The sequence below is a fragment of the Labeo rohita genome, chromosome 9 (genome assembly GCF_022985175.1).
Source record: "Labeo rohita strain BAU-BD-2019 chromosome 9, IGBB_LRoh.1.0, whole genome shotgun sequence".
In the NCBI taxonomy this organism is placed as follows: domain Eukaryota; kingdom Metazoa; phylum Chordata; class Actinopteri; order Cypriniformes; family Cyprinidae; genus Labeo; species Labeo rohita.
Window position 1 is genome coordinate 20,947,435 of NC_066877.1, and position 288,358 is coordinate 21,235,792.

General features: G+C 37.2%; 5 protein-coding genes across 8 annotated transcripts in view; 2 read left to right on the forward strand and 3 right to left on the reverse strand.

Annotated features, from left to right (window-relative positions):
• The first annotated feature begins 13,153 nt into the window (after positions 1 to 13,153).
• On the forward strand, positions 13,154 to 140,217 carry dachd (dachshund d). Of its 3 annotated transcripts, none has more exons than XM_051118813.1 (11): positions 13,154 to 13,896; positions 74,098 to 74,213; positions 84,287 to 84,448; positions 101,863 to 102,035; positions 102,341 to 102,476; positions 104,378 to 104,512; positions 125,704 to 125,849; positions 129,825 to 129,972; positions 131,807 to 131,950; positions 134,652 to 134,720; positions 138,262 to 140,217. In XM_051118813.1, the coding sequence occupies exons 1-11, from the start codon at positions 13,331 to 13,333 to the stop codon at positions 138,297 to 138,299; spliced, it is 1,833 nt and encodes a 610-aa protein (XP_050974770.1). In that variant the 5' UTR covers positions 13,154 to 13,330; the 3' UTR covers positions 138,300 to 140,217. The 3 variants fall into 3 exon arrangements, with proteins under 3 accessions (XP_050974770.1, XP_050974771.1, XP_050974769.1); XM_051118814.1 differs by having other exon boundaries at positions 125,707 to 125,849; positions 138,259 to 140,217; XM_051118812.1 differs by having other exon boundaries at positions 13,155 to 13,896; positions 138,259 to 140,217.
• An 18,082-nt stretch (positions 140,218 to 158,299) lies between these two features.
• gpr18 (G protein-coupled receptor 18) lies at positions 158,300 to 164,306 on the reverse strand. Its single transcript, XM_051119905.1, has 2 exons — positions 163,989 to 164,306; positions 158,300 to 161,698 (listed from the first exon to the last, which is right to left on the reverse strand). Exon 2 carries the CDS (start codon positions 161,686 to 161,688, stop codon positions 160,699 to 160,701), a length of 990 nt encoding a protein of 329 aa, XP_050975862.1. The 5' UTR covers positions 161,689 to 161,698; positions 163,989 to 164,306; the 3' UTR covers positions 158,300 to 160,698.
• Positions 164,307 to 170,543: 6,237 nt separating this feature from the next.
• gpr183a (G protein-coupled receptor 183a) lies at positions 170,544 to 173,726 on the reverse strand. The gene is made up of 2 exons (XM_051120147.1): positions 173,433 to 173,726; positions 170,544 to 172,383 (listed from the first exon to the last, which is right to left on the reverse strand). Exon 2 carries the CDS (start codon positions 172,364 to 172,366, stop codon positions 171,254 to 171,256), a length of 1,113 nt encoding a protein of 370 aa, XP_050976104.1. The 5' UTR covers positions 172,367 to 172,383; positions 173,433 to 173,726; the 3' UTR covers positions 170,544 to 171,253.
• Positions 173,727 to 191,655: 17,929 nt separating this feature from the next.
• si:ch211-184m13.4 (uncharacterized protein LOC798560 homolog) lies at positions 191,656 to 194,044 on the reverse strand. The gene is made up of 2 exons (XM_051119327.1): positions 194,016 to 194,044; positions 191,656 to 193,584 (listed from the first exon to the last, which is right to left on the reverse strand). The coding sequence occupies exon 2, from the start codon at positions 193,551 to 193,553 to the stop codon at positions 192,555 to 192,557; it is 999 nt and encodes a 332-aa protein (XP_050975284.1). The 5' UTR covers positions 193,554 to 193,584; positions 194,016 to 194,044; the 3' UTR covers positions 191,656 to 192,554.
• Positions 194,045 to 218,734: 24,690 nt separating this feature from the next.
• clybl (citrate lyase beta like) overlaps positions 218,735 to 288,358 on the forward strand; it is a 71,066-nt gene continuing 1,442 nt past the window's right edge. Inside the window, exons 1-7 of one of the 2 annotated variants that reach the window (XM_051119325.1) lie at positions 218,735 to 218,845; positions 256,916 to 257,126; positions 273,973 to 274,161; positions 280,883 to 280,984; positions 281,571 to 281,664; positions 282,128 to 282,295; positions 287,672 to 287,796. In XM_051119325.1, coding sequence (XP_050975282.1) covers positions 218,802 to 218,845; positions 256,916 to 257,126; positions 273,973 to 274,161; positions 280,883 to 280,984; positions 281,571 to 281,664; positions 282,128 to 282,295; positions 287,672 to 287,796 — 933 coding nt within the window. In that variant the 5' untranslated portion in view covers positions 218,735 to 218,801. Of the gene's footprint in view, positions 218,846 to 239,548; positions 239,650 to 256,915; positions 257,127 to 273,972; positions 274,162 to 280,882; positions 280,985 to 281,570; positions 281,665 to 282,127; positions 282,296 to 287,671; positions 287,797 to 288,358 lie in introns of those variants that run through there. The other variant, XM_051119324.1, reaches the window with a different exon arrangement.

Genomic DNA, 288,358 nt, shown 5'->3' on the forward strand with positions numbered 1-288,358 from the left:
TACAGGGTTGCACATACGCACATACACCTGAAGATTTGGTTTGGTGCTCACACTGCACATAACTGTAGTACTATTACAACCAGAGCTGGATAGATTACTTACAAATTGTAATCCGTTACTGATTCCAAATTAAATTACAAAAATTGTAGTAACATAATCCATTACATTACACATTTTAGGTAGTATAATCAGACTACTTTTAGATTACTTTTGACCGAACCTATTTATCACATTGATTTAAGAAGGATAATCTTGTACCATAATGATGTAAAAATACAAAGAGTGCTGAAATAAATTCCTTTCATTGTAATTAACAACATGAAGCGCATTAGACATTATATTACATCAAGTTTTCCCAAACCGGTGCTCGTAAAGGAACTGCAGGGGGTTTGTGAGTTTAATAAAAGGCTGACAAGTAATTAAATCATAAAAATGTAAAATGAAAAGAAATATTTTTAAAATAACAACCAAAATAATACACTTACTAAAAATGATTCAATATTTTATGTTTACTTGGAAGCCATATGACCATTTACCAATGTCAGAGAACTGTGAACATGCAAATGTGATACTATTTTAAAATCTCAGGGCTACTTAAAGGGGTCATTAATTATGATTTCCCTGTTTTATCTTTAGTTAGTGTGTAATGTTGCAGTTTGAGCATAAACAACATCTGCAAAGTTACAACGCTCAAAGTTCAATGCAAAGGGAGATACAGTATTGTCTTTTACAGAATTGCTGATTGACCACCCCTTTAAAGTAAATATATTAGTTGAAAGAGGTCGAGATGACAAAAAGTTTGAGAATGTCTGCAAATAGGAAATAATGAGAATTTGCGTATTTTAATGAGTTTGAAAGACAAAAGCCTTTCAGTGGTACATAATAGTACATGGTTAACCTACTGAGTGATAATTCAAATTAAATGTGAATGTGTTCATCAGTAGTTCATGCAATGTTAAAACTTAAAACACTTCTAAAACCTGAAATGATTTTTGTAAATCCATTGTTCAAACGTTGTGTCACCATCTGACTAATGACTAGTCTAAGTGTGAATGTCAACAAAACTGAACTTTCTGAGTGTAAGTGGTAGACTATTTTAAAAAAGGAAAATTTAAAAGCTAAAAAAGAGGAATTATAGAGAATCAATAAATGATGAATAATTTATTGATATTGTGTGAATAATATGTAATCATGTAATCAATTAAAAAATCATTTAAAATTTAAAAATCAATTTAAAAATCATTTAAAAAAAATGAGTATTAAAGGGGTCATTGGATGCCTATTTTCCACAAGTTGATATGATTCTTTAGGGTCTTAATGAAAAGTCTATAATATACGTTGGTAAAACAACACCCTTTTTACCTTGCCAAAATCATCTTGTTCTGGTCAAGGTTGCTTTAAATGTTAATGAGCTCTGCTTGCCCCGCCCCGCTCTTCTCTCTGTGGAGTGATGAGCCTGTTTACATTAGCCGCATTTAGCCGCTAAACTTACTAACTATCACGTTGTTAGGAAAGCTGATCGCAAAGATTCATAAAAAAACCCTTATACTCACTTCTGCTGTAAGTGAAGCTGGATCACGAATGATTTGCGTGAACATAGACCGATATATGTAGATCCGGAGGAACATTCTCTTCACAAACAAATGTAATCTACTGCATCTTCAGTGGCTCAGATGTCGGGAGTAAATGACGACCACTATGTTCATTATTACATCCAGCAGCACACACCTCAATCGCTCATTCAGAGATATTCTTGTCTAACTTACATCCCTGCTTCGGCATAGAAACAATGTGTGCACCCCTAAATTTATATATGTATACATACTGATTTATTTAGAGTACTTTGTAATCAGGAATGTTGTTCAAAGTTCACCTATCATGATAATGCATGTCAGATAATAGGTCATTGTAAATTCATGGTTAGCAGTGTTAATATATTGGGTTCTCCAACTGGGAGAAGCGTTTTTTTTTTTTTTTTTTTATCTAAGAGAGATGTATCATTATGCACTGATAATTCCTCGTAGAAAACGTGGCTGGCAGTGTTTGCTTTGCCTTCGCGAGGGTTTCTGTATGCTACCCCAGTTGATTTCCACATCTAAAAGGACAGGGCATCTCATTTCTTGTCACTGTGTCCCAAATTCCTAAAGGTACAATTAGCATTTTGTCTGACAAAATGTTGAAAGGTTCATAGATTGATATTTGCAAAAATGCAGCAAGATGCTTTTTTCCCCCCGAATGCAAATTTTGACATTTATTAACTTTTATTCCAGATCTGTTTATGGATTGTAAAAAGTGTGCATACATTTAACGAGAATCAAGCGAAATTACAATGTTTACACAGTTGCCGTCCGATGCGCAGAGTGCGTGATTTAACACGGAGGCAATGAAATTTTTACTGTCCTTGATTTATGTCTTCTATGGCATTTCTAATGAGAGGGAGCGGCGTTTCATTGAGGAACAGCGCAGGAAACTACATTTACTGCAGCCCTTTTTTTCTTTTTCTCAGGGGTGCTTTTCCCCTGTGAAATAATGTCAGCACTTTCCCACCTTCAAAGTCCTTTTGTTTTTCTCAATCTATTAACAATTCTAATTGTACAGCACTTGTTAAGTAAGCATGGTAAATAAGGCAGGAAACGCATTATTTCCCTTTAGTGCAGATTAAAGGTAGCACTGCGCTATGTTGAAACACATTAGTGAACACTAAAGACAGCGAGCAGAAACGCACACTTCTGTCTGGCTTAGCAGTGCGGTGAGCTTCCTGACGTTAAAGAGTCGTTTCTGTGAGAAACAACTAGCTCATTCCGTCCACATATCTGTTAATGAACATATCCGTGCTCTGGAATCTTCAAAAGGGATGCAATCACTTTAAATTTGATTAAAGTGATACATATTAGGCGGCCTGTTTTCTTTGGGCCTTTCAGCTAATTGAATAGCTTTGTATGGCATCGACTGCTTTCCTTAGACACAACACCCCAGTTCAACTTTGCTGGTCTGGACGGCCATATCTTAATTGGGGATCATTTTGCAAATGTGGTTCAATTTCCTTTACAAGACAGTTACTGTTAACTGCTATTTTTAAAGCCAATAACAACGTCAAAGCTCGGGATGATTAAAGCAATTAAAGTTTCCCTTTGTTTTCTGAATACAGTGAGATAGGCGCCCGTGTTTGTAGAACATTTATTAAACATTTACTAAATGGAATTGAATCTGTCATCGCAGAAGTTTTTCGGAGACAATTACTTTTTTTGAGTGGCGAGCACGCTTTCGTTCGGGGACTGTTTTGCCGCTTATACCCCTGATTAGCCTTGCGATTTTAATCAAACTTTACCCTTAAATCTACACACAGTGAGAAGAACTCGAGTGTAATTTCAGCACCAGACTTTACCCAATTAGCATACTACATTTTCTCCATTAGATAAACTGCCTTTTGAGATCTGACTGGTTTAATCTGTTTAATGTGCGTGTAAACCATAATCTCTCAATTCTGCAGATTCCCTTAAGGACATTATTCACATACTCTTCGTTTTTGAAATGCATGATCTAGCACCGCTCTTAAAATCAGAATTAAATGCTGATTAGAAGTCGGCTGTTTCACAGAGTTTCTCCTTCCTGGTCAGAGGGAGGGAGCGGAGTCGCGTACGAGTAATCAGCCGCAGACTAGTTTCGCCGCGAGTTTAATGGCGTTTTATGACCAGACGTGTTGCTCGAACCGCACCGCGGTGTCACATACAGATGTTACTAATCAGCGGATGTACAGAAAACAATGAAAAAAGGAAAGTAATTCAGGGAAATGTCAGCCGTAATCATTTTCTCGGACCTCTGTGCCACATGCAGTGAATTCTGGGAAGGCTCGGCGTACTAAAAAATCAAAACAAATGAACGCTGGATCGCACCCGTCAGTATTCGGGCCGTTGTAACGAGCATGAAATGACACAGAGGGTTTTGGATGCACAATATGTTTCTTTTATAGGATGCAAATGTATCGAGTGATGCAACAGACGGACGAGCGCCGGGTTCGATACGTAGCGCGGATTCTGACTAGAATGAGTCTTTGTGCAGGTTCCTTTTGAAGTCACTTCATTGATTACCTCAGCCCTCTAGGAAATGGCTCATGCATCTCATGTACATTATAACAAATGTTCTCTTTGCATTACAATTGAATTGTGATTGTTATGTTCAATCAATGGGAAAGGTCAAAGGATCGCCACTGCCAGCAATTTAATGGAGAAGTCGATGGAGATTCATTTTAATCACTGTGGCTGTTGCCGAACGAGCACAACAGGCCCTGTGAATGGCACGGTAATTACTACTGTTTATACAGGTTTACCTTCCAATTTAGATATCCACAAATCTCTCGCCTGATATAAAAGTCTGTGCGGCTTTTAACGGGGTACGGGGCACCGCAGAGTAATTGTGCAGCTATCAAGCGGCTTCTTTTGAAAAAATGAAATTAGCTCTCTTTTAAAGACTGATATCACCAGAGGGGCAGTATTTTACATACGGTTGGACGTTTTGCCAGCTCAGCTCACAAGACACTCGGCTGGCATCTTTCCAAGTGAATCCTGAGATTTGCAGATGTATTTGCAGACAGGATGCACACAGAGAGGGAGTGAGTTGTAAGGCAGGATGGCATCATCGTAGCAACCGCACAAATGGATCAGAGCATCAGAACAGCTTGACATCTGATAATTATTTCATGGCAGCGTATCTCTATAATGCACATAATGAGCCGCTGCGTTCCAAGTTTATGCTAGGAAGATAAACATTAATGAGAATTTATGTTAGTAATGTACTTTGCTATACATATACCTAAATAAATACACTCACATTTTATAGATTGAGCTTTGATGATATTAAAATATATATATATATATATATATAAATTATATATTATATATTAGTGCTTTATGTAGTGTTTATATATTGTTTATTTATATAGCATACACTGTAAAAAACAATTTGTTGAGTCAACTTAAAATAATTTGTTACCTGGCTGCCTTAAAATTTTAAGTCAACTCAAAAAATGTTTATTCAACTTGAAATGTTAAATTATACTATGTGACAACTTAGATTTTTGAGTTCAAAAATCAACTTAACATTTTAAGGCAGCTGGGTTACTTACCCATATGTTAAGTTTAGCAAACACAAATATCTAAGTTGTTACTTAGTACAACTTAACATTTTAAGTTGAATAAACTTATTTTAGTTGACTGAACTTAACATTTTAAGGCAGCAGTGTAACAAATTATTTTAAGCTGACTCAACAAATTGTGTTTTTTATTTTTTACAGTGTAGTTTATATAGTGTTTTTAATCTATCTATCTATCTATCTATCTATCTATCTATCTATCTATCTATCTATCTATCTATCTATCTATCTATCTGTCTATCTGTCTATGTAAGTATTGTTGCCAACCAATGAAGTTTGCAGATTTTAGACTTAAAGATGATATTTCTTACTTTTTGAGCTTTGAAAATAGTTAAATTCCTCCATACAAAGAATGCAGCTGACTTTTGTTAAATGCCATCTGGGTTCGATTTATAAAGAGCATTTCTGTTAAGAGGGATTTTTATCCATCTTTTACTGATAAATTGGAGTTATTTATAAAGAAATGCATTAACTGTGGTAAAGAACTTTACGACTTTAAACGAATTGAATTAATCACGTGTTACCCAGTCTTTTTTTTTCTGCCAGTATTCATATGGACTCCTTATAGGAACTTGATTGAGATGCAGACTTTTATCATTTCAGATTCCATACGTCCTGTAAACAATAAAATCTGCATTCTGTTATGAGGTTCCTTCACGATTTGTATTGACATGCAACATTCCAATCAGGGACTAAAAATATTTGCTTTAATTATGTCTCTGAAGGTCATACCTGATTTGTGCAGGAACTGCTTTATGGAAATGAGCCGGCTAGAAGATCTGTAGTTTTATTAGAGCACATTTGGTCTCTGTTTACTCTCTGATCTCATCTGTAATGTGAACACAACAAAGAGAGCCGTAGTTTCGCTTTGTGAAACATTCCGACGGCAGTGAACTCAGAAAATTCCAGTCTGGGGAGAAACTCTATTCTCATTAAGCAAAGAAAGTGTGCTATCATTCTCTCAACATCTAATTTAATGACAGTCCCCAACTGCCTGTCATAAAGTTTTCGTTCAGACGTCTACTAAATGAGGGGGCTCTAATTGGAAGTCTCTGTGTATTAACCCTGTCCTTTGTGTACCTGTATGAGAAAAGCCAAAATATGCTTGTCTTCAAAGGAACAAATAGAAAAAAAAAAAACATAGCATTTCTCCCCAGGGCAGTATTTTTTTTTTTTCCTTTTGATAGACCCATCTGTAAAACTCAAGCACCCCTTCATCAACAGCAATTAATGTTTTAAATATATATATATATATATACTATATACACACTGTATATATATTTTTTGTGTTATCCATGTATATATAAAATACACAATAAATATACTATATAACAAAAACATAGTTACAAATATAAAAAGTACAGTGACTACTAAAGTACTGAATTATTACGATTTAAAATAACTATCCCTTTTAATTAATAGATAATTTATTAATATATAATTTATTCCAGTAATGACAAAGTCGAATTTTCAAATTTAGTTTACATTTTTATGTAATAAGTTAAAAAATATTTTTATTTATATTGTAATCTTATTGTGAATGTTGAAAGCATTTATGCAGCTTAATATTTTTGTGGAAACCATAATACAATTTTTTCGTTAAAGAATAGAAAGCAAAAAAAAACAACCTTTATTAGTAACTGATTTTTTTTGTAACAGTATCAATGTCTTTACTGTCACTTTTGGTCACTTCTGGTTAAAATTCATTTTTTTCTTTACATTTTATCCAATATAATTGCATTTATTATTGCATTTTATTTATTTTTTTCTGGTATTGGTTATACTTTTACTTATACTTTAGATTACATGACATAAAAGAAAACTTCTAGAGCGTTTATTAATCTTTGTTAATGTTAATTTCAACATTGTATCTGTTAATATTATTTACTGGATCTTACAGTCAACAGTCATATTTTTATTAACTGGACCTTTACTGTCACTTTTGATCAATTTAAATAGTCCTTGCTGAATAAAATTATTAGTTTTTCCCTAAATAAATAAATAAATCTTTTGAGTGTGAATGCATTATGTATGTATGTATATGTATAAGGATATGTTTTTTTTTCAGTAACACTTCACAATACAAGGTTCTATTTGTTAACATTAGTTAACTACTTTAGTTTACATGAACTAAAAATAAAATAATACTTCTAAAGCATTTTTATTGTTAATTTCAACATTTACTCATACATTATTAATATCAAAAGTTGAATCTATTATTTACTCTATATTATTTACTCTATATTTTTATTAAGTAACAATAAAATACTGTAACAAATATATTGCTCATTTTTAGTTAAACCATTAACTAACATTACCTAATGGGACCTTATTGTAGTTACCATTTTTCCTTTAAAAAAATGAACTGGATGTGAGTAATTGTGCGAGGCATTATTTGTAATTGTTTTAATATTTTGCCTTCACTAGTTTTTTTTATTATACTATTTTAAACTTGTTATTTTACCTGTTTTACAGGTTTGCAGCCCTAAAGTCTTACTGACCTAGGGTGAGCTGAGGGTAAAACAGTCTGTGGTTACTCTGTCATCTGCCCTCTGCCATGGTGCGTGTGTGTGTGTGTGGCGGGGGCGTCTCCGGATGGATGGGGTCAATGGCATGCGACCTTGAGGAGACAAATATTCAAAATCAATAAGTGTTTGTCTCACTCTGCACTCTGTTTGTCTGAGCAGCATTTTAAGCTGCATCCTCCCCCAAAAACGGAACAATGTGAGTAATGAACGTGAGTCAGAAGACAGACATACAACACTTGCAGATGTACCCAAATATTTACTGCATGGAAGTCATGTTTATTCATCAGATGAGACGGTAAGCAGGTTTGCATTTAATGGAATCTGCCAATATGTTGCAGCGCAATGACGGCTGTTTCTATTTGAACCAGGTACGCCCATTTTATGCAATTAAAGTTATTTATCTCCCTTTTCAAAGTTCATCAATTATGTTGAAATACTCTTAATGTCCATAAGGGGGATGATGTATGATTGGTGTAATTATTTCTTATTCACCATGCTTTCTAAAGCATATCAATTTTGTTAATACCATGTAATTAAAACATGTCAGTGCACTACAAGTTGCGAGCTGTATTAATGACTGTGAAAATTATTTTAATTAAATAGCCAATTATAGAAAAATCCTAACCATGAGAATTGACATTTAAATGAATTTAATTTAAATTGCTTTTCAACATTGTTTTATCAAAGCCTTATAGGCTGAATAAATTATTATATCAAACAACATACAGTGCCATTGATCATACGCGAGTCATATCGTACTTCTACTTTTAAACGCTGATCCATTAGTGTTGTGGTGATTCATACAGATGGAGGGAAACTCTGTGCACCCGCTGCCTCTCCATCCGCTAGTCCTCAAACCGGTGCCTTCAGGATTAGGAAAGAAAGTAGCCACATTGTTCTCGGCTTGTTTGATGGTTCATGTATGTCTGATGTTTGCTGTGTGTTCGTCCTGTAACAAATGCCATAAACAAAATGGAACGAGTTAGTCATCAGCGCTGCTGCGCCATCAAACCTTTGTGCGTGTGGTCTTGTCATGGGCCTTTCCTCATTAGCGATGTCATGTCATCCCCCAGCAGTCATCATGGGCCTCTGATATCGTATAAACACATGGAAGAAACACATAAATCTCGTTGACTAACTTCAAGCACTATTTAGAAACCATTTAAATGAGAATAGAAACAAAGAACACCCCTTATGCTCCCTCAGAAGATAATTGAGCATTTTATCCATCGCGATCAAACAGTCAGATTGTTTTCATTTGTGGTAGCATTTATGGTAGCATTTATGTCATCCGTTTGGCTTCCTGATGGATCGGATCCTTTTCAAGCGCTAATAGTGTAAATGCCAATGTTGTGAACACATTGGTATTCAGTAATTACACTTTTTCCTTTAAAGAAGGAACATCTTGACTCAAGTTTGGGCTCTTATCTTTTTTAAATGCGCTAATGTTTTTATTTTATCCACCTTTTTACTGAGTAACCGATGAGTGCCGTCATTATGGATTCCTTTTGGGTGCTCTCGTGTTCCGGTCTCCATGTTAAAATGTGGTAAAAAAGATATCTGAAGTAATTAAACTTATATGCTTAAGGAATAAGCTTAAAGAATTCCTGTAAAGTACTTTTGCGTTCCTGCAAATCTGTCCGTGTTGGGCGCTGTATGCCTTGCGTAAATGATGACAAAAGAAAACGAGCATAGCTTGCAGCGCTTAAGTTAAAATACTGTGTGTGAAATTATAAAATAATGTGTGCTCTTATCATTTTGTGGACAAAATCCTGCGAACTTCACCCCAGACGGGAGCTGTGTGTAAGCTGCAGTATGTGCCCTCATCTGTTTTCAATGCAGCTAACCTTGCGTCACTTTATTTCATTTTCCCACTTAAAGGAGAAGTCCACTTCCAGAACAAAAATGTACAGATAATGTACTCACCCCCTTGTTATCCAGGATGTTCATGTCTTTCTTCAGTCGTAAAAAAATATGTTTTTTGAGGAAAACATTTCAGCATTTTTCTCCATATAATGGACTGATATGGTGCCCCGAGTTTGAACTTCCAAAATGCAGTTTAAATGCAGCTTCAAACAATCCCGAATGTGGTTGTAAGCAACTCCAGCCGAGGAAGAAGGGTCTTATCTAGCGAAACGATCAGTTATTTTCATAAAAATAATACAATTTATATAGTTTTTAATGTCAAATGCTTGTATTGTCTTACTCTGCCTGAACTCTGTTTTTTTCCGGTTCATGACAGTTAGGGTATGTCAAAAAATTCCTGTCTCATGTTCTCCCTCAACTTCAAAATCATTATATATCACTGTTTTACCTTTTTTGTTAAGGGTGTTTGATCTTCTTTGCATGTTCACTTTGCAAAGACTGGGTCGACTTCTGCAGTGATGTAGGATGATTTTGAAATGATTTTTGAAGTTGAGGGAGAAAATATGGTTGGAGTTTTTCAACATACCCTAACTGTTTTGAACCAGAATACACAGAGTTCAGGGAGAGCAAGACAAAATGAGTGTTTGAGATTAAGAAATATTCAAATTGTATTTTTTTTAATGAAAATACCAGATCGTTTCGCTAAATAAGACCCTTCTTCATCGGCTAGGATCATTTATAACCGTTTTTGGGTTCGTTCGAAGCTGCATTTAAACTGCATTTTGGAAGTTCAAACTCGGGGCACCATAGCAGTCCATCTTGAAATGTTTTCCTCAAAAAACATAATTTCTTTACGGCCGAAGAAAGAAAGACATGAAAATCTTGAATGACAAGGGGGTGAGTACATTATCTGTAAATTTTGGTTCTGGAAGTGGACTTCACCTTTAAACTATGACAGGTGAGTTACTGAAAAAAAAAAAAAAGAGCCCCAAGAAGCTGTGGTTTACAGTCAAGTTATAACAGCTAAGGGGCGTTGTTAGGCATGACATGAGGCTTTATAAATTCAATGTAAACCACAGCTTCAAGGGGGTCATTGCTTTTATTTAACGGTTATTCCATATACGTAGTAAAGTTTTACTAAATAAAACAGAGCAAATAAAGTGTAATGATATTAATAAACATTATTCTTCCACCGAACAATGTAGTTCCTCAGAAACAGTTGTGCTTGCCGAGCATCACACAAACATAAACAAAGGTGTATATTTGTAGAGTAATTCACAACAGCCTCAAAAGCAGCTCATCCAATCAGAATCAATGAACGGAACTATCCATTTTCTAAGGACCATTTTATACCGTTTACATAGGTTTATATTATTGGCTCGGGAAAATATGTTAATTTGACTAGAAACACAAGAGACCGGAAATGTAAAGCATCCTTCCAGTCGGGTGAGATTTCCACGTTCGGGAAGAAGGTGGACATAGAGGAAGATAAAGTATGGCTGTCTAATTAAGGTGGACATGTAATTTCTATGCTGTTGACCTTGAAGTGGACTTAATTAAAACAGTTTAACATTCGTTCTCAGCCGTTTTCCATCTGTTCTTTGTTGTATGTAACCTCTTGATTACTGTTGGTTTGAACTTCTTTCAGGTGAACTGTGTTATCATGTTGCATTCCTCTCATCTTGGCTCACTGAATAATGATGCAATGTAGAATGGCTTTTTCTAAAGAGCGAGACTGAGGAGTTCTTTTCTTGCCTTGATGCTTGCATTTACCCAGTACGTAAAGATTGCAGACATTGTTAATTTAACCAATAAAACTAATTGAACATTCAGAGTTAGAATGCAGTGAACAACTGAGAGTTTCTCTGCATTGTGCATCCTGCTGTTTGTCTATTGAAAGACTGTTGTTCTAATGGGAGTTTGATTCATCAGGCCCACCCAGCTTGTTAAAGAGACTCTGAATCGGAGACATCATAGAGGTCCTGTGGCGTTTGTGGATGCCTTTTTGTCTTATCATCATTCTTCTCTAAACGAATGTCTGCTTGCAGTTCTTTGTGTGGAATTTTATGGCCATCATTTGCAGTTAACCCCATGCTAACATGAAAAATTGTTGGCAAACTATCATGACATTCATTGTTTTTAATGAAATCTTAATATGATGCATATTTAAGCAAAGGTTAGCAACATAAAGGGCAACTTTGTCTGGCTATGAATTTTAAGCGGATATTGATTTTTACACTACATGCTACCTCTTTGCCTGAATGACAATTCTGAAATGGCATTCTGCTTATCTTAAAGCAGATCAGATCAGACTCACTTGAACTTATAAGTTTACTTGGATAGGTTCTGAAAGTGGACACTTCCACGTTGTTTTTTCTTCGCTTTAGGAGAGTTCTTTATGTTCAAATTTGGTCTTTGAAGAAATGCAAAATGAGACATGAGATGAAATAATGAAACACTTTGTGGTTCTTCTATTTATATATCAAAAAGAGATGTATTGCAACACTTTTTCTTTCAAAAAACAAAAACTACTCTGTTGTTGCTCTGTATCAAATTTTGAGACACATGGTGTTTCTATAATGCACTGTACATTAACTCTTATAGATTTGAATTTTTATTTCCCTAGATGTTTATGGTTTTAAATTAAAAAAAAAGCTTTAAGAAATGCATTTAAAATTGTAAAACATATTTAAATTAAATTCGTAAAGAAGTATAAAAATGCATAGGATATAACATCTGTGTATGTTTTAGTCACTTTCATAATTGTGGTTATCACTGACCTATTTTATGCATCTTTGTAGGTTGAGTAAAAGTATCTGGAAAGTGTTATGACCCTTTTTGTCAGTTTTTTTTTTTAATTAAAACTTGTGTCGGTGCCATATATCCAGTTAAATAACAGAACAGATACAGATACCTAAAATACCTGAAGCGTTGCTTTACCTACTTTTTTTGTCCTGTAAATCCTCTTATAACTTTTACCGTCACCTCAGGAGGATGGTGCTCATGTCTGAAGTAAGTTCACCCCTGTAGCTCGTTTCTAATTGGTTAAACTGATGGTGTTACAACTCACACTGGTCTCCCCTCCGGTAACTCACCTGAAGTTCTGAATGTGATACTGATTCAATTCACAGTACTTTCTGCATCTATACTTTTGTGAATTGTATCAGTGATAATAACTTTAATTAAAATCAACAACAGATATATTTATAACACATCGTTATAAATTTGTATCTGCATATATTTGCCATAAATAAAATATTAATGAAATTACAAAAAAGTTTTACCTTTTTATTTGCTTATTGTCTCACTCAAAAAAAGTGTGAACTTGAAGTGTACTTTCAAACAATAAACAATAATAGGCGATAGGCGTCCTGGCGCAGAGCTCGTCGTATTAAGATGAGTTTCGGAAAACATTCCTAGGAGAAGCGCAGGTTTCATCCGAGCAAAAAAGGTTGTAAGTAAATGCTGGAAATGTTCCGCACGCTGTTCCACTAGGGTCGCATTAGATTGTGCATGTCTCCGTTTCAAAGGGCTGATAGTGGCTCCTCCCTCTCTGTACCTTGTGACAACAACAACTCATCCACAGAGCAGAGGCACACTTTTCTGCTCATTTTCTTCCTGTCATTCTCTCTCAATCTTTCTCAGAGCCCTAATTTCAGCACGGCACCTCTCCACATCCATTCGCGCGTCGGCGGAGCGCACTCGGGGTGGATTTGTTCTTCTTTGCGCTACTTTTGCATACTGGCTCTCCTTCCCGTCTGAACTTATTTGATAGGTGCAGAACACCATGGCCGTGCCGGCTGCTCTGATTCCCCCATCGTCTCTGGTCCAGCCGTGTCCGATCTCAACTTCTTCGTCAGCATCATCAGCATCATCATCATCATGCTCCGCGACCGCAGCATCATCATCCTCGCCTTCGGCCACTTCTGCGTCTCCTTCTCAGTCAGCGACCCAGAATCTGTTCCGCACGGATCTGATCAGCACCAACACCAGCAGCATCCCACTGGCCGGCAAGCCCGTGTATTCTACCCCGTCCCCTGTTGAAAACACCCCGCAGAATAATGAGTGTCGGATGGTGGAGCTCAGGGGCGCCAAGGTGGCCTCTTTCACGGTGGAAGGACAGGAGCTCATCTGCCTGCCCCAGGCGTTTGACCTGTTTCTCAAACACCTTGTCGGGGGTCTGCACACCGTCTACACCAAACTCAAGCGGCTGGAGATCACGCCGGTGGTGTGTAACGTGGAGCAGGTCCGCATCCTGCGCGGACTGGGGGCCATCCAGCCCGGGGTCAACCGCTGCAAACTCATCTCCAGAAAAGACTTCGAGACCCTCTACAACGACTGCACTAATGCCAGGTTAGAACACTCTTTTAGTTCTCCAAAACAAATAATCAATAGTCAACTTGGATAAGAAGTGAAGTGAACCTTTCGCTAGAAAGCATGGCTAGTAAAACTAACCTAGCTACTTTATGCGTTACGCTAATAATTACATTAATATGTGGAAATAACGTACAGGGTTTTTGCAAGAACGTTCAGATTTGTATTTGCACTTTAAAAAAAAAGGCTCCCAAAGGATTTTACAGTCTGATGTCACACTAGAACCTTTTAAATTCAGCGAAAAAACATTTTTTATTCTATGTTCTTTACTTAAAATGTGACATCAATAAATTTGAGCTCAAGAACTCTATGCAGAGAGAAAAGGGAGGGATCTTTGCTGAAAGTAAGGTGTTGCAAAAAACCACTGAAGAACCACTTCTCATTTTTGTACATAATCAGAATAAGAAATTTAGAAAAATTTGCAACAAATACTAGAATACGATAAAGCGACTAACTCAGCTTTTTCCAGTAGTAGAAAGTTGAATATAATAAATGCAAACATTTTATTGAAGTGTTGTGTTGCATGCAAAATACAGGGTGTTTTTTATTTCAAATATGTATGATAATTAATCATTCATAAATGACAGTTGGCCCTAAATATATTTAGTGAAAATCATTTTCAGATTTATGTATATAACATGAGAGCTTTCTCTTGTCGTTAAATGTTTTTGCTACTAACAAGTTTGATGTTTTAAAGTGTTTTAAACTCACCCTGCATTCGTGCAAGCTGTAGGCAGTAGTGAGCTCACATTATAGACAAAATTTTATTTGAAATGTTTTTTGAGCAGATTTAAAAATAAGCAAGCTTGTCAGAATTATTATAATAGATGTTCTCTCTTATGTATTAGTTGAATTTATAGGCAGACATTTCTTTCTGCTCTTTTCTTCCTCTGGGGAAAAATCAAATCATAGTCAATAAGTGCTTGTATACTTAATGGCAGGAGTGATACAGTGCTTCAAGGTACAAAATCACACAGGAAACAATTACTGCTTGTAACATCGGTGAATAATTCGCCCTGAAACTTTAATGTCACCCTTTAGTGATCAAGTGAATGGGCCCAATAATTACTAGCAAAAAGTAAGCTAATTTAAAAATGTCAAGGTGTTGACAGCTCATCTGAAATGAAAACATAAAACACCTCGCATGCAGCAATTCCAGCCTGAGTGTTGTACAGATATTTTCTTTTTTTAATGAGAATTTTCAATGCTTGAAAAACTGAAAATTAAATCACAAGTAGTTTATGAGAATATTGTGACAAATTGCACATAATACTTATGTAAATCTTTTTAGATCTAAATGTGCAATCTGACACAAACTACACTACGTTATTAATTAGAATAATTATAACATTAAAATATCTATACAAAATAACACTTCCTAATATGATTTTCTGTTTTGGACAATTGCCAGTTTTATTCAGAGTGAGTGCGGAATAAAAACTCTTATTTAAAAAAATCCACATTACGTATTTTTTTGGCACAATGTATATAATTTTAATATGGTTTATTAACTAATTATATTTATTTTTTCTCTTTCTTGTAAAGCACATATGTTGGATTTCTTAATGCAGGTCATAATTACATCTGCAGAATAACACCAGATGCATTGCACACTTTATTTAATCAATGCACTTCTATGTACACTTTATATTTATTGTACATTTTTGTCATTGTAAATATTCCCCTCTAGCTTTATGACAAGTGCGATGCGTGTTTGTCCAGCAGCGGTGCTAATGGAGCGGTCTGTTCTCAGTCTGTCTGTGCCGAGCTCCTTCTGGGCCTGAGCCTGCATTCAGTCCGGCTCCCCTCCTCCTCCTTGTGCGGCCCGTCCCAGGGTCCTGAGGTGATGGAGTGTGTGGTTTGAACTCCAGGGCTGGGAAGGAGAGTGGTCAGTGATGGGGTTAAAGGATAATGCAGTGCTACACATTGCTTTAATGACGCTAAAGTGCTGGCCTATTACTGCTGCATAGAGAGGCCTGTAATTGTCTCTGAAAGCACCTGGTACTGCCGGTGTTATGCTGAAATCAATCACCTCCTCCATGTCTGCTTCCCATTTGGAGGATTACATCATTTGTATGGACAAAGGTATCTGCTCGGATGGAACACAAACACACCGGCTCTTATTTACAGTGTGGATTTAATGTATCTACATCTGTTTTGGCTCTCCGTACGGGGAAGGTCAGCACGCTAAGTCATAACTCTTGCGTGGACGTGACTTGTGATGCCGTGCTCAGATGTTGAGTTTGAAGGATGGATCATTTAGTTCATCTAAAGCAGAGGTTTACATTATCATGCCATGAGAATATCAGAGGTGTGGCGCATTGTGTCGTCCACATGCTTACAGCATAAGTGGTCAGGTTTGAGTCTGCCCTGGGCTGTGTTCAAATCCTATTAGGCACAAACCTAGAGATATTAAAAAAAAAGGTAGAAGCAGTAGTTGTCTTACTTTTCCAGCACGCTGTTCGACTTCCTGAGTACTGAAGAACTGCTAATAATCCTCTTTGCTATGGGATAACAGCGGCCTTACATCTTTGTCTGCTCACGTTAAAAGAATTCCCCGTGAAGCCGAGTCAGACTCGCCCCGTTCTCCCTTCCGCATGAGGACGTGTTCCTCCGGCTCCCCCCCCCCCTCGTTCTCCCGGGGACCCTCGGCCCAGATTAATGCGTACCTTCTGCCGCCGAACAGATACGGGGCTGTAATCTCTCTGCTTTCATAGGAGTTATGAGTCTGCCCTGTGAGAAGCAATACTTCAGCTCCTTGTTTTCCTTTCCATTTTGTCCGTGTGGGACGGTGCGGTTCTCGCCGCCTGGTGACACTTGAACTCTAAGGAAAGGTTATTGAAACACCAGGGCGGCTGGGCTGGAGGTGAGTGCTGAGGCAGCTGTTACGTCGGAGGGATTGTCTTAATTGACAGGTTAAATAGATGCATGTGAATACACTTGCATATTTTAGATTAATTTGTATTTTCTTGTATTTCGTTAATTATGTTTTAAATGTATATTTTACTTTAAGGATTTCTACTTCAGTCACAAGAGCATCACATTTGACAAAATATTTTTGTTTGTGTACAACACAGACTGGCATATTTACAGAGGAGCGTCATTATTTTGTTTAGCACTCAGGGGTGCGTCTTAACACACAGTGGCAGATTTTATCGCTCTTTTTTTCCCCCTCTCTCGCTCTCTTTGCAGTGCTCTTCTGATATATTTGTTTTCGACAAGGCACGGATGTGTTTACAGGTACTCATGGGAAATCTTTGGATCGAATTCAAATCATTCCCAGTCAGAGTGGGTGCTAAGATACCCGTCACCCAGCAACCACATCCAAGAGGGAGCTGAGGCGATAATAACTTCAAAAAACAGAGAGACAGATGCTGATTAGGATGAAAGAGTTGGAGGGGGAGATGTATGGGGGGGCGGGGGGATGCATGTTAAAAGGCTTGTTAAAATCACAGATTCATTGTAGCACTTTCTTACAAATCATATGTAGGATTCCATATTCCTCACTCGCGATCAGTGCTGATAGATCGAAAATGAAGCAGATAAACAATCCGGTTTTTATCTTTTCCGTCGCCGTGAGTCACTGGAGCTCTCCTTGATAGGATTAGCCACGTGTGTTCAAATTAACTGTGCACTTGGCATCCGTCGTCAATGCGAGAGGATGGCAAAAGAGGAGTTTGTTATGAACGTGACACTGATAAAAGCTACTTGATACCTCTGAGGTTCATTTGAAACACTAGTTCCAGGAAAAAATAAACATGTACGTTTCTTGAAACTCTTGTATTTGATGCGTTTCCTCTTTTCATGCTCTTCGCTCTTGAATTTCAATATGCAGACTCATTTGACATTTGTGACCCTGGACCACAAAACACAGGGGGTCAGTTTTTTGAAACTGAGAATTATATATAATCTGAAAGCAGAAAGTTTTGATATATTTACAGTAGGAAATGTACAAAATATCTTAATGGAACATGATAAAAAAAGGTATTTTTGGCTATTTCTACAAATATATCTATGCTACTTAAGACTGGTTTTGTGGTCACATTTGACCCGCATATTTGTAGGGATAGTTCAGCTCAAACTGAAAACGAAAAATAAAAATCATTATTTGCTCACACAGAAGAAGATAAAAGTTAGCTAGGTCCAATGAGGAGACATATCCTCAAAAATCATCTTTCGTGTTCTGCATAAAAAAGTCATACAGGTTTGACTAAATGATGACAGAATTTTCATTTCAGTTTTTTTTTTTGAATGAACTGTCCTTTAAAATCAAAAATATGACTGGGCAAACACGCAACGTTAATTGCGCAAATAGCAGACGTTCGTGATTCTCAGTACAGGTTGTGGTGACCGTGAGTGACGGCGTGAGTCATCAATCAGTCTCGAATCAAACAAGCAAGTGTACGCATGTCGAATCATCCTCAGGTTCTTTTTTTCTGACCAGCAGCTGTATGAAATGAGACAGGACAGTGACACTAGCCTCGGTAGTCGCACCTGAGACAGATTGCGTGTAGAAAAAGCGATGCATTACGAGCTCTCTGACTCGGAGCCCTGGCATGTCTTTAGCCACCATCCCTTCCACATTACAGCATATTTAGGAAGCAGTGCGCAGATCGCTGACGCTCGCGTAGGGACGCTAACCACTACTGACACAAGTTAGAGGGAGCAGATGAGATTTCTTGATTGGAGAGCGATTGCGGGCCTTAGCTCGGCTCTGTCTAATATGGTCACATAAAGAAATTGATTTTCCCCAGAAATTAATTAATTTTTCATATAGCCCAAAGCTGGAGTTTAAAAAGAGAGTGCACTTTCTGGTTTCCTATTTTCCTCCTTTTTTAAAGAATTATTGCCTAATCATATTAATACTTTTGCCCTAAGGATAGAAAGATGATTGTACAAATGCATTCGGAAATATGTATCGCTGAGTATTTATGATTAAATTATGCAAATAACTCGGCTCTCATCCTTTGCGGACCCAGATTGTCTAATTAGGATTGATATGCCGAGTAGATGTTCGGGAATCTGAATACAAGCATGTCCAAAGAGCAGAAAATTGAAAATGACAAGGCCGGAATCCTTAAAAAGTGTTTTTCTTTTTTTTCCCCCCCGTCTAATTCAGCGTAGCCGTATCAGGAGTTAATTTTCCCTGGCTTCATTTTCATGTTGAAGCTGACATGAGAAAAAAAAAAAAAAGACGTGAAGAATACTTCAGGGAAGCAATCTCAAATGGGATTCCAGAAATTTCCTCTTCTTGTTTTTTCCCTCGTCTTCAAGATCCTATCAAATGATGAATCTCTCCCTATATAAACTTTTTCATGTTATCACGGAAATATCTGCGTTGTTTGAACTTAATGGCCTCTTCTTGTCCCACTCTGCTGTGATAAAAGAGAATGATGGGAAATCTACCCTGTGCGAGTGATATTTACTCTGTTATAAAATGGAGGAAAGTCATGATGGATGTTTTACGAGCTCTGCGGTTTTGAAAGAAGACAGCAAAAGCTGGATATTTAGCTTTGAACCGCTGTCATAAACAGCATCGATGAAGAGCTCGGAGATGCCGTCAGCAGGTTTTGGCGGGACTGCAGTGAAGGACAGGTGACCGCTGAGGTCTCGAGGCTGTTTTCATTTAGGTCAGAACAAGCGCCACTTTACAGCGCAATGAGACTCCATTAAAGAAAAACAAAGAGCTCTGGAGTGCTGGAGACTCTTTTCCTAGGACAAAATAAATAGCGTTCTCAATTCAATTCACTTCAAACTCTCCTGCAAAAGCGAATTATATTATTAAAGTACCTTTGATAAAACCGCTTTCAGAATTCTGCCATAAATTATATATCTAGTCATTTATGAATACTCCATGAAATGTGCTTAACAAGGCATGTTAAGAGTTTTCCTTTGCTCCTTGAAAATACGTTTACATTTTTCAGTGCTGCCAAAACAACTGAAGAGTCCTCACTCTGTTTGATATTTCAAAGGAGTGAAAGAAAAGAGGAAATTATAAGCTTTTTTTTTTTTTGTAAAAGCCACATTTCTCTCTTAGCAGTGTGACAAAAGACTTCTAACACCTCTGAAGGTATCTCATAAAGTTCTGATTGTTATCTAATCTTTACCTGGCCCACAGCTAATGACACTTGAGAATAGAATGGAACTCTATCAGAGCTCAAAGCATGATGGGCCTTTGACAAAGCTGAGACACCAGGCCTCTCTTATGAAGCTGGAATCCTCACGGGCTGCACAGAAGCCCATCAAGTCAATTTAACACAATTGAATTATAATAGAAAAGCCAAATTTCGGTGCTCGTTCCCACTGAGGATCCCATATGTTGCCGGTATTGATGCAGTTGTTTGTGTGTTTGTGACTCATTCTCACAGCCTTTAGAGAAAGCATATTTTGCATGTTTTCTATTTGTTTTATTCAATAGCTTTTATTTATTTGGGGCTGGGCGATAAATCGCTAACGATGATTATCTCGCAATATACATTTTTTCGATAAACGATAACAAAAGTTCGATATAATGTTTGTGCGGCAACGGCGAAACAAAAGAACACTATTCAAAGCGCGCCACTCGGACCGTTTATCCGCTCGGATCAAAATTCTCGGTCAGTAAACAGCGCTGTGAGATCCAGTGTGAAGCTCTTGAATTCAGATTGGAACACAAATGACTCGTTTTAAAGCCAGTTGAAACAGCACTGACAAACAGAAGAAACACTGTGCGCAACAATACAGTCAGAACGCTTTTTAATCAACAAATCACCATCATTTACCATAGATTTAATGTAGGAACACTAATTGCACAGTGGTATTGTGTCAAAAATGTGGGTATGTTTTTGTCAAGTTTTTATATTATTAATGTAGACATTTATTAAATGTATTGAAGCAGGAGTAATGGAATATAATTACAGTATTTTTTGTGATATAGCGTTTATGCATTTATACTAAATGTATTTAGACTACTGTTTTTCATACAAATACCTAGGAACCATATTACATTTTTACCATGGTACTGAGGTGCTATATTTGTGGTTTTAACTATTATTATCATGACCTATGGATGATACTATGAAAGAGCAATGGTTAATTTAAAAAAAAAACTCAAACAGTCAGAATAATTCAGTTTCACCATATAAAAATCAGGTTGCTACTACCAAACGTGTAACGCTAAGATTATATTATTATATTATTATTATTTTATATTATTATTAATATTATTAGGCAACACAAACCTGTTTCTTGATTTGAAACAATATTACTCATTAAAACATGCAGAACTAAGAAATTATATTTTTCTATTAATTATTTATTTCTATTTGTTAAGGAAAAATGACAGTGTCAAGAATTGTTCTGACCATAAAGAATAGTTTAAAGCCACAATTAACCATCTGGTTTTTACAACTTTCAGATTGTAGCAAAAATCTGCCTTTAAACTTAAAAGAAATAAAATTGTAACATTTATTGTGATAATTATTGATATCAACTGATGCAGAAAAAAAAATATCGTGATCATTTTTTGGCCATATCGCCCAGCCCTACTTTTAATTCATCTATTGCATTGATGTAAATATTCAAGCATCATGCTTCCTTTTCCATTCAAATATAAGAAAGTTTTTAAATGCTGCTGTAGTCTTTTTATGAAAGCAAAGCAAACAGTTAAGAGACCTTGTTGCTTGATCATAGAATGCCAGATGAAGGCCAACGTGAATGAGTGTCGCATAGCACACAACTTCATGCAATACGGCCTACGAAAAAAAAACAAATCGCAATTCTGCCTTTAATAACTGTAGTACAAAGTATGCATTTCCCAAAACCCTCCGAAACCCTCCACGGGCTTTACTGTATTTCATTATCAACAAACAAAGGTGTTGTTCCTTTGAAAGCAATCCAGAGCTTCTCACGTTGCTGTTTTCTAAGTCCGGTGAGACAGCCATTCTGATAACTCTTTCTATGATGCTCCGCTTGAGTTTCTCTTCCAGACTCAAATGTCAGCTTCTCGCTAAGGTTCCTTTAAAAAAAGAAAGTGTTTTTTCCATAGCAAGTGGCTGTGGTACCCAGCTATTATTACTCTCTTCTTAAAGACTGACAGTTTGCTCCAGAGAGACATGACACCGAACTCGTCTGCTGGAGGCGTACCACTGCATTTCCCGTCTGTCCAATCAGATATTTGTAAACTGACGACACCTGGCAGGAGAAGGTAAATGGTGAGCCCAGAGCTGTAGCAGACACGGATATTGTGTTCAAGCCTTTGTGTGGTGGAACAATTACATATTCAGAAACAAAACACAGTCTTAACTTGTAATAATTCATACAAGGTGGCGAAATCCTATGACACTCTATGACTTGGAATGTGCAAAACTGTAGTACTTTAAATGTAAAATAGGTTTAGCTGGGGTTTAGTTGGGGTTTTTATACAGTGTTTTCCCACAACTCAACAATTTCTTATGATTTCACCTTCTCTAACAAATTATTATTGTTATTATTATTTTTTTATGAGACCTGGGGTGTTTCATGAGACAAGTTTACCAAATAAGCCAGGCTTATTTCAGTTAGTCTGACTTATTTTGAGCCAAATCACTAACTGAAATAAGCCTGGCTTATTTGGTCAGCTTGTTTTATGAAACACCCCCCAGGTTGGAGAAACAGATAATATCAAAAAGAAAAATAATATTTCTCAGAGGTGGCTCAGAAAACTTTCTCTCAACTTTGTGTGAGATATTCTGTCTTAAAAGTAATTCTAAAAATATATTTAATTAATTAAAAAAATTGAGTTTGAAATTTGAAATTTGTCAAGAATCTGATGGGAGCTTATATTGAAATCTTTGACTTTTTAATGCACAGTTTGAAATTGTGTTGACATTTCTTCTAAAACTCAAGAGGTGATACTTCAGAGATTTAATGGGGTCTTTTTGAAGAAAAATGAGAAACTGTTGAGACATTTAAGTGCTCTTTGTGCTTTTTCTTTCCCATGATACCCTTTGTTGTCTTTTGCATTACCGCTATTAATTTTAAGACGTGCTCAAGTCTTTTCCATGCTCTTACTGCACCAGAAAGGATTACGTTCCTAATGATTTTGATTGTGGATTTATTTTAAGACATGACGTCACTAACAGATGATTCAGAGAAAACGATTCCCTTGAAAGTTCTGCTTGTTGTTTTCGTTTCAGCGCCATTGAAGAGAAGGTTCATGGCTGTACATACATTTACATATTTACATTTGTGTGCTCGGGAGAGAATATTCTTCCAAAGTGCCTTAAAGAAGGATAATTTATTCTAGTTGTGGATCCGGTCTCACATTTGAAACTCTGTTGTGAGCTGTGTCTCCATTCAGACAGCTTACGCTGTGCTAATACAACATTCCCAGCATAATGTGTCTGTCCACATCTATTATCCCGCTCTGGAACAGGCAGTGTGATATCCGTAAACTTCACATATGAATAGGCTCAGCTGAAAAGGAGAATGAATTAAGTCAAGCTGACACTGCATGCCAATAAGCTTTGTTTCATTCCCAGTGCAGTATTCATTTGCGGCACAGAAAGATTTATTGCATGATTGACAATTATGAGAGGATGACCTAGTTTTTTGTAATGGAACAAAAATGGTTTTCATGGGACGGCACTGCCTGTCTGTGTATTCTGTGAATGCCAACCAAGTAATAAGTAGGTTTTCTCACCAACAGAAACTGTTTTTTGTCTCTTCTTGGGGGGGTTGAAAGAACAGTGAATCACTTTACTTTTGCTCAGCGTATTTTGTCTAGGATAATTCAGTATTAAGTGTCAGCGGTCCCCGCAGACATCACCTCCCTTTAAGCTAATACATTCAATTTGCTCCTCAAAGTTATTTTCAATGCGATTTGACATGGTTCTCCCTGCAGGCGAGCACTTAAGTAACTTTATACATGGAGGAGGTATGGTATAGCCATTCAATAAGCTACTAAACTGTCTCCTGCACTGCTGAAGCCGCCCAACAACGCTACGGACAGCTACGTCTACTTAACCAGAGCCGTTTTTATTGAGATCTGGCTAATATTTCATGATTCATGCATTTTTGATCTTACCTTTCTATTAACTGTTTTATTCAGCTCAGTAAAGCTCATTACAGCTGTGAGGAGGGCTCTGGCCCCCACGGGACCATTGGTTGAGTGGAACCACAAATGGCACAAGCAGGGTTTAGCCAGAAGTTAATATCCTGCAAAATTGTTTCTGAGTAGCTCGGTAGAATACGGATGATTAAATGACACGAGCAGATCAAAAAAACGTTTTCTCTGACTACAAAGTGTTAAGTGCCGGTGCTTTCAAGCGCTACAGATCTCCCAAGGTTGCCATTAAGTGGAATAGGACTTATTTAATGGGAAAGACTGTCCTGCCGAGGAGGGAGAAGGGAACACGGTGCTGGGAGCACAGCGGAAGGCCGTGTGTGCTGTACAGAGAACAGCAAAGCCTTGACAAAACAACAACAACAGTAACAACAGATAAAGACTGTCAGTTCCTTCGTTGGAAGTTCATATTATTACAACTCTCATCTATCTGTGTCTGTGTTCCCGACAAACTGTCAATCTGTGTATTAGTGATGGGGGTTTTCATACATTTTTGCACATTTCTGCATGCCAGTAGGTGGCAACGAATTGTTGTTTGTTTATGAGCGAGTCATGGAATCATTAAGTCAAACGATTCATTCAAAACACTGATTCATTCAGAAAACAAGTGACAGCAACAAGTCAGAACAGCGATCGCGGAAGAGAAAACACAGGTAGACAGCGCTGGAAGCAGCTAATGCTTATAAGTAAATCAGTGGAAAATTAATAGAAATGATAATTCTGTCTGAGCTATGCTTTTTAAAATGAAAATGCACTAGTGTAACGTATTAAAACTATTTGCACTGATTTTATTGTGTTCCTGTGTCTCACGAGTCTTTGTGTCCGTAAGAACATCACAGGCGAAGTTTTTTGAAGGTCACGTAATCTTGTTAAAATGGATTTTGTTAAATTGGTATTGAAAAAAAAAGTATTGTTTAGGAATCAGTATCAAAGTCAAGGTATCGGTATTGGTATCAAACACCCAGCCCTACTCTTGTGAAAAATAAATATACTAAAATGTATTTAAAATAGAGTATAGTACAGTACAGTATACTTTAGGTGCACTTTAAATATCTTTTAGCATTTAACGACCGATATTATTTAAAGATCATACAATCCTCATCAATAGTGCATTAAAACATATTTTAGGCTTAATATTAAGAAATATGCCTTGTGCAGAAGTAGTACTCCAAATTAAGGTTAATTACATATTTTTTATCAGTCAGTCTTGAGCGGTATGTCAGTAAATATGCTATATAGACTTGAACTATACTTAGTATAAAATAAATGCATTTTAAATCTATTAATTTTTACTAGGGTAGTATTGTGCGACTTGGAGATGTGACGTGTATATATGTGCCGTTATTTTGTAAAAATTATTTTGTAACTGTGTAAATAAGTCAAAGCCACACTACATGTACAGTGTCGACAATGCTCACTTTCCTGTAGCCTAAAAAAGAAAAAGGAAAACACGGTTTGCCTCACTCATTATTTATGGTACAGTAGTTTGGCTCTCTTAGCAAGCATGTATTTCTGTGTAGCGACTTGACCTTTTATCACGGTCAGAGCGTTATCCGATTCTTTCCTCTTTTTGTCTTCATGGCAGCGAATTCCTAAAGCTTCACCTTATGGTGAACAAATGCGAACAGACTTAGTTTCCTAGTCTCTCCAGCCCTCCACCCAAAGATAAAATGCTATGTTACCAATTCCAAGAAGGCAGATTAAGGGTTGTAAAATGGAGTATGAGGATTTTGCAGTTATCAAATGTCCTCTCACTCTTGACCTTTCAAATGTCAGAAAAGGAATGTGAGACAAAAGCAAGCCCACAGATCTGATTACACGGATCAAAAGCGTCTTTACACTCCCATCAGCGACAGAGATGTTTAATTGGAGGATATTGGGGAAGGCAGCTAAAACAATACATCATATTTATGTCTCCTGTGCTGTTTTTATACTTTAAGCATCGTAGTGGAGTGCTGGAAACAGCTCGTAGTTGTTGGGCCATTATGCAATTTTCCCTTGATAAAGGAAGCTCTTCTGCAGCTGTGTCTCTTGCTAGTCTCACCATCACATTCCAAATAGTCTAATATTATTCCAAGAGTCACACAGTTTTGAGTGGGGCCCTCAAATGCGTACTTTAAAAGAATAGCACACATGCTCGCGGATATGATATGTATATTCGTTTTGCCGTGGAAGGAGATTTGAGACAGGATAATTAAAGGTGCGCTTCTCAAAGGGTCAGGGTCAAGCCAATAGGAATGTCAGAGACTTGCGAGGCTATGACAGCTCTTTTCAACAGGCCACGGCGGACTGGTGCAGGCAGAGATAGCGCAGCGCCCCAGAAAGGGCAGCACGCTGACAGCTCTCCAGCCACGCCGTCCCAGCAGGAAGGCATCAGTTTGAGAAACAGATAGCGAGCGAGGCCGTCGGTGGCGCGGACCGAATCGGGACAGATTAGGCGCGGCCTGCGGGTCAGCCCGTTCCCACCGTTTTGCTTCGCGCCCTCCTGGACCCTGGAGTGTTATTAATAAAAGACAAGGCCAAAGTGCTCATTGAAAATTTCAAACTCACCTCTTTCATTAGAGCAGGCGTATGTTGCTAGCACACCAACGCACCATTAGTATGCTAGCTGTGGAAACTAGCTGACATGTAATGTGCCCTACAGTTGTCTTGTTGGTAGTTTCTTTTTTTCTGTTTTTAACCTATGTAACTTAAAGGTGAAACATGCCATTTTTATGTAAAATTTTTATATCCCAGCTTAAAATGCTGAGACAGCTTGGTTGGCCAATATTGAACATTTACACAACAGAGCAACTTTAATTCCAAGTTTCAAAATTTGGTTTGCTGTTTCTAATTATATGCTCTGTCATATTAGGTTCATAATGATGAACATATATAGTTGAGGTCAAAAGTTTACATACACCTTGCAGAATGTTCAAAATGTTAATTATTTTACCAAAATAAGAGGGATCATACAATGTTTTTTTTTTTTTTTTAGTACTGACCTGAATAAGATATTTCTCATAAAAATACGTTTACATAAATTCCAGTTAAGAAAATAATAGTTGAATTTAAAAAAATGACCCTGTTCAAAAGTTTACATACACTTGATTCTTAATATCATATGCATATTATATATGCAACTTTTACAGAAGGTTCAAATGCTCACTGATGCTCCAGAAGGAAAAACGATGCATTAAGAGCCGGGGAGTGAAAACTTTTTGAATTTGAAGGGTAAATTTAACTTATTTTGTCTTCTGGGAAACATGTACGTATCTTCTGTAGCTTCTAAAGGGCAGTGCAAATTGAAAAAAAAAAAAATATTTAGGCAAAATAGGAAAAATGTACATATCTTAATTCTGTTCAAAAGTTTACACCCCTGGCTCTTAATGCATCGTGTTTGCTTCTGAAGCATCAGTGAGTGTTTGAAACTTCTGTAATAGTCGCATATGAGTCCCTCAGTTGTCCTCAGTGTGAGAAGATGGATCTCAAAATCATACAGTCATTGTTGGAAAGGATCCAAATACACAAAAATGCTGAAAAACCAAAGAATTTATGGGACCAGAAGGATTTTTCTGAAGAATAGCAGGCAGTAACTGTTCAGGACAAACAAGGGACTCATGAACAACTATCACTAAACAAACAACAAAAAACAGAGCTGTGGATCATTCAGGTAACAACACAGTATTAAGAATCAAGTGTATGTAAACTTTTGAACAGGGACTTAAATTCAACTATTTCTTTCTTGTAGACTATATGTAAATGTCTTTTATGTGAAATATCTTATTCAGGTCAGTGCTAAATAAAAAATAACATGCGTTTTGTATGATCCCTCTTATTTTGGTAAAATAATTAACATTTTGCAGTTTCTGCAAGGTGTATGTAAACTTTTAGAAAATTAGATAAATATGACATGGCATGTCACATTAATCATTCAGTTCAGTTTTAATAAAACGGAAGCACCTCTAAACATAACCATCAGTGTACAAATGAGATTGAATGAATTCTGCACATTCTACCTAATGCAAATTGCCGTGAGAGTCTATTGAGTACGTCGTTTATAGGTTGACTTCTCCAAAAAGTGTCAACTTTGTGCCTCTGGCACTTCCCAAACTTCACACTGTTTTGAAAATACTGAACAGCCAACATAGCGAGTTTGGGGGTGGAACTACCCATTTTCCAGGCAACGGCAGTGTTTGAGAAACTTGTCTGAAAACAGTCAATATCGTTGCAGTTCTTTTTGGTGATGCTAGTTGCGCAAAAATGACACCCTTCCCTTTAACTGGCTATCTATTAAAGTGGCTGTAAATAATCTGTATTTCAACACGTTAAGTGAGGATATCTGTTCGCACCGAGATAAACCACACTCCCATAACTCTCTTCTTACCTTAAGTGATGACTGGTGTCGTAGCTGTCATGTGTTTAAAAGGAAGCATAACATGATAGAGCAAGATCTCCGATCGAGATGTGCAGGTGTGCGACAGCCATGATTTATATGCCATGCCTCAATAAAAAGGATGTCAACTTCAGGCCTTAATGAAAGCTCTTGAACGTATTGGCGACAGAGAGATATGTTGACAGTAAGCATGCAAATGAGGTTAAATGTGTGCAAACTGAAATGAATCACCTCCTGTCTCTGGCGTTTCTTCGGCAATAAGCTTTTTGGTGGTTACGTAGCGGCTTGTGACACATTCGGTCCTTTGTTTCCAACTGCTAACTGTATTTAATTTCACATCTTATCGGCCTAGGCTTTGTCTGTCTAGCGGCTCCTCCCGAGTCAAAGCGACCCCTTGAGATAAACTCTGTCAGACTCCGGGGTGATTTATTAAATTCTGATTTCTGTGAAGGACTTTAATGGGGGTGGGGGAATACATTGCAGGTGGCTACCAGCTTCAGGCACTGTTTGTTCTCTGATACACCCGCTAAAGGTAGAAGAAAGGGAGAAGTACAAATCTAAGTGGGATTTCCTTCCTTTGTTGTGGCAAGAGGAACCTTCCCCCTTGCCGTCCCCCTTTAATTTCACCATTGCAGCAGTTGTTCTGAATAACTGCTGTTTAGAATAGAGACGGCTTGAGGAACTCGGGGCTATTTATACTATCCTGCGACCCAGAAGAGTAAATTTACATTCATGCAAATCCACTAGCGGACACCTAAAAGTGTCTCTGACCCTCTATCCAAATCTATTAGGGAAATGTACTGACCCAATCTCAGCCCTATTTGATTAAACTAGTTTGCATCTCTTTTTCGGCCCTGTGCTTGTCGGCGACGGCGCATCATGCTAACTATTTAAAGCGGTGTGTGTGTGGAAATTGTGCTAGCCGATGTATTATTAAAGCTAATTTACAACCGAATATGATTAACCACGGCAGGCGTTTCATTTCAAGGTTGTGCTCATATGGCCTCGTCTTTTTCTCTAGCCGTTAATGGCAGGAGAACATGGCCCATAAAAGTGATATGTTACTTATTCTAGTGGTATCTGTGAACAGCGCAGTGATTAGCGCCTGATGTGGTACTTTTCTTCTTAGCTGCTGCTAGCCTTTTGTTTCTGAAGAAGCTATGCTAGAAAAAACTATTTCATGTATATGTGACCCTGGACCACAAAACCAGTCATAAGTAGCACGGTTGCAATAGCCAACAATACATTGTATGGGTCAAAATGATCAATTTTTATTTTATGCCAAAAATCATTAGGATATTAAGTAAAGATCATGTTGAATGAAGATATTTGGTAAATTTCCTACTATAAATATATCAAAACTTAATTTTTGATTAGTGATATGCATTGGTGATTTTCTCAATATTTCGCACCCTCAGATTCCAGATTTTCAAATAGTTGTATCTCGACCAAATATTGTCCTATCATAACAAACCATACATCAATGGAAAGCTTATTTACATATTTTTTGCTACTGTAATCATGTGCAAACTTTCCTTTTCTCTACTTATTTAGAGAAAAAAATATGTGAACAAGAATTCAGATTCCTAAAACATTCTTAAGAACAAAATTCTTCCTAACTGCTGTTTTTCTTCTTATTTTTCGAACTTAAGAATATAGGCCATAGCTTGTATTCCCAAAAACTTTTCTTAATTATGTTTTTTAAGAAAAAACTTAATTCCTGAATTCCTGAAAATAATGTTCTTAGGAATCATTGTAAAAAATCCTCCCAAAGTTAGGATTTTAGGTTATTTAAATTTTTAAATATTATGGCTGCAAAAAATGCATATCATTATTACCAGGGATGTGCATGAGTATTCTGAAGTGATGTAAAAATATTGGGCAATATTACGTTTATTATGTAATCTGCAGACAGCACAAAATAACAGCATTCAGTGTCTTTTTTAAACAAATTTGAAGTTGGTCAACAAGTCTTTAATGCCTTAAATCATCATCAATGCTTATAATTTTCTTCTCATATAAAATAAGATGTTTTTGAAAACATTTGAAAACTTAAGAATTGCACTTCAGAATTGAACATCCTTATGAAATTCTTATGAGCAAGAAATTTCATAAGAAATCATAAGAAATTTCATAAGAAATTTCTTAACTTCTTTCTTAAGATGATATTCATGAATCCAGCTCCAGGGGTGTACGTAATTCAGAATTAAATTAAATTGAATTAAATTAAAAATAACTGTTCAATCCCCAAATATTTCCTTGAATTTGAATTGAGGTAGCAAACAGATTGAAGAATTTCAGTTTGAAAGTAATGAATTAGAATTAAAATGAACTGAAATTCAAAGAAACCTGTGTTTTTTAAATGTTAACAGCATTTTTTTAAATTCATATTTAGTTTTTATATATATATATATATATATATATATATATATATACAAATTTGTAAATAGTTTTTGTCATATTTAATAAATTCATCAGTTCATTTCTTAGAACGCATTACCTAAATTTAATTGAATTGTAGTTATTCCAATTCATAATTCAACTTTCAAATTTGAAATGTTGCCAGTTCAAATTCACACCCATAAATTGAAAGGGAGCCAATTCTTCACTTCTAAAATTTGCACAAGTCTGTTGTGAACCGCAAGACTTTTGCTGGCATACGTGATCATAAGCGCGCAGTTAACTTGTCAAGGATCACCTGCCTAGCCTCACTCCGCTCAAAAAAACGACACGTCTCCTTTGCAGCTGGATCCCTACGGCCGTCTGCTGTGATCCCCACATCTCACATGTTCTATTGTTCTCCGCTCGTCAGCATCTTTTGTCTTTTGCCGCTGATTTGTCTTTTGATCTGCGCAAGTGATTTATCTGCATGGAATCGGTTTTTGCGCAACACTCACCCACCCACCACCACCCCCTTCCCTTCAGCCCCAGGAAATTTGGAATGGGTCTCCAATAACCTTGGCAGAACCAAACAAAGCGATATAGAAGTTAATCTGGGGTGTTTTGATGCCGCCCCCCTCTTTGAAATGAGAAATCAACACACATTTCCAGTCCCCCATACTGTAAATACAACACTTAAATGAAGCTGGTCAGATGTTTTTAACTTCCGTTTCCCTCTCTTTTGAGTTCCTCTTATCGGCCCATTTCAAGCCTGCGAAATCGCGCCAAGATCTGGGAGTTCGGTGGAAGACTCTGATGTCTTGAGACGGCAACAGTTTTTCCTCTGTTTGCTTGGTTAAAAGCATTGTGGGTTGGGGGATTGGAGTTGACAACCCTGAGGGTATTAGAGCTGTTTGCCTTCTCTCTCTCCCGCTTTTTTTTTTCCACTCGTCTGCAGCTGTTTGAGTCTCCTCCCGCCAGCTGTCAGTTAGACTCTCTCCGTAAACACCTCCACACACCACCTGCTTCCCACTGGGGAAATAGGTGTATGGTGGAAAAGTTTGAACAATACGGAAAGGCGGACAGGTGGAGAATCTGTATTCAGGCTGTGAGTCCAGGGTCTGACAAGGCGGTTAAGTGGCGCCTCTGTCCAGGGTTTGTCAGAGTTACAATAATTCTAATTAGCAGGGCCGTGTTTGAGAAAACGCTCTCGCCGTTCGGGTTTTCCGAGTGAAAGCCGCCTTGATGAATTTGAAAGTTATGAAAGAGCTGGATGCATAAATCAAAGACAGGAAACTGTTGAAGCTGCATCCACGTTGCGGAATAAACGCAATTTGCCGTCTGTTAGAACTGTTTGAAAAATGCAGTTTCCTTCTTCTGCAATTACAGCATAAAGCCTCGATTTGACAGATGCGTGGGTGTGCGCTGGTGTTAAGTTACTCTCGGAATGAGCAGTAAACCAGACAGGTATCTTTTCATCTGTCAATATGAGCATTTGTTCTGTCTATTGGAACGGCGCGGCGCCCAAGGAGAACTTTATTTAACTTCCTGTCGTCCTTCCAAGACTAAATTCATCAATCCTGACATTATCTGAACGCAAATTTCAAGCGCTAATTAAAGAAACGGCCTACAGAAATTCTGATAACCTGAATGTTTTTCTGGTTTCTTGGCCAACAGGCTCCTTTCACACAGGAAGTTATGAAAGTATTACACGCAGATCATTTGCACAATGAAATCCCAGGCCTCTCTCTGTGTTTGTGTTTGAATTAGCGTAGCAAGTTGAAAAATGACCACCTCCAGGCTAATTTTCACTGCAGTCTGTCAGCTGCAAGTATGTAGCATTTAAGTACCAAAGCCCTTTTTGGGGCTTATTTGTTGCTGATTTTGATTTAGGAATTGTGTTCATGTTAAACTGGCAAGAATTGCAACATTCCAAACCAAGTCATCTTACCCTAGACTTCCCCAATGCTTTAACCTCAAACCGATCCCACAGTCTTTGTCTTTGAGTTGAGTTATTTCCTCACCTCATCATTTCACAACTGCCGTTAGAGTGCTCTGCAAGTCAATCAGTGAGGCAATGGAACAAGTTTCACCAACTGAGATTAAGGAGTGTTTTGATCTTGATAACAGACTTTCAAATTGTGACATGGAATGGAAAACAAAGCACGCCGGTTTTAATGCCGGAAAACAGGGAAGCGAGCGATGGAGGGTAATGACGTTGAGCCGAGCTCCTGTTTAGCGCTCTGGAGCCCCAGGCAACTGTAAGGCATCAAGGCCACCTGGGTGCGACTTTATTAAAGGATGAAATGAGAGGTCGCACGTTCCAGACCCTCACATGACATCCTGCTGCTGGAGCTCTACGCTGCTCCGCTCTCCTCCAGCCTGTGTTTTTTGATGGGTTAGCCATGAAAGTGTTTTTCATTAGTCCCTCCGAGGGACCCTGGAATGCTCTTTTGCCAGCAAATCCTAATTTCATTGTTGATAGGTCTGTTAGAAGCATGCCGTGTCTATCGCAGGCTTTTAATTAATGTTGCATGATGTGTTTGTGGGGAATTCGTAAATAGGCACGTTTTTTGTCTTTATTTATTTTATTTTTTTTTTTTTTATTTTATTTACTGAACCTGCTAATTCCTTCTCCTAATTATGGTTTGTTGTTTTGTAATTTACATTTTTTAAAACATTTTTCAATTTCAGCTACTGCCGTTGAAACACCAACCAAACAATTAACCAAGCAACCAGCGTTAATTTAGTTGACAAATAATTTCCCTCAGAATTTTCATCAGACGATAACGGAACAAAAACTTGTTTTGAATGACAAAAACTACACTGTAAAAAAATCCGTAAAATTCCCGGTAAAAAAAACAGAAGCTGTGGTTGCCGGAATTTTATCATAAAAAAATACGGTAGCAACGTTTTACGGTTTTCACTTAAATTTAGTGGTGAATACCATAATTTCATTAACTGATATAATGTTAATGCACCGACCTATTGAAGGACTGAAATCTGTTTTGTAACTTTGTAATACACTGATAACCACCAAAAGCCGGTGGTGATGAAAAAGTCACATGGTGAACCAAAGCCCATCACAAACTGAAAAAATGCAATAAATATTAATTTAACAAAAGTAGATGTAACATACAACCCTAATGTACAAAACTGCTAAGAAAAAACTAAGAAGAAAGAGTTGTTTCAACAAAAGAGCATCAAATAAAAAAAAAATGTAACACAGGGAATTCTGGGAATGTCAATTTACTGTTATTTTACCGTCTTTTACCGTTAACTATTTAACAGGTTTTTACTGTAGCTTTGTTTCAGTTTTTTATCGTTAAATTCACGGTCGTCTATCAATCTATCTGACGGGACATAAGCTGGCATACATTTGTTGCACGTCTCATACAACATTCAATATCTGGCTCTTTGACGACACAAAAGAGAACTAAATTTAGTCCGGTATCAGAGCGCAGACAACGAAGCAGCGCCTCTCACACAGCACACAAGTATTCTTTCGCGTCTCATGAATGGAGAATTACACACAAAACGATGTTGAATTGTCCATTTTGACGAGTATTTGCGTAAACACACTTGGTTACGTCTTTGGTGAACGTAAACAATTGGGAGAAAATATGGATGTGTATCAGTATATTGCATGCATGCATTCGGTCTTAAAGGAACACCAGCCTAATTTAGTTGCTATTGTCTGCAGCCATGATGTTAATCAAGCAACAAAAGAAAGACAGAAAATCACTCACTGCTTTTGACTGAATCACTTTAGTAGCCCTAATACAGATTAATCTAAATTTATTTATATAAATAAATATGTCTGCTTGAAGGAATGAAGAATGTGGTAAACATTTTGTTATAAAGAAAGCATAATTAGCCTATATAACCATTGGTATTTAATTGAAAAGAAGACCATTTATGAGAAGTGGTTTCGTTTAGATTTACTTGACTAAAATTGTATGATATTTATTCGGCTAAAACTAGGCTAAAACTAAAAACAATTCAGATGACTAAACTATGACTAAAACTAAATGGCTAATGTCGAAGACTAAATCAAAATTTGCAGGCAAAATGAACACTGCAACCAACTTTGTGAGCCAAGTAAATTTTAATTTTAACTGTAATTGCTTCAAAAAATTATTTGTATCTTTGAAAAAAAAAGTTGTTATGCGATGCTCCCTAAAATAATTCATAATGTTTTTTTGTCTTTGTGCATGTGGTTGGGTTGCATCAATTTAGCAGGCGTATAACTTTGTGTGTCAGAGTTTTACTTTATCATAAATCCTGAATAAGATTTTTGGCTGGTAGGTTTTGCGTTGTGGGCCCATGATCTGATGGCAACAATCCGGCAACAACTTTATAGCACTTTTTCATGGCTGTAGGCTGTAAATTGAGTAACTGTTTGCATTGGCAGAGTGTTACCCGTTTTACAGCAGGATCGCGTCATGTCGAGCTCCTTATCGTTGGCAGGCACGCTAGTGTTCTCGCAAACAGGCACCTGTTTTAGCCACTTGAGCATGTATTTTCCTTTAAAGGGACGGCTTTAATTTAAGAGAAAAATGATAGCTCGTGAAAGTGCAATCTGTTGACATATTTCACTGTAGCATTATCGGTGCGCGGCGTGATTGGTCTTCTACAGCGTTATCATTTAACAGGCCTCTTTTAATGCTATCATTTAATTCTCCTCTCTCCCTCTCACCGGCTCATTTGTATGCTGCTCTCTCGGTGTCTGTTTGGGCTAGCTTTAAGAAGCACAAAGCCTTTAATTGTGAGGTTTAACATTTTGCAATTAAAATCCACCCTTATTGCTCAGAGGAACGAATGACGAGGCTTTGATGTATTTTAATCAGCGGAGATGTATTGTACTTTAAGGAGCGTAGAGATCCCTGATACATTTCTGATTTTAAATCGACATCCTCTTCTACCTTTGAAGATGATAGCATTTCAAGCTGAAAGCACTGAGCTGGGGTCCCTTGAACCCTCCCCCTAGATAATAAAGATTTTTATCTTCCCGATTCTAAAGTGGACAAATAGGATTATGGGAGACATTTATATTTCAGCTAAACCAAGAACATCACAATGATTCCCCAGAGCATGAAGAATCAAATCTCCAAAGATGTAATAATTAATGGGAAAAGTTTGCACAAAGAACTTTTTCGGGATGATGACACACTTGGCGAAGCCGGCGTTTCGCACAGCGTACGGCACCTTACTGTAGCTCGCCGGATAATTCTATTGCTATTTTGCATCTGTGAGAACAGACTTCAGAAAACGCAAGCAGGAATTTACTAATAACGGCTCTCCTCCGCTTCAGTTTCCCTTTGACAGATGGACTGTGCATGCTCAAATCGAATTGGGCTTTAATTGCATTGTGGCGTTTCAAATTTATCTGCTCCAAAGATTTTGTTTACAGGTTTAGGGGCTCATGAAATGTGATGTTTTTTTTTCCCCCAGTCCTCTAAACAGGAGACAACTGTAATTCCTGGAGAATGTGCCATGCTTGTTTGCCCTGTGGGGACGAAACTGTTCAATAGGGCAGATTGTTTTTTTCTCAATATGCACTTAAATGCTATACAGCTGCCTGGATGGTCTTTGGAGCTGCGTGTCTGCTTGGTTGCACAATGTTCACATGATGGGGTTCATTTGGATAGGTGGACACAGTGTAATCAAATTCCTTTCTGCTTCTGAGCTCGCCTCTCGCACATTTACGAACGCACTTTACACGTGTACGCTAATGTCTTGCCTTATTAAGTCGGAGCCGTTGAATATCAAAGGCCCATGTGCACGGTAAACAGCGCGCTTTTCTTTTATCAGCATTATCAAAACAAGCTGATGACGGTTTCGTTTGATTATGTTTCTTCGACGAGAAAAAAAAAACAGCTTGTTTAGTGGAAATTGTTTAATCGTGTCGAATTCTGGAGAGAATTCATCCAGAACGCCTCATAGACAAAAATACAACAATCAGTTACACGTTTTTCTCTGTAAACGCCTGTGTTAATATTCCTCTGGATGTTCATTAATAGCTCGTAGCTTGCTTGAGATTTTCCACTGAGTGAGTCATGCTAATGTTTAACTGTTTTAAAACGAAGCCTCCACTGGATCATTTTTTCTAAATTTCTTTGTAAAAATGATGCCTGACTGTAAAACAAAAGTAATACCTAATTAAAAGTCCCTTCGAAGTCTCGAACGCTAAAACCTTAACCACAGCGCTGGTAACGCACTGGAATGAGCTTGAGAGGAGCGAGGATGATTCTATCATGCCCTTTGCCACACTCTCATTTGCCTCCTCTTTGTGAGCCTGTAATATTTTTCATGTGCTTCTAATGAAGATTACCCCTCTCTACCAGCCACTCACCTTATCGTTAGCCTGAGCTTTGCCCGCGCACTAATTGATGCACCCCTGCCAATTCAGACTCCGGCCCTGTCACTGACCCCCATTAAGATCCCGTCCTCCCCTTCTTATGGAAATCAGCCCCAGCGTTGTGAATCCTCCACCTCCAATCAGCTCCGCTCAAGTGGAGAAAACAGCCTCTCGTAGCTCGTACCAAGATCAAGCCCGACTCTTATTGCTTTGTGTTTGCTGGCTACAGTGGCCACGTTCTCAGAGGCCGCATTCCTTTACACGCATTAATGCGAAAACTTTTACAACAGAGAATGCTTGATAATTAAGGGAACGTGCTTCGACGATAACTTGACTTTCTCAATTTTTTCTTCTTGTCGCGCTGGTTGTCCTCATTTTAAACTGACTGACACCTAGTGGCAGAAAAATTCAACAGCAGTAGTTTTTGTTATCGATGCCTTTTTAGAAATTCTTTATTTGCAGTCAACCATGATTAACTTTTTCATCAAGATCATTTAGGTTTGTGCTGTTATTTTTGTTGTTGTTTTTTCTCTTCTACGTTACAATAAAAATAAAATTAAATAATAAAAATCAGATTTTGGCAAATTTGCATTGACTTGATGTCAATTAATGAAAACCATCACTGATTAAATAAAGACAAAAAAGTGATCCAAATACTTAATAATTGTCAGTCATGTGATCTTATCTACTCTATAATACTTATATTAAATAATACAGCTTTTATTAGGCCATATATATGATTACTGTCTTCATCTCATGTGAGTGTCCATGATTTTAAATATTTGCAAAATTGTATGTATTTAATAATTATTTAATTATATTGTGAATATATTTTGGAGATCGTGAATTATACTGTGGAAATTTTGCATGAACCTGTTCTGCATATTTATGTACAGTTGAGGTCAAAAGTTTACATCCCTTTCAGAATCTGCAAAACTTATTTTACCAAAATAAGTAGGATCTTGCAAAATCCATGTTATTGTTTATTTAGTACTGACCTGAATAAGATATTTCACATAAGAGATGTTTACATATATTCCACAAGAGAAAAAAAAAATACAAAAATGACCCTGTTCAAAAGTTTACATCCCCTTGATTCTTAGTACTGTGTTGTTAGCTGAATGATCCACAGCTGTTTTTTTTGTTGTTTTGTTTTTGTTTTGTTTTTGTTTAGTGGTACTTGTTCATGAGTCCCTTGTTCATCCTGAACAGTTAATTTGCCTGCTGTTCTTCAGAAAAATCATTCAGGTCCCACAAATGTTTTGGTTTTCATACAATCATTGTTGGAAAAATGCTGAAAAACCAAAGAATTTGTGGGACCTCAAAGATTTTTCTGAAGAACAGTGGGCAGTTTAACTGTCAGGACAAACAAAGGACTTATGAACAACTATCACTAAACAAAATATATCATATATATATTATTTATTGTAAATTATTTTGTCATTTTATTCAATTTTCCATATTTGTATTTTTTTATACATTTAATATTTATATGTGTGTAATTGTGATTAATCCCTCCTAATATTAAAGTTTTTAAAAATACTTATACAGCAATAATTTCATAGTAAATATTAAAATTAATGTTGAAACAACATAAAGACAGTACATTTTTAATATTTGTTAATTTTTTTTTGAATGTGAGGTGAGTGTCACTCATACTCAGTATTGAAGGTGAGTATCACTGATACCACTATCAATGATGTCTCTATAAATTTTTTTTTTTTCGTAATATTTCGCCATTGACTGTAGCCATTCAACATTATTACAGTATAACTGAAGGCTATCATCTGTAACATTTATTAGACTTAAAAGTAAAAAATAGCAACTTCTAATTTAAGTGAACTTAAAACAATATTTACATTAACCCATTATTTACCTGTGCCCTTCAGCAAGTAGGAAATATACAGAAATTGAATTAAGTTATCAAACAATAATTACAAAATTAAATATAGATGAATCCTTAAAGCTACAAAAGTTATTGATTTCCTCTTTTTTGATTAATAGATATCACAGCAGATGGGTTATTAGGTTATTTGGCTGCTATTACTTTAAGAGCTGAGCTGCTGAATGGGACGTGGATCTGACACGCATGCTCGTAGTTTCGTTCATGCGTTAATATGAAATGATACAGGCTAGAGGGCGCGCCGCCCCAGCGAAGCTCCCTCGTTACCGGTTAATTTTTCTGGACTCGTTTGACTGGAGTGTGCGTCTGAAAAGTCTTCCATTTGATGTGGTCGTAAAGATGTTCTGTGACTAAAAAAATGCAGTTCTTCTCAAGAAAAAAAGAGGCAGAAGCAGCCCCGCACCTGCGTTCAATATTTTTAACACTGGAAAAATTAATCGCATTATTGTTATTTTCTTTGCGTTTTTTAATATTATTTTTATATTTTTAAAAATAAATGACACAGTACATCTTTAAACCACATTCTTACCTGTGTAAAAAGATGAAGAAGATTTTATAGTAACTGACCTGTTAGCAATGATGGTTGTCATCAGATTTATACATGCTGGTGTATTGCACCTGTTCTAATATCTTCATGCTGTGCACACCAAAGCATGTCCACGTGACACCTCCCTAGCTTAACTGCTCTAATATAGATGCTATATCTCAACCTCTAGTTATTTATGGCTGAAACACAGGGGCACTCCCATGTCGAGTTCCTCTTCACTAGATGTGATGTCAACACTCATTCCATACAGTTCTTTAGAAGCCTGACATTTTGAGATAACTGTACTGCTGTCCAGGTAGCTTAGTTAGGCATTGCAGTTAAGATGCCTGAAATAGTGATAAGCAATTTGATACTTCTAACTGGCAGCTAATATTACATTGCAGCGGTATGTCCTGACTAGATGTCTTCATCTGTTGTTATTGTCTCGTGGCTTTAAACCTGAGCCACAGTCTGCTTTTCATTTTGGGATAATTTGGCTTTTCAACTCGCCTAATTCCATAAAAGATTTCAAATTCCAACATTAGTCCTTTTTTAGCCGGCTATCTGCTAGCGAAGTCCATTTATCCCATTTTCCCCCCAGCAAATTGTTTCTGTGGCCAGCTGAATACAGCCGGAAATACTTATTTCTCATTCCAGTCCTCAGTGCAGAGACCGTGGCCCCTGTCTGTACTTATACTGATCTAAAACTGGCTTGGAGAAAGCAATCTGCCACATGCTAGCCCTTGCAACATGTTTTTTATAGTATCAATAGTCTGCCCTGCTCTCAGACATGACATCACAACAATTGGGAATCACTTTCAGCAGTCTGCTCTGTGAAGGTAACAGCCAGGGCAGAGACGGATATGGTATAGCACTCAGCTCATGGGCTAGTCAATGTGTAAACACAGCATGGTAGTGATTTTGTGAGTGATATGCACTTTAGTTCTTGTAATACATGCCTTTAAGTTACAATACAACAAAATGTCAATAGGTCTCATTCACTAATTATTTCTAACTTGTGTACTTGTGTGCTTAGGTTCATGCAAAATGTACAGAACAAAACACAATCTTCAGAACATATCTATGGTAAGCGAGGCAGTATGATATCTATGTTATCTGAGCCCACTGAGTTTTAACTGACTTCCTAAAGCGTGGCGTGAGTTTGTTGGGGGGTAATTGAGAAAGAATGGGGGAAAGTCACGTAAGAGGAGGCAATGCCTCCATCGTGATATGATTGGATATGACTGGTTATGATCGGCCGTGATTGGTTCATCTGATAAATCCCATTTGCGAATCAGTCTGAATGAACAATATAATGACGTTAATGAGACGACTAATAAAAAGGTAAGTAAACAACTCACAGTTAGATCAAATCCAGCAATTAGCTTGTTAAAAATTAAAGATACATCTCAATATTTGTTTAATTTTCATTAATTAAAAGATAAATTAAATGAATGCTTTATCAGAAATAATCAGAAAAATGCAAATACACAAAACAGAATTTCTGTGAAAAATAAATGTTTGTAAGAATAAATGAAACTTGTTTTTAATGCATAAAAATATTTAGACAATAAAACATAAGGTGGACAAAAATAAAACAATTCATAAGGCCCTAAAAATGTAATTTTTGTTAAACTTTTAATAAACTGACGTTAAATTGTTTTAGTTTCATGATTTTAAAGAATTAGACATGCTTTTGGATTAATAAAATTTAAGTTAACCATCAAAAAGGAGTCCAGATAAATTAAAACGGAAAAAACGGAATCCAGGAAAATTAAAACGGAATTTGGAAAAAAGTAAAATGTTTTTTTGAAAAAATAGAACAGATTTCATAGGGCCCTACATCTCCGCATCTATGACCAATATTTACTGAGCTTTGATGACTGATGATCTGAAAATAAGTTTAGCATAAAAAATAACAGATTCTAACATTATTTCATTAAAAATATATATATTGGTAATATATTGTTTAAACTGTTACTGCGTAGAGTTATTAGTTTGGAATTAATGTGAAATGTAAAACACTAAACAGCTGAGGTTTATATTTGGTTTTAATAAATAGAATAGCCTATTAATTACATTATTATTATAAAATACAAATATTTATTCTGGTAGTGTAAGTAATGCTGATTTAACCAAGAAATTTGACTGGGACCTCAGATGCATGTATATGTGTGAATATTTTATTTATTTATATTGCAGATATAATATATTGTAAATATAGATCTGTATATATGTAGATTAGAGTCTTCATCTTCATCTAGTCTATGAAAAAAAATTGCAAAATGTTAAATATTTCATTATTGTATATATATATATATATATATATATATAATTTTAGTATTTACTTTTTCCTATTTTTTATATAAATATATTATAAATATTTTACATTTCCATTCCAGCACTTTCATTTTATTTTGACCTTACTAGATCCAGTTCTCGCTATTAACAAACTATTAGCTACGGCTTTTGCCTCAATAAACTCCTAATTTGCTGCTTATTAATAGTTAGTAAGGTAGTTGTTAAGTTCAGGTATTGGGTAGGATTAGGGATGTAGAATATGGTCATGCAGAATAGGTGCTTTATTAGTACTAATAATCAGCCAATATGTTAATAATAGGCCTGCTAATAAGAACCTAGTTAATAGTGAGAATTGTGTCCTATAAGTGTTACAGATATTTTGCCTTTATTTACTAAATATCATGTGTATACACGGTTGATACCTAAAGCCATTGTGAGAAATCTGTTTATACTAATCTAGCTGGTTTATTGGTTTGTTTAAATGTATTTACCCCAATTAGGAGTAATCAGGTGCGCCTGTGTTTTATCACAGTACATAGTCATTAGTAGGTTTAAACACCTTATGGGCACTTCACTCTGTGTTTTTATTTTGCTCGGATCGCTTTGTTGTATTAAAGAACAAAATCCTGTTTTGCTGAGGACATTTTGATGCGCTTCCAGATTGTCCTCGAATGCCTCATAAAATATGGCTCCTGGATCAATTAATTGCGTACAGAGTGGAAAAGCAGAGCGTCGAGTGTTACAATGGAGGGCCCGTCTCCCCTGGGCCCTAGAGGCTTGCACTGTGATGTTTCATTAACTGTGCGCAGGCCTGTGGCCCCCAGTAAACACACAGTAATTAGGGAATTTCGAGTTGTCGTTTCTGAGCTTGCACTATGGTAATGATGATATGACCCTAAAAAAATACGAGGTACTTGCGAGGTCACGGAATAGGCACCCCGCATTTAATTCTCCTCGCTGGTCCAATTTAAATTAGCCTGCGACTGTTTAATATTCCAATTCTTGTGTGCTAAAATGGAGATTTATTTACAGATAAGGGCGAAGGATCGTATTTTATGAATTTTTTTTCTGCTGGAAGCTAATCGTAGGCAGCAGATTGACGGACCGTTTGTCTGTGTCAGCAGCGCAGGACTTATTTGCCCGCTAATAAACACAGACGTCTAAATGTATACAGTCGTAAAAAATGACTAGCAGTCAGTGTTAATTATTCCCATGCAAAACAGCAAATAGCGCGCTTCGTTATGCACCGGGTGTTTTTACCTCTAATATTAACATTATATTAAGTCTCCTAATTAGTGATGGCTGCAGTCGGGCCTCGCAATTGTAATTGCTTTTGCTTCTTTAAATAAAAGATGCCATGTACAATTGCGTCTCGTTACCGATATCCAATAAACGACGGCAGCAGGCTGAAGCCAGAGCGGCCAGTTTGGTGAGGGGTGCCCGGGCGGAGCGTCTGAGAGACGAGAGAGAGAGAGACCTGCGGATGGGGAGGCAGTGGAGGCAGCATGTCAATGAGACGACTCGATGTCACTGAGCTCACCAGTCAGGACAGCCATCTGGAAAATCAAAGGCCAGCACCATCTGCTTTACTTTCCCACTGTTTTCCCATCTCTCGCTTTCTCTCTGTCGACCGGCCCTCAAAACGGGATCTTTGTTTATACCTTCTCCAGGTGCCATCTTGTTTTGTCAACATGAATGATGTGGAATTTTTCAAGACGGTTCTTTTGGTGCAGATTCTTTAGACCTGTGAGATTAAGGTGAAGTTTGAGTGCCCTTGCGAGAAAAAGGTGACCCTATCCGTGTATTTTTAACTGAATTTTCATTGTTTAAAGACTCTCTTTTTAAGAAGTATTGTCGGTGAGACACAGATGGAAAGGTGCCCTGGTGTTTCCCCCCCTTCTTCGGAAAGAAATCTCCTGACTCTGTAAAATGGGCAATGATGACATATGTGGATGCGGGCTTGTTCATATCTTTGTGGGGCCTTTAGGGAAATAAATATCTGAGAACATTCAGTGAAATGAAGCTCACTCAATAAATCAACCTGACACAATAAACACTTCTGGCACATGCGTCCCCCCCATCCTTCCCCCCTTTCTCTCTCCGGCACCACCTACCTCTCGCCGCTCTTGCCGCTACCAAATGGTGCCTCCCCAAAGGCCGGTAAATCAAATCGGCACACAAATACAGTGGGAATTTATTTGGAATGGGTTTTTGTTCTGTTTAACGCCCGATTGTTAGATGGACTGGGCCGATGATAAATCTAGAGACCGCCGCTTTACCCGTGCTCGGAGCCTGTTGCACCTCGGCGCCGCGTATAAATCATAAATCCGATTGCATGAGAGAGCTTTTGCTGGCTGTTGACAGGAAAGAGAGTGGCAAATGAACAGAATATATGTCCGACGCTATTTATCTTCCCCCGGCTGCTACTGCTGCAGACCGCTGGAAGTTGCCAGAAAGTTTCGTATCGAATCAGGAGAGGTGTGGGGCGCAGGAACGTCCTGCGGTGTGATTAACGACCGCAGAGTCGTTCGCATTCGCCACAGAATGTATCTAAAACGTTGATGTACGTGTAGCCATTAACACACCATTCGTTAGCTTTCCATATGGAGTTTTATGTTTTGTTAAAGGGATAGTTCACCCCAAAATCACTTGTGGTATCATTCCTGAACTCTAAAGAAGATACTCTGAAGAATGTTGAATAACTGTTTTTTTTATCCATATGATAATCAACAAGGTCTAAAACAACGCTGAACCCCACTGACCTTCATTTTATGAAAAAGAGTGTTAATTTCATTGACAAATAATTTTCGTCAACGACATTTTCTCACCAACGAAAAATGAGACTATAGGACGAAATAAAAAACTAATTTTGAAAGACAAAAACAAATAAAAACAACATGAAAATGTTAGGGAGAAACGATTTGGGAACAGATCCAGTTAGAACAAATCTCCCGCGTGGTTGGAAGGATAGATGCGCACATTTTAGCTGTACTATCCGGCCGGACATAAGTTAGCATACGCTTTCTGCATCTCAAAAATGTCAACATCTGGCAGTAATAGAAAAGCAAACATATGGATAAATTTGGAAAGCGCAACAATGTAAAAGAGAACTCAACTTGGGCTGGTTTTCTCAGTGAATTCGGTTCTCTTTTGCATCTTATCACACTTGAACTGACAAATACACACACAAAAAATAGGCAAATTGTCTGTTTTGATGAGTACTCACGTAAACACACTCGGTTATGTCTTAAAGGTGCACTAAGCGATTTTTGCCAAACAATGTTAATATTTAAAAGCACCAAAACAAACAGGCCCATACCCCAACAGGACCTTGCCCCTATTTTGATATCTCCGCCCCACACATATGTACACAACCCTGGCATAATGACGATTGTGGAAACCAAGCGAAGATGACACACAAGCATATTCAAACAAAAGCCAACACAGATAAGCTGTGTGAAACAATGCAAAATCAACATTACTCATCTGTCAAAAAGAAACAATGCAACCTCTGCATCCGATTTAAGCCTTTCTTGCTACTTGAGTTCTCTCCACTGCTGGAAAGCAGCTCTGATATTTACGTAGGTCCTACTTTTTGCCTGATCGTAAGCCTTCTTTTTAATGTTTTGTTCCTCCTTTTTTAATCTTCCATTTCTCTTTATCTATAGTCGATCTGCTAATATCAGCCCTCTCTTCTCTCTGTCATTACAAGACATGCCCCTTACTGCTGATTGGCTACAAGTGTGTTTTGGGACTTGGTCCGACACTGTGGTCAAAAGCATTTTTCAAAAATTGCATAGTGCACCTTTAAGTTGGATAATATCGGATATTGCATATATGCATCTGGTTTTAAAGGGACAGCGACATAATTTAGTTGCTGTTATCTGACATTAATATTAATCAAATGACAAAAGAAAGAGAGAAACTGACTGAATCACTTCAGTAGCCCTAATAAGGATTAATCTCAATTTAATTTATATTAATAAATATGGCTGCTTGAAAGAAAGAAGAATGCTGTATGCAAGTTGTTATAAAGAATGTAATTATATAACCCATTGGTATTTTATTGAAAAGAAGATCATGTTCTTGTTTCGTTATGAGAAATGGTTTTGTTTAATTTTAAGATAACGTTAATAGATGCGTTATTGATAAATATAAAATAAGAAAATTTTTTGAGAAATGCTTAAAAAATGTATTACACTATAACTAAACCCATTAGATTTTAGCTGACTAAATTCTTATGAAATTTAGTTGACTAAAAATAGAATAAAAGTAAATTCAGATGATGAAAATGAGACTAAAACTAAATGGCATTTTCATCAAATGGATATGACTAAAATGAAATCAAAATTTGCCATCAAAATTAACACTGATGGAAAAAAAAAAAAAAAAACTTGAGGGAGAGCAAATGATGTCAGTTTTTATTTTTGAGTGAACTATCGCTTTAATTTGTGACCTTCTGCTGATTTGAAATCCCTTCCGCCACTTGCCTACATGCTGAAATCCCTCCCAATCCCCCGGGCACTATTTAAACAGCAATAATATAAGCCGTATAGCAGGGAATAATTAGTTTATCAGTGTTTGCTATGGTAACACACGTGGTAACAGTCTTAAGTGATTGTGTTTTCAAATGGCAGGGCCCGCATACATTTTCTTTTATCTAGCCACGCAGTGGCTATGATTGCTCAGTGTTATAAATGGCACATACTTTGTAAGCGGAGAGAAAGACATTGTTTACAGTTGGCCCCACACCGTGAATCTGTCCAGTGTAAGGTAATCTGCAGTAATAAGCTCCATTTGTTTTGTTTAGCTCTTTAACAGAGGGCTGGGGAAGAGTGTGAGCGAGAGAAAGAGAGAGAGAGAAATCTCATTTCAAATCCTACTAACCTCCTTATCTCTATTTGTTCAGTTGTTTTTAATGCCACATACTGAAAGAATTTCAATAGCTGTTTTGCCATGAAGTCATTTGTTATCCTTCAGCAGGCTTTGGTCTCCCTATTGTGTGACAGCCGCCGAGTGCTTGAATCTTCCAGATGGAGCTAGCCAAAAAGAGACGCTAGCAAACAAGCGCACACTCACGTACACACACACACACACACACACACACAGAGGAATACCTTTAGCGTTTGGTAAAGGGTGAAATGATTGTGTCATGTTTCTCAATATCTTACTTCCTAAAATATATATGCTATATCAGTGAGAATGTGTCAGGCACTTTGTTTGAACAGGTGGGACAGCTTGTCCCTGAAAGCTCCCGTCTTTCTGATGTTATGTGGTGGCCACATCCTAACACGACAAGGAGCGCTTTATCCTTAGGCCAGCGTCATGTTGGATTCTGTATGAAGTTACTTCATTTGTTTGCAGTGTTTTGTGCTGCTGACAGACTTCGATGTGAAATTCACAGTCAAGGTGCACTGCTGTGAAATAATTTAACAGCTTAATGGCATGCACTTAACCAGGACTTAATTTATGGTACCCGAATGTAAGGGAAATAATATAAAGGGGAAATGTGAGAGACAGTTATTAAAAGGCATTTGGAATTACTTTCCATCTGTTAAAGCCAATATGAATTTTGCTACAAATGCTTGGGTATCTAGCATTATTCAATCCAGTGTAAGTGATGACAATTCATTTAAAAAAGTAAATATGGGTGACTTGGATTTCATGTTGACTTTAAGCTTCAACCATAGTAATTCACCTGACTGGTCAACTACATTCCCAACCTAGAGTTATCATCAACATGCTACACATACTTAATAGCTACTTACAAAGTGTGTTCAGTCACCTTAATTTATAAAGTGCTTTATACAACACAGGTTGTGTCAAAGCAGCTTTACAATGTTAAAGAGAAAAAAAATGTGTTGATAATGCGATAGACAAAAGTTAGTTCATCATTGACTCAGTGATGTCATTGTCCAGCTCATTTCAGTTCTCTTCAAATAGTGTCTGTGCAAACACGTTTGCCAGAAATGAGGTGTCAGAATGAGAGATATTAGTCTAGTATTTTGTGCTGTGAAGTTCAGAACATGATATACAAGATGCATGTGCTCTGAAATAGTTTAATCCCCGTAAATAATAAGCAGCGTCTCAGAACAAGCCATCTGCAGAATCTGTAAAATGTGATGTCACATTGTACAGGCCCCGCCCATGCCTGTTGATGGACAGTGCTTTATTAGCGGAGATCCCGCCCTGAGTGAGCCGCACAAACATGCGATTTCTTTCGCAGCTGTTTTCCTTCACAAACATAACCAACTGTGTTTTTGCAACTTGTGTGTTTTGTAACATAAATGTGTGTGTATTTGACAGTTTAAAGGAGAAGTTCACTTCCAGAACAAACATTTACAGATAAATTACTTACCACCTTGTCATCCAAGATATTCATGTCTTTCTTTCTTCAGTCGATAAGAAATTACGTTTTTTGAGGAAAACTTTTCAGGATTTTTCTCCATATAGTGGACTTCAATGGTGCCCACTAGTTTGAATTTCCAAAATGCAGTTTAAATGCAGCTTCAAAGGGCTCTAAGTGACCCCAGCTGAGGAAGAAGGGTCTTATCTAGCGAAACAATCGGTCATTTTGTTAACAAATTGACAATTTATATATTTTTTAACCTCAAATGCTTGTCTTGTCTAGCTCTGCATGAACTTGGTGTATTCCAGTTCAAGACGGTTAGGGAAGGTCAAAAAACTCCCATCTCAACTTCAAAATGGTCCTTAAAAGATTTCAGGGCGATAGATTTGATAATCAAAACCAAATAGATGTTTTTTTGTAGAGTATGTCAAGTATGAGCTATAAAGGCACAGCCCTATTCTGGAAAAGGGGGCGGAGAGCATGAGCTCATTTGCATTTAAAGAGACATGCACGAAAATGCATTTTCAAAATGATTTAATAAATGATCTGTTGGATATTTTGAGCTGAAACTTCACGGGTACATTCTGGGGACACCTGTGACTTATATCTTGTAAAAGCGGGCATAATAGGTGTCCTTTAAAATGTAATGTTTTTAAGAGACATCTCATACTCTCCTCAGCTGCATTTATTTGATAAATAATACAATAAAAACAGTAATATTATTTTTTTAATATATTTTAAAATGTAACTTTTTACAAAGCTGAATTTTCAGCATCCATTACTCAAGTCTTTTTTTTTTTTCTTTTTTTTTTAGAAACAGCAATGCATTTTTACAGGATTCTTTGATAAATAGAAATCTTTTATAACAGAAAGAAGCTTTTTTTAATTTAATTTCTAATTTTCTCATTTTGTTGCGAAGTCTCTTTCCAAATGTTCACCGCACAGAGCTCTGCTTTGCTATTGTGAATTATTCTTTCTCATGACTCCCTAGAAAGATTCCAAAATCAGCATTCAAAAAGAGATGCTGCCACCTCATTTTCTGTCTGCCCACGTGGGAGATGTTTTACATGTACCTTTGCGGTATGATTCTTGCAGCAACATGCATGGAAAAACAAAGAGGCTCTGAGATGATTAGACTTTATTTTGTGTTTCAACAGGACACTGCTTTATTATGTTTCCACTAACTCTCTCTTTTTTTCTCTTTCTTTCTTCCTTGCATGGTATCTTGGGCATCCCTGTATGACGACACTCCCAACTCAGGTTAGTAATGTTCAGTGTTTTGCCATTGTACCTATTATGTATAAATCCTTTCTGTCCACAGAGGCAAACTAAACACAATTTCAAAGTAGGACGTTTCAACTGAAATTACAAAGATAAAACACACATTGGCCATAACACATCCAAGTGCGTATGACTATGGGCCACCCTGTATTATCTAAATACATAAGCTCTAATAAGGTCAGTCTAATGTTTGGCTGTAATAAGCATAACAGTGGCTGGGATATGACTGATTCACAGCGGACCTCCAGGTTCCATTCGTAACTTAATGGAACTGTGCTTTAATTTGACCAAGCTCTTGATTGACAGCTGCCCGCGATATCTCGCCGGTAACCCTTGACAATGGACATTAGCGTCGGATTAAAGCAAGGTGTTAAAGTGTATTAAAAAATTAAGTCGATTTCCTTTCTGTTCACTCATTTTCCCCCTCAGACAGCATTAAAATTCCTCTCCGGTCCATTTTTATAAGGCGATAGCACCGGGTCTCCCAGTGCTCTTTTGAAGAAAACCGAACGGCTAAATATACAGGGGTATTGTTAAAAAGAAGAAGACGAGAAGAAAACGTCATCCTTCATTGAATAAAGCATACAAATATTATATGACTTGTGTGCAGGAGAATTATCTGCAGAACACTGGGCTTTACCTGTCAAAATGAATCTGATCATATCTCAGATGGGTTCATATTGCAGGCTTGTACATGTATGAAAGCGCAGCCCCCTCTCAGAGAGCTTTATCTGTCAAAAAGGCTCAGCTTGAACCTCTTAATTTGCACCGAACTGCAAGCCTGCACTTTGTTTATTGTATTATTTCACGCTGCTGTAAATAGACATAAATCTCTGGTAAGAAATATTGTTCAGCCAGACACCAAAGCTTCCCACTTAACAGAGATCGAGCGTTACTTATTTGATTCTGTTTCCCTTCGTTTATGGATTCGTGAAGAGTCTGGTTTGAAGACAATGAACTAACAAAAGATTGTTTTAACAGCTGTGCGTCTTTGATTACACGCTTCTTTGAAGTATCACTTTAAGTTTGCCTTTGAACTTGGATAGAGATCAGAAATGAATTGGGCTCCTTTTTGATGTAAAAGGAGGGATTTGATTGTTGAAATGTTCATAAACTGTTTCCAACCGTCTCCAGTTTGGTGTTGATTTTCAAAGGGGATGAGGGGGAGAGATACTTCTCTTCAGGCATGTGATCAAAAAAGACACATTGTTGTCTCTCCTGTAGAGCAACTCGAGGAGAAACAATCTTGTGTTTTTCTTCAAAAGTGACTGTGGTTTTACATTGCTTGTCAGGGGGTCAAAAAAACCCTGTCGTGTTATATTTTTACAGATGTAATTATTATTTTTCCGACCACGTTCAGGAGTGGTTTCACAATTAAATATACTAATTGATAATCACGTTAAAAAATAATGCAATAAATGTTCTTAAGTCATGTTTTGGGTTATATTGAAATGCAAGGATAAGTCATTTTGCACTAATCTAAGGTTTCTTGTCCAAAATCTGCCAAATCTCAAATCAGTTTCCTGTTGTTTTAGGAACCAGATATAGTCCATCCCAAAATGAAAATTATGTGATTATTTACTCTAATGGACCTTTCTAACATTTCCGGTTTTATCATAGCGGAAGTGGTCATAGTTAGGTAAAATCCAAAAGCAGTGAATGGGAGAGTATCACAAAAATACTTTTTGCATTCCCACACTCTTAAAAATAAAGGTGCTTCAAAAGGTTCTTCAAGCGATGCCATAGAAGAACCATTTTTGGTTCCTCAAAGAACCATTCAGTCAAAGGTTCTTTAAAGAACCATTTCTTGCTTACCTTTTTATAATCTGAAGAAACTTATTTGCCACAAAGAATCTTTTGTAAAACAGTAAGGTTCTTCAGATGTTAAAGGTTCTTTATGGAACCATTTAGACAAAAAGTTTCATCTATGGCATCGTGAAGCACCTTTATTTTTAAGAGCGCATTTACTCAAATATTGAAAGAGAAAATCAAAGGAAAAAATTGTGAGAGACTGATATCAGCAGTCAGAAGAGAGAACGATGTCAAATTTACCGTCCCTCCCATAGACGTTAGAAACACCCTCGCATTAGCGTTAACTCGTTTTTTGTAACTTGATAGTGTTATAAATGTACATATGTTTTTTTAAAAGTCAAAATATTAAAAAATCTCAAGGATTTATGATGACCATGACCATTGAAACGTGTGATCACAGTCTTCTGAAAAAGGTCCATTCTGTTTTAAGCCTTTGTAAAGCTAAAGAATGTTGGAAACCAACCAGAGTTGGAACCAACTGTATGGAATCCACAAAGACATTTCTCAAAATACCTTCTTTTATGTTCTACAGAAAAAGTCAGAATTTCATGTTTGGGTGAGCTATCCCTTTAAGTTTTGGTATCCTAAAACGGTGCTAATGATGTCAGATCACATTAGGTTTTTTATGGCAAAAGGCTTTATTTCACGTCGTGATGCTGTTATTTTTACTTTAATGACTGAGATAGGTCAGATGGAGGTGATAAACTCTATCCTGGGAGAGTTTTTCTTTACTTTTGTGTGTGAATGTGGGAAAACAACTGGCGTTATTCCAGCGCCTGTCCAGATAGATTAAATGCTATGCGAAGGCCAATGCGCAACAACAACAAAAAATTTGCATTATACGGTGTACGCCCAAGTTTTAATTAGTATTTCATTCCGTTTATTTTAGCAGTTCTCTGGTCTAAATGTCTCGAGAAGACGTAAGGTCTGCGAATTTATAATTGTCAGACTTTTTTTCCCCCCCTCTGAAATTACAGCCTCGACTTGTAAAAAAAAAAGCAGAAACAAAGTTAGAGTATGTGGCCTATATCTGTCAAAGACATTAAAAGACAGTGCATAACTCTTGATTTATATTCGTCCGGGGGGAAAAAAATGCAATTTTTCTGTATATTTCATTGAGTCAAGGACAAAGAAATGGATGGCCCCAGCTCACCAAATGACCCACATAACAGAATACATGCAATTCATGATCTACTTAAACAACGTGATAAATGCAAATACTGTCACATCGCCCCTAATCCCCGCGCCATTACACTCCGATCTCTCATTTCACTTGTGTTTCCTTTCTTTTTCACCCTGCTGTTTTTGATACAAACAGACTTGGCTTTTTTCCCAAGGACTCGGATATGAATGTTATTGGAAGAGAGAGGAGAGAAAATTTAGATATTTTTACATGATGTCCTACATTTTGTCAGCTAAAATGGGGATATTGCCTGAGCGAGAGTGAGGCATGTTCTTCAGTTGTCAAAAGGCAGTAAGTAATGATTAAAATAGCAGTGTGAAACGCTGGGAGATTAAAGTGATGCTAATGATAAGTGAGAGAAGAAAAGGGCAAGCTATATTTTAATTCCTAGGAGAATGGTTAATGACTTCTATTGCCTGAGATTAAACTAAACCTGTCTCATCAGCTTTTTTCTGCTCACAGAGGAAAAAAAGGGCCCCGTGCACTTTAATTTATTAAACTCTTTTAAGGAAGCACATTGATCTACATAGGTTAAACTTTCAAAATTTGGGCAGCACGTTCCATAAAGCTGTCTGCGGGAGCAGGGGCAGTGGAGTAGCTCAAGGCACCGCCATAAAGAATTCATTATCTATGAACTGCCACATTTAATCAGAAAATATCAATTATTTAAAGGGGAAGGCTTGCTTCTGTTTAGCGCTGGAGGATTTCGAGACGGTCCAGATTAAAGTGACAACCGCAGACAATGCGCTGTGCGAATTTCCACTGTAACACAAGCCCTCCTTTTAGGTGTATTCGCCACGCCGCGTCAAAGCCCGCGCTCGCCTACTGTATTCACGCCTGTGATTACAATTACATCAATAATGCAGAGGTGTACTGCAAGTAAAATATTTATCTGGCTTTTTCAGCCTCTCTCGATTGACTAGGACATACGCTGTAAAAATTTAACCGTGACATTAAAACACAACCTCCCGTGACCTGCGTAATGAAACGTGTGTGTTTTTGTTGACACCGCATTACGCGTTCCGACAGACTTTATTAATCTGTGGTTTTGAGGGAACCTTTTGGCGTGTTCCTGGTGAAGATATGAGGCGGTGACACACATTTTTGATGCTAATTAGCATGCATTCCGATCCACTGAACCCGGCATAACAGCCCGATCCTCGCAGCCGCTAGACTTTCTCAGCACCGGCGTGATAGAAGTCATTGAACATTCTGCTGACAGCAGATTATTTTTGTTTTTATACAGATGTCAGGCTTGAGTTGCTGGTGCTTTCCACTCTAGCTACAGGGCCCTGGATACTTTGCGCTGTAATGGGAGCAAACGATTATGCTTTTCTCTGTAAAATGTAAAAAACAGGAGCTGATATTTAATGGTATGAACATTCTGTCGTCATTTACTTACCCTTATGTCTAATCTTAATTCAAAATATTTCATATAAAACAGGTCTGGTGAATGAAGTATGACAGAGTTAGTACTTTCAGCGTACATTTTTGGTGTCGTTTGCTGATTTCAGCTCAAGGTTAGTTTTAGACTATTGAACAACTGATTTATGGAAATCTCTAGTGGGTTTGCAGGAGTGCTCCTCACAACGCCACAGCTCGAGATCCAACAATAACGCTTACCGTGCGGCAAATCAATAGTGTCAATTGCCAAAGCTGCTATGCAGAATTTGATACCAAGGACTTGTGATGACGTTCGCTGCTGGGTCAATAGCCATGCGATCCTTTTTTTCATTTTCGAATACATAATGCCTTTCATTGTTAAGAAAGACTCTGACACGCTGCCATTACAATTGATCGCTTTAGCGCATGCAAGAATAACCCAATAAATCACCCTTGCCAATAACGCTTGAGGTTTGCCGTTCGGCTGATCAGGTGTGGCATTGCGACGAGGTGTCATTTAGCCATATTTAGTTGTACTTTCTTAGCGAGTTTGCATTTAAAGTGGCGGCTAATTATAATTTGTTTGCCTGACTATAAAAATAAAGAAATCCTGCCCAGCTCTCTGCAATAATGCATTAAGAAATCACATTAATAATGCACATATTTTTCTCACATATTTATAGCTTTCCCCCAGACACCAACATGTCACAGTTGTTGTTAGATCCCTATTGGTTTCAATTAAAACCTCGCTGAAGCAATAAAAATAGGCAATTAAATTGGAGCAAGGACTTCAGAGGTAGAAATGGGCTGATTAAATTAACCTTGAACTGCAATTAGGGTTAAAAATAAAGCTATGTATGTATTTCTCACAAGCAGCAGTATTAATCCAATGTTTGCTAATCTAATACTCTGAAAGTTTTAATTACAGCTGTTACTTAGGTTTAAAGTGAGAACTTTGGTTCATTTCATCTGTACTGTTTTATTACCTTAGTGTTAATGAACACTAACAACTAAGTAACTTCTGTGATTGAGTGTCAGCCATATAGCCCGTCCAACTCCCTCTCATATGGAGAGAATGACCTCAGCCTTGATATAAATGAGCTTTCGCGGGACGCCTCGGCCTTTGACTGTGACACTAATGGAATGCTTGTGCTCACGGGCTTTTACACGCTTAGGTAAAAAGGCTTTTGGTAGTGGATCCTAACACATGTTAGCTTAAGTGAAAACATTTATTTCTGGAGCAGTGCACTCGCTGTCATTCCAGCTGCAGCTCGTGTCTGCCTGTGTGTCTCATTATCTTGCACTTTAAATCAACATGTACCTCCCACCCCCGGCCCGACGGTGCAGCGGTCCCGGTGCCTCCGGTTGCGTTCTCCGACTGTCGTTGTGTTCACTTCATCACTTTTAAAAGTTAAAAATATTCCGGTTTCCATTCCCGAGCCACTTTTCTCTTTCTGTGAAAATTTCTGTGACTCTTTCAGAAATGTCCACAGAATCCCATGATCTTTGCTGTCCCCTATATGTCGTTACCCACAGGCCGTTTGATTCTTTTAGCAACCCGTGAAGCTGCTTAATTTCACTCTTCATTAAAAATGTGTTGTGGCATCTTCTAGACTATTGTCATTCTCTCTTTTTTATTTTTCTGTCTGTTTCTTTCAGTCTCTCTCCCTCCTCTGCCCCGGCCACCCGCCTCCTCCTCCCTCAGCGCCCTTGGCAAATGAAAGGTCAAAGACGCTGCAGTGATTAATGAGCACCAAGCGCCAGGATCCCTCTGTCATTTCCCCCCCCTTGTGTTTTTAGTCAGGCCGCTAATTCCTCCAAGACAGCTCAGGCTTTATTGGCCGATGGGAATGACACGGTGTCTATGGAGGTTTTTTGACTGAGCCGCTCTTACTGTTTGGTTTAGCGAGGAAAAGAAAACAGTCCGAAGGCACTCAGTCCCCATGAAAAACCTGCTTGAAAAATTCTCTCTTTTTTTATCAGCTAAAATGTTTTTAGGGTTGAGTGTCGCTCGTTTCTCTTCTGTTTTGTTTGCTCTAGGAACAAAAAGCCCACTCAGACACGAAGTTTTTTTGATTTTCGAACAGAAGTGGCCGTCAGTCGTCTCTCTCCACTTCGTGGATGACACTTCAGCGGTGCACACCGAGTGTTTATTTGAAAAAGTAATGAAATATTTACTCCCCATTGCGGGTAGGATTAGCAGTGGTAATTGACTGCAGCAAAAACCGAGTCTGTGTGAAAGCGACCGAGAGAGCGCGAGCGAGAACGAGGGCCCCTCGTGTTTGAATGCCGATCCTTAGCGCACAATGGTCCTGTTAGCGAGGCTGTATTTCGCTCTGTCACTCTCTCTCTCCACATGTTGCTTTTTCTTTGAGAGATAAGTGGCCCTAATGCTGAACAAATAGTGGAAATCAGAAGCCACTGAGAATCATTCGGCACCGGTTTTCCCATGGCACCCAAATAGACGCCCGGTCTCACGGAGAGAGAAGGAGCGCGAGAGGGGGAGAGAAAGGGGGGAAAAGAAAAACCTCTCGGATGAGCGCGAAACAGTTTTGTCACCGCAAGCAAATCCAATTGAAAAGTCCCCTGGACTGCAAAGAACCAGAGTTGTCAGATCGGGCCAGAGCGCTGAAAAGATCCAGGAGTCCTAAATTGGCATCAGGTGTGGGGCTTCTCTCTGTGGTGATGGGCTCCCACATTGTGTCAGCTAGACATTTGGCCATTTCCAAATATAATGGGAGAAATTAATGCAAATGAGCGGCTGGAATGAAATGTATTTAAATGCAGATTGAAAGAGCCTCTGCGTTCTGCCTGATAACAAGTTGCTTTAGGAGAAGGGCCACATTGTGTTGGCTCATCTCACCCCCTACTGTTTCCATCCCCACACCAGTGTGTCCCTTTTTTCTCCGGTCGTTTGTGTCTCATAACAGGCCATTGTTCAGTGGGTAAACTCGCTCTCTAAACTATTTACATTGCTCATTTATTTGAATTTCAGATGTAGCCGGGCCTTTGGCTTCGCGCCGCTCCAAAACGTTAATTGCACAAGGACCTGAGAGAAAGAGCCGGATCATTTATAATAATGTTGCTGTTGACCATAACCTCATTAGAACCTGCGACGGCATGTATTTCGCAAACAAGTTCCTGGCCGACTCCTTGCCTGTGGCTAACCGTCTCTTAAAACATCCTCTTCCTCGCTTTAAAGAGCTCTTGTTTCAGGGCCTCACACTCTGCGTCCGCAGCCATTATTAGAAGAGCCTGGAACACATCAGTTTCAAAGGAAACGTTCAAATCGGAGCAGTTCAATAAGAGGGCACATTTGTTTATCTGTTTGGACAGTGCGGCTGCCAGACGCGCCTGCGTCCAAAAGAACAGGATATTGTTCTTTTGGACGCAGATTATAACTTTTAATCTTTTAATGGATAGTTTGAACAGGCATAAAAAAATTCTGTCATCATTTACTTATTTCTTTTGTGGACACAAACTCACAAAAAACGATGTTTTGAATTTTGTCCATACAATGAAAGTCAATGGGGTCCAAAACAACTTTGATTGGACCCCATTGACTTTTACTGACATTTTTCGAAAGTTTTCTTTAAGGAGCGTTCAACCCTACGCAAATGCTGAGAAAAACAGTCGTTAGGCATATGCGAAGAGTGCTGTTTAAAAAAAAAAAGAAAGAAAAAAAAGGAAAACTTTACAGATGCAATTTACATGCAATTAATTTTAGTTAATTGGATACACTGACTTCATTTATCATGCATATTTATGTCAAGCAGCTTGTGTTTTTCCCTGATTATTAACCGATAAGGAGAAACATGGGCATTTGACTCTTATCTATCTTCTTAACATTATCTGCTGTATAAAGAGACAGCCGCTCTTACTGGCGTGCGGCGCTGCTGTTTAGTGTGTGTAGTGCACTGAGAGGGATGGTCAGGTTTGATGAGAGTCCAGGGCAGAGCAGGAGACCGCTGTGTCCAGAAGGTCCGGGCCTGTGATTAATGTGATAGATAATGTGCTGGGGAAATGAGTAAACACTCCCTCGCTGCCTAGCTTTGTGCTTCATCGGGTTGATGACAAGGGCAGCGCAAGGTGAGAATTTAACAGGCCTGCTGGAAGAAAAGAGGGAAAAAAGGAGAGAGATTCAAAGGAGTGAACCATGACAGACTTGCCGAGAGAGAGAGAGAAAGAGAAAGAGAGAGAGAGTGGGAGTCGGCTGCTTTGCTAATAAAGCGGGCTGACAAAAGTGGAAGTTTTTCAGGAGAGGAATAATTAAAAGTGCTCAGGGGACTGCAGTTTTAATTTCACATGTAAAGGGCTAAAGATTTCATTTATAGGCACGCTGAGTAGCGAGAAGGTTAATAAGACGAACAAAGCGTGCATTGTGAGAACATACACTCGGAGCAAGGCTGCTGGACTTTCACCTAACACGTTTTTAATTATCTTTCTTTACATATTTCTCGCAAGACGGGGAAAAAGAAAAGATTAACTGATTAACAGCATTGGTGACCGATTGCTGATGGTGTAAAAGGCTCAAGTGTCTTGTTCTGCGTTAAACATCAGCACAAGGTACAAAAGTCCCACGTTTTACAACTTAATTTATGGTAAAACAGTGATCTTGGAGCGATTAGACGAGCTTGCAAATTGTGTGGTTAGTGTGGTCTATATCTTTGTGAATATTCTTTATAGAATATTTATTCCAACTTATTTGAAAACTAACATTATAATCAAATGATTAGCTATATTCACTCCATTTGACTTCACAATCCTAAAGCTGCTGTAGGTTTCAGGTTCTGGCTTCAGTACTCCCTCTGATTAAACCCTGATGCTGAAACAAAGGGAATATGACATATCGTCTGATGCGCAACTTCGTATTAGTGGTTTGAGCCCCGCTTCAGACAGTCTAGGTCTCGTTCCTCCCCGTAATGTCCCGGGCTGGCCGAGATCGTTCTGTCAGTCAGCAGTGGATCATGGGAATGAATGATCGCAGCAGCGAAATCCTCCAAATCCTTCCCCCGCCGGCCTGTCACACGCTCCACTCTGGGCCTGACACTTCTCTATTATATGTTTATCAGTCTCTAATGAAATGCTGACAAGTTTCGGCGCACAACGGATACTGTGTTCCATTAATAGTATTTAACGAACCTTGAGCTCTCACAATGGCTGGGCCCTATTGCCGGTGACAGCTAAGGGGCCCCTCGGCTGCTCCCTGGTGAGAGAAGATATTATGCATTATGAACATTTGCAATCCCCCTCTTTTGCCCCCCAGACCATCTTACTTGTCTTGCTGATGGGAGTGAGAGCGAGACAGTCCGTTGCAATATGGTCAGTGGTGTCTAGTTAGAATGGAACCCATGCTGTTGTGAATTTTACGAATCCTTGTATGTGGTGCTGCTGAGATGAATAATGAGGGAGGAAATCATTTGTCATAATTTCTGTCTTTTTTTTTTTGTATGATATCTTCAGTTTGCTTTATTTTCACTCTGGTTTATTTTTTTTCTAAACTGAACACAAAGGAGTTTTAGCTGGACAGAAGTCCCTCAGAGTAAAAGTGATTGGTGTTTCAACATTAATTAAAGATTAGTGCCTAATTATTGATTGTAGATCTTCTCTAAAAAACTGGTGGGGGGAAAATGCTTAATGTTAAGAATATATAGTCATTCATGTTAAAACCAGAACTGGGCAAAATGTAAAAATGAAGGACTGACTCTCCTTCATTTGATGACTTGGTATTTGACTTAAATTGGACAAACCCCACAGGAATTTGAACTGGAATGACAGGAAAAGGAATTAATCATAGGTAATGCATTCTGGGAAATGTAGTTAAAACTATCTATCTATCTGTCTATCGTTCTATCATTCTATGGTTCTATCTATTGCTCTATCTGTCATTCTGTTTGTTCTATCATTTGTTCTATCTATCTATCTATCTATCTATCTATCTATCTATCTATCTATCTATCTATCTATCTGTTCTATCTATCGTTCTATATGTCATTCTGTCGTTTGTTCTATCTATCTATCTATCTATGTATGTATCTATCTATCTATCTATCTATCGTTCTATCGTTCTATATATCTATCTTTCGTTCTATCGTTCTATCGTTCTATCTATCGTTCTATCTGTCATTCTGTCGTTTGTTCTATCTATCTATCTATCTATCTATCCATCTATTGTTCAATCATTCTATTTATCTATCTATCGTTCTATCGTTCTATCTATCTATCTATCTATCTATCTATCTATCTATCTATCTATCTATCTATCGTTATATCGTTCTAGCTATCGTTATATCGTTCTAATGGTTCTATCGTTCTAATGGTTCTATCGTTCTGTCTATCTATCGTTCTATCGTTCTGTCGTTCTATCTTTCTTTCATTCTATCTATCTATCTATCTATCTATCGTTATATCGTTCTAGCTATCGTTCTATCATTCTAATGGTTCTATCGTTCTAATGGTTCTATCGTTCTGTCTATCTATCTATCTATCGTTCTATCGTTCTGTCGTTCTATCTTTCTATCTATCTATCTATCTATCTATCTATCTATCTATCTATCTATCTATCTATCTATCTATCTGTCTGTCTGTCTATCTATCGTTCTATCATTCTATCGTTCTGTTTATCATTGTATGTATCGTTCTAGCTGTCATTCTGTCGTTTGTTCTATCGTTCTAGCATTTGTTCTATTTATCTATCATTCTGTCATTCTATCTATCTATCTGTCTATCTATTATGTCTGTTGTTCTATCTATCTTTCTATCATTCTAGCTATCATTCTGTTTGTCTTTCTATCTATCTATCTATCTATCTATCTATCATTCTATCTATCGTTCTATCATTCTATCATTCTAATGGTTCTATGGTTCTATCTATCATTCTATCTATCCTTCTGTCGTTTGTTCTATTGTTCTATAGTTTGTTCTATTTATCTATCATTCTGTCATTCTATCTATCTATCTATCTGTCTGTCTGTCTGTCTATCTGTCTGTCTATCTCTCTGTCTGTCTGCCTGTCTATCTATCTATGTATCTATCGTTCGTTTGTTTGTTCTGTCTATCTATTGTTTTGTTGTTCTGTCTATCATTCTGTCTATCGTTCTGTCTATTTGTAAGGTCTGTAAAAAGTTCTTTACAAGCTTTCTCATTCTAGTTTTCTCATTCTAAGCACAGTCAAATAATCTTTGAATTTCAGTTAATTTTAATTCTACTTCTTTATGTTCAAATTTGATTATGCATCCTGTTTACTCAGTTCAAATAAGCAATGGTGCACAACCTTGGATAGCAATAGCAAAATAAATAGGCTTATTGATGTCAAAGGCTGTGCATCCATTCAAAACTGTCACTGAAGAGAGCCGAATTAGCCAAGTACTAACATGGGCCTCATCCTCAAAAACAACCGTCAACCTTCATAGTCTTCTTTGTAGTAGCTAATAATGCAACAGTATCCGTACAGCATTATTCTTTAAAGCCATTATCAGCCCGTGAGAGAGACGTCTGCTCTCGTGAATAATTGGACCCCAGCACCTTGCCGTAGTTTATTTCTGTTTAAGTAACCTTGTCCACGGAAGTCACTTAAAACGTTAGCGCATCGTGCTAATTCTAAGCAGATGCCCGTTCGACCCACAAAGTGATTAGTTTCCACGGACGTCCGCAAATATGCGAGGCGCGGAGTACGAGACGTGCGTGAAATATCTGCGAGGGCCTGGCACGAGAGTAGAGAGCATAGATGTTCCTCATCTGTAATACACTGTGTAGACTAATATCTGCTGCTTTTTCTTATATTGCAGTGCGATATTGATCTGCTAAAATTGTACCATATTGGAGCTGTCTGTTGTGATATTCATCATTCTGTCATGCCCCCTCCCCCCACCCCCCCTCCTGTAGCGACGAGTTATTAGAGGCAGCGGTTTGAAGAGGTTGAAGGCTTTAGTCGCAGAGATGTTGCAAACAATTCATCATAAAACCGAGAGAGAGATAGCAGAGAGGGACGGAAAAAATCTCAGGTGATGTCTCGCTTAAGATTTATGTGGACCAGGGCCATGCATTAAGAATTACATCATCAAGTGGTGTGAAGACTTCGCACGATGTGCTGAGTCGGACTATTTGCTCTCACGCTGAGCCTAAATGGACTTTTCTTACCTCCTCATGAAGCTTTTTAATGGAATCGCGAGCTTCCAGGAATAAAGCGGGTGATTTAGTTAGCGTTGTGGAGGCTGGGTCACAGGCCCTGATAAAGCTTGTCTGAAGTAATTGTCATTCTGTGGGTTTAACGACACGGGCCTTGCCTCGCTGCCATTACGCCACATTTGGCAGTTGATGGCAATCAGACAGCGAGGATGAAAGTAAACTTGTACGTGCCACATTCGATTTGTCTCCTGACTGGGTGGGGCGCTTTTCCCTCCAACTGTCTTAAAAGGTTCTGGTTGTTTGCTCTCTGCACGCGGCCGGTGATTCGTCCTGAAGGATCAAAGAGACGCAGACGGATGCGGCTGACATGCGTTTAGCAGCCGGGCCTTAGCAGGGACAAATCGAGGGATTCTGATTTGTGGGGTCAATTGTTGTGTTTTCACAGTAAACTGCATTCAAATGGAATTGATCAGGATCCGGGAGTCGCAGAGGATGATTCGTTCTGCATAAACAGTATCTAAAAGTGCAGAAGAAGGAGGAGGAGGACGGGGCGGATCGCAACCCCCGTCTCTGCCACGCAGACTCGCTGCGCCGTTGTGTAAACATCGCTCTTCCTCTCCCACCACAGATCACTTCTGGACTCCCTGGAATATTTACATTTCATTAATTATTAAGAAAGCAGAAAGAGTATAAACAGTGGATAATTTTTGTTTAATGTTTCACACAGGATTCCGATTCCACAGTCCAATTAATGTTAATCATTAAGGACTTCCTGTTTAGTCCTGACGTTAAGTTTGTTTGTCCCTGAGAGGATACAGACCTCACATCCTACGTCTTGCTCAATATCAGATATTTGCTCACGTTATAATTATCGTCGTGGCCCGTTTTAGTTGCGGCCGACTGAATTAATGACTTTGGAAAGTCAGTGGGCGACGGAAATGTCAAAGAATGAACAGTGTCATTTGCTCATTTAAATGCGTGTAATGCAAAACACGGATGTTTATGCAATGTGGGACAAATGTTCCCTGTTAAAGAAGAAAAAAAGCCTCTACATTTGTAAGCGCGCGTGTGTGTAGGCGAGCGTGTTCGTGTGGCACGCTGCCTTAATCGTATTGATTCTGAAATCATATTTGCCGAATTAATATGCATCAGTCTGAGTGCTATTGTTTTGTGGCCTCTTAATTGCTTCCTCTTGTTAATATTAAAAGCACATTAAAGTCTTAACTATTGGCTCTATCTGAAGTTACTTTCGACGACAATTTCATAAGACAATGGGAAGGATTAATAAACTGCGGCTTGATCTCTGTTATCAAGCTCTTTTTACTATTGGGAACCAATTAAGTACCCTTCAAGATGACTTTCACTTGCTGCACTGGTCTGTTCCTCTGCCAGAATTTGGGATTAATTGGGAATTAATATCCTCACTAGAACAAGTTCGCTTTGTTTGCTTTGTCTGACTTTAACAATTGGCGCTGAGGTTATCCCAACCTGTTCGTCAAACGCACCCCCCTCCTCCTCCTCCTCTCCGAGATTGATACGTACACGTCCCAGATCCCTTCGAGCTGAAAATATGGGCCATTAAGAGAGAATAGTCGACAATGATTTCGTTCTCCACGTAGAATTTTTTCGAGCTTTATTAGCCATGCATATTAATGACTCAATTAATTCTATTCATCCTCGCAAGTCATCTGTTTGTTTTCGCCTGACCTTTTATCTTAGAAGTATTCACGCTCGGCTCGGTTTAAGCACTTCCTCCACGCTGGCGTTCTCCCACAGCGGCCGAGCGCCTCTTCGACGAGGGAGTCGTTTAATGCGTTCGCCGAAACCTCCCTCTGTCAGAACGCACGGCGGATGTAAATGTGACAGGAAATATGCTATTATTACACTCCGAGCCGTTCGTCTGACATCCCACCAAATAAAATTACAGCATTTCCCCCTTCTCCCTCCCTCCCAACTCCATCTGTGCTTCTAAAACACCTCTCTCTTTCTCTCTCTCTTTTTTTTTAATTTACGAAGATCGGAGTAAACAGGCATGTGATGCGGAGGAGACCGGGGTTGGATACTTGCCCTGCGTTACATCTATCTCCCATTCAAAGTTAGTGGTGAGGACAGGACATATAATTGAAAACTGCAGCTGGACTGTGTACAATCTTGTAAAAGGATGCCTTGGAAATTAGATTAATCAAGAGGCAGACATTGTGGGGAAAGTTTGTTTCGAATGCCTGACAGTATCGCTCTTTCTCTCATTTCAAATGCTGGCAGGGCAGCAGGCAGCTCCAAGGGAAATGTGCTCCTTTCATACTTGAGTAATTGATGAATTGTATGCAATATGCAAATGAGAATCCATAAATCTTATGAATGACAGCTTAATTTATGTGAGCCTTAATGAATGCAGGATTAGATTTTAATTAAATATCCTCAAAGGCACCCTGACTAGTAAGTTTTTAAAGCCTTGTTTTGAAGACTTGTTTCATATGCGTCGCAGTTCTGCGTGGTAAAAGCAGATCACTGAGAGCGTTTCCTCACCGTTCTCAAGATAAGCGCAGCTCTGTTTTGTTAACCAAAGGGACTGAAATTAATAAATATTGCGATGGAAATCATATCTAGCCATCTCATTTTAACTTTCCTGGAACTGTTCATTTTCATACATTTGATTAACTGCATTTACTCTTTTCCCTCTCTCCGCCGTATCTGATCTATAACATTTTCTGCAGTGTCTTTTTAATTAAGAGAATCGTCCATTAGGCACGGAAAAGTCAACCAATTAGGCATTCTACATCAGTTCCCAGGATGTACAGGCCTGCTGCTCCTTATTAGTGCTAATAGTACTGATACAAAACAATTTTAAGCTTCACAATTATAGTATGCAATTAAGAAATCGGCCTTTTGTCATTAATGATGCATTAAAATAATCAGCAGTTTATCTTGCTTTCAGATCTTTTTTTCCCTCTAAGATCTCCCTCCGATATAAAGTTATCTCAAACGGTGTTGTATGTACAAGTGCAATCTATAGTTATTTGCAGGAGAAAATGCATGAATATGGAAAATTTGAAAAGAATTTGCTTGGAATTTGAATAAATGGGTCATAAAATGTACTTTTTTTTTTTTTTTTTACATTTTTAAAAACATACAGTCGGTACTTAGAAAACTGTAGAAATTGTATGCGTAGTGTGAACGGCATTTTGGTCAAGAACCATTTCTCTGACATAAAAAAAAAATGCTTGAATAACGTCCTTGACCAAAATGTTTTTGCAAACTACAACAGATTGGATGACAAGATTGGAGATGCTGGCCAAGTCAACAATTCTTAATTGTATCTTGAGACGGTTCAAAAGGATTCACATACATTTTCATATGTTTTATGGCCAGTTGTTCTGCATACTTTTACGTGAGGCCACGGCCACATAAATAGAGCTCAAGGAAGGAACATGACTGGGTTGTGAGTTTCTTTGCAGCGGCACAATCTGATGGCCCTGCCCAGAGGCTCTTTAATCAGGCCATGTAGTGTACAAAAGCAGCAGGAAGGGCAGTTTTATAACCTGGGTGCTCTCTGTATCTCCAAATGTTTTGCCCGGTGCAGGACTGTTGAAGGATTGGGCAGAAAAACACGTATGGGGAGGAGAGAGCCACTGTTTGTAGGCTGCTGAGGGTAACTGCTCTCTTTGATTGTGTGCATTTGATCTAATATATTGTTCCTCACAAAAGTTCACCGTTTACCAGCGGATGCAGCTGTTCCTGCTTATAAAACGCTTTATATGAAGTGCTCACACATAATCCATCTAAGTTGATCTGATAAGGCGTCTACCTGGCTGAGGGTGACAGGTGTGAGAGGGAGAGAGAGAGAGAGAGCTGGTGGCGATAAAGCAACAACAGTTCAATGCAAATAAAGGGAGAGATAAAATGGAGATCTGAGGCAGTGCTGATTAATGCAGGAGCGCCGGTGGAATGGGCCATCGCGGCGCTCTGGCTGACCTCTTCTGTTAGCGTTCCATTCATGTGCAGGTGTAAGTCACTGAGACAGCCGCTCCAGTTGCCATATATCAGGTATCGTTGCAGATTCCACTACTTTGTTTCCATACGACCCTTGCTGAAAACTTCTAGAGGACTTGAAGCTGATGCTGGTGGTCTGTGTACAGAATAAAAGAGACGTTTAGTGGTTTGCAAAGGCGAGAATGTTAGTGTTTCGTATTCGTAATGTGATCACAGCCATAGCATGTTCATGGTGGTCCTGAGCTTTTTAAAAGCAGTAAATGTATTTGAGCATTCCGTAAATAACATACTTCATATCAACTTTGTAGTAACTACCTATATATATATATATATATATATGTGTGTGTGTGTGTGTGTGTGTGTGTGTGTGTGTGTGTGTGTGACCCTGGACCACAAAACCAGTCGTAAGTAGCACGGGTATATTTGTAGCAATAGCCAACAATACATTGTATGGGTAAAAATTATAGATTTTTCTTTTATGGCAAAAATCATATTAAGTAAAAATCATGTTCCATGAAGATATTTTGTACATTTCCTGCTGTAAATATATCAAAACTTAATTTTTTATTAGTAATACGCATTTCTAAGAAATACACCCTCAGATTCCAGATATTCAAATAGTTGTATCTCGACCAAATATTATCCTATCCTAACAAACTATACATTAATGCAAAGCTTATTTTTTCAGATTTCAGATCATGTATTAATCTCAATTTCCAAAAATTGGCCCCTTAATGATGGTTTTGTGGTCCAGGGTCACATATAGTATGTTGAGTTCCAAAAATTACAAAAAAAAACCACCATAAAACAATCCCCATATACATTTTCCATGCCTGCTAAGCAGACCAAAAATTAGTCATTTTCACTGATAATCTTCCCTTCCCTAACTGGGTTTCCATTACAGATTTGCACTAAACTTTTGTGATAATTTATAAATGTCTATTGCGAATTGACTGATGTTATGCGACTAAAATGTATTTTTCTCCTCTTGCAATAAGTCATGCCGACGTTATCCAAGCATTAATAGCAAGAAAAGCAACTTAAACTTGAGAGCAGCCATGTCTCTTCGAGCCATGTTTCTTGGAGGTTATAGTACATTAAAGAATGATCATGTGACTTCTACGTATGTCAGGTGACCTGTAAATGCGGAAAATACTGCTTCCATTGCAGTTCTGCGATATTTTCCTTTTTCGAATTGCCTGAAAAACCACCTCATGCGAACGTAAAAACTTTTTTGTTTTTCGAACAAAAATATTGGGCGTATTTTCAATTCGGAATTTCAGTTGGCGCAATTTGAAGGGTAATGTAAACGCAGCTATACTGTTAACTTGAGAACTATTGAATCAGTGAGTTGAATCGATGAACTGGATGAGTCTAATGAGTCTAATCTGATCGACCATTTCAAAGAAAAGAACTAGTTAAAAAGAATTTGTTTCACTTTTATACTTGCTTTGTTTTCATTTGATTTGCTTTTTTTCTGTTTGTCTTAGTTTTGTTTTGCTTTTGTGTTGTGTTGATTTGAGCTTAAGAAAATAATAAAAGAATGTTTGTGTTTGAATGTGGTAGAATGTTTGAGTGAACTATCCCTTAAAAATCTTCCAAACAACCGTTTGCAATCACTCCACTATCTTTGGAATCCATCAATTCAGATTATCCAGTCTAATGTATTGGCCCAGTTTCATGTTTCAGTTTCAAGTGTGTTCTTTCAATGTACAGCAGTTTAAATTGAATATCTTTCTAACAATGATCAATCGGCCAGAGTTATATGCTTCGATCTTACAGTCAGTCCACACAAAGATTGCATAGTAAAATGGAGGCGCGTTACCTGCCAGCATTCCATCTAATCAAGCCGAGTAAAGCTGCAAAGTCAGGAGGCCTAATCTGAGTGTAGTGTGTTATTGTTAGTGCGGAGACCTCGGTTTGTTATCAGGCCCTTGTTTTCTCTGCTGGCCACCACCTCAGCAAAGTAATCAATGAGGCATGTGCTGCTATCGCACGAAAAGAAATGAAAAATAAACCAGTGATAATCCTTCAGTTAAAAGGTTATTCGGGCTGATAAAAGCTATTTTGTTAATTTATTTACACTTTGCTTCGGCGAGATAAAGAAAGGGAACAATTAGGGAATTCTAGGTGAGAGATTCGAAAAGGGCAATGACATTGGGTTAATATTTTATAAGGCCTGATTGGCGGGCTTCTGGAGGAGTCTGTATTTACAGAAGCAGAGATGCTGTGATTCGTCCGCTTGTTTTGGTTGACTGCGAGTAAATGGAATAAATATCTTCATCTTTACCTTCTCCAATGACAAACAAAAGGAAGATGGGAAAGGTTAATTGCTCCATTTGAGGCGAATCAAAACGGAATGTTCTTTCTGTAAACCTGAGCGAGACATGTATTGACTCCAGGATAACGTTTCATCAGCTGGCACCGAAATGTGTCTCCATCAGGTCCAGAGGTCCACAAACCTGTCAGAAAAATACTGATCAAATATATTCTTTGTGTACTTCTCAAATTTGTTTTTAGTAAATATTATAAATGTATGAAACCTATGATAAGAATCTCAAACTGACTGTGTACAGATTAGTTTAACAGATGTTAATACACAATAATACATACAATACTGTAAATATTGGAGCAATTATATCGGTCACTGATTTCCATTTAAAACAGGCTTTCAACGAAAATGATTAAAACTAGTCTTTTGATGTGAGCTTGAGAAATTATTGCAGTTTTAAAGTATTAATGTCTGTTCTAGAAGAAAGAAACATGTGTTCTCAGTCTATTTAAAGATGTTAACAATAACACAAAAAAATTCTAAGGGTGGAGGTTTTAACACAAATACTTTTTCTTTTTTTTTTTTTTTTTTTTTATAAACGTTGTTTCCTAGCAGATATTAAGGAACAACACAGGGGAGGGTGAATTCCATTATTTGCTGACTTTTGTATTGTGGAAGTGAGATGGCCATATATTTTGTGGGTTTAATCTGATTGCTTTCTCAGTGTGGTGGGACGGAGGAGATCATGTTCCAATGTGAACTCCTGGGTCAACATGGACCAAGTCCATTAAAGGAAGCATGGTTCAGGGAAAGTTCACTCTTATTTTCTTTTCGCCATGAATGCAAAACAAAAGGAGAATTCCTACATTTGTTATAAATTTGCCACATTTTGGCCTCAGGCAAGTGCTGTCCTAAGTTGGGAGACAGGATCTGTTATTAACTATGGAATAAAGAGAGAATGCATGAAACAGTTGTAGAACCACTGCATTTCAATTATGTGTGTAACATGTAGCACAAGCAGTTTTTGATGTAAATTAGGTTTTATAATTTCAAAATTTAAAGCAAAACCAGAATGCTTTGAGAAATTAGCTTCAAGAAATTCTAATTCATAAAACATAACTGCACAAAACAAGAACAGCAGACAGGCTGAATGAGACTCAAATTCACTCTCTGACAGCAGGTGGCGCTTATGCAACAGCGGCAATACAGCGTTTCCTTCGTAGAAAATACCATCTAAACTTTACTGCAGACAGTCAGTTCCTCTCAGAGATACATTCATATAAACCACCAATTCAGCATTCAGGATTTTCTTCCAGTATTTTGTGCATTGTGAACAGTGAGCTGATCTGCCTGCTGCCTGGCTTCTGTTATTGGCAGTTTACAGCTGGTTTATTTGCACAGTTAATGAATTAGTTGTGTGTTGTTAATAGGTCTAAAAGTTCTGCAACCATTAGTGAGAATTTTAATTCACAACAATTCTATGCTGTTTGAACTGGTATATCGGCCAGCACAAGCTCAATTGCAAGAACACTAAACAGTGTTTCTTCTGTAACTTTCAAACTGTAACCAGCGTGATAAAATAGTCCATAATGTACAATCAAACCTTCACCTAATTTATTGGTGCCACAAGAAAATGTACAAATTGACTTTTCCCCCCTCAACATTATACTTAGATGTATTTAAATGTACTTTATGTAATATGTAGCACTAAAGCTGTTTAGTTTAAGAATTTATCAGACATTTTAAACCTTTTTCCCAACTTCTTTTGAGGCTAGAGGGTCAAACTCCCTTATAATTTGCACCCTGGCTGTAGCCCTCATTCTTAATAACTGTTTGGCTGTATCTGCATTGCATTTTGCAGCTAATTTCAAGTGTTTACCTTTTGAGTAATACAAACCACTCAGCTTTATCTAATAAATAAATGCAAGCAAACATTGCGTTCTCCCTCTAGGGGTGAAAATCTTGTTTATTTGAGTTTGTCAGCATCATGCTCAGCAAAACGTCATGGATAGCCTTGCTTCTCCCATTGTGTGGAAACATATCCCAGAGTTACAAAAAAGAAACGAAAAGGAAGGGAAAAAGGATGTAACTATGTTTGGTTGTGGTGACATCCAGCAGTGGAGTGGACAGGGCATATCTCAGACACAAGTGGATCTCATGAACCATTGTTGTGCTCTAATAGCCTACTTTTGAGGACTTTTTGTGCCGGGCTATTTAAGGACTCAGCATCCAGCACATGACAAATTGTACTCGTTCTTTTGTGAAGGTCCAGCTCTTGTTCTCCCTTCGTCCTCAGTGGCCCCATAATCGCTGTTTACAGAAGCGACAAACAGCAGAGAATGCTCATGCATATCTCAGCTAAATGACTGCAGTGTCCTCTTGAACATATGAGCACAGGCCGTCCTGTTTTAAGTGAAAACCTTCTGTGCTGTCGCATGATGGGGATTTCAAGTTTTAAACACTTGATGTTATTCAGCTTTGTTTCCAACTTTTTTTTTTTAGAACGCTATCGTGCTGTCATAAATTAAAAACAAGACATAAAAAAACACAAAGTTGAACAAAATAAAGTTATATAATTTAAGATGCTTTATAACAGGATGGTTCAGCCAAAATATGGAAAACTGGCATCATTCTCCCTCATGTCCTTCCAAACCTGTATGACTTTATTTTTTCTTGATTTAGAAGATGAAAGAAGAACATACTTTTCCATACAGCTTTCAAGGTTCAAAATAAGGCAAAACCTCCACAGAAGTAACACTGAGTGTGAGTGAACAGAATAAAATTTAGGTAATTATGTACTTTAACTCATGAATGAGTCATCCAGACTGCTTTTGTGAATTAGCCCAATTTTTATTGTAATGAGACAGCAGTTTTTATCAGGACAAACTTTGAATGACTTAATTTGTTAAATCAACCCTATACTGCATTTTATCATATATATATATATATATTGGTTCTGCAGAAGAAAGTAAGTCACACAGGTTTGGTACGACATGAGGCTGAGTAAACAATGACAGAATTTTCATTTTTAGGTGAACTGTCCTGTTAAATATTTAATGTTAAGTTAAATATTGCTGCTACTGCCTTATATAAAAAAGCCTTCAGCTCCTCTTCCACTCTATACCATCATCAGATATGGTGTAAACACTCGGTGAACAGATCCCACCACAGCTTGGAGGCTAAACGTCTGCTTTGTTCACAATCCCCTGCTCTTCCTGGAGCTAAAGTTGATGTGACATTTTGTCCATTTTTTTGTCCAAGTTTTTTCTGCTTTTGGCATTGTTGAGGGAGGAGGGAAGAAGGCTTTTACTATCACATGCCGTCTATTGAGGTCTTTCATAAATAATTCAGCTCAGTACATTGAAAGTGATGACAGCAAAACTGTCATGCAATCTCTCTCATAAGATCAAAGAGGTGTTTCTATAGGAGGAGGAATTTCATTTTAGGACAATCTGTGGGTCGGGCATGTGATTGTTTCTTCCTGGGGTCTCTTTAGCTCTCCTGTGATGAACTCAGACAAAGTGCTGCATTTAAACAGATAGTTCATCCAAAATTAAAACTGTATTATCCTTACTATTTTACTCATTCCAAGATTTTCCTTCCCTTGTGCATCTGTGAATTTTAGCAGAATGAAGTCTGAGTCAAAGATTTATGTAAGGAAAAGATAGAAAATTAAGTGGTTATTTAATCATCACATTCACATATGTTCAAATACAGCATGTTACATTAGTTTTTACATTAACAATTCCAGATGTCATTGTTGCAGGGTTTTTTTTAAACCTGACAGCCCCAGTTTCCATTCACTTTCATTGTATGTTAAGGAGCAGCTTGAGCATTCTGCTCAAAGCAGCTATTTATGTTTTATGGGTGAAAGAAAATTATAAAGATGACAAATTCATTTTTGAGCGAACTATTACTAAATTTCATTAAAGTTCTGCCATGTGCCTAAAAAGATTCTCATAAAACAGCAACTTGCCAATGCCAATTATGAACAGAGGGGGCGCTGTAAAGGTTCCTAAAGAAGAATCCACAATAACATAGTGAAATCCCTTACTGGAATATTTCTATGAAGTATGAAGTAGATGATGTCTCTATTTCCATTGCGTGATGCGATGTGGAAATGATTCTGTCACATCTGAACAAGCTGATACGGTTCAAACTCCTTCCAGTGTGTATGGCCTCAGGCCTGGTTGTATCGAGTGCTGCTCTTTCTCGTGGCTAACACTCTGAGCATGGAGTTTATGGCCTCCTCTGTTTTTAGTGTGCGAAGTAAAGAATTTCCGTTTCAATTTCATGCCTGTCAGGGATAAAACATGATAAAACGCAATGAAACGCAGCTCATCTGCCCAGTCTGTAAATGGACTAAACTGATGCACATGACAGACTTTGGTGGTACATGAATAAGTGAGCTTTTAAAAAGGCCTTGGGTCGTAGTCAGTGCACTCTTCTGCTTTCCTCTTGGCCATGAAAATGAGGCCCTGTTTAGTCATTGGAAAAGCAGGGAACAAAACCTTGAGTTAATGAAGGCCTCTTTCAATCATGTCCTGATATGCCATTGTAACGCAAGTGCTGTGAAATATAGACAATGCCCTGAAAATGAGCTTTGCTCTGGTAACAACCAAAGCAGGAACAATTATTTCTCATTTAATTGTTAATTCTAAAACATTAAACCTTGTAATATTTATAAGTGTAATTAGTTATTTCTTATAATGTCATATTTAAAATTCAGTGCTTCATAAATAGTATGTATTTATTTGTTGTTTGTTTAATTGTTTTTGTCTTAATTCTTTTATACAACTGTGAATGGAAGGTCTGGTGCCTCAGTAACCAGTTACTAGCTTGGTTGTTAATGAAACAACTCTACATAATAAGTTTGTGTGCATCAGTTGAGCAACTTGTCGTATTTTGAATGTTTTCTGTATGTAATTAGTTTGAAAAAATGCTGGGACGGAATGACGTTTTGGGTAAAAATCTAAAGAGATGTCCCCAGAGGTTGCACTGCCCTTGGTAACAACCACACAGCTTTATTAGGGACACTCTCTGTGAAGAAATATTTCCGTAAAGGCCTTTTTGATATTACGTTTTTGCCAAAATTAGAAGGGAAAAATGCATGGATGAACAGAACACAGTAATGTGTGAAAAATATCTGACAATCAGCTCGGAGGGGCGTTTTTTCCCCTCTCCGTCGGACTTGCGCTTGTTGTGTCATTAATCATTGTGTGATCTTGGTCACTCATTTCAAGTAATAAAAGTTTCCATCATAAACGCACAACAGGTCTGAGTCACTCAGTCACACCAGCTTCCAGCTATGACTCCTATTAAATCAAGCAAGCAGAACGTTTCCTAAGGCAGCCGTTGCCTTTTAATTTCCTGAAGAACCTTAGAATATCATTCATTACCAGAACTACACATATTTGGTTTTTAAAAGTCTCATAAATCAATAGTGGCCTGACTGCAATAATTATAACAAGTTAACATGTAATTTCCAGGCTGAAAGCCGCATGGCCGGATTTTAGCATATGCAAACGAGGTAATTCAAATAGTGTAGGGATATTAATACAGAAGGGCAGGTAACGAGGTACGGGCCATGAATTATGCATCAAAAAGTGGTTGATCTTCAATAAAGGAAATGAATTCACTGTGTAATCTAATTAGTTATGGAAGTCTATTATGTCGAGCAGCAGAAAGCAACTGTCCTTGAAAAGGAATTTATTTACAGTACATGTTAGCTCTTCGGAATGGGATTGTGTTCTGGTCCGAATGTTAACGGCAACCTCTGTCTCTCACCCCACCCCTTCTTTCTCGTCTTCCCTCTCTCTGCCTCCCCCCTTCCGCCACTTCACTTCTGTTTTAGCTCAAGACCCGGGAGGCCTCCGAAACGGACCCAGAGTGTGACATCGCCGGAGAACCCTCACATCATGCCGCACTCGGTGCCAGGCCTCATGTCGCCGGGAATCATTCCCCCCACAGGTAACGCACACGGACCTCCTCCCGCGTCCCGGCCCGTTCTCGCAGCAGCCCGCCGCCCATCCGTTAAATGGCACGCTGCAAAATCTGACAGCTCTCATCCAAACTACCAGCCAGAACCATTGACCGTCCCACCCGACCCCCCTCCCTTCCCAGCAAGGCCCCCCCTGTGCAACCACAGCTCCAGAATAAATTGGAGTGGAGAGTTGTTCTCTTCCAGATTATTATAGTGGATGCTGCATTCTGCCTTGAGTGGATTTTAATTAGCCCGATTAAATCCACTTCGCTGCTATATGTACATAGGCCGATGTGATGTTAAAGTAAGCTTATCGCCACAAGAATCAACAACAACCGTTTGTGCCTTCAGTTCGCCTGAAGCAAGTCTTATGCTTTTGTTCTATTTACGGCTGGTTTTCATTGTAGCAGCTTTGAAGTCGTTCGCGAGAAAGGCTTCTGATTTACATATCGTGCTCTCGGTTGTTCTGCCGTCTTTTAATAACACACAGTCATTAGGTTATGGTTCACTCCTTGTTAATGTACAGTTAACTTCTCGTTAAGTCTCTCTTGTGGATTCTTGAGCAATTATTGAACACAAAACCATATAGTTATCATTTTCAAACCCAAGTACCTTGTGTTTGTTTTGTTTTTGTTTTTTCATTGCAAAGTATGGTGTTTTCTGTTCTGTGGGACAAATGATCTTGCTGTCACAAAACAAGCTACTACAGAGTCTTCAGACAAGCAGCTCTTTTTGATGACTTTATATTTGCATACGTGCCTTTTGGCAGACACTTTATCCACTGTGACTTACAGTGCATCCAAACTATACATTTTATCTGTATGCATGTTCTTTGGAAATTTAACTTAAGGTCTTGGCATGCTAGCACCAACGCTCATCAGTTATCTTGATTAATTATGTGGTAAGAGTTATATAATGCCTCATACCATTGATTCAGGTGTTCATTATAACAACATGTTACACATTCACTGTAAAAAAAAAAAAAAAGTTGTTTCAACTTAAAAAAGTAAGTGTTCGTACTGCCTTAAAATTTTAAGTTTAGTCAACATGAAATGTTAAGTTGCACTACATGAAAATGTGAATATTTGAGTTGAGTAAACTGAAAATTTGAAGGCAGCACAAACACTTATTTTTTTTTAAGTTGAAACAGTTTTTTTACAATATTCAAGTCAGAAACATAACATAAAAAATATTGTAACCAATAAAATCAAATAAATTCATTTGAACTACACTAAATACAAGATTGTGTTCTGTTATACAAAACTAAATTCTTAAAAGCAAACTATAAAAGTTGAGTGATTAACTTTATTTATCTTTTAAAGTGATCATTTAAAAAAAACTATCCCACTTGTTATCTGTTCTTTAAAATTATTAAAATGCAGCATGCACACACACACAAAAAAAAACAGTTTTCAACTTAAAAAGTAAGTGTTCGTGCTGCCTTAAAATTTTAAGTTGTACTTCATGAAAACATGGATATTTGAGTTGAGTAAACTTAAAATTTTAAGGCAGCACGAATACTTACTTTTTTAAGTTGAAACTACTTTTTTAAGTTGTTTTTTTTTTTACAGTGTGCAAAATTAAAATAACTTGCAAAACTGTTCATCATAATTCGCTACTATTTGCTTTCTACTCACTGATCTGTATTTAGATTATTGATATATTTAATATTATTAATATTATAGATCAGACATGCTAATGTTCCAGTGTCACAACCTTGCAACTCATGCATAATCTATAAATTTGACTTTGTGTGGTCACTAACTAAATTTCCAACTTCACTTGAAGGGCATATTAATGAAAGTTATTATAAAGTGACTTTAATTCCTAAATCTTTCATTCTTCGTTTATGTGAATTTGAATTTACCAGTATATGTCAGTATGTCACAATGGTAGTGAGACTGTATCCCTGTTAAATAATTGTTAGTCTTGTTATTTGGCCAGTTTTGCCCATATATTTGCCCACCAGCCCTGAAGATCTTTACCACAACACTGTTTTAATCATTTTCAGCCTGTAGTTTAAACAATAGAGCATGGCGCTAGCAATGCCAAGGTCATGGGTGGAATTCACACCGAACGCTGTGTTACTTTGGATAAGAGCCTGCCAGATGCTTGAAATGTGAATATACAAGTTCTCTTTGAATTCAGCGCTAATCAAAGTTTAGACATAAACCTAAAGAACTGCAGAATTTTCTTTTTTATGTTCTTTGCTGTATAAGTATAGCATTCTCTTTCTGAACTTGAAATTCAGGGGAAACTATTGAAATTCCAGCTTGGCAATAGAACTGGTAATCTTGAACAATGCCTCAGAAGCAATAGTGAACCATTCGGCTTGGGAAACTGCGTCCAGCTGCCCCTCCATGTTTGAGTGAGGTCAGCCTATCAGTGTCTTGTTTAGAAACAGGAACTCAAAGGCCATGTGGTACAGGATGAGAGCCTAGGATGAGAGTCTACTCTTATTTAGTCCTCAGCAACCATGACAAAACCCCTTTGATATCCAGGCCTTTAAACCATGAGAGAGGCTCTGATCTTGACATTTTGGTTGGAACTTCTAAAGAAAAGTAACATTTTATACAATCAAGTTTGTGAGGGTCTTTGGTTGTTTGCTTGACAAAGCGGCATGCAATGAGTAGATGCAGAGAGATTTGTTCGCACTCGGCTTTCACGGATCCCGGTTATCTTGAACAGCACTAGGACTGGGAGAGCAAATGTAGACAACAGTTAAAACAGCATGAAGTGGTCCTAGTTATTTTGTTAATGTAACTTTATAAAGGGGTGTAAATGTAATTTTGGCAAATGTTCAGGGGCCTTTGTGCACAACACTGTGTTAAAGCAGCACTTGAGATGTTTTTTTTTTTCAATAGCATGTCATTTAACACCACGGTTACACTGTTCAAATAGAGTCATTTCTAGCTCCCTGTTGATTCCTGTTATATTAAGCAGGTGACTTTATAGTTAACAAATATACCAAATATATGCCTAAATGTTTAAATGTGTTGTATATGAAATCTTACAGGTCAGTTGCTTTGGATTTGACAGAAATTAAAATCAAGAAATGATTAATTACTGCCTTAACTCTGACTTAATAGATACAATTAATATATGTACAATTGCGAGTTATAAAGCCAGAATTTTCTCTCAGAATTGTAATACAGACTCCCAATTGCGAGTAATAAAGTAACAATTCTGAGAATGTATCAGTCTTTTTCCCCTCAAAACTGGACTTATAACTCACTATTCTCAGAAAAAAGTCAAATTACGTGAGATACAAACTCGCATTTGTGGGAAAAAAGTCAGAATTGATTTTATATCAATCAATTCTGAGAAAAAAGTCAGAATTGTTAGTTTATATCTCGCAATTCTGACTTTGTAACTCATAGTTCTTAGAAATTGATTCAGAATTGTGAGATATAAACTCACAATTCTTAAAAAATGAATTCAGAATTGTGTGATATAAACTCGCACTTGTGAGTTATAAAGTCAGAACTGCGAGATTTACTTTTTTCTCTCAAAATTGTGATACAAACTCACAATTGCGAGTTATAAAGTCACAATACTGGGAATGTATCAGTCTTTTTTCCCCTCGAAACTGGACTTTATAATTTAATCGCGATTTTATATCTCACAATTCTCCGAGAAAAGTCAAATTACGTAAAAAAAAAAGTCAGAATTGCAAGATACCAACTTGCATTTGCGAGAAAAAAAGTCAGAATTATTTTATATCATGCAATTCTGAAAAAAAAGTCTGAATTGTGAGTTTATATCTCACAACTCTGATTTTATAACTCGTAATTGCGAGTTTATATTACGCAATTCTGAGAAATAAAGTCAGAATTGTTCGTTTATATCTCACAATTTTGACTTTATAACTTGCAATTGTGAATTTATATCTCACTGAATTGAAAGATTAAAAAAATATATATTCAGTGGCAGAAACAGGCCTTCATAATAAATTGATCAAAAGTGACAGTAAATACAGTAGAGAATTAGTTTCAAATAAATATTTTTGTTTGCTTGTTTATTTGTTTTATGTTTTCATTTTTATTCATTAAAGAATCCTAATTATAAAAAAATATATAAAGCAGCACACCAGTTTTTAACAATAAAATTATTTATTTATTTTTTTTTTTTTTTTTTTTAGCACCAAAATCAGCATATTATTTTAATTTCTGAGGGATCATGTGAAGCTGAAGACTGGAACTTCTAAAATTCATAATTTATTTTTAAAAAAACGTCAGAGTGTAGTTTATATTATGCAATTCTGACAAAAAAAAAAGTCAGAATTGTGAGTTTATATCTCGCAACTTAGGCTTTATAACTCGCAATTTTATATACAAAGATAGATAGATAGATAGATATAGACTGTTCACACACACATGCCTGACACTTTAACAGTGTCTCACAGCTATGCAGGAAATGACATCAGAGTATCATTCCATCAGTCTGTCATCAGGTGGACACAATCAACTAGAACTGCAGCAAGACTGGGAGAATGGACACAAAAAGAGGTTAATGAAACATGTAGCCCTTCACGCAGATGCAAGATTACACTGTCATAAACAGATCAGTCAACTCTAATGTGACTCTCCTCACACCCAGTGTCGTCAGCTTATAATTGATGTGCGGTATTTGGCTCTAATGCAGATGGAACAATTCAGATGCATTAATTTAGCCAGTCCTCGCTGGCACAACCTCAGCTTCGAGCGTGCGATCGGTCCTCAATAGTCACCGCAACGGAGCTCATTTCTGCAAATATACTGGGTAAATAGAGTGAAATTTGGCCTCTGTCTTTATTAGGAGCCCACAACATTAAGTCAGTAGATAAGCACTTGCTTATCATAAGCATGGCTAAGTCACTCTTTGTGTACTGATGTGAAGTTAATCTGATCTTAATTTAATTACACTATTAGTGGAAGGAGGCACATAGATTCCTTATTTGTTATAAGAATGTTCTGACATTGAGCAGGTATGGGGCAGCCCGCATGTTAATTAATAATGAACATTCTGACAATATTCAGAGGCATGACAGCGTTAAGCCAGTCTGCTGCTGGTTCCTTTGCATATTAATAGATCCTTCATTATTATTTAATATGACAGCTGCTCCAAGGGCTACGATCAGACCCCATCTCTATTATTTGCTGTTTTGTGCGCAGTATGACAGTACCATGCGATTCTTTATTTGTCAAAGTCCCCTCCCCACGCCGCCGTCTTGCGCCCGTCTGCCCGCTCGCTCTCGCTCAGGCTCAGCTGTTTATATATGGCTGAAGAGATCCTTGTGTCTGTGAGAAAACAGACATGGGTGTCTGAATCTAAAGGTGACTTTCAAAAGTCGAAACATTGCGATCTGCTTTTGGTGCTTTGCATACTAATGAATGCTAATTGAGGAAGGAGTGGGCTGCTCGTTGTGATGTTCAGACGTGCACGGCCACTACGAGTGGACTTGTTGCTGATGTGAAGAACAATTTGTGGATGGGCACTCTGATGTAGATGTTACCGTCAAACACCCTTGTAGCCTACGATGGATGTTATTTGTGATCTAATGAACCAAACTATCTCTCTGGAACAATATTGAGTGATAATGTGGAGGAGGATCCATAAACATGGATACAGTTGGCTATTGCATGCTTGTAGTTTGTAGCAGTGGCACTCAACTGGTTTTACTTTATTATTTATTAATTGATTGTTTTATGTTAATAAAATATTTCATAATGTCACAAACCTATACAAATGTATATTTAAAGGAGTAGCTGAAAAAATGAAAATCTGTCATTAATTACTCACCCTCATGTCCTTCCACAACCGTAAGACCTTCATTCAACTTCAGATTAAGATATTTTTGATCAAATCTGAGAGCTTTCTGATCCTGCATAGACAGCAACGCAACTACATTCAAGGCCCAGAAAGGTAGTAAGGACCAGAGCTGGGTAGCAACCGATTACATGAAATCTGGATTACGTAATCAGATTCCAAAAATTAAGTACTTGTAATTAGAGTAAGTTACATTTTAAAATACTTGTAATCAGACTACAGTTACTTTTTAATTGATTACATGATTACATTTTATTCACACAATATCAGTAAATTATTCATCATTTACTGATTCTCTCTAATTCCTCTTTTTTATCTTTTATCTTTTTTAAAATAGTCTACCACTTATATACACTGTGAAAGTCCAGTTTTGTTGACATTCACACATAGACTAGTCATTAGTCAGGTGGTGACACAACGTTTGACCAATGGAATTACAAAAATCATTTCAGGTTTAAGAAGTGTTTTAACATTGCATCAACTACTGATGAACACATTCATTTTAATTTGTATTTTCACTCAGTAGGTTATTTAACCATGTATTGTTATATATTATTGAAAGGCTTTTGTCTTTCAAACTCATTAAAACACACAAATTCTTGTTATTTCTTATTTGCAGATATTTTTTGTCATCTTTCACCTAATATATTTACTTTAAAGGGGTGGTCAATCAGCAATTCTGTAAAAGACAATACTGTATCTACCAAAGACCCCTTTAAGTACCCCTGAGATTTTAAAATAGTATCACATTTGCATGTTCACGGCTCTCTGACCTTGGTTAATGGTCATATGGCTTGCAGGTAAACATAAAGTATTTCATCTTTTTTTAGTAAATGTATTATTTTGATTGTTATTTTAAAATTATTTATTTTAATTTTACATTTTTATGATTAAATTACTTGTTAGCCTTTCATTAAAACCCCTACAGTTTTCATGTTGTTAATTACAATGAAAGGAATATATTTTATCACTCTTTGTATTTTTACATCATTATAGTATAAGATTATCCTGTGATAATGTTATAATCAGGTTCGGTCAAAAGTAATCTAGTAGTCTTATTATATTACCTAAAATGTGTAATGGATTACGTTACTGACTACAATTTTTGTGAAGTAATTTGGAATCAGTAACGGATTACAGTTTGTAAGTAATCAATCCAGCTCTGGTAAGGACATTGTTAAAATAGTCCATGTGACATCAGTGGCTCAACCATAATTTTATGAAGCTACGAGAGTACTTGGTGCTCTTATGCACATGTGTCGAAGACACTTTAAAGACATTATTTTTGGTTTATTTATGCACAAAAATATTCTCGTAGCTTCGTAAAATTAAACCACTGGTTGAACCACTGATGCCACATGAACTATTTTAACGGTGTCTTTATCACCTTTCCGGCCCTTAAACGTGTCAGTTGTGTTGCTGTCTGTGCAGGGTCAGAAAGCTCTTGGATTTCATCAAAAATACCGTAATTTGTGTTCTTAGGTTCTTAGGTTTTATGGCTTGGTGCGTTAAGAGGGTGACTAATTAACTAATGAGTTATACCTTTAATCTAGCCTGGGTTGTATATACTTTTTGCTTTTGTGGTAGTAATGAAAAATGCAATATTATTCATTTTATTTTATGCATTTATTAGTGGGGTTTTTTTCAGTGCTACTCGAGTGCCCGACTTTTTCACGCAAGCAACCGGAAGGTGATTTTCTCTTTTTTTCTTTCCTCAGGTCTCTGCTCCGCATACATCTCATTTAGAAAACAGTTGACTCTCTCCCATTAGACGCAAATGAAGATTGACCTTCAGTGCGACTGGAGGCCATATTTATTATGAGTGGAGGGGGGGGGAAGTAGATCCCCTCCGCAGCTGTAGGGCATGAATATACAACAGCAAACGAGAGCGGCCACTCCGACACCATGTATACGATTCATCAATATGGTACTGATGTACTTTAAAATGCAAACAAGCCCAGAAAGCCGGTGGCATGCAATGTTGCCCACACCATCTGCCTATCTGCTGCTGGGGAGGCAAGGTGGCGTATTAATGCCACATGTTCGATATCTTTCTTTTTCCTTTTCTCTTCACGCTCAGGAAAAGAGACAGAGGCCAAATGGCCACAGTTGAGTCATGTCAGTGAATGTGACAGTTTAGTGATGATGAATTTACCAATTGGCTTCCCTCACGTGGGGGGAAAACAAGGGCTGTTGTCTTGTAAAAATTTTAAATACTGATTGCATTTCTTAAATACGTTTGCTAAAAAGCGATTCGTATTATATCTCTCAATTTAGCATCAAATGCCAGATGTGTTCTTATATAGAAATAACAAATACAATTGACTAATGTAATGTAATTTTTATAATATCTATTCAGTGGTTTATTTATCTGCCACAGTAACTTTTCTTACATATTATTATTATATAATTAATCTGCATATCATGTATTTATTTGGATTTATTTTGAATTGAACAGTATAAATATACAGAATTCAAAAAAATATTTTTATGAAGTTGCTCAGCACTTATCCCAGAATCCACTTTTCCGTCTAATCTCATACATGAGACTATTGTACTGTAACCATTTTCAATACACTGTACGTATAAAATGAGAGCGAGATCACAGGATTCAGTGAACACGGCTGGAAAAAAGCTCAGCTTTGATTCATCCATTCACATCATTTCATTAATCTTCATTCATGAATTCAAGGTCTCTTTCAAGGATCCTCCTTTTACTTATTGTGAGTCTTTCAGGTGTTTTGTCATTGAAAAAGAGTAAATGACAGCGAGTCAGTTCTTTATCCAATCTCCCTGTCTCCACTGTCCTCCTTTTAAACAAATCAAACAATGGAGAAAAAAATTAGGATTGCCACTGGAGCCAAAAGACTGTGAATCGCAGCGTTCCTGTTCATTCAGAGGGAATGACAATGGATTTGAAGTGAGATGAGAGCGTTTACTGTGCGTATGTTTGAGACGTTTCACACATTTGTGTACGTGTGTGTGTGATTTGAGCGGTTTCCCACTGTTTCAGACTGTTTGTTTTCACTTTGTCGTACATCCCCACCCGTTTATTTACAAACAGAAACCATGGCAACATGTCAGTCCTGATATGTTCTCCTGACTCCATCTGTCACCATCAAAGCTCGACGGCGTCATCTTTGCATTTAGAGAGAAAAAGAGACGAAAATCAGAGAAGACGTACATGACAGTGAGGCTTCCAGCAGAAAACGTTGCATCAGTCCAATGGGGCCAGCTGTGTAATCACAAACAGCAAAGCTACTGTCGGTGATGGGATGCAAATGATCCGCTCTAGTTAAGACGCGGTGCTAGACTGAGTTAGGCTAGTGATGGGAGAAAAGACCGTTTCAAATAGTTGGAGCGAGAAGCAGATTTTACTACTCAAAGTAATGTGCGATCTCAAAAACATGAGTTTGAAATTGTTCTTTTGCATGATTACATAAATAATATACTGATACTGGATACTACTGAATACTAAAGCAGCTGAATTTACTTATTTGTTTGTTTGTTTGTTTGTTTCTAACAAATCTGTTCATTCAAATTGTAACATTTAAAACAATCCATTTTAGCTTTTATTTATTTATTTAGACAATAATATAACAATCAAAAAGTTTGGGTTCAGTATTTTTTTTTAAGTTATTGTTTTATTTTTTCAGCAAGGGTGCATTAAAAATACAGTGAAAACATTAATAGTTAATATAAAATATAACTTGTTTCCATGATGGCAAAACTGATTTTTTCAGCAGCCATTACTTAATTCTTTTTTGTCACATGATCCTTCAGAAATCTTCTAATATGCTGATTTGGTGCTCAAGAAATATTTATTTTTCTCTTTCTTTCTTTCTTTTTTTTTCTTTCTTTGTTTCATTATAAATTTCTTTATTGTAAATTAAAAGCAGAAATTAAAGCATCCTAAGATAGATAGATAGATAGTTAGATGGATGGATGGATGGATGGATGCATGGATGGATAGTAGGACAAATTAACAAATGATTATGCAATCAATGGATGGATGGATGGATGGACGGATGGAAAAATAAATAAATAAATAATTAAATAATGATTTTAATTTTTTTCCCCCACGAAATCTGTTACTCTTACATTACTGTTTCTTTTCCCCGATTAAATTACTAGAAAAAAATAAAATAAAATAAAATTCTAAAAGCATTTCTTGCCCAAACCTTGGCTTTAGGCCCATTTTAGTTGAACCTTTGTGATGCAGTGACTCCATCTTTCTGTCTTCCTACTGTAGGCCTCACAGCCGCCGCTGCAGCAGCCGCAGCCGCCACCAACGCTGCCATCGCAGAGGCCATGAAGGTGAAGAAGATCAAACTGGAGGTGATGAGCAGCTACCACGGTAGCAACACCCAGCACGGGGCCGACTCTGAGAATGGAGACCTCAGCTCCAGTGTGGGTGAGTCACCATCCACCAGCATCATGACTCACACCGCATGTAGGCCTGGTATTAGCAAACATCTCGCGATCCATCACAAGTGGTCAGGCAAGACACATCGCTGTTTACACCTGAGAGTAACATACTTATCAAATGTGTGTTCTTTGACTTTCTACTTGTGATCAGATTTATGAGGGGAGAGTCTCTGATTTCATGACTAAATGTTGATAAATGTTGTAATTTTAACCTTTTTTAAAGGTTTATGTGATCTGTCACTGCATGTTGATACCAGACATACGGTATCAACGATTTTCAGTAAGGCCTTGTGCATGTATATGTATGCACTTTCTAAATTTTCAACTAAAAGGTTGTTTTCTTTCAGAGCTTCAAAACCCTTGTTTTAAAAGCAAGTGACACTTGAGGGAATCATCGGGACAGATTAGCATACAAATATTATGTGTTGTATTATGTGCTGTAGGTTGTATGTTTTCTACTTTCTCCCAATATCCACCTTATTTTTCAATTCCATCGTTTTCTGTGAATATGCAAGACTTACGGTTCATTAGCCATATGGCAATAACGAGAAGGCTAACAACATGCAGTAAATGGTAAAACAGTTTGAACTACACATCAGTGTGATCATAATTAAGATAATACATTAAAATAATATGGTAAGGCACACCAGTTTGCAATATTCAGCAGCAAAAAGAACAGTTTTGTACAGCTAAAAATAGCTGGATGCGACACCAGAACCAAACCAATTAAATTTACAAATGGCCGCGCCCACTGTTGCAGGAAATATAAGGTGGACAGTTCAAGCATTCAATAAGCATTTTGGACCCTATTTACACTTGTATTTAGTGCTTTTCACTCAGATGACCAGAAACTGTTAACAGGGTCTTAGACTTTACACTTAGGGACAGTTCACCCCAAAAAAAAGAAAATTCATGTTATTTCAAACCTATATTACTTTTTATTCTTTTTTGAAGAATTTAACTCATTTCGTCCACTCACTTTGACATTCACAAATGACACTTTTGACATTTTTTAAATATCTTAATCTGTAAAAGAAAGTCATGTTTTTGAAGGTTAATTCAGTTTTGGAACAACATTCTATCCCTTTAAGAATAGACTGATGTACTGTTATAAAACTAAACATAATATTTCCTACTTTTTAACTATGCAGAGCTCTTAAAACATGTTCTTTAACTCACATTAATGCAGTTTAACCTGCAAACGTCCAAATCTATAAGGAAACTCAAAAGTCAGGTTTTAAAGGTTAATTCAGTTCTGGAATTGAATGAATCCATACAAGCAATATTCGAGTGAACTGTCCCTTTAAGAACAAACTGATCTGCTGATATGAAACTGAACATAATTCCTGCTGTTTAACTATGCAGAATGCTTCAAATGTGTTCTTTAACTCACATAAATGCAGTTTAACCTGCAATCTTCCGAATCTATAATTCAGTTTTTGAACAACATTTTGGAGTGAGCTATCCCTTTAAGAACAAACTGATCTGAAACACAATTCCTGCTATTTACCTATGCAGAATTCTTAAAACATGTACTTGAACTCAGTGCAGTTTAACCTGCAAACTTCCAAATCTATAAGGAAACCGAAAAGCTTTGGGTAATCTTCTTTTGAGCAGTCAGTTTGTTTGGTTGATTCCAAATTCATCATTAGCAGGTAATGCACTTTTAAATTAGCTACACATCAAATGCATCCATGAGCACTTTATCCCAAAGCTAATAGCTATTAAGCGAGCCGCTAATTCAATTTGGTGAAGAAAATTGGTTTTGAATGTCCCCCGCTCCAATTAATCGTTTCTCAGATACATTGCGATTTTTTTCTCTCTCTTTGCAACATTACTTAAAGCCATTTTTTGTGGAAATTACACTGTTATATTAAACCACAAATCCATTACAAATGATTCAGTTACCATAATCCCCGAGCTGAACTGTGCGCGTGTGATTTCCATTGTGAATATCCACCCCGCGTCGAGGATTTCCCAGCTGCATTTGACACTAGGAGTTTTGGCAAAACACGGCGCGCTCTAAGCAGATTTATCGAAAGGAAGCCGCGTGGAGCTGAGGTCATCCGACAGCGAACGGCGGCGGGGGGCCGCGAGGTCACCGAAATAAAGATAAATGCGAATCGGAACAGGCGAGGCTGCGGCAATGGGGCTAATAAGAAACTGTTTTTATCTTTTTACAATTTAAATTGTAACCTTGAGCACGCAGACTCCCCGAAGAATAATAATTCCAAGCCCAGCGGTGAGCGGAGGAGCCGAACTAGAGAGGCATTAGAAGCTCTGAGTGAAATATATGGCCGCGACGCCTCTCCGGCCCATCCACAATCAATTGGATTCTTTTACTTTAATATTTACTCGCAGCGATGAGATGCTAGTCTGCATGGTGATGAACAGTCTACCTCTGGCGTTTGAAGGTGACCTGTCACCGCGTATGGACAAATCTCTCGCTCGCAGAAATGTAGAAAATAAATCATTAAAGGCAGGCGGGCCTCTCATTCCGGGATTTAAATCACTCCCAGATTTATGATTTAAATTAATGCTTCGTTTGGTCAAAAGAACGGCGGCTGAGACAAATGATGTTTGGTACTGAAGCCATCCTAATATTGATTACTGGATGTCAGTGCAATCTCTTGTTTATATCAAGCACTCTCCTGTGACGGGGTGGCCAATAGGAGTCACCCGCATGATAAGAGGGCGAAATATAGCTGCTTCCATTCAGCCGGCCAGAGGGGAGAAACAAGCTCCTTTCAGCCTTTAATTGCAACATAAATTAGGTTTTTAAGTGAAATAGACAGTGTTTTCCATTCCCGTCTCCCAGCGAATTCCCTCACTGCTCCGGATCATTACGGCATTAAAACCGAAAGGTCATTTCGCCAGAGAACCCGGAGAGATATCGCATCTGGGTGTTTTAAAAGAGCGCCAGAGAAAACACACAACTGTGAAAATAAACTCTTAGCCGCGGTGCTCTGCTGACTTCTGCTTTTCGGAGCACTGTGATTGGCTCTAATGGTTTTGGACTGCGAATGCCTATTATGTCCTGCTTATAGGCGCTTTCTGCAGCTGGAGTCCGGAGTCTGAAATCATTGGACAGATATAGAGATGACTTTAGAACAGAGGAACTCAGCTTAACTCTCCAGACAGGAGTGGACAATGTCATGAGCAGGAAGTGAGCCGATGCTATATTAAAACAGCTGTTTTTGTGCTATGAGGGCTATATTTTGAGACACTTAAGTTACATGCAAGTCTAATTATTTTTCTAAATGTCACTGACAGAGTTTTAACAGACACCAATAACAATAATGATCATTGCCATAAATTTATTTATTTATTTATTTATTATACTGGTAATGTTGTCTGTGTGGTGTTATCACCTATAATAATAATAATAATTAGTAGTAGTAGTAGTAGTAGTATCACCACTGTTAAGAATTACTATTTATTTATTTATTTATTTATTTATTTGTTTGATTGTTTGTTTATTTATTGATTTATTTATTGTTATTATTATTATTATACTGGTGATGTTGTCTTTGTGGTGTTATCACCTATAATAATAATAATAATAATTATTATTATTATTATTATTATTATTATAACCACTGTTAAGAATTACTGTTTATTTATTTCTTCATTTATTTATTTATTTATTGTTGTTATTATTATACTGGTGATGTTGTCTGTGTTGTGTTATTATCTGTAATAATAATAATATTAATCATAATAAGAATAAGAATAATATCACCACTGTTAAGAATTACTATTTATTTATTTATTTATTTTCAGCAATATTACATTTTCGTGAGTAATGCAAAAGAGTGTTGGAATGGTTGAATGGGCATTCAGTGGGGTTTCTAAACTAAAAAAAAAAAAAAAAAAAAATATATATATATATATATATATATATTTTTTTTTTTTTTTTTTTTTCAAAGTTAAATAAAACTTTACAATGTGTCATTTGTTAACATTATTTAATGTATTAACTAACATGAACGGACAATGAACAATACATTTATTACACTATTTATTAATCTTTGTCATTGTTAGTAAAAATACAGTTCTTTATTGTTTGTTCATGTTAGTTCACAGTGTATTAACTGTGATTTTAATAACACATTAGTAAATGCTGAAATTAATATTAATTAAGATTAATAAATGCTGTAGAAGTAACTAATGTAGTTAAATAATGTTAACTAATGAACCTTATTGTAAAGTGTTACCAGATTATTAAAATACATTTTATTAGAAAATGCTACTTTAATCTTTCTACTTGAAAATCTTGTTTTTGTATTTGTAATTTGTAATTGTATTTGTAATTATTTGTGAAATGTAAGTCTTTTTTTTTCTCCAGTGTAGGGTGTAGTGTCTTTTTTTCCCTTTAAATGTGAATCTTTTTGACATACATATATTCTGATATGCATTCACAGTATAGTCCAGAACAGATTTAGTCTGAAGTGTTGATAGCGAGTGTGTGAAGGACATTGTACCCTCCTCTGGACTTGTTGGTGTTGATGCAAATTGGATGGGCTAATGTTTCTTCTGCATTAAATATTCAACTCAATCACTCTCAGCGGCTTGAATCACTATTATTAATTACAAAAACAGAGAGAAAAACAGTCAGCCAGTTTAAGTTGGAGCCAAATAGCCAAACACCCAGAGCGAGAGAGGACGTGATTAAGCTTAGCGCTCCCTTCCCTTTTGATTCTTCCCCAGCTTTTTTTTTTTTTAAAGGAGGTGGGGGTTCCCTTCTCTTACAATGCGGATTGTTCCATTGACTCACAGGAAACGGCACAATTACAGATCACAAACCAAGCAAAACATGCGCCGGGAAGACAAACAAACAAAGATCCATTCCCTCGCATTGAATCGACCTGAACCAAAACCAACACCTGCCCTTTTCAGCAAGATGAATTGTTGGGGTATTTATTCATTTTTAAGTCTTTCTTTCCTTTCTTGTGACTCACGCTTTCAGGTTAAGAAATGGAAGGAGGTGAAAAGAATCTCTCTCTTGGTGGCCACTGGGTGCCATTTTGCATCTGATTCCTTGCCACGGCAGTGTTAATGGACCTTAAATCCTCTCCGTAATTAGATGGGGGAATTGTGTGTATCACCAACCAGATGATGCTGCCATAATGAAATAAGCGACAAACTTTCAGGCACGTATGTGCGCGTTTGTGTGGGTTTCTGCGAGTTCAGACCTGGCCCAGACCTGGCGTTTAGCGTTTTGGGCACGTGGGGAGCGCGAGCCTGTCGCGTCAGGGCTGGTGACAGGTGTCTATGTTAGGGACAGAATTAAAAGTGAAGGGGGGGAGATGATGGGTGGGCCTCCCACCATCGATGAGGTCAGGCCGCTAATTCCGCCAGGCTTCTTCTGGCAGAGGAGGCCAGCACTCAAGAGATGGATCTGTGGAGAGACCGCAGCTGTAAGCGTGGAGGAGCTAATTGGTCCTTATCTTGCTGTCCCATTCATCTTCATTTTTTACCAATTACCGAGCATTATCTGTGTTCTCGGTTGGATATGGGAGTTAATCCTTTTTGGTTAAGCTGCTGGTGCAGCTTGCAAATTTCCATTGGTGGAGCGGGTGCAAGAGTCAGAGCGAAAAAACAAACTCGGGAAACTTCTCATCATTGTACACAGGAAGGAATCGATTGGAAATGACATCACGGGAGGGAGAGAAAAAAACAGCGGGGAGGTGGGGAATCAATTATTGGTGTTATAATTCAAGCTCTTGTTTGCAAACGTTGCAGTGCCATTGATTAAGTTGTTTTCATTGCGCTTGCCATTATTGACTTGTTAAAACCATATTTTCTTCTCATCGGTGCTTTCAGATGTGCAGCCAATCAACCGGTGGTGTTTCAAATCTTGTAATAATTACTCGAAACGTATTAATTTGTGGTTGAATTACCCTTTTTTCGATGCTTGAGATCCCTTCAGAGGGGAGCGAACGGTCTCCGAAGTAGTCGAAATCTCTCCTATTATGCACTTAACCATATGGATAAGCTTGCAAACACATTAATAACTGTAAAACTCATGCCTCTTATTGTACTTGTTACACTGTCAAGAGCGATCTCGTCACGAATTCAATGCATCGCTGCGCCAAGCGCTCGACGACGCTTTTAACTGACACCGAGGAAGTCGGTACGCTGAGATATCTGTCTGATGAGCGCTGTCACATTTCCTCAACACCTATCAAAAAACATAGACCCTAAACCCATTGTCTTTATAGCAGGCACATCCATCATGCATCGGGCCCGCGTCGCGTCTTTATAATCAGCCGGCTTGTACGTCGAGCCCTCATTTAGCATAAAGCGTTCGTGCTCAATGCCGGGCCTCTTAAAATAGCTCCCCATAGAGGACGGATTGAGTGAGCCATGCCTCCTGCTCTTTGATAGGGATCTGTTTGGTCACACACAGCACCAGCTGTCATCTCAGCCTCGACTGCTGTGATTTAATTAGTCTGTTTATGTCCTTTCTAATAATAAATCCCACACTGTGGAAGGACAAATCCAACAAGGGTTGCGCTTTGTTTTTCAATCTGGCCGCCTCGCACTGCTAAACGTGGCACGACAACGGCAAACAGAAGAAAGTTTTCAGTTTAATCGTGTCTGTCTGTCTGACTTTCGCTTTTTTCCTCTTTTCTCAGGCCTAAGCCAGGTGGATGTAGTTATAACTGATCTCTATTTTGGATGAAATTTGGTTAAATATTTCTTTAATCAACATAAATTGATGATGTTTTCTGTGATATAGAAATTTTTTTAATTGATTCCTATTATTGATTGATTTTTCCAAAATAACAGTTATGTTTGCCGAAGTGTTTAATCCAACAAGTAAAATTGCACTGAATATTTTTTTTAAAAGAAAAAAAATTGAGGCATGTTTTCCACACTGTTTTACACCGAATGAACACATGATATATTTAATTTATATTAAATTTCATTTTACATATTAATTAACATCAAAATTGACATGTATACAATGTTATATATTTAATTTTGTAAAGCGTCTGAATACCATATAGTCAGTTTGTTTATAGAATAGTAAAAATAGTGTTAGTTCACCTAAAAATTAAAATTAATTTATCATTCATCCTCATGTTCTTCCATACATTTGATATTTTAGTATTGTATTTTAATAAATTCATCAATTCAAGTTTTTGTTATAAAATAAATATAGAGTTAATCTGCAAAAACAGTTATAACTCTGTTTTTAATCATTTTCAAAAATCATGTTTTTTCATTGTGCATTCCAGTTCATTTCAATCAAACTGCAGTTGGGTTATTTTGATTAAGTAAAAATAACTATAAAAATACAGGCAACTAACACAATAAAACACAATAAAAACATGATGACATAATAAAACATAATTTTGGGGGGAAAAAAACGTACCTGTTTTTGCAAATAAACTCTTCAAATAATAATCTTTTTTTATCATTGAAGAAACTATTGTGAAATTAATGAGATCCCATTTTTTCTTTTTTATTGGAAGACCTAAAAAATATTTTTTAAGGATTATTAAAAATGAAAATTAATTCATCATTTACCCTCATGTAAATCCAAACCAGTGCTATTTTTGTGTCATTGACATACTGTTATAGTTTTTATTAATATTTTGAATCAATTCATCAATTAAAACATTTTTATGTTCTGTTTTCATTTCAATTTTAGTTACAATTTAGATTTTAGTAGGTTTTTGTATGTCTATTAAATTTTTATAAATTTATAAATTTATAATTACTTTAGTAGTAGTTGTAGAATCAAGTTGAACTAAATAAAAATGATAAATTATATGTATTTTGTTTATTTCAGTTAATGTTTAATTTATTTTAAGCAACAAAAATTTATTTTAATGGTTTTAATTAATGACTTTCTTCTGTCAAACATAAAAGATTATCATTTTTGAAAATAGTTTCCTCTTTTTTTTGTCTGTATAAAGTGTCAGTGGGTTCCAAAACTTTTGACATTTGAGTGATGATGCAAATAAATCTCAGCAAATCATAACTCAAATGAAGGCTTTAATATGAATATGCGTACTACTACTTCAGAGGTTTTAATCAGTGAATCAAAGTGAACCATTTGAACTGTTTCAGGGAAATTCATTCATATCTAGTTAATAGACAGTATGTCTTCAGTAAGCTCATATTCACGATGTTGCTTAAACTAAATCACCACAAATATAGTATGAAAATGTGATATATTGCCCAGAAGTCTGCTGAGTGAAAAACCAGCCTGAGGCTAAATGGTAAAAACACTTCCTAGCCACATCTGAGTGGCACCAGCAGAAATCAGGGCAATGATTCATTCCTTATTACTCACTGACTGAGTCCCACCATAGGCATTTATCAACACAGATAGCCAGTTTCTTCAAAACCGCCTCACCTGTGTCAGCTTACGCTGTTGAATGCTGTTTTGTCTCGTCTTAAACATCAGCAGGGCTCTTCACGAGAAGGCAGGAAGCATTAGTAATAGCTCTGAGACCGCGATGAGAACCGGGGCTGAGTTTAGAGAGACACGCGGCCTCTCCTGGGCATTCGTTTCTGAGTGCCTCTATTAGTGTGTTGTGCTCCTGGGAAGCAGGTGACAGATAAGTGGAGAGCGTCACACATTTTAATAGAATTTCAAAAAGATAACTCGATAATCACTTACTTTTTTAATGAAGTCGAATTGCTTGTTTTAATTCCGGTTGCATCGACAGTTAAGCATCAGCATAAAATTGAATATGCATGATTTTGGAAGAGGGGGGAGTCGGGTGTAAAAATGTGCAAAGCGCTGGTGTACACAAATGCCTACAACTGCAGAAACAGATTACAAAATGGGAATTGATTAAACATTATTTCTGTAATGATCCGTATCATGCTCTATCATCTCCGAAAAGCAGCACAGCTCCACGGTATACTGCAGAGAGCGTGGTACGCGTTCACGCAGATATTCGTGTGGCCGCAGACTAAATGAAATAAACAAGTAACCGGTTTACTTGTCGAGCCTCATCAACATTAAAGCTCGTTCTTCATTAATTGGATGAATTAATTTGGAGCCGTTTGATTCGGTTGTGAGACGTGGTGCGTTGCCCGTCCCTCTTTACTAATCTCTGTCAGGTTGCATTTATAAGTGGAATTGAGTGACCTTTGGAGCCAAAGATAGGGATGAAGAGATCTGCGCAATTTGAAAAGACAATGTCACATGGTGTAAATGCGATACATGTAATAAATGACATTCAACCTTTCACACACGATAAGCCTCTGCGGTCCATAATGTGAAAGATGCGTGCGCTTTGACTGCTTGGAATATTCCTCCGATAGGTCACCTCACTGCACTCAATTACGGGAGAGAAACAAACCGGCGCGTGACGCGGAACCGCCGCGCCTTGTGATGACAGAGAGGATGTGGTGCGATCGGAATATTGCCATGATTATTGCAGTGATAATAACATTGCAGCAATTAGAACATGAGAAATGAAGGCGCGGCCATTATCACTCATGGGTATCAATCACGCCTGGAGCCCCATTAACCCAAACCAGACAAGCGATCCTGCTCTGGGTCAGGCTTCCTGCCAGAACAAATCATCCCGCCGCCTCAAGTTGCAGAAAGTAGTCCGCATTTAGCCCGTGTAGTACATGGACAAACACAGCAATCTGTGCAACTCAACTTTTCTTTGTGGCCCAGAGGAAATATGAGTGCAAAAAAAAGAGACAATATAATGCTAGAAAAGTAATTTAAAGAGATGTGAAGCATGTTTTTTTACGTGAAAAAAAAGTTAGTTTTTTGATGTTTTTCAAAGAATTCTCTTCTGCTTACCAAGCCTGTATATATTTGATCCAAAATACAGCAAAAGCAGTAATATTGTGAAATATTTTTACTATTCAAATAACTACTTTCTACTTTGAATATATTTTAAAACGTAATTTATTTCTGTTATCAAAGCAAAATGTTCAGCTTCATTAATCCAGTCTTCAGTGTCACATGATCCTTCAGATTCTTCAGCTGTTCAAGAAACATTTTAAAATTATTATTATCAATATTTAAAACAGTTCAGTACATTTTTTCAAGATTCTTCAATGAATAGAAAGATCCAAAGATCAGCATTTATCTGAAATAAAAAGCTTTTGTAACATTATGCACTATACTATTCAAAAGCTTCAGTGTCAGTGTAATTTTTTATTTTCTGTTTTTTTTTTCTTTTTTTTTGGGGGAAAGAAATTCTACAATTGTTTTTTGAGCAACACATCAGAATATTAGAATGATTTCTGAAGGATCATGTGTTGATGCAAAAATTTCAGTTTTAAAATCACAGGAAAAAATTACATTTCAAAATATATTCAAATATAAAACAGTTATTTTAAATAGTAAAAATCTTTCAAAATTGTACTGTTTTTGCTGTTCTTTGGATCAAATAATTGCAGGCTTTGTAAGCAGAAGAGAATTCTTTAAAAAAATAATAAAAATCTTACTGTTCAAAAACTTTTGACTTGTAGTTTAGTTCTCTCTCTCCCTCTCTCTCTCTTTCAAAAAAATATAGATATATAGTATGTTTTTTATTTATTTGTCTAAAATATAAACAGTTTTATGTTTATAAATAAAATAATAATTGTATTGAAACTAGTGTGATAATAATCTCAGTTTTTTTAATTGGATGACTTGAAAAATGATTTTTTTAAGGGTTTACTCAAAAATGAAAATTAATTAATCAATTACGCTCATGTAGATCCAATCCAGTGAATCAATTTTTATTTTTAGATTTTGTTTTCATTCAAATTTTAGTTTTCATTTCAATTTTATTTTTTCTACGTCTATACAATTTTTTATTCATTTTTATTTTAGTTTTAGTTATTTGAGAACTTCAGTAGTAGTTGCAGCATTAAGTTAAACTTAATTTTATTTTAAGTAACAAAAATGCTTTTTTAATTGCTTTAATTTTAGTGTCAGCTTTAGTTTTAGTTAACTATAATAACCCTGATCCAAACCTGTTAAACTGACTTTCTTTTGTCAAACACAAAAGGTTATTTTTTCATTTATAATGAGTGTTGGTTCTAAAACAAAACAAAACCCCATTGATTTTTATTGTGTGCATTACGCACACACCCACACACACACACATTTTTCTCAGAAGAAAAAAGAAGTCACACAGGTTTGAAACACATGAGGGTGAGTAAATAATGACATCATTTCCATTTTTGGCCGAACTATCCCTTTAAGCACATTCAATAAGACCAAAGTGGTATGACAAACATAACAAATCTCCTTTCACAAGGAATTTCAGAATCACGCAAAGATGCAGCCTCTGCAACGTGATGCTAATTTTGTAATTAGAACAGATGATGCAAGAGGCTGTCTTATCCACTGGAAAGCCTTCCCATGGACCCCTGCACTTTGTGATTGATAACGCCGTTCGATACATTTCATTTCAGAGTCCGAGTCAAATGACAACTGCCTGCCATTGACCGAAAGCAATCTTTTTAAACGGGACCCTTTGCTCGGTATCTGATGGAAATGATCCCCCCCCACCTCCCTCTGCTCTGCCTGGGTGTCACAGTTCCTCAGGGAGGGGGGCGGGAAGGTATTGATTGGACTTGAATATATTGTACCCTCAGTGGAAACATCTGCTGGTAATGTCCGCTCCCTTCTGCTTTCCCTAAACCAGCAGTAGTTTATGGAGAATGATACGGGACACATTTAAGCCGAAACCAATTCAAATCAAAATGGGGTGCGCTTTCAGTAATGTCCAGAAGCCTGTGTCCGGGCATCTCATACCATGTTGGTAATTGCGTTAACCAGATCAAGTTACAGTGTTATGTGAGACAAAACTGTGGCGCTCACCAGAAATTTTATTTTATTTTATTTTAATTTTATTTTATTTTATTTTATTTTATTTTATTTTATTTTATTTTATTTTATTTTATTTTATTATTTTTTTTTTTTCTAACACAAGCAAAATCTAAATGTCTGCATCTTACAAATATCTGGTAAATAATATACTCGCCTCCAAGAGTATAGAGGCCAAATGAAATTTTTTTTTTATTTTATTTTATTTTATTTTTTTGCCATTTCATTTGGCTTCTATCATTTTTTAAATAAATAAAATAAAATGAAAAAAAAAAAATAAAAAAAAAATAAAATAAAATAAAATGCGTCATATTGTTTTGTTTTCGTCATACACAACGTAACAAATAGTGATGCACTCCACCATATGCCAAGAACTGCTGCTGGGCCTTTATCCTCCTGGAGGAAGAATAATAAATAAATAAATAAATAATAAAACAATGCTGTCTGTCTCCTCCATAATCCCTACCACATGTTTGCTTTGATGGTTGTGGGGGGTTGCGGGTCTGCGTAATTATGCTACCTCATCAAACCAGGGATGTTTTGTTGCCATTATTTTTTATACTCACAAGTGTGTAATAGATGTTTTTCTTTACCCTCTGTTTTTTATTAAGCACTCTCACTTCAGAGTGAGCATAGTAAATGCCTATTTTACACAGGGATGCAGTTTCTCTGTTCTTGTGGCTTCAAATATCGCCTGCAACAAATACCCAAGCGTCTGGGGGTGTTTTCAGCGCTGCGTGATTGTCGGTGATAGTGTACAGGTCTGTTTCTTTTTTATTATCATTTTTTGGGGGGATATTAACAAATTCAAGATGTTATTTTTTTATGATTAGCATTGAGATTATAAACAGGAAGAAAAGACTTTAAAGTTTTTCTCAATGACACAGAAAGACCGTGGGTGGCTACTTCAAAGTGAAATACCTTCCTCTAACGGGCCTTAATGAGTTACAGCGTTTAACAGCCTTGACTGGCTATGCCATCTGGGAAAAAGAAAACAATCTATACCCTTACCAGAGAAGCAGTCTCGTGTCTGTTTACGAAGGACCTGTGCTTTTATTTCCAATAACACCTTCTCCACACAGATGGAGCGCTGCCTTTTTATGGTTGAAGGTTCTTTGTAACAGCAAGAGTGGCCTGTATTATGTTTGCAATTAAAATGTAGCGCGATTAGTTATTTCAAATGAGAAACCTGTGGCGAAAATCCTTGACAGGTGTTTAAAAATCGATTATTGTTTACGGCAACCGGCGAGACCTCTTTATAACGATGGGCATCGCAAAAAATAACAATCTGCCATTCTGAAACGCCGCATGAAAAACAATTTAAATTGTTATCCCGATTCAACAGCTACTTCAAAAGGCGTGAGATTTTGGCTCTCAAATCAAAGGGACGAGCAAAAGAACGTCTGTTTAGATAAGAGCATTTACAACATACTGCTCCGTCGCGTTGTGCTCGCAAACAAAGATGGATAGGCCAGAAACAAGTCATTTAATTAGCGCTGGAACCCCCGTCTCCGACTCCGGCAGCCAATTACACATTCCAACGGCATCTGCAGGTCCTATTTCACGGGAGGAAAGCAAATCTTCCCTGGCTCGGCTTCATACAGTACATCTTTCCTCTTCCATTTAAGAGAAGGTAAATAGCAGAGATGGACAGCTTCATTAGACAGCATCTGAGGAGCAGGCAGGGCGGATTGTCGCTTAAATAGTGGGCTTTTACTGGAGGGCTAACCGGCGACCTCAGATCAATTACAGCTGACATTATTGTTTGTCGTGAGCTCTTCCAGGACAGAGGAGTAGAGGCAGAACGGGCCCAGGCTCTGCTGAAAATGTAATTTTCCTCCTCTTTTGCTTTCATTCCACAAACAATAAATCACTCAGTTGAAGAGATAATAAAGTGCCAAGTAGGAGCTGGTTTAATTTTTGTCAAGGGAAAGCTTCCTCCCTCACAGGATAATGCAGGCTGCTAGCGCTCAGAAGGCCAGCTTTCACCAGACAATGGCTGCTTCAGTCTGGCTCTTTTTAAGGACTACTGGAATCAAAGTTCATCTGTTTGACAATAATATCTCATGTCCTAATTCATGCAAATTGCAGCAGTTTATCCCTCTTGTAAGCTGAATAGATTCAAAAAGAGTAGGGAATGACATGACACTCTTAAAAAAAAAACAAAAAAACAAATTATCTGGATCTTATTTGAAAAATTACAAAAATATCAAAAATTACATTTATACAGACAATGACATGAACATCACATTCTTGATCAAAAAAGTTTTTATCCGTAGTTCAGGTGGTTCTGCTCACCAAGCCTGTATTGATTTGATTCAAAGTACAGCAAAAACAGTAACATTTTGAAATATTTTTACTATTTAAAGTAACACTTTTCTATTTGAATATATTTTAAAATGTAATTCATTTCTGTGATTTCAAAGATCAATTCTAGGCATCTTCAAAGCATCATTACTGCAGTCACATGATCTTTCAGAAATTATTCTAATATTCTGATTTGCTGCTCAAAAACATTTATTATTATTATTATGTTGAAAACAGCTGAGTAGAATTTATTTAGGTTTCTTTGATAGATAGAAGGGTCAGATGAACAGCATTTATCTGAAATAGAAAATGAAACAGAAAAAAAAAATGACTCCATGCTTTTAAATGAAAAAATGTACTCAATCAATGTTTTGAACATTGATAATAATAATAAATGTTTACTCATTTTTGAATGATCATGTGGCACTGAAGACTGGTGTAATGATGCTGAAAATGTAGCTTTGATCACAGGAATAAATTACATTTTAAAATATATTCAAATAGAAAGCAGTTATTTTAAACAGTAAAAATATGTCATAGTTTTACTCTTTTTGCTGTACGTTGGATCAAATAAATGCAGTATATATATATATATATATACATATACATACACACACACACACACACAATACACTATATTTACACAGTAGTAATATAATAGTAATATAGTAGTAATAGTAATATAGTAACTACTGGGTAGTAACTGGTTACATGTAATCTGGATTACATAATCAGATTCCAAAAATTAAGTAGTTGTAACTACATAGAGTATATTACATTTAAAATGATAACCAGATTACAGTTAATTTTTATGGATTACACGAGTACATATTATTCACACAATAGCAGTAAATTATCCCTAATCTGTTGATTCTTCCTAATTTTTCTTTTTTTCTCATTGCTTTTTTATATCAATATGGTATGCTTATTGGTAAGTTTAAAACAAGTTTAATTTAAAAAAAAGGTAGTCTAAAAGTAATCTAAGAAGTAATCAGAATATGTTGCCTAAAATAAGTTTGCTTAATGGTTACACCTCTTGAAACTCTGAACTAGAATTTATAGACATTTATATTTATCTAATCTAGCCAAAGTTTGAATTAAAAGAAATAAATTACAAAAAATATGAATTAGTTGCTCAGGTGTCTTATATTTTCATTGATTTTTTTTTTATCTTTTTGTGATTTAATCAATAATCTGCAACGCAACAGAAAAAGCTGTCTTTAAGAAATAAAAATCTTTATTAATAAGGTAAGTTCATTCCTTTAGTAAAGTGGCCTTGACAGTGTCCAAAGGGGTTTTGTTTTGAGAGAAATTTGTTGAAAACTACAAAAGACGGAAAAAAATAGCTGATGAACAATGCGACTGTTTCATCAGACATCTGGATTCTAGACATCCACAGTTCATCGCCTTTCAGTGTGTCTGAAAAGCCTTGGTGGACCTCTTTTAGCTTGTATCATGTTTTCTTACGCTTTTCAATAGGCCATTATGGCTGAAACATCACTTAAGGATGGCGAAACATGAAAGGAGGTGGGACGGGGAGAGCGAGGGAGAGAGATTAGGCCCCTGAGAGCAGTCTGCTACTGTAAGCCCGCAGTCGTTCACACACGCAGAGAGTTCTGCTTTGTGGAAGTCGGTCAACACAACAGACATCATTCACCGGCGGGCTGATAAAGGACGCCTATTTAAATGACAAAAGCAAAGTCATATCAGACTTTAATACGTTTCTCCCCTCTCTTGTAAATGTTGATTTCCTGAAATCCAGTCAGATCTTCTTGAGCGAATCACAAAGGCGCGCCGGCACTCAATCCGGCTCTCGAAAGCTCTGAAAGGTAGATACGTGCATGAATGCCTCTCTCAATTTGTTTCGACGTGGCGCTGTAAGTATCCTGCAATCACACGCTGGCGCCGTGGCAGGTTTTAATTGAGTCCGGTCCTGCGAGCGGTAATTGATTCAGACTCGGCACTCGAGGAGAGAGACGCCTTTACAAGGTGCTGCTTGGCCTCTCGTTCTTTTAATCTCCGCCTCCTTTTTAATGTCGGGGAATGTGTTTTCCCTCTGTATCTGCTGGTCATCTTTCTTATGGAAATGTACAGTGCTTCTCCAAGGAGCGGTGACACTGAAGGGTTTTTCTTTTTTAGTTTGATTTTTCTCTCTCACAGCCCTTGGCCACTGATATTTCGCACAAAAACAACTCGCTGGATTATCCCTCTGCGTCTCCCGTTACCTTGAGTCAGGCGATAAAGGGGAAGTGTGGGACGGAGCAGGGGCCGCCCGCCCGCCCGCTCGATCGGATCCACCGCGAACACTCAAGTTGTCTTTCAAGCGCTCGAGTGCTGCCTTTGACCGCCCGAGACCAAAATTTCTCTCGGTTACTTTTGATCCTTTAGTTCAAAGTCAGGAGTGGGAGTGAGTGGGTCTTTAGTTCAGGGACACACACCAGGCTGTGACCTTATTTGTGTGCATATGTCCTTTGAAAAAGCGGGACAGCTTCCTTTCTACCCATTTAATCACTGTCTAAGAATGTAGCACAGTTTGCCTTAGTTATATATATATATATATGAGTTTAGCAGTGCATTCACATGTTCTCTGGGTTTGAAATACTTTGTGTCTTAATGATTTCAATCCCATGTAGCTATCAAGGACTTGAAAATGACGTTATAAATGCGCTCTGTTCTACAAGTAATGGAGTTTCTGGCACAAATACTCGTAATTAGCTTGTAGGCATCTCATGATACACACTTAGTTTTAATTGGCTCGTTTTTGCTCATTTTAACTAATGCCTTTCATGTTTGCCTTATTTTTCCTCAGATATTTTGAATGCATTTACTATTAATGGTGAAATATTTCCATAATTTTTCCTTTTCCCAACATAATAAAGATTAGCTTAAATTTCACAATTATTAGGTTATTATGACTGTAATCACCGTAATGCCATATATTATTAACAGCGATATGTATTATTAACAGTGAAAGTGAATATTTATGTTTCTAATGACCGTAATGGCTCCAAAATGCTGCAGTTATTTATTTTTTTTATAGTCGTCGGTAGCTTTAGTATAATACAGTATCTAATGTGACGATTATTATTTAATGAATATTTACTCGGCGCTCGCACAATAGGTCACGTGTGAATAATTCATAGCGTTTCTCCTTTAAATCTTCCTCTCTTCTTCAGCACTCCGCTTTCTTTTTTGTCACACACAAGCGTCTTCCATTTGCACACAACTTAATGCCAGAAATGATTAATTAATCAGCTACTCTCCTCTCTCATCTTCAGGCTTGGAACTGCCGTTTATGATGATGCCCCACCCCCTGATCCCTGTCAGCCTGCCTCCCGCATCCGTCACCATGGCGATGAGTCAGATGAACCACCTCAGCACCATCGCCAATATGGCCGCCGCAGCACAGGGACAGAGTGCCCCATCCCGAATGGTGACATCAGTGATTAAGGTAACCCACGGCGCCGTTCTCTCATTCTGTCGTGCACATCTCTCATCAGCCATTGAGGGAAGGTGGAGGGGGCTGGGTGGTGCGTGATCCGTGCTTTCGTACGGCATTGCAGGGAGTAGACTGTCAGACAATAGCCTGGGAAAGAAAGCAAGGATGCAAAGGACGGGGTGGTGGGGGGGGTGTCTCACAAAAAAAAAGAAAAGAAAAGCACGGACGCTTGTGTGTCCGTGGAAGTGTGTTGCTGAAAAGAGTGTGTCATGTAATGGCCGCCCCGGCTGTGTTTGTTTTTCCTGTTGGCTGTGCAGGAACGGGTCCCCGACAGTCCCTCCCCTGCCCCCTCTCTGGAAGACGGCAGGAGGCCGGGGAGCCGTCCCTCATCCCAGCGCAGCAGCAGCGTCTCCAGCTCTCCCGCGCACACGGAGAGCTCCTCCGACAGAATGCGTATGTTCACCTCATAAATCTCTCTCCCACTCTCTTTGTCTCTCAATTTCTCTCCCTCGTCTCTTCCAGCGTCTCCGCACATCGGCGCACACGCGCTCAAGAGCTACTAAATACCGCACTAAAAAATGCCTCTTGTTAAGAGCGTAGCACATGTGCGTCCCTCCCCGCTTTCTGTTGTTTTCAACAGATGGCAAAGAGATATTAGCTATCTTTTTTTAATCTTTACGTTTCGATCTGGCTCATGTTGTGCAAAGACAGACCTCAGATGTTTTCATCATTAGCTGTGTCATAAAATGAAAACAATGTCCTTAATCACTTAAGAGAGCCTGTATGTATGTTTCTCGTCATCTCTGAAGTATGCTACCATGTTTTATGATGTTATTCTGGGAGCAGTGTCATATGAGGAACTGTTTATTTTAATTCAAAGCTTATTTGAGGTCTGAACGTTAAAAATGATGTAAAATAAATAAGACGTTTAGGCTTATTTAAAGGAATAGTGAAAACGAAATGAAAATTTTGCCATTAATTACTCACCCTCATGTCATTCCAAACCCATAAGGCCTTTATTTACAAATTAAGATATTTTTGATGAAATCCGAGAGCTTTCTGACCCTGCATAGAAAGCACGCAACTACATTCAGGGCTCAGAAAGGTAGTGAGGACATTGTTAAAATAGTCCATATGACATCAGTTGTTCAGCCTTAATGTTATGAAGCTACGAGAACACTTTTTGTGCGCAAAGAAAATAAAAATGACTTTATTCAACAATTTCTTCAACATGCGTTCATGAGACTACCACGACATTCATGCATGCATGAATAAAGTTGTTATTTTTGTTTTCTTTGCGCTCAATAAGTTTTCACGTAGCTTCATAAAATTAAGGCTGAATCACTGTTGACTATTTTAATTATGTCTTTACTACCTTTCTGGGCCTTGAACGTGTTAGTTGCATTGCTGTCTGTGCAGGATCAGAAAGCTCTCGTTTTTTATCAAAAATATCTTGATTTGTATTCCGAATATGAACGCAGATCTTACAGCTTTGGAGCGACATGAGGGTAAGTAATTAAGGACAGAATTTTCATTTGAACTATCCCTTTAATAAGACTATGCTCAATTTCTAAGCCACGAGTCAAATTAAATTTGTGACACTGATAATGTGAACAGTTGTTACATTAAAGCTTCTCTTTGGATCATATCAAATTGTCACCTTGGAAATATAAGATTGTATCTGACATTTTTGTCAAAACTGAGTTATTCACATAATCTTATTCTGTGAACTTATTTACATTATAAGATGTTTCTTTTGTAAGCTGTTTACATTTTGGGCCTTTTTTCAAAAAAATAATTCTAAGCGACAAAATCATAAGAACATTTACAAACTTGTAAAGTTTATGCAGCTCTGATACAATTGTCATTGAAGCAAACCCCATTGTTTAATTAGTAAGAGAACTGTTTACTTTTTTGCCTTTTTAATTACATTTTTACACAAATTATTATTATGCTAATAATATAATTAGTATTGAAGAAATGTTCTTAAACAATATTTTTACTAGTGGTCTCTGTTTTTTTTTAAAGAGGCATTTATTTATAAACAGACAGTTTTTTTTTCTTTTGCTGAAGTTCTGTCGCCTCATCTCAGATGTTATAGAGAATTGCACTGAGAATTGCACGCGCCAGGCAGAGTGGCAAATGTGATTTTGATTGACTGGCGCATTGATTTGGAGATGAGGTATACCACAAGTCACAAACAGTTGAAAGCGAAGGACGTATTCACCTTCTCTAGCCACTGGACGACGAGGGCTCTTTTCAGCTAGAATCATTATTTATCACTCGAGGTGTTTTGCGATGTCAATTGAGAGTGTGTGGAGATGGGAATAATGTATCTCTGTGTTCTCTCAAAGCTGTGCATCAGAACGGACTGTCGATGAACCAGGCGTTACTAGGCCTGTCTCCCAGCATTCTACCCGGGCCTAAAGAGGGCGATCTTGCAACTCACGACATCGGCCACGAGGCCAAGAGAATGCACCTGGAGAAAGGTCAGAGTTCAGTACATTAAACCAACAAATAACACTATTGTTTTTTTTTTTTTAAATTGAGAAAAGGAATTAATAATTTCAATCAGTACAGGCAAGAATGCATTCAAATATCCAAAAGTAACAAATAAATTATGTTCCATACTTCCACAAAAATATTAAGCAGCACAACTGTTTTCAACATTGATATTAATAAGAATTGTTTATTGAACACCAGCTTATTAGAAGGATTTCTGAAGGATCATGTGACCCTGGAGACTGGAGTAATAATGCTGAAAATTCAGCTTTAATTACATTTAAAATATATTCAAATTTGAATTTTATTTTAAACTGTAACAATATTTCACTTATTACAGAACAATCTCACAAAGGTCTGAACAGAAATAATTGAGTAAACACATATGGAGTGTCTATTTAACTGAACTAAAACTGAAATTTATCCAAACCAATCTATCAAAACCTCCAGCTTTTGAGTATAAAGTTGAAGAAAGCTTAACATTTGACAAATGTCTATACTTTTGACTATTTACTTTGGCCTGGCAAAGAAAAAATGAAGTGTCCTTTCACACACTTTGCATTAAACACAAATTGAAGCAAATAATAGATTTGAGAATTCTCTCCAGGCGGAAGGCAGGGCTGGGGAAGTGTTGGAGAGGGTGATAATGACATTAAAACCACGGTGGAAATCACTGGGCTGCACGTCCCCTGCTGGATCTGCCCGGAGAGGAGGCGCTGTGTAGGACTCTCCCATAGACCGAGCAAGCCTGTGAATCAAAGTAATTAGCATGATTATATGAATTTACAGGTCAGACCTTAGGTGTGATGGGTGGGGGGGTGGAGATGAGGTGTTTGTGTGGGTCTTAGGGGGATTGGTGTGTGCTGTCAATGTGTTTTGTTCAGTCCCGATCTCACGTTTCTTGTAAATGGTTGCGTACTGCACGTCTGAATTGACAGCGTTGACATCTCGGCCTGTTTACGATAACATTATCACAACACGTGTGATTTGGCAGAACATTTTTTCCTGTTGTTGCCCCATAGAGACGTGAAGATGGATCCGTCTAATCCCCCAGCATGCCACGATTCCACCAGCCCCTTTAGATATCAATTGAGTTAGATTGGTCCTGATTCTCTCCGACCGAGTGAAAATCCACATTGTCTATTTGCATTGCCGCTGCATTATCATTCAGACGGTTGGCATGCTTAATATGTCACTCCTCTTGATTAGAATCCAAAGCTCTCTAACGTGTGCGGCAAAGGTCTCGGGCTGTGGAAAACATTTTTATAAAATAATCCATTAATGCAGAGGAGTGCAACTAAATTAGTTACCAATTTGCTGAGCATGAATTAATGAACAGAGCTTCTCCTGGCTCCCAGAGTTGTAATTTTCATAATAACCTCAGACCTTTATTTGGCAGGTTGTTTAGTTTTTTCGTTTGAAGGTTTTCATTAGTCTAATGAGGACTGTGCAAGGGCGAGCAGTCAGCACAATTTACATGAGGAAGCTATCATAATAAATGAGGCAATTTGAATAACACGCACAGGTTTATGCCGCGAGATGAGAGAGATCGTAGCGCCGGATCTGGAGGTAACCAATACATTAGACCAACTAATAACCAAAGTAATCCCAATAAAAGCCTTAAGTGAAGGGAATAAAATTAATGATAGATATATTGAACTGTAATGATATGATACATGATGCATTAGATTAATAAAATAAATGTGCCCCATTGTTAAAGAGGAGGGGCCCGTCTGGCTTGGCCTGCTTTTGTTTATGGCAGCCTTTTTAATTAGGGTTGTTCATTGGATCAGTTTGTTTAGACAAATAAGATTACATTCCAATGGTTTAATGATATTTCTCCACTTGTTTGATCTTTATGGTCGTGGCAGAGCATTAAATTAATGCCACTCCGTGCACTTTCGCTTCAGTTCGAAATATTAAGTTTGAGGTGTTGACATCACCTGTATCCAAGCAGGCTAACTGTAGCAGATGCATTCAGGACAGTCTTTGTGTCTTGTGCATTTAGGTAATCACTTCACAATCACGGGTGTGATATTTCTTCAATACCACAGTTCAGTAAACAGGATATTAATATTAAATAGCTTGTATTTTAGACACAATATTGCCTTACAATAGTTCCTAAAAGTACTGGTGTTTGAGTACATGATTAAATGACTCGCACAACATTTAACAAAAGGTTAATATTAAGTGGCTTCCATTTCAGACACATTATTGCTATAAATGATGCAATATTGAGCAAATGATTCAATGACTCACTTACTTGTTTTGTTTGTTCCTATAAATGATGCAATATCGAGTAAATGATTCAATGACTCATTCACTTCTTTTGTTAATAAATGAATGTGTTTTTGAACGAATCAATATAGTGAATGATTCAGTAATGCACTCAAAAGCCCTTTTTGGACAGTAGTTGTTTCTTATGCTGTCATAAGCTATTTTCAGCATTTACAGGGGTTAGTCTGTGAATTTATTGCAGAATGTTGGTGTTTTTCTCTCACCACCCACATAAAAATCCCTGAATTGCTGAATTTTTTGACAAACACCAATGCTGTATAGTAATTTAATTGCTGAGTTTACGAGAAGAAATCAATTCAAAATTCACTGTTTAATCCATTTTTGACCACTGCCGAATACAGTAACTGTTGCAATTCACTGTAATTTGCATGCATATTTAATGCTGAAATGCTGCTTATTTATAAAAACAATATTTCATAACTGCTTTACCACAACAAGCTGTTAAGAACAAAAATAAGAAGGTGAAGAAAAGCATGTAAATATTTGAAATGGGTCAGTATTATGGCAGCAACAGGTATGCAATAGAATTTAAAAAATATATGTATTATATACAATTATATGCATAACAGTATCATGTGTAATTATACAACAGGCATGTCTATTTTCCTGTTTTTAAATAGAAGATTTAAATCAATAAATAGGATTATATATGTGACCCTGGACCACAAAACCAGTCTTAAGTAGCATGGGTATATTTGGAGCAATAGCCAAAAATACACTGTATGGGTCAAAATTATTGATGCCAAAAATCATTAGGATGTTAAGGATATTAGGATATTAAGATCACGTTCCATGAAGATATTTTGTAAATTTCCTACTGTAAATATATCAAAACATAATTTTTGATTAGTAATATGCATTGTTAGGAACTTCATTTGGATGAATTTAAAGGGGATTTTCTCAATATTTAGATTTTTTTGCACCCTCAGATTCCAGATTTTCAAATAGTTGTATCTTGGCCAAATATTGTCCTATCCTAACAAAGCATACATCAATGGAAAGCTTATTTATTCATTATGTATAAATCTCAATTTCAATAAATTGACCCGTATGACAAGTTTTGTGGTCCAGGGTCACATATTATAAAATATGCTTGGAATAATAAGAAAAAAAAATTGCATAGTAAGTAATATTTTAATACATTTTACACACTAATTAGAACACGTTTCTAAATAAAATACATTTTATTTACTGCAGACAATCATGTGACTGGCCACATGAGCAGCGCGTTCCCAGGTTCGTGAGATCACATAACATACTTCTGCATCGTGAATAAAGAGTTTTATCACTGAGGTAAATTCATTTTTACAGATGATCACATGAGAAACAACTACCGTCCGGCTAAAGACAGTGACCTGTTTTGTTCATGAATGAATGATTCAGTGTTTTTAAAGTATCGGTTGAGTTGAATTATTTACTCATAAAGACGGTTACTTGTTATTATTACTACCACAGCTATCATTCTGAGTAAATAAGAAGTTGCGTAAAATAATGCATCATTGATGTATGGTATCCTTTACCTCTGTCATTTTTTGCCAGCCTTTCTCTGGCAGTAGAAGTTTAGACAGATTTAAGTGGCGCCTCACCTTGAAGCGAAGCAAAAAAGCGAACGGTTCGCTCACATTTATTATAAAGTCTGGACTAATTGAATTGCTTCACAAAGGGAATCTGTCAGAATTGTTTTTGACAAGCCTCGCTCTTGTGAAACAGCAGGTAGTTGACAAACAAGGAAATTTGAAAGGCTCTAAAGCCTTTGGCAGTAAACTCATTTTGGACATCAAACATTTAACATGGTTCCTCTCCTTGGGGGAGCCGCTCGTGAATATATCCACATATGGGCGGGAGCTGTAGCTAAGCAGCGCACAATAACAACACTAGAAGAGTAATTTATGGGATAATAACTGCAAACAGTTTCTGTTGCCCAAAGGAATGGTAGAGGTTTATTTTTACCAAATGAGAGCTGCTCTCACATAAATTATTCCTGTATTATTGATCATCACAGATGAGTCACTTTTGATGACATTGATGAGTGGCAATGTAATGTTGATGCCCCATGGCATGTGTTTAGTTATGCAAAATTTGATTTGTGTAAAGGGCGTTCATATTGTAAAAATGCACAAGCACTTTTTCAGTAGTTCATTGCACCACATTTTGTAATAACACTTCAAATTGCTTCATGTCTGATCACAAAATCATTTAGTCTCTTTCAGTGAAGTTTACATAAAGCATCGCTTCTCATCGAAAAGTATTGCTACAAATAATTTTGATGTCTCCATTTGACAAGTCTATATGATTATTACCCTTTCCCCTTTTCTTGGTTACCATGTTATTCAAATTCACAAATGACCACATCCTCATCACAGGCATATTGTGAAACTTTGAAGTAACGCCGTACCGTCACCGAGTCTCTCTATTGACAGTACATCATGACTTCGGTTATGCGAGTGATTGATGCGTACACCCCCTCCTCTGAATTCAGCATTAAATGTGTGTGGAATAAACGGATCTGATTTGGCCAAACAGACAAGCGCAGAGATGCAGTCATATGAATAATGGAGCATGGCAGCCGCAGTATCACTCCGATAATTTGCCAGCTGGTCAGTGAATGGCGAAGCATGTGTTAGCCATTATATGATTTCATCATAAAATACCTCATCCTCAAGAACATCAAAAGACACAAAAATAAAAGTTCTTGCTTTTAAAAACTCAAATCAAAGAGAAAAAAGTGAATCATTTTAGAAAAAAGTGATGTGTGATGTACAAAGACCATGCTTTCATTCTTTTATGGTTAGTCTGATTGCATGTAACATTGCATTTGTGTATTGTAACTTGCAGATGAACTAACGTTGTAAGATCTTGGATTTTTCAAGTTTCCTGACATTAAATTTAATAGATGTAAAGAGAGCGGGGAAATCTACTGTGTGTGTGTGTGTGTGTGTGTGTGTGTTTTTGCATCTGGCAGAATTAGATATTGTTCTTGCAGTGCAAGAATGGAAACTCATTAGATTGCTTTGCTGATGTAATTGTCTTCACAAACCCCAAGGACGGAGGCTTTATTTCATTTAGAGTGTAACGCTTGAGAAATAATCTGGCTAATTTCACTTAGCGTACTGCAGGAAATTGTACAAATCCTATGGACCTTTTCAGTAAAATAAACATTATGATGTTTGATTCTGTATCAAAAGGTAATTGCAACAAATTTTACAGTAAGAAATAAAGTTACATTGTTAGATTTGATAGAGTTGGAAGGTGTAAAGTCATAATTACTACAAATAAATTCAGAATGTCCTTTTTATCGTTTTACTATGAAACAGTAAATGTATTACATAAGCAACTGCTAAACATTATGGTATAAATAACTCCCTACCTTTGATTGACTGGATAACAAACATTATTTATAATGGTTTACACTGTTTTCTGTTAAAGGGTTATTCCACTTCCAGAATAAAAAATTCCTGATAATTTACTCACCCCCATGTCATCCAAGATGTTCATGTCTTCCTTACTTCAGTCGTAAAGAAATTAAATTTTTTGAGAAAAACATTCCAGGATTTTTCTCCATATAGTGGATTTTAATTGTGCTCAACGGATTGAAGGTTAAAAATGCAGTTTCAGTGCAGCTTAAACGACCTAAAATGCTCGTCTTGTCTAGCTCTGTGATGCGCAAGTGTACTCTGTGCACTCCGGTTCTCATTTTCTCCTCCAACCTCAAAATTGTCTGACATCGCTGTTTTACCTTTTTTTGTAAAGGGCATTTAACCTTCTTTGCATGTTTACTTTGAAAACATTGGATTGGTACTTCTGCAGCGATGTAGGACAATTTCGAAGTTGAAGGAGAAAATGTGATTGGAGTTTTTCGGCCTTCCCTAACTGTCTTGTACAGAGTATGCATGTGCATCGCAGAGCTAGACAAGACGAGCATTTTAGGTTAAAAAGTATATAATTTGTTTTTGTTTGTTTTTTCAGAAAACAACCGATCATTTTGCTAGATTAGACTCTTATTCCTCGGCTGGGATTGTGTAGAGCCCTTTGAAGCTGCACTGAAACAGCATTTTTAACCTTCAATCCATTGAGCACCATTGAAGTCCACTATATTTTCCTCAAAAAACTTAATTTCTTTGTGACTGAAGAAAGAAAGACATGAACATCTTGGATGACATGGAGGAGAGTAAATGATCAGGATATTTTTATTTTGGAAGTGGAGTAATCCTTTAAGACATGCAGGTGCCCGATCATTAGGTTTGTTGGGGAAAGAAACCAGAAGCCAAAACTATTGAGCGAGGAGTACAGTAGATACATACTTTAGAAATGTTTCCGGTCCGGCAGTTTTATGACCGCCATCTTGCATCGTTATAGAGACATTGGTTTTTGCTTAGCAAACATGTTACTTACAACACACCTCCGGTTCTTTAACTCCACGTCTGATCACGATAAACTTGCACGCTCTCCTTTCATCAGACACACTTGCTTTCCAAGCATGTTTTCTATCGCCTTTTTTAAGTGTCCTTGCGGTTCTGGCTTCAAAAGTGAAACGGACTGAGGCTTGTGCTGACTCGGCCGACTTTTCCTAAGACAAAAGGCTGGATCATTAGCCATGGGGATCTGAAATGTGACTTGGCAGACAATCACGGTGTATGATCAAACAACTTGTCAGTGTGTTCTGTCGAAATGAAGGGGCGCGAAAAGAAAAAAAAATCATTCAATAGAGGATCAATCAAGTTTGCGAGCAGCGAAACAAATAGTGCTGATGATGCAAACGTGGGCCGTCCCTCCAGGACACGCCGCTTCATTTGGATATTTGTTCTCCCTCATGAATGTTCCATTACGTGATACCATGGACTGCTAATCACATTCCACAAGAAAGACAGTGCTTTTAGGAATGTTGAAAAGCAAGTGGTTCTTTCTAATCTTTGAAATGCCTTAAAAGTGACAGAATGCTTTCTCCTGCCAAGATGTAAGGCTTAGATAGAGAGATAAATATGCTGTGGTCAGCTAAGAGTATCTTGCGAGCAGAGAGGCAAATTTAATAATGTATTATCATTCACTAGAGAAGGTGAAATCTCCTTGTCCATCACAACACGCCAGGGCCGTTTTATGTTACCCTTCATTTCAAAGGGAGCAATGTGCTGCAGAGACACCTGCTCTGATAAAAAGGAAAGACGCAGCTCTTGGCCTAGAGGGTTAGGGCTTCGTTTTTTGACTAGTTGCACCATTTTCCTTTCTCTCAGTGTGCAAAAGACTTTCTTTTTGTTTTGCACTAGAAGGGCAATTACGACGAATGAGGTTCCATACGCAGCACGGACCGTCTCTTTGTGAATTCTAAGTACATATCCGAGCATCTGCCCTTAACACTATGCGCACTGCTGTGAACAAATTTATCATTTGTTTGCCCTTGGACAGACGAAATGTAACAATTAGCAATGCCGTTTCTGCTCATTTGTGATTCAAAGTGTAAAAAGCTTAGGAACAACTGTTGTTTTAAGGTAAGGCTGACCCTGACTTTCTATGACCCAGACGTCCTAGACATAACAATTAAATACCTCAAAGACAATTGTTGTCCGTGAATGGTTTTGTTTTGTAAACAGCATGTTCTGAAGCTAATTTACCAGACATAACAGTTGAAAAAAGGTGTTGCTGATTTAAAATGCAGATTCTGCTTTGTAGTTTCATCAAATCTCCTACACTCTAAAACTCTGTTGGGTTAAAAAAAAACACAACTTGAGTTATTTGGCAACCCAGTGCTGGGTACATATTGGACAGAACACATGCTGGGTTATTTTATTTAAGACAACTATTGTTTAAAAATTATTATATTGCTGGTTTAAAATAGACTGGAACTTATAAAAACACACACAGAATTACTAGAGGCAAGAGCAATAATCAAAAGATGAAAATGTATTATTAAGCAGGAACACATGAACAAAATACAAGACAAATTTAATTTATTTGGGTGAATACAGCATAGTTTACAATATTACATACATTTAAACTTGTTTAACAAGCATTTTAGACTTAAAAAAATAACATTTAAAAGTAGAACTTTAATTTTACTGTATTCAACCGCTCTCTCTTTTTCATCGCTTCATCGAAATAGCACTAATTCTCATGCCGGTGTGTTGCCGAAATCTGAGGTGGTGAAGGGCTGCTGTTTGCCGGGTTAACTGTAAACCTCAGACCTTGCGTTTCACTTGTAGCTGAAAGATGCCATGACTGATTCTAAAAACTGCTCACAAACAAATTAGAGAACATATTTTAAAATTAAACTCAGTACAATAGCAAATAAAAACCATTTATTTTATACAAAGCAAAAGGTGTTTCCATCCTGTGAAACAAACACAGCTGACTGACCTCTCGTCCTTATGTTGTGTTGCATAAAATAATACAATTTACAGCACAGTAAAGACTTTATAACTTAAATAAAATGTATACATACCTTTATTTCGCTGAAGAAGTAAAAATAGGCGGCACTGAGAACCGCTCTCTCCTGTAGAGGACTCAAAAAGCCCGCACTCTGGCTGTAACTCAGCAGCTGGGTTGTTTCGTTAGAGACAGGCTCAACCCAGTGGTTAGGTAGAAAAAAAATAACGCAGCGTTAAAAATGACCCAGCAGCTTAGTTACAGAAAAACTACCCAAAAAATATTAAAAATTACCCAATAAAATGACTGTGTATTATAAGGGACAAGGGGTAATTCCGCCCAAAATGAAAAATCTGTTCTGTTGTTTGGAGAAAACAGCATGCAGACTAAATGTTTTAGGAGAACTATCCCTTTAATGTCACATTGGAGCGCTCACACAGTATAGCTCTGCTCTCTTATTAAGCTGCTGAGTTTAGGGCAAAGTGTGTCAAATTTAAAAATTTCACTGTTCCGTAATTATCAACGGATACTTAGGGCTGTTATATCCTTTGACTGCGAACAAAATCGTTCCTAATAAAAGAGAATAGGGGGAGGAGAAGAACTGCGGGAGGACTAATTCTCCTCTCTCTCGCAGCATTTGAAAGCTCGCTTAAGTGTTCCAGTCACCTTGACTTTGCAGCCACAGGCCCGGAGATGCTGTTGCTTATCCCGCCTAACCCCGGCCTGTCAATTAGGTGTTTAAAAATTAATCTCTTTAACTGGAAATACCATGCCAGCTTTCTTCCATCTGTAAATGGAGTGTTATTAATTCAAGCTGCGCAAAGCCAGTGTTATGAATAATGTTATCAAAACAGATTTCCACACGTTTAACACATCACCCGCTTTTAAAAATCCTAAGTATTTTTTTATAGCTGTGAACCAGACGCAAATGGATTTGCATCCATTTTCTTCTGCTCACGAGGGCATGAGAGACAGAGAGAGAGGGCGTCAGACGGGGGGCTCCTAAGCTCTGCTTTTTAAAAAGTTTACATTTACATTTCTTTTTGTCTTTCATCTTCGGTCTCCAAAGCGGCTCAGTACATAGAGCCTGGATTAGTGCCAGAGTCGATTGTCGCCCCAAACATCCTCATTCCCTGTAGGATTGCTGCGAATCACATTAATATGTCCGCCCGTCTTCGACGGAACGCACTCCACTGTGATCAGACTGCAGACTATCTTTCCTTTCTCAATGTTCAAGTGCTTGTTCTATCAAAGCATTTTGATTATGTTGGGTTTTTTACTCCTTGTTTGAATTTCTAATGTCATTGTGTGTAAAATGTGGAAGGCATTTACATATTGGCACCAAAACGCATTTGTTTCCGTGTAAGGATGCTTTCTCGAAAGATGTAGCAAATTCAACCAGATGTGAGCTGAGAACAATTCTAGTTAACAAAAATAAATAAAGACGTCTACACATATCCATCTCTAGAGATGATTAGCACTAGATTACGCAGGAGGCTTTCGGAGTGTGATTGTAGTAATCTAGCTTTCAGGTGTGCACCAGTAAGCGTCAATGATCAATAAATGGACTCTGATTTCTCCAGTAATGCATGCTAATAATAACGCAACATGACTGCAACATGCAAGGATTTCCAGACCCTAATGATCGTCACCCCCCACACAGACCGTAAACAAGACCCTCCACTAACATACGAGTCCTGAATACATTTGCTTTTCAAAAGGCAATTAATTCAAAGGCCTTTGAGAGCATTAGTTACTCATCCTTCTTTACCTTTATTAATCGGGTTACGCAACACTCTCTCACCGATGCGCCATCCACCTTTGAGGAGTGTCTGTTTACGACAGCGATGGTTGTCATTGTGTGCCGAGTGCGGTCTTCCTGTAGGACGCTCACTTGAAGAAACAAAAGTAGTGGAGGGGCTTTTTTTATGCAGTCATCACAGGCAGTCAAGCCTTTAATCCTCAGCGGTCCAATAATGACATCCCCTCTGCATTTATTACATGGAGGAGCGTGGAAAAACGCTGACTTTGAACAAATGAACACTCTGACCTTTATGCAATAAATATGACACGGGCCGTATAAAAAGACAAGATATCTTCTTCTGCTGGGGTTTGCAGACTCTTCGCATTGTCGCCGCTTTGAATGGCCCACTAACAGAAAACAAGATGTTTGGGACACATGGAATCACAGAGCATGAATCTGTGAAAAACAAAAAGAAGATATTTTGAATTACTATTGTTTTATTTTATTTGTTTTTTTTGTCCAAACATATAAAAATCAGTTGGATCCAACCCTGATAGCACATGTACATCACAGAGACGTCTATTTGACGTCTGTTTTTACATCTGCAAGACGTATTTTTTAGAGTGTTTGCTCATCTGTAGTATGTCTATAGGATTTATCCTATCAGATATCAAATAGACTTTTATCAGATGTCTTTAACATGTTTATGATTTAGAATGTATGTAAAACTGACATCTTACAAATGTATGTCAGATGCTTTCCAGATCAAGCGATCTTTGACATTTTGCAGACGTACATGTGGGAATATTGTTTTGAACCCCCTTGACAATAATTGCACAGTCAGAACTTAAAAATATTAAATTGCTTTTGTGTTTTGCAGCCCTTATGAAAATTAACTATGCTTTTACTACAAACCAAAAAAACATGGTTGCTATAGTTAAACCATGGTAACCACAAATTAACCACAGTTTTGCGGCACTAACTATAGTTTCACGAGTTCGTCTGCCCATCTAGTCCTGATTTGCAATGGTAAACAAACTTGGCTTGCTGTCCTTAATGGAGACTCGAACCCGAGGCTTGGCTTGAGCGCCGAGTTCAACCCTCCATTGTGATATTACCTAGAGTGAGAATAACAGAAACAAAGGAGGAGAAGGGGAGGTGGAGGGATGCTGGAAGAACTGAAGCTGGGACGGTGCAATGAGAGCTGCTTGTATAGGCTTGTAATGATGATTGACAGGACTGAATGATTAGGCTCCTCCCGAACCTACGTTTGTAACTTCATTTAACCATGGTTTTTGTAGTAATCAAATGTCAGGAGTAGTCTATATGCCTTTTATAGTCTATATGCCTTTTAAAAAACTTTTACAAGAGTAAAACCATGGTTAATTTTCAGAAGGGAAAATAAGGTCCTAATTCAGTTTTGGAATGACAGGATGAATAAATAATGACAGACTTTTAATTTGTGGGTGAAATGTCTTAAGTCTAAAAAGTTGTATTTCGAAAGGTTACAAAATATGATTTTGACAATATCATCAACAATGTAAATAATGCAATAATAATGCAATCAAACAATGCGGCAATACTTAGATGCATATGCCATGCTGACAACAGGGCAAATGGGATTGAACCACAAAACCACAAGCCTATTTGAACTATTAGAAAACACAGTAATCTGACTCTCCTGCTATGATTGTTGGTTTGGAGTATATAATGATAGAAAAGCTAAAAACTGTAAGTCTTTAGAGAAGGAACCAAATAGTCATTTTTCATTATTTATTTGATCTAAGATTCATTTTGTACACTGTGAATGTGTCTTATAATCTTCACAGTTCGTTGTTTGATCTCCTGCTACAGTTAGCTGCAACCACACAAGGCCTGTTTTTTTTCACCATGGTGGTGAACTGCTCACCATAAAGGCTGCTTTTGTTTTTATCCCTGACCGTGTGCGACAGTTAAGGATTTATGAAGATTTCCTCCCCTTCGCCTGCCCATCTGTGCGGCTGTCTTCAGCGTGGCCTTGAGAATATGTTTCAATTTATTAAGCCAAACCAAAGGACTCATTATTTCAGAAGAGGGGCGCGGAGTGACACACAGAATTGGTTATTAATGGAAAGTCTCTGCCACAGGGCAGTTGAAATTTAATGATATCCTACAAGAAAATATGATGGTGTCACTTTCCCAAAAGTCATGCGAAATGTCAGCGTTTTAAGGTCCCGACGCTAATTTTATGCCCGTGCACAGTAATGTTTGGGAGCGCGTTTAGGAAACACGGCCCAGTGCCTGTGCTGATTATCCCCCTCACCTTCCTTGTGCTCTCAAATGGGTTTGTGCAGCAAGCGATTTAATCTCTAAGTGTAGGGAACATTAGTGGAGAGAGAGAGAGAAAGAGAGAGAGAAACACCACAGTGCATTTCTCAGAGATAAGGCTTTTCGAGCCAAATGTTACCTGTTAATCCAGGGCCGACCGACTCCAGCACTTGACTTTGACTCTCAGCAGGAATTTGGTAATGGCTAATTTTCATCTCGGAATTAAAGAGCAGAAAGAGCAAAGCCGAGTGGGTGTGAGCGGGGTTAGTCATTCTGCTGTAGATAGCTATGTTTCCGTAACACGTATGCCATAGTGTCTGTGTTCGCCGTGCCCATATGCACAACATATGCACCTTTAAGTCATTCTAAAGGAATTTGCCCACTACGGATCACAGCACACATTTCTCACTGTGGTCTGCATGTGTACACATGCTGTAAAGGTAAAATTGCTTTCCCTTTTTCTTGTTTTTCTCTTTAGTTTTGTACCTTAGTTACAGTGCTTGTAAGGCAGCAATGTATTTATATTCCTCAAACCTCTGGTTTAGGAGTTTGTTTTCTGGTAAGGGGTCATTTGCACAGAGCAAAGCTTTAAATCTAAGCTTACCCAAAATTGGATGTTTTCTCTTGCTGCCTTTTAAACATTGATGTTTCCTTTTGGGAATGCAGATCTATTTGTTGATCTATCTATCTATCTATCTATCTATCTATCTATCTATCTATCTGTCTGTCTGTCTGTCTGTCTGTCTGTCTGTCTATCTATCTATCTATCTATCTGTCTGTCTATTTATCTATCTATCTACCATTCTACAGTATCTGTCATTGTATCAATTGTTCTTTCAAATGTTCTGTATATGTCTGTTGTTTTGCCTTTTTAAAAAAATCAAATTCAGAGTTTATCTCGACAAACTGATTTTCTAGTTACAGTGATCTGACTTTTCTTTTCAATTTATTTTCTGCTTTCTTTCATTCTAGTTTGAATTGCAATCTACACCCTGCATTGTAAAAAATAAGTCAGTAAAATAACAGTAAAAGTACTGGCAGCTCATTACACACAACATTAGCCATTAATTTTAACTCTAAAACACAATGTAATGACTATTATGCATAACAAAACTTATACAACATTGATAGGCACACTAAGATAAAAGAGGAAAAAATATACAACCATCAATGAATTTCAAAATTGTTGCTTTGTAAAATATAACATCAGATTTTTATATTAGTGCTGCCAGTATTTAAATGTAACATTTTAATTTTTAATTTAGTACATTGTATGCCTAAATTCACTGTTATCCCACTGACATATTTACTCAAAATATGTACTCATTCTATGACTACACTCAACAAAACTGAATATATATGAATTCATATATTGATACTAGACACCTTGAAGATAATGTGTACCAAAGTCATATCTTTATGTTAACATACTCCACTAGCCTTTCGTTTTGGAGTTTTGATGCAGCCATCATCTTCTCAAGGTGCAACCAGGAAATAAACTACTCTGATCATGTGACAATTTGCACTAATTATGTGAAACTGCACATATTTAATTAAGACCCTTTATTTTTTCCATATTTGCAGGAAGTGCACTAAAACATCTGTCAGTAAGGTTTTTAGAGCTTTATAAATGAAAACCCTTTTTACGGTCACTATTATGACCAGTGGGATTAAATGGGTTAAGTTCTTAAAATGGTTCCCATTTTTGCCTTTAATTTTTAGACAGCGCAAGCCGTTGTGGGAGAGCAGGGAGGGGAGTAGGGTCATATGTAACTAGAGACTATCACTTTACCTAAAAATATTTTGGTACTCTTATATTCAGCGCTCATTCTTTTGTTTAGAGTTAGTGATGCTTTTGCCGTTTTAAAGAGCTTTTTCAAACAGACCAGTTGAGGAAATGTGCGGCAGTCGGACGCTGACATTTTAAACGTAGGCTGTATAAGCTTTGGGTTAGGTCAATAAAAACAGTTTGCTGTTGAGATATTTAATGGAATGCAGAAGAGGGAGAAGACGACGCAGTTTTAAAGATTAGCCTCTGTGTAATGTGCTGTTGTCTCCATTTATGAGACTGAAAGGTCATAACCACTCCCCTGGAAGGAGGCAACTTCTTCAGCCCCATTGGCAGGTCAAATAAAATGTAATTGTCTGCTGTAGGCAGCGGCAGCCTTTGCGGAAAGGGGAACTGACATCCTCCACGTTTTAAACATTCAATTCTCCTGCTGCGAGGAACACAGGTTTGCAAGGACACAGGCTTCACCTGTCAATATATCACAGTGACTGGCTAGCCAAATGCTGCAATGCTTTTCCCTCTCTCTCTCTCTCTCTCTCTCTCTCTCCCTCCTCCGGCTCAGTGCCTTCATTGGAGAAATCAGCTGAAAGGTCCGCTGGGACCTCAATTCAAACACTGCAACTTGCAACATATGGCACATTTTCAGCTCCCAAGGTCAATTAAAGCTATTTATTGAAAGAATGTTGCTAAATTTCCCAAGGTTTCCGCTCAATTCATCGCGGAGTGTCTTGTCTATCATATTAAAAATCAGTTGAGTGCTTTACGCTCTCCTTGTCGTGACTTTCCATCAAAGATATCAAAAGCTTTCGAGAGGAGTTCGAGACATTTTATCTTCTCTTATCGCAAACATCTTTTTTTCACTCTCTCCTTTTCCTCAGCGCAGCCTTGTCCGAACGCAGCTCGCAATACAAATCTAATAACATGTAAATTGGAGATAAGCCCAGATCCCTCCAAGTGATATTTTTTACATTCATAGTTTGTCAAGTCGATTTCTGAGCCCCTGTTTTAGCAGCACAACACATAAGGACTGAGAGAATTAACAGGAAAGGTGATTTATCATTGCTACCACACTGTCAAGGACTCCCACTGCTGCCACGGGAGGGAGGGACGGGGCGCGCGCGAGCGTGCGCGCGTGTTTGCGAGCGATTGTGAGTATGTGCGTTGTTTTAAATTATGGCATTTCATTCCAAATGCGTCGTATTTACAGCGTCCCATTTTTATTTGCGGCTCCTATTATCCGGCGAAACAGTTGCGCATGAAATGTTATTTGTGACACGGCTGACCTAAAAGGATTTCATAAAGATTTTTTTTTTTTTGAGGCAGAAAGCTGCAAACGGACCTGTCACAGCTGCTGCTGGCAGCCCCGGTGGAGAAATATCACCTGGAAAACACAGCCCTCTCCTTCGCTCTCTTCATCATGCTGGCGTCTGGCACTGTAATTAAGTCCAAGTCAATGATTCTGGACCAATGGCAGGAAATAAACAGCTAAAGCCAGGCCAAAATGGAGTGCTCGAAACAAGAGAATGCTCACAGACACAATCGCACTCAAGTGTGGCTAATGTAAATGGAGACTGACCAAAAAATGGCAAATTTCGGTTATTTGAGAGCCGAATTGGTCATTTGAGATGAAATGTGCTGTTTGCTTTCTAATGCATGACAGATTGTTTCCTAGTAACAAAGCAATATGAACCACCCTGTGATCCAGTATTGTGTTTGCGGCGAGGTCCTGCTGAGTCTAAAGCAGAAGTTGGTTTAAGCAATGATGTATTATTAATGCCAACACTAAATCCAGGACTACGGTGGCTGCAAACCAAATACAGGCTTCTGACATCCAATTCTCCTCTATTGTTTCTCATTTGCTGATTCGCTACATGTTTGGCATCTAAAGAATCAGAGCCGCCGTGACAAAGAGAAGAAAACATATAGTGTATTCTGTGATCTAGTAATTGCGTAAAATTCGTATAATTCACTCTGTTTACATGATGGGCACAAAGCGATGTCATCTGACGGCGTTAAAAAGAGCTTTTCTTTTTCCTGTTACATTTGATTGCAAGCAAACACACACGCATTAGCCAGTTGCCCATTGTCGGTAATGAACTGGAGTAAAATGCTAGTTAAATTGGGGAGAGATTGGAGGAGACCCTCTACGGATTCCAGACACTCCTCTTGGCCTTTCCTCCATCCAAGAATTTTGAATCGTAAAGTCTTAATAGTGGCGGCTGATATTCAACTGTTGGTTGGCTGGATGTTTCCAGGGCATTTGCAGATGCTCGGAATAATCTCTTATGTTTTGCCGCAATCTGCTGCTGAGATGGTTGAAATAAATACTTTAAACTAATTAATGTAGGACCAGCTGTTACCAAGCCTTGGCTGGCGTTGGTGAATACTGATGGCAGAAGAGGGGCTCCTCAAGTCGTGCCGTGTTTGTGCATGATTTAGGGAGTCATATAAACACATATTAATTCTGTATGAGAGCCTGATTCCAGGGTTTGGTACTTAAACTGAAATGCATGAAAAATACAACTGTAGGCCTTTCATTTACTAGTATATGTAATGAAATAAAAAGCTACTTGTAATGCCTTAAAATACATTTTGTGATCAGGTGTGATAATAAAATATTGCTCATACTTAGTTTAAACAAACACCTAACCTATATTAATAAACCATAATGTATAGCTTATTCCATGCCATTATTACTATAGATGAAAAATAATAATAATAAGAATTATATATTTAATATGTTTAATTTTTAAAAAGTTTAATAATTATATAATTAAATATCTATATTATTTGTATAAAACATATATAATTCTATAGCAAATTACTAATACTAAAATGTGACCCTGGACCACAAAACCAGTCTTAAGTCACATGGGTATATTTATAGCAATAGCCCAAAACACACTGAAGGGGTCACAATTTTTCTTTAATACCAAAAATGATTAGGATATTAAGTGAAGATCATGTTCCATGAAGATCATGTAAATTTCCTACCATAAATATATCAAAACGTAATTTTTGATTAGTAATATCCATTGCTAAGAACTTCATTTGGACAACTTTAATGGCGATTTTCTCAGTATTTTGATTTTTTTGCACCCTCAGATTCCAGATTTTCATATAGTTGTATCCTAATAAATCATACATAAATGGCTTATTTATTCAGCTTTTAGATGATATATAACTCTCAATTTAAAAAAAATCACAAAATTATAATATACAGTATATTGAAATTAAATTAGTAGTGTTTTAAAAAAAGATTAGCTTGAAGTGTTGACGGCAAAAAATAAATAAATAAATAAATAAATAAATGTAAAAATGGGGCAAATAAGCATGAATATCAATATGGTTTAGATATGTTGTGCATCCCTAATAGATAGTGAGCTACAGTGTGTATTAAAAGGCATTTTCAATTCCTTCATAATGTACAACATACAGTACACAGGATTAATCAAATGTGTAACTGAGACATTCCTGCCTTTTAGACAGCCTGAATCATCCTGTTGTGTTCTGGTAGTTGGTGACATGGCCTGTGTGATGTCTCGTTTTGTAGCAGGCAGAATGTTGCCTGAGACTTCTGCTGTGATTGGCAGCACGCTATGACAGCGTGAAGATAGTGTCAGCGCAGGGCTGTGTGGTTTAAAGTGAGTTATGATAGTCCGTGTGTACATGTTTGTCCATGTGTGTGTGTGGAGATGGATTCAGGGGGTTATGAGGCCTGTTACCTGTGTGTGTGTTGTGATGGATGCAGGCCTATGATAGCCTGTATAAGGCTGTGGCTGTTAAGATAAATGTGGAGTTTTGATGGCCTGTGTGTATGTGTGTGCAAGTGTGTGTGTGGAGATAGATGTAGAGTTATGATGGTCGGTGCAGCAGATGGCAGAGGTCTGCCCTAACGGAACTGATGAATGGCAGATGATGTCATCAGGGCACTGACAGGCGCTGGTGGCCGTTCACAGGAAGTGAGCAGGAATCTGCTTTACATTTCAGCCCCAGCGGACATCTGCTCAGTGTCCACGCTCATGTTATTCTTTTTCAGATGCTGCTCACATACTCAGAGCATTAGAAAACTTTTTTTTTTTGGATTTAGGTAAGTCGTAGTGTAGCCTAGTGGTTAAAGAATTGACTGGTAATTAAAAGAATGTAGAGTCAGACCTCAACTATCACAATTATTTACAGTAAGCTGGTATGAAATTAGAATGATGCATCATCCAATATATTATCAGGGCACATTCATTGAAACATTTGATGAATTAGTGCCTCCTCACTTGTCCCTGTCATCTGATTTTAACAGAATCTAAAATGTGCAGTCAAACCAAAAATTATTCAGACATCAGATATAATTTCTGACATTTTTTACTAGTGGGTGCAAGACTCTATAGTTCATTTTTGTAAGTGAGGACAGCAAAGTAAAGTAAACTCTGATATTTTACACCCAAAAAATCTTTATACAGTGGACTACCAGTAAAACTGATAAAAAAAAAAAAAAATTGGGACCAAAAATTAATCACACACTTTGACCTAATCATGTTTTGCCAAAGTGTTTTTTCTTTAATTGCTAATTTGACCTTTTTACACCACAAACTGAAATAAATTAGGCATTGCTTGGTAATTGGTCAACAAAGTATTAATAATTGTAAATATTGTCATATTAACTATTGTCTGAATTTTTGTCTGATTATAATCCATTGCATACCTTTCTATCAAAATTATCTGACATTATCCGGATGAATTTATTCTGACACAGTATAACTCAGAGTTCAGAGTCATATTTTATTACCATTTTCTAAACTGTGATGATGTGAGAAATGTTGAAGTTGTCTGAATAAATTTTGGTTTGTGTTACTTTAAAATATTCAGTATTTAAGCAATATAATAAAATATTCTTTGTCCAATGTAGTTCACTTAAATTGATTATTTAATTTTTAAGGTTTTCATTTTTGAAATAGTGTTACTGTAAAAGATTTACATTTTATAAAATGTAATAAATATTCAGATTGAATAACGACAGATTTTAATGAAGAATGATGGCAATTATACACACACACACACACACACACACACACACACATTTGTTTTTGTGAATTGTGGGGACTTTCCATAGACTTCTATAGATTTTATACTGACCAAAGGATATTGTCTATCCCCTAACCCAACCCTAAACCTAGCCCTCACAGAAAACATGTTTGCATCGTTACACTTTCAGATAAACATCATTTACTATTTTTAATCATTTTTTAACATTGCAAAAACAAGTACACACACACACACGCACACACACACACACATTTAAATTAATAATATTGCCATAATAGCAATAGACTGTGAATTCAGACTGAATGATTATGCGCAGTTAGACTACATGTTATGAAATGCAATTCTAATTCATGGAATTATTAATGAATCATAATATTTTTTAAATTAAAAACAGTTTTTATTGCAGTGCATGTGTTTCTGTAGCTCTTGGTCAAGCAGCAAGACCAAGGTCATGGGTTTTAGTTTCTAGAAAACATATACTGTTTAAAATAAATTGCATGTATTGTAAATAGTTTTGGATTAAAGTGTCTGCCAAATGCATAAATATAAACGCAGTGCATGTTGATTGTAACATGAGCGTTTACTACACTATAAAGAAGATTTAATTTTTACATTTATTTATTTATTTTTTTAACACAGGCTACTTTAGATTACTTTCATTTACCCGCATAATGTTTAACAAGTTGACGTGGTGATTAATCTCGGAAAGCTGTTTGCAAAGACATGCCGCACACTTTACAGTGCTCATCCCAGCGTTTTCTCTCCTTATGACATTCAGCAGGAAGTCCCAGTGGACTAGGTGATAAAATATATACTCTTTAATGTGCCAGCCCCTGTTTTTATTTGTCTGGCAGACATAAAATCTTTTTTCTTTTATTTCCAGAGGGTTTTAACTGCAGCCCCACCTGTGACATTTTACACCTGCACATTTATGTGTCAACCATCGACTGAGAGAGAATAAATGATATTTATTTTACTCGTCTGTTTTGTTCTACCAGGTGCCTCTTGAATCTCATCCAATCATATTGATTTTTTATGCACCGATTCCTTTGAGGGGTTTAATTCATTTGCCCAAAATGGCATTGCCAGTCTGCTGAGGGGGCGGCAGTAGTGTTGAAACATGGTCAATGAGGGTTCACCACCTTGTGCCATATGGCCTTTGTTGAGAAGCCAGGGCCCTTGATAATCTCAGCTTGCCATATGCATCTGCTTGAGCGCGGTCTTTTCCTATCAGAGACTTTTCGTGCCATATGGAAAGGGTGGGCTTTGTCTCCCAACATATCCGTGCCTTCAATGCTACCAAGAACATATACTTTCCAAAAATGCAAATGCCTGTTTCTTTTTTCTTTTTTTTTTTTTTTTAGAGGAATCTCTCATTCTATCTGTATGTAAAATCTCTCAAGCATTTATAGCAGCTATAAATACAGAAGCATCAATAATAGAGTGCCGTGTGACACTGACAGAATGGGCTATCAATCATATGTGCTTGATTGGGCATGCTTGTATAGATGTTAATTTTACTCTCACAAACAATCTGGGTGTATAAACACCAATTCAGGAAAATAATGATTTATTTTACAGCGCAGTACTACATGGAGTGTGTCATCTGTTGTGCTGAATGTGTATGTTTCTCTGTTTGCCGCCAGAAGAAACCCCCATGTGCACGCCGACAGCAAGAGACAGCTATGAGAGGCTCTCGTTGGCGGGTCAGACTTTACCTCCAGGATTCCCCTCACCCTTCCTCTTCCCTGATGGCCTGTCATCTATAGAGACCCTTCTGACTAACATCCAGGTAAGAGACCTCTCTGTAATCAATATTCTATTTATTAAAGCCAAGTATGAATCTCATCAAGTCAGTGTTTTTAAGCATTTATTCCAAAATGATAACTCAAGTAACAATTTAAACAATATATTTTATTTGTGAACTTTTGTTTGATAGTTTTAATAGTTAACATTTAACTATTTTTAATCTTTTTGAATCATCAGTTATCAAAGCTCAGTAAATATTGGTCACAGACACTGATATTTACTATAAATTTCACCAAACTGATTACTCATTAAAAACTCCCACAGATCATGTTTTCATGCCATTTTAAAGGAGAAGTCCATTTCCAGAACAACAATTTACAAATAATTTTCTCACCCCTTTGTCATCCAAGATGTTCATGTCTTTCTTTCTTCAGTTGTAAAGAAATTATGTTTTTTGAGGAAAACATTTCAGCATTTTTCTTCATATAATGGACTGATATGGTGCCCTGAGTTTGAACTTCCAAAATGCAGTTTAAAAGCGGCTTCAAACGATCCCAAATGTGGTTGTAAACGATCCCAGCCAAGGAAGAAGAGTCTTATCTATCAAAACGATCGGTTATTTTCATTTAAAAAAAAAAATACAATTTATATATTTTTTAAATATCGTCTTGTCTTACTCTGCTTGGACTGTTTTTGTTCCGGTTCGTGACAGTTAGGGTATGTCGAAAAAGTCCCATCTCATGTTCTCCCTCAATTTCGAAGTCCTATATTGCTGTTTTACCCTTTTTTGTATCTTCTTTGCGTGTTCACTTTGCAAAGAGTGGGTCGGTACTTCTGCAGCAATGTAGGATGATTTTGAAATGATTTTTGAAGTTGAGGGAGAAAATACGATTGGAGTTTTTCGACATACCCTAACTGTCTTGAGTCAGAAGAGTTCACAGAGTTCATGGAGAGAAAGGCAAGACGAGCGTTTGAGATTAAACGTATTTAAAATGTATTTTTTTAATGAAAACTACAGATCGTTTCGCTAGATAAGACCCTTCTTCCTCAGCTGGGATCATTTACAACCACATTTGGGATCGTTTGAAGCTGCATTTAAACTGCTTTTTGGAAGTTCAAAATCGGGGCACCATATCAGTCCATTATGTGGAGAAAAATGCAGAAATTTTTTCCTCAAAAAACATAATTTCTTTACGACTGAAGAAAGAAAGACATGAACGTCTTTTAATGACAAGGGGGGTGACTACATTATATGTGAATCTTTGTTTTGGAAGTGGACTTCTCCTTTAAGGCATATTTTGACGTAACAAGGCGGCTATATACAAGTATTTGAGTTGTTTACTTTCTTTTTAACATTAGTCTTCCCATTAATGTTGTTATATTGTTCATGCAGACTGATTCATGAATGCGGAACGTGCATAAACACAAGAGACGGGATTTATTGCATGAACCAATCACAGCCAAAATAACCAGTCATATCCAGTCATATCATGATGGATGCATTGCCTCCTCTCATGTGACTTTCTGCTATTCATTCTCAATTACCCCCCCACCAAACCCTCCACAAGCTTCAGGGTGTCTGTTAAAACTCAGTGGGCTCAGGGGAGGCGAGAGAGACATGGACTTCCGCTTTAACTTTACCTGCTGTTGGACAATGTTTCGGACAAGTGTTTCATATACTTTTTAATGTTGTATTTTGCAGTATTGGTGTTGTTTTACTTTTATACTACAAAGGAATATCTGAGGAGACACTGCCTCCCTTGCCTCCCCAGAGGAAACGCCCCTGGTTGGGAGCCCCAGGGCTGTTTTTTTTTTTTTTTTTTCAGCAGATATTCAAAAATGGTATTGAGTTTTTAACCAACAGCCAAGGAATCTATTGAACAACATCCAAAAATCATGTCAAATGAACCAAATTGATAAATTTAATTTGGACTTTCTAGTTTTAGCAATAAATTATTAATGTAAAATCAGGTGTAATTCAATTATATGGCATTTCCAAAAAAATCAGCATCAGAGAAGTTTCCCCTTGAATTTTAGCAGACCATCAGAAGGTTGCCATAGTAACATTTTATTTTAGCCCACTGTGGACTGGCCAGCTGACACATGTCATGATCTTATCACGTCATGTGTCATAACACAATAAACACCGATGATGCTCAAGATTACACATAATGGAACGAGATGGCACATCATGTAGTTTATCACAAATTATAGCAATCTTAAGCCGTGGTTTGGAAAATATTGTGAAAGAATGCTGATATGCAGTGCTTGAGTGTAAGTCAAACATTCATACAGCAAGAAATATTTATGCTGTTTACATTTAATCATTTAGCAGACACTTTTATCTAAAGCAACTTGCAACAGAAGAAAAACAAGTCATTTATCATATGCGAGTCAGCAATATTAGCAGCGCTGCAATTCTGAATTTTTAAAAGCTTGAGTGAAAGTGCAGAAGAGTTGAAAAAAGAATAAGAATAAGTTTATATACACTATAGTTTAAAGGTTAGATATTAGAATGATTTCTGAAGGATCATGTGACACTGACAACTGAAGTAATGACTGTTGAAAATATAGCTTTGCTTACGGAAGAATAAATAAAATGTTGAAATATGTGACCCTGGACCACAAAACCAGTCATAAATAGCACAGGTATATTTGTAGCAATAGAAAACAATACACTGTATGGGTCAAAGATTTTGTTTACGCCAAACATCATTAGAATATTAAGTAAAGATCATGTTCCATGAAGATATTTTGTAAATTTCCTACCGTAAATATATCAAAACTTAATTTTTGATTAGTAATATCCATTGCTAAGAACTTCATTTGGACAATTTCAAAGGTGATTTTCTCAATATTTCGATTTTTTGCACTCTCGGATTCCAGATTTTCATAGTTGTATCTCAGTCAAATATTGCCCTATCCTAACAAACCGTACATCAATGGAAAGCTTATTTATTCAGCTTTATTTATTCAGATTTATTCTTATTTATTTTGTGGACAAGGGTCACATATATTACAGTAGAAAACAGTTATTTTAAATTCTGATAATATATATAAAAGCATTTTTTTAATGGTAATAAGAAGTGTCTTTAAATGCAGGATGCAGTTGCTTGTGTCAGGTGTGGCAAAAAGTTAATATATGCTTTCCTGGGTCCTCTTCCAGCTGTGATGTTTTTTCCCATGAAAACAAACGCATAGCGGCGTATATTCGGCACAACTCCCTTGATCACCACTGTGGTTGTCATGCGAGTAAAACCCAGTCAGAAAGATGAATGTAGTTGATTAACACCGCCTCTGAGACTAATGATGTGGGTACAGTATGGGGAGTGAGAGGTTTGCTCATTGCTCTTGTGATACGGCCATCAGATCTATCGCGCTGCTTTCGGCCCCATTGTTAATTAGCAGGACTCAGTTCAGTCAGTCATCTTTAATCATGATTTCAGGGTAATGTTTTGATTGAACATTCACACACAAATCAACAAAACGAACCCAAGCAGAAAATTGAGATAAAGCAACTTAGTCTAAATTGGGGTCATAAGATGGAACAATTAGTATGATATAGCCCATTGCATTTGGCTTAATTGCATGCGTACAGGGAATAATTGTTTTGAAATGGTCACCGCGCCGTTTGCACGGCAAATACCGTTTTAAGTGTTGTTTTGAGACAAGCAGCTGCTTAGCTCAAGATTTGATCGTTCTTATACAACCTGACAAACAAAAGTTATAGGTTCATTAAGGCTCTCATTATGTCTATGTTGCTTTCATAACTTTATTTAAAGAATTTATAGTTCTCGAACTTGAAAGGACAGTTCATCATCCACACTCTTGTGTCCCGTGTTGTTTTGGACACTATTGGCTTTGATTGTACGGACTATTGACTGATTGTTTTCCTCAGAATACTTTCCTAAGTTCGAGTGCTACTGCTCTAGCATAAACTAAACCATTCATACAGTTTATTGACTCCTGAGGAGGTGTGTGTAGACTGTGTATAAGGTGAGTTTGTCTTCTGCTGCAGGGTTTGCTAAAGGTGGCAATTGATAACGCCCGCGCTCAGGAGAAACAAGTGCAGCTGGAGAAGACGGAGCTGAAGATGGAGCTGTTTAGAGAGCGAGAGCTCAGAGAAACCCTGGAGAAACAACTGGCTATTGAGCAGAAGAACAGAGGTGTGTATTACTTATACGCTACACACAATTTATTATATCTTCTATAGTCTGATTCCTGGTTCTAGAAGTATTTCATGCAAAGCAAACCAATTTCAGAAATTAACTTTTCCATTAAGGGACTATATTTGCCCCTGTGAATTGTATTTATGAGGACTTTTTTTTTTTCTAGCCATATAAAAAATATACTATGTGTCATTCTTTTATGTCAATTACTTCATTTTAATCAGCTCATTAACATGCATTCTCAGTCTGACTAATTAGGTTGAGGACTTACTGCCTATAAAATTAAACCATTATCAGTGTTTTCTGTGATAAAATATAGTAAAATGGTAGTGTTGCTTACCTGTGTGAAAGTCGTTTTGTGTAGTTGCATAGTGTTGGTAGGCAGATTCAAAGATTGGGGATTGCCAGGTTATTAAAGTTGTTTGGGGTAAGTTTTTGTGGAAGAGTATTTATGAGAAATGATGTGAAAACAAGCACCATAATTAGGCCTAGAATACAACATTTAAATAGAAATATATCAAATAAATGCTGTTCTTTTGAACTTCCTGAAACATAAAATAGATGTCATTGTTAATAGCTGTGATCATATTAAGAAATGCTACTTGAGCACTAAATCAGAACATTACAATGATATCTGAAGGATCATGTGACACTGAAGTAATGGCCACTGAAAATTCAAAAAGACTTGATGTTGGACTTCTTTAAAAAAAAAAAACCTTGGTCCTTTAAGCAGCCAACAGCAATCAGAGCATTTCTGTGGCAAGTTTTGCATGGCAAGTACCACATTTTCTTTAGAAAATGCAAAAAACACCTTTACGAATGACCTTCAATGCATCATTTTCAAAACATAACAACAATTAGTGCAAAATTGCATTAAAACGACCCGAAAAGCCATGTTACAAGCTCAGTTGTTGATTACAAGCGCACAAAAAACATACTGCCAAAGTGATAGAGACAAGGTCATAAATTGAGCAAAATGAGGCATATTCACATTGCGATCAATACGTGAGCACATATTGATTATGTGTGCAGAAGTGCTTGTGGGAATACAGTATATTACCGTAACTACACGCACAGACAACGTCTAAATGCACAGGGTGCATTAGAAAGATATACATCCAAGTCCTCATTCAAGTGAGTGTGGTTAAAGTCATGGAAATATGAATAAGTAATTCATATGGTAAATGTTTCTAAATGAGCCACAATATTTCTCGAGGGAAGACCATGATTGGACTACAGATTGATAATAGTTTAGCTAATAATTTTCAACTCTCTTTGAGATTAAAAGTGATATGTGCATTACAGATGGCCTCTAGTTACATACTCTATTGTACTCTATTACTGCATGAAAATATAATTATGAATCCACATTTTGACATCAATAAATGATTTAGATTTTTCTGCACAGAAGTATTGCTAAGTGTGACTTAATAGTCTCATGTTCTACGTATTTATCCTACATAATGAATCAAATTGGGCTTATTAAGCCAGTTTCACAGAAGGATCCTTATAAATGTGCCTACAGCCCCTCCAGGTTTCTTCCGTTTAATATTCAGCGTGCTTCTCTCCTCTCTTTCTTTACAGAAAGTTTCCCTTAACCTCGTCTCATTGGCATTTTAACCCAGGTTAATCCAGGTTATCGCTGGCTCAATTATTTCGCTAATGACACAGTCAATTTCTCATTGAACGAGCTGCAACTTTTCTATGAATATTTCCTCACTGGCAGAGTTTGAAAACTCGCTTCCCCTTCCTTTTAGTCCCTGATATCAGATATACCGCTGCATATGACTGGGGTCCTTGACTGCTGCCTTTCTGTGTTCTCTAAATGCAGCGATCATTCAGAAGCGATTGAAGAAGGAGAAGAAAGCAAAGAGGAAATTGCAGGAGGCGCTGGAGTATGAGTCAAAACGGCGAGAGCAGGCGGAGCAATCCCTGAAACAGACATCACCCACAGAAAGTCTCAGATCACTCAATGGTGAGACACTTTACCAGAACGTTAACATATTTAAAGGGACTTACGGTAGAAATTATGTGTTTTTCTATTAAGTTTTATGAGATGTGTTGAAGACACATCAGCACTACTGATGAAGGTCGCTTTATGTAAAATATTGTTTTTTTGTTGTTGTTGTGTTGTATAATTACTTTCTGAGAATCTAATCTGATGAAATATGCTTCAGTATATTAGACATTACATGGTAACACTTTACAAAGAGTTTCATATGTTAACATGAACTAGGAATGATTAGTACTTCTACAGCATTTATTAATCTTAGTTAATTACAGTGCTTACTAACGCATTATTAAAATCACAAGCGCTGTGAACTAACATGAACAATAAACAACTGTATTTTTATTAACTTACATTAACAAAGATTAATAAATAGTGTAATAAATGTGTTGTTCATTGTTCGTTCATGTTAGTTAATGCATTAACTAATGTTAACAGTTGACACCTTATTGAAAAGTGTTACCGATACCATAATAAAGGCGGCTATTATTGCAAAAAGAATAAATCCACATGTTGGGGTCTTTCAAAAAGGGGTTTAATTTGTGAAAATTACGAGGTGACTGCACCGCTTAATGTACATCTAATGACTAAATATATATATGGGTCATTCTATAATTAGAGGTACATTTAGAATTTGACAATGTGAAGACATTTTTTTCCCTTTTTCCCAAAAACCCAAACATGACCTTACATAGCTGCTTTGAAACAATCTATATTGTATTCTATATTGTATAAAGTTCTATATAAATAAAGGTGATCTGTATGAATATGTGTATAAAATAACTTCTGTGTTTGCAATGTTCACCATTGTTACCTTTACTGGGTAACGCAGTTGACATTTTTAATGTTTTGGGCCTATACTCAACACGGAAGCCTAGAGCTACTGAGCTACTGAGTATGTTTAGAAATATATTTTCATAAACAAAACATAAGTTTTAGTTAAATTGTCTTGTTAAAATCTGCAGCAATAATACTTGTGTAACACTGTTGACAGTAAATGAATCCACTCTTGACACAGGTTTGCTAGTTTAACCAATATTAGGGGAAAGAGAGAGAACATCATAACTTCTAGTGTTTCATCCATGTGCTTCTAGAAGAAATATCATCATGCTGTGCAAATTATGTGAGAATGGGACAAACCATTCCTTTTTGAGGGGGCGGGGGGTTTTCTAGTGGGTAACTTAGTTGACAATAGTTTTTCTGACAAATAAAACAAGTTATATCAATATAAACACTTATTATTTTTAAGTGCACACCCAAATGTCTTGATAACCTGTTTTAACTGAAGGCAAACCCATGAAATTAATTTATATTTGAGGTCATTCTCATACTTAAATGCAGAGTAGAATGACCAACTTTACAAAATTGGACAGCTGAATACCAGGGTTGTATGTAATATGAACATCATGTTTGAACAAAGATATTGCTTTTTCAATATATAGTACTGTGATTGGAAAAAAATATAATTGTGTACTAGAAAAATAAGCATCTTATTATATTCTTATTTATATTGATGAAAATATATTTAAAATATACTTCACGAACATGAGATGTACCCACAGTGTCAAGCGATTAATCACGGTTGATCATACAAAAAAAAAAGTTTGCCTAATATTTGTGTGTGTACTGTGTGCAATTATTATGTGTATATAAATACACATAAATTAATGTACATATTTAAGAGAAATAAATTTTTATGTACAAAATATTTTTATTTATATATAATGTAAATTATATAAAAATTATAATAAATATATATACTTGTAAATGCTTAAACATTTACATGAATGTTTGCATTTATATATACATAATAATTATACTCAGTACATGCATATATATATATATATATGGCCATGAAATACTGATTTGCAATGAAAAAAAAATCGAAAGAAAAATTATTTCACTATTGACAAATCAGAATCAAGCATGACATAGATATTTATAATAAGCTCAAATAATATGAGAGAACCTTGCATAATAATGAAGTGAAATCATAATAAAATGTAGTTTAAAAATCAGTCTTCCGTAGAAAAAAAAAAGCATTTTCTTTCAGACCGGGAAAAGAAAAAAAAATCTGGTTTGCTTGTATGTATTGGACAAGATTTTAGATTTTTTTTTTTTTTTTTTTTTTTTTTTTTTTGATATTGTTGAAATACACTAGATGAAATTTTAAACTTTAAGTTTAAAAAATTAGACATGTTGCACTGGCAACTAACTGATTTAAACTGAAGTAATATAATTACTAAAACTAACAAAAAAATAAATAAATAAAAAGAGAAAAGCTCACAACAAAATTATTAAAACTTAAACTAAAATAAAATGAAAACTAAAAACATACAAATAATAAAAAAAAACAATTCAAAATATAAATAAATTATATAAAGCACATTATATAATACACCCTAAATGGTTTAAGCTGTTGAATGAAACACGCATATGCTACATTAGCTACATCTGTAGCAAGCTTAGCAAGGTCCGTAATATCAGGCTAACGTGGAGAAATGCTCTGTTCAGTATTCGTAACACCGCTCATCCATTGGTCAAAGCCTCGCCCTGACCCGAGCACATCCACCCTCCGCCCATCGCGAAAGATGAGGCTAGAAAGACTTTCCTAATTAAGCACAGATGTCATGGATGTTTAATCGTCATTATCTTTTCATTTTGCCAGACTCGTTGACCCAGGAGATAGAGACTGACCGCAGCAGTGGCAGAACAGATGCTGAGAGGACAATACAAGGTACGTGTTTTTGAGGAGACTATAAATCTCAGCTCAGCTCCAGTATATGAGGCTCGCTTTAACTCGGCCTGCTGTTCATGCATGCAGCCTGCCATCTGGGCTGCAGATCCTACAGTTCAAGAGGAAGGTCAAGATCAGTGGGATCTGTCAGGAGAACATTTCTAGACGGGGGAAATCGCGCAAATGTACGTTATGACAATGGCACGGTCTGCTGAGTTGGAGAGTTGATTCTCTGTGAGGGTGTGAGGGAATTTGATGGGATATTAAACGAGGAAGAAGGAGAAGATTAAACATTAAACAAGCCTACCGAGTCAATTAAAAATGTACTTTTGTTTTGTAGTTTTTACCAGCAGGGGTATATTAAAATATTATTGAAGGGATAGTTTGCCCAAAAATGAATATTCTGTCATCATTTGTTCACCCTCATGTCGTTCCAAACTTGTATGATGTACACAAAAGAAGATATTGAATTTCAATGGGGTCCAGTGCTGTTTTGGACCCCATTAACTTTGACTGGACATTTGAAATATTCTATATGCACTGTATATTTACTGTGGTAAAGATGGTGTTCAGTTCAATAGGTGATTAGATTCTTTGGATACAAGACACAGAATCATTTTAAAGACAGACCCCCTTGACAGTAAGACCTTGCCTATGTTGTGTACCTCAGAGACCAATGCAATTTAACGAGCATAATAAGAAGTTTCATTATCTGAAGATGACCCACAGTGGAGTTACCTCACAAGAGCACAACACACCCACTCAAATAAATACACATGCACTTTATGGGTGTATGGGTATTTATGGACCTGGTTTAGTCTGGTAGCATTTCACAGAAAACCACTTGCCCATTTGCAAATGTTTCAGTCACACTCTTTTAACTACACCTTAAGTGTTAAGTCGCTCGCCGCTCTGATGTCTATTTTAATTGTACCCAGCAGCACATGTGATACAAAAAACGTCGTCTTGAGTGGTCTCAATTTCCCTTTGAAAATAGTGTGTGGAAATTGCTATGAAATGTGGGAAATGGCATTTTAATACCCCGTCGCAAAGTAAAAGCCCCGTAACCCAGTTTGATTAGCCTAGTTAATTTTTTGTGTGTGTGTGAAGGAAGTTTTTAGTAAAACTAAATGGAGATCCAGTACAAGGAGTACGGTTTTACCCGAATAAATCAAATGACATTGACTTGATGAGCAGGGAATGATTTTTTCAGAGCATATAATGTCATTAGCATTATGACGGTTCTTATGTCTAAAGATTAATAATTTTCCAGCATTAATTGCTAGATTCAGAAAGTTAGCATAAGTATGGGAAGATTGTTCATTACTCAAATTGCTTTTGTCAGTAGCTTTATAGTGGAATTTGAGACACTGAGGTCATTCGAGCTGAAAAAAATATGAAATTGTTCTCTTATGCATGTTTTCGCTAGTTATTGCTCTACAACATGCAATCATTTCATAGGTTTTTTCACTCAGTGCCCTTGACTTAAAAACTGGAAGCGTGTTTGTATAAAACATGGAGCTTGTGCGCGTGTTAAGTTATAACAGCATTTTGTGTGTGTGTGTGTGTTGATGTCATGGTTGTTGTGGCCTCCAAACAGTGTGGCATAATTACTCTCAAATGGCAAAAACATAAAAAAGGATGCTGATAAATTACACTTGCATGTGAGGGGAAAATTCTATTCCAGTCCGTATACAAAAAACCAAAGAGACGTGCTATAATTTCAGCACTTGGCTGTTGGGGGAAAAAAAAAAAAAATAATGAGAGCATAATTTCAGAGAACTAATTATTTCTATTTGTCTTTTGTCACACTCTGTAATTCTGCTATATTAACACAGTCTGTGTTTATTAATTGCTTTTCCAGTGTTTTGAATCCATTCCAAGAATAAGCTTGACTGTTTTTCCTGGCTCCGTGCTTCTGGGAGCACATCTCGCCACTAATTCCTTGTGATACCGAACATAATATCTCCCCGGTATCTCTTCCCGATGCTCAGCGCTCGCCTCTCGATGTTTTCTGCAAGTTTACACGACCCTGTGAGGGGAGATAAAGTTCTTTGTTGCAAGATTAAACATCAAAACAGTTAAAGTGAAATTAAAATTAAATGAATGAATGTCACTGAAGCAAAAAAGGCAGTAATTAATGGTTCCCTTAATTGTCTTCATAAAATATTTGCATGGGCATAATTTGCATAATTTACATGTATTAATTAATCTTTCAAAGGAATTTTATGCTGAGAGAAGCCAAAAATTCCTTTGTTTTATTTAGCATCTAATGAAATATTTATCCTCTTTAATGAACTTTTCATCTTGATTTGAATATAAAAATGCCAAAGTTTTAACATATTTTAATGAGGGGGGTTCTTTCATAAAACAACATGGCAGTCATTCGATTTTTCCCCACTCAAGAAACATTCCTGGCACTGTTTGCACAAGCTAGTTTAGCTACACTCCATTTGACCCAGAATTAATATGCTAATTTGTACATTTAAGATTAGCTCTCTGCTTGTTGTTGTTGTTCTCAGGTTATTTTAATAGTTGAATTGTATTTTGTATAGTAAACTAGGGTTTTGCTTAATTGTGGTTTCAACCATACTAAACATCTCCAGCACTTAATTAGATTAATATCACATGCATTTTTTCGTAATATGATTACATTTGTACATACCATTTATATAATGGGTTTGATGCTGTGGATGAATTTTATGACATGCCCATGTGAGCCTACAGCCATATATTTGGTCATATTTCATATTTTCAAGATCACAATATTAGCCTTTTTTATATAAGAGCCCAGCGGGTGACAGATAACATTAGAGAAAAACAAGAAGCCGTATTGCAGCTCTACGCACAGGTCGCAGTTAATCAATGTCGATTAGATCACTACATTCGCATGAATCAATATGTACATATTTCAGAGTTAAATAAAATCTCAGTGCACATATTTAAAAACTAACAGTAGAAGAAAAAATCAAAATGATTTCATATCCGTGTTGTCACTGAGCAATCCAAAAAAAGTCAGACTCAAAATATAAATCTTGTTTAAGCCCATTTTAACACAGAGCATCCTCGATCAGTCACCACTTTTGCTCATCAGAATTGAATTTATTTAGTCGCACTGCCAAAGAGAGGAAACGCTGCTTAAATGCAGTGATGCAGCATTCCCGGACACAGAGGAAATGTTCTGGTAATAAACGTCAAACAAGCTCCTGAGCCATGCCTAACAGATGCTTTTACCAGAAGAAGCAAAGAGAGCTGCCGCTCATTCAGGCATGCACTTGCCAACGAAGGTTCTCTGGAAATGGACAAAGCTCATTAGATCGTACACGTCTGAGAAAGCAGTAACGGCTGCTTTTTTTGCACTTAATGTCATTTATGCGGAGAAAGTGTCATTTGCGGAGTGCTTTGCATCATGAGTGCAGTGTTATGTTTTTAAAATGTGACGTACATTGATCCAGGGTTTTTCGCTGTTACTTATCCTTGCTTTATGGCTCCATTCTGTTCAGTATACTTATTCTTTTCTCTTTTGTTTTATCGTTAGCAGATGGAAGACTTTTTCTGAAAACCACAGTGATGTACTAACAGCGTGAAGACGTTGAAGACTGACGGCGTGTATCTTATGAAGATTCTCCAGAGTCCCCTCGCAGGGTAATTTAGTTACAGAAACAGGTCAATCGCTCATAGAGGTGCATCAAGGGTTTATGCTGGGCCCGATGTGGAAGACGGATCGTGTCCGAATGTAGTATTAGGACTCTTATTCTCACTGATATAAACGTTATATTATGCCAGATGTGGGATTGGATGTGATACGTTGGCGAAGGCGACAATTTGAGCACAGTAAAATGTACCGTTCGGTACACTCGGTGATAATATTTACAACAAATTCACAGCACTGAAGATTTTTTATACTGTATTTAAACCAGCGAGAAAGCTTCGAAAATTAAATCTGATTCAGAGGTTTTGTTTTGTATTAAAAAAAAGAAAAAAAAAACAGAAATCCTTAATGTCATAACTATTTGCCAAGATGTTAAAAATCCGAACTTGGGGAAGAACCTCTGAAAATGTGAATTTGAATATATGTTGATCAACAGAAAAGACTAATATTTGCTTTTAATGTTTTCTAAACTAGAATAAAAAAAAACAATCAAGTTTCATTTCTATCATTATTGTATATACAAGAACAGAAGATAGGTTAACTCACTCACTTTGGTATTTGTATATAATGTTAAAAGTTGGTATTGTGTATGCAGTAGATCTATTAGGAGAACAATACCAACGTTTATATTGAATTTATAGATTTGTTTTGTTTCTGAGCCATCATTCTTTCGATTCGCTGCCACTATGGTGAGGAAGCATGCAGGCATGTAAATGTGTTGTCCTGAATTCATGTTATTCAATAAATACTTAACTGTGCTGAACAAATGTACTTAGGGTTTATTCACTCACACCCAGTAAAAGTTGATGAACACTGCTATCGTTTTAACAGCTACATTTTCAGTTTGCACTCACATGAATCAGATTCTTGTGTGGATTCAAACTCAAGTTGTACAGATCGCCAAATGTTACCAACTATCGTTACACTCAATTCGGTGTATTACTTTCACAGGCGCCCTTTAAATAATTAGTATTTAATATATCATATGAATTATTTATTATTCTGGTCAACTAACATGCAACAGGTTTCCACTGGAAAGTTGCAGACAAAATAGTATTACACCATTCTTAATCTGAGATAAATGTTGGCAACAAATTCATTGATTATTATTATTTTAATGTTTAAGAAGAAAACATCCACACCAGTCTTCACATACTAAACAGATAGATTTTTTTCTTTATAAAGACAAAAATCAAGCAATCACGGCAATACCAAACTGTCACATTTAAATAGAGAGTGAAACAATTCAGCCGGATGAGTTAAATTACACTGTGCTAATTAATGGTAATATTGAATATATTAAATAACAGATTACAGGCTTTTATTGTACCAAGTAGATGATGATGATGGTGATGAGGCACTTATTGGATAATCAAGAAAAATATGTGTTGAAAGGATCCTTTATTAGATGGACGTATCTAATGTTACGGGGCAGCTATTTATACTATAATCATAGACATTATTTTGTCACACATTTGTCCTCAGTCTGTAACAATTCAAATGTTTATTGTGTTCAACTACATGTTAAAGTATCTTTTACCTCATCAACGAGGACTTGCCTTTAAGTTTCTTTTTATGTGATGTAAACACTGTAGCAAGATTTATGGACATATTGTTCCTTATTTCTTTCTATGGCAGTAAAGGAAACGTATAAATATTGAAAGGATGTCTTGTTTTAAAGTGTTTTTCCCTCTTTTCTGATCCTGTCTCCTGTAATGACACAGTATGTCAGAGTGAGTGTGTGTGTGCGTGCGTGCGTGAGTGTATGTGTGTGTGTGCACGAGTGTGTCTGTTTTCTATTCTATGGTGTCATATATGGTAATAAAATATTTGTGAGTCAACGATTATTAGACTAAGCTCTTTGACGAATGAATCACTATCATTATAAACAACTTGAGAGTTTATGGGTGTTGACTTTATCATAAATGTCAGTGTTTAATGCAGTTGAATCTACCATGCTTTATTCAAAACGAATCCTGCGAGTATGTCCTAATAAAGAGACTGCAAATTTTCAGCCGCAAAACAAACGCCACGTATAATATTACATAAGCGGCGTGCTTATATTTTAATCTGAAGGGCAATCAAAATTGTTCATGGTTGAGTTGTAAAACATGTGTTACTGAGCAATGACAATATCTAGCAGAATAAAACCACTCATGCTTAGTACAGTGAGCACACGGCTCTACAAAACACATGACTGAGAAATAATACCTTTCATTCATTCCAGCTGAATGGGCACAATATTCCAGGGAAAAGCCACATATTCAAAATGTGTTTGAGGAATAAAGGAAACAAGAAGAAACTTACATCTCTTCATTACTTATTGATAATCTGTTAGAATTGAGCCAACCATATCAGGGTCATTCCTGTTAAAATGCATTTCATTTTCACGATGCTTCCATCGTAAATAGTACTGGATAAATAAAATCATAGTTTGTAAAGATGGAAATCATTAGGTATTTTGATTTTATTTTAATATCATAATTAAGTGAACATGAGTGTGTTTTGGGGTGAACAATAGTGTAGCCCTGGCTGCTTCTAAGATAAAATCCTCTTAATTAAAAAATAAGTGTTTATTCATTTTTACTTCATCTAATGAAAATGTGTTTATGGTAATATTGTTTTAATTGGTAATCATTTTAAAAATTGGCCCTCTTTCACTTTCTGGTTTAAAAAAAAAAAAAAAAACAAGCTCCTTAATGACATCATCCTTCAGGATGTGAGATGGGAAACAGCACAAACATCTGTAAGTATTAACAATTAATTTGATAAATCCTGTTCAGTTTGTGTTGTTAGCTGGTTTGTCTTATTTTTTTCCACTATTATGATCAGAAAGTCCATATATTATCAATATATGTTTAAAAAAAATAATCAAGATTGCCTTTTGTAGAACAAGCTGTATTGAACTGAACTAAACCAACACTAAACTGAGTTGAGCTAAATAATGAAACTATTGTCTTTCTAGAGCTGCTTTACAGCAGAATCTAAATTGTTTCCATAACTGAGTTTCCATAATTGGTTCTGCTATTTTCCTGTTTATTACTGTGAAGCTGCTTTGAAACAATCTGTATTGTATAAAGCGCTAAAGAAATAAAGGTGATTTGACTTGACCTTCAAGCTGAAACCCTCACATGAACTCGCTCTCAATTCCCTACAGAGCAGTGCCTCCTTATTTCCATTGTTAATTATCCTGTTTATTTGTCATTTTTTTTAAAAAACTAATCAAGTCATAATTAAGAAGTGCCTGAAAAGGCACAAACAAAAAGTTGCAGAGCTCAAAAGGTAATGCAAAACAGAAATGACCCATGAGAGCACCTATAACTCTCTGGCTCAGGAAACTGTCTTCGAAGCAATGCAGCTAATTGATATTAGTGTTATTTCAAATTTATAAAAGCTTAGGCAGAATTGACACTGAATGACAATTTCCTGTCGTAAGCAATTCTGATGGAAATGTGTTGACACAGCACGGCCGTGCACAGGTCCATTTTGCATGCTTTTGAAAGCGTGGCTGTAACAGAGAGGCTTCGAGATGAATAATTGACTGATCGCTGCATAATTCAACACAGCATTGTAAAAATTCAAGGTCTGGAACGTTTCATGTTTTTCTTCTTTATTGAAAATGAGGTTAAAGTTTCTATCAACCTTGGAAAAACTACATATAAAGTGGCAATCAATGGTGACTGTAATTCAAGTTCGGCCCTTTCACGAGCATAAAAGGTTTCCGTCGCTCACCGGTGAAATTTGAACTGTTAGAGTTTGATGCAGCTAAGAAGCCACAAATGTGCTGTCTATCAAATTGTTGATTTTTTTTCTTGTCCGTCTGCTTTTTTTACTGTATTTTGGTCGACATAGATCAGTACTGTAGCCCCAGCGGTGGATCAAGATTCTCTTTGGCTGAGAATATGATGTATTTCCTCTCTCTCAGACAGAAATATACAGTAGTTATGAGCTGTTTGATGTCTTGTTCTGCCCCAGCTATTTAAGCAAGATTCACCCCTCCAGCTAGATGTTTCATATCACTGCACATATTGTAATAAATTCATTTCAGTTAGAATATGACTTTGAGGCACAAAGACCAAAATATCCACGGTGCTATAATCGCGTCCCGTGTCGAGCACATTTATAACGAGCGTTGCTCATTCCAAACATGGACCGTGTCAATGTCATCACTTTGGAGTGTGTGCTTTTCTTGTGTCGAGTGTGCAAATTTAAGACATCCTCCAGGTGATTATTTCACACAATCATTTCATCGCTAATATCACCATACCCAAGATGATAATGTTGGTCGATCCGTTTAGCGCAGACAACTGTAAATTAATACAGGTTCAGTGTGATTTCCTTTCTTGACCTGTCAGCTGATATAGCTTACATTTGAATAACTTATATTTTAGATATAATTTTGAGTTGATCATTTGATAGAGATAATTTGTCCGTTTCGCTGCACCAACAACACATTTCTAATGAAACTGAACACACAATTTAAAGGGTTAGTTCATCCAAAAATGAAAATTAGCCCATTATTTACTCACTCTCCCACCATCCTAGGTGTATATGACTTCCTTCTTTCAAACGAATCCAATCAAAGTTATATTAAAAATTGTCCTGGCACTTCCAAGCTTTAGAATGGCATAGACGAGTGTTTCTCTTCAACAGTCCAGAACAAGTCCAATAAAGTGCATTCAACCATAATCAAAAGTGCCTTACACAGCTCCATATTCTTGCATTTTTGTAAGAAAAATATCCATATTTAAAACATAAGAATTGCTGTAATCTAGCTTGCACTGACTGGTCGTACATGCAAGCAGCTCCAGGCGGATGACGTAAGATGTCGGCGTTACTCAGAAGAGACGAACGTGGACACGCAATGGAGAGACCAAAACAAAACAACAGGTGTGAATTAGAAGCACAAAATGAGGATTTGTAGTGAAGAATGTCTGAGGATTTTAATTTAAGGCAAGAGGGAGCTGGTTTTCCTTTGCTAAAGTAAGGAAACTTTGCTTTCATTGCTTCTGTAAACAAACGTTGGTTTGTGTGAGACTCATCAGTCATCTGCCCAGAGCTGCTTCTGTGTACAACAGTGAGCGCAAGCTAGATTAAAGTGATTCTTATGTTTTAAATATGATTTTTTTTTTTTTTAATTCCTGGAGGGTGAGTAAATAATGGGCTCATTTTGGTTTTTGGGTGAACTATCCCTATTTTTGCTGAAATCCTAAACCTGCATAAACAGCAATGCAACTACCACGTTCAAGGCCCAGAAAAGTAGCCAGGACATTGTTAAAATAGTCCATATGATATCAGTGGTTCAACCGTAATGTTATGAGGCTACAAAATACTTCTGTGCACAGAAGAAAAAATAATGATTTTGTTCAAAAATGTATTTTCTTCTGTGTCAGTCAATGCGCACTTACAAGAGTACCATGATGCATGCGTGTGGTGCGTCTTCGTGCACAAAAAGTATTCTCGTAGCTTCATAAAATTAAGTTTGAACCATTGATGTTACATGGACTGTTTTTACAATGTCCTTATTATCTTTCTGGGCCTTAAACAAATTCCAATGTCTTGCCAAAAGATGGCGCTTGCAGCTGAATCATCCATCCATCCATTCACCCATTCTCCAAACCACTTGTATAATGTGGTTACAGCATAATATCATGCAGGTATACATTACTTTTTGATTGACTATTACATGGTTTAATTAAGGTTTGTGTTGTAAACAAAAAGTGGCTATAAGTGAAATGAATCACTTATCGGCATCAACTGGTGTAATAATATAACATTCAGAAAGAGTCACTCAGGCAATGAAACAAGGAAAAGTTTCAGTGCTGTTAGTTGGTCCTTGCTCTTGGAACGCCACTCAGTTTCACTCAGTTACATTAATGGCTAAATTAATACACAAACTAGCATAATCCATTAACTAGAGTAACTCGTATTTATTTCATTCAAGAAACAAAAAAGAAGATGGCACTAATAGTTCAAACACACTGCACACTTTTATCTGAATAAGTTCTGAGTTTGTTGATTTTTTCTTTTATTGTAGCCCATCCTTTTCCTTGCATGTCAGGGATACAGCATAATGCCTATTTCAGAGGCATACTAAAATGTAATATTCATTTTGTTGGTCAGACATAATTACTCACCCTCATTTGACATTCAGCACAGTTCATAAAATAAAAAGGTATCAAAGACTCACCAGGCCATGTGACTCTGTTCTTCATCTGCTCATCTTTGAGTCGGTGAGGAAGGAAATCGCACAGGCTTGATTGAACACAAGATAGACTTAATGTCATCTAATCAGAAAGACCATTATGTATTAGTGGAACCACCAAACAGAATTATCTGACAAGGGGCAGGCCACATTATCTAAATTAACATTTTGCAAGCATGAACATGCAAGGCCACAGTGGAAAATGAAAGGCTACAGGAGAGCGGCCTGCATTTAGACATTCGGGCAGTAATTATTAATTTATGCTTGTCTGTGGTCTTAATGAAAATGAAAGCCAGGAGAAGAGAACAGGGAAGGATAATGTGCCGTGAAATTGAGTTTCATTTGTTCGGGGGCCACCTTTTAACTTTTCCTTTCTTCCCAGGAAATGAAACCAACCAGAGTTCTTGTGTGTTTTTCCTCTGCGAACCCCCCTCCCCCTGCACAGCCAACCAACACACATCTCTTCAGTACAGACACAGACAATCTCTTGACCTCTGCAGTATCTGTAAATATCCTGTCTACCTCTGTAATCTACTTTATAGAGCCCTGCTTCAATGACCATTATTTCTTCTTCAATAACAACTGCCCATGTTAGCACTTCGTGCTCTACCAACTGATGATACTGAGAACGCAACCTGTAACAGATTGCACACTGATACAACCAGTGAACAGTTGAAGTACCGTGATACGGATTATAAACCGCATGTTTTATTTTCTTAATGGTTATGAATATTAACATATTCTTAAAATACAACTTCCAGCTGAACATTTTTTTTAAAGCTTCATTCCCTTTGGTTACTTTGGCAAGCTTTACAGAACACTGTGTAGGGAATGGTGACTTTTTATATTATAAAAATAACGATAGTGTGTGCAGGATTTATTTATTTTTTTGTTTTGATATAAATTGTTAGATAAAAGCAATACGCCTTAATTGGGAAATGACCAATGGCATTAGTCATTTAGGTAGGATTGGTCAGTAACCTTAACCAGTAGCTTAGAAATGTTAGTCAGTTTTATTCTGTCTTTTTTTTTTTTTTTTAGAAAATTATTTTGTAAAAGTGAAGTGATCAGTATAACTTCTAAAGATGTTTTTAATCACCGAAAAACCATGTTGAACAACTCAAACTCTGATTTCCATCTCTAACAACTTGATTGTCAGTGCGGCAGATTCAAACGGCGAGGAATTGATTCTGAGTGAAAAACGACCTAAACATGGGCCTATTTTTCAAATAAAGCAATTAAATGAGATTACTAGAAACTCATTAACGAACAAGAATAATATTATGGACTACTTGTATAGTACGTTGATGCTCTTTGTAGATCATCATGCCTCATTCCTGTGTTTTGCGGATGAAAACGTCAAACAAAATACAAGTTTGGATCGACAACAAGCGTGAGTACATAACAGCAATTTTATTTTGGGCAAACCACTTCTTTCAATATACTCCAGTCAAAGCAGTAGCTCTGTTTATTTATTCATTTATTTTGGAATATTGTTAGAGCGATTGTAGTATAATAATCTTTTATGTTTTGCTTTGTAAGGGGAAAAATACAGAAAATAACAGAGCAATGTAATTTTTTAAAGAAAAGTTTACGTTAATTTTTTTCATAGCAGTTTTTACCATTTTCAAACTTGCAATACTGCTAATATTGTATAGCCTCATATTTTATTAAGTACATTTAGTATTAAATACATTCATAAATGTAAATGAATGTAAATTTTAATATTCAAAATTTTAATGATAGATAGATAATGATAGACAAAAATATGTTGAGAAAATTGCTGTACAGTTGTAAATGTCATTGAAAAACATTTATCTACATACACAGGCAGATTAAAAAAAATGATCTTATTAATGTTAAAAGGATTTCAATAGGCATGTTTGTTCTGATCTGATCTGCTGGAAACAAATGAAAAGAGAGATTTGCACGCTGGTGCTCTCTGTGAACACCTGTATGACAAGAGCAAAGCCGCCATGAAGTGCCTTGATCCAGGGATTTTTCTTCATTTTGTCCATTTGTCAAAAGGAAGGCTTGGGTGCATGAGGACAACACACAAAGCCTCCGAACATATAGCCATGCAGACACAGAGAAACACATACAGAAGCTATTAACCCTCCTCCAGCTCATCAACTTTGCTTTGCAATCTTCCCTCAGAACCATTAGAATACCCTGAAGAAATGACTTTCCAATTAAAGGGGATCTAGGAGAAGACAGCCTTTTTATCTCTGACTCCAGGAGTTCTTTATTCCAATCATTTAAATTGGAATTGATTTTTCAATTTAGCCACTGACTGCTCTGGACATGCAGCAGAGGGGGCCAAATAGAGCTGCGTTCTGAAATATTTGTCCCTCATAAAGTCACGGTGGCCTCGAACACATTAATGTGTTTTGCACGCCACTGCCGCAGACAACAGATTTTTAGCTCAGCATGCTGATGGAGAGAAAGCCCATCAAGAGTGGCCACCTCCCTCACGCTGCAGAGCACTGGACTGGTGCCTGTGGGTTTTTTTTTTTTTTTTTTTTTTTTTTTTTTCTGCCAGAGTATGATTGGGTTTATTTTTCTTGTAAGGCAAAAGCAGCTGTAATGTTGTGGACATCTAAATAGTCTCATTTGATAAGAAGCGATGCACTGATCAGGAGTCTAATACTGTATGTCGATCAAAGGTGTTGAAACCTTGAGGGCAGCACTTACAGACCTGTCTATTCGCTTTTTACCTCTGTTGGCTCATATTAAAGGCGTATTTGTGACATATCTGGCTTTAATTCTATATAGCAACATGGTTTCTTCACTTTTAGTTCACATCTCAAAATTGTAATAGTTTTGTTTTACAGTGCCAGCTTTTTAAAATGAACACTTCAGGAGTAATATCTCAAGCAAAGTGAGTATAGCCCCTGCTTTTTGACAAATCATTTAGATCTACTGAATAAACATTATGTCAACCAATTAATATTCGTAAGCCAAGCTGATAAAGTTTATTGTGGACCTGATAATAGCATCTTTTTGCCTTTGCACTAAGAAAAAAGTTAGATTTGAAATTCTGCGATCTCTGAATACAATTGTTGCACCTCGACCCCTAGTGGCAGTCATAATTAACTTTTTATTATTCATAATAATATTTTATAATTATTATTATTTATCTTTGGGCTTTTTTATGCCTTTATTTGGACAGAACAGTGTAGATCAGACAGGAAAGCATTGGGTGAAGAGAGAAACCCATTTGCTGGGATTCAAACTCGGATTGCCGTGAGCGCAATTGCACTGTATGACGGCGCACTAACCGCGAGGCTATGGGCACCGACAACTTTTTAATTTTTGTAAAATTAATAAATAAACTCTTGTATATTGGTTTTATACAATTTTATACTACTAAAGAATTCTCTGGTTTAAATATTTTACAGTGAAAGAGAAAGAAAAAACTTTCCTTTTTTTAAAAAAAGCTTCTAAAATTATTTTAAATTTTTCACATCTGTGTTCTGTCTTTTTTTAAAACTATTTTAGATATAAATGCATATAAATTACGTTTATCTGCAGTAGAGAGTTCACAAGTTGCATACGCAATATAAATCTGCTTTGTCGTTGACAAAAGAATACATTTGCAAGTTTTGCTTCCTACAATGGATTGTAGGCAAATATCCACCATATCCACCTTTTTGTGCTTTTTTTGTATTCTTCTTTATAAAATATCCCATTACTATTGTGGGGCGAGAAACCAGTGAAAATGATCCTGAGTGATTGTTGATTTATTAGAGATTATTGAGTGATCTGTCCTGATAAATCAAACTGAATCAAGAACAATTACATTTTTTTGCAAACCCATTTGACTGATTAGATCAAAAGAGTAATTAATTTGCAAACCTGGCATTCCTACTTCTAATTCTAAACAGCTGATAGAAAAATGTGACTTGATTACTGAAATATTTTCAGAAAAAAAAAAAAAAATCTGAGGTCCATATATTTTCAATGATGTAAGGGTTTATCAATAATATTATATTGGAGCACAGTGGTATTTTACTGGGGCTCGTGCGATACCCCTGTTTTATGTACTTAAGTAGGATTTGTTTCTTGCTTGTGTACTTTTAAATAAATCAAATGCACAAATGTAAAATATGAGAATGAATATATAGCATTAGAGTGTTTGTACCTATACTTGTGATCTTAAAATATCCTTGCAGAAAAACAAATAAATCTGAACTTAATGGTGAAGAAAAAAAAAGCCCCACTGGCCAAACTTGTGTGTTTAACAGGCTTTAGCTACTGTGTAGTCCAGCCTCTAACAAGCCCTGCCATCAGCACTGTAAATTTCCCCAGCTTCAGCCTGGGCGGAAACAGTTGTCTTCTTCAATTACAATTGGAATCAGATGTGCTTGTGTTTTCCAGCCAGGCCTGTGAAGTCCTCAACAGCTCTGGCAGCTGCCTTTTAATGAGCATTTATTGTTTCGCTGGCCATGGATACCACTTTTATAGGGTCAGGTTCAAGGCGGAATGATTTTCTTCGCGCTGTTTTACAGAAGCGTTTAGAGAGGTTTTTGTGGACTGATGGTTCACTCTCGACTTCCTGACAGCTGCGTTGGCTTGTTTGGCTCTCGCCCCTATTTCTTTTCCTTTTTCTTTTTCCTGAGTTGTTTAATATAGTTGTGTCGCAGGAATACGGAGGAGAAGATTAATGGACGCAAAGGATCGGTGGCAGTTGCGGGGAGATGCAGGACAGAGCAGGCCAGCAGCCATCTGTTCTCACTACCTTTATGGCTCTCTTAATGGAGGACAGGAGACAAAAGCGTCTCCGCCACCAGGCAGGCGGTGAGCATTTCTGTAGCGCCACTGTAAACTAATTGTCAGTTCTTTTGACGATGCGCGAGCCAGCCGCAGACACGTACGCGTACACACACAGAGTTTCTCCCAAATGTCTTTTTACCTCTCAATCAAGCGCGGTTGGGAGCGGTCCAAGACAGTTGCAGCACGTTTAGAGGAACAACGCTATGAGAGAAAAGTGATTAAAAGATCCTCTTGAGGCAAAACAGATCATTCACGGAGACAGGATGGCGCGTAATCAAATTAAGATGAAAATATAGAGATGGCCCTTTGGTCTTTTGAAACGAAACAGAGATGTTCTCAGAACTTCATCAAGTGTTGGCCCAGGCTCAAATGCAAATGCGGTCTGGCACTGCTTTCTTCTGAACGTCATAATCAGCACAAGACTTCAGTAAACCTTGTGTGGCCTTCAAGTAGAGTCAGAAATATCGTAATTATGAGCTATGTGGACATAAATGACCAAGTGTTGTCATGTTTACCAATGGGGAACTAATTGTCGCGTTATGACATGTTGCTATGAAAGATGTTGGAAGGCAGCTCTGCAGCAATTGGCAGTGAAAGATATTGCTAAGTTATTTCTATTTTAAGTGCTAAGTTGTATATGACAGAATATGGTCAATGTCAAGTTAATTACATTTACATTTAGTCATTTAGCAGACACTTTTATCCAAAGTGACTTACAAATGAGGACAATAGAGGCAATCAAACCAACAAAAGAGCAACAATATGTAAGTGCTGTGAAGTCCCGATTAGTTTAACGTAGTACACATAGAACTTTTTTTTTTTTTTTAGAATAGAAAAAGAATATATAATGCTAGAGTTAAAGGGTATTTTTTAATAAATAAAAAGAAAACAAGCAGAACAGAAAAAGAACAGAGAATGCTAGTGTTAGAAGGTCATTTGTAATAAATAAAAAGAAAAAATATACAGAAAAGAAATAGAATAAATACACTTTTTTTTTTTTTTTTTTTTTTTTTTACGAAACTAATTAAATATTATAAAAAAAAAATAATTCATTATATAGATGCCATGCATAACATTTCCTTATTTGCTTTAGTTTAATGATTTTGTTTTTTTTGATTTAATATTTAAAACTTGATATAATATGTGACCCTGGACCACAAAACCAGTCATAAGTATCAGTTTTTTGAAACTGAGATTTAAACATCCATTGATGTATGGTTTGTTAGGATAGGACAATATTTGGCTGAGATACAACAATTTGAAAATCAAAAAAATCAAAATATTGAGAAAATTGCCTTTAAATTCGTCCAGATTAAGTTAGCAATGCATATTACTAATCAGAAATTAAGTTTTAATATATTTACGGTAGGAAATTTACAAAATGTCTTCATGGAACATGATCTTTACTTAATATCCTAATGATTTTTGGCATAAAAGAAAAATTGATCATTTTGACCCATACAACGTATTGTTGGCTATTGCTTCAAATATACCTGTGCTACTTAAGACTGGTTTTGTGGTCCAGGGTCACGTATGTGACTTGGTAGTCATAATAATATCTTTTTATCAAATCTTTTTTATATGCAAATTTATTAAAAATGATCATGCTTGCAAAGTCTGTACACATTTTGTTCTATTTTACATTGTTTTCTGTTGTGTAAATTATTTTAATTGCCACATAGAAACAGAATGAGCTGTGGCTGGTTACTTTGAATATCAGTCAGACAGTCTCTTCTTGGCCAGATTAAACTGCAGTGAAGTCTAGACTTTATATTATTAGTTGAAAGTCTGGCTTTGTGAGACTAAATGGACCTAAAAAACGTAATTCTGATATTTGAGGAAAATAAAAGGCCTCTTAGTTTCACATGGGCTTATTCTCATTGCACAAACCCGTCTTATGTTAAACAACAACCTCGCTTTTCTCTGGCGGTGTCGACATCTGTAAAGCAAAATGAAGTTTCCTCTCTGAGTATCAATCTTGTAATTGAGCTCTCGGAGGCCGCTACGTGACGCGCACACACAAGAACCCTCCCCGCTGTCAGATCCCTACACGCGGCTGCCCTGCGCTGTCACACTGAAGTGGTCTCCTTTTCTCTCTCCTCTCTCTCACACACACAATCATTCTTCTGTCTGCGGCTCCCTGGGCCCTGCAGTGGGAGTCCGCCTGCGCACTTAACGCGTCAGGTTTCAATTATTTTGAATACCAAAAACCTTCCCATAATGAGGCATGACATAGACATGTAGTCGAATTTTAAATTGGATTTAATTGTTTTCTCAGTTGTAACTTTAGTCGGATAACAGAGACAGAGGGGGATGGATTGAGAGAGGAAGAAAGAGGGAACGAATACTGAGAAGTGGGTGGGAGAAAGATGAATTCAGCGAGCGAGGGAGACGGACAGAAAAAGACAGGGTGAAGTCTCTGATCTGTTTCTTAACACAAATCTCTCTTTGTAAGCTCTAGCAAAGGCCATGTTTGGAATTACAACTTCCATGTCTCTTATCCCTGTTGTAATTCCGCCTCGCGTGTTCCGCTGGTGTGATACGATGGATCATGGGGAAGTTTAAGTGAGACTGAATTAAATATTTAACCGATCCGACACGAGGCCTGTCTGCTCCACGGCGCTACAATTAAACCGGGGAGCCGCGTTTGCGCGTGCAACACCCGATCCCCGCTGAACGCTGTCAGGAACATGCTACTTTACAGACTTAAAATAAATCTTGTCCTAATCTATTGAAAAACCTGACAAGTGGAGCCCAAGGTTTCAAGGCACTTAGCTGAGTAGTGGAGAAAAAGGACTGTACATTATTTATGCCCTCTAATGGTGCTGCTATTCTCTGCGTGTGAATCAGCAACGGGCTCGTCCGCTAAAATAGTCGCCGCTGTAATCAAAGCCATATGTTTTCCTCACCTCTCCTCCTCTAACTGACGGGTCAATGGACTTGTCTTTGCATTGAGCGCATTCTTTCAGGGAGATCACGCCTTATGATATAGATTAAAGAGCCAAGGTCTTCCTTCCCACTTCTGACCAGATAAGATCTTAATGCATAAGCCAGTGAGGGTAAATACAGGCACCGCTGGGAACCGCATGAGGCGTTTTTGGAGATTTCTGTGGCCGTAGAGATAATGAAGGGCACCATCCAATCGTTTTCAAACACCATTATCCACCTCAGTTTATTAGGCCAATATGCCACTTTTGGCATGGTTTTGGAGAAGATTTTTCTCGGCTTGGGGATGCCTGGAATTTCCAGACCAGGTTGTTGAAAGATTGACCACGTGGTGCAAAAAAAATGGAGATCATCCTGCATATGTGCTTATGAGACTAATCTGCAATGACTCAGAGTTCGGTTTGTATTCGGTTTTAGAGTCACCATTTCGGTTCGGTATGTGCTATGTTTAAGGAAAATGCTTTTCAGGTTTTTTAAATTTGGTAACATTAGTTTTTAGGTACAGAAATTGCATGAAGTTATTCAATTAAGTCACTAAGCAATTCAGTCAGAAGTAGTGAGTATTTTCCTTCTGTTTTGTTATTTGATTAACATTAAAAAAAAATGCTGTCACTTTAAGACAATACACTGAACCAGTACACTGATACTTTACATTCAACTAACTACATGTCTGCTAGATTAGAATACTCACCAAGACGGGCAAGTTGACAGCATTTTTGTGTTAATTTGTCCATTCAAGCACAAGACTTGAAAGAGAACTCAGCATTTGCTTGCTGTCTGAGACCTGAATGCAGGTTTACACACTTCAGATGAGCGCAAACATAAATCTTCATTCGCACATTTATATTCGCATCTGGCTCTTGAATGGTAAAACTGACAAGGCTTAAATGAGTTTAATTTAAACAGAGATAACAAGAGTGGCTGGTTTGTTTTTCTTCATCGCCGTTGTTGTATTGTGAAGCCAGAATGTGTATTAGTTAACAGAAACACACATTAGCCGTCCTCTGTCTGTTTTAGGTGGTGTTATTTTTATTTGTAATTTTTTGCTTTTATTTCGATAGGAGAGCAGAGTAATGACAGGAAGCAAAGTGGGAGAAAGAGAGAGAGGATGGGATCGGGAAAGGTCCACGAGCCGGAACTTGAACTTGGGACGCCCGGAGCGCAACGGCACAGTATGTCGGCGCACTGCCCACAAAGCTACTGGCGCAGACCGTGTTGTTTTTTTAACAAACCATGTTACAGATGCCTTGTCAGATTTAAGTTGAACTGTGGTACAAGTGCATGCCGAACCGTACAGTTTTTTTTTTTTTTTTTTTTTTTTTTTTTTTTTTTAACGAGAACCATTACAACCCCATTGTTGATTCTGTGTGTGAAAGGAAGTATGCTTGTTTTGAATATTAATGCTACAGTAGGATTAACAACAGTTTTATAATATTATTTAATAATATTATTATTATTGAATGCTGATGGACAGATTTTGGAAAAATAGTAAATTAAAAATGTTAAATTATATGAAAAGAGGCTGTAAAATACCCCAAACTTGGTGTAATTACAGTAAAAGTGAGGTGAAGTGTTGTGTCTGAATACTTTTGATATAGCAAGACACTTCCGAGTAACATATAATTACATACTTATGAAGCTGAAAGTTTTATTGTATATCTAGTTGAATATTTAAAGGAAGATTTATGTTCTAAATGCATGCTATAGACCAATTTAGTGTTTGCAAATAGTGGTGATGTTTTTGGTGGGCGGAGCTTATCTGGTTGCAGAAAATGATGGTTTTCGAGTGGCAGTCTATGGAGCCATGGAATAAAAGAATAAAAAAGGCAAATTTGAGTTTATATTTGAAAATTCTGACTTGATTCTTGCAATTCCGAGATTAGATCTCACAATTCTGATAAGAAAAAAACAACTCATCATTCTCTCTTTTCCTCTCGGCTCTGGCTTTTTCCCCTGAGAATTTGACAAACTCACTATTGTTGAGTTAAATCAAGGTATAAAGTCTGAACTAGGAGATATAAGCTTGCATTTGCAAGAAAAAAAGTCAGAATTGTGAGATAAAATAAATAAATGTTATATAAAATGTTAATAGTAATTACGTCATGCTGTAACTGTAAGGCTATTACAATGCCTCCCATATGAACAGCATATCTGAATATTATGTAGACATATTATTTAAATCAAATTTATGCTTTTAAAGTAGAGTAATCATACCAGTTTTCGTTCATAATCTGTCCGTTTAAACATCTGCGTTTAACTTAAAATGTATTCTTTGACGACAGTATTCCAGAAAAAAACAAATTTCTTTTATTCCATGGATTTTACCCATTTCACTCCACTTGTTACCAGTGTTTTTCTGCCACCAGCATGCATGCGCAGCTGCAAGTGACATAACTGTGACGTGTATTATGATTTGATCTATTGAACTTATTGTTAAAGATTCAGCCATACATATGTTTCATATGTTTTTTTATTTTTTTAAAATCAAAATGTCATATCTCCTGGTGAAATGACTTCTCATTTGCTTGACTTGTCATTCTGTTCCTATAAACCCTGTTCCTTTCTGCAACTTCCTCAACTGCAAGCTTACATTCAGATCATTTTTTCTTTGATGATGCGTTTCACTCAGATGTATCACAATACGGATGGAAAGATCTGTTGCTTCTATATCGCAGACTTTAGGTATTTAGATTTCATATCTTGTACCTTCAGTCTTTAGGTCGCACAGTAGTACTTTTATCATTATGAACTTCTGTGCAAACAAATCTAAGGATGTCTGATGAAATGGTGTCTGTTTTGAAATCTTTAAGAGCTCTGTGGTGATATTTTAAATGTGGATGCTGCCTGAGTCGGCCAGTAGTACATATCTAGAGTTCAAACACATGTCCGAAGACGTGCTCATTGTAAAGCCGTTCACATGAATCACTTTCCCTTGAGTAGTCTGAGAAAGCCAGTCAGACACTAGCAGTTCTAGTCATGTTTTTTATATGATTTGTGAATTTAGCTCTGGTATAAGTGCTCACGAACACTAGAATCCCATTATAATTCCCATATCACAATATAAAACTGCAACAGCTGAGGCATAAAAACAACACGGTACCAACTCCATTGAAGTCACCGGAGACGCCGCAGAGCAATATCGCACCGAACAGATACCGCGGGCCCACTCTGATCATCACTTGATAGTGTGCTGACAAGCAAACTCTATTAAGCTGTCTTCAAATATGCAAAATGATATGATTTTACAATGATTACATATTCACTTCCCAGCTGGCTGGCTCCGTGCAACTCCATTTGTCATTGACTATTGTGTCCAATTATATGATTAGCTCCAAACACTCCGCCACTTGGAGAGCTCTCGTGTGTTCCAGTGCACTGACTGATTCACAAACAAAGTCATTACAACATGTATTCACACATATCAAATAACAAACAGATGGCCATTGTGCGCCGGCTGATTTGTTTGTAACACGAGCGGCAGAAAAAAGGTAGTTTTTTGCTGGGCTTTGTTTAAGCACCGACTGTTTTATTCCCAGAGAGAGACATCTGGCTGCCGAGGCGGCTAAATCAACTCAAATGAAAGACAATCTTGTTTCCATTAATTTTTCCTGTGGCAAAAGCACTTGTTATGAAGATTCAAAATTACTGAGAAAGCTTCCAGATAATTCATCATATGGGCCGGACAGAAAACTGCAGTTGCTCAGAGAGTGTCTGTCTCCATTAACTTGCTGTGATATGTATCAGTTGGGTTGGTTGAAGTGTGTGTCTATGTGTGTGTGTTAACACACAGAACTTAGAGTAGTGTAATACTGTAGGTTTGGGCAAATTATACTATCCATATGAGGAACTGAACCATTATTTTGCCAGATGTATTTATACAGTGGTATACAGTGGCACCAAAATGTTATTGGACATTTAAAGGAGAGGAGAAGTTCACTTCCAGAATGGAAATTTCTTGATAACTTACTCATCCCCATATCATCCAAGATGTTCATGTCTTTCTTCAGTCGGAAATAAGTTATGTTTTTTTTGAGGAAATAATTTCAGCATTTTTCTCCATATAATAAACTGCTATGGTGCCCCGATTTTGAACTTCTAAAATGCAGTTTAAATGCGGCTTCAAACGATCCCAGCTGAGAAAAAAGGGTCTTATCTAGCGTAACGATCGGTTGTTTTCATGAAAAATAATACAATTTATAAACTTTTTAATGTTGTCTTGTTTTACTCTGCCTGGACTCTTTTTTTTTTCGGTTCATGACAGTTAGGGTATGTCAAAAAACTCCCATCTCATGTTCTCCCTCAATTTCAAAATCGCCCTATATCACTGTTTTACCTTTGTTAAGGGTGTTTGATGATCTTTGCATCTTTACTTTCCAAAGACTGGGTCGGTACTTTTGCAGCGATGCAGGATGATTTTGAAATGATTTTTGAAGCTGAGGGAAAATACGATTGGAGTTTTTCGACATACCTTAACTGTCTTGAGTCTTGAATACACAGAGTTCAAGGAGAGCAAGGCAAGACGAGCGTTTGAGAATAAAAAGTATTTAAATTGTATTTTTTTTAAAATGAAAATAACCGATTGTTTCGCTAGATAAGACCCTTCTTCCTCGGCTGGGATTGTTTACAACCACATTTGGGATCGTTTGAAGCCGCATTTAAACTGCATTTTGGAAGTTAAAAATCGGGGGACATTACCAGTCCATTATATGAAGAAAAATGCTGAAATTAAAATTTCTTTACGACTGAAGAAAGAAAGACATCTTGGATGACAAGGGGGTGAGTACATTATATGTGAATCTTTGTTTTGGAAGTGGACTTCTCCTTTAAGGTTTTTGAAGAAAACATCGTAGGATTTTTAGTCCATATAGTGGACTTCAATGGTGGTCAATGGGTTAAGGGCCAAACTGCAGTTTCAATGCAGCTTCAAAGGGCTCTACACGAGCCCAGTCAAGGAATAAGGGTCTTATTAGCGAAATGATTGATCATTTTCTAAGAAAAATACAAATGTATATACTTTTTAAACACAAATGCTCATCTTGCACTAGCTCGACCTGTACACATTACTAACTGAAGTACACAGACAAAGAACTAAACCCGTTTGATCTTTCCAGTGTGATTACGCAATGCGTGAAGACTCGTATGCGCATTGCAGAGCTAGTGCAAGATGAGCATTTGTGGTTAAAAAAGACCCTTATTCCTCGGCTGGGATTGAAAATGCAAAGTGGACCTTCAACCTGTTGGCCACCATTGAGGTCCACCATATGGAAACAAATCCTGGAATGTTTTCCTCAAAAAACTGAATTTCTGTGCAAATGAAGAAAGTCATGAACATCTTGGATGACATAGGGGTGAGAAAATTATCAGGAAATTTTCATTCAAGAAGTGAACTTCTCCTTTAAGTCACATTAAAAATGTCCTAATTCCATTGCATTTAGATGCAAAATATCAAGCCAGGTGGCAGAAAAGATGCTAGAGCTTTCCTCAGAACTAACTTCACCCCTTCGCACAGGTGTCCCAGTAGAATAACCACTGGTGTGTTTATAGAAGTTGCAACTGAATTTAATTCAGTATTGTGACATATTACCCTGTAAAATGGAATAATGAAAGGGAAAAATAGAGTGCAGGACTAGATTTTTAAACACTTTCTCACCATCAAACTCACAGAAGGAAGGTCACTCTAAATTTTTAGATTTTGATTAAAATGATTATTAAAGATATCAACAACATTTTTTCTCTTTGGAAAAAGACTAGTAATGTATGCTAACAAGACTAGTAATGTACATTTACAAAGTAAATTTATCAATTTTGACATTTTTTCACATATGGACTTTAAAATACTGTATGAACATGTTCCACAAAGCTTGAGAGTTTAGAGTCCAAAGTTGCATTGTTAGACTGCTTAAGAAAGCAGAGCAATGATTTAAAAATGCCACATTGTTTACACTCTCAAGGAAGAGTAACTGCTTGTTTCTAAATATTAAACTTGGACTGAAGACAGTATTGAAGAAAAGTACATATATCAATTTTAATTCAGCTTAATCAAGTAAAGTGCAGGGTATACATTGAGTGTATGAGTATTTGATGCATAACAGATTAATGGATTTTTTTAACAAAATCATTTTTAAAGTTCAAAATTGATATGAATGTATAAGCTCATTTTTTGCTAAGTTTTTCATGTAAATGATCCTGCAATGTGGCTTGAATTTAAAAATTGCAAATATTATATAATCTTTTAGTAATTATTAGGTCACAAAAGCTGCAAAACATGAATAGTAATCATAACAGAATGAGAAAAGAAACACTTAGATGGAATATAGCCACAGGATGTGTCAGCTTCTCATAGCAGAAATCAGTCCATCTATCAGCAGTCACATATTTTATAGAAAGTTTTTTAAAAAAAAGCACATTTTAATTGAAAACAACACTTTAAAACAATGAGCAGATAAAATGCCACTTTCAAGTAATTTGGTAACATCACATGACACCACCTGATGGTGATACTGGGACAAAGCACTGTGAGAGTTGCATAAATGTGCCCTGGTCAGTAGCGCCACCTGCTGGCATCTTATATACCACAGGTCAAGTTTACAGTCATGTGTTTCTGTACCAAAATCTTGTTTCAGTTCAGTTTTAATTGTGATCAACTTGTATTAACAAAATGGTGCAGAATATTTTAATAAGTACATATATACATATAATAATACCATATACATATGGTTCTTGGCATATATGATTCCATGAAGAACCTTTTAACATTCATGGAAACTTTTCATTGCACAAAAGGTTCTTTACAGTATAAAAAGTTATTACACTCAGAAAACATGGTCCTTTTAAGAACTGTTCACTGAAAGGTTTTTGGGGGGAAGCAAAAATAGTTCTTCTATGACATCACTGCAAAAAACCCTTTTGGAACATTTATTTTTAAGAGTGCATGTTATCATGCGTTACTTTCACTGTCAGTAAATACCAACATTTTAGAGATAAAGTGCTCTTATGTAATTTCATTACTTGTTCCCTTTTTGGGAAATTTAATATGCATTACATCCCACGCTAAAAGGTAGTATTTCATTTTACACTTCTAAAAGAACCAAATATACAACTATGCACTCCTTTTGAACTAACCTCTTCAAAGACATTTGCTGTGTCTGAAGATCATACTTGGTATGATAAAAAGCATGCTTAGCAAAAGACATGGCTTGCACAGATTGTGCAAAGACTGCAAAGAAACTTTTGCAGTGCAAACTATTTCAAACACCTTGCTGTGATTATCTAACAACACACTGTAAACCTGAATAAGTTGGCAAAAAAAATGAGGTAATTTTTCAAATCAATATGTAAGATAAAAAAAAAAATCAATTTTTAAGTAGCTCCTAACTTGAAATATTTGAGTAAGTATCACATAAATTTAAATTTTATTCTGAATTAAACATTTTTAGTAGTAAAAACTAATTCTGTAAATGCTACAGTAACTTGCTAATTGGTAACACAATGCTTTAATTAGTATATTGGTGAATAAGTAAGCTAATAAAGAACATTCATCATAAACCAAGCTCATGCTTCTCTTGTTGCCATGATGGTATTAGCATAACAAAATACACTACTAAATCTCCCTCCCTAACATAAATTTTGCATCTACCCTCCATTTTGAGTGCCATAGCAAAGCATGCTGGGAAATGGAAATCCCAGCCTAGTTTCAGTTCAAGCTTAAGTCTGTGTAAATACAAATAAACAAGTTCATTAAATTCAAAACAGTGAAACAATTCAGATTACTTAAAAGATGTCAGTTTCATGACAAATAAAGTTTGAAATACTCAAAGATAGTTTGTTTAAAATTCATTTAATTTAAGTTTGCCCTACTCAAACCAATTCAATATTCTGAGTGTTAGGGTTTACAGTGCATCCCCATTCTGGCCTAATTTTATATACTGTATGTATATGAAAAAACTAACCACTTATGTGGCTCTAACTGTAGCATCCCCATTTATAACTTCAATTTTAAAACTTATCTCTTTTAACTTAACACATGCATTTGCAGCATGTAATGCAAAAACTGAAAATCAAACAGATGTCTTAGGGTGTGTTCACACATGAACCGATTTGCAGCACAAGTAATTGTGCAGTGTGTGGTGATGTGCATCTGACAGGAAAACTAATAAAAGTTTAACTCTGTGCAGATGAACAGTGGTGCAATGCATCTGCCAATGAAGACACTGGAGCATGTGATCCATCTTGTAAGTTGACTGCATACTTTCTACATAGTTGCTGTTACTGCAAGCAGTTTCACAACTGTATGATCATTCAAATTGTTCTGCAAGTTAAATCTTAGTCTCTCTAATTTAATTACAAACATTGACATATTTACATTCAGTTTACACTGCTTACATCAGCTGTATTATTCCTCAGATCATGGCACTTGTTAGGTTACTGAGCGAGCGAATGCTGTTGGTGTGAAGGCTCTTCCTGCGAACGCTCCTCAGGTAGTTCCTGTACAAGATCACACTGATTACACGGTCCTGAAACTGCTTTGACACAATGTAGAAGAGTATGATGTCCAGCACTGTGCTCGCGTTCATCAGGAAGGTGGTAAAGGCCCCCCAGGTGTTGTAACCCCCTTCACTGCTGGCCAGCAGCAGTGAAACAAAACAGATGTGAAAAGGCACAAAACAAACCAGCACCTGAACAATCAGTGTGATGATGATCCGGATGGACTTCTGCTTGACTTTGGGCTTCAGTTTGGACGTGCGGCCATGGATGAGATTGTCCACGATGATCACGTAACAACCCACCATGATGCACACTGGCACCAGGAAGAAGAAGACGATACGTGCGAAGTGGACGGGATTGTCACGGCGCAAGTAGATGATGTCATGCATCTTGATGCAAGTGGTATAGTTTGTCTTGCGGTCAGGGTCTTCTTCTATGAAAACAAGCGGAGCTGTGCTGCCTAGGGTCATGATCCAGACTCCCGCACAGGACAGCAAGGCTTTCCTAACGCTTTTTAATTCTCTGGTGTGTCGCGGCTGCACTATGGCCACGTAGCGATCTGTGCTAATGAGGGCGAAGAGCCATAAGGCCAGGCAGGGATAGAGTACAGTTAGCGCAGCGTTTATCCTGCAGAACACGTCTCCAAAGGGCCAGTAGTCTTGACTGTAGTAGACCATTCGAAAAGGCAGCAATAAGATAAATACCAAGTCCACCAAAGCGACATTGATCATATAAACAGTGATGGAGTTCCGTCTTTTTGTGGTCAAGGCAAAGACCCAGAGGGCGGTCAGGTTGACCACTGTGCCTATGATGAAGATAATGCCGTAAAACACTAGGCTAATAGTCCGGTACACTTGGGGAACGTGACCCTCCATGATGACAGGCGAAGATGTGTTATGAGCCATGATGGTTTGCCTGATTTGACCATAAAAAATAGAAACCAATGTAAAACACTTTCATAAAACTATGGAAGCCTGTTTCAGAGTTTTAAAAAAAGTAATAGACCTTAGTCAGGGTGGTACTATATTTAATTTTTGACAGGAATGAAAGTGAAGCTGTAAGGGATAGAAGTACAGCTTGTTCAATGGATTGTAACAGTTGTTCAGCTGATGAAACATCCTTCAAAAGTAGACAAAATGCCATAAACAGTTTTGAAAGTTGAAAATTTGAAAGTTCTAGGATCTTTACACATTGCGTACCATTGTAAAAACTGTAAGTCTATCCCTCACAGCTCATTTTAATTCACACAGGATTCAATATGTCCTCTACCCCGAGTAAGGTCTATTGAAACTTTATAGTTGCAATTTTATTTCTAATAACTCTGTACACTCTAAAAATGCTGGGTTATTTTTTTTTAAACCCAAATGCTGGGTTCAGCCTGTTGGGTCATTTTATTGGGTTATTTTTAATATTTTTTACTCAGGTGCTGGGTAGTTTTTCTGTAACTAAGCTGCTGGGTCATTTTTTAATGCTGGTTTATTTTTTTCTACCCAACCGCTGGATTGAGCCTGCCTCAGATAAAACAACCCAGCTGCTGAGTTACAGTCAGAGCACTGACTTTTTGAGTCCTCTGCAGGAGAGAGCGGTTCTCAGAGTCGCCGATTGAAGGTTTGTATACATTTTATTTCATTTTATAACGTCTTTACTGTGCTGTACAATATATTATTTTACGCAACAGAACATACAAGGACGAGATGTCAGTCGGCTAAATGCATCAGCAGGGGTTGTTTCGCATGATGGAAACGCCTTTTGCCTTGCATAACTTAAACTGATTTTATTTGTGATTTATACTGAATTCAATTTGATTTGATGTTAAAATATGTTCTCTAATCTCTGTACTATTTGTTTATGGGCAGGTTTTTGAGTTACTGCATCTTTCAGCTACGAGTGAAACGAGGTGGTCTTGAGGTTCGCAGTTCCGCCAGTGAACAGCAGCCCATCACTGGCTCAGATTTTGGTAACACACCGGCACGAGAAAGGGATTACAGAGATCGGTTGAATACACTTACATTAGAATGCTTCTTTTAATTGTTACATTTCTTATTTCTATAATGTTTGTTAAATGAGTTTAAATGAGTGTAATATTGTAAATTATGCTGTATGCACCCACATAAATTCAATTTGTCTTATGTTTCTGTCTATGGTTCTTCTTGCTTATTAATAAATGTTCATCTTTTAATTATTGCTGTTGCCTCTAGTAATTCTGTGTGATTTTTATCCCAACAATATAGTCATTTTAAACAATAGTTGACTTAATTAAAACAACCCAGCTTGTTATGTAAAAACTTTTAACCCAGCCAGCTGGGTCAAAATAACCCAGCATGTGTTCTGTCCAACATTTACCCAGAGCTGGGTTGCCTAGTTAGGTTGTTTTAACCCAGCATTTTTTTAGAGTGTAGTATTTTTTGTGGTTTCTTGTAAATGTTACCTTATATATTGCAGTTGTCACTTTATATCTCACAGTGTGACTTTATATCTTATTTCAAACAGACTTTTTTTTTTTTTTACCAAATAGAATAGTAACATAGAAATCATATATAAAACAGACATATACAAGACTTCTTAACATTTAGGAAGATATTAAAGTAAAGATTTTAAAGTAATAGTTTATTTATGTAATTACAAACCTGTATGTTTGTAGAACAAAAATAGTCTTAAAACTACATTAGGTGAGTAAATAATGACAGATTTGTCATTTTGAGTGAACCATCTTTTTAAGACATGCCAGTTTTCTTAGAATTTTTAGATAAAATGGTTAGAACATCAAGAAAGGTTCTAAAAAAGAGAAGTGAAAGACAATCCTTCTCAAATATCAGTGTTAAGGTACAAAAAAGAAAGAAAAAACAGTAATAAAATGTTGAATATTATTCAGTATACCGCTACAACATATACAGGAAGAAGGCTTTCGCTACAGTTCTTATGTATTTGTTTTGGATTTTCTGAATCTTAACAAAATCTGTGCAGCATTAATTTATATTCATCAACAGTCATTCTGGACCTTAAACAAACATTCTACAAAAGTCTTTGAATGTATACTGTTGATGAATGTTCTACTTATTATTCAACTTTACATAGAAACCACATTGACCTATAACATTATCTTCTGATCTTCTGATATGATTGGCTGTTCATAACACCTGTAGGTTTTCAATAAACCAAATTTTGTTCTACAAGATTACAAAGTAGAAAATTTAAAGGTACCAACCTCAGAGATCCATGTCGTTGGCATCATATCTGTTCTGAAGGCTGTACAGTTGATGACTATAATGTGCCCTCGCTGACGAGCTTCGATCTAACAGAGGAAGTCATGAAGCCTGTTTCTTTATTTAGATTAGAATTTTTCTTTTGGTTTCTGTGAAGCCCCTTCACTTCCTGTAATGCATGTACTGGTGGAGAATATTTCTCAATAGCAAACTCTATGTCATATGCAGTTTGAGAACAGTGGAGAAGTAAAGATGTGACAGGTTTGGGTGCTGGTTATTGATTGGGAAAATAGGGTTTGTCACACAGCATTAGCTCTCTTGGGAGCAGCACACAGCAGGTGGCAACAGAAGGCATCTGGTGTTGAAGAGTTTTAATTAAACACAGGATGCTGAGGTTGGTGGTGTATAAACAGGAAATGAGTTCTTTGTAATGTAGACAGCAGCTCATCTTAAAATCACAGGACGAAAAGAAAAAGCTGTAGAACTGACCAGGCAAAACACCAAGATTAACTATGACTGTTGTTGTTTTACAGGCATTATACATATATATATATATATATATAGAGAGAGAGAGAGAGAGAGAGAGAGAGAGAGTGATAGAGAGAGAAACATGGAGGGTGTGATATTGTAGTGATAACAGAGCTCAAACAATTTCACCATTTGTGTTGCACTGTTTTTTGTATTTCTCACATCGTATGAGTTTTTAGGTGAGAATGTATTTGTTTAGACTTTAAAACAGTGGTTTGTTAATAAAGATAATGTCTATTTGAAAATTAGCTTTGACATTTTCGGAGATGTGAGCTCCAAGGCGTCAGCGGCTGTTCAGTGGTGCTCACAAACCCGCTGAGAGCAGCCTTACCTCGTCCAGATCTTCTGGAATTTGCCGTTGGCTCTGATGTCTCTATAGTGGTTAAACATTAGATACAATTTGTTTTGGGTAAATCTAACGGGTAGTCTTTGGTATTATTGATCTGTTATTTGTTCCAGAGCAATTAGTTTTGGCTGAGGGCAAAATCTCATGTTTTTTTTTTTTTTTTTTTTATGTGACGTTAACTTTTTTACTGTATGTCAGTCAGAGCACTCCATAATTTTGACTGAATTGCCTAGCAACTTTAATAATGGCTGTTGATGTTTATTAAATATGTGATGCGATCTGGGAAAACCTGTCGGATGTTGCGCTAGGACGTTTTCAGGAAATTCAAAAAAATAGGTTGAATATCAATTTTTTTTGTCAAAATTAGGTTAATTAAATTATTATTCAATAATATCTTGTCTATCATCTCTGAAAATATCTTGGCGAAATATACTTGTTTAGTGCAGAAAATAGCGATTTATTGCAGCAAGCAGAAATGACTGTGTCTTTCTGTTATGTTAAGCACACACTGCTGAGGTGCTTTCTCTTAACATCACAAAACAGTTAACCTATCAAAATAAACCACATAACATATTTAATAAAGGTGTATCAACGCACATTCTCTGCTAGTCCTGTGTAAACTACGGTACGCAAAGTTTTTTATTTATTTTTCTATATTGTGAGATGGCGAAGCGCAACAACGCAGTCTGAAGTACTGTAGCTGCTTACTTAAAAAAACTTTCTCGTCCAAATCTGCTCAATCTTGGTGATGCCTGTGCCCTAGACAATGTTATAATGGACTATTTCACATCTAGAGATAAAGGATCGGATGATGAAGTTACTAAAAAGGAGGAGTCTGATGACAGTCGTCATTATTCGTGCTATCTAAATATACAAGGGGTGATCAAAAGTTTTATTAATAATAGTGGTATTTAATTATAGTATGTAGTATTGGAAAACAGTGTGTGTGTGTGTGTGTGTTCATGATGGTGATTAGTTGCATTGTTCCACAATTAGATGGCGACAAGAGGCAGTTTTTATGAGTGAGTCAGCAGTAAGGAGTTTGATAATGAAAGAGACTGAAACAGGCTTGTAAACAATGAAGGTATTTTTACTTTCAACAACATTTTGTAAGGCGTGCACTGAGCAGTGCTGTCATCGGAAATCACATAACAGATGAAAGGATAGTATGACAAAGATATCCCCTCTCACAGTGGACATTCAAACTAATATTGTGTTGTGAATATGAGATTGAGCTCAGTCCGTCTCTCTTCATAGTAAAGTGAGATTTTAATCAATGAAGCAACTCAACATTCCTCGTATTAGTAAATGAGGCTTGGGCTCAGCTGTTTAACTGTCAATTTGAGATTTGAATCTATGGCAGAAAGAAGTAGTTCTGCACAAAAGGTTTTTTTTTTTTTAAGGATAATCCATTGTTGTTTATTATGTATTTACACACTTGTGCCGTCAAATTGTTATATATACGCAATACCACATTCGTAGCCATGCAGTATTCGTCAGAAATATTTTTGGAATGTGAGTAAATTATGAAAATTGTAATTTTGGGGGGGTTAACTATCCCTTTAAATACAGCTGTTGTTGTTGTTCTGTGACTAACCTGTGGTAACAAAACCCACACGAGTGGAGTGTTCCAGCAGTCATGCTTCAGCCGGAAATTAATATTCTCATGTGTGAAAGAAGGTACTTTAAAAACATCAACAATAAAACACTGTAATACATGTAGTAGATTCATATTCTCCATCATTGTGTTCCACTGTGAACTGTTACCTCTAATAGTCCTGCAGTGTGGCATGACACCTACACTGTACGTCAACTGATTCATTCACCCTCTTAAACGCAGTCTGACATTTGCTCTGCTTAACAACCGCCCACATCAGGAAGTCACTATAGTTTTAATTTACCCATGTGTGGATTACTGACACACAAACATTGTTAATAATACTGTAGGGTTCAAAAAAGAAATGTGGTATTACCATGATATTATGTGAAGCTTTATTATGATAGTTAGGATAATAAGACAGCCACTCAAGGTAGTACACATAGTAGTTCTAGCCACAAGCTATCTGAAACAAAACAAAACAGAACAGAAAATTGTTCTGTTAACAGATCTATAGTAGAAACCTGGGGATTTTTGCTTTGGTGTTGATTCTCGTGAAAGTAAAAGAAATGAACTGGAAAATGAGGAACGTCTGCTTGGTGCACGTAGACCTTTTTCAGTTCCTCCATATTAGAGAAATAGGGAAGGAAGGAAAGTCCTATAAACAACCGAAATGTAAATAATATCCATTTTTTTTTTGCCAGTTGCATAGCCTGTGCATTAATAGGTACAATTTTGTCATCATGAAGAAATGTAGTGGATGTATTAAGAAATGATAGAAAAAGAGAATTATAAAGCTTTTGTATAGGTTAACCTTTATTTCTGGATGAAATTTTAGTAATTGCAAATATTTTAAATATTGCAAAAATTTTGTAATTTTGTATGAAAGGAGAAGTCCACTTTCAAAACAAAGATTTACATATAATGTACTCACACCCTTGTCATCCAAGATATTCATGTCTTTCTTTCTTCAGTTGTAAAGAAATTGTTTTTTGTGGAAAAATTTTTCTCCATATAATGGACTGATATGGTGCCCCGATTTTGAACTTCCAAAATGCAGTTTAAATGCGGCTTCAAACAATCCCAAATGCGGTTGTAAATGTTCCCAGTCGATAAAGAAGAGTCTAGCGTAACAATCAATTATTTTCATAAAAATAATACAATTTATATACTTTTCAATGTCAAACGCTCGTCTTGTCTTGCTCTGCCTGAGACCATTCTTTCTTGGCTCTGATCGTTTACGCATTTGGGATCGTTTGGGATCATCACTGTGAGCTTGGGCAGTACAAATGAATGTATACAAAATGGGCAATGCAAATTAGACTCCCAGTATGCCTTATAAGCCGGTCATTTTTCCTTCAAAAGACTAATAAACGAGTCAGTATTTTTTTTTATGTAAATGATTTCATTACCAATGCTATACATAGCATTATAGATTCTAGAGAAGGGAATATTATAGTTCTACAGAATGGACACCTAAATAATGACTTAATCTCATTGTTTTTTGTAGACTTATATGGAAATATGAGTTGGATGCGAAAGAGACAGACCAAAACTGAGAGACTGTGATCTGAGCTGTCACGCATAACATGTAATACGTAATATGGTGTTTTTTTTTAAATTGGTTTGTAATTTTCCTGTAATATTAGGAGATAAAGGCAGATGGGTAAACAGTTCGTACAGTATAAATACAGTTGTTTTTAAACAGTGCCTCAGTGTAAATGACATAATATAAACAGAGTGCCTGGATAATAATAATACTGTAGGGTTCAAAAAAGAAATGTGGTATTACCATGATATTATGTGAAGCCTTAATTATGATAGTTAGGATAATAAGACAGCCACTCAAGGTAGTACACATAGTAGTCCTAGCCACAAGCTATCTGAAACAGAACAGAAAAAGAGAAATGGCTATTTCACCATTTGTAGCGTACAAATGATATAGTATAAGGTACTATATAATTTAAAAGTTCATATACTGTATATCAGCAAGCAGCATTGCAAGATTTTTAATCAGGCACTAAAGCTTTACTGAGATGTAAATGCTACTGTTGTTTGTTTGTTTGTTTGTCAGCCATTGCTTGCTGTGAAGAATCAGCTTGCCAGACTTTTTTACTGTTCCAGACAGTGAATCTCTAGGCCTACAGTGCAAAAGGGTTTTCTATCAAGCTTACAAGCTATGTTACTTTTCCTGTAAAAGGGATCAGTTCAAGGATGTTTGCAGCAACACAGTAACTTCCGTCCATTTTTGCAAAGTTTAACTAACCACAACTCCCCTTGCATCTGCTGTTCTGCTTCTCAAGGGTCTTGGTCAGGGCAACTCGTATTGGTCTTGAACTTTTTCCTGTTTTTGTCTGCGGTGTCACTGATGCATTCTTTCACTTCCCTTCAGAAGATTTGGCCAGTTTTCACACCAATTATTCTGATCCAATTCAGAAACTATTTTCAGTCAACTAACAAATCACAATAAGTTTTCAATAAATCTTTAAAAACATTTAAGAGCATGTCTAAAGAGCAGAAAAGAGGATTTTAATTCAGTTTGTGATAAGTAAATTATTCTCCCAACCTCTCTAAGCTATATTAGCACTGCTGTTTTTAATCATAAACTGATGGAATACTAAAATGTCAATATAACCATGCACAAAGTTTCCGGTGTAAAGAGGAAGAAATGACATCTGTTGTACTATTCATAATCTTCACTTTTGGCTTTGTGGCTCCCTCTTCTGGCTATTTGTTGTAATTGCATAGAATTCAAAATTTACCTGAGTCTACAGGAGGAGTTCACTTCCAGAACAAAAATTTACAGATACTTTACTCACCCCCTTGTCATCCAAGATGTTTGTGTCTTTCTTTTTTCAGTCGATAAGAAATTATGTTTCTTGAGGAAAAACTTTCAGGAATTATCTTGTATAGTGGAGTTCAATGGTGCCCCCAAGTTTGAACTTCCAAAATGCAGTTTAAATGGAGCTTCAAATGGGTCTAAATGATCCCAGCCAAGGAAAAGGGTCAATTTGGTCAGTAGAGTTAGGGTATGTCTAAAAACTCCCATCTTGTTTTCTTCCCCAACTTCATTGTCATTGTCCTACATCACTGCAGAAGTACTGACCCAGTGTTTACAAAGGCAAAACAGCAATATAGGACAATTTTGACACTGAAGAAGATACGGGAGTTTTTTGACCTACCCTAAAAGTATGTAAATTGTCAAGTTGTTTAGAAAATGACTGATCATTTCGCTAGATAAGACCCTTCTTCCTTATGTTTAGAGCCATTTGAAGCTGCATTTTAAACTGAATTTTGGAAGTTCAAACTTGGGGGCACCATTCTTTACAACAGAAGAAAGAAAGACACAAACAGACAGAGGGGTGAGTAAATTATCTGCAAATTTTTGCTCTGGAAGTGAACTTTAAGATCCTGGCAAAGGTGAAAATAAGATTTTAGACACTGAAATGTATGCACACTTTGCCTCCAGGATTGTATATTTGCTCTATAGCATATAATCAGATTTTTTTTTATTCTACTGGTGAAAAAGCAATTTTCTTTAAAATGGTCATAAGTTTGGTCATTTTTAAGTCAGTTACATTAAAAAGTGTAGATTCATAGAGTTGAAATCTAAAAAATAAGACTGATTACCACTAGTTGGTCAGAATGGTTCTCAAAACAGGCTTATGAAACTGGCCCCAGTTTGACCATCTAGGGCAGGCAAACCAACTTATGCTGGTTTGTGAAAGGGTAGAATATGTTTTTTTCATTTAAACAAGGTCAACCAGCTTTAAATAACAACAACAACAACACACACACTTGCAGAACCAGGACAGTGGTTTTTACCCTTTGCACCCCCTAGTGGACGACAGAGATACTGTTGCTTCAGAGGGTACTGTACTTCTGTTTGTAAATAATTATTACAGTTGCTGCATTTACATGGACCCTAATCTGTTTGTACAATATTCAACATTTGAAGTGGGTCAAAAAAACAAAAACAGGTATTGTCTTGGTTTTAGGACAACTTTGATGAAAGGTTTTGATCCACTTCAAATGTTGACTGCTGTATTTCAGACTACCAGCACAGTTGGAATAAAAAGTCACACATAAACCTGACTGATCACTTTATTTAGCATTCATATGAACACATCGTGTTCAGATTCATCAGAATGACTTTCCAACCGAAACAAAAGGTGTCCATGCAAACATAGCCAGTTGTCCTTGATAATATGTTGCTGTAAAATAGATCCAAATTTGAAATAATCAGTTTAGGCAAGTCTTGTTGTGTGCCATGGATAAAGACAGTTGATTGTGAGTGTGACTCTCAAGTTTTTCAACCTGAGTAATGCATGAGAAGCCATTGAGATAAAAGAGTGACTCTTTCCAGTAAGACAGCTCAGTAGTTTCTTAAGGGGGTTTTGGTCTTGACTGTTCTTGCTCACTTCTTTGCACCCTTAGTGCACATTACATAATGCTGCTTGCTTTTGCTGTACTCTTTGACTGCAGGTGAAAACACCAAGCCATTAACAAGCTTCAACAGTGAGAGACTTAAGTAAACACTTGGTACTAGACTGCTTTAGCTCATCATGCCACTGCATATATTTGTCATTTCAGCTTTTTTTTATTTTTATTATTATTATTCAAAAGATGAAAAAAACTGAAAAACAAATTCTAGCACTAAAGCATGCAAGACAAATGTACATAACAAAATATGAACCACAGCCCAAACCAATAGCTTGAAACCTTAATCCAGAGGTAAGAAATTTGCTGTTGTATTAAGTCTCATATTGTCAGTGGACTGCATTTCTCGTTGATGCTTATAGTTCACAACCATTGCTGGTGCTTAACAGCACACTGCTCCTTTCTTTCTGATTGCTTCTGGAGTTCATTTGGATTTTGTCGTTCCACACATCTTTGGAGGAGCCTTCAGGTGAGGTTCGGACGCTCGAGAAGGACATGCTGACTTGCTTCTTGAGCAGTTTGAGTACCTTCTTCTTGTATCCCTTGCAGGCAAAAAAGTAGATGAAGGGATCCAGGCACGAGTTGAGATTCATCAGGCAGACGGTGATGTGAAGGGAAATCTGAAAGTCATGCAGTTCTGAGCAGTCTGGCTCATACCGCAGCTTTCTGATCATGTACTGTAGGAGGTCGACGTGATACGGGGTGTAGCACACCACGAATACGAGAATGACGGCGCAAATCACGCCGATGGCTTTGCGACTGCGACCCGACTTCTCTGTGAGTTTATTAGACTTGGCTAGGAGGCGGAGCTTGGAGCACAGTGCTGAATAACACACCAAGATGGTGATAACAGGGATGCCGAAGCCAAGCAACACAGCACCGATGAGCATGACAGGTAGGTTGTCGACTTTCTCAAAGTTGGGATACTCCATACACGTTACGTGACCGCTTTGCTCTATGCTCGTCATGGGCATTGACAGCAAAGGCAGGGTCTGCATCAACACAACGGCCCATACGGCAACACAGATGTAGCGCACCTTCTGAACCTTTCGGAATCGGGAGAATCGCAGTGGCAGCACCACCGCAATAAAACGATCCACGCTCAAACAAGTCATGAAGTTGACACTGGCATACATGTTGATGTAGAAAAGCAGCGCCACTGCCTTGCACAAACCCTCCCCCATCGACCAGTGGAACCCCTTGGCATAGTAAACCGCACGCAGGGGCAGAGCGAGCGAAAATAGGATGTCCGATATCACCAGATTGGCTGAATACAGAGTCGTGGAGTTGATTTTTTTTAAATTAGGCCAAATCACATGCAGAGCCAACAGGTTGCCGAGCAGTCCCACAATGCAAATCAGAGAATACACTACAGGCAGCAAATACTGTGCCCAACCACGATGGTCATACAGGTTGGAACAGGTGTCGGAATCATTGTGGGTGGTGTTTGAAGCTATTACCGTCTCCATGGGGTCAGTTATGAAATCTGAAAAAGGAAAACAGATACGTTACTACAGAACTGAGAAAAATCAGTCCATGCTTGTACCAAGTTATAATGTTGTTTCACTGAGGAAGTGCAACAAGTATGAGTCTTTTTTTTGTAACGGGCATACATTGCAGGCAAAGGAAATGGCATAGGCCACCTGTGGTTTCAAAGCACTCACTCGCCCCCAAACCCACTACAATAACGTTTTTATAGTATGTGTCAAATCATTTTTACGAGTGTGTACGGAAGTTTGTGATAGTGCTGTGAATGGCAAGGAAGTTTTATGTCAATCATCAATGCAAATGCAAAGACAGGAGGTCCAGACGAGCACCACGCTCCATTGGACCAGCAAAAGGTGTTTCCTGTCAGTCCGACAACTGCCTGAATTCTGCACCCTCACAAAGACCTTGACTAGAAAAACGTGTCTGAGTAGAACGCAGTTCTTTGTGATGGTGTAACTATGATTGTGTAATGGTTATTATACTTCTGCAAAGCATATATCCACTGTTTTTCTTTTTTAGGGACTATTTTAATTTGAAAGAAAGCTGTTTTTTTTTTTTTTTGAATATGCTGTTTAGCATGATTGTTCTTGTTCCAATCATTCATAATTGTCTCTCTGTATAGTAGCAACCATGCTATACATAGATTTGTAGTATGTTAATGAATCATGTGCCAGTATACGCAGTAATCACATGCTCAGCAAAACAACAAACTAGAATGGATATGTCAGCTTATATTAATTTAAATTCACAGAATTATTTCTACACACACATGTATATTATTAAATTTTAATATTATTAAGTTATTAGTTAAAAAATAAATAAACTACTAATTATAAATAAATTATTAATCATAATTAATCTGAGGCAAGAACCGGTCAAAACAGCTTCAAAATATTCAAACAAAGTGTGAAAACATATGCCAAGCAGTTTCCTAGAGTATTTATGATTCTTGTCTACTATTAGTACTATTTGTGTGATCCGTAAAATTTACATTTTAACATTTAAAGCAGTTCTTCACATCATTATTATGAAAGCATATGTACTTACCCACACTTTTTTGTACCCCAGTTTTTGTGCCTTTGTTGTGTCAAGTGGTCTGATCATTGCAGTGTCAGAAATGGCACCTCCTGGTCCGGCATTAACCACGCTTTCTAACACTCCCCGAATGAGCAATGAAATACTGTTTCCACTCTGCTTTTGTAACCATGACGACAACATAATTTCCTGTATTTCTGATCAAGATCTGCCCAGTTTTTTTCTTTTTCTCAGTAGTTCCTTTCAAGTGAGGACCTCTTGCTGTCACATGTTAATTGCCATCCTACACGTGTCCTTTGCGTTCAGCTGTGGTTTCAAAGGATAAAACACATCACGACTTGTTAAGGCTTACCTTAATAATTTAGCTGGGTTACTGAATTTGTGAAAATTGTGACAACTGGTAATAACATTAATAGAGAAAAAGACTTATTTATTTATTTATTTTAATATATATAAAAATATAAATATTTAGTTTTATTTATGAAATAGTATGGTAGAATTTTAGTGGATATTAAATGGCAAAATGTTTTAATGAAATGTGATATTTTGATTCTTTATCGCGCGGTTTACAGCATTATTGGGTGTGACAGTAGTTGTGAAAGTGCGCAGTTCTTCGTTCTATTGTTAGAAGTTGAAAATTACATCTGCAGGCTTTTGAAAGACTTCCCTGTTTAGTTTGAAACATCCCATTTGCACCTGTAGTCTTACGTTACAACCGCTTAAAACAAGGTTTTGATGAATTAATGAACACAAATGCCTGCTTTTTTTAGCTGTATGTAACCACAGTAGCTAGTTATGACAAGTAGCTAACTTATTTGTCATAAAAGTTGGGAATACAGGTTGCATGCCACAGTTTTGTTCTTCACTACTTTTATTTTCTAATGAAACACTGTTTCTGGCTGGATTTTTCTAAATGTACTGTAGATTAGTGTTGAGGTTGTACAGTATATCCCCAGTATTACATATAATGTTGATGATAACACACAGAGATATTCACAAAAAAGTATTTATTTTGAATTCATTGGTTTGAAATACTTTCAGAGGCTTTCTACTTTCACTAAACAGAAATTTGAAAGGTTATTTCCGGCTATGGCTGTCCCAAAAGGTACTATTTTATTAACTAGAGGATGTGGTTTTTGCTAAATCTTTCCATTTTTCCGCTAAATGCTCTTTAAATGTTATAACATCTGTTCATTTTATATGCAAATACTGTATAGCATTAAAAGTAATGACTAACTTATTCCCGTGAGGTCACCTATTGCCTAAATCTGAAGCACCTTGTTTTTTTTCATGTGGTGAGATGATGTTCAGAATTTTGTGCTTGCGTATGACTGGTTTAGGCTAAATGTCGGTGTGTATTGTGGCACGAGCACAAAAGTCTCTGAAATGTATGTGCTCTGTACAAAATCGCTACATTCTAACCGTTTGCATTCTAATTTTGGTGATTTGTTTAATATTCAGTTACAAATCTTCAAAGTCATCCGTCTTTGCCTTAAGGTTGTCAGCTTGTTCTCTAGCATATTTTGAACGTTCTCACACCACACCCTCAGTTGCTCTTCTATTTTTGATATTAATTTAAACAAAATATTCTGAAGGGTGAGATGTTTGTTTCACAAGGTAACCCTGTCTTTTGTGAAAATTAGTGCGATAAACAGGAAACCTGAGATTAAGTCATGGCATCAGTTTCAGTTGTCTGCAGATTGACCCGTTCCAGCAGCACTGCTGCATACACACCTGCTGCTTCTGCACGCACAAGAAAAACACATTTTTCAAATGTGTAAGCAGTAACATCTCACGTCTAGGGTAAGACATGTAGCTGTTAACTATTTCCCGTGGTGTTTTTTTATACACCTCAGGGTGGTTTTCACACCCGCTGTGGGCCTCCAGGACTCTCTAAAACTTACAGAATGCCACTGGCTTATTTTTATTGTTTCAGTTATATTTCATTATTTTAACTTAGTTTAGTCTGGAAGTTTGAAGGTTTAAACCCACTATAGGTTGATCCAAGAGCTGCTTAAGCATTACTCCTTCACACATTACTGCTGGAAGTTTGAATATATCAAAAATGTTCTGTAAAGTCACTGTGGACAAAGCACTCTACCTACATCACGTAGTGTTTCATGAATCTGTCTGTGTCTGAATGGAAAAACTGGACGACTCGATGAGTCAAAAACATATGAAAAGACAGACTGTGTCTGCTTGACTTCTAAACTGAGAGCTTTTCCTGTTAGAGCTGTTCCTATCAGAGTCATGTGTAAAACAAAATGCCAGTACTATTACTAAAACACTATGCCAATACAACATATTTTAAAAACAATTCCTTGCTGAACTTTTGACATAATATCATTTGGGCCACAAACACCACAGAGACTGGATGAATCCTAGCTCGATTTGTTTCATTTCTTAAGCACACTAGATAGAAGTTTCAGGTTTGACTCATAGCAGAAGAAAAAAAAGATAGCACCGTTGTTTTGAGTGTCAGCAATGCACTTGAAAGTTTTAACCAGACTTACCATCACAGAATCGTTCTTTTTAACAGACAGAGATGATACAGACGATGGTGTTTCTTTTCTTGTAATGCAATACAGGCTGTAATCAAATGTGATATGAATGTGTCTACTTTCAGTATATCTGAGTTAAAGGTTAACTGATTAACTGATTGGCAGCTGAGTCTGACTTTTTTTCAATGCAGACAGAAGTAGTAGTAGAAGTGTCAAGGACCAGTGAATTAATGATGTTAAAAAGAGGAAATCTATTTTAAATGCTGCTAAACAGCATCTTACATGAAATACTGTATACTCACTGTAGACTTTAAATACCAGGTTGCACTTCAGAGCTGCCTTAATTCTTTGTAACACACATTCAACAAAGTGCTGGAAACATTCCTCAGAGAATCTGGTCCATATTGACATGATAGCATTATGCATTTGTTGCAGATTAGTCGGCTGCACGTCCATAATGCGGCTCTCTCGTTCCACAACATACAAAAGGTGCTATATGGGATTTAGATCTGATGTCCATGGAGCTTTGTGAAATGGTGTTATGTTATCTTACTAAAAGCCATACTTAAGTAAAAGTACAGATATCTTACCAGAAAATGACTTTGGTAGAAGTTGAAGTCACCGTTTAGAATATTACTTGAATAAAAGTCTTAAGTATAGTACAATAAATATCACATACTTTAAGTACGAAAAGTATTTTTTTAAACTTAAACGTGCGAAAGTAAAAGTACAAGTAAATGCAAAATGGAAAAGAAGCAAATAAATATATCTAATGTTCATAAAGGAAAGGACGTGACGTGTGGCCAAGTATGGTGACCCATACTCGGAATTTGTGCTCTGCGTTTAACACATCCAAGTGCACACACACAGTAGTGAGAAGTGAACAAACACACACACACCGTGAACAAACACACACACACACACACACCGTGAACACACACCCGGAGCAGTGGGCAGCCATATTGCTATCGGGGAGCAGTTGGGGGATCAGTGCCTTGCTCAAGGGACTCACCTCAGTCATGGTATTTGAGGGTGGAGAGAGTGCTGGTTATTCACTCCCACCACCTTCAATCCCTGCTGGACCTGGGACTCAAACTCACAACCTTTCGGTTATGAGCCTGACTCCCTCACCATTAGGCCACAGCTGCCCATGGCTTAAACACCAAGATTGTGTATTTTTGTGTAAGAATAAGAACCCCTAATCCAGCACTTGGTGTCTTTCATTCCAACATAAGAAAACATTTCTGGAATCAGCATCTGAAACAGCATTTAGATGTATTTAAACAGTTTAATGTATCTCAGATGGGACATGGATGCATTTAAACTACAGTTACAGATGCATAAATAGGCGTAATGTTTTGTTTTTTAACATAAAACGTTGAATACTGATATTTGAAATAATTTAAGACATCAAAGAAATAGTCCAAATGTGAAATTAAAACCGCCAGTAGGTGACAGCACGTTACTGTTAATGAGTGAGTCATTGAGATTCAACCGATTCATTCAAATGGCTAATTCATTCAAGTACTGCTCACTGCAGAGCCCAGTGGCCTCCAGCTCCCCCTCTCTGGATGTCCAGCTCCACCTCTGTGTGAACTAATGGGTGGGGAAAAAAATGCGCAAAATTGAAGCAAAATTAAGCAAAAATTTGAGCAAAAACATTGAGCAAAAACAAAAAATTGAGCAAAAAAATTGAGCAAAAACAAACTATATTATGTCTAAAATGTAAGTCACTTATTGCTTTACTGAACTTGTATAAAATGATTATTAAATGTGTTATCATGCTGATATCTGCAGAAAAGAGGTACTCTTTGTGTGATATAGATTAAGCTACCTATATTAAATTAATAAATATAAAAAACATACAGAAGCATTTTTGCCGTCTACATTATAGAATGCCTGGAGTTTTGAGTTTTAATATACTAATAAATCAACGTGCGTGCACTTTGTTTGTGTGTGATTTGGTGATATAGCCTAATTTATAATGAGATCGCACATCATTACAACAACACTTACCATATTATAGCAGAAGATTTACTGTATATCGCACACCCCAAACTCGACTTGAGTGTAAAATAAAATTATCCGTGGTTGTGCGCGCTCTTGTTTGCATGTGAGCAAAGTTTTTTTTTTAGTAGTCTAATTTGCAAGCGTCAAACCGCTGATCCGTCAAACCTGCTTTCCTGCAGTCCGTGTTCTTCTGACTTCTGACTATTTTGTAGTAAGTAACGAATATGCTTCGAGGAAATGTATCGGAGTAAAAGTATACATTTTAATTAGAAAATGTAGTGGAGTAAGAGTAAAAGTAAAAGTTGACTGAAATATAAAAGCTCAAGTAAAGTACAGATGGACATGGTCAGCAATAATACTCAATAAAAAGTTTAAACAATTCTCCGTTTTTTACTTTGCTTTTCTTAGTTTTTTACTTCAAATCCTGAATGTTGCAACAGAACATTAACAAATCATTTTTATCCACAGAACTGCCACTCGCTGCATATTTTTTCATTCTCTGTAAACCCTACAGATGGTTTTCTGTGAAACCCCAGAGATCAGCATTTTCTGAGGTACTTACACCATCAGACACCACAACCATGCTACATTCAAAGTCACTTACTGTAAATCAGCTTTTTCCCCCATTCTGATGCTTGGTTTGAATTTGAGCAGATCGTCTTGACCATGTCTATATGCCTAAATGCATTGAATTATGGCCATGTGATTGGCTAAATACATATAGATATTTGCATTGATGAGCATTTGAACAGGTATGCCCAATAAAGTGGCCAGTGAGTGTAGATGATTTGCTTTTTGAAACGCAGTAATATGATTTTTTTTTTTTTTTTTTTTTTTTTTGAGTGTGTGTGTAGTACAGTTATTTTTTAAAATTTTCATTCTTGCTTTATAACCTTGGACCAAAAGACACAGTGCTGTATGAATGTTGAGATGTTTCCGCTAATGCCTTCCGCTGATGTAATGAGCAAGTTTGTGGGTTGTTTTCACACTTTTTTTTTTTTTTCTTTTTTTTTTTTCTTTTTTTTTTTTTTTTTTTGGTAACTGTAAAAAGTTGACAGCTCAAAATGTTTTAGTCATGTTCACAACATTTTTAATAACTTATTATTACAGAAAAACTTCCCTAAATAAGAATCACTCATCACTAAAAAAAAGAATCATTCGTAAAGATCATTTAATTCAATTTACATGAATGCCCCCACAAAGTCATAATTATGAGTGGGAATTTTTGTAATTTCTCTGAGCCCAGAGTTACTGAGTTAGGGCCATGTCAATGGAGAGAAAAAAAAATGGTGGATGCAAGAAATACAGCTTCCGTAGCTTCTGATAGTAAATTTGTTGAATTGTATTTGCAACAACACAAAATATTTGCATGTTCAAAATACTGTTGTATTTTATAATTAGAATACACAATCCAATTAACATCATCTTTATAAATTTAATGAAAAACATTAAAAGTTTTTGTTGTTGTTGTTGTTTGTAAAAACAAACAAACAAACAAAAAAAAAACATTTTGCTCTGAACAAAATTATAGTTCCCCCAGAATGAAAATTCTGTCATCATTTACTCACCCTTGAATTGTTCCAAACCTGTATTAGTTTCTTTCTTTTGATGAACACAAAAAACAGGATATTTTAAAGAATGTAACCAAACAGTTGATGGTCTCCCTTGACTTCCATAGAATTTTTTCCATTTTATAGAATTCGAAGGAGACCATCAGCTGTATGGTCAACCATTCTTTTTATATAGACATTCCTGGCTCTTCCAAACTTTATAATGGCAGTGAATGGGTGTTGATATTTTGAAGTCCAATAAAGTGCATCCAGTCATCATAAAAGTGCTTTACATGGTTCCAGGGGTTAATAAAGGCCTTCTGATGCGAATTGATGCATTTGTGTAAGAAAAATATCCATATGCATTCAAGATGCATTTCCGATCGTGTGCTTTTAGGGAGCGATAGTTTCCTTATTTCCTCATGACGGTCACAATCGCTGTCTCACAGGTCTGGGATGTAAACAAATGCATGTTGAGATGGCGTTTGTGAATGGGTTGCGCCCACGCTGCGTGGGCATGCCCATCATTACGCTCGGTCACAGCTTACATTAATATGTAAGCCGCCTTTGTGTTCTACCCTTTCCAGTTTGAGGTCGTTGGACTCCCGAGGCTGCATTGGCTGGAAGCATGGGAGACCTGAGGATTATAGTCTGGGTTGCTCCGCCGGGTCAGTCCCTTCAGAGGTCCGGCTCTTCTTAGTGGATTACCATTGAGTTTCTGAATGTTGATGCTGGTTCGTCCTAGTGCGAGCCTTGCATCTTGTTTAGTGCTCATGAGGAAGTTAAGATGTCTATCGCCGCATCAGTGGAGGGGCTATCGTCTTCTGATGCCTGAGATTCTGCTGAGCAGCTCCCCGTTGTGGTGGTTGCACAGCCAGGGTCTGAGGCTAAGTTGACCACCATGTTCCCCCCGGGCAGCCCCGACCGCTAGGCGGGAGGTTGGGTTCTCCGCCTTCCCCTGGGCGTTCGGGGTCTGACGATTGGTTTCCGGCATCGGACACGGCTCTTGTTGCGTTCTTCCCTGGTGCCTTTCCTCCTGGAGATTCATGAAGAGCTCAGCTACATGTTTGGCTCGTCCCCCCCGCACTTCCCTCGCGGGTGGGGGTGGATTGAGAACACGTTGACGTCCTCCAGTGGAGTGTGCGACTGCGGTGTATTCATGCTCGCGAGCACCGCCACCTAGTGGGGCTGTCCGTGCTTCTCGCTTTAGCCTGTAAGCGTCTGCCAGCCCTGGCTGTATAGCGGGGCTCGCAGCGCTGCAGGCCATGCCACCTCCGCTCTGCACTCTATGGCCCTCCTGCTTTATATTAGGCCATAATTCTGTTGTGCACAAGGGAAGTTCTGACTCAAGGTTGATGCAGGAACTGCGTACGGTGACTGAAAAGTCTCGGTGCAGTCCCTCGGTCAGGTGATGTCCATTTTTGTGGCCTAAAAGTGCTATTCTGGCTGAACCTAGTGGAGATATGCGACACTGACAAAGCTTTCTTGGTGTCCGTCTCTCAGGCCAGTCTCTTTGGCGACCCAGTCCAGGACTTATCCCAGCGGTCTTGGGCAGTTCACACGCAGCAAAAGAACTTGGAGTGCCCATGGAACGGCCGTGTGTCTTGTCTGCCTGTCGTCGAAGGCGCCCCCCCGGTGGCCCCAACAGGAATTGCTCCACTCCCCTTCGGGGGCATTGAGCTGGCCACACCTAGGGGGCACAGTCTGCCATTGGGTTGCCTTGCATGAAGCGGGGCTTCCTGAAAGCAGACTACCCAGGGATTAGAGGATTGCTTTGGGAATACCCTTGGGAACAACAATGGTGTTCTCCACCACTGACCTACGGGTCAGCAGGTACCCACCCCTTCAATAAAAGAGCAATTTTCTCTATGTCCTTGGGTTTCTTAAAACATGATGTGTTTGTCTGTGAGTGATGCAGGTCTTCCTCACAACCAGGCTCAACACATGGTCTCGCCGTCTAACTAGGGATGCAGGACGTGTCGCTTCCTCGCACTCTAGTGGAAACAACGCAGGATCATGGATCAGGTAAGTGCTACTTTAAAAAAAAATAAATAAAAATTGAGCCATCCTTAAAAAAAAAAAAAAAAAAAAGGCTGGTTGCTCTGCCGCAGGGATGTTTGTACCGTTCCTATAATCCCTATTTTAATGCAGGCAGCAGCTCGGTTACTAGTTCTACCTAGCCTGTTTGCAGGTCGATTTGGTCGGTCCATACATCCAAGAAAAGTGGCGGGCTTCGCCCTGTCCTGGTTCTTGAGTTCCGAATCGGCCCCCTCTAAAATCGGGCTACCATTCGGGTGGCTGATACAGAAACACATGTTTCTGTTCTTCTGCACCAGGATTGGGTTACAGCTTCGACCTGAAGGATGCGTGCTGTTATGCTCTGATTGCCCTGACGCAGATCGTTTTCCAGCCTGCTTTAGGGGTCAGACGTATCAGTACAGATCTCCCCTCGGCTTCCCTACTTTTCGGAGTGATTGTTTCTCCGCATTTTACAAATTTGCGGGGGGTAAAAATACTCCTGGATCCTCAACTATCTCTACAACTGAAGTATGAAGACTTTGTTGGACGTATACGGGAACTTGGTGCATTCGCACATCAGTCACGGAGACTTCGGGTCAACCGGGAGAAGGGTGAGCTCTTGAAAAAAAAAAAGAGAAATGCTGAGCTCCCTCTTTTCTCGGTATGGAGTTGGATCTGGTCGAGACATGTTAGCTGAAAGAATTGGTTCTGAACTGCCTGATTCTACAGTCACAGGACAGCGGTCCCTCTAAACGTTCAAAGGCCTGAGGCATATGGCAGCCGTAGTTGCGGTTGTCCGCTCAGCTGTTCCATGTGAGATCGCTGCAGCGCGGACTACACGACCGGATCCTGAGATGGGCATGGCACTATGGCACACTGTGGGTTGGAAACCCCTAAGTGTTGCCACCTTCTCAGCCACCGGTTCCTACCGATGCTGCAGGACAAGCGCACACTAGTCCACAGGACACCATAGCCACGGTAGCGTACACCTACCCTACCACAAACCCTGTGCTAGATCGGAGGGACAAGGAGTAGGTTCTCTGGTGCGTCTTACTGACCCACCCAAACCTGGGTTGCTGACACTCATTCTCCTCGTGACAGCCCCTCCCAAGAAGATTCCCCTGTAGAAGACCCTTCTTCTCAGGATGGGCACAGTCTGGCACCCGCATCCCGATCTGTGGACCTGTACGTCTGGTTTCTGGATGGGATGCAGTAAGACCTCACTGGCCTTCTCAGGCCGTGGCAGACATTATCACTTAGAATGGTGCCCCCTCCATGAGGCAGGCATACACTCTGAGGTGAGATCTTTCTGTTGTATGGTGCTCCATTCGCCGAGTTAACCTGAGATGCTCGGTCAGAGTTGTGCTTCTCTTCTTGCAGTTGGAGCAAAGGATGTTCTCTCCGCTGTAATGTTCATCATGGCCATCTCGGCATTAAAAAAAAACGATCCAGTGGATGGTCGTCCCTAGGGAGGCATCACCTGACTGACAGGTTCCTGAAGGGTGCAGGGGGATAAGTCCCCCTAGGATTGCACCGCACCCGGAGCATTAGATGCTCCGAGCAGCTCTTGTTTGCTTACGGATCAGCAGACGGGGAATACTGTCCTCAAGCAGAGGTTGGCCATTGGGTGGAAATAGGGCCTCACCTCAGCTTCTTAGTGCCAAGGTGAGCTGTGCCCCCTGGGAGTCGAGTCCACTCTATGAAGAGTTACTTCTCCTAGGCGTGGTGCACAGCGCCTCTGCAGCAGACATTTTAGGAGCTGCGGGCCGGGCAACACCCATCATTGCGCAAGATTCTTCTTGCGCTGAGCTGTGTGTTGCGGGTAACTCAGATAATTGGCGGGAGGACAGCTCGGTGTCGACTGGCTGCGCCATTCCTTACGGATCCGTGCGCTTCTCCCAGTTGTTCCCCTCTGTGAATTCTGGGTCCTCCATAGCCCCACAGTCCAGATTAGAGCGGAGTAGTCCGTGACTGTGCTCCGACAGGGGGTCTCCTTCGCCCCCTGAAGGTTGTGGCATAATCTCTTAGTATTTCTCCATGGTTATTCACTGTGTTTCTCCTAATATCCTTAAAAAAAAATATATATATATATATATATATTTTATTGTACTAGTCTCTACATGGCTTTAAATTTCGGCATTGTGCTCCGCCCCCCAACGGTTGCTTCAGATACCTGGCTCCCTTGGTGGGCTCGTTATCTGGCTTACAAGGCGTTGGGAACGTTATGTGTTGAGCTTCATTTGTCCTGACACACTTGCCTGTCAGCATTTGTTCCTCAACTACGTAACGCGGATCAGGATTGTGGCGTTTTCCAGAGGGACCCCAAATAAGTCAGTATTGACATAACGTTGTAGAATACGACTGAAGGGGAACGTCTCGGTTACAACTGTAACCCTCGTTCCCTGAAGGAGGGAACAGAGACGTTACGTCCTCCTGCCACAATCCTGCACTGCGCTGAATGCCGGGATGTGTCTCGGCTCCTCAGCATAAACCTGAATGAGTGGATGCATGCCGCCATCTTATATACCCATATGTACGGGGGAGTGGCTTAGCATGCAAATTCCACTCGCCAATTTCATTGGCTTTTTCTTCTTAAGTTTGGAGGTGATTGGGCTCCCAAGTAGGACCCCAAATACATCAGTATTGACGTTACGTCTCTGTTCCCTCCTTCAGGGAACGAGGGTTACAATTGTAACCGAGACGTTTTCCATTTGTGTAAACAAAACTTTGTTCTTGTGAAACTAGCATATTTTCACCAGAGTTTATGCTACATCTACATCATCCACGGGAATGACACTCTCTTGTGAACATGCGTATGACAGTTAGTGGAAGCTAGAGATTATGGTTTACTAAGTTTTAAATATGGATATTTTTCTTACACAAATGCATTGATTCGCTTAATAAGGTGGAGTTTTTGTGGGCTTCAAAATATCAACACCCATTCACTACGATTATAAAGCTTGGAAGAGCCAGGACATCCAATCCAGTAAATCCAATTATATTCATCTGAAGAAGAAAATCATATACACCTGGGCTGATAGGTTAATTTTCGCTTTTGGGTTAACTATTCCTTTAAAGGGGTCATCAGATGCAAACTTCACTTTTACATGTTGTTTGAACATTAATGTGTGTTGGCAGTGTATGTACAAATCTACCCTATAATGATAAAAAAATTTTTTATTTATCACCATTTTAATTAATCTGTAAAAATAATATCCCCTTTTTCAAATCGGTGTGCCGTCACACCGACAGAGGCCGCTCCCTGGATGGTTGATTGACATGAGCGTCTTACCTCAGATCAGCTGTAACAGTCCAACCTCCATTGTTTCGATGCCGGAGCAGGGATGTAAGTTAGACAAGAATATCTCAGATTGAGCGATTGAGGTGTTGTGTTGCTGGATGTAATAATGAACATAGTGGTCGTTATTTACTCCCGACATCTGAGCCGCTGTAGATGCAGTGGATTACGTTTATTTGTGAAGGGAATGTGCCCTCCGATCTACGTAAATGCGTCTATGTTCACACAAATCATTTGTGATCCACCTTCGCCTACAGCAGAAGTGAGTATAAGGGTTTTTTATGAATCTCTGCAATCACCTTTCCTAATAACGTGCTAGTTAGCAAGTTTCACGGCTAAACGCGCTAAATGTGGCTAAAGTAAACAATCTCTCAGAGCAGCTTGTCACTCCACAGAGAGAAGAGAGAGGTGGGGCAAGCAGAGCTCATTTGCATTTAAAGGAGCAATCCATCAGAATGGGATGATTTTTGCAGAGCTCATTTTGACAAGGTAAAAAGAGTGTTGTTTTACACTGCCATTGAGAATTTTTAACCAAAGTATATTATAGACTTTTCATTAAGATCCTAAAGAATCATATCAACTTGTGGAAAATGGGCATCCAATGACCCCTTTAAGGATGAGTAATTGATCACAGAATTTTCCTTTTTTGGATAAACTATCCCTTTAATATCATGATTATGACTTCCAAACTCATAAATACAAACTTTCCAGGGACTTGAATGTACCGTAAGTGTATAGATGACGTAACTCTTATAAATACATTTTTAATATGTATGCTATAAACAATTCTGAATAAAAATATATAAGTGCTAATGATAAGGTATTATCTAAATGTGGATAAACTCGGCACCAAACCTGTTTTTGAAATGACAGTTTTATTAATGTTAACTAGGTTTCCACAGTAAATAAGTCTAATAATAAAAATGACAAATTAAAATGCATACGCTGCAAAAATAAATTCCATATGTAATAGTAAAATATGAAACATTAAAGTAACACATGAGCACTAGTGGTAATAATAAGCTTTTTCATGCGCTAATAACTTGCACATTAGTTATCAAACTAGCATGCTCCGCAGCCTGTCAGCGCTGCCTTCAACACCAGAAATGTAATGTTGCTTATAAATGCTAACTGGTCTAAACTTGACTATTGTTTTTCTTTGGAATCTGATTTTTTCTTTAGATTAGATCAATGAACTTTCCAAATAAATTTTGTTAAACAAAATTGAAGTTGTATCTTTTTTATTATTGTACATTTATATCCAATACATGTGCATAATGGAGGCAAAGATAAGATTGCAACACCAGCAGGAAGTTAGAACTTGTGGTAAGGATGTTCTTGCTGACTTCACACAACTGGGTGTAGGGTTAGCTGGCACACACACACACACACACGTACACAAAACATGTTTATCCAGTATCCAGATACTATACCATTTTGTGGAACATGGAACTTTTGCTGTCATTTACAGATATCCTGCAAGATGAAGTTGCTTATTTATGCCAGTGCTGTTGTAAATACATTTTTAAATGACTATATATCTCCCCTGACTGAGTTTTGCTTTCATGTTTGTGAAACACGGCTATATGAACGTTTGGTCAATGAGTTTTTAGATATGGTTAATATGGTATGATTGATTTGCAGCATTGCCATTGTTTGTCGAGGGTTATTGTAGTTGTCATGGCTGTGAGGAGTTCTTATCATCTTGTCATACGCATTCAGGAAATGACTGTTTAACAGAAGGTTTCTACTAACTTTATTTTGCTTTGGTTGCTTCCTGCCAAACAGGCTAGTAGGTGCCATCCCCATTCCCCTCGACGAGGGCTTCCCCTGCTTGAGTCTGTCTTGGTTCGTAATATACAAATAAATTGAAAGTTATTTTGCTTTGCTCTTTCCTTGAACATATTGTGACAGATGAATCACCTGATGACTGTGGTAATTTGGGGAAGTGATATGGAATTTTTTATTTGAAAGCCCCTCTTTTTGGGCTATTTAAGACCAAATCAAGGTTGCAATGTGATGGTTTTTTTTTGTTTTGTTTTGTTTTTTTTAATGTATTTAGTTACCACTTGTAGTACACTAAAGTGCACTAGTGTATGAAAGATGGGATTAAGTGCACTACAAGTGGTAACTAAATACATTTTTTAAAATACAGAGTTAGTATGTTAAAAGCACATTTAAGTTCATATTTATGGTGTTCCAAAATAGCACAGTTGAGTACACTTACATGTTCTTAAGTTCATCTTAAGAAGTACTAAAGAATAAGTTTTAGTATATTAACAAAATTAGTGCATGAAAATAGGGGAAGTTAGGAAATTCACCTGGGAAGTTATTTTTTGAATAATAACAGCAATATTTTTTTTTTTTTAGTTCATTTGATTTGAACAGCCCCTTATTTCCATATTAATCTAATATGATTTTGGCCACAATAATTGGTACCCAAAATTTGCTGTGTTTAGTCACAAGATGGCAGTAATGCACCATTATTGCATTTTTAAGATTCAGCAGAATTCAGGGATGTTATATGTAGCATGAGCCAAAATGCATATTTAGTGTTTATATTCATTTATCTACATATTGGAAATCCATTAATTCTAAGACAGGCTTGATATGATTTCAAGACTTATATCAGGGGTGGCAAAACTCAGTCCTGGAGGGCTGGTGTCCTGCAGAGTTCAGATCCAACCTGCCTCAAGACAAGTTTTTAGCATGCCTAGTAAGAGCTTGATTAGCCGGTTTAGGTTTGTCTAATTGGGGTTGGAGCTAAACTCTGCAGGACACCGGCCCTCCAGGAGCTTTATATCATAAATCATAAACATTGTATAGCTGTCTAACTACGAAGTAAACTATAAAGTCAACCAGAGACTGTATATGGCATACTGGAGCTGGAAATAGGATGGAGGCTGACTTTAAGAATAGTTCACCAAAAATGAAAGTTTGCTGAAAATTGACTCACCTTTGGGCCATCCAAGATGATCTTGTTTCTTCATCTGAACAGATTTGGAGGAATTTTGCAGTACATCACTTGCTCATCATTAGATCCTTTGTAGTGAATGGGTGCTGTTAGAATGTTAAAAACATCACAGTAATCCACAAGTAATCAACAAGACTCAGTTCATCAATTAATGTCTTGTGACAAGCTGCATCTTGGATGGCCTGAGTGTAAGTAAATGTTTGTTTTTGCATGAACTATTCCTTTAATTTTACATTCTGATTTGTAGATATAAAGCCATGAGCAGCAGCACCAGTAAATAATAAATAATATAGATGTAAAAGTACTTTTTGTGTAAATACAAACCCCTTGACCTCATTTTTATTGTTGCCACATGGCTCCAGGATGTTAGCAGTAGAAAGCATTTCCCCTTTTGCATATTTAATTTCTCAAATCTCTTTCACATATCAGATAACAGGTCTCCCTATAGTAAGCCACACTTTTGTCTTTTGTGATTCGTTTGATTAAAGTATGTCGCTTTTCTTATCTCTGTCTATGAATTATACATACAAAAGCTATTTTTACTTATTCAGCCCTGTGTCTGCAGTGTTAAAATGTGTATGAGTAACCTTTTTTCTTACTATTCTTTACTACAGCATTTTGCATGTTTATATATGTATACAGTATGTGTATATATAATTACTTCATCAGCAATATATACGCATAATAACTTTTGATGCAGAAATTTTACATTTGGGTTCAAAAGTGCACAATAGTAGTGTGTGTTAAGGGTTCCAACCAGAATGCCACAGCTTCCTAAAACAAGATAATGTTCACATGACAAAAGCTGAGAACTTCTTCATAAATGCCCACAGCACGTGAACAAAAATACAAAACACTTTGTACCAAAAACAAGGTGGAGTTTTATAACGGTGTGAGGCTGCATGCAGTCAGGTGCAATATAGACTTTAGTCAGAAAACATGCCATATTGAATTTTACATGGATAAAACGAAGACTGTGACGGATAGAGTCAGTTTGTTTTACAAAGATTTTTTTTTTTTTTTGGAAGGATTTTTTTTGTTTTGTCAGCTTAACAACTGTCATGTTAACCACAGTACAATTTATTGAGCACACTACACTTCCTCTGTCCCTTACAGCTTTTTGTTTTATTTCCTGTCAAACATGAAGTATAATGCCCCCCTGACTAAGGTCTATGACTTCCAGGCTGAATGGGGAAGTTCTGTAGCAGAATATTAGGCAGTCTGTCACAGGATATGTTAAACTCAATGAATCTAAATTAAGGCAATAAAACCTACATCCATTCATATTTTTTAAAGGTCACTAGTAGGGCTGTCACAATTCCTCAGTTCAATACGAGTACTCCATTTTTAACAATCCCTGATTGCATTTTTCCCTTTGTCATAACCGGCAAAATACAATAAGTGGTGCCTTCGATGGACGAAAATCCATGAAACATTAATTAAACATTAATAGTCCGTTTCCCAAGGCTGCATAATAATATTAAACACATTTAAAAATCATCATAAAGCATAATTATATTGTGAATTCACAAACGCTACAATTCAATTAAATAAATATATGTGATCCAGGTTTAATATATGAGCTTTAATTATTTACTAAAGCAATAAGCCCCAAGAAGCTGCGGTTTACGGTGAATTTTTAACAGCTAAGGGGCGTTGTTAGGCATGACGTGAAGCATCCAAATACTTCCATATACTTAGTAAGCTTTCACAAAATAAAACAGAGGAAATAAAGTGTAATGATATTATTACCTAGTTAATAATATAGTTCCTCAGAAACTGTTGCGGTTGCAACAAAGTGGTTGCCGAGCAACAGACAGATTTAAACAAAGGTGTATGTTCGTAGAGTAATTTACAATGGCTTGAAACACAGCTCAGTCAATCAGAATCAAGGACCGGAAGTATCTGTTTTATAAATTGAATTATGTCCATCTCAGAGCGGGCTCCGTTCACAGTAAATTCTGCTCCACACAAACTGTTATCATTTTTATGTGTGGACCATCTCAAATTTGCAAGGTAAGTCATTTATAAACCTACACAAACACAGGAGAATACATCAATATCTTTCTTAATATGCTAACTGTTCATCGCAATTTAAAAATTAAACTTTAAACCCTTGCCCTGACTTTACATGTTTCAATGCCCACATATTTAAGAAATTACACTGGCTGTAGCATTTCTGTTGTAAAAAAAAAAAAGGCCAAATGTTAAAGATTTAGTGGACATTTGAATTAAATGTTTAGTCAATATTAAACCGTTAAAAACAGTCGTCAGGTGGTTGGCGCCCTCTGCAGTCGTTTTTTATAATGCAAAAGGTATATTTGTTATGTTTATAATACATTATGTATTTTAACAGTTTTGTTCACAGAAACCATATGTTTACTTGCTTTTGATACTTTATTTGAACTAATTATTATTGCATCATTGCTGTTATATATGTATTTTACAGGCTATTGTTCGCTAAGGTCTATTTTTGTTACAACAACAAATAAAAACTATTGGAATTATCTGATTAATGATCAGAATAATCAACCGATTACTCGATTACCACAATCTGTATGAGCCGTAGTCACTAGGATTTACAAGATTTATGGCTATTTGGATAAGAAAAAAATGTTATTTCGATTACCTCGCCAAGATCCTCTCTCAGTAGAAGAGGTTGGGGCATTAATTTCTTACATACTACATGCAGTATTGCATACTAATATGCCCATTTATGTGTAAAATCAAAAATAAACAACAACGTCAGAAAAACTAGGGGATGAAATGAGTGATGTGAACCGTCACAACCAAAGTTTGTTTCATTTTTATGCATCAACTGGGGCTAGCTTACCTGACACAGATTATACCACAATAAAAGACTAGCATATAAAAAAATGAATCAGACCATTTTTTTCTCTTGTTCTAACTGGGGATAGGGCATTATGGTGGACGTGTAAATGCAGCAAACCACTGTTACTCATTCTCAGATGAAGAGGATGTTGGCAGACAAATAGCTAAAAACATCCGGTTGAATTAAGGGTCAGAGATGAATTAGAGTGAAAAATATTAAAGGAAAATTTAAAATAAATTACTCATGAGATCCGATTAACATAATGTGGTGCAAAAATTGTATTCATTTGACACTTTTTGTTGCCCGTGACTGTGTTGTACCACATATTTTGGAAAAATAAATGTTGTTGGTGTGTGGTGAGGTTGAGAAAATGTCACGTTTTTGCCCCATTTAATGCTTTAGATACTGTGTATTTGTAATTGTTAAGTTCAAATTATGTTCTTTAAGTATATATTCTCTACAAAGACAATTTTACCACCCACACTGCTTGACACCTACATCCTTGTGTTTTGTAGGTAGCTATATGCTTGCCACATTCTCCGCTTTTTTTTATAGATGCGTAGCTTCATGGAATACACAACAAAGTCTAGCAAACCACCTGTCGCAGCTAAAAAAGACACCTCGTGTCTGTGGTTATGTTGATATCCTGTTCTGAAGTTGAAATTAAGCAGGAAAAAGAACACTGCTGCCATGTGTGTGTTTAACACCCACATGCTCCCATCAAACACGTGCAGGCGTGCGCTTTTTGGTCCCACGCAGAAGATTGTGATGGTGAAGTCATCGCCGTTTCGTAGTAACTCTATTTCAGTTGAGTTGTCAGCGTGAATCAAGTGGCATGACATTCTAAGAAATGCTGAGATGTGATTCTGGTTATAGATAAATGGCTTCTTGTTGTGGTGCTCAGAGGCTTGTTGTGCATTCCCAAGAGTTGATAACTAAATGGCAAATTAGGTCATCAGAAACATTTTTCTCATTTGTTGCAGTGCTGTGTAGGCAGCAGGAGATGAAAAGTGAAATAAAACACAACAACATGTAAATGAACCTCTTTAATTGATATTCAAAAATAGCACAGCTTACATAAGCTTTAAATTCCCAAATGGAAAATGCTGTTATAGGGGTCGCTCAAAATGTTTACATGCACATTGTGAGCATCTTTAAAGCAAAACACAATATTTACACAGCAGCTTACAGAAATGTCAATAGGTATTAACATACACCTACATAATCATTCGTTCTTACTCAGAATAGTCTTCTAGCCTCCTTGACCTTTATGTGGGACTTTTCCAATTAATTAATTATTCCTAAAGGGCTAGTTCACTCTAAAATGAAAGTTCTGTTATCATTTAGTCACCCTCGTGTCATTCCAAGAAGACTTGGATTAAATCGCTTGATTCATTTGAATTTGAATTTAAATTTTCTTGGATATCTTTGTTTGTGTTGTGAAGATGAACAATTTTCTCATGAGTTTGGAACAAGAGGGTGAGTAAATGATGACAAATTTTGTCTCTGAATTTCAATAGACCTTAATGGCAGGCCTATATGACTAAGTAAAAAAGAATCCAACAGCATGTTGATTATTTAAAGAAATATATTACACAAACAAGTGAACATTGTTTAGTTAAAAATGCATATGAATGACAAATGCACATGTTAGATTCATATTCAAATTCATAATGACCACAGAAAAGCTAAATGGCAACAAAATGTCAAGTGGTCGTATTATGTTAGATAATGTAAATTCACACAAAATGTGGTTTACACAAAAATCCCAAAACAAAAAGATAGATTCAAAAACCATCAGTGATGGGAAATGGTATGCCATTTGCTCAGAAATATAAGGTATGAAACTCTGCACTCTACAGCTATCCAACCGCATTTTCACACGTGTGAACAGACATTTCCTCTGCAGTTTGCACTATCAGATTTTTCTTTGTAAAATATATTGTCCCTCATGTGTTACTGCTGCTGTTCTCCTGCATGCTCCTGGAGGATGCCGAAATGGAAATGTAGCTCTTGAAAAGACTCAAGACTCTATTTTTATACGTTTTGATGGCAAAAAAGTAAATAATAGGGTCAATGCAGCTGTTAAAGTTCATCATTGCAACGGTTACCTGCAGGAACATTTTCAGAGTCTTTAACTCCTCACAGGAAGGCACGTTGTACAGCCTTCTCACTGTAAACTGCATGACAGTGATGTGGTAGGGACTGAAACACACTACGAAGCTCAGCAGAATGAGCAGGATCATATTTTTGGCTCTGCTGTTGCTGCCAGACTTGTTGGTCACCGGGTTTTCCTTGGCCGTCCTGTAGAGCTTGCAGCTGACCCGACTGTAGCAGCCCAGGATGAGCCCCAAAGGCAAGCAAAACCCAAAGAGGCAACCTAACAAAAGACCATATGCCATATTGCGGCTATCAAAATTAGAGAACTCCATGCACGTTCGATGAGTGGTTCTGTCTTCCAGGGTGCTCTTGAGGAGCAGAGGACAAGTCTCGAGAAGCACCACCACCCATACCAGAATGCAGACACCTCGGACGACTTTGGTTTTCCTCAGTCTTTGACACCTCTGACGGTGCAGCATGGCCAAATAGCGATCTACGCTGATGCAGGTCATGAAGGCAATGCTAGCATAGGTGTTGCAGTAGAAGATCATGGCAGTCAGCCGGCACAAGAAATCTCCAAAGGGCCAGTCGAAGCCTCGGATGTAGTAGGTGATCCTGCCGGGAAGAGCCAGGGTGAAGAGGGTGTCGGAGATGGCCAGGTTGATCAGATATATCGTGGTGGAGTTCATCTTCTGCTTCTTCTGACAGGTGATGAAGAGGACCAGACTGTTACCTGCCACGCTGATGACAAAAACCAGGCAATAGAAAATGGGAAAGATAATCCGAGTAGACTCCTTGTAGATGAAGACATCGCAAGTCTGGTTTGTGCTGCTGTCATTCACTGGCATTGTCTGTTGTGGATGTTGATCTGCCACGTTCCTGTTAACAAGACAAAACATTTGCTTCATGTTTAAAAAATGTTCAGTAGAATGAAGTGTATATATATATGTATATATATATATATATACATGAAGAGTTCAGATGCAAAACCAGCTGAAAGCCATCTCAGTCAAAAATGAGGTAATGATACTGAGTGAATGCTCCTGACACATAGTGTACATCCATCAAATACTTTTACTTCAAACTCACTAAATTCCACCCTTAGCCCAATCAGAAGTACCAGTACTTACATAGAAACCTGCGCAAAGTAGCCAGAAAGAAATGCTGATTTTAAAGAAGTACATCAGATGGATTTACAGCCTTTTGCATCTGAACTCTTTATATATATACTTTTGAAGCACAGTGTTTTCAAATTTCAAAATCAAATTGTGATCCAAAAGAGTGCACATCAGTAATTGTCTGATACTCACAGCAAGCTTGAAGGTCTGTCTCTCTTTGAATTGGATTGTGATGTTACTGAGTTAGTGTTTTTTGCTTAATTACTTTAAAAGGATCCCACCCCCTTGAACCTGATTGGTTAAGCTCAGCTGGGGTTAGATATGATATCCTGTCCCTCTTAGAGTCAGATGGTAATTAAGAAACATATTTTTTTCCTTTTCACGTCTTTTTTTTTTTTTTTTTTTTTTTTTCCCTTCAGTTTTAATTACTATAATTTGTATGTTTTTTTTTTAAAGCTATATTATATAAGTACTGTTTGCCATTTACAAATTCAGAGAAATTCCAGCTAAAATCTACTAAAGGTTTCAGTAGTCATGATCTCTATAATCTTAAATGTCAATGTACATACTCATTTTTTCATTAATAACAGGCAAGAAACATGCTACACCTGCGATAATAGCCTACCTCTTTTATGGTTATTACAGCTCACGTACAACCACAAGCTCCTATTTCTGCAGGGCTGACCCACTTAACATGCCAACAAGTATGTTGAGGTACTTTTGCAGGGCTTAACAACATCCCTTTTCAAAACCATGAGGATAAATGTAACACACCCCAGGCACAGGTAGCACACATGCTGGCAACTGCTTTAGGAGGACCAAAATAATCACTTTAAGCATCAAGTTTAACTGAAAACAAACCTTGCATGGTTGTGCAACTTTGATTTAGTATCAAAACACAGGTAGTCTGCAGTACCCAGCTAGCGAGTTGTCTGCTGATAACATCTGTGGTTTATAACCACACTTTACCTCATCCTCATGTTCGATATGGCAGCAGTTTCCCAATCACTTGGTTTTCTGTTGATGAAAGTAGTAAAAACAACAAAAAGTACTGCCATTCATTTCACAATACTAAAAAACGAGAAGGAATCTATGAGAGATGTTCACTTAAAGATATCCCTGTGGTCTTTATCTTGCACAGAGCCTAGCACTATATGTGCTTTTTTATAATCTTTGAACATAACAGCAACTGCTGTGCAACTTGCTACAGACTATATTAACACATTTGCATTAGTCGTTATGGGTATTCATAAGATTCATAGTTTTGTTAATGCTTTACAACAAGGTTGAGTTTGTTAAAAATATTAATGCATTCAATATCCCGAACTAGTAATGACTACTGTTCCAGTGTTTGTTAGTCTTGTTTAATTATAGGCAGGTATTAAGGTTGTTATTTTAATTCAGTATTGCAAAAATAATGATTGTTTCAAATATGTTTTCCACAACACTTTTCTTATTGTTCTAATAAATAGGTAGCCTAGTTTAAAAATTAATGCCATTACTTCAGCAAAGAGACATGTCAGGCCGTTGACACAAACAATATGCCACAAACCACAACGTTCTCACTTTTCGGGGAAAATCGGCCTACAATTGGCTTCAGTATGCAAAGACGGTACTGCATATTAAATTAGGAGAGTAGAAAGCACTGTAACACTGAAAATGTGTACATGTATACAATTAATTTTAAAACCGGAGAGCCAAGGCATGACGTGTAAGTTACAGCTTTTTTTTTTTTTTTTTTACACTGTAATTGAATGGTTTTCCAGAGCAGCGAAAAGTCACTAATCGTCACCAGTCGCTCAGCGTTATGATACAATTCACACAGGTCACAACACCACTTCCTCGTGTTATTGGACACCATCTCCGATAATAGCATACTGTAGGTCAGTACTACATTTCATGCTTCAGTATCAGATATTTCTAATTTTGTCCTTCCTGATTTCTGCATGTTACGTGATTTTGTTAAATGTATTTTATACCTGATATAATGCACAATCAAATATTTGAATATTACGTCGACATGTCCCTGGTGAAAAAACCAGCATATGCTGGTAGGTATGTTTTGATGCTGGGATGCTGGTTAGGTATGTTTTGGTGCTGGTTTAAGCTGGTTTAAGCTGGTCCTTAGCTGGTCCTTTGCTGGTTTATGCTGGTCATGTTGCTGGTCAAGGACCAGCATAAACCAGCAAAGGACCAGCATAAACCAGCAAAGGACCAGGGGTCACCTAGCCTTTCAGAGCAATTGTTGGATTACACCAAAGTCTCCTTGAAAGGGACTTTGATAACACGTATGCTGGACAAACATAAACACACATTATCTGATTAAGTAAATAAATAGGGATTTAAAAATAAAAAACAACCAGTCAGACTAATAGAGTTGGGGTACTCGGACTCGAGTCCGGTCTCGAGTACAATTTTTAGGCCACTCGGACTTGTCATGAACTCGAATGCATTTTTACTCGGACTTGACCCGGACTCGAGCCTTTCGGACTCGGAAAATATGCCGAGTCCATCCGAGTCCAGAGACAGCTGACGGAAATGTCACTGACTCGATGTATTATCACTAAAGTAATATTCAGTATTTGCATGTGTTCTTAAGTCTTGTCCAGTAGGCTGCTTGAAAGCCGACGGGTTTATGTGCGCACACACTCAAAGCGCGCTCACAGAACGCGCCTCTCAGTCATTGTGCGAATGCCGAATTCTCTTTCTAATAGGGTCTGTTATTGGTACACATATGCTCGTCTTAGAGACTATTCGTGTAAATGAAGTCGGTTTTGTCTTAAGTAAACTTGAACAGCTGGGAGAAACACTGATGTGTCAAAATATTTGATCTGTGCGTCAGATCTTAAAGCGACAGCAGCATAAATCTGCAGCCGCCGACCGCGTCAAACAATAATCTACTAAAAAAATCTACTAAAAAAAAATCTACTAAAAGTTTCAGTGGTCATGATTTCTATCATCTTAAATGTCAATGTACCTGCCTCAGTGGTAGCCTACCTCTTTCAAACAACAAAAGAAAAAGAGAAAATCACTCACTGTTCTTGACTAAATCACTCATTAACTTTAATAAGAATCATCTTTAATGTATACAGTGAAGATTTGCAGTGTTTTATTTGAACATTTATTAAGAAATGTATGTGGTCTATTTCTGTAATAGCCTTTAGATAGACCTACCTAAAAAAAAAAGAAAAAAAGAAAATTCTATTTTAAAAAAGATTCTATTTTTAAAAAACATTATTTCATTTGTGTTTTTGATTAATATATTTATTTATCCTTTTGTTTGTCATAGACCTACTTGGAGTGTTTACTTGCCTTCAAAAAGCTTGAGAACGTTTTACTTACATTAGTTGATTAGTTTTTACTGTATTAAAATTATTATTATTTTTTAAACATGGTGGCAGTTTCTAGCTTCAAAGAAAAATACTTTTTCTGACATCTTTGCAGCAATAGTTTCAGTGGGTCCAAAACCACCTTGGGTGTGCATGATTTTCTAATCAATCAATGGCACATCATCAAATTTTCTTTATATAATGTAATTTATTGTAATTAATGTAACTATAAATGCATTCAAAAATAAAACAGGTGTGAGTTTGCTGTGACTTATGGAAAGTATATGTAGGGCTTTATACACAGTGTGTACCATTGTAAAGACTAGGTTTATCCCTCACAACCTCATTTTCATTCAAGAAAAAAAAGTCATATACAACCCAAAACACACACATCCACAATCAGAAATAAAAGAGGTGCTGCAAGAGGCTACATGTTTTCTGCTCTTAAGGTCCCATTCACCAAGATACCTACTCCTTTACCCCCACCCTTGAGTTTATACATTTACTACATCAGTGAATAAAGTCAAGTCTTGCCCTATAATTTTTCACATTCTAAAACCTGTTTCACTCTAAAATATGTCACATTACATAGATCAGCCATAACTTCTGTTGCATGACTTTAAGTTTGCTAAGCAGAGCATGGACACTTATGAGATGTTGTGAAATCAAAAAATCAGAATGGCAAGATCCACTAGAGGTTTGCTTTTCTTACATTTCAACTGACATTGCATTTTTTTAGGTGTAAAGGTTAAAAACAGGGGTGCCTCACAGCCTCATTTTCATCCAAGAAAAAAAGTCATATAACAGCCAAAACACACACAGCCACAATCAGAAATAAAAGAGGTGCTGCAAGAGGCTACATGTTTTCTGCTCTTAAGGTCCCATTCACCAAGATACCTACTCCTTTACCCCCACCCTTGAGTTTATACATTTACTATATCAATGAATAAAGTGCCGCCCTATAATTTTTCACATTCTAAAACCAGTTTCACTCTGAAATATGTCACAAGACATAAGTCAGCCATAACTTCAGTTACATGACTTTAAGTTTGCTAAGCAGACCACGACACTAATTATGAGATGTTGTGAAATCAAAACTCAAAATGGCAAGATTAACTAGAGGTTTGATTTTTTTTGCTTTTTGCTTTCAATTGACATTGCGTTTTTCTAGTTGTAAAGGTTAAAAACGGGGTGTCCAAACTCGGTCCTGGTCCTTGGTTTAGCTCCAACTTGCCTCAACACACCTGCCAGGGGGTTTCTAGTATGCCTAGTAAGAGCTTGATTAGCTGGTTCAGCTGTGTCTAATTGGGGCTGGAGTTAAACTCTGTAGGACACCGGCCCTCCAGGACAGAGTTTGGAAACCCTTTGGGTTAAAACAATGTTAAGATACTGACAAACAGTAGTGTTTACTTTTCTCGGACTCGACTCGGACTCGGCCCTTTGGGACTCAGACTTGAGTCAGACTCGGCCCATTTTGGACTCGGACCTGTCTCGGACTCGACTGGTTAAAGACTCGGACTTGACTCGGACTCGACTTAGGTGGACTCGAACCCAACAGTACAGACATTACATGTCACATAAAGCATTTATGTGACATGATATTGGTTGGTCTGAATAGGAAGTGCATGTATAGTTTCAAAAGCATTGAAATCTTGCCTAGTAAATGTAGGACATTTAGGGTAAAGCTCACAAAGGACTGTTGTGTAATATGCAGTAGTTGGCGCTAATGGCACTGGGAAGCAGTGTTGGGGGTAACATTTTGTCTGTCTGTCTATCTAAATGCATTGTGTCATATGCTGGTGAAAAATTAATACAGAAAATTCCTTTATTTTAACATATGAAGTGCACTGTGCCCTATTTATGGACTTTCCTTAGAGTGTAGCATTTATCTTACTACCATTTCACTGCTTAAAACTATAATTGTTAATCATGTGTAGTTTAACTATTTATTTGGAAAACACATAAAATGTAATTGTTCAAAAATGTGTAACTTTTCAATAATCCAATTTTCTGTATATATATATATATATATATATAGATTTAAATAAAAATATAATGAAAATATTGCTTTTCCAAGTATATATTTTTCTAAATATATATTAAACACATCTAAATGAACATATTTCAAATAATATTATTTTCTGAGATTTTAGTATTTCATTGTGTAGTCTATGCATTTTCTACGCAGTTTTGCGTCATGGTTACATAATGACAACGTCATTTAGCAACTTTTAGCAACAAATCGACCTGCCTTTAGCAACTTTTCCTGAAAATTAGTTAGCAACACTGCAGTTACTATGTTTTTCCATTTATGGTTGACAAGTGTCCTGTCCGCATGTTGAGAGAATTCAGAAGTACAGAGGCGTTGTATGCTGTGTAAACATGATGCTTTTCCTGTAGTTCTAGTCTAAACGTGAACATGCATTAATTCATCTTACTCACAAAAAAAGATTTAGTACTCATCAAAATGAATTAAAACAGTGAAATGCTATTTCTAATTCTAGTTGTAATAAATAGGTAGCTTAGTCTTAATCAAAATTCATGTGATTACTTCAGCACGAAGACATTTCAGGCCGCCGAACACAAGCCACAGCGTTCACACTTTCCGGGGGAAATCTGCCTACAGTTGGCTTCAGTATGCATATTTTTATACCTGACATAATGCACAATCAAATATTTGAATATCACGTTGAAACGTCACCTTAGCCTTTCAAAGCATGCACACAGCGCCGAGATCAATTGTTGGATTACACCAAAGACTCCTTGAAAGGGACTTTGATTGCACGTATACTGGACCAGACTGAGGTATGAACACACATTATACGATTAAGTAAGTAAATAAAGATTTAAAAGAAAAAAAAAGGCACCCAGTCAGACTAAAGCATTTGCATGACGTGATATTGGTTGGTTTGAAGTATTGGAATCTTGCCCAGTGAATGTAGGACATTTTGTCAAGCAGTGTTGGGGGTGTTTGGGGTAACGCATGACAAGTAACGCAAGTTATACGTAATCAGATTGCTTTTTTCAACTAGTAAAGTAAGGCATTTTTATTTTTTTACTTCAAGAAAATATCTGATTTACATTTTCAAATAAGTAACACCAGTTACTTTGTTTTCCCATTTATTGACTGACAAGTCTCCTGTCCTGTCCCCGTGTAAACATGATGCTTACTGTAGTTCTAGACTAAATGTGAACATGCCTTAATTCATCTTACTCCCAAAAAAAAAAAAAAAGATTTAAAACAGTGAAATGCAAACTCAGCATATGACACAAACCTGCAATAATTCAATGTTAAATAACACAAATGTCCTTTATGTATTTTATCCCATTTTATTAACCAGTGTGCTGACCTTTGATGATCCAGTTCAACCATACAAATAGACAAAAAAATCACTTTAGATAAACTAACAGTACTTCTTTTTTTTTTCTCTTTTTATTGCTGAAGATTATTGAAACTTCCTCTTGCTTTTTTAATTACCACACCAAAACTATGGACTGAAAAGAAGTGATTTTTCATATGACATTTCCTCAACTTGTCTACTAAAATATTATTAATTATTCACATTCATAACTAGGTCATATTTGCCACAATTAGCTCATAAACACAAGAAGCTTTTTTGTTCCAACTGCACCCATGTCTGTACCCATGTACAGCTGAAATAGTACCCGAATACAGTTTCCATCTGTAATGCTGTAAAGCTGCCTAACCAATTAATTGCAAATGTAAAATTGTAAAAATCTAAAATTCTTTTTATTTCCATTCAGTATTTTATTTGATTATTTTCTTTAGTTAAATGTAGTTCAATTTGTAAAACATTTTACAGTAATGGCAAACAGCGATACAATATTTAATTTCAGTTCATCATTATAATAGTAGTTGACAGTAAACAGTAAAAAGCATTAAACAATTGCAAACAGCAATAATAAAACAGATCAACCTAATAAACATAATGACAATAAGCATAATAAATAAATGATACATTGTGTCTCAACTGTGCCCCGCTGACCACCTCGAACATTTCTCTAGATTTTACCATGATTTTACATGAGTTACTTAAAGTGCCCCTATTATGCCTTTTCAAATATGATCTTTCATGTAGTGTTTCATGTAGCTGCATGTGATCATAAACTATCTGCAAAGTTGTGAAGCTGACAGTGCACAATAGATAAAGTTATTGTCTATCATAAAAAAGAGTCGGCTCACATTTGCCTGAACGAGTCGTCAGCAATTCGAATCTTTTTTTGTTACGGGCACACGTCACAAAGTAACATATTTGCATAATGTCCGCCCACGTTCTACGTCGCGAACAACTTGCCCGCCCACAAACAGTCAAATTTCCATGTGATTTAGGTCACATGGAAATTTACACATACATTATACAGAAGACGCTGTATAGCGTCTTCACATAGAAAAGATGGCATCGATTTTACCATACCAGTTCGAGCCAGAGTCTGATGATGAAACGGCTGAAGTGGCTGATCGACAAGTTAGCACGGACTACCGTGGAAAGTGCTTATGTAAGCGAACCGGGCACACCTCTATGTTGTAAACTTCAACATTGTATAATGCATTAACACACCGAACGCGGAAAGCGCTGCGCTGGCCGCTGGGTTCAAAAGTTCAAAAGCGGCAAAAGTTCATTTGAACAACTCATTTGAACTTTGTCTGCGGCGTGCGCGCTCCACTGCGCATGCGCTTTGGTCGAGGCAGAAACAAGGCGTCCACGCAAGGCGGAAGAAATTGAAATGAATGGGTTTCATAGCACAGCGCTTTCCGCATTCGGTGTGAAAGCCGCTTCGTGTGCCATCCTTTATCATTACTTCAACTAATGAGACAGACAGACAGTCAAGCTGCATCAATCACAAATTGTCAGACTACAGTGGATCCACAGCTGAACTACAGAAGCGTGATTTAGCCGGTTAGCATGACATGTGCAGGGTTGTTACACAACATAACATACACAACTACTCATTTTGAACGATCACTAGAAAATACAATCTTCGTAGATTCATCATCTTTTGGAAATGAATATAAAACAAATTTACTAACAGCGTAGGATACAGCGTCTTCTGTATAATGTACGTGTAAATTTCCATGTGACCTAAACCACATGGAAATTTGACTGTTTGTGGGCGGGCAAGTTGTTCGCGACGTAGAACGTGGGCGGACATTATGCAAATATGTTACTTTGTGACGTGTGCCCGTAACAGAAAAAGATTCGAATTGCTGACGACTCGTTCAGGCAAATGTGAGTCGACTCTTTTTTTTGATAGACAATAACTTTATCTATCGTGCACTGTCGGCTTCACAACTTTGCAGATAGTTTATGTTCACATACAGCTACATGAAACACTACATGAAAGATCGTACTTGAAAAGGCATAATAGGGGCACTGTGGTTGCTGGGGTATATTTGTAGCAATAGCCAAAAATACATTGTATGGGGCAAAATTATTGATTTTTGTTTTATGCCAAAAATCATTAGGTTATTAAGCAAAGATCATGTTCCATGAAGATATTTTGTAAAATTCCTACTGTAGAACTTAGAACTTAATTTTTGATTAGTAATATGCAATGTTAAGAATTTTGTTTGGACAACTTTAAAGGTGATTTTCTTAATATTTTGATTTTTTTGCACCTTCAGATTCCCGATTTTCAAATAGCTGTATCTCAACCAAATATTGTTCTATACATCAATAGAAAGCTTATTTATTCAGCTTTCAGATGATGTATAAATCTCAATTTGGAAAGATTGACCCTTATGACTGGTTTTGTGGTCCAGGGTCACAATTTAATATGATAAAACAAATATACTTTATGTATTTAATCCCATTTTATTAATGAGTGTCTTTGCTGCTGACATTCAATGATGCAATTTAACCATATTAATAAGCAAAAATTACTTTAGATAAACTAACATTTGTGCTTCATTTTATATATATATATATATATATATAGCTAAAGAGTGATCTCCTGCATAAATACTTTTTGTATAAAATGACTTTTACATTAGAATTGTTTTATATTAAAAACAAAGATGCAAGCCCTGCCCGGATTTAAAAAAGTAACGCAAAAGTAACTTAACGCATTACTTTCCATAAAAAGTAATGAAGTAACGTCATTAGTTACTTTTTCAGGGAGTAACGCAAAATTGTAATGCACTACTTTTAAAAGTAACTTTCCCCAACACTGCTAATACGCATATACAAAGCAAATATCACCAATCAGACGTGTTGCGTATGCAAGTTAGCCTATTTAAGGTGTTTCAATTGTACCCAGTCTACCCTACAGACGTGAATTTTATTTTCTTTCAGCTCCAGGCTTATACATTTCACTTTTGGTGTGAAAGGGCTTTGGCATTTGCTAAAATGTTTTTTTTCATATTAAAAGCAAAAAGTTTTCATATTAAAAGCAAACAAGCAAGCCCTGCCCAGATTTAAAAAGTAATGCGAAAGTAACGCAAAAGTAACGTAATTAGTTACTTTTTAGGGAACAACGCAATATTGTAATGCATTACTTTTGAAAGTAACTTTCCCCAACACTGCTGCCAAGTGACAGACAGGGTTTTTAGATACTGAAAGTGATAACAGCATGAAAAACACGTGAAAGTCAGTTCTTAGGAGTCTGACCTTTTTTTGTTTCTTCAGAAAGGGGAGGGAGGCCAGGATGAAACTGATTTGGAGAGAATTATGCATTTTACATGCAACATCAGCTTCATACAAAAAAAAACTGAAGGCAGTCACTGTACTTTAGTGTTTACATCAAATTTCAAATCACTATATGAGCTTGGAATTTACTTCTAAAAAGGTTTAAAGATGTTGCTTTTCTTTTCACTTGAATATGAACATTATTTACGGAAAATACTGAAAGCAATTAAGAATTATTTTCATGCACTATATTATTCATTCATGACAAAATGGGACTTTGCTCATAAAATGCTGCATAAAATGTGACCAGTAATCCTCCTCATTTGTGTTTGGGTGTTATTTCGCATTTTATGCAGTTATCAGGGGAATGGTCTCAATCATCCTCACAGGGGTCCAGCACCTAAGACACAGATGACAGTAATTATTAATGGATGTGAAAATGCCATGCCAAATGCCATGGCTACCAGGTGCAGCCTTTGTGCTCGTTATTGATAGCAGTTTGTTTAGCCAGTTTAATAAACTGCATATAAGACATGCGAATTTGAAGATTAAGACTGCGGAAATTTCCTAGCTGTGTAAAATACGCTAAAATAAAGCAGTCATTTCTTTTTAACTGGAAACAAACCCTGTTTATTCTTTATCTGACCACTAGAGGGAACCAAATTCTATCAAATCCACTTCAAGATGTAGTGAAGCCATAAATGTTGCATACCTAACATACAGCACATAGCACATAACAATACACACATAACATATGCATGAATAATCAGCAATAAAGATATTAAGATTTTTACATGAACAGACTACACAAGTTCAGTTTTTTATCTGCATTACTTTAACCTCAACATGTTTTTATAAGAAAACATTAAACTTACCATTGACCAAGTAAACAGGCTAAAACTAACACTAGTAGTTTACTTTATACAAATTAACAGAATTGCATTAAACTGGTTCATCACTGCATGTTTAGCAACCTTCGGCTTCCTAAATTGTAATGCAAACATTGGGTTTTCCCAGTGTTTTGTTACTGGTGGATGTGAATATGAATTAGCTGATTATCAAATTCAATTAATTTATCACTAATTTATCAGTGAAATCTTGCTGGTTTACATAATATAAGAGCTGGTAAAAGACCAAATTGTCAGTTCAAGTTAAATTGTGACCCTGGACTACAAAACCAGTCATAAGGGTAAATTTTTTCAAATTGAGATTTATACATCATCTGAAAGCTGAATAAATAAGCTTTTTTTGTTAGGATAGGACAATATTTGGTGAGAAACATAGATATTTTAAAATCTGGAATCTGAGGGTGCAAAAAAGTTGTCCAAATGAAGTTCTTAGCAATGCATATTGCTAACCTAAATTTAAGTTTTTATATATTTACAGTAGGAAAATTCACAAAATATCTTAATGGAACATGCACTTTACTTAATGTCCTAATGATTTTTGGCGATAATTTTGACCCATACAATGCATTGTTGGCTATTGCTACAAATATACACGATGTTTACGACAAATGTGCACATTAAAAATGTTTTACATGTAAAGAAATAATAACTAGTACGTGTTGAAGATCATGTACATTCACATGAGATGAATACTTAAATCATAGCAGTAGACTAAAATGCAAGCTCTTTTTATTTTGCTTAGAGCGGGTCATCTCGTGGGGGCTGACATGTTGAGATCACATGACCAGCCAAATACAACTGGCTTTACCTTGGTAAACCCCCTGTTACTAGACACTTTCACCGTGCAGCTTTAAGGTAACTAATCTGTACTTCTAATGTAATGTTGTCCACACCTATAGGCTGATGTGATCCATTTAGATTCAAATCTCGGCCCGCTCGGGGTAATTATGATATATCTCTATCTCTCTGTTCTTTTGATCTTCGACTGTGAATTCATCCAGGCTGAATGATAATGATATGCTGAAATATCACTTTTTAGAGGCTCTCTGGGTGTGTGAAGAAGAAAAGAACGACTCTGGCGGGCTTTGAAGCTGCCCTGCCCCTTTCAGAGCCGTCATCTCTCCCGCCAGCCCTTTGTTGGTGGCGATGCTGGTTCTTTGTCAGCGGTCTCATGTGGCTTGTGTCCATTCCCATCATCACCAATTACACGTGGCTTTCTCGGACGCACATCTCTGGCGGTGTCACTCATTTACACTTGCGTGAAGACGCCCTGCGTACGTTTAGCTGCTTTTCAAATTTAGCACTCCGTTTAGCTGCCTCTCCTTTTACGGGAACCAACAATAGCATTTTAGGAAGGAAACAAATGTGTAGAGAACACGTGCACGAAGATGGTGAGATATGTTTGCGTGTTTGAGCACGGATAAGGCCGCGGGCCCTGCGTCGCTGTGTTTTAGACTGACAGTGTCTGTCAGGCCTGGCTCTGGGCTGTGTGTAGAGTAAAGGCAGGTCTGCGCTTCTCAATTGCACTCAGCGGGGGACAAGTGCTCGGCTCTCAGGGACGCCACAGCCAGCTGGCTTCACATAGATGAGCCGTGCCCCGACTGTCTGCCCTGCAGTGTGTGTGTGTGTGAAAGAGAGAGAGAAACACTTGAGAGGGAGACAGAGAGCATTTTCCCTATTTATGTGAAAAAAAGTGTTTGATTCTTCTATTGTGTGTTGTATTAAGTAGCTTTATAAAGGTAGGAACTACAAATGTAACAAGCGTGGGTTTATTTTGGAAAGATCTTGAAGCAGTTTGATTTGGATTTGGTAGGTGGTTTCACAAAGTGTTGGTGGTTTCACAGCACATTCCATGAATATGGTACACTCCTGTGACTTTTACCGAAAGCAGTTGAGTCACAAATTCCAAGTTTTGGGTTATGAGAATTATTAGTTATATTTTACTTTCTTGTTTAACAGTTAGGAACATACAGCAGTATCATAATGTGACATCTCATGAGTTGGTATTCAGTTCACTGTAGTAAAAATCATTTCGATCGAAAACAGGCCCCTTTGATTTCATTACATGTGTTTACACTTTTATCCATTTTAACATGTAACAATTGTGTAATTGTGCTGCATATGTGGTTATGTAAAATATATGATGTGAAAATATACCTACATCGACTAGACAAACAACAGACGATATTTTGCCTGTGTGATAATGAGTTTATCTGCTGTGGGTTGTGGTAGGCTGACCAAGATCAAACAAATATGTTTTTTTTCCTTCTAATTCATAATTTACTGCATCCCAAAAGTTGGTCTCAAACTAACTATAGCCACTACTGAGTGACAGCTTAATTTAGGTAGCATTTGCATCCCTGTTGCTTAGAAACTTTCTTATATTCTGACACATTCTTATCTGTTTTTATGCTTATGCTTTATTTTTATTTAATTTGTGTGTTTATTTAATATTTATTGTTAAATATAAAATTTTTTTTTTAAGAGCTGCAGGTCCTGTTTTGCACTCATGGTAAATGTGCCTCACACAACAGTATGAACTGTTGCAAATTCAAACATCTGCATAATTAAATTATAATATTCAAATTCCAAACCGATTAATGTTAAATTAAGCAGTGAAGTTATTTTGATACTTGAACTTGCTGTAATTTTCTTTGATTAGATTATATGATTTTGTGTGAAAAATTGCTTGGAGACATCCTAAAACATATTTTTTAATGAAAATGAATTTATATGAAAACATTTTGAATTAAAATACTTTTTTATTTATTTATTTTAATTTGGGTATTTTTTTAATTCAAGCCATTTAAAACTCGCCTTCATGTAGTGTCATTTACATGCAATTTTTTTTTTTTTTTTTTTAATACTAAACTTAGCCTTTTAACCAAATTACATTGTTTTGATACTGATTTATGTCAGTGGAACTTTTCTGTCCTTTTTCGTTTCTTTTTTAGGAAATAAGTTAGTTATCTAATCAATGCTCATTTCATAAGTTATGAGTCATGTTGCGGAGTAACGAGTTCTATGTAATAGCATTACATAATTTAATTACAAAATGAATGTAACTGTAATCTGTTACAGTTACAGTTACTGAGAAAACATGTAATTAAATTACAGTTACTTATGAAAATGCTAATGATCACAAAGGGGGTTACATCTGAATATTTTCTGTAATAAGCTAGGATATGTTGAATACTATATTGTTGCTTTGCCTGTTTTTAATGTACATGATGCCTCCTGCTATTTTGATGCTTTTGATTGGTTCTCTTGTTAGAATTTCCAGTGGAAATCTTGCCAATTACATCAGTCCACTTTAGGCTACAACCTGATTAATGTTTTTATTTTCCAAGGCGTTGTTAGATGCCAGTGCTTCCTGTCATAGCTACGCAAAAATTAGTTTTCAAAAACAGTACCATAGCTATTAAACTATTGATTTTAAATCTATAGAATGATCTACAGAGCAGAATGATCTCAAAGTAAAAAGACATCCTAAAGTCTCATTTTGTGGTGGTTGTGCTTTAAATTTAAATTATTATAATCTTATTTCAAGTGATGAAGTATTTTGATTTTGATGCATCTAACCCTGCGTGGTTTAGATGTTTGAAAATGATTAACAGTTGAAAACATTCATTAGAAATTTAGAAAAGTAATCAAATGTAATCAGTTACATTACTTAATAATAAAGTAATTGAAATAATAACACTACTTATTACATTTTAAATAGGGTAACTTGTAATACATTTCCAGAGTAACCTTCCCAACACTGTATCTCTAATAATCTGCTGATCAGCCTGTTTAAAAACCTCTGAGTAGTTTATGATTCCTAGCAGGATTCAATTTGATTTTCACCAAATGAATATAAAATGAATATGTAGGCAATCAATATTGCTGCAGTTCTGTGCTTGAAGATGTTGCCTTTGTACTTGGTCTGTATGGGATGGCCTATTTTCAGGTCATCTGAGGCAAAGCCCATATTTTAGATGTCAATTTGGCTGTTTTCATATTGTTTTATTCACAGAGAGTGGACTAATTATTCCAGTGGGGCTGCGCTGCGGCTAACGGAGTGACAGTTGGCGTTATCGGAGTGATCAGTCTGCTTCTAAGCCTCTGCTTTAGCCATTTGACATATATTAACAGTAATTGGTGCCACAGCCACAATGATGTTTTGTAAACCTTACGCCATTTTCCAGGAGGATGACCAAGAGGAATGCAGGGTGGAGGCTGGTCCGTAAAGACATCTTCAAAATCACAGAAATACACTTTTCGTCATGAACCTCTGCTATGAAAACTCTGGCCTAAAGGTTGGTCACAAGCAAAAATAAACACTTAATCTCAAGGTGGATCTGTTTTATATATGAAACCTGTCAGAAAATGGTATTTTTAATCACATCAGCCATAACTGATTTTGCTTTCCTATAAAGAGAGCTGTATTCAATTGTATAACCCTAGATTTATTTATTCCAGTGGTTTCTCAACTGGTGGGTCATGACCCAAAAATGGCCCATAAGAGCTGTTTTGACAGTCATAGACAATAATGCTAAATGCGTACCATAAAATTTAACGTATAGCTGTGAATAGCTACTTGCCAAATTTGTTACTTTTATATTTATTTATTTAGTTCAACATTTAAGGCTGTGTATTTCATTATCCAATTAAACTCTGAAACGTAACTCTGGACCACAAAACCAGTCATAAGGAACTTTTTTTTTTTTTAATTAAGATTATACATCATCTCAAAGCTGAATAAATAAGCTTTCCACTGATGTACAGTTATTTGGCCGAGATACAACTATTTGAAAATCTGGAATCTTGAGGGTGTAAAAAAAAAAAAATTATTGAGAAAATGGTCTTTAAAGTTGATGAAATGAAGTTCTTAGCAATGCATATTACTAATCAAAAATGAAGTTTTGATATATTTACGGTAAGAAATTTACAAAATATCTTCATGGAACATGATCTTTACTTAATATCCTAATTATATTTAGCACAATAGAAAAATCTATAATTTTGACCCATACAATGAATGGTTGACTATTGCTACAAATATATTCATGCTACTTATGACTGGTTTTATGGTCCGGGTCACAGATTGTGTCACATGCACTCATTTTCAATAAACAAAACACAATTAAGGTAAAAGAAAACTCAGTCCAGACTAGATTAAATACAGGTTGATTTTTCATATGCATTCTGAGTTACATAAATAATGTTGGTTTTTGCAGTTAATGTTAGCATTAGTACATTTTCAGTGGACATCAAATCTGAGTACTTAGTCAGCATTTCCCGCCTCATGTAGGCTATAAATGTGCAGGGCACATAGGGTCAACAGCTACACTGTACAGATGTGACTGGGCCTCTTAAGACTTGCGTGCAAATGCTCTCCCCTTTTGTTTGTGTGTTTCTTTTTTGCGAAACGCACGTAATGTACTCCGAGGTTATTTAATAGTGAAGAGAGGAGTTCCGTGGACTCCAGCAGGTTCTGCAGCTGCCAGATTGTACAAGCATACGCAGCGGAGAGATGTGTGGTGACAGCACGCCGCTCATTAAACCGAATCAGCATCAGGGGGGTGACAACTGGACGACTCGAGCCTCGCCCGGTCACTCGGCCACTCTTTGTGGTCTCCTTGCTGGTATCAGGTCAACAGCGGGCATGGGTTGTACTCTCCGGGCTGTGCTGGTGATATCTATTTCAATCCACTTCACCACCTGACACGCAGAATTCCACGTGTGCCAGGGCGCTTTCAACACGGTCTTGTGTTGCGGCATCTCCCGCGTCTAGATCGCTTAGCCTCCGACGGGCTCGCCCCGAGCCATAGCGAGTCTCATTTGTGGAGGCTCAGACACTGAGGTAACAGATGTGTGGGGATCTATTCATAGGGTGGTTTATATAATTCTGTCTGTCTCGGATGTAGTGTGTAATCCCTGTTAGGCTTGTGTTTCAGTTACTTATGTGTTCGAAAAAGGATGCAGATACTTTTGTTGCATATTAGGTGTGTGGAAAGGCTTTATAAATTTAGTAAAACAAAGGTTATATCTCACATTGTGTGCTAATCAGATGTAGTGCCATAAAACAAATTTTTGTCTTAATTTTACTGAGGCATCATGTCACGTGGCTCTGCCCATTGTATAATCTCACTGGTACAAATTCCACTCCAAATACTTTTATAAGTGCTGTCCCAGTACCCACATTTGATGTCTTTTCACTTTTTGGCATTGCCTCCTCTCATGTGACTACCCCCATTCATTCTCAATTACCCCCCACCAAACTCACCACACGCTTTAGGTTAAAACTGAATGGGCTCAGGGGAGGCGAGAGAGACGTAGACTCCCGTTGTAATTTTTTTGTCATTTTTGGACAGTTTTACTTTAGAAAAATGTTTGATTTATATGCTTCTTGCTGACGTACCTGTGTACATAACAGTGCAGTTTCCAACAGAAAAGTTCACTGAGTGGCGCTAAAAGAATGTTCGCTTTTTTCCCCGGAACAGTTGAACGTGCATATGGAACGTTTAATGTGACGTTGTTTTCGCACTGAGTGGTGCTATAACTTTAATGCTCTGTGATGTTTTAAAATAACATACCATCTGTACTACGCCTAAACCAGGGTTGCCAGGTTTTCACAACAAAACCCGTCCAACTGTTACATCTAACTGTTACGGGTCAAATCTAGCCCAGAAGTAGCCCAGCCGTATTTTGAGAGGGGTCTTCTGTTATAATGGCATTATGGGGGAAAAACAAAAGTTTTTGGTGGGGTTCCCTTGGTAAAATTAGTATTCCAGGAGCTAAATATTACGTTGTTGGGGTCGCTTCAACCCACGGACATGAAAAACAACCTGCGGCAACAGTGTTAAAATAGTCTACTTGGCAACCCTGACCTAAACCTACCTGATAGTATAACTGAAAGCAAATGTGACGTAAAAACGCAATAGCACGCAAGCCATTTTAGCTTGTTTTAGCTCCATCTCTCATCTTTCAGCTCTTTCATCGTGAGTCATGTCAGCAGTCGGTGTTGTCGTTGGCGTTTAAAATGTAACATTTTTCTATATGCTGATATTGGAATGAGACTAAACCAGTACCTTATGTTAAAATAAACAGTGCTAATTTTTTGTAACATTGTGAAATCTATTGTAAGGAGACTTTTGAAGGTTGTTTCTGTGTTTGGGCCTAGCATACTTCTACCAAACTCCTCATATTTTTTTCTGTGGTATAGTGTTTGTACTCTGTGCAGAATTCAAATTTTATGCATGTGTGAGAAATGTGTGTGAATACATTTGACAAAATGTGCAGTATGCAGTGTACTGAACCATTGTATCTTACAATGCATTGCTCAGCTTGACTTTGAATTTTCACTGTTACAAATGAACTTTAAATAGCCATAATCAGCTTCTTGACTTGCATCTTAAAAAAGTAACCATTATAGAAGTGTACTGTGAAGTTGCTATTCTGTTCCCAACCTCTCTTTGTCAGTGGTGTCTAGTGCTCACCTTCATGCATTGTGTGGACACTCAGTGGCATTGATTGGAATGAGAGAAAATGGGAAGAAAATAAATGGTGCCAGATTAAACCCCATCTGTTAAGCTGCTAAAATTTTCTGAAGGGCAAATAGTAAGTGTTGGTGTACATTTTTAACGCCTTGTCAAACTTCTGCCTCCTGAACAGCCCTCAGTGGTGAAAAATGGAAAACAAATGTTCTACTGACAGCTTTCCTATGCCCAGGGTGGGAGGATATTTATATCAAAAAGGTGCGAACATAAAGAGCTTTATAGACCGGCTAGTTGGTGTTAAGGGTGTATTGAGGGACTCAAGCAAATTTGGTACCTTAAGCACTTTAAAGTGTTAATTATGTTATTTTATTAGTTGATGGATGGACATAATGAAAATACGCTGGGATAGTGTGAATTGGTCTTTGTTTGGCTTGAGGAAAAGGAAAAGCTTCAGTAACATGTAGGCCAGCTGGACCCTCTAGGTGGGGCAATAACAAAAAGTCAGTCATTTACTTATTGGGAGTTTTTCGACATACCCTAACTGTATTGACCGTATTGAACCGGGAAAAAAAAAAACTGAATTCACGCAGAGCATTTGAGGTTAAAAAGTATATAAATTGTCAGTTTGTTTTTGAAAATCACTGATCATTTTGCTAGATAAGACCCTTCTTTCACGGCGCCATTTGAAGCTGCATTTAAACTGCATTTTGGAAGTTCAAACTTGGGGGCACCATTGAAGTCCATTATATGGAGATAATTCCTGAATTTTTTCCTCAAGAAACATAATTTCTTATCGAGTGAAGAAAGAAAGACACGAACTTCTTGGATGACAAGGGGGTGAGTAAATTACCTGTAAATTTTTTGTTCTGGAAGTTAATTTCTCCTTTGAATGTCCCATTAGATCACCTTTAACCAATTAACAGGTTTTTACATTTTTACAGTCTTTTATTAGTATTATTGTACTCTGTACTGTTTTATACTTAAGCAGTTTCAACTAAATAATTACCGTTCTTGAGCTGCAGGCATGATGTTGCGTCAATTCAAAGAATACATATGGAGCAGAATAAGCCCTCAATGACGCCCACAATAATTAGACCCAATTTGTCACATGACCTGCTTTTATGTGTCCAGTGAGTGGAGTAAAAGCTGTTTTCACCTTTCCCCTCATCACCGGTGTGTACTTGAGGGCCAATGTATTCACGCTTACCCGTGGCTTGGCAGTGGGGCATGTTTCCTCGCCCCAATAATATATTAATAATCAGATACTGCCACTGCATGTCTTGCTGTCGCTGTTTGCTTGTTTTTATAGTTCACGGGTCAGTGGAGTGGCATTTGGTGCATGTCCCCTGTGCAAGTCATGTCTGTACTAACTAGCTAGTTGTGACCACTGTGAGGCCGTGCCGGTGACGAGCCGCTTTCATAATGTTGACTATGTAAGTGACAGGCATGATAGGGAAATGCTTATGCAAAACTGAGTATGAATAATGGATGAACTCATATCAATTCATAGATCACATGACCATGGCATAAGCAAACATATTGTCCTTGTCTGTTTGATGAGAGTGGAAGGTCACCAAAGAAACGGGGGGAAAAAAACGGAAAAGAGAGAGAGACGACACATGAGAAAAGTGAGTTTATCTAAAGGAGAGGTCAGGAGAAATAAATCTGAAAATATGCAATAAAATGAACGCAGCACATGCTTGTTCGCTTCAAACGCGGCAGGTGCAGAGCTCACCATTTTTCTCATTGGCTCTTTTATTTTCTGTCTGTTTGAAATGGGCCTGAACCTGCTCATTAATTTAGTTAAATGAGGTGAGAAAGTTGTTTTCGAGGTGGATGGGGGGTTGGGTGATCTTGAAAGCATTTCCTGTGATTTTGTCAGGAAATGCGCAGACCAGGTTCACCAACCCTGACTGCAAGCAGCTACTGGGTCAACGACCACAATCTCGCTCAAAGTCTTTACTCTACTCCATTTACTTTGGGCCTCTAGGGGCTAATGTTTTGTGACATTGCCAGTTATGCTCAAATCACTGAAGTTTGAACAGTATGCCTGGATAGATTTGGTGCAATATCTGATATGCATAGAAAAGACAAATACATTGATTTTAAGCTAGTGTAAAAGAGCAGATGTGACCAGTATCTCGGCGCAGATCAATATCGTAGTCTTTGTGCTAGAAATCTCACAAGATACCTTCACAGGCATTTGTCTGTTAAAAGCACATATCTGAATTGTTGCTTAACCCAACCAGTGACCCTGCCACTTGCAATCTCCCCCCCTCCGCCCAGATACACCAGCGCACGATCCCCCTCGGAGGCAGGCGATACAGGGTGTGTCAAAAAGGGCCACTAGAACCAAACAGGAAACCTGTGATTCACAAATCCGAAGGCTCGCTTCGTGACTGCTTACTCATCTGTTAAAAACAGAGTGATCTGGAAAGTTTGTATGGGAGGCCTTTTGACAGAGCCCTGCTGCTCTGTCAGTGCAGCACATGCTCTAGGCACTGGCATCCCCTATTGCCTTCCAGGTCATTGGGTAGCCGCAGAGGGGGGTCTGCCCCAAGCCCCATGACAAGCCTCTGATTCGCAGCTGGATCCGTAACAAGGTATCATAGTAAATGAGTCGGTAAAACATCACTGAACTGAGGAGCGTGACAAATTGCCATGATATCATTTGTAATACTTAATGTGAGTTGCGGAAGAAGGTGGTTCAGCAATGACGGACCTCGTCCTCTGCTGGCGCCACCGAAACTGAGGCTGCTGCTAATGCGAGAAGGCAACGAATAAATAGTCTCAGCATCGTGGTTTTACAGGTTGTAGGTGTTGTTGCCGTGACATGGGTTGTTTGTGACATGTTGCCCTGCTTTAAATTTGGGTTGGGCTCTTCATTATAAATGAACAGTGATAATGTCACAAATTGCTGCTGTATTGAGTTAGGGCTTCGCCGCAGCATAGCGCGGCACTGTTTTGGCAGTTTTCAGAACCCTCAAAAACAAAAAAGGGAAACCACAGATTCATAGTTTAGAAACCCTGCATTGCAGTTGCTTGTAAAAAACAGCAGTGTGGGAAAACCACTTTAGTGCCACTCAAATGCTACTAGAGTTTTTATTATTATTTACTAATCACTGAAGTTATATAGGAATATTAAACTGTTTTTATATTAACCTTGCACATCTTTTTAAATATATCTGTAGCTTAAAATGTCTTACATATTTAACTGATACAATATATGTGACCCTGGACTACAAAACCAGTCTTATGTAGCACAGGTATATTTGTAGCAATAGCCAACAATACATTTTATGTGTCAAAATTGTCGATTTTTGATGCCAAAAATCATAAGGATATTAAATAAAGATCATGTTCCATGAAGATATTTTGTACATTTCCTACCATAAATATATCAGAACTTAATCATTTGGACAACTTTAAAGGTAATTTTCTCAATATTTTAATTCTTTGCACCCTCAGATTCCAGATTTTTAAATAGTTGTATCTCAGCCAAATGTCATATCCTAACAAACCATAAATCAATGTAAAGCTTATTATATTTATTCAGCTTTCAGGTGATGTAAAAACCCATATAACTGGTTTTGTGGTCCAGGGTAAATACATTTCTTCAGGGTATTTTTTTAAACTAATTGCACTTTCATTAATTTTGTTTTGATATCACTTGTGAAATATCATACATATATTTATTCATCATGAGAAATATATATTTTTTATTTTAAATATGATTATTTATTTATTTTTATTTTTTTTTAGCATGAACGTACATGCGTCTCTTAAAAAAGTTATAATAAAAAAAACTTGCTGAAAATCACAATGGATATCTTAGGTCTAAATGTCATGGTTTCATACCAAATCCAGTGACATTTCTGTGATGGGATGTACCCCTGGGTGAACATTGCCAACACTGGGAGAGCATTGATGGCACTCATAAGGAATCTTTGTGATTTGCATTTGTTAACATAGACTCCGTAAAAGACATACTTAAAAACAATATTTATCTTATTTTTGTGTTTGATGTGTATTAGGCAGCATACCTTATTCTTGTTTATTCAGAAACATAGTGAATGATGTTTAACAACATGAATAACACAACCAAGTAGCTGTTATCAATTAAGCATATTTGCAAGTATATTATTAATAAAGCAAATCAAATTGACCAGAATTCACATTATAGTATGAAACATAAAGCAAGTATAGAGAACACTGGCTTACTTGAAATCCCAGAGTTAGATTGTGACTTTCCATCCATACATTTTGTCATCCATGTTTTGTTCTTTAATCTCCAGCTTCAGAGTTGGCACTATTTCAAGATTTTCAATGAACCAGACATCCAAGACACCAAACCCTGCTGATTCATTGTCCGTTTGTACCGGAGTAGAGCAAAGAGAACAAAGGCAGTCAAGAGCTGCTATATGTATTCTATATATTCTTGCATCAAATCATAACATTCAGCTTCTTTCAATAGCCATTATACACTTTCCATGATTTACACTGCCATCAAATAATGCTGGAGCCGTATCAGTTTTGGCATAGAGAGTGAAATGGTCCGATTATGATTTGTCGTGTGTATATCTGAGCGACTTTCATCCGACGGCACACAGGCCCCCTTTTCTGGACAACCGAACTCTGGCTTCTTTCGGGGGCTCTGTGGTTCCTAGGGGAGACCAGAATAGAAGTCGTGGAGCTTGCTGTGATCCAAAGAAAGTGTGCCAAATGCTATCAAAACTGGATTAACAGATGACAATTGAGGGTGATGAAAGGAATTGAGCAAAAAAAAGGGAGTTTCCAAGTAACCCATGAATGGAATTTCAAAGTATATGCAATATGTTGAATGTGAGTTCCTATTCTACACCTGTTCTGTTGTGATATTGTTGCAGATTGTGTAGTTTTGTTTATATGATATATGTTGTGTATTAAAACATAGATTGCAATTCTCTTCTATCTTGGATATGAAATTTATTTCATACCTCATGTTACCACTGAATGTTTAGTACATTCACATGAGATGTATATATAGAGTTGTCCAAATATAGTTTTAATACTCCAAAACAATGTAGGAAGTAACTTAGTGTGACATGGTTTGAACACTTATTTTATATTCTAGTGCAAATTAATGTGTCATAGATGTTGTTGTATCTTTTGGTATTTTTTGGCTCTTACAGAGTTCCTTTCCTTCAAGCAATGCTGTGCACAGCCATCGCGTAGCCAGAGAAAGGGTTTTGAAACCTGACATTTCCTCAGAGTCCCCTGCTGACTTAATCATGGCAAATATTGCGTGTCATTTGTTTGCCACGCATGGACCTGGCTGATGGTAGTAGTAGTAATTCACCACCGCTGTGCGCTGGTTCCTGGAGTGCGCTCCAGTGATGGTGTCGTGCACGTCAGCGCATAGACATGACAACCAGGATCATCACCAAACTGAGGCTATGCTCGGAATGGAGTATTGGCTTACTAGCTCAGTGTACATTATCTACTGTATTTTTTAAAAAGATAATAAATGTGTGGAAAAGTAGGTATTACAGTATGTAACTGTAAATGTTTTAAACAGTTTCCTAAATTGTTCTGTGATCTCTTTATTATAATTCAGTGGGTGGCATTCTATAAAAATAGTAATTTTGCATTTAAATCGTATTCTATGTAAATAAAATGTTTTAACTCAGTTACTCAGAGTTTAATAAAATGACTCAAAAGTATGTTAAAGTTCAAGGCTGATTTGACTTCATGTGCCATACTGTAATGGAAAGTCTAGTTTAGTGCACTGAACTGTGGGGTACAATTCCACAAAGTGTGTTCTAGTCATACGCTCCACATTTTTGGCAAATGTAGTAGGTCATACAGGTATTTCATGTACAAAATGTGCACAATATATACTATATGTGACCCTGGACCCTGGTCTTAAGTAGCATGGTTATATTTGTAGCAATAGTCAAAAATACACTGTATGGGTCAAAATATCTTTTATTTATTTATTTATTTTTTTTTTAAATGCCAAAAATCATTAGGATATTAAGTAAAGATAATGTTCTACCGTAATTATATAAAAACTTAATTTTTGATTAGTAATATGCATTGCTAAGAATTTAATTTGGATGACTTTAAAGGTGATTTTCTCAATATTTTGATTTTTTGTGCACCCTCAGATTCCAGATTTTTAAATAGTTGTATCTCAGCTAAATATTGTCCTATTCAGCTTTCAGATTATGTATAAATCTCAATTTTATGACTGGTTTTGTAGTCCAGGGTCACATATATTGCAAAAATTCTATAAGTAATGTGGTAGTATTTTCTAAACATGGCTTCCAAACATTAAAGTATACTAGGCATGTTTGTTCACATTAAAAAATGAAAATAAATAGAAAAGGCTGAGGAATTATTTATCAGTTGTAGAAGTAGTTTGCTATTACTGCTACGACTACTATTACTACTATTATTTCCTAGTGCAGAACAGTAGAACATATGCAATTGTCTGCGACTTTAAATCAGAAAGGGGCGATTCTTCGTGGGCACCTATTTTTTTCCTCGGACCAATCAAGACTCTTTATTTTTACACATAGCGACGCTGGCAGCCAATGGGAACATCTCATGTGAGAAAGCTGAAGACATGGCGCTGCGCATAGGACTTGCTTACAGAAGACAGTCAGTGTTGTAAGTTTGAACCTACTGGAGATTTCTGTCTTTACATTATACATTATAAAACTGATCGTTTTTAAAGTGCATTCGTAGTAAAGGACGTGTCATATAAGCAAGCGGAGAGAATTAAGGGAGAAAATGATAAAACTCCTATTTTATGAGTGTGACATTGACATGTTTATATGCTTTCTTTTACAAGTGTCAATGTTTGTTTGTCTGTTTCTTTAAGGTTAATTGTTTCTGTGTCACAAAACGCTTGCGTAGCCGAAGTTTATAGTCCTGCATGTATCTCTTTTGCTGATGTGCTATGTCTTAACATAGATGTCAAAATACTGAATGAGAGAGCTGAAGTTCAGTGTCCAAACTATTGGTCAAACGTAAGTCCTGTTGCCTAGTCAGATACAAAATGGATGGTTCGAATAGTATCCAAAGCAAATGAAATGTTGTTTTGAGGTAAAATTATTCTGTATGTGAGATGAAAGAGACAGCATGGTGTCCAGGAGCGTTTGGCGTGCTTATACACCTGTCGGTTGTTTGCATTCATTGTAGTCTCTCTTTGTAGTCGTTAAAGAGGTAAATAAATAAATAAACAAATAAAAAGATACATGCATGTTACATGCAGCCTTTACTTAGTAATCTATAGGTCTGGGCTAATTTATTATTATTATTTATTTATTTATTTATTTATTTATATTTGAGAATTTTATATTTTTATTTATAAAGAATGCATGGCATGTAATCAAAAGTTAAAGATATTTTAACATTTTACGAAATATTGAAACTTCTATTGATCAAAGAATACTGTTTGCCAGCAAAGAAAAACAAAGTGCCTTCATTGTAGTCTCTCATTTAGACAGACAGATAGATAGATAGATAAATAGATAATTTAATAAAAAAAAAATAATAATAATAATAAATAAAAACACATGGTACACGCAGCCTTTACTTAGTAATCTGTATATAAGTTTGAGGTCAATATGTTTTTTGTTATTTTTTAAAGAAATCAGTATTTTTATTGAGCAAAGATGCAGGACATCTAATAAAAAATGTAAGGTATTTTAACATATTAACATACATTTTAACATACAATTATATTTTAAATAACTGTTCTTTTGACATTTCTATACTGGAAAAAAATTTACCATGGTTTCCATATAAATATTAAGCAGCAGCGCTGTTGTCAAAATTGATGATAATAGGAGATGTTAATTAAATAATAATAAGAAATGTTTGCTATTAACTGAAATAATGGGTGCTGAAAATTCAGTTTAGCCATCACAGGAATAAATTACATAATTACAAAATTGTAAATTACTAGAAAATTACAAAAATATATTAAAATAAAACATTCTGTTGTAATAATAATTCACAATATCACTGTTTTACTGTATTTTTGATAAAATAAATGCAATCCTGGTGGTTCTTTCAAAAACATCTTACTAACTCCAAACGGTATGTCTATATGTAGACTAATATATGTTATATTTAAGAATTCTTGGAATTATCTGTGGTTAATTCTAAAGTTTGCTAAGAGTGCTTTTTATTATTGCAGAATGGATGTTTCGAATAGTATCCAAAGCAAATTAAATATTCTTTTGAGCTCAAGTGATTCTTAATATATATATATATATATATATATATATATACACTACCGTTCAAAAGTTTGGGGTCAGTACATTTTTATTGTTTCTTTCTTTTTCTTTCTTTTTTTTTTTTTAAGAAATTAATACTTTTATTCACCAAGGATGTATTAAGTTAATAATTAAAAGTTTATTAAAAGTTAATAATAAATAATTTACATTGTTATAAAATATTTATATTTTGAATAAACACTGTACTTTTTAAACTTGTTATTCATGAAAGAATCCTGGAAAAAAAAATCACAGGTTCCAAAAAATATTTGGCAGCACAGCTGTTGATATTATCCAACATTGATCATTCTAATAATACATCCGCATATTAGAATGATTTCTGAAGGATCATGTGACACTTAAGACTGGAGTAACAGCTGATAAAAATTCAGCTTTTCATCACAGGAATAAATTCTATTTTAAAGTATGTTAAAATAAAAAACATTATTTTATATTGTAAAAACATTTTGCAATATTACTGTTTTTTTTTTTTCTATATTTTTAATCAAATAAATGCAGCCTTTATAAGCATAAGAGACTTCTTTAAAGACTACTACAAGTCTTACTGACCCCAAACTTTTGAACGGTAGTGTATATATAATATATATATATGATCATATTTTAATATATGGTTTTTATATTCATTTATATCTATTCTATTGTCTGTGATTAATTCCAAAGTTTTCTAAGAGTGAGCAACATTATTATTTTAGAATTATTATGGATTAGTGCAATTATTGATCTTTGCTTGTAAGACAGTTTTCAACAGGTGAGAAAAGTCCAAAATTTTGACTAGACCAGTCTTGAAAATAATAACTAAATAAATAAATAAAATAAGTAAATAAATGAATAAAAATAATTATATAAATAAATAAATGATTTAGTTCATGATATGCCTAAGACCATGCTTCAGTTTTATTTTGATAGTGTGTATGCAACATTTTCCCATTTTAAACATCTGTGTCCTTCAGACATGAATGAATGGCTATTAAATGACATTAAAATGTTGTGTGCTTAAGAATTCAAAAATGTTCAACAAGCTTGTCTTTTCCAGAGGTATTTCAAACAACCGGTCAAAATCACTAAAGCAAATTAGTACAGTACTTCTACACGGTACATCTGTGTCTAATTCCTCTTGAGAGACTTTAATGAGGGACTTCAAACAGTTTAAATGTCAATTACAAAGAAGGCATGGTTTTAAGGTCCCAGTAATCTGTCCATATTGGGCATTGGTCATCAGGACATGGTGCCAGGTGGCTGTAATTCATAGCAGATGAATTTCCAGAGGCGCTCTACTGATGGGCCAGCTAATGTACAGTGTGAACTGTGACTGTCACGCCAGGGTTTGTCATATTTGCAGTTAGCATGTGAATATGCAGTGCGGCCAGTGACAGTTTCAGTGCCTGAGGTCGTCCAGGAGGATGTGTTTAACTCTGTTAATTAAACCAGCAGTTCATGTTTGTTATCCCTTGAAGACAAATCCATTTGTTCTGCTACTCTAAAGGAACGTGTTTCTCACACATTCTAAGTTAAATTAGTTTGCCCCGGCGCATGTATAGAGAACCTGGATTATCGTCAGCTTTCCATTTGTTTAATAACTGTGAGCTGATGTGTGTTCCCTCCTCCTTCCACAAAAGCCACAAAGCAAACTGAGTTGGCTTGGAAGGAAATTTGAACACATGGCTAACTGCATGGGCTGGACCCAATTCCGAAGCCCGTGAGCGGAATGCGTGTGTGCGCGCACGTGTTTTATGGAGAGCCCGAGAGCCACTGGCTTGGAAGCAGACTGGGATATGTCACAAACACCCTCGTGTCAAAGATGCAGCAGCATCCCAGAGGAAACATGGATTGACGCTATGAACTCGACAAGTGATGAAAGTAGCCTAGAGCTTGTCAATTACACTTCCCGGGCCTGGACCCTATAAGTTAATGGGCAGCTTCCCCTTTCGAGGCCTGCCAAGGCTTTATAGTACTGGTTATAAAACCATGAAGTGTAATGTGCTACTATAACTTTTTCAATTAAGAGCAACTGTGCAAATGCCCTCGGATACCTGGAAGCAGTGGAAAGCAATTTTAAAGGGTTTTGTTGGCATAAATCAAAGGCAGGGCTCTATATGCTGAAACGTTTTTAATGAACTTCTTTTTGGGATCTAATCCCGATGGGTTTTTACTTATATTCGTCCACTCTGTTTGTAATGATGAACCTTGTTTTGTTTTAAATGCTAAATGCGTGCTCCTAAATATCCCACTGTGCCCATCGCCATCAAGTTAATTGTTCATATTATTGCTTTTAAACCACTGCATTTAATATACGTCTTAGACCCATATTTGAATTTTATATCAACTGCGTCGGTAGTGCATGAAAGGGATAAATTAGGGTTGTTGTTGTTTCCTGTTCTAATATTCTTTGTGTGTGTGGAAGGACTGTGACATTTCCGAACAAAGTCAACAGGACAGCACAGATCATTTTAAATGTTCAAAGCCGCCGATCCCCCCTCATCTGGTGCCTTTTAGTGTAGGTGCAGCCTTTGGCATCCCATAGAAAAATAAATGAGTGCTGAGTAAATAGTGATGTGTTGACAACTCATTTCCACATTGATTGGTGCCGGTAACAGGAGCAGAGGTGTGTGGCCTTAATCCAATTACGAAACAAAACCCGAGCCTCACTGTAACCAAGCATCTTACAGAATACGGCTTGAACCGAGTAACCGAAATGTGAGTTAACCAGCTGACCGGGTGTGATCAAAGCAAGCCTGAGGTTGTTTTAGTGTGAAATAAGTAAGCTGGATTCAATGGCACGCCCTCATAAAATGTGTGAGGTTGTGTTTATGTGTCTTTGCTCTTCACGTAACCACAAAAACAGATATTGCGTCCGCCTCGCTCTCACATTTCGGATCAGTACGTCAATATATCGGTCTATTACCTGTTGTTGACCCCCCCTCTAAATTGGGCCTTTGAAATTTGTTACAGAGCATTAACTTAACACATGTTCTGGGGGAAAAACAAAGGGGAGGTAACAGGATTGGGAGCCAGCTGAGTAAACTGAATGTTAGAGGGATGGCAGTTCGGAGCGTTCTCGTCCCGGAGGTAACTGAGAAGGTCCATACGGCCAACAGATGGAGATTTGTGCTCCGAGTCCCCACCGACCCAAACAAGTGCCTCTGCTCTAGCATTAAAAGCTTTGATCAACGGAGGGTCTCGGCCAGAGAGCGGCTCCTCAGATAGGCCGTGGACTCGCATCTGTATAAACATGGCCTTTCAGGAATGTGTGAACAATGCAACAATAGAATCTTGTTCTAGAGCCAGACCCCTGGACTCGTGCGGTTCACCGATCGAGCTTGTGCTCGGATTAAATGAACAGTTTTGGGAATATTCGCTGTTTTCAGACATAACAGCGATGGGATGTTGAAACTTTGCCTTTGATTCACACGAGTTTCAACTTGAGAGTGGCACAAAATTATTATGATATACTGTGGAGACAGTTAGCTGAAATTTAAAAGAACTTTCAGATACATATTTAATAATAATACTCATACCTTTTCTTCCAATTAATAAAGTGCTACAGTGCAGCCATTTCTGAAACGCTGAAATCTACAGCGTGCGACTATGGAAAAATATTTAGGAGCACCATGTGCGAGTGACCCGATCAGCATATTTGTGTTTGCGCTGAGGGGAGCTTCAAAGGTTTCTACATGTTTTTGCAAACGTTGAGTAATGTATCTCAGACATTTCTCAAGAATCCTTGCATAAAGTGTAGAGAGAGTGTAAATAAGAGATTCATTGTGCAGTGTAGAGAGCTTCATTGATTATAATGGAACTTTGTGAGATCACTATGAACTAAGATGAGTGACAGCTTTTAATGATTTTGTAAATGAGATATTGATTCAATACAATGGTTAAATAAACAAGAAGTTAATATTAAGTGACTTACATTTTCTGACAATAACACTATTGACTGATTTTGCTCTATTTCGTCATCAAAAATAGTCTGAAACAAGTCACAACTGAGCCGCCGCTCATCTCCTTTCAAACACTGTGGTGTTTCGTTTATGAATGAACTTGCATTTTTAAACGGATCTAGTGAGTCAATGATTCCATTTCCCATTCATAAAGACAGTCGCATGCTTTATTCCTTAATGAATCAGTTGTTCGAACTAATCAAATGAATGATACAGTATGGTTCAGTAAATATATCAGTGACTTGCCGCCACCTACTGGCAGATTTAGTTTCATTTAAAAAATATCTTTTCAGTTATTTAAATCATTTAATATTTCTGTATTGAAAATGTAAACATTGAAAACATTGAATTGAACATGAAAACATTAATCTCAACATGAATTTATGAATTTGATTACACTCTTGCCACCTCTGAGCCTCAATAATAATACAGATTAATTTTGTTGATACTGATTTCATTGGATTGGTAGCTTATTCTTATTATACTTGCTCTTATTCTGTTGTTTTAATTAGAACATTTAAAAAAGCTTTAAAAATATAATTAAAAAAAAATTTGATGTAAAAGATGACAAAAACAAAATTCCCCTGTAAATCACTTTAAGGAGTCAAATATCACCACGTAATGGGAAGGCTAATTTTGTAACTCATTTTTTTGATTATTGATTAGAAGGTGCTCCTAAAATTTTGGCTGTGTTCCTAAAAATTTTTAAGTGCATATTTGTACCTTACACTCTTAAGAAACTAAAGGTTCTTGAACCTTGAACATCCATGGAACTTTTTAAATGCAGAAAAGGTACTTTGTAGTCAAAAAAGGTTCTTTAGATTTTTTTAAATGTTCTTCAAAATGATTCTTTTAAGAACTGTTCACTGAAAGGTTCTTTGGGGAACCAAAAATGGTTGTTTTATGGCATCACTGCAAAAACACCTTTTTGGAACCTTATTTTTTTAAGAGTGTAAGGTCCATTTTATAACCTAAAATGGTGGATTTTGTACCTGCTTTTCTGAGAGTGTACAAAGACCAAGAATAGTCTAATGTGTACAACTAAACAGTAAGGTGTTACATTGTGCGGCTGTTTTTGATAAACACGTTTCGCTGTGTGCGTGACTAAAAAGAACGGACTAATTCGGAGAAAATGTTTACGGAGAAACCACTGAGTCACTGCTTTCATCAGGTGAACTGGCTGCAGTGTGAGGTGTGTGCGTTGGCTCGGATGATCTCCTGCCACAGTGTCTGCCACGCTTAGTTCATCATACTCCAGGCAGAGCTTTGGAGAGACACCTGGACTGGCCAGCCTCTGCTGGGAAGGCCATGCTGTGCCAAAAATCAACCGTAATCAACGCACATTTTCTGTCTTATGCATCATAATTATTAACTTTAGTGCTGAGTTTACAGCAGGCAGCTGAAGGAATTTTTATAGTGATTCAGATGCTGGGGTTTGTGGCAGCAGTTCTCTCTCAGTCCCCATGGTGTCAGTGTTTGCAACGTTTGATTATTGCCCTTTGGTCACACTCCAGGTAGGCAGCGTAGGGCCTGCAAGTCAATGAAAAGTTTCAAGTTAGCATTTTATTGACAAGAATATAGTTGTATTCTTTTTGTTTTTGTTTCTCAGTATGTATTGTTGGATTAAAAATACATGATTTTACATGAATATAAAGAGATTTTTGGGAATTACATAGCCTTTAAATAGCAATAAAATAATAATTTAAATGTTAACAATAAAAAAAACAGAGTATTTAGCAAAAAAAACAAAATTAGATTTAATAAAATAATTAAAATTATAATAATAATAACAACAACAATAATTTAAATCTGTTAGTAATAGAAAATAGACACGTGTGCTACACAGTGGTATATTTTATGGCTATTATTTAATATTGCTTATTATTTTGAGAATTCTACTTTTGTCCTACAAATATAATCCAGTTTACAACTATTTTTTCCCCCCAAATGCATATTTCCTTTAAATAAGTGCGTGTGGCTGACATATGCCAACCTCCCTAAATCTACTGTCTCTCCACCTCCTAAATCACTAGAGGCTGCTAATTTTATGTCGAAACACAGATCCTAAGTTCTAATTTAAAGGCCAGAGCAAACAGCACTTACAGTGAAATTAGTCTCCGGCGTTGAAGCGTGCAATGAAATCATATCCATCCCTTTTTAATGACTGAATGAAATATTAAAAGAACATAAGCAATAAGAGGAGAAATAATAATAGGAGCAGATTTCCCATGGTGCAGCACATGGAAATGGGGAGATAGGAGCCCTGAGGTTGGGCTGGGCTCCTTCTCTCTCTGTCTGTGAGGCTCCACCAAGCCAGCCAACGTTCCACCGTTTCTCATTAGCTTTGGAAATGAGCACGTCGTGGTTCAAGCTACGCAGCGGGAGTTTCAAGCGCTGCGTTCAGCGATGTTTGGAAGATAGGTGGCGCTGGAGATCCTGAATATCGCCTGCTTGACCGGTCTTATGGCTCGGATATTAGAGTAGTGTCTGTAGCTTATTTACAACCCGGGCAAGCCGTGTACTCTCACAGTGTTTCAAAGTGCTTTGGACTTTTAAAACACCAGTTGTAGTTCCTATAAATGCTTTTGTAATTTTCATATTGGTTTAAGGCTCTTTTCCCACTGCGTTGGATGAACTTGCAATCCTAAATTGAGCGTTTGGCTCATGTTGCTGAGGGAGTATGTTTATGGATTTGAATAAGTGATTCAATGTTAATTTTATAGTAACTGTTAAATGTCAAATTTAGGTTATTGCACTTCTCTTTTCAAAGTAGGCTTTTAATGCTTTGGATTTGTGTTTTGTGGAGAACAAAGCTCCTGCCTGTTAATTTTCTTTAGGGAATGATTTCTATTTAACACTGTTTCATCATATGAAAGTAACACAGCTGTTGTCAGATTCACAGAAATGCTGTTCTGCCAGAATGTCATATAGACAAAAATTGTCTGTTTAATAAGAAAAGTCAAGTAGTCTTTGTAGGTTAAAAAAAAGAGATATTTTACGTATAGAAAACACTTTTTTAATATGATATGATTTAGCTTTAGAAAGAAAAAAATACTAAAAGAAAAAGTTACAAATTCTAAAAAGCTTTTCAGAGTAGTACTTTTTGCTACGAATGCAGTACTGTCTATCCAATTTGATTTTCAAGGTTTGGCAGAACCTGATTTTTTTTTTTTTTTTTTCAGGTATTCACACATCTGTGGGATTTCGAGGGAGCTAATCAGTTTTCTCTGCTTTCGGCAGACGTGTGTTAGGAGCACGTTGAACCTGAAAAAATCTACTAATTATGGATATCACCCCCGCAATGATTACGCCTTACTTCCTCTTTCCTATTGCTACTCGTGTTTTTTGTGTTTTTTAGCTTCACCTTTAGGCTAGAAACTAGTTTGTCCCAATGTCAGCAACTATGTGCCTCACATACTTGTATTCAGCACAGAGGATTTCTAACAGCTAGAAAAATTATGCATCTTTAAAATCGACTTGTTAGCAGGTTGCCTAAAAACCTAGTTCACCTGTTGGAAGGAAACCCTGCATAATTAGGTGGGTCAGGTTCACCTGACCTTAATCGGATGCATTTTTTAAGGGGCAACGGAATGGGTCGAGCTCAAAAAAAAAAAAAAAAAAACCAGCACAAGATGTGATTATATGAATTTTTAAGGGAATGCATTTAAAAATGTGACTCTTCCAGGAGAGTTTTAATACTAAAGTAAAGCATGCAAATAAGTAAATAAATAATAATAATTATTAAAAAAAAAAAAAAATATTTTTTTACCATAATAAAAATATATATATATATATATATATATATATGTATATACTAGGGATGGAACTACTCGAATAGGCCTGCTACACAATTAATTAGGTTGACCAGCTTACTAGATTTATTCTTATATTAACTGTTCAACCTACAGTAACTAATTGGCTAATGGACTATTGGATGATTAGCCAAGCATAATAAACAATCCCTAAGGATCTTGCAAAAGATCTTTGTACTCTGAAAGCTTTTTGATTAAAAACTAGAGTTTACTCCTCTCTGACCCCTCCTGTGCTTCTGGATGCTCTCTATGTAGAACGCCTGCTCCTGAAAATCTCGTTCCATGTATCCTGTCCCATTCCCAGAGGGGTGACCCAGTACGGCCTTTGGAGGTGGAAGCACGCAGGCAAGCGAGACGTTTACTTACGCCTCTTAATGGGGAGCGTGATAGGCGCCTGTTCACATCACTGGGAATAAGGGCCGACGCTGCCCTGCTAGTGCTGAGGCTCATTAGAACAAGGCCAAGATCCTGCCACAAACAGGAACTGGACCGAGCCAAAGACAGTCCTCCCCCCCCCCCCCTACACCTCATCACACTCCAGAGAAAAATCTGTGCTCGTAGGACGCGTCTGTCCGCATCGCTGACCCCCTTAAGATGCTAGTTTCCAAGCTCAGCTGCCTTCGGTTCGGTTACAGTTAGTGCCTCCTGAGTACACGCAATATTTGTTTGGTTAGTTTTTGTTTGTTTATTGTTTCCAGATGGCAGCCCTCAACTTTGCCTGCGTGGCTTTCAAGTTCCCAGCGAGCGTTTTATAGTCTTGGCTGGAGTGCTTATCCTGTTTCCTAGACCCCGCTTTATGATGGCACTTTCTTTTTTTTACCTTAAAACTGGGAGCAACTGTCAAAAGCTGTCTGCACTTTTCTACTGTGAAAAGGTGCAGTGTAGCTGTGTTGTGACGCCACAAGGTTTACCCTAAGTTTAAGGGTCACTTGTGAAGGTAGGGTCCCATTCTCCGCAATTTAGTTCCGTATTGGGAACCGGCCAGATCCCTTTGTTCATAGAGGTGCAGTGAAATGTGGTCCTTTTGTTATGAGAAGGACTGATGAGGCTGGAAACCTTTTCCCATGGCTGGATCTGGGCACCGTTAAAGCCACGTCACTTATTTACAGGAATACAGGAGGTCAGTCTCGGCTGTAAACTGAGGGGGTGGACGACTTGCCCGTCAGATGCGGTTAAAACCAGGGGGCCTACTCATATCCTTGAAGGAATATTCAGGGTTCATTACAAGTTATTCTCAGTTGACAATATTTGAGGTGTGAAGTTGATTAACATAAGGCCCTTTAATTTTTTCCCAAATTCTGTTTTAATTTTTCTGGTTTCTGTTTTTTTTTTTTCAGTTTTAATTTTTCTAGACTTTTGACTGTTTTAATAAATAAATTTAATTTTATTAATCTAAAAGCATGTCTAAGTAATTAAGATCAATTGAAACAACAATTTATTAAAAACATTATTTTCAATTAAATTTATTGAACGTTTTTAAGGCTGTATGCAATCCGTTTTATTTTTATTTTTTTCCCCAAATTCTGTTTTCTTTTCGTTGTAATTTTTTACTGGATTCCTTTTTTTTTTTTTTTCTCCGTTTTAATGGTTAAATTTAATTTTATTTATCAAAAAGCATGCTTAATTTAGTGACATCACGAAACATACACAATTTTAAAAACAGGTAAATATTCCTTAAAAATAATGATTTAATAATTTTATTAGTAGTGGTAGTACTATCATTGCATTAAGTCATATATTTTGTCACAATTTCTTCAAGTTAAACCTAACTTTTATTTTGATGGGTTACTCAGAAGACCTTTAAGTTTCTCTTCGTAAATGATATGATAGTAGTTTTGGTTTTTCTCACAAGAAATAGTAAAATGCTTATGAAGTGACTCTTAGAGTAGTTCTAGAGATTATGTTTATGTGTTCATGTACCCATATATTGAGGCCACAGAGACTGAAAACACTGCGGGCGTTACGTGCTTCCATATGTGTGTAATGAACAAAACCGCGCTTGTGCTATTCGTTCACACAGACACTCAGAATATGCAGGATTTACATTTAAATAGTATTTTGTGGCTTAATAATCACAGACACTATTCCATATCGTGCTTTGATTTAAGTGTACTTGCCTACTTTTGATTTATTCATCCAAAATTTTGGCAAATTCCGTGACATTCCACGTTGTACAGTAAATTCAAACCGCATATCGTCACACGTGATTAACCGCTCATGTGTGATGCGTTCATATCGCCATGCGCCATTCACACAGAATGCGCTTTTGTGTTGACAAAGATGCAACACGGGCAGTAAAATAGGAAAAACGTAAGAAGATAGGAGTGAACTTCTTTTAACTTCAGCGCCGCAAAGAACTACTACTCTATGTCTAATATTTCATGTTTGCATCATGGTGACAGACTTAAAGCTGCTGTTCATTGTTTTTACAGAAGATTTATAGTTAATAGTAGTCTACTGGTGTTATACCTTCAGTCATTTTGAATTTGATTTACCTTGACTTTTGAGATTTTTTTTAACGCATTTTCCTTGTATTATTTCTGAACATATAATATGTATAAGATGAGTTTGTACAAGATGTAGTTGTAGTTCATGCATCTTTTCTGCAAAGATATTTAACAAGTGATTTGTTTAACATTTACAACTTGTTGACAACTTCATGTGTGATGTACTTGGAATAGAATTACTAGAGGGTAATAAAGAAAAAGTTACTTGAATCATGTTGTAGTTACATTTTCAAGTTGACTAGTTCAAAATCATAAAAAATCGAGAATCGGTCAAACATTCTGAAAATAATCGAGATTTTAATTTTTTGCCATATTGCCCAGCCAATACAAAAATTGAAGTCACAGTAGCATTTGCAGTGGAAGTGAGTAGGGCCACTTTTTGAAGGATTTAAAAGCAGAAATGTGATAACATTTAAAGTACATTCATTTTCTCTGTTAAAATTTGTATGTAATTTGAGAAGCTATTTAAATTAATTATAAGTAAATATTTTTTTCCTTCCACACTAAATTATTTTCACACTTACAATGTACTGGTAGCTATTCTGTATTCTGAGCATTGTAACATTTACAAATTGGCACCATTCACTTCAACTGTAATTGCCTCACTGTAAAAAGTGGGAACATGTGGAAATAATAATTATTTTTTGTAACTTTATGGCGCAAATGCTAATTATCGAGCTTAAACCAGAATATTCCTTAAGAAATCTGGTTACTCTCGCATCCCGTTCTAGTTTAATGACAATCTCCGTAGTCTGCAGCTCGTTTTGTTGCGTGCGTATGTTTACATTGCTAAAGCGACTGGAGACCCGTTTCCCGTTGCACGCAGCTGGTGTCAGCGCCGAGGTGTCATGGTAACGGCGCGATGACTGTGTCAGGCAGGGCTTAGCTCATGTCAGTCTTAATCACGGGATCATCGTGTTGTTAAGGTGCTGAGAAAGCTGCGATACAGTATCACATGTAGCACTGTAACACGCTCTGGCCCGAGGCTGACCCCTGGGATGAGGTGTGACCGTGACGTATAAGCTGTGTTTCTTTTTTTTTTTTTTTTTTTTTTTTTCCTCCAGACCTTGTTGTCTGTTTAATCTTTTCCCTGACCGTTCGGCGGCTTGGGTCGGGAAGAGGACAACAACTCTTGGCTGCACTTTTTCTGAACTGTGTTATCATGTCATACGTTGCTTTAAATAGCAGGGAAGCCTCATGCATTTAAGGTCTTTAAGAAGAGACCTCAAAAGGACAGCCAGATTGTCAATGGGAATGTAATGGTGTTGTGCACTAATAGCTTTTTAAGTAGTACTCAGAGTGAAATGCTGTTCTTTATGCTCACCTGTTACAGGAAGTCCTTGGCGACAGGCCTCGAAATATTTCACACAAGATGCACAAAAACCTATTTTTTAGGCTAAATTTGGTGAAACTCTAACAGAACATCTTTACACTATTTTTTCACTCTGCAATCACGTAACATGAGTTAGGAAAGGAATTATGTATTTCATTAGTGGAGACAAAGATATCTCTCCTATCTGTGGGAGTAATTATAGATGCCACATAATATATCCGTCAATCAACACCCCTATGTGATTTGTGACACCCCTTATGCGATCCATATGTTGCATACCCCATTTTTGCACTTTGTTATCAGTGTAAATCAGGAGTTAGAAAAGAGAAATGAGTCTACATAGGTTTTCTGAAGAAAAAAATCCAATATGAAATGTTTTTGGCGGTGCAGATTGTTCAAAATCCTTTCATTTCTTCACCTCTTGAATGCTGGGCGTCGGGTTACAAATATTTAACTCTATCGGTGACTTGAGCGACGCATGTCTAAGCGAAGGTTCAGTTGTTACACGAAACGTAGAGGTTCATTTGGGAACTAGTACGTAGATCAATCAGCCCTCTTCAAACGCTTCGCTTCTGAACTAATTATCACCTAATAGCTGATGTGCCAACAAACAACTAGGCTAATTATTCTCTGATTTTGCTTCCGTGAGAGCACAAAGTGAATTATTTTAACACCTTTGTAAATGTCCCCAGAAGAGCGTTCTTTATCAGAATCTGCCCCAGCTGCTAAACGCTCTAACAGGTGAGGGTGTTTCGGTACATCTGTGGCTTTTTGCGCTGCGCTTGGAATACTTATTTTACCAGAGGAAAAAACGTTTGTGACTGGTATTGTTTGGTTTATCTGTAGCTAAGAACTTATGACACAATCTCTTTGTTTGCAGTTACTTCGGAACAAAGAAAAGCAGCCTTGCGAATTTGCCCACGGCATTTTTTTCTATGCTCACGTCTGAAAGGGTTGAGGGGGAACGGTTTGTTTAGCTGAAAAGGTCCTCTAAACGGTTTAACCTTCCCGAGCGGCCCAACAAACAGATAGGCTGAAATTGGTGGTGGCACGACCGGCCTTTTAAAAAAAGCAAAGCCCTTTTATTTGTCTGATCCGCGTGGATTTGTATTCAGTCGACACGAAGGGCCGTGATTATGAAGACGTGTGAATTACAGACCAGGTCATTTGAAAGTGACGACCTGGGAATGGCACCAAAGCCTTTAGAGGAACAGCCTTTTGAGGCCTTTTCCCTTTAATTCCGGTGCTGGCTTGTCCCCACAAACCCCCCTTAGTCCAGTTGGCACGGCTTTGATCTGTCCGTTTGACAATGAGCCCATCACAAGATTGCAAATTAAGGCAACTGGACACTAAATATGAATTGGAACAAAATAACATTTGGGGGTCTTTCTTGTGTTTGGAACGGACTGCTTGTGTTCACAATTACTGGGAAAACCTGTTGCGGTGTGTCTTTTTGATTCTGTCTGAATTTCAGGTTTCCCATTTAGGGGTTTTTGCGACAGTGCGTTGTATATCCATCTCGTAGTAAACATCTCTCAGACACATCGCCATGCCTTTCAGACCCGGCCGCAGCCATGCGCTACTTCCTACAGGCCTTTGTTTACCCTCCTGGGCCCCAGCTGTTGGGATAGGTGATAGCCGTGCTCCTCGCCCCGAGGCCGCCCAAAAACCTGAGTCTGTGCACTGTTGCACCCCAAAACCTAAATAGGCGCATTAGACACAGCACATTAAGGGGCTGCTGGTGTGGAGGTGGGTGCGTGTCCCAGAGGCCCTCGTCTCTCTCCTCCTTCACACCTCGCCCCCTTTGCTCTGTCTGGACAGATCAGGGGCCACGACACTGCGAAAGCTCAACGCGGGCCTTTGTACTTGGTTCCCCCCCGTTCTCCCACCTCCATTCACACGGTAGCTTACTGATTTAGATATATCTCCACCAGTGAGAACGGGTGCCCATTGTTCGCTTCTTTTTCTTGTTACACCGTGTTTGATCTGCCATTATGTTGACCTAGAGTCATGATGCTGTTTTTGTGTCTCTTTTGACTTTTCTTTCCCTGCTACACTCTCGTGGCGATGTCTTTAATGTCTTAAGTCAAGAAAATACTGGCCTGGTGAACTAGGGTTTATCTAAAGTTTAAAATGTGTATTTTTTTAATAAAAGATTCTGTATTTAGGAGGAAGAGCGAAGCGCACCGAGAGACCCAGAGAGAGACTCTCACAGAAAGGAGTTTCACTGCAGATATAATCACTGATATAGACCAGGCTATTATGGAGATAATAAAGACTAAAGGGCAGAGGAAAAACTAACATGGAGATAAAAACAAACTGCCCAGTTTATCCTTACTGACAATTTTCTCCTCTATAATGAAGTGTATTTCCCTGTGGCTCGCATTGTGCGCTCTGATTTTGTGCAGATTCTGATTGGTGTCATAGCTGAGAGAGCGCGAAAGATTGGATCAATAACGTGGGCCCGGGATCAGAAAATGAGGAAACCTGTTCCCAAAATAATGAAAGCAATGATGGTGTCTCTCCACTCGTAATGAACTTTACTACGAGCGTACTTGAGCATGACTTTGTCTCAGAGCAATGCAAATGGAATTGCCCCCTGATGGTTTGGAATGCACCCAGCTGGCCTTTAAAAGGTGATAATTGGAAAATACAGGATACAGCCGTGGTCAGAAAAGGGACTTCTTGTTCGACTGCTTTAACCACTGTGTGTTTGATACAAGCTATGGTGCGCTTGCTTTGAGCAAGGGTTTTACATTTTGCGTTTTTGCCTTTTTTAATAGGCAGGTCACTTTTTTGTTGATGTTAATTTTACAAAAGCATGGCAACAAAAGCATTTCCTTGATTTTATTTGGGTTCCCCATAGTGAAAAATAAATATACTAAAATGTATTTAAAATAAGTATATAACAAACACATTTACATGTTATGCACTTAATAAAAATACTCTGCAGTTGTACTTTTAGTATACTAAATTGGTATACTTAAAGTCTGCTAAATTGGAACAACTAATTTTATACTTGATGCACTTTAATTGTGCAAAAGTAGTGTTGAAGTCCAACTAAAGATATACTTAAGTATATTTGATTGTGCTGAAGTGGAACTATTGCAAGTATACTTTAGGTCCAATTTAAATATCTTGCATTTCAAAACAAATATTATTCAAAAATCACACAATCCTCATCAGCAGTGACATTAAAACATATTTTAGGCTTGATATTAAGAAATGTGCATTGTGCACAAGTAATACTAAAAAAAAAAGAAAAAAAAACTTTAATTACAAGTTTTATTTCAGTAAGGCTCAAGCAAAATGTCAATAAATATGTTAATAGACTTGAACTATACTTTGTATAAAATAAATGCACCTTTGAACTGAAAAAGGTTTTGATTTATTATTATTATTTTTTTTCACCATAATTATCAGAGAAAATTGTCTGGGTGGAAATAAGAAACAAAATCTATTGTGTTTATTTAATTATTTATTTTATTTAAATTAATTATTATTTTTTTAAATGGTTTATTTAAAAAAAAATAAATAAAAATCTAATTTTTCCTCAGTGACTGGTTAGATTTTCCCAGGCTTATGTAGCTCTCACAGTTGAAGGTAAAGTGGGGCATAGAAGGGGTAAAAACATGCCCCTGACTTGCCTCCCCTCCTTTCCTCTAGCTTTATTGTAGTCCTACAGCAATGCATAAAGCCAGACAGCATTCCTCTACATCCACGGAAGGAAGTCATGAGGCCTGGGATTTTGGAAAGCTTCTGTCCCTTACAAGTCTAAATTGAAACCAGTTCGCTACTCCTCCTTTAACTCAGGTTAAGGAGGCGCAGACGGACTTCATTAGAGTCACTCTGTAGTAAGGGCTCAGTTATAATCAGACTCGGTAACTTGGGCGGTGAATACTTTTTATGTTTGATAATGTGCGGGTGATGCAGTTATGTCTATTTTTGGAGTCCTGTCAAAGCACAAACAAGAAGATAAATGTTATCAATTGACGCCACGCTTAGGCGAGCTGTTTTGAAAATGCCAACATTATCCAAACAATAAAGCGTGTGTTTGGTGCCATCCTGCCTGACCTGGGTGTCAGTCTGCTGAAGTTTCCATCATTAGCGCACCGATGTGCCGCCTGTACAGGAAAGCTTCTGAAATATCACATGGAACCTTTTCAAATAATTTCATCTTAGTCATGAGCTGTGCTGTCAGCTGGAGGTGAAAAAGCTGGACTCCAGTTCAAGTATAAGATGCCCAGAATCACCTCAGCCAATGCTAATTCATGAAGTCCGTTCTCAAGACACCGAGCTTTTCAGCTCATGTACCTGCTGTAAATGTGTGACGTGTATTTTCCATATTGATGTGTATCAGGTGGTGAAAATGTTGTCCAGGTGGAGCGGGGAAGGAAGGGTGGTGGTTGGATGCGGCCCGTGGCCAAGCACAACAGCTTCCATTCCTCCCTTTCCACCACCACCTCCCACCCTCCCTCCTTTCATCGTACTGATTATCCAGATTTTATTCAGCGAGATGTGAGAATTAATTTTGCTGAGCTTATCAGCAAATGAACCGACTGCCAGGAACGAGGGATATCTAATTAAACTAAAAGTAGCAGTTACTAATTCATATACACTACCATTCAAAAGTTTTGAAACAGTAAGAATTTAAATGTTTTTTAAAGAAATCTCTTCTATTCACTAAGCCTGCATTTATTTGATCCAAAGTAAATCATAAACAGTACAATTTTGAAATATTTTTACTATTTTAAATAACTGCTTTCTATTTAAATATATTTTAAAATATAATTTATTCCTGTGATTTCAAAGCTGAAAAGCTTCCTTCAGAAATCATTCTAATCTGATTTGATGTTAAATTTAGCTTTATCATGACTTTTGATCAATTTAAAGCATCCTTGCTAAATAAAAGTATTAATTTCTATAATTTCTTTAAAAAAAAATTGTACTCACTCCAAGCTTTTGAATGGTATAATGTAAAATGATACAAAAGCTTTTTATTTTAGATAAATGCTGGTCTTTGGATATTTCTACTCAAAGAATTCTGAAAAAAAATGTACTCGGCTATTTTAAATATTGAAAATAATTATAATAATAAATGTTTCATGGACAGCAAATCACTATATTAGAATGACTTCTGAGGAATCATGTGACTGGAGTAATGATGCTGAAAATTTTGCTTTGATCACAGGAATAAATTACATTTTAAAACATATTCAAATAGAAAACAGTTATTTTAAATAGTAAAAATATTTCAAAATTTTACTGTTTTGCTGTATTTTGGATCAAATAAATGCAGGCTTGGTGAGCAGAAGAGACTTCTTTAAAAAACATTAAAAATCTTACTGTTCAAAAACTTTTGACTGGTAGTGTACATTTTTCATGCAGCAACTATTCTGTTTTTGAAATCACAACAAGAAAGTCGAGTCACTCTTTAGCGAGTTGTTAGCGAAACTAGTCTCCTAATAAGTATCAAACTATATTAAGGATCTTTAAGGAGAGGTAGCATTTTTGCGTTTGAATGAAAAAGATGGACCGTCATTTAGTAAGAAAAACTCAATCTGTGGCACTCCACTTAGTTGTTTGGTGTTAGCGCTAATCTGTTGACCATCTCTTTAAAAGAGTTGTTTAACTGTATGCCTTTCTCCTTAGGATGAAGGGTTGTTTATCCCCCCTGCCCCCTTTGCTTACACACTGATGTAGGCCTTCTGGATTTACTGCGGCGTTTCTACAGATGCTGTGAAGTTTGCTGTCTGCAGAGTCGAGGCGCCTGCTCTGCCATTTGCATCCACCTGGCAGTTTAGTAAATTCATTAGCCAGAGGCAAGAAAACAAACACGCTGCCCTTTCCACCCTCCCACCTCCATTCTGCCTTTCCACGTTCGCTCTTTTTATTCCCCGCTGCCCTCCGCTCTGCATTTGTATTCCAGATTCCATTAGATTCTGTATGTTAATACTGTATTCAGTGGTTTGGAATGTTGGATTATAGCCGTAGCCTTCAGTCATGTTTCCACTGTCACGCTAATTAAACAAAACCCAGTATTTACTTTCGAGAAACGCACAGCAGCATGTCTGTTTAGCATTTTGAGCAGAAATTTTGTATCGTAAATGCATTTAAATAAGCCCTCAGTTTTGAGAAGTTGTAATGAAGGTTCCCGGAGCCGTCTGATGTAATATATTTAGCATACCGTGCAGACCGCAAAACTGCGAGTCGCAGCGGCTCTGAGTCAGAGCGATTCCCAACAGGGCAACGCTGGATTCCTGACCCCACGTTGGGCGCTATACCGTGGCTCTGGGTGACTGTGCAGGGTGAAAATGTGGAAGTTATAAATGTTTTCGCTTCTTTTAGTGTTAGTGGTTAACCTGAGTGAAAATGTTTAGGTGGTGTTACGAGACACGAGAGGATTCAGTGATATAGTACGTTCTCAGCTGCGCATTATCACCATAGACTACAATTCAGGCTCTGTGGTCTCATGTGTGGGGTTTGTCGTTTGGGTTGTACTAGTTCAGAACGAGCCGAGCATTGTTAACAGCCTAACGGCTGAACCTCGTTATTTCGCCTACTTGACATACACCGCAAAGACCAAAGCCTGTTATTTGAGGGAATTCTTAACTAGAATATGGTTGGATTTTAATTACTGTCCTCACAAGGTCTTGTGTGTGAGTGGAGGTGGGCGGCCTCGGTGGATTTGGTCACTGTGTTGTGGAGCAGAAGTAGGTTGGGCTTCAGGAAACTCCCTGTAGTGTCAGAAGCAATCGGGTCTAAGCCAGTATTAATTAAAGGATCTGGACTGGGCCGAAGGGAGGGGGCGGTAGGGGGGGTGTTCAGTCACATAGGCTTCTGGGTCACACACACTCACACACAGACCACGACAGCCTCAAAAACAGATTTTTCTTTATTTCCGTAAAGAGGTTTTTGTATTGATGCTCTAAGAACTAGAAATATATATCAAATGTTTTTTTTTTTATTTAAAAAAAAGACTTGCCACCGGTAACACTTACACATTTGCGCTAGTATCTGGCTTGATACAGAGCTCTAGCTAAACGTCAGTCATGCGTGCGGCATTTGAATGGCCGTCCTGTTGATATTAGCTGTTTAGATGCTATTAGTGCAGGTCTGGTGGAAACATTCATGCCTGAGAGAGTCTGAATCCTGCTTAAATGTCTAATAGTGCTGTAAATGCACACGGTTCATGACAGGTTTCACTGACCCAGGGTCAGCACGAGTGTCACAGTCTCTTTGTTAAGTAATGGCAGTGCCCGTTTCTGTGTCTTTTCTGGGTTCAGGGTGTTTTAGAGGAGAGGGGGACACCGTGAAAGAGGCACCTCTCATTTGTTCCGTGTCTAACCAACAATTCAAGCATGTGAGTTTATCAAGGCAATTTGTGCCCAGGGAAATGTGATTCAAAACGTTTGTCTTATTTTCCTTTCCGTAAACGCATATAATTGTGTATTTCTTTTTTAATTTAGCAGTCACTTTTAGTAGATCAAAATCATGATTTCTCAAGTTTTCGGAACCACAGACAGGAGATGCTACAGAATCACACGCAGTACCAGGTCCGAACACTTGAGGGCGAGGTAAACTAATCAGGCTTGTTGAGGAAGTGTTTGGGATTAAATAGATTTGCAACAGAGTAAACAGTCCTATAGTAGGGATGGCTAATTCTACTCATTTTATTTAGATTCAGTACTTTTTAAACAGGCCAATATTGAAACCAGTACTTATATCGGAAAAAAGTTTGTGATTTCTGTGGATGAAGTGATTAAGTATAGCCATTTAACAGCTAAAATGAATTCAAAATGCATTATTTACATTTGAATTTGCATAAATAAATGTATCCTAATTTATTTTCCATTTATTAACAACAATTATGGAACATATGGATTTTTTTTATTCACTTTGAAGCATGATACGCATTAAATATTAAATAATAGTCATTAATTACTTGTGTGTTGAATGTAAAGCATACAATATTATAATATGTGACCCCGGACCACAAAACCAGCCATACGTAGCACGGGTATATTTGTAGCAATAGCCAACAATACATTGTATGGGTTGAAAATATCGATTTTTCTTTTATGCCAAAATTATGATTAGGATATTAAGTAATGATCATGTTCCATTAATTTCCTGCCATAAATATATCAAAATGTAATTTTTGATTAGTAATATGCATTGCTAAGAACTTCATTTGGACAACTTTAAAGGTGAATTTCTCAATATTTCGAATTTCTTTTTTTTTTTTTTTTTTTTTTTTTTTGCACCCTCAGATTCCAGATTTTCAAATAGTTGTATCTCGGCCAGATGTGACCCTATTTATTTATTTATTTTTTTTTTTTTAAGTTGTGAGATCTGAAAGTTGAATAAATAAGCTTTCCTTTGATGTGTGGTTTGTTAGGACAGGACAATATTTGGCTGAAATGCAATAATATGCAAAATATTGAGAAAATATTGAGAAAATCGACTTTAAAGTTGTCCAAATTAAGTTCTTAGCAAAGCATATTACTAATCAAAAATTATGTTTTGATATATTTTTGGTAGGAAATTTACAAAATATCTTTATGGAACATGCTCTTTGCTTAATATCCTAATGATTTTGGCATAAAAGAAAAATTGATAGTTTTGACCCATACAATGTATTTTTTTTTTACAAATATGCCTGTGCTACTTATGACTGGTTTTGTGGTCCAGGGTCACAAATATTGTCCTAACAAACCATACATAAATGTAACGCTTATTTATTCAGCTTCAGATGTATGAATCTCAGTTTCAAAAAATTGACTCTTATGTGGTCCAGGGTCACATATATTCTGACATTAACATGCAAAAATGAACTGAATTCAGAGTCATTCCAGTGCCATTTGTTTAATCTGGGCATGTGCAAAACCCAGATTCCCATCATGTGCATCAGTTCCAAGCTACTGGACAGATGGATGGTATGGGAAAATCTTACCTGGGTCTTTCTCTGTCTATGAATTCTCACTATTTGTTCTGTGTTCAGTTGTTCTGTTCAAAGAGACACATGGGCTGCCTTCATATCCTCAAAGCTGGAGACAGAGTCTTTCTGACCCGTATCCTCCCTGCGCTGGGCCTCAGCCACCTGTGGTGCAGCTAGACCATCCATCTTTCCCCTACACACACACACACATGCTGCTGTAGGCTGTGCCTTGCAGTCATTGCGTAAGCATCATGATGTCTTAATGTAAGTGTTAAAGAAATAGTCTCTCAAAAATAAAAATTCGGTCATTATTTACTCACCTTCATGTAGTTGCAAAACCATATGACTTTTTATCTTTTGTGAAACAAATAGGAAAAAAATCTTTGCGCTGTTCTTGTCCTTTCAGTGAACTCACAGTGTCCAGGGGTGCTCAAAAAGAACAAGACAGCACCTTTAAACTAGTCCATCAAACGTGGACTATATTTCGTATCTTCTTAAGCAATGCAGTAAGATTATGTTAGGAATAGTTTAAATTTTACACCACTTTTTGCTGAAGAACTATGGCTCTCAGACAGAGGTTGCGCTAGACTTCAACATTGTCCGTCATTTTGACGGACAGGGTCGTAAAAATCCCATCATAATTTATTACCTGTCATTTTAATTTTCATATTTTAATTAGAATAACAGATTTAATTGCTTTCATTTTTGTTCACACTTTCGTTTTTAATCATGAACCTACAGTACAACAGCAGTGTTTAAAAACAACAAAATACGCTAGGGCTGGGTAAAAAAAAAAAAAAAAAAGATAAAAATAAAATCGATTTCTCGATTTGAATACATTCTCATTTTAATTTTAATGAACCAATATCGATTCTTAAATCATCTCTTTAATGTGGCGTGATGGATCGTTGTAGCTTCTGTCTACTCGCCTGTGCGTAATCAAACGCATAGGAAAACATTCATGATAGTTTCGTTTTTGTTCTGTATCCCGTGCTCTGCTGCCAGACTGGAGCGTGCTCGCCACCAACTGGACAGGGGTGGGAATTACAGCTGCAGTTTTACAATAGATCACCCTCAGTGTAATCTGTCAAAGTGACGGACGGTCTTCAGATTTTTCCGTCACTGATTAAACAAAATTCCGTCAATGACGCAACGTGACCTCTGCTCTCAAATCACCTTTGTGCATATTGATGTTCCATGAACACCAGTGTAGTCTTATAACCATTGTGGCAAGTTTAAATGTGTATGCATATATATTTTGTTTTATGGAAAAGGGGAGCTTGAACATTCTTCAAAATATATTCTTATGTATTCCACCAAAGAAAATGAGTTTGCATTGACGAGGGTGAGTAAATAATTAAATGGCATGTTTTTTTATGACATATACTCCATATTATGTGTTTCAGAATATATTAAATTTAAACAAATATGTCAAAAAATTGGAATATGGAAGAAACGATTTCTCTTGTTTCTATTGTGCAAAAGTCATGATATGTCCGTCTGGTGTATATGTGTGTGTGAAGGGTGCAGATTGTTATGGCAGTCAGATGGCAAGTGTTACGCCGTGTTTAAGAGCCAATCTCTGGCGCCGGCATGCTCATCCCTGCAGGTCGCAGTCCGCTGGGCTTTAGTCAGGTAGGCCCTCCATAGAGAGATGACTACAAAGGGCTCAGATCTGTCCATATGGCGGAGGGACTGAGCTAGGCGTGCGTTTGAGGTGCTTTGGAGTGCAGCCAGAAGAGTTGAGCGTGGCGTGGAGGCGGCAGGGCCTGTCGAGAGTAGAGGTATGACAAAGCAACGCCTGTCTGAGGCTGAGTGAGTGTGTGAGAGTCTGTGTGTGTGTAAGTTTGCTTCCTTTGACATGGCATATAGGTTATATTTGTTTAGCCACCTGTGTGTGGGTGCATGCGAGAAAGTGTGGGTGCATGCTGCATTTTTAAATGCACACACCTGCGTATTCGTAATGCACTCTGGATTAGTGAATGGACGCTTTGGGGTGTAACTTGTCTTAAACCTTTTGTGGTGAAGACATGAGTACTTCAAACACTTATTGAGATGAGGTGTTCTATTCATTTTTAAGCTACTGGACTTGAATATTTTCTGGACTTGCAAATTCTGTTTTCTTTCTTCTTTTTTTTTCTAAATTTAGTTTTTTTCCATTTTAATTTTTCCAGATTCCGTTTTAGACTTTTAATGGTTAAATTACACTTTATTCATCAAAAGAAATGTCTAATTAATTGAAATCATGAAATGTACACAATTTAACAGTAATTTATTTGAAGTTTTTTTACAAAAATAAATTTTTAAGGCCCTATGAAATACTTTTTTTGTCTCTCTCTCTCAATTTCATTTTTTTTTTTAATTCTGTGTTTTCCACTAATATTCTGGATTCCATTTGAATGATTTCATTAAATTTAATAATCAAAATGTATGTTTATGTGTTCATGTACTCCTATTTTGAGGCGGCAGAGGCTGAAAACACTGCGAGTGCCACACGCTTTCGGTATGTGTGTAGTAAACAAAACTGTGCGTCTGCGCCATTCATTTACACAGAGACACACGGAACATGCAGTATTCATTAATTGTGATTAATCATCCAAAATAAAAGTTTTTGTGTACCATAATATATGTGTGTGTACTGTGTATATGTATTATGTGTATATATAAATACACACACATGCATGTTTATATTTAAGAAAAATGTTATGTTTATATATTAAATGTATTTATGTATAATATAAATTATATAAATATAAACATATACATGTGAATAGATGTAAATATTTTTAAAACATATATTTTATGTGTGTGTCTTTATGTATACATAATAAATAATACACAGTATATATAAAAAGAAACTTTTATCTTGGATGCAATTAATCGTGATTAATTTTTGCCCAGCATTAGATTCATTTTTATGTTCTTTATACATTAAATTTCATTTTATAACTGCATTATTTGCGAAAGTAATAGACCTCAAAAAGTTTTTGAAAAACAGTAAGCAAATAGTACCCAGATGACCTACTACATCTGCTGAGATTGTGAAGTGTGCATTCGATGGACACTTTACTATCCCTTGAGATCACAGAATAAGATTTGTGAATGGCATTGAAGTGACGCAAATGACGCTGGTCAGTCATGTGACAGTTAACAACAGGGTGGATGTATTGCATCCGAATTTCATTCATATCACCCATATTCATATGGTATAAAATGTTCAAACATTTCCCAAGTAATTCAAATTTTGTATCTACAAATGTAATGTGCAATTTTGGACACACCAAGTGTGTGATTGTTTATTTGGTCCAGGAGGTAATCACCTAGCATCATAGTAACCCACTCAAGCAAAAACATAGAAACATCCTGTCAACCATCAACAGCATCATGATGGTGAATCTTGCACTCATTTTCTGAAGAAAATATAAAAATGTCACTTTTTTTTTTAGTCATTTTTGGTCCTCTAAGTCATGTATGTCATCTAATGTCTTTTGTAGTTGATTTGAGTGTGTGGGAGTGAGAAAAAGAGTGTCAGGCATGCAGAGCTTCTGGCAGCGACTCGTCAATCTTAGCACTGCTGTTTAAAACAAACGCTAATCAGTCAGCCCTCTCAACCTGTGTCAGTCTCTCTCTATCCCTCCCCGTGTTTAAAGAGACAGTCACACTGATCTCTTGTTCCTCCCGTCTCTTTCTCTGTCCTCCACTCACTGCTGTGCCCAGAACAATCCCAACCACACCGCTCAAATCACACTGTTTGCCAAACAATTACCACATTTGTTTGTCTCAGGCAAAAGCTGACTGTCAGTGAAATGTAGAATCACCCCATCCAATTGTTTTCTCATTTTATTTGGTAACATCATAATTTAGAGTTTTATTTCTGATACTAATCATTTGGTTTTAATATATCTATTCTATATTACAGCAAATACATGAATGAAAGAAGGAAAATAGTAAATAACTAAATGAAGGAACGAAGAAAAAAAATGAATGAAAACTCAAGAAAGAAAGAATAAATCCCAAAAGGGAATGATTCAATTAATTTAATGAATCAATCAAAGGTGCATTACTAAAGAACTGCTAAACACAAGATCCACTTTTATCAAAACACATTTTCAGTACCACCCTAAATTACTTCAGGAGAGATTTTCAGGAACCCCGACTGAGAAACGATCTGAAGAGAAGTAATGTTATTCAAAATAATGAAATATTGATGTTATGTAAATGCTACACGTAATATAATATCGTAAGCAATCCAGCATCATTAACAGTTGTTGACACTCCAACACAGTACGTATTTGGAGATTAATATCGGGAATTCTTTTGGCCGCGATAATCATACAGTGAAAATTTGATGTCAAGACAGCCCTGCCTCCACCTAGCGCACAATATTTCCCTGCAGCACCTCAGCGAGCAGTCAGAGATGCTCAGCGCCTCAAACAGGCCGACACCTCGCAGCCCCCGCTGTCAGGTTAGTGAAAGGCCCGGATCTATTTGCATGAAATAAATAAAACCGATTGCTCGTCAAGCGTGCTGCAGTGGCAAAAGGTTTCTACTCCCAGATGCAGTCTCCATCTGTGCCTCGACCACCCCGTTCTGTCACGTTACCTCTTAAATAATTTCACTGGGGCAGTACTTTTATTAACACAATGTTTTCTCGCTCTCTTTGTCTCGTGATCTCTCTCCCTCCTCGTTCTTTTCCTCTCCACTTAAGTTGCGTCCCACTGTGAGGACATTTTATCTTAACATTGGATGGCCCTGATCGCATCGGTTTGGAACTATAGGCGAGTGGATGTGGACTAATTAATAAAGTGTTGGATAATGATTGGTGAACATGGCGAGGGGCTTCTCTCACCGTTGTAGCTGATGAAAAGGATGAGGTTTATTAGCGCTTAGAGAAGAGACTGACCCACTCAACTTCTCTCTCTCCCTCTTTTTACTCTCTGAAAACGCCCTGTCTGCCCTCGCAGTTGAGGGTTGAACCGAAGGGATGGTACACGCACCCACACACACGAGAACCCAGCGCCTCCACTGTGATTTAGAGTGCCTCAGATAATGAAGCCATATAAGCCTGTTATTTGCTGTTTTACAGCTTGTTTTATGAAGGTGAGCTGACAAGCACCGTCCATAATGGTTCCTGTCAGTTAAACTGACAGCATTACCAAGAGAAAAGAGCCCAAAGAAATTCAGCGCTCCAGAGAATAGCCGGCCTCTTTATGTGGGCTGCTCTCCTTTGATGGCCATCAGGCTGCAGGCTATCATTTTACATTTTACGCCGACTGCTATTGTCAAGAGACCATTATTGCTGCTGAACTCTGGTTAAATTCACACCTTGCCACTAATCAATTACAGCGTTGATCCATTAATCAGCTAAAGTGAAAGGAAAAGAAAGAGTCGTGGGTTAAAAGTAGGCTCCTCTTGCCTCGATCGCCAGGACCTTTTGACTGGGAATGTGCAAGTTGGGATGCTGTCTGTCATCATCAGCCGGGGGGGAAACGGCAGATCTTTGTTTTTTTTTTTTTTTGTTTTTGTTTTTTTTTGCTATAAGCATACATGACAATATGATTGTCATTATTATTTTCTAGTTACTGATGCTTGCTAAGGCAAGAGGGTGGTGGTTTTTGAACAAAATTCTAATTCATAAATTCAACATGTAATAGACTGCAACAGTTTGACACTTTTCTAGGTGATCAGATGATGAAACTGGTAGCAAAACATCCCTTAGAGATCCCCAGAGACTCTGATTCTTTGAATGAATCTTTGAAATATGATTCTTTCCTCAGATTGACAGCAATTACATTCATGTTCCTTTATAGTTTTAATGCATTCCAATTTAACTTAAAGGGATAGTTCCCTTAAAAATGGAAATTCTGTCATCAAAATCCTGTATGACTGTTTGACTTTTTTTTTTGTCCGTTTGACCAGGACATTGAGACAGGTTTTAAAATACAGTTGATGTCAAAAGTTTAGATAGTTTTTTGCAAAGTTTTACAAAATAAGAGGGTTCATACCAAATGCATGTTATTTTTTATTTAGTACTGACCTGAATAAGATATTTCACATAAAAGATGTTTACATGTAGTCCACAAGAGAAAATAATAGTTTTTCCAACAACGACTGTATCTACCTTTTCACACTGAGGACAACTGTGGGACTCATGTGCAACTATTACAGAAGGTTCAAACACTCACTATTGCTTCAGTAGGAAACACAATACATTAAAAAAGCTGGGGGTGAATACTTTTTGAATTTGAAGATCAGGGTAAATTTAACTTATTTTGTCTTCTGGGAAACATGTGAGTATCTTCTGTAGCTTCTGAAGGGCAGTACTACATGGGAAAAAAAGATATTTAGGCACAGTAAGAAAAATATACACATCTTCATTCTGTTCAAAAGTTTTCACCCCTGGCTCTTAATGCATCGTTTTCCTTCTAGAGCATCAGTGAGCGTTTGAACCTTCTATAATAGTTGCACAAGAGTCCCTCAGTTGTCCTCAGTGTGAAAGGGTAGATACAGTTGTTGTTGGAAAAGGTTCAAATACATTAAAATGTTGAAAAACCCAAGAATTTGTGGGATCTGAAGGATATTTCTGAAGAACAGCGGGCAGTTTAATTGTTCAGAACAAACAAGGGACTTATGAACAACTATCACTAAACAAAAAATCATTAAGGTAACAATGCAGTATTAAGAATCAACAGGGTCATTTTTTTTTTTTTATAAATTCAACTGTTATTTTCTCTTGTGGACTATATGTAAACGTCTTTTATGTGAAATATCTTTTTCAGGTCAGTACTAAATAAAAAATAACATGCATTTTGTATAAACCCTCTTATTTTGGTAAAATAATTAACATTTTGCAGATTCTGCAAGGTGTATGTAAACTTTTGACCCCAACTGTATCTTCAGTCATACAGGTTTGTACTGACATTAGAGTGAGTAAATGAGGTAAACCATCACTTTGTTTTCCTTAGCAAGTTTGAAATAAAGTAGTTTTATTTGCATATCACAAGTTCTAAGGACAGGCACGTGCAGAACATTTCAAAGCACGTTATGCATATCTCAAAATTAGTTCTTTCTGTATGCATATCAGCATTAATCTTTCAGGCTGGGGCTGTGTGTTAGAGCATGCAAATGACCCAGTGCGAAGGGGAGGCGGCCATCGTTTGGAGAGATTTTATAAAAACATGTCAAACAAATCACTCCCCCCTCTCCTCCTCGCCGGCTTGCGTTCAGATGCTCTCAGTCTTGGAGGTGACACGATTTAACTGTAAATGAAGCCCTGCCACCCATTAAAATGGACAACGCACACTGGTTCTGGTAAAAGAATCTTTTCTGTTCCAACAAAGTGTCGGGAATAAGCGGGGGAAATGTTAGTGGAGGGCATGATAATTATAGATGAGACTTATTTATTTATGTCTGGAGTCACGAGGGCCTTTTTATCCGGACGAGATGAAGGCGATCAGCTCTTTAAGAGTCGTCCACATGTTGAATAGGCGAGTGGGTGGGGATGAGTGTTTCTCCGGGGGTTAAAAGCTAATTGTGTTGATGCACAAAGAGGCACTTCAAAAGTCCTGGAAAAGAACAGAGTGGAGCGTCAGGAATAGCGGCGCTGTGGCAGAGCTCGCACTGTGGGAATGCATCAGAGATCGAGCTTCACCTTTTAAAGTGCCTAGAGAGACAGGAGCGACTTCCTCCCTCTTATTCTGCCTCTTTCTTCCTGAATATTCCCGTCTTTCCCCAAATAAAACAAGCCCCCCCTATCTTTTCGCATCTCCTCCTGTCAGATTCTCTGACTGTTGCTGTTTTCTTCACTTTTCTGGCTATACTTTGCTGTCAGTCTGGCGTTGTTCCTCTCGCTCGTCCTTTTGCCCCTCTGGGACAATCTGGCCCCTCAGCCGTCCAGCAGTTCCTTGTGGGTTTTTTTGTGAAGTGGGGAGGGAAGCACTTCTTGTGTAGATTTTTCGGTTCTTCAGTGTGTCACTTGGCCGTGAGTGCCATTGTCTAAGGCTCCTTTTCTCCATGCCCCTCTGCCGCAACGAGTTGTGTCTTTCCCTCATGATCAGCACTTTTGTTGCCTTTGTCTCTGGCTGTACCTCAGAAGTCCATCTCCCCTTTTATGTCCCTCCCATTCAAGCCGAAGGGAACAGTTGTGCTCTGTTGTGGAGATGTTCCACTGGATTTTCACCAGTGGGGTTTCCTTTCAAACCCTTCAAAGTGCTACAATGGAGCTCCAAAGGCCTGAATGGCTATTGCCGAGTGCACACTCTTAGTAGGATCCCTTATTTTGTTTTCCCGGAGTCAATAAAAATGCTAAGTTAAAAGCTAACCCCATTGCCCTCCCCACACCCATCGCTTGCTCCCTCCTTTTGAAGGACCCTTCTCAATTATTTCTAAAGAAAAATTAATGGGAAAATTTTCAGTGTCGTTCCCGCTGTGGATAACAATCGAACGTAGCGCTCGGTTTCTCGCGTTGGCGCATTGGTTGAAACTTTCGTTTTTATGACACTTATTAGCGCGCACATCTGCAGAAGTTCTTTCGGGACCCGGTAACTTTCAACAACAGGTCGCCGTTATTATTTTGCTGTGGTGTGATGGATTGGATATAGACGTTCCTCGTGCTGAAGGCAGGCAGTCATGAGTCTTTGGTCCAGGAAACAAAAACACTCTGATGCTTGACAGCTGAGCCGTCTGTAGTCTGAGCCTTTGTGCGGAGAAGAATTAGAGCTTAGAGTTTGCGGTTTGTCAGCCATTGTGTGTGTGCAGCTTTGCGAAAGAGAGAGAGCGAGCAAGCCTTTTCCACAAGGATTACAGGTAGACGCATAGGCCAGCGCACATAACTGCTATGACTTCACCCTCATTGTGCAGATTAGGGCGTAAAATCCACTCTAATGAGGCAGCGGCAAGGGGAACGACGGAGGAGCAGAGAACACGCAACTACTGGGATACTGTTGCCAGGGTCACCAGCCACCAGCTGATCCTGTTACGAGAGGATCAGATGTGTCTGTCAGTCCAAAGAGGGATTGGAACGGGAGGGAAGGAGGGAGCTAAGGTGGCAAAAGAGAGAAGAAAGTTTCACTTTGCCTCTCTGACTCTCGTCAGTGCCCCACGGTTAATTTGGCCACATATTTTAGCACCGGCACCTTGTGTCTTCTGACTGGAAAACAAGGCCGATCCCATGCTGAGAAGCAGCTTTTATTGGGATTGTTTTAGCCTGGTGCCAGGAGGAGGTGGGAGGGCAAGACAAGGCCTGGAAATGGGATAAATATTGATGACTCCTTGACCGTTTATTTCTCCACCATCTTCCGAACTTATTTCATGTTTATGCATCACGCCATTGATTTGTTTTTGTTGCCTTTTTTTTTAACCTTCTGTTTCATGCAATCCCTCCCACCCCATTCCTAAATTTAATTTAAAAGCCCAAACACGACAGTTCCTGGAAATAGTTTGCATATTAAAAAGATGCTGATTATCGCAGAGTAGAAACACAAATCTTTAATTTTGTGCATTTTAGACACAGCTACTGCTGTTGCTGCCAGACGCTGGAAATAATTGTGAAATCTGCATATTGAAAGAGCTGCGGTTGACATTGCTTATATGAGATGGGGAAGGGGGGGTTAAATTGGACAACATATTTATCCATGGTGCCGTGTCCAGGGCTGTTTATGAATACATGAAACACAGGGGTTCAAAGGCTGAAATTCAATGCTGTAGGAAACAGACAAAACAGAGGAGAAATCTTTGTTTATTTTGTCTGGAAATTACTTATGCTGTTGTCTAAAAGGCTATTTTATTTTTGTTGCCATCATTTGATTTCACAGCCTCTTCAAAGTGGAAGATTTGGCCTGTTGTTTTTTTTTTTTTTTTTTTTTTTTTTTTTGGTCAGCGCAAGTTAAGAAGAAATGCTGGTCTTTTTGTTTTATCATAAAATACAGATGCAAGTTGCATCACAGGACTGCTGCACTTATTATTTAAAATGTCACCAACATGTTTTTAGCCAGAACGAACACAGTGGGCGGTTAAATGAGTGCATTCTTAGTTTGTGCGGCTAGCTTACAGTATCATTAGGAAAAATATAATAGCTACTTATGTCAGCATTAAAGTCGTGCAGTAAATCTTCACATCATGTCTCCTGGTAAGTTGGCATTTTGAAAGTGTTGGTATACGACCCCATACGTTCTCAGACCTCCTACTTAGGGTCTAATCTCGAGTTTAGAAGAGGAAAAGAAACATTTGAGATTAAATAAGAACATCTGAGATAGGGCTGCAATGATTCCTCGATTCTATTCAAGTATTCAGTTTTTAAAAAAGTCATTGAGTACTTTTTGCCCGTGTTGAGTAATCGGCGAAATACCGGAAGTGGCGCATTCCACATATTAAACCCATTTAAGAATCATAATAAAGCATAATGCTATTAAGAATTCACAAACGCTATGGTTCAATTAAATATATTTGATGCCGGTGTAATACATGCGCTTTAATTATTTACATGCGTGTAGGTTACATACGTGCGTGTCAGAGCATCTCCGTTCACAGTAAATGCTGCTACACAAACTGTTATCATTTACATGTGTGAAGCGTCTCAAACTCCATCTCTGCATATTTGGGTTTATTATAACGTAAGGTAAATAATTTATAAACCCAACGCAAACACAGGAGAATACATCATCTTTCTCAATATGCTAACGCGATTTCAAAATAAAAGTTTCAACCCTCACTCTGAGTTTACAGGTTTTGCTGTCCACTACAGGGCCTGTAGTGTTTCTATCATAAAGAAATAGCCAAATATTAATGATTAAGTGGATATTTGAATTAAATGTTGCTGAGTCAATATTAAACAAAGATTAGATCCGCAGTAATTTGTAAAAACAATAGTCAGGCCGTTTTGTTCAGTAAAACCATATAATTACTTGCTTTTGAACTAATTATTATTACCTCATTGCTTTTATATATATGTTTGTATACTACAAAAAATTAAATTATAATTATCCGATTACTCGATTAATCGTCAGAATAATCGACAGATTACTCGATTATTAAAATAATCGTTAGTGACAGCCCTAATCTAAGAAATGTTGCTGATCAACATTTCTTTTTAGATGCAGCAGTGCAGTAGGACAGTAATAGCTGAGCAGAATCGATGTCCAACGAAACCACCAGAGGTTTTTGTATTCTGTCTTGGTCCTCTTATATAGGGAAGCCAGACTTACATTTAATGAGGACCAGGCCTGTCTAGAAGCATATAAAAAGCAGCAAAGAGCAGAAAACCTCAGAACTCTCACCAGTAAATCCACTAACTGCTAAGCTAACCACCCTGTTATCATAGCCTTTCAAGTCCAGAAAAGTGCGGACTGCAGAAATGTTGTCTCCATCAGGAATGGCTGAACTTATAAAACATATATCATAGTTTAATGACAGGGAAAAATGCCGGACAGATGTAACAATAAAACGGTCCAGATTGCGTATCTCGGAAGCACTGTACGGATCTGGCCGGGAAGGCCGGCCTTCTCCAAATGGTTCCAGAGCTGCCGTAGTGCCGTAATAACATTTATTGCTTCTTGTTTTTATTGCCCATGGTCTGTGTTGCTTTTTATGTGAATTATTGTACACTTAATATTGGCCACTTGAGTTACTCCTACGCGTATTAATTTCTGGGTTTTCTTAGCTAACTGCGGATCCAAATGAGAAGTGGGCAAATCATGTAATCAAATAAATCACTGGGAGATAAGCTCATTTTCCTGCAGTGACTTTCGTGAATGAATTAGTATGTTGAAAGTTGGTATAAAAATCTCATTAGCCACTGTTAAACAGGATTCCGGTTGGTTTATAATGTGAGAGTGGTATGCCACAAAGTTTTATGACTTTCATGGCTAAGTAAGCCAACATTGCAAACTACTGCATAAGCTAATACTAATTACATCTGCAGTGTTTGCATTGCTATTATATAGCGTCGATACACTATTATGAGCCTTGTGAAAAACATTTAGTCCGCAAACATTTTGTTTTAAGAAAAGACAAAATGTAATTTCTTTGTATGATGTGGCTCCGAGAGTCTGTGCGAATAAAAACCTCTTTCAAGTAACGTGGACATTTATTATTTTGTCTTTTCTTTTGGTTGGTCTCTGTCAATCAGTTCCTCTACCTGAGAATTACATTCCCAAGTCAGAATGAATTATAATACTCTGCGCTGAATAAAGACCCCTTAAAATGAAATGGATTTGAAATGTGCTAAGTGGACTTCGAAGCACTGACCTAACTAATTTGAATAGGGTTTTCTATGTCTGTTATCCAATTTTTATTAAACCCGATATTTTCCATTTTTATCATAATTGAGGATTTGGAAAAATTAAGATGAGGAATCATCTCCAAAACACGATAAATTACAAGCAAAAATCCTTCTAGAAATCCATTCAGTTTATTTATTCAAATTAAAATCCTGCAAAACTGAATTTTAAGGCCATTGGTTGCCATCTGATTTCATTGTATGGATAAATAATACCATATTTTTTGTGTTTCACAGAAGAAAGTCAGTCATACAGGTATTTTTGGGTGCACTTTCCCTTTAAACATGATGAATATACTGTAAGAGGAATGAGAGTGTGAGAAGCATGACATGATCATCCATTTGCATGTATGTTGTCGTGCATCTCGTATGAAATCTTTTATTAGAAGCCTGATGGTTATGCATGTATTAATATGACCATGACATGGACGTGTGTGTGTCTACAGCACACGAACACACAGCAAGCGTCCTCCCCTGCTGCACACACATCATCACGCTCTCTCGCGTGAGAGGCCAGCCGCTTGGTTTCCAAACCGCCACCCTCGGAGAACAGCAAAAAACCTTTCCTGAATTTACCGACTTGTCGTTCCCTCCTCTATCTCCTTCAAACATAAAAGAGAGAGTAACAACTAAACAAAGCAAACTCCTCTCTTTCCCCGTGGCAGCTAGGTTGCAGCAAAGTGAAACCCCTACTGTGTTTAAAAAGGCATAGAGGGAGAGTAGCGCTGAATGGCGTTTCTCTATTAGACCCCTTGTACCTCCGTCAAGCGATCTGCTCCCGCTCCCTTTCTCTCTCTGATAAAGATCCATCAAGGAAACCCCTCTCTTCCCCCATGGAGGTTTTTTAATTTTTTTTCCTGCTCCTTTATGAAATCTATTCTTTAATTACGAGTGCCATCGTTTTGTAAGCCTCCTACTTACAAGATAATTTATTTCTTTTTCAAGTGCTCACTTAAAATGGCTTTTTAACATTTTCACCCTGCAGCAGTATGCATTGAATGTAGAAGATTTAATTTGGATCCTCCCTCCCCCTTTTGCCGTACCCATTTCTTCGCCAACCCCCTACACACGTACATGCATAATGCCCCGTGCCTCCTCTGCATTTGTTCTATCCAATTTCGCTGTTTGTATTCTTTATTGCCAATCCGGGCACTGTAAGGTTTGGGGGTCTTGAGTAATAGCAAGTTCCTCCCCTCTCTCTCTCACTCGGTCTGCATTGATTGTGGTTTTGCATATCTCCTCCTCCTCCTTCCCCTTGTTGAGCTAGTGCCACTGACCAAATCCGAACACTATAGCATTGAGAATCCCTGCCGAGACTCTGTGTACTTAGGCCCGCAAAGTGCTCGCAGCCATAACTACCTGAACTGCTTTTAATTGCCTGGTATAGCTGCATCATCTCAGTCGAGAATATGCTCGCTTGGTTCTTGAGGGCAATTGTAAGCGTGAAGGATTGGATTAAGTGGCTATTGAAGTGACTTTAGCTTCTTTTGACAACAAAGACCAAAAGAGAATACTTCACCCCTTCGCTCCCCCCTTAAAGCACTATGCTACCCCCTTCTTTTTGTAAGGGTGGAAAGGAATACAGTCAACTAATACGGTCCCTTCATGTGCAATCGCAAGGAACCGACAGGCGAAGACTGTTCCCGGCTGTAATTAGTTGTATGTGATACCAATTATTTGGCGCATTTATTAACGCTAATTGTTTGAACACCCCGACATACCGAAAAAACAATTAAAACGTGTCTGAGCCATAACAGTGGTTATTAGTGTGTGATAAAATGTGGAAATTAAGCCATAAACGCACACCTCTATTAGCCCTGGCACAGGGGAACGGAAATCTGACAGCTTCTAGAACTCATTTAGCAGACAGATTTGTGGTCTTGTCTTAACTCGGTTGTGTTGGGGTATGTAATCTCTCCCAAGTCTCTTTCACATCGTACTGGCTTGGCCCTAAATAGATTTATTCAGCTGTGCTTGCTAAGCCATTGTGAATTAGCATTAGAGAAGAAGCGTTTGCTCTGATGTTGTCGGAGATAACAGCCTCAGGTCAGCAGTGCTTATCCATTAGAGGACTGAAAGGAAAACAAACCTTGTTTCTTCAGTTTGTAAAGATTTGGAAGGGAAATTGAAGTTCTGGCTAAGCACTTGAGATTAGCCAGAGGTTTGTTACATGTGTGCAGGCATAAAGAGGGAGATCAGCAAACAAATGCATGGCTACAACAGATCTCTAGAAGCCGACACTTCACCATATTTTAGTTAGTCACAGTATTTTAGTTTAAAATAAATGCTCTTAGAAATATTACTCTTTGTATTTATGTTGGTTTTGAAATACTGTTTTCAAGAAAGGTTTAAGTTTAGTGACTTTATTAATGTCATCTGGTTTAATATCAAGTAAAAAGTAGGGCCCTATGAAATCCGTTTTATTTTTATTTAATTTTTTTTTTTCCAAAATTTAGTTTTATTTTTTTCCAAATTGTTTTTTTTCCATTTAATTTTTTTGGATTCCGTTCTATTTGTTTTTTGTTTATTTGTTTTTTCAAAATTATTTTTTTTCAGTTTTAATTTTCCTGGATTCCGGGTTTTTTTTTTTTTTTTTTTTTTTTTTTTTTTTTTTTTCTTTTCTTTCCTCGTTTTAATTTTTCTAGATTCTGTCTTGATGGTTAAATTAAATATGACGAATCAAAAAGGATGTCTGATTAATTAAAATCATAAAACTCACACAATTTAACAGCAGTTTATTAAAATTGTAACAAAAATTACATTTTTAAGGCCTTTTCAAAACAGTTGTACTTGTTTGTTTGTTTGTTTGTTTGTTTGTTTGTTTTGTTTTGTTTTGTTTTGTTTTGTTTTTTCTCATTTTGAGCAAATGTTTTTTTCCATTCATTTTCTGTATTAATTTTAATGGTTTCATTACATTTTAGTAATCAAAAGATTGATTTTATTTTTTAAATAAATAATTTATTATTTTCTTTCTTTCTTTCTTTTCTTTTTTTTAGAAATACTGTGTATTTTCATTTTTCTGGTTAAAAAAAAATCTGGTAAGTTATTTTTCCTGGTAAATATTCTTTAAATTTATGTTTTAATAATAAATTTATTTGTAGTAGTACTATTATTACATTAAGTAATATATTTCTGTTTTCTGTTATTTTGACAGGTTGCTGAGATTCTTTGTGCGTTTGTGTACTTGTATATTACTTGTTTTATTTTATTTGTGTTTGTACGTATTTTTTAAATCATTAATTATTTATTCAGAAATATCATTGTTAATGTGCAGTAGCACCAAATGATTTTACAAACTAACCTTGCCTTGTCATAAAACGTCAAATTATTTGATATAAGATGCTTATTGACCTTGACACACAGTCGTGAGGGTCTGCAGGTGTCCTCTCCATGATATCACTTCCTATTTTATTTTATTTTATTTTTATTTTTATTTTTATTTTTTATATGTTGGTTGAACCACATGATCATGATCAAAATTACAGAAATTAAAAACATGCTTTTCATAGGCTTTGTGTATTCAAGGGATTGTGTGTATGAAATGCATTTTAATGTAAACTAATAGATGAGACAGAAAATGTCATTGACCCATGTTAATATATACATCATAAATGTTGGAATTTTCCAGGGGGATAAGTCGTCTGCTTTTGTCTGCGGTTCCCTGGTGTCAGTCCAGCCAGCGTTCCCACCACACTCCTGGCACCTCTCTTAAGTACATACCACGCCGCGCCGTACTCTACGTTCCCGGCAACGATGAGAGAAAACTCCGGAAACTGGCTTCGCTGGATGTGGACTGCGCCGTTCTCGACTGCGAGGACGGGGTCGCCCTGAACAAGAAGGTACCGACCGCCCTAACCTCTCATTCTTCACCCAACACCTGACTCTGTAAGACATAATCACCAAATCCTCATCATTTAAAGCTCTCTTTTAGCCAGGTGCTGATCCTTAATCACTCCAAAGAAAGCTACCTAAGCGCAATGCTTAAAACAAGCACATTTCCGTCCCATTATGTGCCAATAAAGGCAAAAATGCCCCCCTATCACATTCACTTGAAACAAGGTGCCCACTTCACACTGAGCAAACAGCAGGACTTCAGCAGATGCTGCAGGTTAAAAGCATTCTCGACCCGCCCACACAGCCAGCCAATTGGCCCTGTTTACCTCTCCATGAAATCGTGATTGGAGCAGGAGCTCCAAGGAAAAGGAGTCAGCTAACAAAGGTTTTTAAGTCATGTTAATAAAGATGATTGATATGGCCAGAGGCTATTCCTGCTTGAGTGGGAAAAAGTTTGACAGACAGCCTAAACGCTGACCCCTGAAAAAAGGTGATGGATCCCAATGTTTTCCAACACCCACTAATTTCTTTATCACAACCAAGTGGGGGAAAGAAAGTATCCACTAAAGCTGGGCTAAAGCTAGATTAATGCTTTCAGGTCTTTTGTGTTGTTTCAGAGCTTTAGTTACGACTTGATCCATCTTTGATGGCTTTAAAGTGTCAAAAATGTGCTAAAAAGATAAAAACATTATGGCATTTTTTACCATGTAAAACCTCATCATACTGACATATATCATTGTGAGCCAAAATTCAGTTCTGGCTGGGGTTCTGCCCAGATAGGATTATTTTGTTGAGGAATATTAATACTAGGTGATCTGAGAGGGGCGAAAATGGCATTAGAGAAGGGTCTCGAGTCTCCTCTCTGAGCTGAGCGGGGTTTTTTTCGCCCGCTCGTGTTCCTGTCAGGGCTGATAGAATTAGCGCTCTCTGTAGTCTCCCAGATAAAAATTCTAATAACTCACTCTTGAAAAATAACAATGTACTTTGCGAAGAACCTGAAAAATAATCCCATTTCTCCTCAGCTTTTTGATGGTATAAATCTGTCAAGTCTACAAGCACTTACAATCCTTCGTACAAGACGCAGTCAATTTTAAAGACCATATGTTAACTTTAAAAAGCCTGGCATGGTATGGGGAAAACTGCGATCCATTATTTATTTGCTAGCATGCAACTGCGTAATGTAAAAATGAGTTATTAACTCAATAATAAAACACACTTCACTCCTCGGCACCCGCTCTTTCACTTCCCACACTCTCAGCTGTTTTCCCCATCCTGGCAATTGGAAATCCATGGGGGTTTGTGTATACCTATAGATAGATGTTTTATTTTTCGTGCCACTAAATGAAACTACTCCCGCAGCTCGGTTACTCTTTTATGGGCCGGTGAGGGGAACGGAAATGGAACGCATACTATACACGTGCAGAGGTTCTGAGGACCTCATTGAGGCACTGATTTAACCAAGGTGTTCCTGTAATACTTCAGTGCTCAAACGCATTTAGATTGTCATTATTCAGACTTATTCTGTTTTGTATAGCTGATCTTTGGAAGAATCTTTGCTGTAAAATTCCAAATATTACATATTTGCGTCTTTTGTTACATTTTTACTGAGAAGGGATTGAAGATGGAATATGAAATAATATCTAGAGAGATTGAAATGCTAGATTCAAGCTAGTGGTGGGCAGTTTGACCAAAGATTTGTATCACGGTTTTGCCTAGGATTCACGTTATTTTAGATTTCCTCCTAACTGTGCCTTTATATGAATCAGAATGCTTGAAACACTTTTAATCACGTATGTTACACAACATTTTTGATGTAAATTAGCTTGTATAATTTCAAATTTAAAGCAAAAACAGAATGGTCTGACCTTAACTTTGAGAAATCATGATACATAACTGCACCAAACAAAAACAGCAGACTTGCTGAAAGAGACGCAAATTCGCTTACTGGCAGCAGGTGGCACTTATGGAACAGTGGCAATACAGCGTTTCCTTAGTTACCGCTAACAAAGCAGCTCTGGGCTTTTAAATACTACATTAATATGCAGTATACGGAGATAAGATGAAAAGAAAATATTCTGAATCTAAACTATTCTGAAGACAGTCCATTCCTCTCAGAGATATATTCATATAAAAAAAAGTGTTTTGAAGCCTGTTGTTTTGCAGAACATCACAGTTATATATGATAGGAAAATAGTAGTGCGTGTAGATGAGGGTGTAAGTGTTAGATAAGAAAAAATAATTATATTTTCAGAATGACTTTTTTTTTTTTTTTTTTTTTTAAACATCCCCCGGGGGACATGGCTTATTTACTGTTACTCTGTTCAGAACCTTCAAATTCTTTGTTTTTCCATCAATGTCTTCTACCTAGTTGGTTGAATAAAAATATTTGGACTATATATTTAAAAATAACTTCAGGTTAGCATCAGGTAGCTAGTCAGTTAGAATCAGATAACAATAATTTTGAAATAAGCTATTGTCATTTTGTAGTTCATAATTACTGATTAAATTCTTTATAATTTTAAGCTAAAACTGCAGGTACTCTAATTTTGCTGTACATATATAAAACAAATTGCTTTGTCAGAGTGGGGGGCATTTTACCCCACCTTGATTTTGTTAAAAATCTAAAATGGAAACTCTGGACATTTTTCATACTTTGTTTATAATTGATGTCATTGTCACTAAAACTATGATAACTCTTATGGACACATTTAAAGGAGAAGTCCACTTCCAGATCAAATTTACAGATCATTTACTCACCCCCTTGTCGTCCAACATGTTTGTCTTTCTTTCTTCAGTTGATAAGAAATTATGTTTCTTGAGGAAAAAAATTCAGAAATTATCTCGTAACAGTGCAGTTCAGTGGTTCCTGCAAGTTTGAACTTCCAAAATGCAGTTTAAATGCAGCTTCAAATGGCTCTAAACAATCTCAGCCGAGGAAGAAGGGTCTTATCTAACAAAATTTCAATTTTGTCATTTTCAAAAACAAATTGACAATTTATATACTTTATAACCTCAAACGCTCGTCTTGTCTAGGTCTGCATGAACTTTTTTTTTTTTTTTTTTTTTTTTGTTTTCTGGGTCAATGCAGTCAATACAGTTAGGGTATGTCAAAACTTCCATCTCGTTTTCTTCCCCAACTTCAAATTCATCCTACATTGTTGCAAAAGTACCAACCCAGTGTGTACAAAGTGAACATGCAAAGAACATCAAACACCATTTACCAAAAAAAAGGTAAAACAGCGATGTAGAATGTTTTTGATGTTGAAGAAGAAAATGAGACAGGAGTTTTTCCGACCTACCCTAAGCATTCAAGGTTAAAAAGTATAGAAATTGTCAGTTTGTTTTGAAAATGACTGATCGCTTTGCTAAATAAGAGCCTTCTTCCTGGGATCGTTTTAGAGCCATTTGAAGCTCAAGAACTTCTGAAGTTCAAACTTGGGGGCACCATTGAAGTCCACTATATGGAGAAAAATTATCTCAAGATCTCTTCTTTACGACTGAAGAAAGAAAGACACAAACAATCTTCCTTAAAGAGGGCTATTTCCCCCACTCTACCTTTTGGTGAACTACTCCTTTAACTGGTGGAAGAATTGTTTTTTCTGATTATTTTTTTATGAAGTTTATGAACTTAAAACTGCAGTCCATAACTTTTGGCGCTCATGCAGTTAATGAACAGAACTGCGTGCATCTTGTGAATGAGCACTGTAGCTGGAGCTGTTTCTTACTGTTTATGTCTATGACGAATCACGCAGGTACTGGGCTACTCCGCAGTGGTTCCTACCAGAACCAGTCTAAAGTAGTCCGAATATAATTAATAGATGAGACAGTACTTTACCTTACTGATTTAGAATAAACCAAAAGCACAGTTTGGAAAATGGATTCATGATGTACTTGCTGCTTATATAAATTTTGTAAATTTTGAACCCAAAAAAGTTATGGACTGCAGCTTTAAATTAATTATTTATTAAATACACTTGCACTTTTCCAGAACCTGCAAAAAAGAGTTAACATTTTTTGGATGTGTATTTAACCAATATTTGTATGTAGTATGTATTTTATGCTATTTAGAGTATTGTGCTGTTAGCTTAGCAACATGCTAATGTTAGACTCAACTGACATTGTTCCATGCAGAGCACTACGAGTGTGCAACAAAGTGCCTATGTAGTGCATTCTGAATTAGTCCCTTATGACATTCCTTAGTAGGCAGCAAGGCAGCTCCGTAGATTTTGGAACATTTTGGATTCATTTAGTTCTTTTTCATGTTGTCCTTTTATAAAATCTGTTGAACTGTGGTAGAATCACAAAACATGGCGTGTGTATGTTGTACATTGATAAATGAGGAAAATGATAAATGAGAATTGATTGTTTGTTTTGAATTGATGATTGGATCTTGTCTGTGTGCCATAAGCATCATTGTTGTGCACCCATTGCAAACCAGTGCCAATCTTTACCCTGTCCTGCCCGCTTGGTGCCATGTGACAGACGGTTCCGACTACTCAGTGACTGCCGCTGTCACTCAGGACCAAGGCTTAACTCCCACTCGCACACTAGCACGCACTTAGTATTTAAAAATATCTCTCCTTACTGATAAGGAGGGGTAGGAAGTCGCCCTTTTCTCTCCTCCGGCAGGGGCTGATGGCTACACCTGTCTTTTTTTCGCTCCGGGGGCGAGTTTGTTTATTTGTGTGTTTTGTGGCAGAGATGCCCTATAGACTGTGGCTCAGTTTGGGGCATTCCACTCAACGGCTCCTTTCCCCCCTCTCTTTCCCTGCCCGCCTCCCCTTTCTCTCTGCGGCAGCCTCGCTCCGCACTGCCCCCCTCCCAGCTCCAATCCCTGGAAGTTTGGAACTAATGAACTGACTGCTGAGCTGCCGCCACGGAGCTTGGTCCCAAACTATACTGTACTTCACACTCGATTTATTCTCCAGATGGCAAGACTACGCAGCCCTGCCGGGAGGGGCCACCTCTTCCACTGAAGTGTGAAAGTGGACGGATGTTGTTTTCGGATCCTCTGTGATCAGCTCCGAGCTCCCTCAAACCACCCGGCACCGTATGTAGAGAATAAATCCCCCTGCTAACGGGCACACTCGAGCTGTGATGGCTGTCTGTATGTTTGTGTGTGTGTGTGTGTGTGCCCTTGTTGCTTTTGCTGAGGTGCAGTGTCACCGGCATTGGCACTTGTGTTATCTGATGCACTCACCTGCGGGTAGTGGCGGCTGATGCTTGGAATCATGACAGTTATCCCTGCTCTTGTTTTTTTTTTTTTACCTTTTTCTCCCTCTTGTTCTTACTGTCTCTACACTCCTGCCCCTTTTCTCCTTTAGTCAGCAGAGCTAGTACAAAATATCTTGCTAAGCAACAGGTTCACTGGTTCTGCCCAGTCTGATGGAGATTTGTTTGCTTTTCAGAACTGATTTGAATGCTTTTTAAGATCCAGTTCTTCAGTTTCCAGCTGCTTTTAAATAATAGCTTGGTTTCAAATGTTTAAACCACATTCAAGCTACATTTGAAAAAACATCTACATTATAAGCTGCTCCTAAAAAGTAGCTAATCAATTTGAAGCTATTTATTAATACAGTTTTAAAATAGCATTTTAAATGTATAACCAATTATACAACTTTATAATTTTATTCGAGTACCATTTCTTTGAAGGAAACAAGAAAAAAAAGAAATTAAAATTTTTATTTATTTATTTTCTTTAGTCTTGATTAAGGTGAATATTAAATGTGAACAGATAAACCGTTTGATCAAAATTGACAGTGAAGGCCTTTATACTGTTACAAAAGTTTCAAATAAATGCTGTTCTTTTGAACTTTCTATTAATCATAAAATTCTGCCAGGAGGCAGCAAACTTTTTTCAACATTCAGTATTACACTGAAGACTGGTTTAAGGCTGCTTAAAATACAGCTTTGCCATCATGTCCATCATGTAAATAAATTACATTTAAAAATGTATTTAAAAAGAAAATGGTAGTTTTAAATTATAATAATATTTCACAATATTGCTGTTTTTACTGTATTTTTTGATTAAGTAAATGCAGCACTGATGAACATAAGCGGCTTTCAAAAGTCTTAAATTGTACCGACCCCAAACCTTTTAAACAGTAGTGTAAATAAAGCCCAGAAGAGTGTCAATAATGCAGTGTTATTAATTCACTGTAAGTGTGTGATTCTAAGAGCTCAAATGTTTTGTGTAACAGCAGACTGTCATGTGTCTGTTTATGTTTGTGCCATTTTGTCTTTTCTTTATCAGCCCTGGTGGTGGCAGTAGATGAAATGATTTGGGGAAAAGAAGTGTCTCGCATGGCTTATATTTTAACATATGTAATCAGAAGTTCATATATCAGCTGTGACTAAAGCTCCATAGCAGTGGCTCTGTGTGTGAGAATGTTTCTGTTATATTTTCTCTAGTATACATTCACAAGTACAGTATGTGTTTTCTGTTTGTCAGGACTGACTTAATACACTATTGTAGTCTTGAATTTCAGTTTGAGCTCATTTGAAAGTGTAATACTTTGGCTTCCTGTCAACATTCCCAATTTACCATAATCTATGCAACCAACTGTTATCTGATATAGAAGCTTAAAATGCAACGCCGGCATTTTGAAGTAATCTCAGATTTCCTCTGCCACACTCTCACTGGGTCGGTTCAAAGAGGGAACGCCACAACGCATTGCAATACTGTAGTGATGTGTAGTTTTAGTGAGCGTTAGTGAAGTCCACATCAAATACTGCAAAATAATAACATTTAGCCTTTGAGCTTATTTGAGCTGGTAGGTTGTTTAAGAAAGCTGTCCTGGTGCAAATGGGTGGCTTTCGATGTGATCAAATGTCATTGTTTACTTATCCTCATGTCTTACCAAACCTGAATGACTTCCTTTCTTCTGTGAAACACAAAAGAAGATGTTTAGCAAAATGTTCATGCTGCTGTTTTGCATACAGTGAAAGTAAATTGAGGACCACATATACCAAGCTCCAAATACAGTTGAAGTCAAAAGTTTATATACACCTTGCAAAATCTGCAAAATGTTAATTATTTTACCAAAATAATAGGGATCATACAAAATGCATGTTATTTTTTATTTAGTACTGACCTGAATAAGATATTTCACATAAAAGACATTTGCATATAGTCCACAAGAGAAAATAATAGTTGAATTTATAAAATTTACATACACTCTTAATACTGTGTTGTTACCTGAATGGTCTACAGCTGTTTTTTTTTTTTTTTTTTTTTTTTTTTTTTGTAGTGATAGTTGTTAATGAGTCACTTGTTTGTCCTAAACAGTTAAACTGCCCGCTGTTCTTCATAAAAATCCTTAAAGTCCCACAAATTCTTTGGTTTTTCAGCATTTTTGTGTATTTGAACCCTTTCCAACAATGACTGTATAATTTTAAGATCCATTTTTTCACACTGAGGCCAACTGAGGGACTCATATGCAACTATTACAGAAGGTTCAAACGCTCACTGATGCTCCAGAACGAAAAATGATGCATTTAGAGCCAGAGGTGTAAACTTTTGAACAGAATGAAGATGTGTACATTTTTCTTATTTTGCCTAAATATCATGTTTTTTTCATTCAGTACTGCCTTTCAGAAGCTACAGAAGATACAGAAGATACTTACATGTTTCCCAGAAGATAAATATCTTGTCTTATAAATATATTATTCAGATCAGTACAAATTTTTGTATGATCCCTTTTATTTTGGTAAAATAATTAACATTTTGCAGACTCTGCAAGGTGTATGTAAACTTTGACTTCAACTGTTGTGAGCATGCTATATGATTAATAAATGTGCATATTTTGCACCTCAGCAAGTCCAGTTCCCATGCACTTTTGTTGTATTAAAAAAAACGGCTTGTACATTCTGTTAAACGTCCCTTTTTGTGTTCCAAAGTAGAAGAAACATCATTTAGATTTTGAATGACATGAGGGTGAGTAAAAGATTACACAATGCTTATTTTTGGATGAACTATTCCTTCAAGTAGAGAGGGTTCTCATCAAAGCACAGCTGAGGAACGTTCCAGAGGAACACAGGGCACACTACTGCCAAGAGAAACAAACGGCGATCTGAGGCGTTCACCCAGAAAATGGATCCCCAGCATTTGTGAACTCTGATAGCCTGTGTGCTGCCAGAAACTGCCTGCCAGTCAACCCTGTGGCATGTGTGTGTGTGTCATACGTTTGTCATAGGAGCTATGAGCAATGTGTAGTCATACTAGGGTAAAGTTTATGGAGGGGTCAGTGAAGTAGGGTGGTCCCGATTGCTTGGAACTGAAGGAGAGAGATGATGATTGAGCAGGCGAATGAAAGATTTCTTCAACCATCGCAGTGCTGACATCATCTTTGCTTTTTTATGTAAATTAAATATTGTGACACGATAGGTTGGACATCTGTATGTGTTTTTGTAAGATCTGGTGTGTGAAATCTGAGGACTAGTGAACACTTTGTTTTTTCTTGTTCACTTTAAAAAGGTATTCACCCATAAATTAGAATTTTCTCATCACTTGCTTACTCTTGTGTAGTTATAAACTTATATTACTAAATTTCTTCTGTGGGACTCAAAAGGAGATGTTCAATGAAATAAAAGTATCATAAAGATATGACAAACAAAGCAGTTTTGATGTCATTGAATTAATGCAAATTCTGCCATTAATTACTCACCTTTATGTCGGTCCACACCCGTAAGACCTTCCTTCATCTTCGGAACACAAATTAAGATATTTTTGCTGAAATCCGAGAGTTTTCTGAGTTTGCATAGACAGCAATGTAACTGACACATTCAAGACCCAGACAGGTAGTAAGGACATTGTTAGAATAGTCCATGTGACATCAGTGGAAGAAGCTACGAGTGAGGGTGAGTAATTAATGACAGAATTTTCATTTTTGGATGAGCTATCCCTTTAAGGTCCCAGGAGTGAATAAGCACAAGCACAAATTAGAAATGAGAGCCATAGAGGGCAAACTCTAACCTGTAATGTTCATGATGTGTACAGACTAAAGAAACACATCTTCTGTGAATCCTGTGGAAGGAACCAGAGTAGTCCAACATAAGCCATAATATATTATTGTATCACTCACAATTTTCAGCTACAACATGGAGATCTGTCTTCAAGTTGACACCAGGAAAAGGATGCATGCCAAACATAGCTGCTGCATTATATGCAACCAGACACTCTTGCGCTATGCCTGATGCATATAACTAAGACAAGTCATGAGATATGTATAAAGATTTTACTGTGTGTTAGTGATAGTTACTTAATCTGGGGGGGATTTCTCTATCAGTATGATGAATGTTTATGAGAGGTGTTAAAGACCGGTTGATTTGTAATGGCTTCATTCGGGATGAATGGATACATGTGCTCTGAGCAGAATAATAACACATGATTCGAGATGAGTTCCATTTAAAAATTTGATTCAACAAGATTACATTTGACCAAGACTATGTGTCAACTTAATTTATGTAAGATCTATTATACAGCATCAAACATTACCTTTTATAATGCACAGAGATAATTTAAGTCTTTTATCTGACAAAAAGAATACGTAATGCGTATGATGTTAACCCATTTTGTCCTTTTTTCTTGTTTGTTTTTTGCTGACTTGACGGCGCTGTCGTGGTTTGTGTTGGATTGAATTTATATTGTATAAATCATAAATGAAAAATTGTTCCAGCTCTTTAAGCATGATTTATTATTAAGATAACTGCATTATTTTCATTCACTTGATTGTTTGTTTGTTTGTTTTTCTGTTGTTGTTTTTTTTTAAGTTGAGGTTTTAGCTATTTTTTTCATGTGTTTTTGTAATTTTTATTAGTTTCTCTACAGTTTGCTCACTTGCAATTCTGACTTTTTTTTTTGTTTCTCAGAATTGTGAGATTATGACTCAGAATAGCAAGTTATAAAGTCACAATTGCGAGATACAAACTATATACAAAATATAAACTTGCAATTCTGAGAAATAAAGTCAGAATTGTGAGATAAAAAGTAGCAATAACCTTTTTAAATATTTTATTAAGTGGAGTAATCAGGCTTCCATAGTTAACATTTGTTCCAAAGAACTAAAATGTTTGTATGGTTTTATAGTTAGTTTTCCCTTTAGTTTTAGTTAACTATAATAACCCCTCTGTAATTTATGATGTTCTAGCCACCTTTGTTTTTTTTATAACCTTAAGGGTGGGCACAGCCATTTGTAAATTTTATCGGTCTGGCTTCCAGTCTCATCCGTGTCCAGCTATTTTTAGCTGTACAAAACAGCTTGTTTGGCTGCTTGATACTGCAGATTAGTGTGTCTTAACATAATACTTTAGTGTATTATCTTAATTATGAACTCACTAGGTTGTTATGCAAACAGTTTTACCGTTTACTGCATGTTGTTATTCTTCTCGTTATTTCCCTATAGCAGCTAATGAACTAGAATTCTTACTTCTGCACTGAAGAATAAGATTGATAGCATGTTGCTATTAGTATTAGTAGTAGTAATAATAGTAGTAGTTTTTCTTTGCTTCACATGGTACACTTGACATGGAAAGGTGACTTTGTTATAACGCTGTGGCTCTAGCAGCAGGTGTGAACAGCTGTAATGACCAGAAAATTGAAAGTCAGTTACTGCTAACCCTCCTTGTACCCAATGTACTCCATGTAATGCCACTTTTTAAAAATACAACTTTTGCTTTTGTAAGTGTCTATCAAATAATCTGCTCCCCTGCTAGAAGAAACTGGGTAAAAACACCTTCATGTTTGGAATCTACAGAACATGGCTAGATAGAGATCTAGGTACAAATTACAAAATACAAATTATACCGCATTTTCCACATTTGTTGGAGGGAAAAAAAAACAATTTGGTACCCTGTTTGTGAAAAGTGTCACATGTGGGCTACTATTATTGGAACACAAGTACAAAAACAATCCTAATCAGATCTTTACTTTGCAATGTTTAGTGTTTTCTGTTTATCTTTGAATAGTATAAAACAATTCTCAAGACTTGCTACCTATAAACTTTGATACAGTACAAAACCCTGAGAAAATCTGAGCTCTGTCATTTCCCTAGAGGCTCAGAGATCCTTCTGTTCCCACTCTCATCACAGGCTTAGATGTTTTTCCTTCAGCACTTCAGTAGCAAGAAGAGACTCTCACATGCAGCCTGCATCACAAGGCTACACTGTTGCCACATTGTTATGAATTATTTGTTTAGGTTGAAGTTTTCACTGGCACTGCTATCAGATGTGTAGATTGTGTTGCTTAAAGGCAAGTTCTGATGACAGACGTTTCAAGTACTTTGAGAACAGAAATATATAGCGGCCATGAACAGTAAGCATCTATAGTTAACTGTGAACGGCAGATGTTAAATGCAGCCTGAGGTCCCATCTGAACGCTCCATTACCGTAACCTCTCTATCATCTTGATTCTGGGAGTCCAGTGCGGCCTAACGTATCACAAAACGCTGAGTTTTGAAGAAAAGAGCATATTGTCCCTCTCTCATTATCGAATTACAGCCGTCTGTTTTGATTGGCAGAGCCAGTCAGTAAAATGTGAGCTGGCTGAGCAGCGCTCTGAAGTAGTAACAGATCATTCTTCAGCCTCACAGTGTGAGGAGAAGTGGTGGTTTTCGAGAGGTTGAGAGAATCTAGCTGCGAGCCTTGAGGGACAGGCTTCCCTCTCATGCGGAACCGGACAAATGCAGAATCAGATGCTGGATCTGTTAGTCATTCATCTGGAATAGAGCTCCAGATGCCCAGTGCGTCACCTGTCAGACCTTGTCCATGAGACATTGTTTGCTTAGATTACCAATCGAGGGAATCCAAGTCACCATCTCTCATGTAGTTACAGCTCATTTTTGAAAAATGTAATAAAATATAATGGTCTTTTGCAAGAAACTGGGATGAAAAAATAAAAATTAAAAGAGCGAGGAAGAGCAAATGTTTTTTTTTTTTTTTTTTTTTTGATGATAAAAATAGTGAACAATAGCCTTTTAAATTACTTAAAATGCATATATAATAGCAATGAGGTAACAGTAATTGGGTTTAAATAAAGTATCAAAAGCAAGTGATCATTTTTTGAACAAAAAATTAACAAAACTGTTAAAACACATAAGATAGGCCTAAAGACACATCCTAAGAAAAATTTGCTTTTCACTGTGCGCAAAGTGTATGATTGCAGAAAAATATATATGTTTGTATTGAACATTTATGGAGCAACAGATTTTAAGTAAATCATACAAGTCGTTCATTTTGTTTAAAAATCTTATAAATTTATGAGTTTACAAGGGGGGCCTTTTACCCCACACACGAGGTGAAGTGTTCACCAGCGTGGGGTAAAAGGCACACAGTATTGATTCAAATACTTTAGCTAAGATAATGTTGTTTGAACAATGTCTAATTAATACTTTTTCAAAATAATCACTTTAGCAAAGTTTTTACCTTTTTTTGCTTATTTTGATAAGTAAAATAATTATTTTTTGTTCAATGAATATACTGTCATTACAATATGTTAATATAAAACATATATTTTAAACAGAAACAAAATCATTATAAGATGTAAAGATTTTGAAAGCACTGAAGGAGATCCAATAGTAATTTAATATAGATTTGCAGTAGTAACAACAAATTATATTTTATTATATGATATGATTAATATCGTGTTTTTATATATGATGGTTTCATTCTAAACATGGTGATTATCTCTAAGATGGATACCCAACATAATATATGATGTTTTAGAAAGTGCTACGCCATGTTTTTCTGCCATCTAATGGTTTAAATGAAAATAATATCAAAGGTGCCTTTTACCCCGGGGCGCCTTTGTTGTACCCTATTAAAAACAACAGAGCTAATGCGCATTACAACAAATTACTGCATAGGGCGCCAACAGCCTGACGATTGTTTTTACACTTTACTGCACAATCTAATCATTGTTTAATATTGTCTAAACAACATTTAATTCATATTTCCACTTAGTCTTTAATATTTGACCATTTCTTTATGACAGAAATGCTATAGCCACTGAAATTTCTTGAATATGTGGAGATCAAACCATGTACAGGCAACAATTTAAACTTTTATTCAGAAATCACAATGAACAGTTAGCATATTGAGAAAGATACTGATGCTAGGTTTGATTTACCTTACAAATCGTATGAAATGGTGGATGTTGCCATCCCTGATGGATGTTATAATAAAATCAAACTCGCAGCAATATGCAGAAATCTAGTTTGAGACACTCCACACATGTAAATGATAACATTTGGTGTGGACTAGCATAGATTCTTGTCCGTGGAAAGTGCCACTTCCGGTATTTTGCCGGTTACTCAACACAGGTAAAATGCAATGGATGATTTTTTTTTTTTTTTTTTTTTAATGAGTGCTCAAATTGAATCAAGGAATCATGACAGCCCTAGAAACATATCAAATTTAGTTTCTTTTTGTCCCTCTCTCTTACATTTCTGGCTCTCACTTCTAATAATGCAAATGTATAAGAAATCATTATACATTTCAAATGTCATACAAACCACCCATTTTTCCGCCGCTTTGATTAGACATTGAATAATCCAAAAACCAGATCCATTTCTTGGCACATCGCACAGCTGGAGTCCAGATTTTCTAAAAATGCGAAGGATCTGGCCTTTTTTTTTTAAATGAGAAGTCTGTCCTTTGTTTTGAGTGTTTTGTGGACGTGCTGTCATGATACTGTGTTGAGCTTTAATGATGGGCTTGATGGAAAGAATCAAAGATCCCTCAAACCTGTGATTCTCCTGGTCACTCTGTGGGATGCTGGGTGATTGGGGAAGGGTCTTTTGAAGCAACTAGTTGGACGGGTTTCCATTAATGTAAAACATTTCAGCTTTCAAAGTACTTTTATTCCGGCTCGGAATGGCTGGGTCCCCTCAGGAGCCTGAGATCTTCTCGAGAATGTTCTTTCTGTCAATTTACTCTGAGGGGAGATGAGTTAGCGAGCCCTTCCCACTGATAGAAATTCAAATGTTTTGCTGTCGGGAATATCAGTTCAAAGCAAAATGTAGTGATAAAAAGCAGAGAATCGTGTGGCATGAAAGGTTTGATATAGCATTACACAATTCAATGGTTATTTCAATCTGATTGGTCCGTTTCAAGCGACGCTGTTGTCTTTTGACTTGATATAGGAGCTTTTTGATGTTGATTTGTAACTCAGAGCCTTGTGTTTTTGTTCAAGAGTGAACGTGATATCAGCTATGCAAAGCACATTGGTTCACCAGTGTCTAAGTCACTGGATCAGTGTTGGATTATACTGGAAGACTCAAACTGGATCCACCATGGAACAGCTTTACGAATGCTGAGTTATGGCGTCATAAATCCATCGGCCCTCCTAATATTACCGCCGTGATCTCCAAATATATTACAGGCTTTAAGTGTAGACATGACTTCCTATTGAGGATCTCTTTGTGTTCTGTTTACAATTCAACAACTCCTTACTATAAACTGTAATTTGAGGACCACAGTGTTGGTTTAGATGTGAGTGTCTAGACTGTGTGTTGATTTTATTCCGTTTTGCTAGTATATCTGCATGTCATATAGAAGACTTCACAGCTTTAGGCTTTTGTACACATTCAGTTTTGTTATAAAAATGGTTGACAACGTTGTTATTTTAGCCCTAGGTTCAAGGAATCTGAATCCAGACCGGTTGTGATTACCAGTTCAAAAGGAAGTTTTTATAGTCCAGACTCAACTTTAAAGAGGGTTACAGATTTAGACTCAAGATTTACCGTCTTTGCCTTTTAATGACCAATACTGATAATTATTGGTCATTATTATTATTATTATTATTTCTAAACTAATTTTATTTATTCATTTAATTATTTTAGTTCTTACTTTTAAGTCTAGATAATAATAGTAATAGTAATAATAATAATAATAATAATGTTATTATTATTAGCATTATTACTTAACTAATTTTGTTTGGTTGGTTGTTTGTTTTAGTTCTTCTTATTATTTTTATAAAAATAATAATAAAAATATATTAATACCATTTTTAAAAAATGATGATGAACCTTAGGCCAGATCACAATGACCATCTAATATATTTAAGTTTAAATAATATTACTAATAATAATAATAATAATAATAACAAAAATGTTATTTATTTATTTTAGTTCGTCGTCGTCTTATTCTCCTCCTCCTCCTCCTCCTCCTCCTTCTTGTTCTTCTTCTTCTTCTTCTTCTTCTTCTTATTATTATTATTATTATTGTTGTTGTTGTTGTTGTTGTTGTTGTTGTTGTAGTTGTAGTTGTTATTGTGATTTTATTTTTTTTTTTTTATTATGAAAATAAAACATGATAAACCTTAGGCCAGGCCATAATGACCATTTAAAACAGTTAAGTCTAGATGATATAATAATAATAATAATAATAATAATATACTAATTTTATTTGTTTGTTGTTGTTGTTTTTGTTCTTCTTCTTCTTCTCCTTCTCCTTCTTATTATTGTTATTATTACTATTATTATTTATTATTATTATTATTATTATTATTATTAAAATATATTATTAAACTAAAAATGTATGAACCTTAGGCCAGGGCATAATGACCATTAAAACATTTAAGTCTATATAATAATAATAATAATAATAATAATATACTAATTTTATTTATTTATTTGTGTTCTTCTTTTCTTCTTCATTTTCTTCTTCTTTTTCTTATTATTTTAAAAATATATTAATGACATTTAAAAAATTATGAACATAATAATAATAATAATAATAATAATAATAATAATAATAATAATAATAATAATAACTGTTGTTATTACTATATTAAATTCATTTATTTATTTGATTGATTGACTGATTGATGGTACTTCTTACCTTTTATTAATTATCTCTGAAATAGATGTAAATGCCATGTATTTGGCCGTGGTATGGCCATTATGGTCAGGGCTAAGGTTCAACAGATTTTGGGTAGAGGTGTCGGTAAACGGCGTGAAGATGACCTAGGCCAAGTAGTTTCTCATTCAAGTTGAATTAACCCCTGCGCCTTGGTCCCCCCCTTCTCTCTTTTTCTTGGCCTTTCTCATCCCTCCTCTGATCTAACCTGACAACTCCTGAGCTACTGTTTCCTCCTCCTGCTTAACTGAGACCACATTTCCCTTCGGATGGAGTTCTCAAACCAATGGAAACCTCTGCGTTGAGCTGCATCTGGTTTGAATCTCCTGGCGTGTGCTGCTGTTGTCACAGTTAGGCCCTGGAACTTGGCTTTAACTTTGATTCTTCCTCCCTCCACTTCCTTTGGTCATGTGTCTGTGGTGTTTGTGTGGAAGACTTGTGTGCAAGGCTTTTCACTTTATGGCCTTTGGTGAATCCGCTGATCCCTTTCGCTGGATCTTTCTCCGCACTGTAATCCCAGGCGCCAACCACCACTTCCCCTGTAAATTCACATAACGTCCGCTCGTCTTAACTGATGCGTCTTTATCTTTTTACAACTGCACCCAATGCCCAGTTCAAAGAGATTTGTCCCATGTTGCATTTTTATAGCTTGTAGCTTTCTGTTTATCAGGTAAACACAAATCATCGTGCAGTAGCAAACAATAAACCCTGTCTAATGTACTTTCACTCACCTTTTCCACGTTTGATACCCACAAGCCTGTGTTCTTGGTCAAGTAGAGAGTCTGAATTGTGTAACATATCTATTCAGTGTTCTTTTGCAAGCACGTTATGTGTTTATTACATCACTGAATACTGCATAAACAGTTGGGTCACTCTTTCAATTTGTGGTCCAGCATGCATTGGGACATTTCCATTCTTTAATAACAGTTGTGGTGAAGAAAGTGTTTTTGACACAATGGCACATGAAATTTCTTTTTTTCTTTTCTTTTTCGACAGGATGCAGCTCGGAAAACCATTCCAAAGATGCTGGCCGAGCTGGATCTGGGACGTACGGAGAAGTGTGTGCGGGTAAATTCGGTGTCCAGCGGCCTGGCTGAAGCTGACATGGAGGTTATTCTGCAGGCAGACGTGCTTCCCACAGCTCTCATGCTGCCAAAGGTGGAGGACACAGGAGAAGTGCAGTGGGTGAGTGAGTCTTTTAGCATTTTAAATTAGCAGTTCACCTAAAAATGAGCATTCTGTCATGTTTTACAATTTCATTTATGGATTAGAAAAGAAGACATTTTGAAAAATTAACTTTTCTATACATAGTAACTACACCGTTAGTAGCAGTGACTATAAAATATTTTTAAAAAAGCAGTCAATTAAACCCATGTTTTAAGCCTTACTTAACCATGACAGCCATGACAGAGCAACATTTTAGTTGATATTTTCTGAAAAGTATAAATTTTCAAGATACTGTACACAACTATGGAGTCAGTAGGGTTTTTTAGTTGAAAAAAAAATTATCATTTTATTTAGCAAGGATGCATTAATTTATTCAAAAGTGACAATAAATACATTTATAATGTTATTTAAAAAAAAAATCAGATAAATAATGTTTGTTTGTTTGTTTGTTTAACTAAAATGTTTTATGGTTTCCATCATTTGGAATAATTAGAAATGGTTTTTGAGCAGCAAATTAGCCTATTAGAATGATTTCAACCTATTAGAAAATTGAGAATTGTCATCACAGAAATAAAAAGAAAACAGGGTTAGTAAACAGGTTAGTATAGGGACCAATTCTAACTATTAACTAGTTGCTTATTGCATGCCTATTATTAACATATTGGCTGTTTATTAGTGCTTATAAAGCACATACACCTTGCGAAAGTATTCATACCCCTTTATTTTTTTTACATTTTGTTATGTTGCAGCCTTTTTTTTAAACTGCTTTAATTTTTTTTCCACATCAATCTTCACTCCATACACCATAATGGCAAAGCAAAAAACAGGTTTTTAACGTCTTTGCAAATTTATAAAAATAAAAAACAAATGTAAATGATTCCATTGCATGAGTATTCATACCCTTATCTGGGACCGTTTTAGAACTCATATTGCTTGGAGATGTCACTACACTTTGAAGGGAGTTAACCTGTGTCAAATTCAATTGAATGGGTATGATATGAAAAGGCCCACGTGTCTTAATAAAAGGTCTAACAGGTAAAAAAGGAATATCAGAGCAAAAAACAAGCCACACTGAGTAACTGATGGAGAGGGGCTTTAGTTATAGTGGTGACCAAGAACCTGATGGTCACTCTAGTTGAACTCCATGATCATATGTGGAGACTGAAGAAACCTACAGAAGGACAAACATCTCTGCAACATTCCACCACTTAGGTCTTTTCATGGTGGTGTGGCCAACCTCAATCCAAAGACACATGAATATACACTTGGAATTTGCAAAAAAGGACCTAAAGGACTCTCAGACTGTGAGAAACAAGATTCTCTGGTCTGATGAACCTCAATTCCAAGCATCATGTTTGAAGGAAACCAGACACTGCTCATCACCTGCAGAGTACCATCCCAAAAGTAAAGTGTGGTGGTAGCAGCCTCATGCCGTGGGGCTGTTTTTCAGCGGCAGGAACTGAAGGACTCCTCAGAGTAGAAGAAAAGCGCAGTGCACCAAAATATTGAGATTAAAGTTAATGAAAACCCAATGTACTTATTTAATTTTTATTTTTATTTTTACTAAGTTTACGAAGTGTGACAGTTCTGTTTTTGCTTTGTCATTATGGTATATGGAGTGTAGGTTAATGTGGGGGAAAAAGTAATTTAAAGCAGTTTAACCTAAGGCAGAAATGTAACAAAACGTGAAAAAAAGTAAGGGGTATGAATACTTTTGCAAGTATGTTGCTGTATTATGAGTCTACATTCCTAATCCTACCCAATAACTAAACTTAACAACTACCTTACTAACTATTTATATGCAACAATTTAGGAGTGTATTGGCAGAAGTTGTAGTTAATAGTTTGTTAATAGCAAAAATTGGACCATAAAATAAAGTGTGACTGAAAACAGTTGATTTTAAATTATAATAAACTTTTATAATGGTACTATTTTTACTGTATTTCTGATCAAACAAATGCAGCCTTGATGAGCATAAAAGACTTATTACAAACTTTTGAACAGTAGTGTTTTTCCCTCCAAAATTTAATCAGCACATTTTAGCAAATATTGGATTGTGCATGTGTTTCCATGATTATGGTTAGATTATAGGTAATGTGACATACATGATAATTTCATCCCACAAATTGTAGTCTATGCCCTGCTTAATGTGAAAAATGAGAAACTAAAAATACGTCTGATGTGCTCTTGCATTTTCCGTCATTTGCAAAGAACACAACACCCTCTGAACTCATAGGGTAAGGCGAAACCACAGGTCTTTTCAAAGCAATAATAACAATCTTTTCTATTAGTCTGTACAGAGGACTTGATCCCTGTAGTCAGGCCCGGGGAGAGATGAGGCTGTATATCTTGGCATCAGCTCAAGAGCGCCATGACATTTTTAAGCTAGCTTCACAAGACAGATGTCACAAAGTACGTCTTTCCCCTGGAAACACAGGGCCTCTTCAATAAACCTATACTTAGGTTTAGGATTTAAAATCAAAGTAGGTGGACACTTTAACCACTCATTGTCAGATGGTTGGTCAGTCAGTGAGTGGCATTACAGATGGCCTCAAAGCTAGCAGACATAGACTTAAAGCCACAAAACACTCTTTTCCCCTGATCACCTCCATGTGTGTGTGTGTGTGCAAGAGGTGTTGAGGATTCTTCTAGACGTCTGTTCGTCCATCAAAGCGGGGCTTCCTCTGCCAGGCGGCCCCAGGAGGCCCCTGGTGGCCCCCAGCATAGCCAATACACCAGCCCCCAAATCCCTCCAGCTCATTTCCCCCAACCAGCCAACCCAGCCCAAATCTGCAGTATTCAGCTACTCTGCATGAACACTGAAAAGACCTGAAAGAAGCCACAATGTCTTAACTAGGTAGATGAAGGGAGGGAGGGAAGCTGAGAGATGGAGGGGGCCCCTAGTCTGTTGCTCACAGTTAGTTTAGACTAGAAGCAGGAAGTTTTTAACTAGTGGTTTTAATTAGTGCTCATATATTTCCCGGGCCGCTTGACGTTTCTTCCCTTTTTAATTGCTGACAGGTGTTCATATTTTTGTCACTAATTCTGGTTCGCTGCCATTTTGTCTATTGCTTTCCTCTGAATTTGCTTCCTCGGTTCTTGAGCGTAGTCCATAAACAACATAGTTTATATAAAAAATGGACAAAAAATTATATTTGTTACCCTGGACCACAAAACTAGTCTTAAGTAGCACATGTATATTTGTAGCAATAGCCCAAAGTACATTGTATAGGTCAAAATTATTTTATTTTATGCCAAAAATCATTAGGATCTTAAGTAAAGATCATGTTCCATGAAAGTATTTTGTAAATTTCCTACCGTAAATATATCAAAACTTAATTTTTAGTAATGTGCATTACTAAGAATTTCATTTGGACAACTTCAAATGTGATTTTCTCAATATTATGATTTTTTTTTCACCCTCAGATTCCAGATTTTCAAATAGTTGTATCTCAGCCAAATATTGTCCTATCCTAAAAAAAAAGAAATATTGATCCTTATGACTGCTTATACAAAACTGAGAAATTATTGTTGCATACTGCTGGCTTTAGGAATCCCCTCTCACCCACATGTAAAAATAAACCCATTTTCAGAGTAAAATTATCTACACCATCAGCCATTCACTTCCCACTTAGGCACTCAAAAATCAATACAACCTCTACGCATATGTCACATTGGGTAATACAGTGTGTGTGAATGCATTAAAAAGTGCACACATATGTGGTGGGGGTTCGAACATGCTCTCCACATGCTTTGCACACGGTCGAGCTCATAGCCGCAGCAGGATACGGGAGATTGTGAGCGAAGAGGAAGTCATGTAGTACTGACCTGACATGGGCCCACTGCTTTGAAAGTGGCGTGAGACAAACATGAAAGGAGAGAGTGTTTCTCTCTTTATCTCCTTCTTGCTGTCTCTGATCATTGGACGGTTTGGATGCATTGTCATACTTGCCTATTCAGAATCCTTACCTGAACTCACCATGGTCACAGTTTCTCTAAAAATACCTTAGTTGCTGGCGTTTTTGTTGCTACGATGTATTTTTGGTGTATTGATATTATTGACAGCTATCCCCAAAAAGTAAAAGTCTGTTCTGTAGGCAGAAACAATATAATTAAGTAATTTGCAGGTTGTTTCTTCTCAAAATGACTAGTTCTGTGCCACTACTGGTCTGTTTCTTTGCAGCCTGACCTGGCAACATTGACTCAACCAATGGCATGACTTGTGGGCGGTACCATCTGTTTGGCCAACCAATGGAAGACAAACTCGTTTCATTAAAACTGATTTCATTTGCTGATACACAATCACCTTTTACCAATTTGTTTATTTTGACTTATATTTTTGGCCTACGCAATAACAATAAGTGCAGAGACTGAACATCAAGTCATTTGCAAGTTAAGTTAAATAGCAACGTACTAAATAAACTATTTAAAACAGCAGCGTTTTGATGCCTAAGTTAGTATTTATTACATTTACTAGCTAATCCAGTGATGGTGTTATGTTTTACTGTGGAATGAAAGACATAATGGAGCTTTTTATTATAAAATTTGAGCACTTTAAAATCAGCTGTTTTTTAAATACTGTAAAATAATCACCAGCTATCAAATGCTATTGTGTAGGATTAAATATCTCTTTTTCCCTTGTGTGTTTGTGTGTGTAATGAGCAGTCAGCGAGTGTCTAATCCAACACACAACACAAAGTCGTACCACTACAAGCCTGATTATCTCTCTCTCCTCCTTCTCTTCTTCTGGTCCCGGCGGCCGCCCCTAAATCCCTCTGTTGTTTATTTTCTTCCCCTTTTTCACGTAGATGAGCGGAGGAACCTCCAGACTGATTTGTTGCTAAAAGATGGACTTACTTGTTTCCTTTTGTGTGAAAATCTTCTACTCTCCCTTTCTATCCTCTCTCTGTGTGCTTGTTTGACTGACAAGGCTTATTGGACTATAACAGGCGTAACTCTTCCCCCCCTCCTCCTTTTGTCCGCAGACAATTCTCCCACAGATTCGGAGCTGTGCGCATTCTTTGGCCGCCACACTACTGAGTCCTGAAAGGAACCAGCTCGAGTCCCGTCCCTCCCCGTCCGCTCCTAATTCTCCCCCCCCTCTTCACCAGCACACGGTGAAATGAGCACTTCAGCAGGCCGGAAACATTTAATCTGGCCCTCTTTTGAAGAGAATTAATTGAAACTTATCCACTTGCCGCCTTTTTCGCTCTAGCGGCTCCCTCGCCCCAAAATCCCTGCCTCGTTCCCATCCGGATCATGGCGGATGGGGCTCTTGTGTTGGGTTTTTGCGAACGCCCTGTAGGGACCGGAAAAGCTTGTCACCTGAGAGCCGTATTAGCGCTTGCGCGAGTGCGGTTCAACGTCGAGTTCCCCTCCGAGAGTGTGTAAATATTGAAAAGGCCGATCGGTACCGAAACTTGAAGCACACCTGTAATTTGTTGTCACTCGTCAACGTCCTAATGGCGCCTCTCCATTAAAGGCGCGTGACGGGGCAGGGCTTTTGATTTGATTGAGGGCTACATAAACGCTTAATTTTGCTGCCGAGTGGCTATTATTTTGCGCTGAAATCCGGGGCCGTCGGAGAGGGCAGTGTGGCGTCTGATAAAAGAGACGGTGAGGAAATGGAAGGGCCGCCAAACAAGCCCTTCCCTCTCCCTCCCTTTTCTCCGTTCGAGGGGAATATTATGCTAAGCCGTTGGCGTTTTTATGTTGCCATAGCAGCATTACTCCTGCAGGGTTGTGACCTCAGATGATTACAGTACAAAGCTTATTGGGTCTTGAAAACCCCTTTGAAGATGAAAAGTCTTTGATGGTTTATATTTATGCAAATCTCTCAGATATGATTTATCCTACTGAGATTGAATGGGGAGATGATTAAAATTCCCCCATTAGAAAAAAATCCCTCAATGAAGGCATATTCTTTGAGCTAATAAAACAAGTGTGTGTGGGATATTTTAGCCTTTATTTGGAAAACTAGCCTTGACGTACCTGAGGTTATTTTAATCTGCTGTCCCCGATGTGTGAAAGAGAGACGGAATGGGGGGACAGGGAATTACACTTTTCTGCTTTGAGTTTTTTTTTTTTTTTTTTTTTTTCCTCTTCCCTTCCCTTCCCTTCCCTTCCCTTCCCCCTCCTTTTATTTTTTTGTACAGGCTTTAAAAGAAAATATCTGACAGAGGGAGCTTTTGTGTGTTTCCAGATGATAGATTTTGGAATTTGGGCAACCCCACTGGCAGTCCACGGCTAGCTGTGAACTGGTCTGTTGGAAAAAATCGGAATGCTTTGGTCTTCAAAGCACCAAACTTCATTTTAAAGCCTTCTTAGGTAAGCTCAAATATTAGCGGGAAAATGAATAGCGCGGAGAAGTGTCGTATCACACGTCGCAAGTCTCACGAGTCTGTCCGCCGGGGGAAGCCGAGGCTCTGCATAAAACTGAAATGAAATGCGCTCCCAGACAGCTCAAATCTCATCCCTTCTCTTTTCATATTCAGCGCTCCTTTCTTTGTAAATTCAGACAGGAACCTGTAGTATATCTCGAGGGCCCCTGTGAAACAGGAGTTGTCCAAAGACTGTGTGAATCCTGTCAAGTTTTTGAAGCAATATTTATTTCTTCTTCTTCTCTCTCCAAAACCCTGAGTCAGAAGTTTTTCAATTTAATTAGGCATGGTTTGAGTAATGTTGTCTCTTTAAATGTGATTTAAGGTGGTGTTTTTGACTGTGTGTGTGTCCGTTTCAGTTTGTTGACAGGTTTCAGCGATACTTAAAAGGCAGAGAGCTCAAAGAACCCATCCGCTTGGTCACCTTTGTGGAAACTGCTGTGGGTCTGCTAAATTTTAAGGTAAATAATGACTTCATAATTTGACTTAGAAAACCTAAATTGCCCCTATCTTGGAAAAAATGGACATTTTTGTCCTCTTATAAATATGCAGCTCCTTTTTTCCTTTTGATTATTTTTCTCCCCCCTCCCCCAAACCCTCTGTTGTGCTGGCTAGACGGAATCCCAGAGCCAAGACAGGGAAATATTGCAGAGTCACAGCAAGAAGTGAAATTAATTTGGAACTCAACAAAAGCATTCAAGAAATTCCATCTGCTCCGTGCCTGACACGGTCATATCACATTCCAGACTGTCTCTCGCTAGTCCTGCTTCTGGGGTTAGTTACAGCCTTGGACGGTCTTCACAGATTTCTAGATTTCCCCATCCACGGGGACAGAGATGGGCCATTAATTGTGTGTGTGTGTGTGTCTTTTTTTAATATCTGATACAGTTCCATTTCTAAACACAATATAAAGAACAGAGGCATGGACAGCGATTAAGGGAGTTTTAGGGAAAATTAGAGTCGTCTGACTGGGTGACTTGATTGAGTGCCAAAGCACACATGCGCACACACACATGCACAGCTCTTAATTTTCTCTTTCTCTTGAAGGCAGTGTGTGAAGCACTTCGAGATCTTGGGCCAAAGGCAGGTCTTCATCATGACGGAGTTGTCTTCGGGTCAGATGACTTCTGTGCCAGCATAGGTCTGCTATCTTCTTATTTCACTATTTAATGCCTTTTTTTCTTCTTCATTCATTTATTTGTTGAATGACAGTACCATAAATAAATTATTTTCATTAACTGATGAAAAAGATGCATTTTTATGATATTATGTGACCCTGGACCACAAAAACAGTCATAAAGGTACATTTTTTTAAACTGAGATTTATACATCATCTGACAATATTCAATACAGCACAATATTTAGCCGAGATACAACTATTAGTTTTAAGTTTTGATATATTTACGGTAAAAATTTTACGAAATATCTTCATGAAACATGATCTTTACTTAATATCCAAATGATTTTTGGCATAAAAGAAAAATCTATTATTTTGACCCATACAATGTATTTTTGGCTATTACAAATGCACCCATGCTACTTAAGACTGGTTTTGTGGGCCAGGGTCACATATATCATTAATAATTATGTTTTTGATCCTGCAGGAGCCACACGCACTAAAGATGCTAAAGAACTCCTGTATGCTCGGCAGAAAGTGGTGGTCACCACCAAGGCTTTCGGTCTCCAGGCAATCGACCTTGTTTACATCGACTATCAAGATGTGGAAGGACTAAGGCAGCAGGCCAGAGAGGGCGCGCTTATGGGCTTTACTGGTACGTTGACTGCTAAGTCACATTACTTTTTTTTCTGTTTATTTGCTGTATGACATCCTGGCCTGATCTTTCTTAAACAAAATTCTATTTTGAACTCTCTATTTAGGATCTTAATGAAAATACATGCACATATGAATAATTGCAAATAGTGTATACTGACTTGAAAATTGTTGCACAAGCAAAACATGTAAGAGAACCAGTGATTGGCTGAAAAGATTAGCATGATAATATTCCAGTCTTTGATAAATATTCTGGGTTAAATTTTAAAGTTCTTTAAAATATACAAAAAAATCACAAAAATCTGTGTAAAATATTAATTACATTTCATACATTATGTATGTATGTATGTATATATATGTTTATATATATATATATTATATATATATATATATATATATGTGTGTGTGTGTGTGTGTGTGTGTGTGTGTGTGGATAGATAGATAGATAGATAGATAGATAGATAGATAGATAGATAGATAGATAGATGGATGAAATTTGAAGAATTTAAGAATTTTGATGTTAAATGTGACCCTGGGCCACAAAACCAATCATAAAGGTAATTTTTTTAAAATTGTGATTTATACATCAACTGAAAGCTGAATAAATAAGCTTTCCATTGATGTATATGACAATATTTGGCCGAGATACAGCTATTTGAAAATCTGGAATCTGAGGGTGCAAAAACTTATAGGGAGAAATTGCCTTTAAAGTTGTCCAAATGAAGTTCTTAGCAATGCATATTATTAATCAAAAATCAAAGTTTGATACATTTACAGTAGAAAATTTACTAAATGTCACAACACGATGTTTACTTACTATCCTAATGATTTATGGCATAAAAGAAAAATAATTTTGACCCACGCAATGTATTTTTGGCTATTGCTACAAATATACCCATGCTACTTAAGGCAAAACTTTGTGGCATCTTTTTTTTTTTATATTTGTGTTTTCATTGCTGTCCATATTGCATTGATGATTGTATTTATTACCTGAGCTTTTATTAACATACTACATATATGAAACTTCAAAAAATGTTACCGGCATGTGTTTATCAGTGTACGCATGCGTACACGTTCTTTTATTTGTCTGTGTGTATTCCTTACTTACAAGTGTGTTTGTGGGAGATAGACGCATGTTCGCAGCTCAGCGCTGTGTGGGTTTGTAGCCAGGCAACGTGTGTTTGTATGTGTGTGTGTGTGTGTTTGTGTGTGTGTGTGTGGAGTCCTGGTGAGCGGGTAACTGGCCACGGGAGGCCAGACACAGCCCTCCTCTGAGCCTCCGCTAATGAATATGTAATTGCTGTTTGCAGAATACACACTGTTCTCCCTGCACATCTCTGTATACACTAGCACTGCCATTCCTCCAGAACACAGTACTCCAATGCTAAAGATCACTCGCTTTTCTTCTGTCTTGTTTCTTCGTCATTTTTTTAACATCAAAATTCCATCTAGCATGCTTAATGACTGGATTTAATTTTAAACACAATTTTATTATCATTTAATGATGATAGAATTGCAACTCAGGAAAAAAAAAAAAGGCTTTTCATACAGAAACTATTTTAGGAGTGTTTATTTGATTGATTGAAGGGCATTAACAACCGTTATAAAGGAAATTACCTTGATAACCATAGTCTCTCTAAATTACCATAAAATTATTACTACTGTAAAATCATGTAAACTATGTAAAAGATGTTTAATTTTTTTTTCCCCATCAAAGATTTTAATAACCACTGCACCGCAGTAAATCAACACAATTTCACTTAAGTAAGTTTTTGTATTTTAGCAGAAGCTGTGAATGGCATGCTAAAATTTTATAAACTTATTTAAGCCAACTCTATGATTTACTTTTTATAATTATTTTACAGTTTGTGCCATCCCAGGATATCGATGGGGGTGCCACTGCAAGGTTGTTTGTTTTTATTTCCCCAGCAGCCAGCCTGCGGGTTGATCGTGCCATGTTGCAGCCCATCAGCCGGGCGCTCTGTTCAGCAGCCTGTCATTAGGCAGGTGGGGTCGGGTTTGATGACTCTCTTCTGCCTCTCGTGCGAGTCTGAATTGGAGCGGCTCCTCGTGCAGCATGCGCTGAGCTCACCACCGTTCTGTTTGCCACTGCTAGTCTGAGGTCCCTGTGTCGGGAGGCCTACAGAAACACTGTTTACAGTTTACACCCTCGGTGTGAAGTGTGTGTGGATGCGGGTGAGTGTGTGTATGTCTGTAGGCTATTGAAATTGCATGCAGATAAATGTAGTTCAGCCTTTTTTGTTTCTTTTTTTTTTTTTGCACTAGACTTGCATGAGCAAATCTGTCACTTTGTTAATGCAAATAGAGCAATTGGGGTCTCAGAATGCTTTTTATAACTAAAATGGTTCGTTGAAATCACTTTTTGTATTTTGTTACAAAATTATTTTTATCGCTTTGTCAGAATCAGAAAATTGTATCTTTGTGTTTAGGGAAATTTTTCTGATTTTAATATACAAAAATAATTTTGCCATAAAACACTTTTTAAATATTTTCCTTAAAGTGATTTATATTTCTATTATAGTCGTATTAAAATAATAATTGCGCAGAATACTACAACAGGCACATCTTTATCAGCAGACAAGCAATTAATAAAATCAGGTACAAAACAGATAAAGTTACAAATTAACCAAAAATTGTATCCTCTCCTCTTGTATGTATTTCCCTGAATTTATCAGCTGTGAATTATCCTTGGCTCCTCTTTATTTCTAAAGGAGGACTTTTAGTCACAACTACATGTTGTGTAATGAATAAGATACATTTTTGTTTTGTCTCCTAAAATGAAAATGTATAAAAAGGTTAGTTTTTTTTCAGTGTGTTAATTTAGACATCAAAATAACATTTTCCTTTATTCCTTGTATCCTTTTTAGTTGCTTTTTCTGCCTTTTTGATAGATTTTGTCCGTCTATGTGAGATTTTAAGAATCATCTGACAGTGGCACTCTGCTAAATGGTAGTGAGCCAACCAGACGTACCCAAACCAGATGGCACCTCGTGATTGGCCGAACGACATCAGGGAGCATTAATGATGCACAGCGGCCGCCCAATAGCAGGGCTGCGTTTGGGCTCACCACGCCCACTTTGTTCACTCTGTCACTAGCTGGCTCAGAACAGACAGCTCCTGAACAGGTGGCAGTCTGGGGAAGGGGCATATTTTGTTGATGTGAGGGAACGACCCCCTGCCAGTCTTTTCTGGGATGGGCGTCACAAACATGGACCTTGAGCCTCAGCTTTAGGGTGTTGATCCAACAGGCCGTCTCCTCCAGAGCAGCAGAGGGACAGTACACACGCACACTGGTGATTTTTCCGTCTGCAGCGCTGTTGGCTCAATAAGAGAATGCAGTCACCAAGCTGGTTTGCTTTATTTACATTGAAGCGCATGCTTAGCTGTCATTGGTTAACCTGACGCCTCATTCGCTTCCCAGCTGCAGCATCAGATTGTGTCGTATCTTGCAGCATTTGGCTTTTGGCAATGTGTAAAAGATGCAGAAAGTGACACCTGTGCTGTTGCAAGACTGTGTTAACATATGACTGACATTACGCCGCAATATGTAACATTGTGTGCTAAATTATGTGGGAACTCAATGGATAACACATGGCAGAGACTGTTTCAGAGGGGTTAACTGGGGTAAGAGCCACAGATGGAGCTAATGGTTTTCTCATGTATTAAATTCTACGCCTCTCAGCTAGCTACCTTTCCGTATTTGTTTTAAGAGACGAGCTGAAACAAAACATAACAGATATTTCTGAAATTAAGCCTCATCACCCAGAGGTTTGATCTGGGAACATGTCTCGATTATTATGGTGCAGTACTGGACAGATGTTATTTTTGAGAATAAGGTTTCTGCCGTCATGACTTTAATCCGTTTTAGCTTCTTAGCCGATGCTGCGAAGCATGGAGGAAAAGAAAATGTGTTTTTGAAAATACCATCCACATTGTTTTAGGTTATTATTATCGTATCATTTATTATTGTGTTTATCAATATAAATATTCATACGAATTAAATAATACAATAACTTCAAGTTTAAAAAACAATGAGAAAGATATCATTTTAATTGATCAGATTATCTCAAAGCATTTTTTTGAGATAAAGTAGGTAGTAGATGCATGAGTTCCTGACTTCAGATTATAAATCATTTCACGGTCATATATACTTTTTCACCCCTGCATTGGGTCATTAACACACATAACTGAGCTTATGAGAGGTATCAGTTGCTGCTGCCCATGACATCTATATCTGTGTGTACTAGTGTGTGTGTGTGTGTGTGTGTGTGTGTGTGAAGTGTGTTGAGGTAACCGCATGTGTGTGGCTCTCACACGGGCCTGTAATAAAAGCAGCAAGTCAAGTCTCACAGAGGCTGCTTCAGATTGGAGTGTAACTAAGCGTGCAGTAAAGTTTCAGAGTTCAGCGGGGCACGAGGCGAAAATCGGGATGACACCCATAATTCATAGCATCCTCTGTCCCTGCTGTGTCCCTTAAATTCATTCTTGGTCAGGGAGCTGTACTGGAGAAAGAGGAGCAAATACCCACCAATGCCTTTGCTTCTGTGAAGCAAAGCCCTTTAAATGTGGAGGAATAATCCTAGATGATGGGTTTTTTTTCTGTTTTTACAGAATTATCACTTCCTGTAGATTTGTATGTGAGTGGGTTACACTGTAAATGGTGTACTAAAAATAGAAATAAAAAGGTTTACATCTAAATAAATAAATATTTATTTAATGTGGCTGACCTGTAGAGAACACTTGAATATTACTAACTCTTATTATTGGTTGGACATTAAAAAATGTTAATTAAGTATGGGTGTTTTATAATTTAAAAAAAATATTTATTTATTTTTACTGTGATATTTCCTTTAAATATGTGACCCTGGACCACAAAGTAATGCACGGTAAGTAGCATGGGTATATTTGTGGCAATAGCCAACAATACATTGTGTGAGTTAAAATGATATTTTTTTCTTTTATGCCAGAAATCATTAGGATATCTTCCTTGAAAATAGTTTGTGAATTTCCTACCGTAAATATATCAAAAAATAATTTTTGATTAGTAAAATGCATTGCTAAGAACTTCGTTTGGACAACTTTAAAGGAGTTTTTTTGTTGTTGTTGTTTTGTTTTGTTTTTTTTTTTTTTTGCACCCTCAGATTCCAGATTTTCAAATAGTTGCATCTCGGCCAAACAACAAACCATACATCAGTGAAAAGCTTATTTATTCAGCTTTCAGATGAATAAAACTATAGAGATGTATAAATCTCAATTTCAAAAAACTGACCCTTATGACTGGTTTTGTGGTCCAGGGTCACATATGCTGTTCTCTTTGGAATATTTATTTAGTGTTTGTTGTACAACTTCTTTCTAGGAAAACAAGTGATTCACCCCAACCAGATCAAGGTTGTTCAAGAGGAATTTGCCCCCAGTCCAGAGAGAATCAAGTGGGCCACAGAGCTGATCGCTGCATTCGAGGAGCATCAGAAGTTGGGAAAGGTGCGTGTTCGGTAGTTCCTCAGCTTCCACATAGAGATCTGTATTATTTTCCAGCCTGATACAGCATCAAGATGTCCTCCATGACGCATGCTGCACTGTAGCTTTTGTCGGAGAAAATCAAATGAGGTGTTGAATATTATAGTTCCTAATTTAGTGCATCATTGAGTCCTGCGTTTTCTGCTCGGTAGGGCTGCGCGTGTCTGAGATGTGCTAGTAATGTACAATCTGCCAGTAATTCTTACGCTAAGGATGGCCTGGGGGTGCGTCAGCGACGCTCTCCCCGTTCGGCTCTTTGCTCACAAACTGAGATTCCGGGACACAGTTGCTCGATTTATTTTGCGTTTTCCTGTACATTTCTATGCCCTCTTCAATCTCCTTGCAGATTTGTTACAGAAAATGTTTGCAAAGTACCCACCTGAGGTTTTACTGCCTCTCAACATGCCATTTTTAGACCCTCTGCCAGCATTACATTACATTTAGGATGCATATTTACTTTCTTTGATGCATATGTCATGTAATTATTGAAACTCTTTCTTCTTTAGAGGTTAGGGCTGGGTAGACT

Coding starts and splice junctions, on each gene's coding strand:
- dachd (XM_051118812.1), top strand. CDS start 13,331: ATGGCCGTGCCGGCTGCTCTGATTCCCCCATCGTCTCTGGTCCAGCCG. Junction 125,850..129,824: donor CCCTTCTGACTAACATCCAG/GTAAGAGACCTC, acceptor CTTCTGCTGCAG/GGTTTGCTAAAGGTGGCAAT. Junction 134,721..138,258: donor TGCTGAGAGGACAATACAAG/GTACGTGTTTTT, acceptor TTTTATCGTTAG/CAGATGGAAGACTTTTTCTG.
- gpr18 (XM_051119905.1), bottom strand. CDS start 161,688: ATGGCTCATAACACATCTTCGCCTGTCATCATGGAGGGTCACGTTCCC.
- gpr183a (XM_051120147.1), bottom strand. CDS start 172,366: ATGGAGACGGTAATAGCTTCAAACACCACCCACAATGATTCCGACACC.
- si:ch211-184m13.4 (XM_051119327.1), bottom strand. CDS start 193,553: ATGCCAGTGAATGACAGCAGCACAAACCAGACTTGCGATGTCTTCATC.